Below are 271,883 nucleotides of genomic sequence, written 5' to 3'. Positions count from 1 at the left end.
TACAGGAATCATGTGATCTTTGTAGTTTCAGCAAATTTGAAACAAAGCCAACTTCGATATATATGCCAAATCTTTGTATAAGAATCAAAAGCTATAGACCTTGGGGGAAAATCCCCATAATTTATTTAAATAATGAAGAAAGGAGGTGGCATATATGCTGCTTCACCCGGGCAGGACGAAAGACAATGTGAGATATATGTGAGGATTATAAATAAATTATGCAAGCTCAATGAAATTATGATTTAAATGACTATATGAAGCTCCAGCAAACTGACATATAATAAATTATTTATTATATGGCCATTTGCCGGAGCTTCATAATTTATTAAGAAACCTGAAAACCCATTATTGGCAGACCATGAAAATGTAATTCTACCAAAATTTCTTGCATTTTAAAGATTATATTATTACAATTTATATCATGTCTGATTGTTTATAATTATGAAAAGTCCCCAAAAAATAACATATCATGCAATATAAGTGTAGATGGTGAAGGGTTAGGAATGACGGTGGATGCAATTGTATTTATATATTTTAAATATTAAGATAATTTTGGTAGGGTTTGTGTTAAAGGTGACCAAATTTGTGTGTTCTTGTTTTTCATGTTTTGTAAGATTTGATCAAGTGTAATAGAGAAATGTCCAGCAACATTATAGAGGTAAAGGAATATAGCCAGGTACCGTAGTCAATACTGTACTACAATCCCTTTAAAAGTGGGTGACCTGATTGGTAGTATAATCCCCTCACTGAACCCCATCAAAATGGGGTGTTAGATAACACTCATTTTATTCTCATAACCCCAAAGAAATTTCAAATTGGTATGTACATATGAAATATGTTTTGTGTAGGCACTATGAACAAATTCATGGTATACGAGGTATTGTAAGTAAGTCTTGGTCATGGTAGAACATACCTGTTGTGTCAATGTAGCATTATAGTGTGTACGCAATACATGCATTCTTCTTGTTCGCGTTATAATCAACCACTCACTTTAATTAGGTCTTCATTTTGCAAAAGTTTCTTCTGGGGGGATGTACCCCCCTCCATCATGCAAGCACGACACGATGACCGCTCAGCTGCCATTTTTTCACATTTTATTATTTTTTTCTAAAATTGGCCCCCGCCGACTGCTCTAGATCCGCCACTGCATCTACAAGCATATGCCTTTAAATAAGGGTTTTTGCAGACACTCTCCACAGTGATTTGCTTCACAGCGATGCCCTCAATTTCACTCAGATTTCTACTTTTTGCATAATTATAATGCCTAGTGGTGTACTAAAATACCACATAAAAGACTAAGCCTGAAGTCCCGGGGGGGGCACTTCAATTTGAAATGGATATAGGTGTAGGGCTGGCGCTTTCGCACTAAGGGGCATTCGTGAGAGCAAAATGTAAAAAATATGGGGTCATTGGGTGAGAGCATGATTTTGGCATTCGGTGAGAGCAAAATGTAAAAAATATGGGGTCATTGGGTGAGAACATGACCGTTTTTTTAAATGGAATCTTTGGGCGAGAACCAAAACAGCGCCACAAAAACCTCGAAGATCGAATTTCTAGTTCTAAATGGCTTCAAATTTCTTTATTTTTTCAAAATAAGTAACAAAATCAGTGATAAATGAAAGTTGCTGTTCAAATTGAACTTGTAAGGGTCTTTGGGTGACAGATCAAATGGAAAAATAGGGGGTCTTCGGGTGACAGAGCGCGGAGCGAGCATGTGTTCGTAAAAAAATATGGGGTCTTTGGGTGACAGCGATGCTGAAAAAGGGGGTCTTAACAGCCCTACATACGCGTCACCTCCAAAGTTGGAGTGCCCCCCCCGGGCCTGAAGTGCTTTAATAACAGTAAAATTTAACTTTTAACTTTTTTTATTAAAACCGACTCGGTTTTATTCAGAGTTCATCGTTCGAGTGCTTGCTAACATCTCCAGTGGATGTCAGCTTATCTGTACACACGTCGAGTGCGATATTCGAGTGCAGTATTACATGTTACGATCAGCGAGCATATAGTACACGCATGTAGGCGCTGGAATGAAATCGCAATTTTCTTCGTTATACCTCATATGTGATGCGATCAAGCTAAATCAGTCGGAACTCGGCAAAAATAAATTTTCAGTTTCTTACAGAATAGTAAAACACATTAACAAAGCTGGATTTTGCAGAAAACCCCATTAAAATTGAACAACCAGTTCCAAAGATATGATTAATTAAAGAGTTTCCAAAACAAGGGGAAATATCTCCTTTGTTTGGCTATATCTCAAAATCAATATTTCCGAGTTCCGACTGATTTTGCTTGATCGCATCACATATGTTTGGCTCGAAATTAAATTTGGGATAATGTGATCAGTGAAAACAAACATTTAAATAGGAAACATTTAAATAGGCATATGTGCTTGTAGGTGGAATATTCTATGGTATGAGTTTTGGTACCCAACAGATTCAAAGGTCATTCTATGAGTATACAGACATATTGGGGTTAAAGAACTGTGCCTGATAGATGAGCATGTTTCAAATCCTAGTGTGTGTTGTGTCACTATATGACCACAATGGCCTCATCTCAATGACATAGTTCAATAACCACAATTAAACACTCATAGTGCAAAATTTGACCTCAAGTTGCAGAGTATGAGTTTTTGTATCCAAATTTTCTAAGGTCATTCAATGAATGTACAAATGTATTAGGGCTAATGAAATGTGCCTTGATAGATGAGCATGTTGTGGATTCTAGTGTGTGGTTTACCTGTCACAATAATATGCTTGTCTTGGATGCGAAGGACAGAATTGGATCGCATGAAGGCGTCTAACCTTCCGCTCCAGTTTTTTGTTTTCTCTTAATGTGGTAGGAAAAGAATACATCCGGATGATCACATACAGTTATAATAATAGCATTAGATTCCATTTGTTGTATCACCTGTATTTAGACATATGGCCCACTGTAAGTTTATCTTTCATCTTTGACAGATTTTAGTATTTTTGGAATAAGGCCATCTTAATTAAATCCTGTGTCTCTGAGCTTGTGAGAAATTAAAAACCTAATGCTGAATGCGTTGTTTTTTACTGTATTTTTTTTTTTAATTTTTAATTTTTTTTATGTATCAGTACAGGATTTCGGACAAGCATTTTGTGCAAAAAATATCCAATGTTGCAAATGTTGGAATAGCAGACAATAAAGGAACAAACCAAAAGATCGATGATGTCCTTTAAACGTAACTGGTTTCGTTTATCAGCCGATCCCCTCCCTCCCTGCCAGAAACGTAATAATAAAATTTTGAAAATTTTGACATAATAATAATAATGACACATTTTTTCAGACCGATGTTTTTGTACAACAAACGTAATCGAGTATTTTTACCCCTCCCCTAAACGAAACCAGTTACATTTATAGGACGCCTGATCGATCTTTTGTTTTGTCCCCAAAGTCACTGCTACAAACTATTATTCTTCTCTTTTATTATTTTCGTGTCCAAAGTTTCCAAAAAAATCGAAAACATGAAATCAAATACGGATTTGAGTTTTATTCTCGCCTTTTTGTTTAAAAAATAATAAAAAGAGATAAAAAAAATGAATTTCTTGATTTTCAAAGCAGACTTTGCGTACGATTTTACTAACACGCACGGCAGCTTTGAGACACAGGATTTAATTAAGATGGCCTAATCATTAGTGTGTTAAAATGCAAGATGTAAACGAAATATAATTAGCCAAATCTAACATACAGGTAGGATAAAAGCAGAGAAGATATCTTGCACTTCCCACAATGCATTTCTTTCCTGTACTAATTTGCTATTCAGTGCAACATGGGTCAGTAGGAATAAACAATACCTTAATTAACAGAGCTCGTCCAGGTCTTGCGATTGAGGTATATTTGCTATTATATACTTCATTAATATATTCTTGTTCAGTGATTGGTTAAAAGTGGATCACATGACCAAAAATAGTTCTACCATCAGTACTCCTATCCGTAAATAGTACCTCTAAGCCGTAAATAGTATTTTCAATGTCCCGTATGAGCCGTAAATAGTACCGCCAAGCCGTAAATAGTACTTTGACCATGCCTTCGGCGTATGCGCGCATTCGATCGCGACGGAACAGTTCACGCACGCTTGAAACTGCCATAGCGTGATTTCTCGCTGCTGTAATTGGTTAGCCCGATGTTAGCCTATTCGATTTTTTTTGAAGGGTAAAATATAGGTTGTGCTTAAATTGGTCGTGCTGTTTACTCAGGATAGAATCTGGAGAGTCCAAACGTCAAATAATTTTCTTTTAACCAATCAATGAACAAAGAATATATTAATGAAGTATATAAAACAAATATATACTGCCTTTATTCGAGGTTCTGGTTAAAACTATGGTCCTCGTTGAGATCAATTAATACTATTTTCCTTCGGCTGCGCCCTCAGGAAAATAGTACTATTGATCTCACCTCGGGCCCATAGTTTTAACCAGAACCTCTCATGGCAGTATATATTTGTATACTATCGACCCATGTTGTACTGAATATAGCAAATCAGTATAAAGGAAGAAATGCATTGTGGGAAGTGTAAAAATATATCTTCTCAGGGATAAAAGTATGTATGTACTTGACGCAAGTAATTATGAAGTTGCCAAATTCAGAAACCATGGTTAACATACAAAGATGAGCAAATAGTGGGGTTACTTATGGTTATGGCTTGTTATTTGTGGGAGGTAATGGAACATTTTGAGATTTTGGTCTTAAATGATAGGTAAGGGTTCCAGGAACTCAAATCAAATTGTTACCATTTTTTTCTCCCAGCCCCTTGGCGGCCATCTTGAATTTCAAAATGGCCGCCATTTCCTACATATTTTGGACAATAACTCGGCTTCTGAGCTCCACATCAAGCTGAAAATGGTGGCAATACCCATGTTTATGGTGTCAAGGATTACAGTGAAGGCATATACAGGCTTATACGTCATTTCGTTTGGTGGCCATCTTGGATTTCAAAATGGCTGCCATCATGAACATGTTTTTGGCTATATCTGAAGTTGTGAGCCACACAACAAGCTTAAAATGGTGGCAATATCCATGTTTATGATGCAAACGATTGCAAATAAAGCATATACATGTACAAAGGTGCAGGGCATTTTGTTTGATAGCTCTCTCAGATTTCAAAATGGCCGCCACTATCAACATGTTTCGGACTACAATGTTTATCTTAAATTTAGAGTTACTTAAAGCGGTAGCAATAGTAATACACATGTTTATAATGCTAAGGATAACAAAAAGAATTCCAAGAAAGTTACATATTTGATGGCCACCTTAGATTTCAAAATGACCACCATTATTAACATATTTGGGGTTATACTTCTTGACATTTGTAAGGTATTGCATAATTGCAGGCTCTGCATAATTGTTTCTAGACTGAGACATGAATTTTAAGTAAACCATTAAGAGCTGAAACTTACTAGCTTGACTGTAACACACCATTATAGTTACTCTCTCCATCTTAATGCTTGTTTCTGGCTCAGCCAGTGTGTTACAAGAGTCCTTCCTAGCATTGTACTTACACAGTTCAGTACATTCTAAGTTATTACTCTTGCAGGTACAGCGTATTGTAGAACACATAGTTCTTACACAGTTACATCTAATAAGTTCTGTGACTGATTCCGGATTCCGGTGTACATACTCCACAGCCTAATTTAGATCCACCTTTGCACCATCCAAGTGTACATGTAATAACTGGGTGCAAAACGTCATCCTGTGCCCATATGCTGGCTTGAAAATGAGCACAGTGAATATGCTGTAAAAATAGTACCAAGCGTTTGGAGGAAGCGTGTCAATACCCTGCGTAGGTTTAAGCTTTTGAACCTTTTCCACCGCAGGGAAGTATCAGTAGTGGCTGCTACATATTTGGTACTGAGCAGCATGCACATGAATCCCTCGCAGCCACATAACTTCAGGTGATGATGCGTTTCCTTTGCCAAGATCTTGGATATTTACAACATTGTCTGGTGCTTTTTGAGAAGGCAGATTTCTTCGCCATTCCACTTATTCGTCCGGTGGTATCACGGCCAGCCAGTGCATGGAAACCAGGTATAGGGCCATATCTCTTTACGCATCAAGTTCATTATAAAAAGGTTTCAAAGCTATATGGCCCTCTGATGTTTCTGTGATTCTATGAGCGTCAAGCCCTACTTCAGGGAATCTTCTCAATAGAAGAACCTACCAGTCTGTATCTTGGGTGAAGAAACCGACCTTTAATAATCATGATAATACCAGACCTCGCAAGTTCAAGACCATGGAGGATCATCAAGATGTCTGCCTCCTCCTGCGTGCTATGGCCAATACTGCACTTCAGGTCTGGTGGGTTTGTTAAGACATCGCTTCTGTTTACAGTAACTACCGGTTTTCTGTTGTTGGAAATGACCTTATCAGACAGGCTATCCTTGGACTTCCTTGGATTGGACATCACCTTCTCTATGTCTTTAACAGGAGTGCTGTCTGATATAAGGAGGTCTTCACCCTCTGTCTCATAATTTATGTCATCTTTGAGGGTCAACTTTATGTTGTATCAAAGATGACACAACCTGCTGTATAATTCTTGAGGAGTGATTTAATATTGGTAACGAATGCTTTTGCAATATCATCAAAGGTGCGGAATGTATTGCTTACGACACTAAAGATTGCCTGGACAACTGCCCTTGCATCTATTATCAAGTGTTTGTTAAAGAGACTGACGATGGATTACCACATTCTTGTAGTTACTGCTGATCTCTGTTCCAGTTGACTTTCTCAGGGACTATTTCAAATGAATTGTCATCATGGTTCTTCATTTGCTGAAGCTGCAGATTCATCAGTTTGCTCCTCCTCTGAAAGACTAATCAATGCATGAATGAGCTGACTCTTGTTTTTCATTGGAAGGTGTCCAGTAGTGTTCATCAAAGTAGAGTTTATGGCATTGAGTTCATACTGAGATATCACCTCTTCAAGTTCCGTCTGTCTCTGTGATTTTGCTACAACCTGTACCCTTGAAAACATTGTACTTGAAGTAGGGCCTGACACTCACATAATCACAGGAATATCAGACAACAGCAGGGCCATAGCTTTGAAGTTTGAAACCTAATTAGAATATGGCCCTTCCTGCTTTCCATGCACTGAAGGACGAATAAGTGGAATGGGGAAGAAATATCTCCTCTCAAAATTATTAGCAGTAGACAATGTTGTAAATGCCCTGCTAGATCTAGGCAAAGGAAACGTACCATCACATGAAGTTATAAGTGGTTGCGAGGGATTCATGTGCATGCTGCTCAGTACCAAAGATGTAGTAGCTACTATTGCTGCTTCCCTGTGGTGGAAAAGGTTCCAAAAACATAAACCTACGCAGGGTATTGACAAGCTTCCACTAACGCCCGGTGCTATTTTACAGCATATCTACCGTGCGCATCTTCAAGCCAGCATATGGACACAGGATGACGTTTTGCACCCAGTTATTTATGATCCTTGTACACTTGGATGGTGCAAAGATGGATCTAAAATTAATGCCGGTGTTAACGTCTGTGGAGTGTGCACCGGAATCAATTGCAGAACTTAGAACCTATTAGATGTAACTGTGCAAAGACTGTACTCTAAAATGCGCTGTACCTGCAAAAGTAATAACTTAATGTACTGAACTGTGTATTAGTGCAATTCTAGTGAGGACTGTTACAACACACTGACTGAGCCAGAAACAAGTGAGGAGATTGAGAGAGTAATTATAATGGTGTATTACAGTCAAGCTAGTAAGTTTCAGTTCTTAAGGTGGCTGTGTACTCTCAGACATGCATGTAGAAAAGTGCAATAACTTTGTAATTATTCACAAAAAAACATATAAAAGTATACATTTTTATGAAGGCAAGACATCAATAAATCTTAATATAAATACAGATTTGGGGTAAAAACAACAATTTTGAAGAAAATCACAAAAAGTGAGTTTTTGGCAATATTTATTAGGTACATCATAACAAAAAAACACTCTTTCCAAAATATTTTATTTTGTTTTTAGCTCAATCTTGAGGCTCCATTCCAAAAACGTTTTTTAATTTTTTGATATTGGCCTTATTTTTTGAGATATTGACCATATAAGGCATCAAAATTAACTTTTTAAAATTCACAAACGCCTATTTGCACAAAATGATGCCCAAAATCGGAAATAGACCAAAATATAAAAAAATGAGAAAACCGTTTCTTGAGTCGATCATGCTTTTTACGATGATCATATTTGCTTACCTATAGATGCTGTATTTATTGAGTTATCGTGTACCTAAATCGTCATTTTACCGAGAAAATGAACATTGAAATAATGGCCGTTGAAGTTTAAAGTGGTCACATTTTGCACTTTCATCGAATCTCACAGGAGAATGTGACAGTTTTCGTTTTTGTAACTTATATTACGTGAACATCGGGTAAATCCACAGCCCCTTGAGAAGTTTGAGCGAAATCCATTCATAACTTGATATTTAAATCGGGGAAAGAACTTGAAAAAACCCACATTTTATCAGCTAAAACGCGAGCCATTTGACCACTAGGTTTTTGTGAAATCAGTGCTTCCGTGGTGTTTCCATAAGATGCGCCACGCATGCAGATAAGCGTCACGTATCGCCACGTATTTGTGCGTTAACAAATTGCGCGATACGCAACGCGATGAGTTGTTGCTTGCAAGTACCTTGCTGGTACAACAAAGATTTTCTTTCCTTTTCAATTTCAAACACGAGTGGAATAGTGAAATAAAATCCTTAAAATATTGCAGTTGGAGTTTACAAATCTGGATTTTCATTCCTTGTATTTATAAAAAACATAACAAGGTACAAACATATCATAAAAACTCAATTTTGAGAAAGAAACAATGGCTAGAGTACACAGCCGCGTTAATGGTTTACCTAAAATTCATGCAATCAAAATTGGAAACAATTATGTAGAACCTGCAATTATATTTATGCAGTACCTTACAAAATGTTAAGAAGTGCAAGTCAAAATATGATAATAATGGTGGCCCTTTTGAAATCTAAGGTGGCCATCAGATAATGTAACTTTCTTGGAACTTTTTTTGTAATCCTTGGCAGTATAAACATGTGTATTACTATTGCTACCAGTTTAAGTAACTCTGAATTTAAGATAAATATTGTGGTCCGAAATATGTTGTTAATATGTTGTTTGTATGCGGCCATTTTGAAATCTAAGAGAGCTGTCAAGCGAAATGCCCTGTACCTTTGTGTATATATGCTTTATTTGCAAATCTTTTGCATCATAAACATGGATATTGCCACCATTTTTAGCTTGCTCTGTGGCGCACAACTTCAGATATAGCCAAAAATGTGTTCATGATGGCAGCCATTTTGAAATCCAAGATGGCCGCCAAACGAAATGACGTATAACCCTGTATATACCTTCATTGTAATCCTTGACATCATAAACATGGGTATTGCCACCATTTTCAGCTTGATGTGGAGCTCAGAAGCGAAGTTATAATCCAAAATATGTAAAAAAGTGGCGGCCATTTTGAAATTCAAGATGGCCGCCAAGGGGCTGGGAGAAAAAAATGGTAACAATTTGATTTGAGTTCCTGGAACCCTTATCTATCATTTAAGACAAAAATCTCAAAATGTTCCATTACCTCCCACAAAAAACATAGGGTACTACACTAAAATGTTTGGAATAACTATTAATGCTTTTAAAAAGAGATACTTCATCTTTATGCAATGTTTTATGAAATAAGCTAAAAACAAAACAAAACAAAACAAAAACTTTTGAATGATGGGTCGGTCAGTCAGAAAATGTTTGGGATTGTTGGTTAGATGAGGACAAGCAACAATAATGATGATCAAATTGGTCTCTGCTTGTTGATCATTTGGTATGGCAGTTCTACAAGACATTTTGATTGCCTCTTAAAATATGTGGACTTTATGATAGACCCTTGAGTTTTGATCCAACCATCATCAAAGAGCAATGATGGTCTATATTCCTTGATTAGAACTGCTAATAATGCAAATATTAATTAAAATAACACAAATATTCAGTGTGTCCTTTGATTTCCATGGAGAAATAGTAGATCGGTATACTGTATATGTCAATAATAAGGAAATAATGGGTTGTTGTTCAAAAATCCTGTAGCAGCGAATTTGTATTGAAAATTATTGGTATTTGAAGACACCAAAGAGAACCACCCCAGCAAACATAAAAATGTGTTTAAAATGTTATAAACATGTATTGGTTTTTGGCAAAACGTTGTAGTAATATTAAAATGTCTGGTTATAATAAAGGTTATTAAAACATTTTTAGAATGTTGAAAAACAACATTTAAAGAATGTCAAAATGTTGTTATAAAAATAATAAAATATTTGTTAACAAACATTTGTACAAACTATTTTGTCAACACTTACATACATGTAAATAACAGTATGTTAGAAGAGTATTTTACAGTAAGTTTTTGAATGTTATTAAAACGTTTTAAACCCTTTATAACCTGACATTTAAACAATTGCTGTAAAATGTTTTGTGTTTGCTAGGTGTACTTTACTATTTTGTCTTTATTTTTTAAATGATTGACCATAGTATTGACAATATTGAATATGGAAAGGCTTTTTACTTGTTCATTTTGAGGGTTATTGAATAAAAGTGCATTTTGCATGTTCATCTTGTAGGTTAGATAGTGGAGAGGCTTTTTGCTTGTTCATTTTGAAGTATGGCAAGGTTCTTTATTTGTTCATTTTGATCAATTTTATGGTCACTGCACAAAGTATATTATACTTGGAAGATAATCGATTTCTTGAAGAAATTAATAAAATAAAGAGTTCTATAGTTGGATAAATATAGTCCTTAAAATTATATTCACTTGAATGAAAAATGGTAGGAAAATGACTTTTTTCTTCAATCTTGGCAATAATGAGCTGCAGGACTAACTGCTCAATGTAGAACTACTGCCCTTCTATTGAAAAGGTTACCTGTACAAAATGCCTCCAAATGTGAAATGTTTATGGAGTACATATCTGATCACTACAATAAAGAGAAAATATATTGGGCTATTCTCATTGATGTCCATACCCCCTATGGAAGACATCTCCCACACTGGGGGTGTAGCTGAACATACAAAATATAGACCAGGCAGGTCAACTATCACGCTTAACCAGGGGTAGCATTAAGGCCCGAAAGTCGGGGGTTGTTTTCCCGTGTTTTTCACTCCCGAGCTTGCAGAAAATCCAAATACATGGGCTGAAAATTAAATCTCGAGGGTGAAAAATAATTTTCAGTGTAGTCAGGGGTAGGAGTAAGGTCCAAAAGTAGAGGGTCAGAGTTCACCCCGAGCTTGCACATTCCCAATATATGGAGGGTGAAAAATTAATATTTTTTAAATTTAGGGGGTCATTCACCCCCGATCGGGGGTTAACGCTACCCCTGCTCTTAACGTTGGTCTATTTTTCGACGTAGTGGTAAAAGCCTAACAATTCCAGCCAATTATGAGCTGATACAATACAATACAATACAATAAACGGAATTTATATAGCGCCTTAGCATAAGTATGAACAAAACGCTTTACAATGATCTTAAAAGTACAACTTGCACTACATCTTAGGCTACAGTAAAATGTAGTCAGGAATGTATAGCAATGAATTGTCTCTTGCATCTTGGACTGATAGCAATTGAACCAATTGTTAATAAAATTGGTGAATCGCTTCCTGATCAACTATTAGAGCTTATAAAAATACAGATCATTCAAATAGGACCACATAGATTAAGTTAATTTCTACAAAGTAATATTTTGTAATTTTGTGTTGATAGGGTGTAGGGTATTTTTCATTTTATTTTTCATGTTTGTAAGGTTGTGATTATAGTGTATTTTTTAATCTTATCTGTAGTCTGGATGAAACTAATTGCAATATACCGTACTGACGCGAGTATAGTCCCACCTTCAAGTAAAGTCCCACCCCCAAATTTTCGAAAAATTTCAGAAATTAAGTTCTTATTTTTAAGTTTTTATTTTTTTCGACTTTGTAGTGTCCCTGGACCTAGACCTAAATGCTAGGATCATTCATGGTTGACCTAAAAAAAAAAAAAAAAAAAAAAAATTTCAAGATGTTTTGTATTTTTAATATGAAAATTGATATTTTGTATTCATGTTATACTCTATTAATGATTTCAAAATGTATTGAATTTGAATTTAATTCAAAAATTTTTTTTTTTTTTAATTCGAGTATAGTCCCACCCCCAATTTTGACAAATGTTCACCCAAAAACGGGGTGGGACTATACTCGCGTTAGTACGGTACTCAGTTTCTATAAAGTTGAATTTTGCACTTCATTTGAATATATATGACATGGGTTACAGGTTAAAACATTGTGTTTGGTTTTTATATGCTCTTATCCAATTGTATTCAGAGTCATTTGTTATTAATTTAAGATAGAAGGTGAATTTTAGTAATGAGATAGTAACTATAGAGCGGTTACCACACCATAGCTGAACCATGGGGCTTCTGCAGTATATTGTGGTATACTACTGTCTGGGGGGGGTCATACCTTCTTGGCATTTCGAGAAATGAAAAGGACCCAAAACATGAATATTGACCCAGGTCATTTGAGGAGTGTCACCCCTGGTGGGAAATTACTTTTTAGTGTTTTACTTTTTTCACTTTCATTTGACACCACTCAGGGGGGTCATACCTTCTTGGCATTTTGAGATATGAAAAGGACCCGCTGAGTGTCACCCCCAGCTGGGGAAATATATTTATTACATTCTTAACTTTTTTCTCTTTCATTTGGGGGGGGGGGTCATGTCTTTGTGGCATTTTGAGATATGTCGATTTCAGACCAAAAGGTTAGTCAGTAAGTACCCTTAAGTACCTTAGTAAGTAACATACACTAATATAGGCGGATAGCATTTCATGTTTCAGCAAAAACAGTTAACACCTTGAACTTATTTAGCATTAACGTGCTCAATATCTATGCTCAGTATCGTCTACATTCCAGCGTTAAGTGACATTTACCTTTTGGCAGTTTTCCTCAATACTAAAACTCATTAACACAGGTGAATTGTGCATTACCATTTACTTGTTGTAATATTATGTAGTTGCTTCAATTGAATTTTTAAGTTCAATTAATTTCTGCTTGTAACAGTACTTGACCTTAAAGTGACACCAATTTTATGTATTAATTTCTTCAAACACTTATGCTTACATGTCTTCAATATAGCTGAATGACTGCAGGTGAGGGAAAATATACACCAAATTATTAAAAACTGGGAAAATGCAGCAAACCAACAATTCAATAATTTGGATATGTTTTTTGCCACCTACCCACCATAGGATAATACATGGTTCCAAACATATAAGTCCCCCAAGACATTTTGGTATAATCCCAAAACAACTCGATTAATTCCGGATTATTTCTTTTATTTTAAAGTTTGCAACATAGACTGATTATAGTTATGCAATGCATCAAGTAAGTGGGATTTGTTGCTATCTTTTATCATTTTCACTGAGAAATTAAGTCTTTTTTTATGAATTGTTTGGCCAAAAAAAAAGTCAAGTAGTTTTTGTATTATACTCAAATGCCTTGGAGGAGAACTTACATTTTTGGAACCGTGTAGACAATTGTTTAGGTCCAAATGACTGCACTGATTGTGTTGTAGTTGTAGATGAAAAATGGGGAAATCTCAAATTAAGCCTGTTATGATGTTGTTTAGTCAAATTGGCATTGAAATATTGCAAAGCATCGTGGGACAGTTTTTGCAGTTTTGGGACAATTGGCCTCTGACCTATCGGGAAAATTGGTTTTTGTGCGTACAAAATATTATGTAAATTGTTTGACTAAAATAAACTTGTTAAAAAATATGAATATGATATAGATTAATTATTTAGAATATTGTTAATGATAACATTAGTACAATAATAAATAGATGAATAATAATTAGAGCAATTTCCCCGATATGTCAGAGGTCAAAGTGTCCCAAAAATGCCCTAAAAACCAGGAAGTTACAATGGCGATTAGGCTTATACAATTACCTGAAGTACCACATGATTCTATGCCCTATAAGCCCTTTTTCCCACCTGCTGCATACAAGTGTTTTGATATTTTTCAACTTCAAATAATATAGACAAAGTGATTGCAACTATAAGTGTCACCTTTGGGTAGGTGTGAATTGTTTCACGGAAGCAGCATAGCACTTCAAAAATTTATTTTGTGTATGAAAATAGTACTCGTACGATTCAAACATTCACTTAAGTATGTTAAAATTACCTTAACTTTCTTAGATTTTCTGTAGAGAGGTCAGTGGATTGGTCAATAAAAAAGGCAACTCTAAACACTCGGAAAAGAAGCAAATTGGTCTATGTGTACTTATCCTTAATATGCAATGCTTGTTTCCTTAACCAATGCAATGCTTGACAGATGTTCGCAGTACTTAGTATTTCGCACCTGGAGGGGGACACGTAGCACAAATGACCGTATGTGTTTGTTCCACGAAGACCCCCCGTTCGAAAGACCCCTATATTTGACCAAAATAGAGCTCCGATATACCCTTGATTTTGATCATTTCGGAGAACCCAAAATTGCTCATTCCGTCAGCTCCCAAAGACCCAAAATTGCTTATTCTTCGTATTTCTGTTTTTCAGGCGATTTTCAACCAGAAAGCCAAGAAAGACCCTTGATTTTGACTGTTCGCAGCTCCAAAAGTGCCCATTTTACTTGTTCGGAGCTGCCGTCTGCTGCCAAATACCCACCACCTCAAAATTCCGGGAGAACATACTCCCCCCCCCCCCGATTTCGAACATCTGACTGGAAGCAAGATTATGTGTATTTATGCACTTTTCAAGTACTTTGCCACTTCTATCCCAGAGAATGTGGGTAAATGATGAGCTTCTAATTGTTGGACTAATTGACATTTGACAGTCCGCAAAGTAAACTTTATAGTTGAGTCAATTTAAGTATCAAAATGGGCGCACCTAGACAAAAATGGAACACTATTGTTTGTGCTTGCTAGTGACTCTAAACACTCTCCTGAACAACATCCAAATGGGACAAAAAAAAGGGTGCAGGGGAAACATTTTATTTTGCATATTTCCAAAATGGCCACTAACCAGCTAACATGACTAATGCAGTAATCATGGTAATGCAGGCCTCAAATTACAAAATTGGGGGAATGTGGATTAAAATCATGTATTATTGTATTCCTATCAGGGAAAGATTAAATCCTATTCAAGTCAATTTGTAGTTATCTCTTCATTTCCTTAACCATTTACGTACTGTGAAAGGTATTTCTTTTTGTTGCTGCTAAGGTGGCTGCATTTTTAATACGGTTTCGTATTTCCCCCTTCCATGTCAAAAAGAAATCTACGCCACTAAGATTGGCTTTTGCCATAAAGGACGAAGAATTATAAAACAAAAGAAATCAAAGTTCCTTATAATATAACAGAGTATTGAAAAGTTTTGATAAGCTGAAATCTTTTTATTTTATTTTTTGTACTCATTATTTTTGTGTTTTGTAAAATCTAAATACGACATGTTAACCGTTTCCAACCAGTCACTATTATAGCAGTGTTGAAAACATCAATCAAAATATCATATCATCTTTAATAAAAGCCTAACAAAACCGCTCAAGTGAGTTACCAATGTACCATATCATATCAATTACTACGCTAATTGCATTGGTTTATGCTAAGGTCTTGTTTTATATCATGAATGCAGCATTCATTTTTATAACCTGGAAGATATATGACCTATCCGACATATATTGACTGTAACATCTTTGTGTCTTTTAACAGGATATGATTTACCACTTAATGGCTCGTAAGTCTTGTAATTGACTATCCCCTAGAGGAATATTGTATGTGTATATTTCATTTATTTCTTTGAAGATATTACTCAAGATTTGCGCTTCATCAAACCCGTCATGCTGTCATAAGGCTATTCCAGTTAAAACACATACATCCCGTTTGGAAGACATGACCAAATGGGGTATAATTTCAAATGGTATATGGATTCACCCATTCTGGTAACCCAATCGAAATTCACACTCCCTGTTTGCAAGCGTAAGGTCATATCTTCCATATTTCACCAGTTTAGCTTCAATAAATTATGTCAACATTATTCTGATGCCAAAAGGTGCTGGATCCACTATACTTCAATACATTTTTTCCAACCCCATCCCCCCATGTGAAAAAGAAATTTACGCCACTAAGATTGGCTTCTGTAAAGGACGAAGAATTATAAAACAAAAGAAATCAAAGTTCCTTATTATAATATAACAGAGTATTGAAAAGTTTTGATAGGCTGAAATCTTTTTATTTTTTTTTATACTCATTATTTTTGTGTTTTGTAAAATCTAAATACGACATGTTAACCGTTTCCAACCTTAAAACCAATCGCAATTGCAGCAGTGTTGAAAATGTCAATCAAAATATCATATCATCTTTAATAAAAGCCTAACAAAAACCGCTCGAGAGAGTTACCAATGTACCATATCATATCAATTACTACGCTAATTGCATTAGTTTATGCTAAGAGTAGGGATGACCAATGAACCATCAACTTGATTAGAACACTCCCAAAGACATGCAGGGAGCTCAACTGTGCACTGCTTGCACAGACATTTCTAAATTGAGCTCATTCTTTTATTTTTCATAATTTTTCTGTAAAAATTGGAGATGTTAATGCCAATTATGTTTTGTAACTATCCTGCAAATTACAGCATCATAACTTATTTGGTTTTTCTGTAAGTGTGAGTCAAAATTGGTCCATCGCCACAGTGCGCTTAATTGCCAGTGGCCCAGTGCAGCACTGCTCAGAATGGCACAAAATATTCAGATGAATAAGATCAGGTGAACACCTTGACCTACTGAGCTGTAATTTGGCAGAGTTGTTGTTATTACCTCTATCATACCCTCTGTAAAAAGGAAAAAAAAACGGACAAGTAGATCTCGAGTTAAAAATTAAATCACCAGCTTCCCTTTGGAATTTTCAAACACCTTTCGAATCATGTTAAATAGACACCTTTCTGAACATAAATGTGAAGTTTCATGCTCATTTGTTGTATTATTCACCTGATCTCAACCCTAAACATTTTCTTATATTTATACCATCTGCACTGACTTGCTGCTATACACGCACAGGAGCTGTACTTTTAAAATACGCGCCTAATCAATAATGAGTCTTTCACTCCATTGTTAAAGTATACTGTGCTCCCTGTAGCATATGGAGTGACCTGGCCCTGGAGTGTGATGGTTTTGTAGCACATGACAGTATTCATTCAAGCCTATCAAGGTCAGTTATTAGCCACTTGCTGAATGGCTGGGCATTATCAGCTATCAAAGAGATACCTTATGCTGCTGCCAATCACAATAGAGGTTAAACATTTTGTTAAAACCCCAGAAGTGATATCAGGACAAAGCTGTGCATGTTGGTACTTGATTGTTTGGATTCCTATGTTGAAAATCCCTTGTAGTACATTAGTATTTTTCTTATGTGTAGTGTATATTGTTGTGGAAAAAAAGTTCACCTGGACTTTTGATTTTGTGCCACTTTGGCCATTATGGATGATTTTTGGCAAATGTTTTCTAAAAGCATGATTTCAGTGCCTCGGTTTGAAGAAATACTTCATGCTATTGACTAGTAAAGTGCCATTTCATAAGAAACCCCTTTGATACTTTCACAATATGCTTGTTTCATGTTTGCATATATATTAAAATAAAGAAATAAAAAAAGGTAAATATATGCTTATACCAATTTTGCTCACATTGCTATATTTAGACTTTGTCAATTTATTTCGTTCCAATGACCGGTCAGAATGGGAAACTTTGAAAATTCATAATTCGAAAAGTTTTTGACCGATTTTGACCATTTAACCACCAAAATACTTCTGTTGATGAGTTCTTTCCAGAAAACAATCTTTTGTAGCAAAAGGGGCAACATGAAATTATGATGGTCATCCCTACTAAGAGGTCTTGTTTTATATCATGAATGCAGCATTCATTTGTATAACCTGGAAGATATATGATCTATCCGACATTTATTGACTGTAACATCTTTGTGTCTTTTAACAGGATAAGATTTACCACTTAATGGCTCTTAAGTCTTGTAATTGACTATCCCCTAGAGGAATATTGTATGTGTATATTTCATTTATTTCTTTGAAGATATTACTCCAGATTTGCGCTTCATCAAACCCGCCATTCTGTCATATGGAAGATATGACCAAAGGGGGTATAGATTTCAAATGGATTCACCCATTCAGGTAATCCCATTTGATATTCGCACTCCCTGTGTGCAAGAGTTAGGTCATATTTTCCATAGGGGGTGTATAGATTTCAGCTGGAATACCCGATTCTACCATATCCTTGAAGTATGAAGGTCAATTTGCCAGATGATTCAAGTGCAAAGATACAATTTGTTACCAGATTCATTATTTCTTTGAAGCTTTATTTTCACTAAGAGTCTTTTTATCTTTTCAGTTTTGATTTCTGTTTTCGTTCTCGGTTTCATATCTCATTGCTATTTTGAAGTGTTCGCACGGAACGTGTGAACAATCGTTTTATTCTGGTTGTTGCTCACTAAAGAGTTGAAGTAAATGAATATTTGTCTACGATTTGTCTTAATTCCTGATATGAAAACTTGTGATGAGAGGGTTGGTGCTAATCCAGACAAAAGAAATGTCTATAATTTTACGGGCGGAATTCGCGATAAGTTGTACGGCTTGCATTCGGTGTATAGGCACTTCCGCCTAGGCAGGAGTGGGTCGTGAAAATAGTCTAGCATTGAAATATATACTAACCATGTTGTCTTGTTGTAGCAAAAGTCGGTCAATTGGCGATGAGACGATGAGACTGAAATGGCCAAATATCTCCCAAAGGGGCGTGGAATTCCCGATTCGGTAATCACGTTATATTGATATGCAATACAAAAGAATTGCATTCGAGCGAAGGTGATTTCATTCATTCATAACAGTATTCGTATAATTGGCCGCTCAGACACAATGAGAGAGTTATCATGCGGACTTGAGCTGAGATTGCGCAAGTACCGACTATGAACTCAGGTAGTACAGTGGTAAAGCTCTGGACCGGCAATCCAGCGACCGGGGTTCAATTTTTTCTCTCTCAATTTTGTTTTGTCAGTTTGTTCGAGCCCCAAACACGTCATTCATAACAATAGCAATTGCTAATCTTGTAATTCGCTGTACGCGTAGTGCACGTTAGTAACCATTGGTTACTGCTCCAAGGAACAAGAACTCACTGCTGATACCCCCTGTATCGCTCCCGTCAGAATAACTAGAGGTAACCAGTTACCTGTTATATTAATGACAAATGCCCAATCTTTGGGAAACAAGACTGATGAAATTGACCTCCTTCTTCGCCAAGAAAAAGTTGAAATTGGAGTTAAGCAAGCAAGATTAAGCAAGCAAGTAACAGATCATACCACTGATGGCTATGTCAAATTATGTTTGTGGAATGCTCGTTCTATTCGGAACAAAACCACCATGTTCACAGAATATGTGCTTGAGCATGACGTAGACTGTTTCTGCGTAGTTGAGACGTGGCTAAATCAAGTTGATCCCGTATGTATCAGAGAATTGACACTACCCGGATACAGTTTCCTCAGCACACCTAGAGGAGCCTCAACCTATGGAGGTGGTATTGGTGCGCTGTTCAGATCTGAAATGAACTTCCAGAAATTTGACATGGGAATCAGGAAATTCCGTACTTTTGAGCACACATGCTTTACAGATCCCAAGAAGGAAGTGTTCTATATAGTGATCTATAGACCCTACCCATCATCAGTAAACAAACTCAAGACTTCTGAATTTCTTGATGACTTTGATAATTTTATTGAATTTGTAAACACCATGTCGAGTAAGATAGTATTAGTAGGTGACTTTAATATACATGTGAACGAACCATTCAAGTCCGATGTATCACACTTTCTTACCACAATTGATAACGCAGGTTTTCATCAGCATGTTGTTGGGCCAACGCACATCAATGGGAACACAATTGATTTTGTTATATCACGGCTTGATGAAGACCTGGTTATGAATTGTGCAGTAGATTTAAGGTTATCTGATCATAATGTAATTTCATTCAGTGTACAGCAGCATAAGCCTAAACCAAAAAAGATCATGGTTGCCTCTCGTAGATTAAATCAAGTGAATCAGGATGCCTTTCAGGCTGATCTTTCTACTGAATTTGCATCTTTTGATAGACTATGCCATAGTCGAATTTTGAGAAATTTAGAAATAGGCGCATAGGCCTATGTTATCAATCTCGATATTATAATGTAATAAATAGTCTATAAACAAATCTAGTTGCCCTAGATGTAGGCATTCTAAGTGATCATTTGTGTCCTGCCTTACGTTTGTTTTTTAATATTTTTTGAAAGAGGGCTCCCTTCATGCCTACCAGTGATTTTCTAGCAGTCTGTTTTATTTTGGAGAATTGCTCACGTTACTCACTTGGGTATCAAGCTAACAGAGGGCGTACGGTGACTGAATAGATCAGGAAAATCTATCAATTGTGCACACAATCGGAGTTTTTAAAAATGCAAAGGTAATTCTGAATATGCACAATTTCAAGTGGACTACGGAGCACTTGGGTATCAAGCTAACAGAGGGCGTACGGTGACTGAATAGATCAGGAAAATCTATCAATTGTGCACACAATCGGAGTTTTTAAAAATGCAAAGGTAATTCTGAATATGCACAATGGCAAGTGGACTACGGAGAAGTCTAATCTTTTGATAAAAAGTATGAAAATGTCAACGATATGGCAATGTGCTATGATACCATTGTTAGGCAGGTGCTTGACAAACATGCGCCGGTAAAGAATACCACCCGTTCTCGACCATCAAATCCTTGGTATAATGAAGAAATTCATCAGTCTAGACGTTTCCGTCGTAAGCTGGAAAGGAAATGGCGGAAATCTAGACTAGAATCGGATCGCCAGCAATATATAACACAGCGAACTGTTACTAATGAAATGATTGAAATGTCAAAACTAAATTTCTACAGGAATGAACTTGAGAATGCGGACAACAAAACTGTATTTAAGAAGGTGAATGGTTTGCTAAACAGAGACACCAAAGTGCTCCCAGCCCATGAATCGGCACAGGAACTGGCTAATGACTTTGCTAGCTTTTTCAACAACAAGGTCACTACCATATATCAAGATCTTGGTAAAGACCAACCTGATCTAGACAGATATGACCCTTTGCCTGAGAGACCAGTTTGTGTTTCATTCAGTGAGTTTGATCTTTTGGGCGAGGAGGACGTTCCGGGGGACGTTCTTAAAGCCCTTAACAAAGCTTCCACAAAGTCTTGCTTGCTCGACCCTGTGCCGACATGGTTTCTGAAACAAAATATTCATGTTTTTGTTCCCGTTATCACACGTATCATCAATGAATCCCTTCATACTGGTGTTTTTCCTGATAACCTGAAGCATTCTATTGTCACACCCATTATCAAAAAACCATCTCTCAACTCAAATGACCTGAGCAATTTCAGACCTGTGTCCAATATTCAATTCTTATCAAAACTTATTGAGAAACAGGCTGTTAAGTCTTTGAATGATCATATGGAAAGAAACAACCTGGGTGAAAAATTACAATCTGCTTATAAAAAGGCACACAGCACAGAAACAGCATTAATGCGTGTTAAGAATGATATCATGAAGTGTATTTCCAACTACAAAAGTGTTTTTCTAGTGCTCCTCGATTTGAGCAGTGCTTTCGATACTGTAAATCACAACATGCTGATCAACAGATTACAGAGCGAAATTGAAATACAAGGTAAAGCTTTGCAATGGTTCAGATCCTATGTCTGAGAGAACCAGCAGAGTTTGCATTGATGGTACTTTTTCTGACCCTGTTGAGCTCGAATTTGGCTTGTCTCAAGGTTCAATCATCGGACCTTCAGGGTTTTCTTTGTATATTTTACCAGTTGGTCGTATCATCAAATCATTCAACTTATCCTACCACTTGTATGCAGATGATGTACAGCTGTACACCAGTTTTGATCCCAAAGACCCGGTATCCATTGCTGCTGCTTTAGATAATCTATCTCGTTGTATTGATGCTCTTAAGGCTTGGATGAGAATGAACATGCTGAAACTTAATGACAGCAAAACTGAGTTTTTTGTGACCACTACTCCACACCTGAAGCGCTCAATGATACCGGTTGCTTTGAGGGTTGGGGACAAATCCATCTGTCCTTCAGGTTCTGTGCGTAACCTAGGGGTTATTTTTGACTGTCAAATGTCTATGTCCATTCACGTCAAGACTCTTTGTTCTAACCTTACATACCAGCTTCGCAACATTTCCCGGATACGTCGGTACTTGGATTATGACACTTGTCATCTGGTCATAAGAGCCCTTGTCCTTTCCAAGATCGATTATGGCAATAGGCTGCTTTTTGGCTGTTGTAAAGCAGACATTCAAAGACTACAACGGATCCAGAATTGGGCTGCGAAGCTGATATGTAAGGCCCTCAAATATGATCATGCCACACCGTATTTAAAGCAGTTACACTGGCTCCCTGTTGAAGAGCGCATCAATTTCAAAGTTTTAGTCACTGTGTTTTTAAAATGCCTCACCAAGAGTGTTCCTGAGTACCTGTCTGATTGTGTTTCCCTGCACTGCCCTGCGCGTGCAGGCCTGCGTTCTGCTTCTGATACCACCCTCCTGACAGAGCACAACACAATCAAAACACTCATGTCAGCTGAACGCAGGACCTTCTCCTATGTTGCGCCTCGCACCTGGAATAGACTGCCAATTGGTATCAGGGAATCACAATCAGTGGGTATTTTCAAGAGGGTTCTAAAGTCACACTTGTTTCCATAGTTTTTGTAGCCTTCACAGGCAGTTCTCATTTATTTTTTCTTCATGTTCTTCTTTTGCTTTGTTTTGTGTTTTTTGTTTTGAGCGCTACGTTCTAAATGTAGCAGCGCTATATAAATATTTATAATGTATGTATGTATGTAAGCCTGGGCTCAAGCACCTGTTCCGAATTTTGATATGCCATAGGCTTTGTGTTGTGATCATTTCGATCAGTGGTTCGTAACAAGGAAAGCGTGATCCAGTTGACCTGGCAACGGTCATATTCTAACGTGCACTACGACAGCGAATTGGTTGGGCCTATATGCGAGACTCGAGTTTATTTTAAATATTTATTTTTGCAGAGCTGATTTGCGTCAGTCGTTGATCATACTGATCAAACTGATCACTCGCACCTGTAAGAATAGTATCTTTGAAAAGAGCGGTATTTTATTCAATCTGTGATTGCAGACGTACACATGTGATGAGTGCAACCTGCTTGTAGTGAAAGGCGATATATTCAAAAGTTGTTTTAACCTATTGCTATGATAGTTAATCCTGTTACTAGACTTCTACGGCGAATATGCTAGATCTTGTGAACAAAACTTGATTTGACCGAACAAGTATACGTATTTTGGGTTTGTCGGTATCACCGAAAGTGCGCGTAGTTTTTGCAAATTAATTCGGATTTTTCCTGCCCAGGGCACGTGCCCAGCGACCCCGGCCAGCGATGACATGAAAATTAATATCGTATGTGACAAGTGGCTCATTCTCATATATTATACCAGAGAAGATGAGAAAAGAGGAGATCGCTCGAACATATAATCCGATTACCCACAGTTAACCGCCATTCACTTTTCTTTGTTTTGGGTACTTAAAATACCACTTGAAACTTCCTTTGTGGTAATCTGTTCATCCGACACACGCTCGACTGATTCGGTAGTTCTCTTAGTGGAGAAAATATTCCACACACGGAAGTACATCGTTAAATTCCCAATTTCGCAGTCAAATCATGCTTTTTTTCTTTAAAGAAAAATAATACAAACCAGGGTGACCATGATTTTTAAACGAATGAAAAAGCATCATATATATCGCAACTCCCATTAAAAAAATCAAAAGTTTTGTTAAGTTATGGAAAGTCAAGCATAATTAATTTTCCAGTAAAATTAATATAAGGTCAAAGGAAAAGAAATTTAAATGATAAGCATTTGAATATTTGCGGCAGTTTACGGAAACTTAAAACTAGTGTAATCAGTAATTCAAACTCGTGTCAGTTTTTCCATATACTCCCGTTTTGTGTCCAAACGTGTCCAAAAATGCTATTTGGATCCAAAATGAGGGTCTTTTTCACAGGGATCTCGGGTCAACATCAGCAGTCGGTCATGCCAAACAATACAGAAATTATATTTCGCGGTCAACTGACGTAACAAATTGATGTCCGGGCATGCGCTGTTTAGAGCTAGACAGTCGTGACTCACAAAGCCACTTATCGTATTAGTTGATCAATCGGATTAGATCATTATTTCCATCAATAGGCGGATGCACACATTATTTATTTGATGTGGGCAGCGAGCGACCTCCTCTTTTATCATCTTCTCTGATTATACATTGATCGCTTTATATATTATGTATTGCTTTTCCTGAATTGCAGAGGATCCGGATGAATACCTTTACTTAACCTATTGAGAAATTTAAGGAGTATCGGCGCTATGGGACTTCGTGAGTCCGGGCCGATGACCACACGGTGACAGTGTCACCATATTCACACAAGTACACGGGTTTTCACTAGAGAGTTTACCAGTTTACTGAAGCAAATATGAAGCGGAATGTAAAATTATTCATATTTTAATGACCTTCATAAATTGCTTATTATTCGTCAGGTGCTATCAGGGAAGTAGAAGAACGCCCACAGATCATATGGTTACTGCTTGCAACTCCTACTTTAACATAACCCTTTAACTCGTGTATTTTTAATTTGATACGGATATACCGTCGTATGTGGACAAGGGGGGAGGGTGATGTTTAGGTGTGTGCTTTTTGGGGAGGGGTAAAAATCTAGGGAGGTGAAAGTAGACTCGTACTTCAGTCTTCAGTCCTTAAAAATTGGAATATTGTCTTAAAATTGGCCGATTATGACCCAAAATAGTAACTACTCGACTGGTGCGGCCACTGGTTATCTCTCATTTTCATGCACATCATTCCTTGCAAATGATATTTTAGGTATGCCAGGTGAATTCAAATTTGCCATCAAACTGCATCATTTTATATATCAAATTAAAGCCCTTGAGTAAAGAAAGCCAAAACTGAAAACCTTTTTTTCATAGCACTTTCCGGAGCAAAGTTACATCTTGTCAAAGATTGACTTTCATCAAAGTGATTCAGCTAGCAAAATTCCCCAAAAAAGCATTTCGGTGGTGTTTCTAGATCTTAGTCTCATGTTGATAGCAGCTTTTTTAATGGAACTGCTATCAAAATCCCTCTAAAATTCCATGTGCGAGTGACTTATCACCATAAAAAATCATATATTTGGGTTAAGTGAAGTATAGACAACATATTTATGTAGGTTTCCTTCTTAGGTCAGTTCTTTTATATTTCTATGTAAATTATGTATTGTGTTCTAGGCGAATTTGGCTGACTAGCAAATGTGTTAATTAGGGTTTGCCTGGGATACCTAGATATTTGTGACCTGCTACCACGAAATGAACGTAAAGACGCAAGTTGGTAGTTTCTAATTGCGCCCTGACTACTGCGTTGGTGGTCTTTGTTTCCTTCTTGAATGGCCCATTGTGCTCACATTCACAAAGGACATACTTCTGGACTGAACAGGTGCCTGGCAAACAAAGGAATCCACTTAATAGTCAGCCAGGATGCCTCGAAACTACCAACTTGCGACTTTATACTCATTTCGTTGTAGCAGGTCACATATAGGATGTTTGTATTGATGAGAAAACCCTACTTGCCAAGTTTCGAATCACTTTCCACGACATCTGTTCAGACCCCGATCTGCTGCAGAGAGAAAATCGGGAGGTAATAAATATCGGTCGGCATAAAAAGCTATTCCGGTTCATAAACGGTCCCAATTATGTCCTGTATGATCATCTTTCCGAAATTCGCAACTTCTTCACATCAACTCATCTTCAAACAAGGTAGATGGTGATATTATCATTTACCTTTTCAGTAATTCTGGTATTTTGCTTCACTGATCAGTCTGTTCAAACAGAAAATGTGTTTGAATACCGCATTTTTGCGAGAAATTCTAGACTATATAATTTCCGATATTAATACAGATGTTTTGTTTTTATTATTTCTCTCTCAAAATAAAATGGGGAGGAATTAAAGTCCCATTCAGTGATCCCAGCGAAAGTGTAAAAAAAATGTTTATAAATTGCTTAAAAGTGAAGGATATGTCATTCAAATTATCATTTGGTATTTTTGAAATGAAAATTTGTATTGACGAAGTTGAAGCACCATTCAAATACATGTAGCTAATGTATATACTGTCAGTAAATAAATTACAAATGTATGTACTATAATGCCTTGTTTGGTCTGAAACACACGGCATAAGCTGAAGACTTCCGGCTGAACCCAATAGCAGACTATGTTAGCACATCTATGGAAATGCCAAAGGTGCCATAATCTGAATTTTTATGATTTTTATGATCATCCGGATGAGCAAATCACTGAATGGGCCTTTAATATTATTATAACGTAATATGATCTAGAATCGTTCGTACATAACTTGAATATCTGAATATCAATAAGAAAATGTCAGTAATTTCACCTTGTGAATCATCATATCACTCTACATCATAAGAACACAACGTTAATTGGAAAGTCTTTCAAGGTGGATTCCGTGTTTTATGTGGCACATATTTGAAGGAACCCAGACAGACGTTTGTTAATAAATGGCGAGACTTGGTACATGAAAAATGTCACTTTTCACACGATATAGTCGGATGATCAAAGAATTTATTTAGTAAGCTGAGAGATATTTGATTTACCGTCAAGGCTAATGGCAAACAGCCATTAAAGGACTTGTTGCATAAAGTCCATTAAAGATCAGTCTAGCGTGACCTAAATATATATTTTGTGTATTTGTAAAGTTCATGTAGTGCAGAGCGATTGTTTTAACCAATAAATTGCATAGTTACATCATCACTTCTACGGCTAATTTATAGGCTCTTACAGATTTCACATCACCAAATAATGTCTCTTGAGGCCTATATCACACAATATCCACATCACACAATTGTGGCATTTTTGACCGTTTTAGTCATTTTGGCGGCCATTTTGAAAAGCGCCTTCTATCTGGAGTTCCCCATCATTTGACGAGGTTGTATACTTTTTAACTGATTCCAAGTGTCTAAAAGTACAAGAACATAGTGCAGTTATGCTATGCATGTTTCGATCTTTGCAGTACTTAAGGCCTGTAGCTGTTAATGTGACACTCTCCGTCGAGTTTTTCGATAAATTCATTAATTTCTCAAAAAGTAAAAATAGCAGTTTAACAAATAATAGTTCAAATGAAAGCCATTATTGGGGGCATAATTATCGTATCATTAAAATAGGTCTGACACCAATTAAAACATGTGTTTTGATGTCCCAAGTTCATAGTATAATATGCTAACGCTCTTTTTTACAGATGGCCTGGAATTTCATATTTCGGTTGCAGCGATTGCCCAAAAATAGGTGGTATGCTTATGAAAAGCGTTTCCGCTTGGAATGTAGATAGTTATTGTTGCTATTACTGTTCGCGATTTTAATTTATGCATTCTTTAGCCGACAATTTTCAATGCAATTTACACACTCAAAATGTCGCTCGCGTAAATACTGATATTTTAAACAGTATCCGTTTTTAAACGAAACTACTGTCCACATTAGTTCCCAAGACTTTGATGAAAACATAGATACCAAATCAGACTGCATGTGACGAACAGATTTTAAACTAGAATTGAAAGAACCAGCGTATGCCCTATGAAAATGCTGTTTCGTAATAAATCGCGTTGTGATAAAAAGAGGGAATTTTGGACATCCTTTTGGCTGTTTTTTATACCAAGGAAATGCGTGACCTACCCCAAACTTCTCATATAGCCTTGACTTAATGTCCGTGACTGTTTGATATTATTGAATTTAGACGATTTGAACTATTTACTTACATTTAACCCGATGTTTGGCCAGAGAATGTTGTATTATATTCCAAAGATGGCGACAGCTACAGACTCACTTTAAACCAGTAAAAAGGACACGTTTCTGCTCAGATGTTTGAGACCATATATTCACGGTTTTCCTATTACAATTCAAACCTATGACAAATTTGGCTGGTTTGCGATATGCGATTTTTCATCCTGATGTGGTAGTGATGTCAGTACAGTGAGCATTTAATTGGGCACAGCCAAATAATTACTAGCGTTCGGTCAAAGCGCTGGTGTACACATGCACACGCTTAATACGCCACATAGATGCGCGAGCGAAACAGCTGCTTCAACGCGTTGACGTTGACTGCCACATCAGGGTGAAAAATGGTAGGCCTACATGTATGACTATAAAACCTCAAACACGCCCCTCGATAAAGGTTGGCAAATGAAGGAGGCGGCAGTTTAGCGAATATGCGAGTGCAAGCGCCGCCCTAACCGTGGAAGGTTTCCGCATACCGAATATAGGTTTATATCATGGCCTCTAGGCCTCATGGTTTATTTTTCGAAAAGAAAGCATAATCAATTGAGAAGGGAATGGATATTGCCATAATAATATCAAAGTTAATACTTGTCGTCCATAACAAGAAGGAATGCATCACGATAGTATAATATCCAGCTTTGGTATTTCATTTGATTACACTAAACATATGAAGCTTTATCTTTACTGGATTTATGCACTGAACATTTGCAGACCAGGCCTTCTACATGTAGTGAGCACCACATTAGATTGTGTTTACAAGAAATATTTATGAAATAAATAAATAACATGAATCCATATAAGATTTATATAGTGCACCAGAGGATACAAAGCGCTGTAATTTCGCTGCTACTAGTGAATTATCAGAATCAGATATCATCAACTATGCCGATTGTAGCCGATTAGATTGTAACATCCACTTATTATCTCAGCAGTTCCCCAAAGTCCATTGGATGAAGAAAGATGTGAGCGGTATGAATTAATAAGTGTCGCCTCCTAGAAATATCTTAGATCACCAGCTTGGATGATAAAATATTATCTAGAAACACGCATCTGTTTTTCAAGGTCTCCCTTTCATCTATTGACCTTAAAGAAAGGATTAAAATTATTGAATAGAGTCCATGACCTGACGCAACGCATTATTAATGAGTAGCTATTAGGGACAGTCATGATGTTATGGTTGAGCGAGCAACGTATGACCACTACACAGGTCAATGGCCTGATTGCGATCTGGCGGGTTTTTAAAAGCACAGTCCCTGAACTACGGTGTACCATGAGGGACATGCAAACTTAAAATAATTTTTCACAAACTCAAATATTTTTTTGCAAACTGAAATGATTTTCTACAAACTCAAATATTTTTTTTACAAACTTGAAATATTTTTTTGCAAACTTTCGACTTTCACGAGAGAGCAAGACTCCCAGCGAGACTCAGGCTATCGAGATTGAGTCTATGCGCGATGCGATATGATTTTTTTTTAAAAGAAGGGTCTTAGACCGCTCGGCCACACGACTTGTTGGTATCCATCTTGAATTTTTTTACATATAATCGCAACCTCAACATAGGCTTACCACGTGGCAAGCAAAGGCAGAAAACGTACCATATTTTGGAATTTTATTTGCTTAAAAACATTTTAATGTGTATTAATAGCGCCCAATTGTTGTTAAGGAGGCTGTGTACTCTCAGACATGCATGTAGTAAAAGTGCAATAACTTTGTAATTATTCGCACAAGACATATAAAAGTATACATTTGTATGAAGGCAAGACATCAATAAATCTTAATATAAATACAGATTTGGGGTAAAAACAACAATTCTGAAGAAAATCACAAAAAAGTGAGTTTTTGGCAATATTTGTTAGGTACATCATAACAAAAAAACACTCTTTCCAAAATATTTTATTTTGTTTTTAGCTTTTTATATCAATTGGCCTTATATTTTGAGATATTGACCAAATAGACATCAAATTGAACTTTTTATAATTCACAAACGCCTATTTGCACAAAATGATGCCTAAAATCGGAAATAGACCAAAATATAAAAAAATGAGAAAACCGTTTCTTGAGTCAATCGTGCTTTTTACGATGATCATATTGGCTTACCTATAGATGCTGTATTTATTGAGTTATCGTGTACCTAAATCGTCATTTTACCGACAAAATGAACATTGAAATAATGGCCGTTGAAGTTTAAAGTGGTCACATTTTGCACTTTCATCGAATTTCACAGGAGAATAGGGCAGTTTTCGTTTTTGTACCTTATATTACGTGAACATCGGTAAATCCACAGCCCCTTGAGAAGTTTGAGCGAAATCCATTCATAACTTGATATTTAAATCGGGGAAAGAACTTGAAAAAACCACATTTTATCAGCTAAAACGGAGCCATTTGACCACTAGGTTTTTGTGAAATCAGTGCTTCCGTGGTGTTTCCATAAGATGCGCCGCGCATGCAGATAAGCGTCGCGTATGCGTAGCGTATTTGTGCGTTAACAAATTGCGCGATACGCAACGCGATGCGTTGTTGGGCGCGTGTACCCTGCTGGTTCAACAAAGATTTTCTTTCCTTTTCAATTTCAAACACGAGTGGAATAGTGAAATAAAATCCTTAAAATATTGCAGTTGGAGTTTACAAATCTGGATTTTCATTCCTTTTATTTATAAAAAACATAACAAAGTGCAAACATAAAAAACCCTCAATTTTGCGAAAGAAACAATGTCTAGAGTACACAGCCGCGTTAAGAGGCGCACCATTTGATTTCAAGGGGCATGGGAGTTTTTGAAAAAAACTTCGCCCACTAGTGAGACGAAAAAACAACTTCGCCCACTAGTGAGATGGAAATTTTTTGCCTCACTGGTGAGTAAAACAAATTTCTCCCACCCAACTTTGTATAAAGGTATACATTATAATTGAAAAATAAATAAATAAATAAAAAAGGCGGTGAAAATAAATCCTCCCTTTGGAGGCGATAAAAAAATACAAAAAAATTCTGCCTGACCCAAACTCCCATGCACCCCTGAGAATCTAATGGTGCGTCCCCTGCGTGATCTAAATACAGAAATCCGACAATAAATGGGCCTCTACATACACAATAAATTATATTAAAGTTTGCAACAACAAAAATTAAAGTTTGTAATAATTATTCGAGTTTGTAAAAAATCATTTGAGTTTGTAAAAATTATCAAAGTTTGCAAAAATTATTTTAAGTTAGCATGTTCCTCATGGTACACCGTACTGAACATAACATATCCGTGGGCATATGACCGAAATTGCCTAGCAATTGACGTCTCATGTCAACGCAGTCTATAGTGTGATTAGAACATTATTGTCTGGTGATCATTATAGTATGATCAGTACGAAAAATCCAGATTTTCAAAAATTAAAAGAACCACTTTTTAGCGGGAATTTTCGTAAGTTACACAGCTGAAGTTATGAAAGGGTTGAAAGACTACAATATTATGGCATAAACAAGAATATGTTCGATTGGTCTTTATTCCTATAGGCTGAACCCTTAAACCTGGTAAACAGCTGAAATTACTCCAGCAAAATAAAGTCTAGCCCATCCTCCACAATGAATGGTGGACTGCACTTATGCCCAAATATGGCACTTGCCAATCAATAATCACCCACTTGAAATCCCCTGACTCGCTCCACTGACCAGAGTTATGGGCAGATATATGGGAATTGTTTTTGCTGTTATTTGTCATTTACATATGGGGAGGTACGACCATTTGTAGATGCCCCACCTACTCAGTTTTTAGCCTAAATGTAATGCAAGTACAAAAATATCTGTCAAGTGGTTTAGCTTTAATTCCTTCGGAAGAGAACGGTCCACAAGTGAGTGATAGTCACTAAAAGTTGCATTCGATTTAGACAGGGAATTTTGCAGGCCATGCCGTGCCCTTCCTTACTAAAACACCAAAGTGCGAATATTTTCGAACATCTAAATTAGCTAAAAATTTAGGATATCTTACAAAACTATATTTTCTAGAATTTCAGAAAGTACAAAAAATATTGGCCGGTTATTTTTCACACAGTGACGTTAACTAGCCAATGCCCTATACCTCTAACATACACTGTTTGTAGAGGTCACACGTCAATGGTGAGAGCACTGTGTATTGTGTATAGGAAAATGAACAGTAACTGCAGTATGAATCACTTTCAAATTTCATTCCGCGTGATTTAGCCACGGAATATTTTTGCACTATTTTCACCCCTACTGCAAGTGTTGATAAAGGCAGCAGGTGCTGCTGAAACGTACACAAGTAAGTGAACATTCTGGATCATATATTATGAACCTTGTCTACTGAGTTTTCTATACCGGTCCTAATGAATCTGTTCAATCCACTAATTCTGTGGTTCAATCACAAAGACGCAGTCGTGTCACGACTGTCTAAAAACATGTCTGTCTGGGTTCCTTGAAAGGTGTACTACATACAAGTGACAAACATGGCATGCACCTTGAGAGGCTTCAACTAATGTAGAATTTGTATGACGTATAGCGATAAACATAATTATGAGAATTCACAAGACTAATAACACCTTTTTTAATTGTTAATACAGGGTGTCCCAGAAAAAATTACCGGGCGAATGAATTTGGACGTAAGTCGAGAAATAGACATCAGAATCTAAACATCAGCGTGTAGACCCCTTTATTCTGCATCTTATACGTCAATTTTACTCGAATCAGTTGCCTGATTGCGAAGAAATGAGCAATTACATAACCCATGCGTCAATTCACTTCATTCCCAGTTTGAAAGAAATATCATTCAAATTCAGCACAATGCGCACTAGTGGCTTACTGTCAATGGGCTTCATATTTTGTTCTGTGAACTCCTTTTCGGTTTTTTTAAACAATCTGTTTCTTGCGGAAACATTTAATTAGGCTTTGTTAAAATTTGAAAACCTGCATGATGAAAATGAAAGCTTGCATGTAAGATGGTGCTCGGTACTTGTAAACATCTTGTTTCGTTAATGTTGATATAAATACCTTTAGGTATGGCATGAAGGGTAAAGTATATTTTATAATATAGAAATTCCAAGAAATACATATACTGCACTTTATTCAGTAGCCAGTATAGTGCTTGACATTAGGGATAAATTGTTACTCTCTTCTGATAAAGTAAAAACCTAGAAAAGTCAAGAACAAAGCATCTGAATTGCGAGGACAATATTATTTGAACTCCTAAAGCACGTGTTAGCACGTGTTTCTGTACATCCCATGCGTGTTACACTTAAATAAAGATTGTATTGACATTATGAGGATTATTAGGAGCATCATTACCTAAGGTTAGACTATTTTCAACTGCTGCGATTTGGCCGTTCACAGCATCCTATGGTAGTGAGCTTTGGCAAAAATTGCATTAAACACTTCATAGCGAGCGTGCATGTAGAATGATTCAAATATCACAGATATACTTTGGTAGGTCCTGTGGTTCTTGAGTTATGTTGTAAAGAGGGCTGAAACCACAACGCATTTGTAAAACGTACATAATTTATTAACAACAATTATTATAAATCAAGCAAGTTTCGAAAATTTATGATTTGTAGAATGAACTTATTTTTCAATAATATATTGATTTAGACAATGAAAATCTATCTTTTTGGCTGCCTCTTAATTTCCAAAAGTATTGTCTTCTCTTTTCACCGCAAAATTTCCGCACATTAATTATACATTATGTAAAACCATTAAATATGCTGTTGAGTCGGGATCTTAAGAAACATGCCTCCATTGGTTCTTGATTATGTGCGTACCGTTGAATTAAACCGGGTATCAAAGTATACGGATCATGGTGTTAAAACTGCTGTGTTGCGTTGGTAACAATTATTGGCAAGCGAGTAGGCTAATGTGCTCTTACCGCTGACCGAAGACACACACAAAATGGACCGCGTGAAATCATTAATGTGTGATTTAATTTGCAGTCATTCGCTACACGTGGAAGATTCCGATTGACAAAATGGTTTGTGATACATACGTAAGATGCATACGCCTGGTTGAAACCACAAGATGTGTTAATAACGTGTTCGCAATACGCACGAATATCGTTCATTTACGTGTTCAGTGTAGTTACATAATTATGAAGTAGTTGTCTAGAGCTGCTGCAATCAAAAAAGGTTCTCGAAAAGTGCTCAACAGTCATGGCAGTTGAACGAGCAATATAATTTTATCAAGTTATGAGAGTAAATCTAGATCTCTAACTCTTGTTTCTTTTGATCCAAAATATTAAAAGAAGAAAACCGATCAATTTATCAAATCAGATTGGCCTTCCATCATGTCAAACTGAAATATTTGAATTGGTCAGACAAGTTAAACGAAATCTTCAGGTAATTTGAACTTTAGTATGAGATAATTTGGAAAAGCAACGAAACTTATTTACAGATTTGTTCGATTTAAAGAACTGAAAGTATTTTGGGACCAGATCAAAGTACACGGTATTGCGAGTTTTGCTAGTTCAACATGTTTTGAAACCCGGACTTGTTGACATCCAAGTTTCTTTATTGTTTTATGAACGTTTCAATCGCAAACAAATATTTGACTTATAAAAAGAAGACTTTTTGTCTTCTTACCAGTGTTTAAGGCATTAGTATCAAAATTACACATAGTAATTAATAGTAACAATCTATTAAACAAAGGTCATGTCTCTACCAAACCGTTTTGTTGGTGAATAGACTTGGTAAACATTGTGGACAGGTAGGCCTAAGTAGTAGGCCTATAATAAGTTAAACAATATTTTAATTAGATAAATAAATAAATAAATAAATAAATAAATAAATAAATAAATAAATAAATAAATAAATAAATAAATAAATAAATAAATAAATAAATAAATAAATAAATAATTTCAAAACATCAGCAATAAACATGATTAACCATTATCACAGAGTGTATAATTATGTGTGTCCTTTAGTGTCCTTTATTTTACCCTCCCCGTATTTTGTTTGAAACATGAACATGCTTTGTCAAATTATCGAGAGCATTGCATCCTTATTATTGTACATGTTATTATTTTACACATTACGTGACATATATGTGTATAGCTTTAGTCGATAAAAGTCAGCTCCAATATTGCGTGAGTTAAAGCGCCATATATACTCCAAATATCGGACGCAGATTATCCTCAATATATTTCAATTAATTTTTAACTTCTAACGAATGTTTGTCGACAGACAATTAATTACATTTCAAGTTGAATGTCTGTTAGAAATATATTATCGATTGGATGTCATCAAACATTCGTTAGAAGTTAAACATGGTTGGAAATAGAATGGGAATAGATAAAATAACGAAGACATGTTGCATCGAATTTTCCACGTCGATGATAAAAAGTATACATCGGGCCTTAGATCCCTGTGGCTATAGGGGGTTGAGCTGACACTCAAGTACACTCAGAAATAGACGCGGATCGGAAATTGTCATTTTATTCCGAACATGATGACGGGAGGAAGGAAACTCAAGTGACATAGTGAACCTATAACACATTTTCGGGGTAACATTGCGTGTTTGCTTTTTTAAATTTTTATCTTACACAAGCCTGGCAAAAGGGAAATAATTTAAGGCCTGTTACCAAATTGACAGTCTCATCTCCCCATTGTTTCTCGTCAAAATTGGGATTTTTGTATCAGAAGAAAGCTTACTATTTTTCTCATTACCCCAGTTAAATGTAATGCCCGAGATTAGTTGTGAACAAAAACGTGGTAAAAAAGGTAAACACACCGGAAGTACAATCCTACGGGGCATTGTTATTCTTTCTTTGTCATGTCTTTCTTTTGAGTAATACAATTCAAAATTTGGAAACCGATTATAGATTGCTTTAATGTAAATGTAAGTAAGGTAAAGGATGCGCACCTGTATATGAACGGAGTGCCCATCTCTCTTTCATTGGCGATTGGGCCAGACTACTCCATGTAATGTTGCTATACATCGCTACACCTCCTCAACAGCTATAGTCTGTTACCTTCCCAGCATTAAGGTTATTAATTATTTTAAACTGTTGTGATTTGGTAGTTTACAGCATCTTAAGAATGGTAGTGAGTTTTGGCAAAAACTGTATTGCTCAATTCATAGCGGGTGTGTAGAAGAATTAAAATATCACAGATATAGTTTTATACGTGCTGCGGTTCTTTAGTTACGTTGTAAAGAGGGCTGAAACAGCAACACTTTTGTAAAACGTACATAACTCATTAACAACAATAAATTAAGCAAGTTTGCAAAGTATAAGATTTGCAGAATGAACTTGCATTGCATCGCATTTCATCGCATTGCATTGTATTACATTACATCGCATTGCATTGCATCGCATTGCATTGCATCGCATTGCATTGCATTGCATCGCATCGCATTGCATTGTATCGCATTGCATTGCATCGCATTTCATTGCGTCGCATTGCATCGCATTGCATCGCATTGGATCACATTGCATCGCATTTCATTGCATCGCATTGCATTGCATCGCATTGCATCGCATCGCATTGCATTGCATTGCATCGCCTTGAATTGTATCGCATTGCATTGCATCGCATTGCATCGCATTGCATCGCATTGGATCGCATTGCATCGCATCGCATTGCATCGCATTGCATCGCCTTGATTGTATCGCATTGCATTGCATCGCATTGCATCGCATTGCATTGCATTGGATCGCATTGCATCGCATCGCATTGCATTGCATTGCATCGCCTTGAATTGTATCGCATTGCATTGGATCGCATTGCATCGCATTGCATTGCATTGCATTGGATCGCATTGCATCGCATCGCATTGCATTGCATCGCATTGCATCGCATCGCATTGCATTGCATCGCATTGCATTGCATCGCATTGCATTGCATCGCATCGCATCGCATTGCATTAATTGCATCGCATCGCATTGCATTAATTGCATCGCATCGCATTGCATTGCATCGCATCGCATCGCATTGCATCCCATCGCATCGCAACGCATCGCATTGCATTGCATCGCATCGCATTGAATCGCTGATGTTGTTATTAATATGTGCATGTATTGAGAGTTTACTATTTTGGTATTAATGGTAGAAGCAACAGATTTTCGAGGCAGATGTATATGAAAGTGTTGTAGTAGGGTGTTTAATGTGATTACAATCTATGTGCCTTCAAAGAATCAGTCATATTTTGCATAGCTATTATAAATGATGTGCTATTAAACCAGCAATAACGAGGGAGATTTGGAGTACGCCAAAAGGGCGCATCTGTCCCAAAGAGGGTATAACTGAAGACCGAATAAAAAGACTAGTTTTAAGCTGGTATCGTTATATTGTCATGCCTTGTTGTACATGTAGCAATTAAAGTCCTAAGCAGTAATTGTAATTCTCTGTATGTTTACAATAATGTATTGTTAAATTATTTCATTTATTGTGAATTATTATTCAGTGAGTTTGTTGTGTATATTTGCGCAAATTTTGAATAGGTACTTGGGCCGGGGATTTTAGCCTTATATATTTCCTACCCATAACAGGTAGAATTGCAAAGGGCAGTTTTTTATGGCCAGCTGAAAGGGGGGGGGCTAAGATGTTTTTGGCAAGCCGACGGGTGAAAGAGATTTTTGCCACACATTCGTGGGGCGCCTTTTAAATAAAACGCTTAAAAATGAGTAGGAAAGCAGTACAGAAATGGTTAAATATGCAAATTGTTCCTGCTCCTTGCGCTCGCTATATATAAAGAGAAACCATTTAAGGCTTGTAAATTGGGATTTTAAAATGTTGGAATATGCAGGGACAAGGGGGGTGGGGCACAGATATTTTGGCAGGCCGAGATAGGGTGTTAAGCATTTTTTGACACGCTGTTTGGAAATTTGAATTATTGCACAGTATTGGATGAACATCCTTATCTTTTGAAGTTGGATTTCTAAGGAATGTTATTAACTTTCACAATTATTCTCTGAATAGTTGATTTCTTTAAATAAATAGACCTATATTTTAAATGAAAATTGACTTCACTTTTTCCAATACCAAAAACAAAAAGGACACAGGACAATACATTTTCCGTGACCGGAACCAGTTAAGTAAAGATATGAAAGCAAATAAAAACAAAATGTTTGAAAGTTCCACTTGGCATTAGTAAAAAAATAAGATTGCTAAATATACATTGTAGACGGAACAACTTCGTACCGCCGCCGTTTTCTGAAGATTATTTATTTAACAAAAATATGGAAGCAAATAAAACTAAATCTTTTATGGTTCATATAAGATACTGCACTAGCTTCCAATTGGCGTCGGTAAGAATAAGGCTAAAAAAGTTCAAAAACGAATGCGGAATGCGGGTTTTTTTTTATCAAAGATTTTAATTTTTTAAAGATTCTTTTTAAAACTTTATTTTGATTTTAATGTAATTTTCGAATATTCAAAAGTCCATAGCATAAAATTGTGGTTGATTGAAGCACAAATAACAATAGTTTTATACCTAAACAATGCTAAAATGTCTCGGAATTTCATGATTTTATGGCAAAAAATAAAAACATATAAACAAAATAAAAAATGAATTTGCCGTTTCAGCTGACATGGACGTACTAAGAAAAACGACTTTGAAACATAGAATTGTTTTTAGTCTTTTAAAATATAGATTTTAGACGAAATAACCTCGTACCGCCCTGTTCTGAAGATTATTTATCTAACAAATACTTGAATCGCTATCAGATTGAATTGGTGACAAAAAGGTGAATGGTCTCGTGGAATAACCAGTTTCAGTCTTAAAAGACTCTTGATATCGTTGTGGATCATTAATGAAATTAAAACCTGTTTTGTCCTTTTCTGCACTTTACAAAAAGTTCTTGGGCTTGTTGGGCTGCTGATGATGAAGTTGATACGTGTCTAGCATTTCGTCGTACAAATATAGACCACTGAGCATCCATCGTCCAGTGTTTAGTATAACGTCAGCCTGCTACGATAATTGCCAAGCCATTTTTTGCAATTTTGAGAACAAAATATGGTTCAAATATGCATTGAAACATATTTATTCACCAATCTTTGCACAAGAACAAATGATGAGACAGCGTTAAGGGAATAATTGAGGCGATTTCGTTACTGATGCATACTTGAACCCATATTTTGTATTTTGATCTTAAAATTACAAAAAAAATGACTTAGGCAGGGTGACGATAATAGAACCTTTCGCACGTTAATTAATTTTTTGATATTGTTTACCTTTTTTTCGTAAAATAAACTTGTAAAACCTTTGGTGTAAAAAGCTATTTAAACAAATTTTAAAAGATTTGTTAAAATTGAAATCTATTTTCTGACAAAATGTCTGTATTGTCCTATTAAATAAATTTTGTGAATGATTATTGTGCGAATAACATCGCAGCATTAGTTTCACGAAGTTATTAAATCAAACAGTTTTTTAAAAATTGTATTATCATGATTATTAATAAAATAAAAATTATGAAAGTATACACTTCTAGTGCCCGTTTCTATTCATCGTTATGTATTCTTCTCCCGTGCATTATTTTCGCGAACTACCCTTCACAGCCCAAATTATATAAACCTGCACGCTAAACAATGCATTATCTAAAACCTGCACGCTAAACAATAGATTCTAGATAATACGTGCACGCTCAAATACTAGAAATACTACTTTCACATAACCATATAGTAGAGTTAGGTGACGCTTTCGACACAGAGGTCACATAACTATATAATTGTCTGTTCGATATATATACCATCAAAAAAGTACGAATATACATTCTGTGGTGTTAAAATGGTATAGTTACAAACGGTGTTCTATAATAGGGTACAATTACCGAATAGGGTGCAACTCGTTAGACTTGAGTCCAGTCCTCGTTTACGGAGTTTAGGGTTAGGGTTTAGGGTTGGGGTAGGGCAGTCTTGTAATAAGACTAGTAGAGTTGCACCCTATTCGGCAATCGCTCGTGCAAAGGGCAGATCATTGTCATAAATTATGATTAATGACCTCAAATAAATCAAACATCAAATGAGAATAATCGAGCTTCTATTAATTAAAAGGGCCAAAAACAGGTGGATCATAATTATACAAGATGACACCATTGCAAAATATTCAGCATTTTACAAATGAAATACATGTAGGCCTATATCTAAAATAACATAGCCGGGCCTGGAAACACACACTAGCGCATAATAGCATGATCATGCTTTATAATACCATAGGCCTTCAAACACATGTGTTTGAAGGCCTATGATAATACTGAACAAATTGTTAAATCCCAATGTCGTGTGTTTTAATATAAGTAGATTTTAAAGTTCAAATTATAGAGCTATAAAGTCCAGTTGATATTCACCGTAGTAGGCCTACTAGTCGGACATCTAAATCGATCGTTTCCAACTGGTTCAGTGCTCTCTGTGTTCGAAACCACGATATTAAATGATCACAACATAAAGTCAATTGGTTACAAACCATGCGTGAATAAGTTACTAAAGTATGACGTATGGCGCAATCGATACCATTGATAGCTAACTTATACGGGATTGATTATTTTCTTTACCAGTTAAATGCTACGTAGCTGGTCAATGTCCTGACGGTGTTTTTAAAATGTAAGATATTTTCCCTAATATTAAAACTAATATAATGAATGCAGCAATTAATATTGCCTATTGTTTTAATAGGCCTACACTCAAAGTGTATGACGGATAATGTACTCAGTGCAAATACATTCGTCAAGATAATTGCACTTGCCATGGAGTTATTGCATTTAGCTCTTGAGCCTATCGGCTCTTGAGCTAAATGCAATAACTCCACGGCGCGTGCGATTATCTTGACGAATGCATTGCACTCAGTTCATTATCCTTATCGTAAACGAGAGCACGATGGCCGAGCGGAACTTGCTCCGACTCATAATCGGAAGGTTGCGGGTTCGAGCCCCGGCGACGCCATCATGTTGTGCTCTTGAGTAAGGTACTTTATCTCGATTACTCCTCCACCCAGCTGTATAAATGGGTACCGTCATTCTTAAAATAATGCTGGGAAGCTAACAGACTCTCTGTGGAGGAGGTGTAACGATCCACCTATAGAAACATTACATGGAGGAGTCTGGCCCAATCGCCAATGAAAGAGATATGGGCACTCCGATCACTGTTTATAGGCCTATAGAATCGTCTCCTTTACCTTTTAAAACTAGAACGATAAAGTTCACGACCAACAAATTCTATGTCTGATGTGCAACAGAAGTGATGAGCGTAAGTTTAAAAATTCTTATATCCATGAAAGGATGTTTTTCTCCTATAATTTGATACTTGACAATCGTCCCACGAAATAGACCAGTAATTGACTACTACAATTGTAAACATTTTTGTAAATAATCCATTTTTGTACATAATCCCTTAGCATAATCTTTAGAAAGTGTCCGACAATTTGTTGATATTTCGTGTGTCCTTGATTATAAACCAAGTGAATCTATGATATTTAACTTTTACGTCTTGCTATCGGCTATACCTGAATAACAATTTGTTTAGAAGTGTTTTACATTTGAAAATAGTAAAATGTGAAAGCTCACCTACATTATAAATGAGTATCGGACAAAACGTATCTTAACTTAATTCAATCCAGATATCCCTAATCGCGGATCGTCGAATCCAAATCAGGTTCGCATTATCTCATGATGCGTGACGCAGGTATATTGTGTCAATGTCTAGTCCGTATTCGCCGTAGAAATAGATTAATTACCATAGCATTGGGTTTACACTATTTCTGAATGTATTGCCATACACTAGTCGTTACGCTGTCAAAGAACAGGGATAAAAACTGGGATCCTAATGTTATAGAAATTTCTCATTATGCTGAGTCCAGGCGTATGTTTCACTCGCACCTGTGATATTAGTGTCTTTGAAAAGAGCGGTATTGTATTCAACCAATCAATGTGCACATACACAAGTTGTGAGTGCGGCTTGATTATAGTACAGGTCTACTCCTCTATTCGCCAAACGCCAGGAGTTTCTAGAATGCTGTTAAAATAAGAAAATTTTTAATGCTAATTTATTGCACATTCTAGGGAAGCGTGATTACCTTTTTGAAATAACCGAGTGAGAGGGTTTTCAAGAACATATTTTTCGGACCAGTGGCGTAGCTAGGGGTGGGCAGGGTGGGCGACTTGCCCACCCTGGAAAAATCTGGGGGACAATTTTGGAGGGACAAGGGGAAACAGGGGCGTGGCCAGCCCTCTATGCCAGGGTGGGCAAGGCTCCAAAAATTTCACCCCAAGTTGATTAAGGGGTGCGGTATGAACGTTTGGACAGTATTTATTGTAGGACATTAGAGCACATCAGACATATCGAAATACATTCTGATTACGAAGAATGTCATTCTGATATCAAATAATTTTGATTTTTTGAAATTCGCAATGTAATAGGCCCTACACATTTTATGGCAAATGATTAAAAATTGATATTTTTGATATTTAACAGTACTCGAAGTAAACTTTATAAATCTGATGATTTATACTTAAGTAGGTGGGGTTAAAAGCCGACGATCAATTGAAAATTTTGACTTTTCGTATTGAAGATATGGATTTTTTCCCAAAACACCAAAAAGAAATTAGGTATTTTTGGGAAAAAATCCATATCTTCAATATGAAAGGTCAAAATTTTGAATTGATCGTCGGCTTTTCCTCCCAGCTACATACACTTTAAGAAAATGTCATTAGATTTATAAAATTTACTTCGAAGACTGTTATATATCAAAAATGTGAAAAATATCAAATTTTAATAATTTGTCATAAAATTTATATTATATCGTGAATTTCAAAAAATGAAAATTATTTGATATCAGAAAGACATTCTTCGTATTCAGAATGCAATTCGATATGTCTGATGTGTTCTCATGTCCCACAAAAAATACTGTCGAAACGCTCAAAACGCTCATTCCAGATCCCTTAAACATTTCCCATATTTCTTTTTTGATATGCTGGGAAGGTCGTTTAGCGATATTCGTTTAGAACCAAAAACATTACTATTCCAATTTTGTCCAGATATACCCATTGTTTTTCCTAGAATGACTAGACTATACGTAGATGCTTTTCATCGATATACATTTTGCATCTTCTCGGCGGAAGTCATTGGATGAACGTCAATTTCAACACTAGTATCACTATCAGCAGGAGACTTCCTATTACCGTGGTCTTCTGCTTCCATGCTAATACATTACATTGCTTTCAACAGTTTATATAAATCTCGTTAGCAATTGCTTGTTAATTCATCTACCAGCAGTAGATGGTAACTTGTTCATTAATTTCTGAGTGCATATTATATAAAACATTAAAATGAGCAATTGATTTCCAAGTAATAATTTCAACTATTTCGAAAGCATGTGTTCTCTGTCCAATTTGTATTTTTTCTCTGTCGACAGACTTGAATTCAATGTTCAAATCAACTAAAAGTTTGGAAACGAGCTTTTTTCGTGGATATCTATTGAACCATATACATTAACATGATTCAGCTAAGGGGGTACTATACCCTGCCCAATTGTGTGCCTATTTTTGAGAAAAATGCAAAGTAGGCAAAAAATTGTCCAGGGGTGTAGTACCCCCTTAAACTCTCAGAATAGTAATTTTCTCATTTATCCCAAAATCAGATTAATATTGCATGTTTGTTAGGACCCACAAATCAAATAATTTTTGGACTATCCCAATTTTGCAACTGTACAATTACATTATGACGGTGTCATGTGAAGAATGTTGGTACTTATTTTGGTATCACTGGATAGAGACCCATAGCATGGGCGTTTGTAATCTCCCTTAGTAAAGCGTGGAAATACGATAGTAGACAAAGAAGATTAAAATAGCGATAGATATAAAGGGGGCCAATGTTCATTAGCTTTTAATATTGCAGTTGACAGGTATTTCTGTAGTGCAGTAGATACGCACTTTGACGTAAATTTTGATAAACAGTCATTATGCGTCACAGCCAACACTTTGTGTGATTTAAACAAAACATGGTGTTAATTGCATACACTGGCAAGTTTTTACTTATCAAAACTATATATCTCTATAATTGTTGCACTTTTTCCATAGATTCTTTGGTGCAAATATATTATACCATTAGCAATCAATGCGTGGAAAAATATACCGCACCATTGAGATTCACAAGTCTCAAAAACTGTACCGCATGAGATTCAAAAGTGAACGTATCCTGGCCAAGAAAATCACTAGAAAATCAAATATATAGCAATAGAAGATCGCGGTATTATTAGCAACTTGAGTTTACTATTTCAATTCAATAGAGGGGATATCCTGCGCTTAGAAAATGCACTTTACTATTGAAATTATACCGCAGGGATCCTGGCCTGGATAACGCTCTTGAGATTCAACAGTGGGAATCTCAGCCCGAGAAAATAGTTAACCTTTGCGATTAAAATGCTTGGTTATATATTGTCTCACCAACACGTGAGACAATTTATAACACTACCCGATATTGAGGAAGGGGTCTGAGATCCTCACAAGGATATTTTTTTGTTTAATAAAGTTGGTTGACCTTGGAGTGTTTTCGATACCTTTACAAACGCATTGACCTTCTTGTCAAGTAGCACTCCATTTTAACTCCGCCATCGGACTGCGATGAGCAAATACTGTCTTTCTTAAGGTTTCGCTGCAATTAAACGCACAGGACATTTTTACAAATGCTATATTATACATGTTTTTAGCCATGATATTATGTAAATCTAATAAAATAGGGTATAAATTGGTTAATTACTAATGTCTTAAGGGATCTGGAATGAGCGTTTTGAGCGTTACGACAGTATTTTTTGTGGGACATGAGAGCACATCAGACATATCGAATTGCATTCTGAATACGAAGAATGTCGTTCTGATATCACATAATTTTCATTTTTTGAAATTCACGATATAATACAATTAATACAAATTTTATGACAAATTATTAGAATTTGATATTTTTCACATTTTTGATATATAACAGTCTTCAAAGTAAATTTGATAAATCTAATGATATATTCTTAAAGTGTATGTATCAATTGAACATTTTGACCTTTCATATTGAAGATATGGATTTTTCCCCCAAAAGACCTAATTTTTTTGGTGTTTTGGGAAAAAAATCCATATCTTCAATACGAAAGGTCATAATTTTCAATTGATCGTCGGCTTTTCATCCCACCTACATACACTTTAAGTATAAATCATCAGATTTATAAAGTTTACTTCGAGTACTGTTAAATATCAAAAATATTAATTTTTAATCATTTGGCATAAAATGTGTATTACATTGGGAATTTCAAAAAATCAAAATTATTTGATAATCAGAAGGGCATTCTTCGTATTCAGAATGCAATTCGATATGTCTGATGTGCTCTAATGTCCCACAATAAATACTGTCCAAATGTTCATTCCCCACCCCTTAAGTAATCTAGGTTAAACAGATTCGTGTGAATTAAAATTATTTCGACAATGTTGGATAAATGGAATTTCACGATGCATTCAATTCATTATCATCTCGTTCACTTACCATGATTCAATTGATTTCTAAGTCATTCATTCGTTTACATTGTTTAGTCACTCATTTATTCATTTACTCGCCCCATATTACGCACTTATCTACCCAATCACTCACTCCTTCTATACTCACCTCATTCGCTCACCCGTAGTCACCCAAGCATTTTCGAGCGCACCCCTTACACGCCCACACGCCACGCTCCAATCACGCAACCCCACAAGCAACACGTGTCAAATCAGTCTCAGATATTTTTGTCCTAAACTGTTTTGTCAGGGTCTGTGGTTCAAACCTTCTCTACCATTTTCATCTTTCATGATAATTGTACTACTCTTACCCAAATTACAATACAATACAGTACAGTACAGTACAATACAATACAATACAATACAATACAATACAATACAATACAATACAATTCAAAACAATACAATACAATGCAATGCAATGCAATGCAATGCAATGCAATACAATACAATACAATACAATGCAATGCAATGCAATACAATACAATACAATACAATGCAACAATACAATACAATACAATACAATACAATACAATACAATACAATACAATACAATAATACAATACAATGCAATGCAATGCAATGCAATGCAATACAATACAATACAATACAATACAATACAATACAATACAATACAATGCAATGCAATGCAATGCAATACAATACAATACAATAATGCAATACAATGCAATACAATACAATACAATGCAACGCAATGCAATAAAATACAATGCAATGCAATACAATACAATACAATACAATGCAATGCAATAAAATACAATACAATGCAATGCAATACAATACAATACAATAATATCATTTCCAAAGGTTTCTAATCGCTTTACAATGCAGAGCATAAGAGAAAAAGGAATGTTCATGTTGGCGGGACACCTTAAATTTTTGACATTGCATCAATCGAAGGGGCTAGACTCTATCCACTTACTAGTTCAAGGTCAACAAGGCTGAGCTCTCTTATCATTGTACTTGAACGATTCTTAACGTATGACTGCATGAAGTAAACAAAAAGATAGCGGAGATCAAAAACCAATTTGTTGAAATCCTATCCTAGTTAGCTAAAAGCCATCTTCAATGACAATGATGCCATACTGGTCATTCTGAATATAAATGAATGTACTACAAATATTGGGTGTCAGAGAAGCGGATAGAAAAAGTTTACATGCTATCCTTGGAAATGTACATAGTACCTGATTTGAATGGTATCTAGTCAAACAAAACATATTTTTCGAAAGGAAATTTCAACATCAGGAGAGATGGGGTCTAGGGTGGTAAAATATGGAACTCCTAAGCTTGGGAAAACACCTCAATATTTTTATACTGATATGTACGAAACAGTGGCGTTTGAGTGACTTTCGAAAACAGCTTGTCATCAATTGGAATAAATAATGTTGAACACTTTTGATTAGGGTTGTTTGGTTGCTGGACACTTTGTGCTTACACATGGAGTTTAACTAAACATACGCCAACCCTAGGGTGCTAACACCTTTGGAGAATTAAATCCGATGGAATTTTTGGGTGTGTCCGTATAATGATTCTTGAAAAGAGAGATAGCGATTTCCAAACGTACGTATCGAACGCCCGTGCAATCTATTCAAAATCACGGCATATGAGAGTGATTTTGAATAGATTGCACGGGCTTCGATACGTACGTTTGGAAATCGCGGGGGAAATCGCAATCTCTGTAATCAGAAAATGCGTACCTTCCCTGTGGTTGAGGAGTGAAAGTTGTATCAGACCAATGAATATAAAACATCCGGCACGAAAGCAATAGATAATCCAGTTCTGTTCTAGAAGTTTCCCGAAATACGAAAGCGTTTGACGGAAGTGTTGGAATTGTTGTGAGGATAAAACGAACATACCTTTTTGGCTTTAAAGTACCTCATAAATATCGCATGACTTTCTAAAACTTTTTTTAGAGCACAAACAAATTGTTACATCCAAGAAGATATCTATGGCTAGCTAACGGCTAAAACATAAGAGGCTCAACATATTAACCTAGGCACGATTTTAGTCTCACCCCTACACGTCAACTGTACGTAACATAAATCGATCTTGTTCCAAACTGGCCAATAGAGTCTCGTCACATTTTTGTATAGGTATCTGTGCGTGGGATACCACTTGTTTTCAATATCGATCAAAGCTATAAAAAGGATATTCAAGAAGAACTGGGTAATAATAGTTGAAGTTGAGTTATCGAAATGTGTGTCTATATAAAGAGCTTGATATCTTTTTAACTACCAAAATGAATGATAATGATAAGGGTATGATGTGTGAGTGAATCAGGACGGTATAATTAGTGTTAAAGATTAAATGATGGAAACGAAATATAAAACCTGAATAGTTTGATCTGATTCCACGCTCTTTATTATTTGATTCATAAAAAAATTGTGAAAACAAAGTAACTGTGACACAAACTGTTCGTGTATCATGAGACACGATTCAGGTCACACACTACTGGTTTCGTATGTCCGTGAAATTAAATCAACAGTATAAAGTTACTATAGGTTAAATACCACTAATTATGTATTACACGGGTTTCAATGGGAAAATGCCTAATTTCGGGTGGAATTTTCTCATATTCAGAACTCTCACAGTTCAATGCCACTAATATCAGGTGAAACTATATGATTTAGATGCCAAATGATCAAAAATTCAACATAGGTTGACCTGAGACTTTTCTTGTTTTAACGCACTGAACCGTAAACACCTTAAAATGACAGTGCGCCCTCGAAGCTGGAAGTTACAATATGATATGGCGAATATTTACTAAAAACCGAAGCCGTGCGTATGAATTTTGGTACTATTACAACAAAAATGTCAAATAATGAGAGAAAATATACCATTTTGAAGCATCAAACCCTACAAAGTACTTTTTTGGCTATATAACTTGATCAATTTCAGCGATTTTAATGCAGTCTTTTCGAATGCCATGAAAACAAATAGTTCCTCGTCGTATTTCAATGTATCGCCCAGGCCTATTGGTGGTCTTTAACCTTAATATGGAATGTCATGAGCATCTTAAACACAGTGGCACTATGCGTACGTATTCCCTGGCGTATTTTTGTCAAACAGTTTGTCTCACAATTTGCTACAAAAATAAAGTAAAAAAAAAAACCCTAAAAAACCCACATTCCACATTAATTTTTTTCTGTTTAAGGCTTTTCACATCTTTAAACTGATAAATTACCAGCATTTAGTCTTACAAAATGCTTCCTTACAAGGAAGTGCTGTCTTTAAAAGGTACTTTGCAATCGACATTGATATCGCATCTTGTGGTCACACTGAGTCAATCAGGTTTACCCTATCTACGCGTAAGCATGCAGTCGTACAACCCTAAAAACATTTTGTACATTTTCCACACACACACACACCCCCACCCCCCACACACACAAATTCAAAATTATTCATTGTTATGACTTTAATTGAAAGCTAGCAACAAAAATGTGATACTGAATGCAATCATTTTATAATATATTGTTCCGTGGTTCTTGAGAAATGCCTGGAGTGTTAGAGAAAAAACTTGGCTACTGGAGCAACTTTGTAGCAAAATGCTGAAAAGTCATGTGAGGTTCTTGACTCCTCGTGAACCCATTGTAAAAGATAGTACTCATACCATAATCAGGTTTGGTTTTAAGGTGGTTTGCTTACCATGTTTTCAAGAATGCTCTGACAATCCGGCTGAGGCAAGCTTGAAGTACTTAAAGAGTCAGTGCTATGGTCGTGTGAACAACCGTATGTCGTCCTACATCTATTAACATATAAAAGAATGCAGTTGATGTTGATTGATCAACACATTATCAAATAATTGCCGGATATGATGATATCTTACTGTCAAATTTAACATAGTGGTTGAGGAGTGGGAGGTGTATCGGACCAATGAATATAAAACATCTGGCACGAAAGCAACAGATGATCCAGTTATGTTCTAGAAGTTATTTGACCCCGAAATTCCGTTTGACGGAAGTGTTGGAATTGTTGTGGGGATAAAGCGAACATACCTTTTTGGTTTTAAAGTACTATCCCATGATTTCTTTTAGTGCATAAATTGGTACGCCCGAGAAGATATGTTTGGCTAGCTAACGGCTAAAACATCATACTAATTTAAGCACGAATTTAGTGGCACCCCAACACGTCAACTGTACATAACATAAATCGATCTTGTTCCAAACTGGGCAATAGAGGCTCGTCACATTTTTGTATAGGTATCTGTGCGTGGGATACCACTTGTGTTCAATATTGATCAAAGCTATAAAAAGGATATTCAAGAAGAACTGGGTAATAATAGTTGAAGTTGTGTTATCGAAATGTGTGTCTATATAAAGAACTGTGTTTGATATCTTCTTAGCTATCAAAATGAATTTTAACTTGACAGCTAAGATGTGTGGGTGAATCAGGACTGTATAATTAGTGTTAAAGATTAAATGATGGAAACGAAATATAAAACCTTAATAGTTTGATCTGATTCCACGCTCTTTATTATTTGATTCATAAAAAAATTGTAAAAACAAAGTAACTGTGACACAAACTGTTCGTGTATCATGAGACACGATTCAGGTCACACACTACTGGTTTCGTATGTCCGTGAAATTACTTCGCCATAATATACATGTAGTTTGAAGGTAATATCTTTGTCAAATCAGATTAAATCAACAGTATAAAGTTACTTTATGGAATGTCATGAGCAATTAATGTCTTTACTTAATGGGCTTTTGTGTATGTGTGTGGGACGACTGGAGTGGATTGTGTGGGATATGCGCTGCAAGTAAACGTGTAAAGAACATAAAAACGTGCAAGGTTTCACGGTATCTAAAATGCAAAATCAACCTAAGGATACATGAACTGGTGTAAGACGGCCAATAGCTGCTTGGTGTCATATCTTTAGATGGGTACAATAATAGAATGCGAAATAACAGGGCAGCTATTGCAGATAAAACCTTACACTAACATCTTGATATTTCCCTTCATTTCCCAATCATTGCTTTCTTTTATACCGTGTAATAGAATCGCAGTTTTCTTTATAGACGAATCCAGTTTCACGCATTCCTACACCTCAATGGCAGCCATAGCTCGGTCATCGTCGGGTATATCACGCCTAAAATATAAAATGATGCGTCCTTGGCGGGGATTTTAAACTACATTTCATCACCCGTCAGACAATAGAATGATGAAAGTTTACAACACAATACAACATAATGTTGAGATCGATTTTAAGCGGCTTTAATCCACCCAATTGGGCAGTCACAACACCAGTTTGGTGCGCCGGGGACCCAGTCATGACCGCCTAAATTCTGACCATCAGTTGGCTTGCTGTATTCGTCTATAGGGTAAAACGAATTGTCTCTGCCATTTAAGTGGAGTGGGCCATCACCTCATCTGCATATCGTCAATCCATCCTTTCCTGAATAGCACATCCTCTCGACATATGCCTACATGGATATTCATATTTGCGAAGGCGTTACAAGGTATCCCACATTATGGTGTCCAAACCATTGTATTCCTGACTCTTCGATGATATCCACAGCAGTTTTGTATCCACTTTTATTATTTTTCGTCGTTGTATCTATTGTTGTTTGTTGCTGCTGTTTTTAAGCAATTAATTTCTCTACTTTGCCTAAATTTGGCTAAGCTGCAATTTGCTCTATTGAGATGAGGCTAAATTGTGCTATATCTCCAATATGAAATTTGATTGAGTTAAAGTTTAATGGCGTTATGTTGTGTGTGCGAAAGATTTGTCTATAGAAATATAAAGAACTGTGTTTGATATCTTTTAGGCCATCTTAATTTTATTTTATTTTTTCCAAAATCTACCACACAAAAATCTCACTTCTGATATCGTCAGACTTAAAAATAGCATTTAAATAATTTTTTTTCATCTTAAACACAGTGAAACTATGCGTGCGTATTCCCTGGCGTATTCTTGTCAAAAAGTTTGTCCCACAATTTGCTACAAAAAATAAAATAAAAACAAAAAACCTAAAAAAACCCACATTCCGCATTAGCTTTGGCCTGGTCAAGGCATATGACAACTTGAAATTTAAACCGATAAATTACCAGCATTTAGTCTTACAAAATGCTTTCTTACAAGGAAGTGATGTCTGTAAAAGGTACTTTGCAATCGACATATTGATGTCGCGTCTTGTGGTCACACTGAGTCAATCAGGTTTACCCTATCTACGCTTAAGCATGCAGTCGTACAACCCTAGAAACATTTCTACATTTTCCACACACAAAAAAAAAATCATAATTATTCATTGTTATGACTTTAATTGAAAGCTAGCAACAAAAATGTGATAATGAATGCAATCATTTTATAATATATTGTTTCGTGGTTCTTGAGAAATGCCTGGAGTGTTAGAGAAAAAACTTGGCTACTGAAGCAACTTTGTAGCAAAATGCTGAAAAGTCATGCGAGGTTCTTGACTCCTCGTGAACCCATTGTAAAAGATAGTACTCATACCGTTATCAGGTTTGCTTGTAAGGTGGTTTGCTTACCATGTTTTCAAGAATGTTCTGACAATCCGGCAGAGGCAAGCTTGAAGCTTGAGTCAGTGCTATGGTCGTGTAAACAACCGTATATCGTCCTACATCTATTAACATATAAAAGAATGCAGTTGATGTTTACTGATCAACACATTATCACATAATTGCCGGATGTGGTCATATCTTACTGTCAAATTTAACATAGTGGTTGAGGAGTGGTAGGTGTATCGGACCAATGAATATAAAACATCTGGCACGAAAGCAACAGATGATCCAGTTATGTTTTAGAAGTTATTTGACCCCGAAATTCCGTTTGACGGAAGTGTTGGAATTGTTGTGGGGATAAAGCGAACATACCTTTTTGGTTTTAAAGTACTATCGCATGATTTCTTTTAGTGCACAGATCGGTACGCCCGAGAAGATATGTTTGGCTAGCTAACGGCTAAAACATCATACTAATTTAAGCACGAATTTAGTGGCACCCCAACACGCCAACTGTACATAACATAAATCGATCTTGTTCCAAACTGGGCAATAGAGTCTCGTCACATTTTTGTATAGGTATCTGTGCGTGGGATACCACTTGTGTTCAATATTGATCAAAGCTATAAAAAGGATATTCAAGAAGAACTGGGTAATAATAGTTGAAGTTGTGTTATCGAAATGTGTGTCTATATAAAGAACTGTGTTTGATATCTTCTTAGCTAATTTTAACTTGACAGCTAAGATGTGTGGGTGAATCAGGACGGTATAATTAGTGTTAAAGATTAAATGATGGAAACGAAATATAAAACCTTAATAGTTTGATCTGATTCCACGCTCTTTATTATTTGATTCATAAAAAATTGTAAAAAAACAAAGTAACTGTGACACAAACTGTTCGTGTATCATGAGACACGATTCAGGTCACACACTACTGGTTTCGTATGTCCGTGAAATTACTTCGCCATATATACATGTAGTTTGAAGACAATACCTTTGTCAAATCAGATTAAATCAACAGTATAAAGTTACTTTATGGAATGTCATGAGCAATTAATGTCTTTACTTAATGGGCTTTTGTGTATATGTGTGGGACGACTGGAGTGGAGTGTGTGGGATATGCGCTACAAGTAAACGTGTAAAGAACATAAAAACGTGCAAGGTTTCACGGTATCTAAAAATGCAAAATCAACCTAAGGATGAATGAACTGGTCTATCTTCAATAGCTGCTTGGTGTCATATCTTTAGATACAATAATAGAATGCGACATAACAGGGCAGCTATTGCAGATAAGACCTTCTTACACTAACCTCTTGATATTTCCCTTCATTTCCGAATCATTGCTTTCTTTTATACCGTGATATAGAATCGCTGTTTTCTTTTACAGGCTAAAACGAATTGCCTCTGCCATTTAAGTGGAGTGGGCCATCACCTCGTCTGCATATCGTCGATCCATCCTTTCCTGAATAGCACATCCTCTCGACACATGGATATTCATATTTGCGAAGGCGTTACAAGGTATCCAACATTATGGTACCCAAACCATTGTTTAGATACAAAGATGCAAACAGAATTTGACAATGAGATTTAAATAATACTGCCCCACCACGACAACAGGATCCAACCGATACCTCTGTTGCAAATTTAACTTTCATCATGTTCTTGTAAGCTTGAAAACTAGGGTTGACATCCTGAAATTTGGGAATATAATATTTCAAACATAAAACAAGAAAGTTGATGGCATTTTTGTGTTCAGATTCCTCAACATCCAAACCAAACATTTTCTCAAAATTTGAGAATCCAAAACACTCCCCGGTTTTACTTTCAATCAAGGCACTCAAACTTTCTCACAAACAAGAAGTTTTTCACATTCGCAAAACAAATGCACCAGGGTCTCATCATTATATCTACAGCAGTTTTGTATCCACCTTTATTATTTTTCATCGTTGTATCTATTGTTGTTTGTTGCTGCTGTTTTTGAGCAATTAATTTCTCTACTGTATTGTTGTTACGTCCTTTTCAATTCCCTAAATTTGGCTAAACTGCAATTTGCTCTATTGAGATGAGGCTAAAGTGTGCTATATCTGCAATATGAAATTTGATTGGGTTAAATTTTAATGGCGTTATGTTGTGTGTGCGAAAGATTTGTCTATAGAATTATAAAGACCTGTATTTGATATCTTTTAGGCCATCTTAATTTAATAATTTGTCTCAAAGCCCCCGCGCGCATTAGTGAAATCACCCGCTTTTCGCGCGTTATTCCCTTGAGTTAATTTAATTTTTCCAGCTATTTTTTTTTCAAAATCTACCGCACAAAAATCTCACTTCTGACATCATCGTCAGACGTAAAAATAGCATCTAAATAAATCTTTTCATCTTAAACACAGTCGAACTATGCGTGCGTATTCCCTGACGTATTCTTGTCAAAAAGTTTGTCCCACAATTTGCTACAAAATAAAAAATATAAAAAATATAAAAAACCCTGGTCAAGGCATGTGACAACTTGAAATTTAAACCGATAAATTACCAGCATTTAGTCTTACAGAATGCTTTCTTACAAGGAAGTAATGTCTGTAAAAGGTACTTTGCAGCCGACATATTGATGTCACATCTTGTGGTCACACTGAGTCAATCAGGTTTACCCTATCTACGCGTAAAGCATGCAGTCGTACAACTCTAGAAATATTTTCTACATTTTCCACATACACAAAAAAATCATAATTATTCATTGTTATGACTTTAATTGAAATCTAGCAACAAATATGTGTAACACACATACCACGCACCAAATAGTTCGGACGTGTGAGCGGCAGTGGGGTTCGTTGATACTTATTAAATAGGTCAACCAGATTAATAATAATAATTTACCATGTAATCAATAACAAAGTCAAGTTCACCACTTCATAGTTATTTGGTTGTCAAAGATATATATATATATATACAAGTTTATTACGTTTAATTTGTTTCACAATTTACTATTATTGTCTTGTCATAATCATAATCAGCTTATCATTTAGTAAATAAATCATCGCGAGTGCACTTTTGGGGAAAAGGGGCGGTACCGGTAGAATCCTTGGTAGTGTCCCGTCCGCCAAAGGATTGGTCATCAAGACATCTGTTGGATCTTCATATACCACAGGGACATGGGTGAGCTGTAGATATGAAGTTAAGGCATTATGAATATGATGCTCAGGGCAAACTTAATAGTGATGTTGCCATTTTGAAGTTGAGATGCATCATGAATCAAACATTTTCTTTCTCAATCATATAGGCTAAACATCTTAGCCATCTTTGATCAACCATTTTTTATAATATAACTAATCAAAACATATATACATGATCTACTTAAATATAGGCCTACTTGAAATAATATAAACATATATATGGTAAGTATGAATTAATTTGAATGTAACAATTAAGTGAATTTGGAATTTGATAAATCCAAACAAACATGCCAAACACATAATTAGCAACAAGTGAAAGTCATTATGGAATTTAGTTAATCCATATACTAAAATATGCTAATGCATGACACTCAATAAGTTGTGTTTAATAACATAAAAGAGATTTGAATTTCAAATCTCATAACTAATTAACCTTTATAAAATATATCCAAAGTTATCAGTAACATCTTGTGTATGTTAAATAGTCACATTAATCAATTTGGATAAACACAAATTTGTTATGGTATGGCCAAATACCAAAGATAAAAATACTAGTTTCAAATATGTACACCAAACAACATTTTATCATGCATGGCCAAAGAATTTGCATAGAGCACTTTTAAGGTTGGTCATGCCTTTGTTAAAATATGAGACTATCATTTACATCACTTAAGGTATCAATCCTTAACCAAACATTAGCTATCTCCATGCTCTACTGGATAAGAAGCAGAGTTGCTCATGCATGTTACCTTTAGGCCCAATATTATTTCCACTATACATGAAGATGTGGGCCTACATGTATAACCACAAAAGTCTATTGTTATCTTAAGTAACCTTACACCTAAAACTTTCACATTGGGAGTATAATATGGAAAAACCTGCCAACAAGATGAGTTCTTAGAAAGAATGCATAATTATGCAAAGTGCCAACACCCAGAAATGGAATGGAGTGGGGCCTTAGCTTGCTTCTAGCCAAACAAAGAAAACTAGCACTGTGCACCTTTATAATATCAAGGTAGAATGTAATATTTACAAATGAAATTCTACGTTGACTATCTTTAATCTCATACAGAAAGTATGAAAGTACAAATAATCAAATCTTATGCACAGCACTCAATTTGGTCAATTACTCAAAGTGAGATCTTTGAACTAAATCAAAAGAGTGAAATATTTCCGAAAAGATCGCAAAAGCATTACAACTCATCTTGTGTTGACAAATTTACTACTCCTTCGATAGTACAATTTAAACAACTAAAAACTTAACATCAGTTGATGTGGCAAACTAAAATGATTCGAAGCACTACTGTGATTTTATCCAAATACACAGTCACATGGAATCAAACAATAGCTTTAAGAGTGAATTTAGTTCACTCTAAATCTTTTAAACACTGCAAGCCATACATTTTCCGATGGCAACAAAGGAAAATAAATCTTAAATAAAACAAAACATCATCTACCAACTTTTGTCCTGTCGTGCACAACATGGACAAAAATGATGCCTACACAAATGTGAAATCTCTCAAATCACAGGGTCTTATGACTTTTTAACAGTGTGCCACATCACAGCAAGCATTTCATATAAGCTAGTATTATAGGCCTACAGTATTCGTCATGCGATAGCCACAAGTGAATAGGCCTTAAAATAATACACACAAATAATAAATCTTGGTTTAATAAACATTGACCATGTTCATTAGATAAATCAATATAAACAAAATAGCTGACACCAAATATTCTAAAGTTATGGTGCTTCATCAAACTTAACACAGCAGTTTGTCTCCAGTAAGCTTTTTGCAGAGACACAAATGAATGATACTCTAAAGCATCAATATATACAAAACAAGGTATTTACAATAAAACTTGATCATAGCAGCTAACTCAATTTAGGTAGGTCAATGTCTATGCAACCAATAAACAAAATAATATAAATATGTGAAGAATCTTACCTGTAGATATGAAGTTAAGGCATTATGAATATGATGCTCAGGGCAAACTTAATAGTGATGTTGCCATTTTGAAGTAGAGATGCATCATGAATCATGTAGGCAGGGTGAGCTGAAATAGAACTCTTAACTTATTTAAATAACAAAGAAGGGGTGTCTAGGAAGAGATGTTGGACTCAACCAAGAGTGGTGCTGTAGTGGAGGGTGATGAATATTCAGTGAAGACTTCATGGTAGAGTGAATTTCTCTCTTAACCCATCTTGGAGGGTGGGTTACATATGTGATAATGAACGCAATCATTTTATAATGTATTGTTCCATGGTTCTTGAGAAATGATTGGAGTATTAGAGAAAAAACTTGGCTACTGATGCAACGTTGCAGCAAAATGCTGAAACGTCATGTGAGGTTCTTGACTCCTCGTGAACCCATTCTAAAAGATAGTACTCATACCGTTATCAGGTTTGGTTTTAAGGTGGTTTGCTAACCATGTTTTCAAGAATGCTATGACAATCCGGCAGAGGCGAGATGAAAAGTACTTAAAAAGCAGTGCTATGGTCATGTAAACAACCGTATATCGTCCTACATCTATTAACATGTAAAAGAATGCAGTTGATGTTGATTGATCAACATAATTGCCGGATATGGTCATATCATTCTGTCAAATTCAACAGTTACTTAGTCAATATTGAATTGTTTTTCAACAATGTCGTAGGCGATATAGGAATCTAATCTACTTGACCGAATTTTACGACAGATCGTTTCATCAATTCCGACATCTGACTGAATAAGATTCAGCTAATGATTTTCAGGTTACCGCTTTGTATACATATTCTAAATAAAAGTAGCGGTTATTTTTTCCAATATCATTATAAATAATAAATAAATTTCGGATTTATATAGCGCCTTTTTCCAGCTAGATCTTGAAGGATTCAAAGCGCTGTAATTTCGCTGCCATGGTGAATCATCACAATCAGATCGTATCATCTAGGCCAGTTGCAGCCGAACCTCAGGCGCAGACCTATCCGCACTTAGATTGTAACATCCACCAATTATCTGTGCAGCTCCCCAAATTCCATTGGGTGAAGGAAGTTTTGATAACCAAACAACTAATCATTGATACTTATTGTCAGCCTTATAGTTCAGTTTTCTTCAAGGATACTGACAGCAGGTCGGAACTGGCTGTGAGGTTGTTGTCATTCATTGCATCTGCCCCACAATTCAAATGAAAAAAAAATGAAAAGAAAGGATAATTCAATATGATTTTGCACTCGCCAGGGACCCAACCGGGATCTCCTACACCAGAGCCAAAGACCTTAACCACGGATTACGCCACTGTCTTATATTTGAAAAGAGGGCAATAATATTGACGAGCCCACTTCAAGTCCACGGGACAAATTTCGTTCTTGACCTGTACAACTATACTAATAGAAAAATAATGAAACAAAATTGAGATCGTTTTATTGCACTCACGAACCTCGGACACACATCATTCTTAAATATTCGTGTGTACAATAAACTAAGTAGCATCTCTTTCTTTCTTTAGGAATCTGAAGTAGGAGGCACTTTCTACATGTACGTGTCCATCACCAAAACATCACAATGCGTGCAGTGATTGTTTATCACGTGTCATCAAATAATCACAACCACATTGTAATGCTGGCCGAATATGCGGAAAGAAAATAGCCACAGCGGATTCGAGACGTTAATAATACGCTGGCGAAGTTACGTAATAATCGGATTAACTACCATAGCAATAGGTGAAAACAATTTCTGAATATACCGCGCTGCACTGATACGTTCACGCGGTACCTCTTCATTGAACCATATCATGCTGATTACTTGCACCTGTAAGATTAGTATCTTTAAAAAGACCAGTATTGTATTCAATCTATGATTGGAGACATACACAGGTGATAAGTGTAACCTGCTTATAGTGCAGCGCGATATGTTCAAAATTGTTTTCACCTATTGCTATGGTAATTAATCCGATTAATTACGTAACTTCGCTAGCGTATGCCAAAGTACATAATATACATTATGGAGTGTGATCAAACTGGAATATGAAGGTTACTTTTCAAAGGTCAGCAACCTCGATATTGAGTCTTTGCGTTAAGGTTACACAAAGAGACGTATAAAAACGTATAAAAGACGTATAAAGTTGTTCTCTAAAACAGAGTTTTCTCAGTAATCAAATATCGCAGCGAGTGAAATGTTGGTGCATTGGATGTAGCTTAACATTTTGTGTGTGTTATATACAAATTATTAGAATAAATTTGAAAATCCTTCGTTTAAAGCATTTTTACACACCATGTTCACAAGATCAAAAACACGTTCCATGAGGTTTTTTTCAAATGTGCGCTCCGTATAAATCCACACCGAGCGATTGTTTTCTTCTTTTTCGTATTGTATTACAAATCGATCAAAGAAATAATGTTGCCATGGGGAAGAACCAAATACAGTACCGATTAAATTTTAAAAGCCCGTTTTGGGGGAAAATTTTGGAGAATTTGCTTGAGAAAAAGCTGGTTTGTGAAATTATCGATATCTTGATTACGAGACGTTAATTTAGACATCTGAATACCTTCAATTATTTCTCAACATTCTGCCAATTGCTATTCCATTTGATTTTCACTCCAAGTTGAAGCTAGTTTTGCAAAAAACGAGGTTTTCCTCCATCAGTTCGTTCAAAATTTCAGCGCCGACATGCTTGTTTATTCTAAGAGCCATAATGCGGACGCGATTGTAATCATGTAACCGGGTCATGTAAATGCATCCAATTATAGTTATATCATCCGCTTTGAGAACAGTCAATTGCGTAAGCTGATCTATGGCCGAGTGGATAGAGCGTTGGACTGGGAATCTAATATGAACTATTTTTATGGGTTCGAGTCTCCGTGTGGCTGAATTTTCTTTTTTTTTTTTTTTTCTCCTTTTTACTTCCTTTTTTTCCTCTTTTCTTTCTTCCTTTCTTTTTCATTTCTTTTTTTTTTTCATTTCTTTCTTTCTTTCTTTCTTTTCGTTCATTTTCTTTCTCTCTCTTTCTTTCTCTTTTTTTTTTTTTTTTTATTCTTTCTTGCTCCTTTCTTTTTAGTTTTATTTGATTGATTCGCTGAGTGCAGTGAATCGTGATTGATTGTTTTTCACTTTATATAATTCAGAAATTTGTAGGCCTGCTAAGTCTGTCTTGTTGATTTTCATCCCAAATTCGATTTACAAATAATTGCTTTTTGATATTGTTGTTGTTGCCTACCCTTACATTGTAATCAGGGGAATAGCAGCATTGATTTCATCAAAGATATCAATTAGGCTATAAATTCAAAATCAACACATTTTCCAGGGCGTAGCTTGACGAAGTGCCCCCAATCAATTTTAAAATTTATAAAATCCTTGTGAAAATTGCCGAAAACGGCTTGTGCCACCCCCCCCCCGGCACGAGCTAAGCCAAGTTTCATAGCCTTTTCTTGTCTTGACCGTGGATCGATATTCTATTGTAAGTAGGCCTACGTGCCGGTACGCTTGTTCATTTTCTGCATGGCTGTTTCTGTTATGAACTTACGCCCCTCTGAAATCAAGCGCATGAAAAACTCTCGGCTAACCTTCAGGACCATTGTTTTTCGACCGCTATTTTTCCCCTTTGTGCTCACAAAGGTACAAGAAGGAGTTTCAGGAATGAAAAGCGATGCAATTTCTTGTCCACAGCATGCCATGTTTCCTGAAAAGCGGTTCGTGTACGTTAATCAGAAAATGCGTACCTTCATAATGGTGGAGGAGTGGGCAGTGTATTTATAGTATAGGCCGGATTTACCTTTTGGGGGCCCTGGGCCAGGCCTAAATTTGAAGGCCCCCAAACTCATCGTGAGGAAGGCATGTGCACTCAAGTGGCCAGGTTTTGGTTTAGGTATAACGAAGTGCCCTTATGGGCTTACAGCCGCGACCCCCTGTTATATTTTCACTCCAGGGCTCAATGCACCGTGGAGGGCGCCGCTATTAATATTTATTATTATTAAGACTAATTTATATTTCTTTTATAATTGTAAACTTTTGTACTATCTCTGATAGTAATTATACCAGTTTGTTTGGTGAATGTTAATAAAAAAATATAGGTAACGATCGACAGTTGCGGCGGGAGCATTACAATTTACAGTTTAGCCCAAAATGAAGGTGAATTTTGCTATAACGGGCCAGTGCGCGGGAAGAGCGCAAAATTGTGCTAATTTATCTATTTTGGCCCAAAATATGTTGTTTTCAGGCTAAAAAGGAAGATGCACATGGCAATTTTGGGGCTCCAAAATTTGGGGGCCTTGGCCCGGGCCCGTCTGGCCCAATGGTAAATCCGGCCCTGCCAATGAATATAAAACATCACGAAAAATACGAAACCATTTGACGGAAGTGTTGGAATTGATGCCTATAATGGGCTTTTATATTTGCAATCTGTGGAGTAAGGAGTGGGAGGTGTATCACACCTCACACCAAGTTAGGAGTGGGACTGGAAGGTGTATCACACCAATAAATATAAAATATCTGGCACGAACGCAACAGATAATCCAGTTCTGTTCAAGTAGTATCTTGACCCTGAAATATGAAACCGTTGAAATTGTGTTGAAATTGTTGCCTATATGATGCCTATATGGGCTTTTATATTTGCGAAGGCGTTACAAGGCAACCCACATAATGGTATCCAAACCATTGTATTCCTTACTCTTTGATGATATCCACAGCAGTTTTGTATTACAATTTTCTTACACATTTACTATTTTTCGCCGTTGTATCTATTGTTTTTTGCAGCTGTTTTACTTTCTTCTTGATTGTCTAAATTGCAGTTTTCTCCATTGAGATGTCGCTAAGTCGTGCTATAACTACAATATGATATTTGATTGGGTTAAAGTTTAATGGTTTTATGTTGTGTGTGTGCGAATTTTTTTTATCTATTTAAAGAACTGTGTTTGATATCTTTTTAGGTCATCTTATTTAATAGTTTGTCTCAAAGCCCCCGCGCGCATTAGTAAATTCACCCGCCTTTTGCGCGTTATTTCCGCTGGCCTTGAGTAAATTTAATTTTCCCGCTGTGTTTATTTTTTTCCAAAATCTACACCATGGAATATGAAGGTTAGTTTTCAAATGTCAGCAACCCCGCTATTGAGTCTTTGCGTCAAGGACCATTATTGTTTTCTCAACTTTCAGCCGGCATCCTCACTGTAAATTGTTCTATTTTCCCATCCTGGGATCCTCAATATTGAATGGTTCATTCCCCTCTCAGGAATCCTCATTATTAGATCTCGGTTCTATATAATATACGTTCTCCCAGCCTGAGTCGAATTTCAATGCCGAAGAACACTTTCCCAGTCTGGGATCCCAACTGCTATTTTTGTTTAATTTGTTGGGATTAAAAACAGCGATTTAATAAAGGCTCACAATATAGAAATTCTATAGCTTGATCCGGACCATATACAAAACCGGGGAGTTTGAGGAAGAATTTGGAATTTTCATTGCCCTGCATAGTGCAGTTATTCTGCACAGCAAACATGATTCGACCTTTGCAGTACTTAAACCTGGTTAATAGGATATTACTCCAGCAAAATCAATCGATCAAGTCTAGCCCATCCTCCACATTGAATGGTTGACTGTGCTTATGCCCAAATATGGCACTTGCCAATCAATAATCACCTACTTGAAATCGCCTGGCTCGCTCCACTGACCAAAGTTATGGACAGATATGGGAGTTGTTTTTACTGTTATTTGTCACTTACATGTAATATATACATTATTCTTGATTGACATCAAGTACCAAAAATATCCGTCAAGTGGTTTAGCTTTAATGCCCTTCGGAAGAGAGCGGTCCACAAGTGAGTGATATTCACTAAAAGTTGCATTCGATTTACACAGGGAATTTTGCAGGTCATGCGTGCCCTTCCTTACTAAATCACCAAAGTGCGTATATTTTTTAAACATCTAAATTAGCTAAAAATTTAGGACATGTTACAAAACTATATTTCCTAGAATTTCAGAGAGTACAAAACATATTGGGCGGTTATTTTTTACACAGTGATGTTAACTAGGCAATGCCCTATACCTATAACATATAATCTTTGTAGAGGTCACGCGTCAATGGTGAGAGCACTGTGTATTGTGTATAGGAAAATGAACAGTAACTGCAGTATGGTGAAAAACGTAGGTATTAAATAATGTTGCCCATTAACTTTATGGTATTTATGATATCTTTGCCATACACTTGTCCTTACAAAGGTAATAAGAAGGAGTTTCTGGAATGAAAAGCGATGCAATTTCTTGTTCATAGCATGTCATGTTTCCTAAAAAGCGGTTCGTGTACGTTAATCAGAAAATGCATACCTTCATAGTGGTTGAGGAGTGGGAGGTGTATCACATCAATGAATATAAAACATCTGGCACGAAAGCAACAGATCCAGTTCTGTTCAAGTAGTTCCTTGACCCCGAACTACGAAACCGTTTGACGGAAGTGTTGGAATTGTGAGGATAAAACGAACATACCTTTTTGGTTTTAAAGTACCTTATAAATATCGTATGACTTCTTTTAGCGAACACATTGTTACGTCCAAGATGATATCTATGGCTAGCTAACGGCTAAAACATTAGAGGCTCAACATATTAATCTAGGCACGATTTTAGTCTCACCCCTACACGTCAACTGTACGTAACATAAATCGATCTTGTTCCAAACTGGGCAATAGAGTCTCGTCACATTTTTGTATAGGTATCTGTGCGTGGGATACCACTTGTGTTCAATATTGATCAAAACTAAAAAAAGGATGAGTACATAAAAGGTGATAATAGTTGCGTGTTTGAAATGTGTGTCAATGCAAAGTACTCTTTTCGATATGTTTTTAGTTATCAAAACTTGACAGTTCATGTGTGTGAGCGAATTAGGACTATTTGTTAATAATTTGTGTTACAGATTTTATGATGGTAATGAAAATATGAAACCTAAATAGCTTGATCAGATTATTATTTGCTTCATGCAAAATTATAAAACAAGGTAAAAAATGGCTGGTCGTGTATCATGACTATCATAGGTCTACTTGCTAATAATTTGTGTTACAGATGGAATATGATGGTAATGGAATATGAAACCTAAATAACTTGTTCAGATTATACGCTCTTTATTATTTAATTTATACAAAATTGTAAAAACAAGGTAAATATCATGGCTACTCGTGTATCATGGGTTACGATTCAGGTCACAGACCCCTGGTAGGTTTGTGAAATTACTTTTGCGTTCTAAAATTTTAGGTTATTTTAGGGGAGCACACCACTAAATCCTTCCGCATTTGGTGTAACCTTGTATAGTTCCGGTTAAAAATAGCGCCTGAGCGAAATGTATGAGCCTCTCGAGGGTACTAAATTTAAGTGAATCGTGCTTGTTTTTATGAAAAGAATAGAGTAAGACCTCAACATTAAAAATCTGTTCAAAAAATATTTCAAATCGATTGTGAATTAGTGACAGGCTGTCGGAATAATATCAAGGCCGGAACTGGTAAGGAGGCGAAATTGTCGGCTGAAATTCGAGAGGGCGCTGTTCAGGTGCCCGTAGCTCAAAAGTTCGACTGGCTTGGTCACAAAAAAATAATTTTTTATTAAATTTCAGACTTTATACTTTAAGCAAATCCATACGACATTTTCTCATTTTCGGAACTAAGGGTAGAAAAACGAATTTACTTTCTTGTGTTTTCACGTGTATTTCAATGGGACGATTATTTTGTGGTGTGCCCCTTAGCTTCCTTTGATACAATATACATACAGTTTGTCTAAAAAAATTGTGCACGTAGCATGAAAAGCGCCCTCTTTGGCAATTAGAAAATACCGTTTTTTGACATGATGCTTATATCAACGTCAAGGGACAGTCTTAGCTTTCAAATGCCGTTTATCATTAATTTACATGTACAGCCCTCTTCCCTAGTAAAAGTAGCACAATTGTGATTTTACCCTTTCGTTGTTAACTGAACATATCTCGAGATTAAAAATAGCAAATTGAACAGAACGGCATTTGAGAGCTAAGACTGCGCCCTTGACGTTGATGTAAGCATCATGTCACTACGGTATTTTCTAATTGCCAAAGAGGGCGCTTTTCACGTGCACAATTTTTTTTTGAGACAGGCTGTATAGTTTGATTTAATGCCTTTGTCAAAATTGAACCAATTGAATATAGTTACCTTATGGAATGTCATGAACAATTATTATCTATTGTATAAAATGGGCTTTGTGTATATGTGGGACGGTGGGATGTTTGTGTGGGGGTTATGAAGGTTTGTGGGTGCAAGTAATAGTGCAAAGAACCTAAACCTTTGGTAAGATATACAAATTCAACTTCGAAGGTTTCAACGGTATCTACCAATGCAAATTCATCTTGACTAAGCTGAACAAGGGCCTGGTGCAAGACAACCCCATCGACAATAACTGTCAGGAGATATATATGTTTTTGATAATAATGTACAAAATTGCATAATATTGCAAACTTGTCAAATGTCTATAGGATAGCTATTAGAGATATATAGGACCTTCTAACCCTTCAGTATTTCTCTTACATCCCCTTTGCTTTCTTTGATAACGATAACACATGTTGCCTCTGCCATTGAAGTGAGGCATAACCTTCCATCCATATCGAGGATCCATCCTCGCCTGAATAGCACATACTCTTGACCGATGCTTGTTTTGGTTACTAAGGATGGGGTACCAACCCCTCCATGGATTTCTATACCAAGTGCAATTATAACATTGGTATTCGCGTATTTGTTATAATTTAATGGTCTCATTTTAAAGATGTGTACACTTTAATAGTATTTTTATGTCATATTGCAAGGCGAATAGTTGCATTAGGTTGTCTTTCACTTTCTGTATTTTGTTCGTTCTGTCGAATGTCAAATGCAACTTCAGACCCCTCGAGACCCATTTCACCATTTCAATCCCAATTCATGTCCACACTATAATTATTTATCCAATAAGGCCAAGTAAAAAATAAAACATGTTTCACGTCCGGGTATTTAAAAAAAAGGAGGAAGAGGGGACTTTTTATTTTCTATTTTTATCGCAAAATTGGTGTAAATACCCATACTTAGAGCTGTTTTAGCACATACAATAATGCCTGGAAAAAGGAGGAGGCCCTTTTTTATTTGTTGTTCTGAGAGTTACACCCCCTCTAATGATCACAAAACCGTCCTAAAATGTTTCTTGTATCTAAACATATATGGCTATAGAAAGCATCCCAACTTCCCAGACATATTTTTTGAAAAGTTAAAACTGAATTTCAAAAAATAAAAATATATTTGAGGAAACCTCAAAAAAAGGAAGCGGAGGGGACGTGAAACATGTTTATTTTTTTATTTGGCCTAATGTCCAATGCAACTCAGGTGAATACTTAAGAACGGAAGTCAAATTACGTACTGAAAGGAATAGAGTAACCTCATTCAGGAATGAATCTAAACATCAATCCTAGAATGCTGCTGTGGTGTTACGGACTACTTTGATACATCATGATTGTGGCAATGCTTCACGCCTAGTCTCGTGAACTAAATAAAGTGTATTAGAATTGTGTTTTAGAAGGTAACGCAGAGGTCAAGGCTTGTGACGACGTGATATTTAACACGATAAAATGCCGGGTATTAGTCTTACAGAATGCTGTCTTACAAGAAGGCGTGTCTGTAAAAGGTACTTTGCAACCACATTCTGATGTCGCGACGTGTCTTGTGGTCACACTGTGTCAAACAGGTTTACCCATTCTACGCGTAAACACACTGCAGACGTATGGTCTTAGAAAAATCTACATTTTACACAAAAATATCATAATTCATTATTGTTACGATCTTAATTGAAAGGTCTATAATGTACACAATCATTTTATCTTTGGCTCTGTGGTTCTTGAGAAATACATGGAGAGTTAGGGATGAAAACGTGACCACTTGAGTACAGATCATTTGACTCCACCTATACTAGTGGATTAAAACTACTTCGTAATGCAGGTCGAATATGCGAAGGAAAATTGCCACAGCGGATGCGAGACGTTAATTATGGCAATGTGTATCATGGAATGTCATTAACCTGAAATATATGTTTACAAAGCTCAGCGACCCCGCCTTTGAATCTTTTCGTTAAGGTCCATTCTGTCCTACCATGATAAAAGGAAGTGATGGACATTTTTGTTAAACTAATGCTTTTTATGAGTTAAATCAGACCTTATGTTTATCTCAATAGAAGTAATGCTGAGTTATGTCTCTGACAAATCACGAATACTTGCTTCTTAAAGGAACGCTCCGGCAATCACAACAGTATGCCTTATATGTTAGAAAAACAATTATCAAGTAAGAATAACGTGGTGGTTTTATTTAGAACAAACTCATATTGACCTTAAAACAAATAAAAACAACCGTCTCTCACCACGCGATATTCAAATTTCCCGGGGACCGAATTTGCCTGTGGCAATGACGTCCCAGTAACACAATGACGGCTGGCGACAATTAAGCACAAATAACCATGACGTCATTGCCATAGACAGTTTCGGCGCGGGAATTTTGAATATCGCGTGTTGAGAACCGGCTGTTTTGATAAATAAAACCATGTGATTCGTGCTTTGTCTTTCTAACATACGTATAGGCATGATGTTGGGATTACCAGAGTGTTACTTTAAATGTTTTACACGCAAAATAAACAAATACAATATGTCCAATGCACCTCAGGTGAATATACTTACGAACGGAAGTCAAATTACGTACTGAAAGGAATAGAGTAACCTCATTCATGGATGCATCTAAATTTCAATCCTAGAATGCTACTGTGGTATAACGGACTACTTTGATACATCATGATTGCGGCAATGCTTCACGCCTAGTCTCGTGAACTAAATAAAGTGTATTAGAATTGTGTTTTAGAAGGTAACGCAGAGGTCAAGGATTGTGACGACGTGATATTTAACACGATAAAATGCCGGGTATTAGTCTTACAGAATGCTGTCTTACAAGAAGGCGTGTATGTAAAACATTCTGTTGTCGCGACGCTTCTTGTGGTCACACTGTGTCAAACAGGTTTACCCATTCTACGCGTAAGCACACTGCAGACGTATGGTCTAAGAAAAATATACATTTTACACAAAAATATCATAATTCATTATTGTTACGATCTTAATTGAAAGGTCTTTAATGTACATAATCATTTTATCTTTGGCTCTGTGGTTCTTGAGAAATACATGGAGAGTTAGGGATGAAAACGTGACCACTTGGATACAGATCATTTGAACCCACCTATGGGGCCTATGCTATACTATTATTGTAATGCAGGTCGAATATGCGAAGGAAAATTGTCACCCACAGCGGATACGAGACGTTAATTATGGCAATGTGTATAATGGAATGTCATTAACCTATTAGTTTTTACTGAAAGGTTAGTTTTAAAAGGTCAGCGACCCCGCTTTTGAATCTTTGCGTTAAGGGGGCACTACACTCCTCGTTAAATTTGTGTTTTGCATTTTTCTCAAAAACTAATAAACTGGTAACAAAAGTTATGTATATTATAGGGGCAAAGAATCCAATTACTACGCTGGAATTTCAGTAGACAAGCGGTCGTTATTTATGATAAGAAATAATATATACCATATATTAGTTTTTGAGAAAAATGCAAAACACAAATTTATCGAGGCGAATCTACTTGATGTTGTTTCTGATGATATCTGGTGATATACAATGCAATCCAGGACCTAATACTCCCCCAATGCTCAATATGTTCGAGCAATATCGAGTCTGAAAATCCATCATTGCAATGTTATGAGTGCCATAAATGGACTCATGCTAATTGCGAAGGAGTCTTTCTCACCAATCAATCCCTAACAGGTAAAATGACTTATTGGGAGTGTCCAGCCTGCTGTCTCCCAAATGTCTTAAACTCCATAATTTACTATTTCTGACTTCGAACTGTCCAATGTGTTTTCAAACTTATATGATTCAATGGATAGCTCCAGTATATTCATAACGGACGAGGTGATAACATCTAGTCCTAAACCACCAAATACTAGAGCTAAAAAAGATCAAGGTACAAACACAAAACAAACTCTATCAAAGTAATGTTGGTTAATTGCAGAAGCCTTAAAAGCGAAAGAAAGCAACATGATTTTTTAGATCTTGTTGAAACCCACAGGCCTGATGTAATATGTGGGCAGGATTCTCACATAGATGCTTCGTTTTCCTCTTCTGAAGTATTTCCATCGGGTCCCAGCTAGCCAAAATACGTTTTTAAAACGTTAAAAAATCGTTTCACTTTGGTTTAAGAAACGTTTCAATATTGCGTTTTAAAAACGTAAATGTGTGGAGTTTTGAATACGTTTCAATAACGTTTGCATGAAACGTTTTGATTACGTTTTTTCACGTTAATATTACGTTTCACTTTTGTTTAAAAACCGTTTCAATATTGCGTTTTTAAAACGTAGTTCTAAATACGTTTCAATAACGTTTGCATGACACGTTTTGAAAACGTTATCAGACCGTTTTCCAAATGCTAATAAACCGCATCACTTTGGTAGTCCAAGTTATCATGGTTATGACGTTAACACTTCGATCTCTTGTGTAGTATATAAGACATGAAACCATGAAGAAATACATTAACCATGAAAGTAAAAGATGTGACACACCATGAGATAATGTATAACTCCATGTCCCCAATGTCTTCGACATCAAGACATGTTCAGCGTCCCAGTCCAGTCCCGTTGCATCGATTATTCTTGCTGGCAGCTGGCAGCATGATTCGGATAACCAAAATATGAAAGCCAACCTTAGCTAGGATATTAAATGTGATATTAAAATACATTAATGTAAATGTATTCTGCGCTAAAATTATAAAAGTATCCTTACACTTGGAAAAAATCAATTCTACAACTCACTGAACTGAACTGAACATGTGAATTAAAACTAAACCATATTTGGGTAAATTTATTTATTTAATAGATGCGCTATCTATTTTTCTTCCAAGTGTAAGGATACTTTTTGGCGCAGTATATAAACCAACAAGAGACTTGCAATGGGCAACTAGCGTGAATATTATATATGATTATAATCAGAAACAAATGGCACATTTATACCATGTCATGCTATTAAAATTTACAGAATTAAGAAATAAAAGGGCCTCAATTAAAACTGAAAATGAAAACTTACCTAAATGAGTAGACCTAATGCTGTTATACTTTACTCTTGGAGCCGGAACACTTATCATTAAATACAACAAAAATACATGTAGAATTGTATCGCTTTCTCCACACCAGAATCAAATTTGAACAGCTAATATATAGTAGTTGAGCAGTAACCACGTATAGGCTAGTCAAGTATAAGGTCACTGAGATCAAGGATACTAGTACTATAGTACTGTGTAGTAGTCACCATTGCTCGCCATCAGTGCAGACTAAAATCATATGTCAGTAATTCCATTAAAACGCAAATGTTTCGCCCAAAACATAGCTGCAACTTGTCTACAAAATCAAAGGCCTATACACGTTTATCTTTTGATCTATAAACATGATTAAAGGTTAGCTAGGCCTATTAAATTCCACCGTAAACAGTCAGCAATTGAGATTCACAGATATATCCGTTGATGCATGCATGGTCAAAACGGTTACAATTTGTTACTAGTATTTCGAAACACACAAACCGCACTAACCGGTGGGTAGTCTTAGTCCCAGCCGGCTTGTGCTCCTTGAGTAACGAGGAGCACAAGCCGTCTGGGCCCGAGACTAACCGCCGGTTCATTATTTTACGAAATCGAGACCGTGCGTTACCATGGTTACATCTTTTGAAAGTTGATTTATAAAATAAAGCAATGTAAATTTACCGGTACTTTTTACTTTAATTTGCTTACGTTTTTTATTCATATCTGTCATCATTCATGCAAATAACGTACAGTAGGCCTAAATAAATTACAGAAAAATAAAATGCAAGTCTCTTGTTGATTCGATAGCCTACTTATTATAATAAATATTAAATAATTATTTAATATCCAGCTAATTGGTTATATAGTGGAACCCCAGTCGAATGGAACGATCTATGAACATTGTGATTTTATTTGCTTTTTTCGTGAGTATTTTGTCTACAATGGGTCTACGTTATTAGAACGTTTTATAACGTTTTGGTCGAACTATTCTGCCATCAGATAACTCGATGTTTATCAAAACGTTTTGGAAACGTGTATTTAACGTTTTAAAAAACCAAAACCAAATAAAACCAATTCAAAACGTTTTGGAAACGTTTTGTGTTTGCTGGGGTTACACTATCTCTCGCAAAGATCATGGTGGAGGTGTTTTTGTAGCAATTACAGATCAACTCATATCAACAACCGAATATACCATTGATTCCAAAAGTGAAATCATTTGGTGTAAAATCAGTGTAGTTGGAAGTAAACCATTGTACATAGCGTCTTTTTATAGGCCAACTAATGACAGACTTGAGCCCTTAAATGAGCTCAATGATTCTCTTAGTTCTGAGTTATCACAAAATGTAATCTGCCAAATGTAATTGCGGGTGATTTTAATTGTCCCAGCATAGACTGGGATGATCATATTGTATTACCTAATCCTCAATATGGCTATGCTGTCAATAGGTTGTTGCTAGCTACAATGAATGAGCATGGATTACATCAACAGTAGACTTCGGTTGTATATATAAATGCGCTTTTATAAATGCGCACGTGACCAGATGGCCAGCGCCATATTTGCATTACATCACTGTCAATCACTGAAATGGCGTCCATTGAAGGAGTGGCTACAGTTGTGACCTTGCTTCGTGGCTAGCACTGGCAAGGAACATTGGCTGGAGGTTCGATGCTATAAATTTGCAAGGATAAATCATGGATATCAAAGGATCATGATTATTGCACAGCACCCCCATGTACAAACATAACTAATGTTTATTTATTTATTTTTATTTATTTATTTATTTATTTATTTATTTATTTATTTATTTATTTATTTATTTATTTATTTATTTATTTATTTATTTATTGATTGATTGATTGATTGATTGATTGATTGATTGATTGATTGATTGATTGATTTATGCGACGAAAAACGAAAACCCTGTTCTATTTTGAACAAATTGGGAAACAAATTTTTCCTGTACAAATGAATGCCGACCCCAAATTTCGGAAATTTCAGGACAATTTTTTTTTTTATTTTCTCAAATTTAAATTTATTTACAGATTTTTGTGATTTTTTTGGGTTATTTAAATTTTTTTTTTTTAAATACCAACCGACCCTACTTGAAAGGTCCGTTCGCCCATAGAACAGGGGTTCTCTCTTTCTCGCCTTACTTATAATTTTATAAATATTATTTGTTCCCCCCCTTCCCCAAAACCACCCCTCCCCCCTTTTACACTCATAAATTAATTGTTTTTTGCTATCTTTCCCCATCCGTGTAAAATAATACTTTATAAGCCGGTTGAATCAAACTGAACAAAATTGACGTATACAATTACAATATACCATGACAATAATGTGTATGACGAGATCTAACTTACTAGCTGAATAAACCTCGAACCATGCATCACATACGTGATTGTACGTCATATTGTCATATAACGTATGAGCGTGATGTATAGTATACGAGTCTTCCTCAACATCTTCCAGCCGGGATGATTAGATCATGTACAGTCATCTACGTGTTTATACTCTAAATTGTACGTCAAAGGGTGACAAAGGGTGTACAGAATACCGATTTAGCATGGGGGACACAAAAAGGTGCTTAAAAACACATTTTGAATTTGTTTTTTGTCCATTTGCGAGCGAATGAGTAAATTAGAATTGAGGAGGTCGGGCGGGGACATCTAGCCTATTAGTTTGAGAGGGTCATTATACCGAAAAGGGCTAAAGTTATAGTTTCCTCAATTTACGTTATAATTAAAGTTAAAATTAGGGTCAGAGTTATGTTCATTGGCGGCGCTACGGGGGGGGATACTTATCTTGACTCCCAAATAAATAAATCCATGACCCCTTCCTTCCGAAGAAAATGACAGCCCCCTAAGTTCCCTACGTGCAAACATTATCAAATAACATCATCGGCAGCTACCCAGTTCTGACCTTAATGCCAGTAAGAATCACATTTCGTCATCAATATGGCCAATTGCCACGCCCATTTAGCACGGAAATAATGAAATATAACTTTTTAAATCAGCTTTATCTAGCTTTTCCGTCATAAATTTTTTTTTCCGTGATGGGAAATCCAAATAAAGAGTTTATGTTTCGGGTCAAATTATTTTGCCCTTTGCAATCAATGCCATTATTTTGCAAAACCAATTTTCCTTGTAACCTGTCATTTTCGCCTATACTTTTGCGTGTGGAATTTGTGCACATCCGAGTACCTTACATCGTTGAACACGGTATGGCGACTTGTAGATGTCACGTGCGCATTTATAAATGCGCATTTATATATATACCCGAAGTCCACTGATCAACATGTTCATGAACCGACTCGCTTTGACAATATATTGGATCTTCTATTTACCACTAACCCTGATCTTTTTATTTTCAGAAAAATTAACGTGGAAGGTGTCAAGAACGATGCAAAGGGTTTTCAGGATAGTTTTGTACAATCTATGTCTGAAAATATACATTCTGCCCGTGACAATTGGTTGTTGTTCAAATCACAAATTAATGAGTTGCTAACTACTCATGTGCCTCAGAAAGTAGTTAAGCAGAGATGGGATGTTCCCTGGATGACGCAACCAATTCGTAGACTCATCCGTAAAAAAGAAAAGGGTATACAATGCTTATAAGAGTCATAAAAATAGCCAAACCTGGGAGAAGTTCACAAAGCTTAGAAAGACTGTGCAGACAGAACTAAAGCATTCCAAAAAATGATTATTTAATGGGTCTTCTTGAAGACAGCAACCAAGAAAGCCCAACACCATATGTCAACAAAAAATTCTGGGGACATGTAAAAAACCTTAAACGTGATGGCACAGGCGTTGCTACACTTCAGGTAGATGGCAAAGAAATGGTGAGTGGAAAAGATAAGGCAAATGCTCTTAGTAATCAGTACTGTAGTGTATTTACCACAGAAAATCTGTCTTTTATACCAACTGTAGCGGCTGACCCTATACCTACCATAGATGATCTCAGAGTAGATACCGAGGGAGTTGTAAAATTGCTTCATAATATAAACCCAAAGAAAGCAAGTGGCCCTGATGGTGTTCCGTCTGTGATCTTGAAAGAGTTAAGCAAAGAACTTGCACCACCGCTGAGTCACATTTTTCAACAATCCCTTGATACAGGTGATGTTCCTGCCGATTGTCTCATAGCAAATATAACAGCTATTTTAATGAAAGGTGACAAGAGTATCCCTGTCAACTATTATAATAGACCTGTGTCGTTGACATCAGTATTTTGTAAATTATTCGAGCACATTCTATTTTCTCATATTATGTCACACCTGGAGAAATTCCAAATATTATCCATTTTTCAGCACGGATTCAGAGCACAGCACTCTTGTGAGTCACAACTTGTCATCACTGTGGAAGACTTGGCTAAAAATCGTGACAATAAACTCCAAACTGATATGTTAATATTAGACTTCCAAAAAGCTTTTGACACCGTTCCCCACCAGCGATTGATCCAGAAAATGTTCAATACCAACTTCCGTCAAATCTGGAGTACCCCAGGGAACGGTGTTGGGACCTTTGATATTTTTTAATTTACATTAACGATATAGCAAACAACCTTGATAGTTCCACGCAATTAATACACCTCTTTGCAGACGACTGCTTGTTGTATAGGTCAATAACATCTGAGCATGACTCATTGGCCCTGCAGAAAGATCTCAATTCACTCGTTGAATGGTCTGACAAGTGATAAATGTCATTTAATACACGTAAATGTAAGACGTTGCGAGTAACTACAAAGAAAACTCCTATCATTCATACATATAGCATGGGCACTGATAACCTGGAAACCGTATCTCATCACCCATATCTGGGGGTTGAACTCAGTAGTAATCTGAAATGATCAAATCATATCAACAATATTACTGTTAAAGCCAACAATGCTCTTTGGTTTATTCGCAGAAATCTCTGGAGGTGCCCAAAGTACGTAAAACAGCAAAAGATATTGCTTTCATGCAACTTTGTTGAATATTTATGTAGATGTAGATCATATATACTGAACCGCTTGTCTTGAGTCACTGAAATTTTAATGTAGTAATTGGATTCCTTGCCCCAATAATATACATAACTGTTGTTACCAGTGTGTTAGCGTGATCCTCGATTGAGTTTCAATGCTATTGATATATTTTCCTAGCCCCCGACACTCACTATTGCAGAATTTCAATCCTAAGGTGCATTTTATTAGCCTGGGATCCTCACTATTTAATTTCAATACTATGATACGTTTTCTCAGTCCAAAATCCGCTTGAATCTCAATGCTAAGATATGTTTTCCCAGTCCGGTATCCTCGCTGTTGAATCTCAATGCTAAGGTACAGTCTTCAGCCCGGGATCCTCATTATTGAAGAATTATTTCAAAGCTAAGGTAAATTTTACCACTCTGGGATCTTCACTCTTGAATCTCAATGCTAAGATTTCCTATAGCCCGGGATCCTGATTATTGAATCTCAGTGATAAGATTTCCTAACCCAGGATCCTCACTGTTTTATTTCCCATTGTTATTGAATTTCAATGCTAAGGTTCATTTTATCAGTCTGGAATCTAATCCTCACTATTGAGTCTCAATGCTAAGATACGCTTTCCCAGCCCGGGATCCTTGCTATTGCTCAATACTAAGATACGTTTTACCAACCCGGGATTATTGCTATTTAATTTCAATGCCAAGGTTCATTTTCCCAGCCCGGGATCCTCACTATTTAATTTCAATGATAAAGTACATTTTCCAGTCCGGGATCCTCATCATGAAGGGTAGACGAGGTATTGTTGGTCGAAGCAGCCAAAAAAAAAAATCGATTTTCATTATCTAAATCAATATATTACAAAAATATAACACTTTGATGTTTTGCAAATTCTACAAATCATATACTTTGAAAGCTTCCTTGATTTATTGTTGTTAATAAGTTATAGTCGTTTTACAAAAGTGTTGTTTTTTCAGCCCTATTTACAGCATAACTCAAGAACCACAGGACCTACAAAAGTATATCTGTGATATTTGAATTCTTCTACACACTCCCTATAAAATGATCAATGCAATTTTGCCAAACATCAATAACATTCGCAAGATGATGTGAACTACCAAATCGCAACAGTTGAAAATTGTTGCTAACCTTAAGTATCATTGCTGAGGTATAATTTCCTAACCGGGATCTTCAGGATATTTTCTCACCCGGGATGCATGTGATTGAGCAATTAAATCTTATTATAGTAAAGCAATCCGTAAGCCAAAATTGGTATTTGACCAATGAGATAGCTCGCTTTTCCCAACGCAACAAAAAGTGCGTTGCCTCATTGGCTAGAAACCAATCGTTCGTCGCTCAACTATGGAGTATAAACTCAGCTTACGACATATTCATTCAAGCCAAGATATCCGACATCGAAACATAAGGTATATTTTCCATTACTGTATCGCATTCGTCATTCCATGTTGAAAGTCAACGGTAAAGTATTGTTCCATCTTGGTGTCTCCTCTACTAATACTTGGATAAGATGCTCCTTTAATATCATGACGATAACTGACATAATCATTCCCTTGAATACTAAAATCCTACTTGAATATTTTATAGCAAGAAACTTCATCATACAGCATGAAGGACAGATAAAGGACAGTACAACCTAACATCTTTGCGAAAGCACGAGGTGGACAATTGTTTGAGTTGTGTCAGATTCGTAAGAAATATCAAATATTCGTCTTGTATATCCCCGGTGTATATCTTAACCATTAGCGCATTTATATGGGTGTAAGGTCAAGAACGTTAATGCTGTTTTATACCTCGAAGGTGGGACTCATGGCTAAAGTGGCTGTAATACAAAGTTCTTAAGCTAATGGCGAGCGCCTCATGACTTACTAATGAGGTGTGTCATACATTGTACCATTGGGCTATTCTATTTGAAATCCACACTCTCCCTGTGGAAGATTTAGCTAAAGTCTTCCATAGAGGGAGTGTGGTTTTAAAATAGAATAGTCAATTGGGTAACTTCCATTTGAAATACTCACCCCAGTTGTGGAATCTTTTAGGTAAAGCCGTATATGTTTCAAATTAATTACCTTAGCTAATTCCATTTGAAAAATATACTTCCTCTATGGAAGACTTTTCTTAAATCTTCAATCTTCCATAGGGTATGCCAGATATCAAGTATTAAGTGGAATATCCCATCACGCTCATGGCAGATTGGTCAATCACGTGTCGCTAGCAACTTAAGTATATATATACCGACTGCTCAGTGCCAGAAGTGGGTAAGTGCTATCGCACTTACCCACTGTGCTATCGCACTTACCCACTTCTGGCACCAAGCAGTCGATATACTGATATGATGTACATTGTACCCCCAGACATGATTATGCATGTATTATGTTTTCTGATTGATGTCTGCTCTATCATAATGCGGGCATACTTTTAGGCAATTTTAGAATAAGATGGCTGTAGAACATTCAAGTTGGTTAGCTTATTGAACTAGATTATAAACTTTAATTAAGTCAATTGCACTCAGCATACATAAATATTAACATTAGACCGCGCTTTACAGGAAGTATGCTATCAGGTCATACTCATAAAAATGAAATTCTGTCTGTAATAGGAGGACCATCAGATTAACACACCACCTTACCCGGGTAGGGTATGCCATTAAAGTCAAAGGATAAAGGGTGAGTATTGCCACCTAGATGATCTCAGAAATACTCTAATGAAAATTATGTTAAAAGTATGGTCTTGGAACTCTCTATGTAGTTTAAAATAGTTATTTTCTTCTATTCAAACCCCAATACTTGGTAAAAAGTGGATGTTAAGCAGTTCTTTTGGCCTGAAATTCAATTTTTACCAATTATATACTAAACATAATGAGAATTCGAATCGTTTCGCGGACTTCTGTAGTACTTATGTTGGTATCAATGTAAAGAGGATACGCATCCCATGGTACCAGCAACAGATTTTTTTTGGGAAAAATTAGCAGACGTGGTACGTTAAGGGTTAATTAATGCTCTTTTTCAAATCTTATCGCATTTCAACCACCAATAATGCGTTAATTGATGATCTTTTTAAAGCTTGTCGCAAACCAGACACACGCAGACGACACGAGCAGACGACACGACGATCGAGTTTCCTTACGGTACTTCATAATTATTGTATAGGATAGCAATATTAAGTATCAAATGATACAAAGAACCGTCTGCATACTTGCATACGTATTATATTATCTGCAAACTTGGGTCATGATACAATTTTGATCGACATTGTGGTATTGGTATAAAACACCCTCCACCCGTTGATAAAAATTGGATTTATAATACATCTAGGACCCATCTAGCGGTGTTGTTCAGTGGTTTTGAGATCGAACACCAAATCACGTTGCACACGGATATAAACTCAAAATGCTGAATGTGTTGTATGAACTTCAGCTGACGTCCATGTCCCGATAGGAATACAATGACAAACTAATGCGCTGCCCAGTGTTTGCTCTGTTTTACTTTTGAAAAGCTCGCTTTTTTAAAATTCAAATTGCTATAAGTTGGGAAATAATGTCGCATGGTGCCGAATGTTATCATAATACGCAGAACAAATGTCTATCAATCATTTTGTGTTTCAGGGTCATCCTTTTTCAAAACTCGTTTAATGTTTTTAATCACCTTAAGTGTTTGTTTAGTTCCTTGTGAATGATACCAAACAAAATACAGAAAATCATATCTCAAATGCTACCAATGCAGAGCCACTTCAAAGTGAGTACTCTCTTCGTCAACCAAACCATGGATTCAAATTGGATTCATGATGGAAACGCCGCAGTACGATACCCCTGCTTGGTCTAAAGTCCAGACTAGCATGTCAAAGTGACTTAATGACCCATTCAGTGATCCCAGCGCAAGTATAAAAAAATTAAAATTGTTTATAAATTGCTTAAAAGTGAAGGATAAGTCATTCAAATTGTCATTTGGTATTTTTGAAATGACAAATTTGGCCAAAAACGAAGAAAACAGCAGTAGAAGCCCCATTCAAATACATGTAACTAATTTAGATACTGTCAGTATCTAAATTATATATTTGTGTAAAATGTCTTATTGTGTCTTAAATACACGACGTTTGGCTGAACCACTCGCAGGCTATGTTAGCACATCTATGACAATGACAAAGGTACCAAAATCTGAATTTTGATGATTTTTACGATCGTCCGGATGAGCAAATCACTGAATGGGCCTATAACAGCAGATACCAGAAGGCAGCCATCGTAATTAAAGCTTCGTTGCATCCCCATAACGATACAATATGATTGGGTGGACGTAATCTTCTTGTCATGATCCAAGTTCATGGCCATCCACTAGAGACCGTACTCAAGTACCATTTAATGATTTCCTGGAAATAATAAAGGGTAAAAGCTGTGTACTATAAAGAGGAGGCAAATAGAATAAGCGCAATTAAAGCTGAACTGAAGTTGCATTTATATCAAGCCACTAAGCGATGAGAGGTTGGTTTTTGACCAATGACGTAGTACGCTCTTTGTTGGGTTGGGAAAACACTCTACCTAATTGGTCAAAAAACAATCGCTCGTCAATCAGCGACTAGGTGTAAATTGAGATTAATGCAAGTCATTTATAACGACCAATGAGATTGATTGTTTCTTACTACTTTGGAAAAAAACACTTACGATCATTGGTCAGATACACGTATCCAAGAGAGTAAATTTAGCTGAAAATGGTTTGCTGTTTCTAGAGGACAATTTGATTATTTTCCAGGCTTATTTAAATCATCAATTTGAAATCGGGGACAGATTTGTCTCATTTAAAATATGTGAACAACTAAAACAACTTTTTCAATTTCCTTAATATTAATCTTTATACTACAGGCATTACCATACCTACATTAATATACACGTGAAAGGCAGTTAAGTGACTCTGCATCTTCAATGGTATTGATGGCATCCGGTAATACATGTATGTATCTTCATCACATCAATACGTATGTCGCTTTCAATCAGAGTAGCGGCTGGTTTTTACGTTGTCTGTTCAGAACCCGTGTTATAAGCAAAGAGTGTTTCAGATTAAACCTGTTGGTTATAAATACAACAATAAATAATTGCTTAGTGATAAATTATTTTTTTTGTTGATAAAATTGACTGACATCTAATGCCCCTGTTCATGTCGCTTGCCGCTGTGGCAAGCGGCATGTGGCAGCGGTATGACGTATCAGCCAATCCGAAGCCTTGATTGCGTCCGTTTGTCTGCAATGCGCGTGCCACACGCCACTCAGCGGCAAGCGACATGACCGTATGGAACCAGCATAAGTTTCGCAAGTCCGAAAGTTAGGATTAGGGTCAGCGTGAGGATGTTATTAATTCCCACCCAGCACACAACAAAGGTAATACGAATATTACCCCTTGTCCTGCCAAGGAGCGCGTGCATGTTAACCATCCCGCTCCCATGTTGCACGAGCACGCTACAGGCTGTGACCAAACGTCTCTATGTAATTGTAGGACTATCCTGTGATTAGTGATAAAATGACAACCGGGGTTTGGGTATGATATCAAAGCCGAGAGGAAAGAGAGAAAATCTCTGCCTCCCGGATATTTTACAAATTGCTCTAATGAAAACTATATTGATAGTACGGGTTGTTAGAATAGTCATTTCCTTCTATTGTAAGCCACAAACGCCTCTAAAAATCAGAATTTTCGATTTTGTTTTGATCAAATATTAAATGTTTGCCTACTTACACCAGAATGGAAAATCTGCTATTTTGAGAGTCTGCGTGATTATGAAGTCATTGTGACGTCATACGAGGCATGTTAGTAGCACACATACAACATTGATTGTCAAACCAGATTTGGGCTAAGACGTTTTGCCAAAAAAGCTGGGCAGGACGAGGGTTAAAAAGCAGCTGCTTAAAATTTGTTCGGCTTAGAGGCGAAAATGTCTCCGTTTTTGTTACTGCGAGCGTCCATAAAGTCCAAACTTACTCTCGTAAATTCACATAAACGTGCACCATACACGCAATAGTGCGCCCAATTGCGTGCATGTCATTCTACAGGCTACAGCAAAATGATTGGTACCCATCAATTTTTATGTTTATTGAAAAGACTGCCTCTTCGAAATGTCCAGAATGTATAGTTTATGACTTATAGACCAAGTGATCTACAAACTTATTTGGATCCTTTGTTGAATTTTGATGTGTTAGACTTATCCATTATCAGTGAAAACAGAATGGGTACTAATCATTTTGATACAGCTTTTATATCAATACACGATTTGTTTTTGACCTATTATGCCAAAAAAAGTATAGAAGCAGAAATTTTACTAACACATCAAAGTATAAGTAGCCTACACGCAGAAGGGGGTATCCTGTAAAGGATTCAGCAATGTTATACAAGTAGGCAAAACGTTTTGTCTCGCCCACTTACCTTTTAAAGGGGCACTGTGAGATTTCACAAAATGGCGCCCTCAATTTTGGTTAAAGTCCAGTTTTTAATATGTACGCAATGTTTGTCCATATACTAATTAGCATTTAAAATAGTTTAAATCAGTCATTTTAATAAAATAGCTTAAATCAGCATATTTCACGTAATGTGCGATTTTGTTATAAATGTCTGGATCCAGACATTAATTCCCTCCAACAGTTCAATAGGAGAAAATCTTAATGCAACACTCACAATATGTATCTTATTTTCAATTGTATAGATTTTTGTCCGCTAAATTACTTCATGGGATTCAATCTATCAAAATGAAGCGAAATTTTCCAATTTGATTTTCCCAAGAAATCTCTCAGAGTCCCTGTAAAGACCGCATAATCAATGAATGGAATACATTGTATAACGAAAATGTTTTTACGTAACATTCCACCATAATTGCCGCCCACCAAGCTGTATAAAGTCTCGCATCTATTGAATGCACTTGTTTGTATGTAATCTTTATTCTGTAAGTTCTCTACTACCTGAAAATCAAGATGACGACATTTGTATCATTTGTGTCACCCTATACAGCCAAAACAGCTGTGCGTTTCGTAATCGCCTGCTATGTAATGCATGTTTTAACACCGTGCAAATTGAAAGTATCCTGTACGTCACTCAGCCGATAGCTAAGTCAATTAAACCCTTAACACATGTTCTGCCTTGTATCTTTTATACTCTTGTAATGTGCATTAAATGAAATAGATCCCAGTCAATTTGTGTTGTCTCATGACTAATATAGTATACGTAGGTGGTTGTGCCATTTACATCCAAAACAACACCACAAAAATCAACAGGCACGGGAGCTAAGTAATTTGTCAAAATTGATTACGTTATTTCATAAAATTTGCTGCTGGATTATTTTCACCAGAACTATATATTATAAACTTATAATGTATTAAATATGACTTTGATATTTACTTTCTTCAAGTACGGCCACTTTTTGATAGTGAAACTATAGTTTGAAATAGCAAATTAAAATCCGTCCGGAGAGTGGGATGCTAAAGAGCCATGTTTTTCCAGTTTTAACTATTTAACTAAAAAATGTAGTGTAGCCTGATTTCAAAGTTTTCATAGTATAAGTCCAATAAAAAACTCACGTTTTCCAGACAGTTTCGGCAATCCAGTCTGTTGCCTTTCTCAGTGGTGTATGCCAATCGATCCTTTGTTGGATGGTATGACGTTATCGGAAGATGATGAACTTCTCTTGATTAATTGGTCATAGACGTGACTCAGTTGGTAGGCCCCTCGTCGCCGTTCAAATAGGTTCTATGCAGTGGTAGGTTCAGTGTATCCTGTATTAATATACCAAATGAGTAAAGGAAGCAAATAGTTGCATTTATATCATTAATATATATCCAAAGTAGTATATCTTGCGGTTCTTGAGTAAAGACCAATAATATTACAAAAACGAAACTTTTGGGCTTTTTCTTCCTCCCGAGAAAATCATGCGCATGGGACCGAAATCACACCTCTTATAGCACGAATTTGGATCTCCTTTACAGACTCCACACTTTGAGTGTCAGCTTTATTTGTCTTAATGTTTTAGGAGTGCAAACACCGCTAGGTCATGATTCCCTCCGAATTGCCTTAACACGAATAAACAATATGATTTTGATGGGGCAATGTGCGTCCAGTCTGTTTACCGGCCCAAGAGAACGACATCGCGACACATTCTTAGAAAAGCACTTAAAACGCAAAACACTTTAATTAAGTGGTACATCAGTGGTTGAATTGTACTACGAAAACAACAGAATATGGAAATATATGTGAAGATATTACTGGTTAATAGTGATGATTATTATACAAATGCGCAGATGGTATTTGTATCTTTATAATTATAAACAAAACTTAATTATTTAATTAAGGTGGGGTGGGGTGTATTGTTGACAGAAAGCCCATTTGTGCTCAACGTTACTTATTTGTCATCTCCCATAGTGACTGACACACCAATAATGGGGTACAGGGCGTTAGTCCGACATGCCGCTAGTCCGACACGCCGCTAGTCCGAATCTGAAAAACATTGCCCTAGTCCGAATTTGAAAAACACTGCGCTAGTCCGAATCTGAACTAGTGCAGTGTTTTTCAGATTCGGACTTACGCAGTGTTTTTCAAATTTGGACTAGTTATAGCGCAGTGTTTTTTTTTCGGACTGACGCACTCCTATGTATAGGGAATTTGTGTAGTCGTACTAGTGGCGTGTCGGACTTTCGGCGTGTCGGACTAGCGGCGTGTCGGACTGAGTGGTGCACCCCGGCTGCGTCTGGGTTATACAGGTTTGTGTGTCCTGTTTGCCTATTTACATCTACAAAAAATGGTCTACAGTGGCGTTCGCTGGATACAAGTTTTGAACACAACTGGTCAGCAACAAAGAATAATACGGGCTGATAAGTACTAAACATTTCATCACATTCTCGATTGATTATGTAATTGTGTTTTATATTCAAGTGTATTGCCATATAAAAATTATTAATTTATGTTGAATCTTAGAGCAGTATATTTATTGAGTAAACTTGGGTAAAAAATGTTGCAGCCTTCGGTCATGCTAGATCGTAACAATATGCGTTCTCCTCTCAAATCTCTTTGGTGAGACCCATTTAACCTGAGCAACATGTTGATGTCGATAATTAATTAACATAAAATCATGCCCCTGGCCATAGCTAGCGCACATGATCGTCTACGTGCAAATCAGGCTGAAATAAGAAGAAAACCTGATTCGCAGAAAACAGCACTCAGGTTCAACATCAAAAAGCATTTTATAATCTGGAGTAGCCCTAATCTCAGACGCCCTGACTGCAACGCATGGCCTCATTACATCATATACCTACACACGAAGACGTTGAGTGTACATGTGCCTATATTCAATATATATATTGCGCTTTGGTAACACTAAACTCAATAAAGACAACAAATTGATAATGATACGCCTACACTGTCAATCTTGGTTATTTTCTCTTCGTCTGCATCAAAGAGTAGGGTGTATGTTTGACCCTGGATCACGGGAAACTCGAGTTGGATTATCGTTGATATAGTGTTTACTTGTCTAACAGACTTCTCTTACGAGACCCATAACGTCTTTTAGAAATATCCTAACACTATTTGTTTGTAAATTAAAGAAAGTGGAGAAAGGGTGATAATGGTTTAAAATACATAGTCGTCTGACATTGGATTTCTGGGTTTTTTTAAACTTTAAGGCGAACGGGAGGGGAGAAATACCTATTGAATTCAAATGCTGAGACAAATAAAATAAAGCTGACACATAAGAGGCATTTTTGCCCCATCTGCATGATTTTTCTTGGGAGGGGGAAATCGCCCAATACTTTGGTTTTGATAACGTTATCGACCTTTTTTTAAACACTTGGTACACATACATGCCATCTATACAATACTCATTATATATCGGGGGATGGGGTTGGTATAGACTCATAGCTGGCGGAAGCAGGTGGACGGGGACTGGTGGACAAGTCCTTCCTACATTTTATTCATGGATGACGTCCCACTAATAATCGTAAGAAAAGAAAGAATAAACTAAGAATTGCCCTGTGCATCTTCCTTTTAGCTCAATAATCCTGTGTTCTGGGGCCAAAATAGGGTGACGCGCTTCGTACGCACTGATGGCCCAGCAAATAGCACAATTTACCTTCATTATGGCTAAAGTAGTCTGAAATTGAAAACTTTTGACGCTCTTCGTGCGTAATTGTCCTCGCAAGACTTGTCTAAAATATGCTCGTCCCCCTTAACTTTTAATGCTACTAAGAAATACTGAGAAATTGCTCGACAATACGATAAATACGTTTGTACAAATTAACTGCTACGAAGAATTTCATAGTGATGCAACACCCTCCCAAGAGGCAGTTCATTGCATTATTTACCAAATTATGTAAGAGCGCTGGGAATAAGACGAAAACATAAACCAATTAAAATTAGTGGCACAATGCCAAGATGATCACAAGAATAAAGAGTTGTAGGGAAAAGCGACGACATCAACTGGTGAAACAGTATGTGAAACAATCAAGCGCACTGATAAACAGATTGTTCTACATTTTTTGAAAATAATCTAAGTTTCTGTTAACAAATATAAATATCCTTTACTAGTACACCGGGTGAATGTCAAGTTTACAACCTACGTACTTAGCCCGCATTCCAGGCATTCCTGACCAAGCTCTTTACGTGACATAATGCAAGCTTCATTATACCACCCCAGTCATCTTGCGCTCATAAGTTAAGTTGCTTTTAAGATAAGGAGTTAAAACTTAGCAAATAGTTACAAGAACGATGAATAAATAATATCTGAAAATGTTTTGTTGTACCATCACAAAATGCGGATCATTTTCTACATGTAACCTTTTTATGGGACACCTTGTATTTATGTATCGCGAGTGCAATTGACTTAATTACAGTTTATAATCTAGTTCAATAAGCTAACCAAATTCTGTTCTTCAGGCATCTTATTCTAAAATTGCCTAAAAGTATGCCCACATTATGATACTGCAGACATCAATCCGAGAGCATAATACATGCATAATCATGGAGTGCTTCAGGGTGATGTGTTGGCACCATTCCTGTTTATTATCCTTGTAGACTACCTTCTGATGAAATCAACTTCTGGAATTGACGCTGGAATTGTTACCTACCCACGTCGGTCAAGCAGGTATCCTGCCAAGATGCTGAATGACCTGGATTTTGCTGATGATATTGCCCTGCTGGAATCTTCCATAGACCGGGCCCAGTCACAGCTTACTAGGACTGCAACTGCAGCAGCAGATTTAGGCCTTGTAATCAGCGCACCTAAGACAGAATATATGACTGCAAACCGTAACGCCCAACCAGCACTTGAAGTCTATGGTAGTACCATCAACCATGTCACAGACTTCAGGTATTTGGGTTCCAAGATGGGCTCTAGTGTTGGAGACCTAAAAAGAAGAAAAGCACTAGCCTGGGCAGCTTTCTGGAAACTGGAACGCCTTTGGAGAAGCCCGTCCCTGCCAATCGAAACAAAAATCAAGCTGTTTCAGACAACGTGTGTTACTGTCTTTCTGTACGGGTGCGAGTCATGGGTAATTACCAAGGACATGGAAAACAAGATCAATGCATTTGCAACATCTTGCTACAGAGTCATGTTAAACATCACGCGTGTGGATCGGATTCCAAACGAAACCATCTACAACCTGACCAACACCACTCCACTGGTTGCCAGAGTCAAGATTCATCAACTCAAATTTCTCGGCCATATACTGCGTCTTGAAGATGGCGAGCCTGTGAAAGAATATGTGCTTTATATTCCACCACATGGGAAGAGGAAACCGGGACGGCCGCGCACACTGTACTTTCAGTATGTCCAGCACCTCCTGGGAGATACTGAAGGGATGCTGCAGCCAAACAAAATTGTTTCGCTTGCCCAAGATCGCATTAGTTGGAGAAAGCTTGTAGTCGCCTGCTCCGCAGCCGACTGATGATGATGATGAATCATGGGCTTCTGGGTGGACAATATACATCATATCAGTATATCGACTGCTTGGTGCCAGAAGTGGGTAAGTGCAATAGCTGCCATGTGAACATTTGGCAATTTACACACAGTATATTGTACTCATCTACACATGTCAGCTACACATGGCAGCTATTGCACTTACCCACTTCTAGCACTGAGCAGTTGATATACCGTATACTTAAAGGGGCATTTCGTGATCCACAGCCTCATCCCCCCACTTTTCTCAAAAAAAGTTGAGATTTTTATATCACTGGAAACCTCTGGCTACATAATGTTTATGTACAAAACATTTCTTGCAGATTAATTCGTTTTGCAAAGATATCGTGAAATTTGAATTTCGTTCTGGTGCACCAGAACGAAATTACAACGCATTGTCTATGGAGCAGTGTAATACACATAATCATGCATAACTCGCAAACGCAAAATCGGAATCAACTGAAATTTTCGGAATAGGCTTTTTTCGTGGATATGTACTGAAAATGTCATAAAAAGAGGATGCTAGGATCACGAAATACTCCTTTAAGTTGCTAGCGACACGTGATTGACCAATCTGCCATGAGCGTGATGGGATATTCCACTTAATACTTGATATCTGGCATACCCTGTGGAAGATTTAAGATTTAAGAAAAGTCTTCCATAGAGGGAGTATGTTTTTCAAATGCAATTGGCTAAGGTATTTAATTTGAAATACATACTCCCCTTGTATATGGCTTTTCCTAAAAGCTTCCACAAATGGGGTGAGTATTTCAAATGGAAGTTACCCAATTCCCGGGACCCAATTCACTATTCTATTTTAAAACCACACTCCCTCTGTGGAAGACTTTAGCTAAATCTTCCACAGGGGTAGTGTGGATTTCAAATAGAATAGCCCAATGGTACAATGTATGACACATCTCATTAGTAAGTCATGAGGCGCTCGCCATTAGCTTAAGAACTTTGTATTACAGCCACTTCAGCCACGAGTCCCATCTTCGAGGCATTAACATTCTTGACCTTACACCCATATAAATGCGCTAATGGTTAAGATATACACCGGGGATATCCAAGACGAATATTTGATATTTCTTACAAATCTGACACAAATCAAACAATCATTATCAATACTTACCCGAGTAAATAATGTTTTAACACTTAATCACATTATCCACCTCGTGCTTTCGCAAAGATGTTAGGTTGTACTGTCCTTTACTGTCCTTTATGCTGTCTGTTCAAGTTTCTTGCTATAAAATATTTAAGTAGGAATTTAGTATTCAAAGGAATGATTATGTTAGCTATTGTCACGCTATTAAAGGAGCATCTTATTCAAGTTTCGGTAGTGGACACAGCAGGATGGAATAAGACTTTACCGTTGACTTTCAGCATGGAATGAGGAATGCGATACAGTAATGGAAAATATACCTTATGTTTTGATGTCGGATATCTTGGCTTGAATGAATATGTCGTAAGCTGAGTTTTATGATCCATAGTTGAGCGACGAACGATTGCTTTTTAGCCAATGAGGTAGCGCTTTTTTTGTTGTGTTGGGAATAACGCGCTACCTCATTGGTCAAATACCAATCGCTCGTCGCTCAGCGATGGAGTATTAATTCAGCTTTACTCTTCAAATTCTTGGCTTCCGATACCTCCGCAGCGATATTTAATGTTAAGGATCCCGGGCTGGAAAAAATGTACTTTAACATTAAAATTAAATAGTGAGGATCCCGGGCTGGGAAAATGAACCTTTGCTTTCAAATTAAATAGCGATAATCCCGGGCTAGTATTAGTATTGAGCAATAGCAAGGATGTGGGGGGGCTACGAAAGCGTATCTTAGCATTGAAATTCAATAGTGAAGATTCCAGACTTGGAAAACGTATCTTTATAGTATTGAGCAATAGCAAGGATCTTGGGCTGGGAAAGCGTTTTAGCATTGAGATTCAATAGTGAGGATTCCAGACTTGTAAAATGCACCTTAGCATTGAAATTCAATAGCGAGAATCCCGGACTGAGAAAACTTATCCTAGCATTGAGATTCAATATCGAGGATCCCGGACTGGGTAAACGAAGGTATCTTAGCATTGAGATTCAAGAGTGAAAATCCCAGAGTGGTAAAATTTCCCTTAGCTTTGAAACAATTCTTCAATAGTGAGGATCCCGGGCTGCAAAACTGTACCTTAGCATTGAGATTCAACAGCGAGGATACCGGACTGGGAAAACATATCTTAGCATTGTGATTCAAGAGAGGATCCCGGGCTGAAAAACTGTACCTTAGCATTAAGATTCAACAGCGAGGATCCCGGACTGAGAAAACGTATCATAGCATTGAAATTAAATAGTGAGGATCCCAGGCTAATAAAATGCACCTTAGAATTGAAATTCTCTAATAGTGAGGGTCGGGGGCTAGGAAAATATTCCAATAGCATGGAAATTCGATAGCGAGGATCACGATAACAGACTGGTAACAAAAGTTATGTATATTATTGGGGCAAGGAATCCGATTACTACACTGAAATTTCAGTGACTCAAGACAAGCAGTTCAGTATATATGATAGGAAATGAGGTACATCCTAGCAGTACCTTATTTCTTAACATAAATAACGAACCGCTTGTCTTGGGTCACTGAAATTCCAGTGTAGTAATTGGATTCTTTGCCAATACATAACTTTTGTTACCAGTGTGTTATTAGTTTTTGAGAAAAATGCAAACACAAAGGGTGTAGTACCCCCTTAACGCAAAGATTCAAAAGCGGGGTCGCTGACCTTTGAAAACTAACCTTTCAGTAAAAACTAATAGGTTAATGACATTCCATTATACACATTGCCATAATTAACGTCTCGTATCCGCTGTGGGTGACAATTTTCCTTTGCATATTCGACCTGCATTACAATAATAGTATAGTATAGGTGGATTCAAATGATCTGTACCCAAGTGGTCACGTTTTCATCCCTAACTCTCCATGCATTTCTCAAGAACCACAGAGCCACAGATAAAATGATTGTGTACATTATAGACCTTTCAATTAAGATCGTAACAATAATGAATTATGATATTTTTGTGCAAAATGTAAATTTTTCTAAGACCATACGTCTGCAGCGTGCAATATGTGCTTACGCGTAGAATGGGTAAACCTGGCTGACTCCGTATGACCACAAGACACGACGCGACATCAGAATGTGGTTGCAAAGTACCTTTTACGGACACGCCTTCTTGTAAGACAGCATTCTGTAAGACTAATACCCGGCATTTTATCGTGTTAAATTTCACGTCGTCACAAGCCTTGACCTCTGCGTTACCTTCTAAAACACGATTCTAATACACTTGATTTAGTTCACGAGACTAGGCGTGATGCATTGCGGCAATCATGATGTATCAAAGTACAGTGCGCAAAAAATTAAGGTACCAGTTATGTTCACCCCGGTATTTCCTAAACAAAGACATATATGTCATAAATGGAACCAGCAACCAAAAGCAGCATTTAGCTCGGATTTAAGACCTCATTCGTTGAAATCGTTTAAGAAATAAAGACACGATGATCCAAAACCCCGGAAGATGCAAATTCAAAAGTGGCAGTTTGCTCAATTGCATGCCCTATTGATTTGTACACAACGCGTTCCATTGATTAGCACATTAAGTCTAGCGTCGTACGTTCATTGATTAGAACATAAAAGTGTAACTTTTGATTTGTTCCTTCTTTGGGTTTTAGATCACCGTTTCTTCAATTCTCAACCAATTTCAACAAATGAGGCCTTAAATATCAGAGCTAAAGAGTACAGGTTCTGGCTGCTTGTTTTAATTTTGAAATTTGTTCAAGATATACAGGGGTGAACACAATAAGCCCAGTCGCCATTCTAACTTCCGGTTTTTGAGAGCAGTTTTGGGACACTTTGACCTCTGACATATCGGGAAAATTGACTTAATTATTATTAATTTACTTATTATTGTCATAATGTTATCATTAAAAATACTTAAATAATTAATTTTTAAAATAATAATATTTTTTATATTTGTTTCAAGTATTGTAAAACATTTTAGATTATAGTTTGTATGTACAAGAATCCAATATTTCTGAATTTTCTCAATAGGTCAAAGGACAAATTGTCCCAAAACTGCAAAAACTGTCCCACAATGCATTGCAAACTTCCAATGCCGATTTGGCTTATTGATACCTTAATTCTTTTCCGCACTGTAGTCCGTTATACCACAGTAGCTTTCTAGGATTGATATTTAGATGCATCCATGAATGAGGTTACTCTATACCTTTCAGTACGTAATTTCACTTCCGTTCGTATGTACATTCACCTGAGGTGCATTGGACATAATTATTGGATAAATAATAATGTGGACAGGAATTGGGAATGAAATGGTCTCGGGGGTCTAAAGTTACATTTGGCGTTCGAAAGAACAAACAAAATACAGAAAGTGGAAGACAATCTAATGCGATATGCAACTTTTCTCCTCGTAATATGACATCAAAGAAAAATGAGACCATTAAAGTCATAAGATATACGCGTATATATTTCGAATCTTGAAACATTGTTCTAACAATGTTTTAATATCACTTGGTATAGAAATCCATGTAGGGGTTAGAACCCCATCCTTAGTAACCAAAACCAAACATCGGTCAAGAGTATGTGCTATTCAGGAAATGATGGATCAACGATATGCATGAGCAGGTAACGTAGACAACACATTTTATCGTTTAGAAAATAGAATTTATAAAAAGGTATTAATGAAAACAAAGAGGAAACTAAAGGAAATATGGGGTTAGTTCAAGAAGGCCATATACGAGCGTATGATCATTCATTCATTCATTCATTCATACAATCCCTCATTTCAAATATATAGTTTTGGTTTCTCTTTTGTTCAGAAACCAAAAATCAAGGGATTAAAAAGTAGAGCTGATCTGGTCTGCAATCATAACACTATTATGCTGGGAGGACACAGTATAGGGTATATAACCAGAAGTATACAATAGCCTATTGTGCTAACATAATTATTAACATGATTGATATCGGAAATCTATCCCGCGGACGACAGTTGATGCTCTCTGTCGACGGTAGGTGGCATATTACACTCACGAGTTCTAGGCCTAGAAATCATATACATGCGCGGTGGATGGGGTGGGGTGGGGGGGGTTTGTTTGTTTGTATGAAACATAAACGATGCATGGAGATGATTTGATTATGAATTAGTTTATTATCCCCGGGAAGCACAACCCATACCTCTTTAAGAGGGGGCTCCCCTCCCTATATAACCACATCTTCCCTAAATTACCCCTTTCCCCCTCCTCCTCCCCTACATTCGATATCTTCATCTCGAGCTCTCCTCCCCATTCTCTTTCACTTCCAATGCTTTCTCTCATATGTTTCTCTCTCTCCCGGCCCATATCCCCCTTGCCCTCCAACCCCCCCACACACACACCCATCACACAATCTCTTCTCCCCTCTATCTTCTACTTTTTGCAGTAAAAATTGCTTCAGTAAAAGTCATTAGGTTATTAGAGGTCATGTAATGGCCTTCCATCGATTCTGGTACATGGGATTAAGGACATGAATCGATTTTGTTTATAGCACCTATACAATTACAATAGTGGCCCTTTTGTAATGTCGAATGCAAATATTTCGATGGTCTATATATTTTCACAGTGAAATCAGCTTAGGCTATTTCGTAGTCTCAAGTCAATGCTTTCATACTAAATCAATGCTTTCAAATGTAGACTGCTTTGTTCGACTTCTCTGCTCGTGAATATTGCACTGCGAAATTTAAACATTTCTTTTGTATACTTAGATTAGGTAACTCGAAAATCCTGTAATTTTATTCGTCACACCACTTATAAGAAACTGAAACCAAAACCGAAACTACCTGTCACAAATGTTTAGTTTTAAACAAAAGGTAGAAACAATGAGTTCGATATCTTGTGATACAAGTGGTTAGGCAGGACAATAGAAAACCACGTGACCAAAACCAAAACCAAAACTAAAACTCAATATTTGAAATGAGGCAATGTACAAATGTAATTCAATAATGATATAAGCAGAAGCAATAATAGTGATAATGATAATAATATAAATCATGGTAATAAATAACTAATATAATAACAATAATAACAATCCTGATAATAGGAATAACATGATAATAATAATAATTATGTACATATAAGTTAATGACATGAAATGGCCCGTTTAAAAAGAAATATAATAACAGACAAAATTAATTTATCAGCATATGATGTTATTATACCGTAATTGTTGACAAATGAGCCGTATATCATACAAGTCGCAGTTATGCGATAGTATTGCCTGTTTACAAAACACGTGTCATGTCAAAATCAGACACTTTTGGGCAGGTTATAAATTTTGAGGTTTTTACATGTACATATCTTAAATATAGAGATATTTTGCTCCATAACGCCATTTTCCCTAATGAAATCGGACATTCCTAAGCGAAGATAATGAGTTCGTAAGTTATGGTAATATAAAATTGGAAATTGAGATATCGGCCTTTAAAAATATTATTGACAATGTTGAGAGTAGGAATTACCTTGAAAATGTCTCAAAGAATACAAGATGGCAGTTATATTCCGGTCTGAAACTATCAGACAATATTTTAAACATTAATAACATCACAAATTTGCAACAAACCCAAATTGTGAAAAAATCACCCCGGGCAGATTTTTGGCTATTTCTCCATCTACGATCCTGCCCAAAAGTGTCTGCTGTTGACATGACACGTCACATATATGTGACCATCCATCTCAAACCGCTCGTAAAGTCGGCAAACTGTATTTCGAGTTACAGTCCAAAATGTGCATAAAGCTTGTATTCATAATGTACCTAATAATTGTCCTACAAGTGTCTCATTTCAGTCCAGTCAAATACCAATCTTTAATCTTATTGTTGAAGAGGATAATAAGCTTATACTTATAGTAAATAGCTTTCTTTGTTTGCTTTGGCTAAATCCTGTTCAAGTGCTGAGTTAACCAACAATTAACAATGAGAGGACATTCCTGAAACTCGTTGACTTGGGGATGATTTGAAGTGACCGCCAATTATGACCATTTGATATTTAATACCAGCAATGTAGAAAAAGAGATATTGTAGCACCAAAATAATGTACCTTCTTACTGAAGTAGCAAACTTTAACAAGCCATAACCCCGCTTCTGGATATTGTTTGAAGTCAAATGATATATCATTGTAAAGCTTATGATATATATTTTCTAAATACGCAAGAAAACAAAATTGACCAGGGGCCGACTTTACGAGCGTTTCGATGTGGATGGTCACATATCTGTCACAGCTGCCCTATATAGACATTGCATTCAATATATAACACGTGACAGTTATTACCGATGGTGTCATTTTGCACCAGAACCTTGTTCAGCTTAATAGCCAAGATATACATTTGCATTGCTAGATACTGTTGAAACCTTCCAAGTTGAATTTTTATAATTACCTTGCCACAGTTTTTAGGATATTTGCACGTTAACTTGCACCCACAAACCTTCATGCTTACTTGGACTGTGATGAATTTCCACAACTTTCTGTCCTTCATTGCTGACGTCTGCTGCCTCCAGTCCAGTGTCATCTTTCAGAATGGTTATGTAGGTCAGAGCAGGTCTTCCCGGTTTCCGCCTCCCGTATCTTGTATTCAGTATCCAGTGTACCATTTGATCCAGTATCCAGTGTACCAGTGATGCGGGCTCCTCACTTCTGGAACAATGGCCTGCAAACGAGATTCTTCTTTCCCTGATCTTATGGCTTATTTTAGAAAGATCTCGTCTGCATTTGTCATGTGTTCCTTCCAATACACACTCAGAACAGTTCCTAGCATTCAGGTATAACAGCCATCCACCCCCTGTACAAGTTTAGCGGAGATGGTCACGCTTCACATCCCGGCTTCACATCCACTAATGCAGCAAACCTTCATGGCCCACACACAAACATCCCACCGTCCCACACACAGCCCATTTTTATAACATTCCATAAGGTAACTATATTCTACTGGTTCAATCTATTTTGACAAAGGCATTAACATCAAACTACATGTATATTGTAGCATGGCAGCTAAATAATCAGAACGAACAAACAGACAAACGAAACGGGGTCTGTGACCTGAATCGTGCCTCATGATACATAAGCAGCCATATTTGCCTTGTTTTTATAACATATGCATTAAATAATAAAGAGCGTATAATCTGATCAAGCTATTTAGGTTTCATATTTCATTACCATCATAAAATCTGTAACACAAGTTATAAGCAAATAGTCCTAATTCACTCACACACCTGAGCTGTCAAGTTAAAACTCATTTTGATAACTAAAAACATATCGAAAGAGTTCTTTGCATTGGCACACATTTCGCACACGCAACTATTATCACCTTTTATGTACTGATCCTTTTTATAGTTTTGATCAATATTGAACATAAGTGGTATCCCACGCACAGATACCTATACAAAAATGTGACGAGACTCTATTGCCCAGTTTGGAACAAGATCGATTTATGTTACGTAGGGGTGAGACTAAAATCGTGCTTAGATTAATATGTTGAGCCTCGTATGTTTTAGCCGTTAGCTAGCCATAGATATCCCCTTGGATGTGTTCGCTAAAAGAAGTCATACGATATTTATAAGGTACTTTAAAACCAAAAAGGTATGTTCGTTTATCCTCACAACCATTCCAACACTTCCGTCAAACGGTTTCGTATTTCGGGGTCAAGACACTACTTGAACAGAACTGGATCATCTGTTGCTTTCGTGCCAGATGTTTTATATTCATTGATGTGATACACCTGCCCCGGCACCTCCCACTCTTTAACTACTATACTATGAAGGTACGCATTTTCTGATGATCGTACACGAACCGCTTTTCAGGAAACATGACATGCTATGAACAAGAAATGAGCTTTTCATTCCCGAAACTCCTTCTTATTACCTTCCCAGCAAACACAAAACGTTGTCGACATCATTCGCAAAAGGTTAGAAAATGTTGCCAGAAAACGTTTAAATGTCGGGTTATATGAAGGACATATAAAGGGTATAAAATGTTTTCATAGAAAATTAAAAAACATTTGTTGACAACCTACTGTAAATATTCTAACATAATGTTATTTTAGTGTTGACAAAATATTTGGCAAAAAATGTTTGCAAAAATATTTTACAATAACATTTTCAAAACATTTTCAAAATATTGTTGTAGTGTGTTTTCATGCAAAACGTTTTGAAACGTTTCCACGACCTTTATATAACCCGACATTTATGTTATTAAAACGTTTTGATCTAAACCAAAACCCAAACTATAACATGTAAAACGTTTTAAAAACATTTTTGTTTGCTGGGTGTGGAAGCACAAAGTGTATGGCAAAGATATCATAAATACCATAGAGTTAATGGGCAACATTATTTTATACCTACGTTTTTCACAGGTCAATAAAAATTCCAAATTCTTCCTCAAACTCCCCGGTTTTGTATATTTCATATTCATATTCATATTCATATTCATATTCATATTCATATTCATATTCATATTCATATTCATATTCATATATTTGTATATGTGGGTCCGCATCAAGCTATAGAATTTCTATATCGTGACCCCTTTATTAAATCGCTGTTTTTAATCCGAACAAATTAAACAAAAATAGCAGATGAGATCCCAGACTGGGAAAGTGTTCTTCGGCATTGAAATTCGACCCAGGCTGGGAGAACGTATATTAGAACCGAGATCTAATAATGAGGATTCCTGAGAGGGGAATGAAACATTCAATATTGAGGATCCCATGATGGGAAAATAGAACAATTTACAGTGAGGATGCCGGCTGAAAGTTGAGAAAACAATAATGGTCCTTAACGCAAAGACTCAATAGCGGGGTTGCTGACATTTGAAAACTAATCATCATATTCCATGGTGTAGATTTTGGAAAAAAAAAAACAGCGGGAAAATTAAATTTACTCAAGGCCAGCGGAAATACCGCGCAAAAGGCGGGTGTATTTACTAATGCGCGCGGGGGCTTTGAGACAAACTATTAAATAAGATGACCTAAAAAGATATCAAATACAGTTCTTTATATAGAAAAAAAATTCGCACACACACAACATAAAACCATTAAACTTTAACCCAATCAAATATCATATTGCAGTTATAGCACGACTTAGCGACATCTCAAGGGAGAAAATTGCAGTTTAGCCAGAAAGCCGCACAAATTTAGACAATCAAGAAGAAAGTAAAACAGCTGCAAAAAACAATAGATACAACGGCGAAAAAATGTAAATGTGTAAGAAAATTGTAATACAAAACTGCTGTGGATATCATCAAAGAGTAAGGAATACAATGGTTTGAATACCATTATGTGGGTTGCCTTGTAACGCCTTTACAAATATAGGCAACAATTTCAAAACTTCCGTCAAACGGTTTCATGTTTCAGGGTCAAGAAACTACTTGAACAGAACTGGATTATCTGTTGCTTTCGTGCCAGATATTTTATATTTATTGGTGTGATACACCTTCCAGTCCCACTCCTAACTTGATGTGAGGTGTGATACACCTCCCACTCCCCACTCCACAGATTGCAAATATAAAAGCCCATATAGGCATCGTATAGGCAACAATTCCAACACTTCCGTCAAATGGTTCGTATTTCGTGGTCAAGAAACTACTTGAACAGAATTGGATCACCATTCATCATCTGTCGCTTTCGTGACATATGTTTTATATTCATTGGCAGGGCCGGATTTACCATTGGGCCAGATGGGCCCGGGCCCAGGGCCCCCAAATTTTGGAGGTCCCAAAATTGCCATGTGCATCTTCTTATTTAGCCTGAAAACAACATATTTTGGGCCAAAATAGGGTTAATATGCACAATTTTGCGCTTATCGCGCGCACTGGCCCGTTATAGCAAAATTACCTCCATGTTGGGCTAAACTGTAATTTTTTTTTTATTAACATTCACCAAACAAACTGGAATAATTTCTATTAAAGGTAGTACAAATGTTTACAATTATAGGAGAAATATAAATTAGTCTTAATAATAAACAATATTAATAGCGGCGCCCTCCACGGTGCATTGAGCCCTGGAATGAAAATAAAACAGGGGGTCGCGGCTGTAAGCCCATAAGGGGCACTTCGTTATACCTAAACCAAAACCTGGCCACTTGAGTGCACATGCCTTCCTCACGATGTGTTTGGGGCCTCCAAATTTAGGCCTGGCCCAGGGCCCCCAAAAAGGTAAATCTGGCCCTGTTCATTGGTGTGATATACCTTACAAGTTACATACACATCCCACTCCTCCACCATTATGAAGGTACGCATTTTCTGATTAACGTACACGAACCGCTTTTCAGGAAACTGACATGGCATGCTGTGGACAAGAAATTACATTGCTTTTCATTCTTGAAACTCCTTCTTGTACCTTTGTGAGCACAAAAGAGAAAAAGGCAGTCGAAAAACAATGGTCCTTAACGCAAAGACTCAATACGAGGTTGCTGACCTTTGAGAAGTAACCTTCGTTATTCCAGTTTAATCACACTCCACATTGACCTTATTAACGTCTCGTATTCGCTTTGACTATTTTCTTTCCGCATATCCAGCCTGCATTACAATGTAGTTGTGATCCAATTGTATAATTATTTGATGACATGTGAGTTAAACATCAATGACAGAAATCTCGGAAGTATATTTAAGAAGAACGCACTTTCTGAAGTTTATTAGGTTACATACATAATTATGTGATGCGATCAAGAAAAATCAGTCGGAACTCGGAAATATTGATTTTGAGATATAACCATACAAAGGAAACATTTCCTTTTTTTCCTATTGTTTTGGAAACTCCTTAGTTGCTCATATCTTTGGAACTGGTTGTCCAATTTCAATGGGGTTTTCTGCAAAACTCAGATTTGTATATGCTTTTTACTAGTCTATAAGAAACTGAAAATTTAATATTTCCGAGTTCCGACTGATTTTGAGTGACGCATCACATATTTTGCCAGTTCTTTTCGCCTTTTTTTATTTCAAGGACTGAGCAACCATGCAAAATGACGGTCATTTAGTGTCTGACATAGAAAAATACCAACGCTTCAATATATTCAAAATTATTATTATTTTATTACAAACCAATTGATTATAATTAACGCTGTTGAAACATACTATGTACAACTTCATATAGTAATTTGGTTTGAAAGTATATTTCGCAAACAATCAATGATGTTTTGTTGCTAGACACGTAGAAAGTGCCCCCTACTTCAGATTCATAGAGAAAGAAAAAATACTACTTAGTTTATTGTACATACGAGGAATATTATGAATGATCTGTGTCCGAGAAAGAACTAATAAATGATATAGAGATTCGTGAGTTCAATAAAAATATCTCAATTTGATTCATTATTTTCTATTATAATGGAAGACAGAGATAAAAAAGACTAATTCGCGTCTGACGTCAGGGCAAAGGCGCGCCGTGATTGGTTGCCGACCTGCGCAGTAGGGCATTTTCTGTCTAGTTGTCAAATTTCAGACGCGAACTAGTCTTTCTATCTCTGTCTTTCATTAAAGTATAGTTAATGGAATAAAGAAACAGATCGTGGGCATCAAGTGTACAGGTCAAGAACAAAATTGTCCCGTGGACTTGATTTTGTCTAAAGTTGGCTCGTCAATATTATCGGCGTAGTCCGTGGTTAAGGTCTTTGACTCTGGTGTAGGAGATCCCGGTTGGGTCCTTGGCGAGGGCAAAATCATATTTTCATTTTTTCATTTGAATTGTGGGGCAGATGCAATGGATGACAACGACCTCACAGCCAGTTCCGACCTGCTGTCAGTATCCTTGAAAAAACTAAACTATAAAGCTGACTAGGTATCAATGCTATTGGAAAAAAAATAACCGTTCCTTTTATTTAGAATAATGTATACAAATCGGTATCCTGAAAATCATTAGCTGAATCTTATCCAGTCAGATGTCGGAATTGATGAAACGATCTGTCGTAAAATTCGGTCGAGTAGATTAGATTCCTATATCGCCTACGACATTGTTGAAAAACAATTCAATATTGACTAAGTAACTGTTGAATTTGACAGAATGATATGACCATATCCGGCAATTATGTTGATCAATCAACATCAACTGCATTCTTTTACATGTTAATAGATGTAGGACGATATACGGTAGTTTACATGACCATAGCACTGCTTTTTAAGTACTTTTCATCTCGCTTCTGCCGGATTGTCATAGCATTCTTGAAAACATGGTAAGCAAACCACCTTAAAACCACACCTGATAACGGTATGAGTACAATGGGTTCACGAGGAGTCAAGAACCTCAAATGACTTTTCAGCATTTTGCTACAACGTTGCTTCAGTAGCCAAGTTTTTTTCTCTAGCACTCCAGGCATTTCTCAAGAACCACGGAACAATATATTATAAAATGATTGCATTCATTATCACATTTTTGTTGCCAGCTTTCAATCAAAGTCATAACAATGAATAATTATGATTTTTTGTGTATGTGGAAAATGTAGAAAATATTTCTAGAGTTGTACGACTGCATGCTTACGCGTAGATAGGGTAAACCTGATAGAACTTAGTGTGACCACAAGACGCGACATCAATATGTCGATTGCAAAGTACCTTTTACAGACAGCACTTCCTTGTAAGAAAGCATTTTGTAAGACTAAATCATGTCTTGACCAGGCCAAACCTAATGCGCAATGCGTTTTTTGGTTTGTTTTGTTTTTTTACTTTATTTTTTGAAGCAAATTGTGGGACGAACTTTTTGACAAGAATACGCTGGGGAATACGTACGCATAGTTACACTGTGTTTAAGATGAAAAAAATTATTGAGATGCTATTTTTAAGTCTGACGATATCGGAAGTGAGATTTTTGTGTGGTAGATTGCGGGAAAAAATTAAAACAGCTGGAAAATGAAATTAACTCAAGGCCAGCGGGAATAACTCGCAAAAAGCGGGTGATTTCACTAATGCGCGCGGGGGCTTTGAGACAAATTATTAAATTAAGATGGCCTAAAAGTTATCAAACACAGTTCTTTATAATTCTATCGCACAAATCTGTCGCACACACAACATAACACCATTAAACTTTAACCCAATCAAATTTCATATTGCAGATATAGCACACCAATATAGCCTCATCTTAATAGAGCCAGTTGCAGTTTAGCCAAATTTAGGCAATTAAGAAGGACGTAACAAATATACAGTAGAGAAATTAATTGCTCAAAAACAGCGGCAACAAACAACAATAGATACATCGACGAAAAATAATAAAGGTGAATACAAAACTGCTGTAGATATCATCAAAGAGTCAGGAATACAATGGTTTGGATACCATATAATGTGGGGTAACGCCTTCGAAATTTTGAAAATCCATGTAGGCATCTGTCGAGAAGATGTGCTATTCAGGAAAGGATGGATCGACAATATGCAGATGAGGTGACGACCCACTCCACTTAAATGACATAGGCAATTCCTAACTTCAGTGAATAGATTCATCAGGTTTGTACATCAAATCAAATGAGTAATTTTGCTTGTCAAAACCAGTAAGTTTTTACTTACTAATATTTCGTCCATCTCGTCGGAGGACTTCATCAGATGTGAGCATCTGATCCACTTTCCCGCAAACTGGCTTCCGGTTTTGAGTAGTCTTACTTCCAGTCTTCAAAAGTGGGTCAAATACGTGACTTAGGAAATAAGTGCCCTCCTCTCTGTTCATGGTCTTTGTCCCCCTCTTTCTGATCTCCATCGCTTCTCGTACTTCTCTAGACTTTCTGACATGTTCCTTGCCAAGTATCTTGGAATCCTCCCAATTGACGACATGATTTGCCCTTGCGACATGGTCGGATATGGCCGACTTTGTTTGCTCTTGCTCGGATGCCCTACGTTCTGACCGTGTGAACTTTTTATCGTTGGCTTTCTTGACTTCCGCTTGGTGTTCCGCGAGCCTAATCCCAAACAGACGAGACGTCTCGCCAACATAACTGAGATCGCAATTTTGGCAGCCGATCTCGTAAATGCAATTGCCTGTTTTTAGCTTGTCTCTTTTGTCTTTGGGGTGGACCAGGATTTTTTTGAGGGTTTGATGTGGTTTCATAGCGGTGTCGACTTTGTGCTTTTTGAAAATTCTTTGAACTCGTTCAGAAATTCCATTCACATAAGGGAGCACTACCATACCCTTGCTTTTGTCCTCATACTTTTGATCTTTCTTTGCGCTAGGTTTTGCAACTGTTTTTGTTTTTTGTTGCATTTTAGCTTTCACTTGGTCCACTGCCCATTTAGGATAGCCACTGTTTTCAGGGCTCCACGCACATGTTTCTCTTCATTCGCTCTATCCGCTTCATCCGTGACCACGCTGTACATACGATCAAACAAAGTTCGGACTACACCCATTTTCTGATGGAGGGGGTGTTCTGACTTAAAACTGAGATATTGGTCAGTGTGGGTTGGTTTCCTGTATACCAGGAGCTTTACCGAACCGTCAGGTTTCCGGACTATTAGCGTGTCGAGGAATGGTATTTTGCCTTCTTTCTCTTCTTCATAGGTAAATTTTATACTGTCTGTTTTGTCGACTGTGTTGAGATGATCGGTTAGGTTTTGAACTTGACCAGCTTTTATTATTTCTAGCACATCATCCACATAACGACGCCAATACCGTGGCTTACAATCAATGGAGGCAGTCGCGATTGCTTGCTGTTCCAAAAATTCCATAAAGAAATTTGCAATGATGGGGCTGACTGGGCTGCCCATCGCGGCGCCAAACCGTTGCCTGTATATGGCACCTCTGAATTCAAAATAGGTGGTGGTCAATATAAATTCGAGGAGTTCGATGATGTCTTCAACTTTGAGTTTGGTGCGCAATTTTAGATCTTTGTCCTCTATCAGTCTTTTTCTTGACTACATCTAGGGCCTCCTTTATTGGCGTGTTTGTGAACAAGGATACCACGTCATGCGAGTTGAAAATTTCATTGTCCTCAATACACACTCCACTAAGATCCTCCGCTAACTCTTTCGAATTTTTAACGTGGTGTTCTGTGGTACCGATCAAAGGATTGAGCAAATCGGCAAGGGCTTTGGATGTCTCATAACCGAGGGAGTCTGTATAATCGACGATTGGTCGTATTGGGTTACCTTGTTTGTGGATTTTTGTGGTACAATAGAGACGTGGTGTATTTGCCGTGGTAGGGTACAGAAGCTTATATTGTTTCTCATCAATTTTTTTCTCTTTCTTAAGTCTAGCGAGGATGGCAGTTAACTTTCGCTTATACTTTGGGGTAGGATCAGCTTTCAGTTTTTCGTAAGTTCTTTCGTCTTTCAGCATATCATGCACCTTTTCTTCATAATCTACTTTGTCTAAGACTACAGTTGACCTACCCTTGTCTGCGCCCATAATCAAGATAGAGTCATTTTTCTTGAGGGAATTGATGGCTAACCTCTCCTCTTTCGTGATGTTAGACTGAGGGGGCTTCGCATTTCTAAGTACACCTACTACTTCAGCTCTAAGCGCCGGTCTTTCATCGGCAGGGATGAAACTGCAAGCTTTTTCCGTGGCAACAATAAATTCCTCATTGGGAATATGATCGCAACTTACCGCGAAATTGAGCCCTTTCTGCAGTACTTTCTCCTCCGGTTCCGACAGTTTGTGCTTGGATAAGTTAGTCACCCATTTTTTTTTTTTTTTTCCTGAAAGATCTCCATTGTCCTGGCGTTTTGGGGGCGATAACTTTGCCTCACATTTCTCTTTCAAACGCTCGAGCTTCCGAATTTGTCGGGTTTTGCATTTTCACTCTCCGCGACACGTGAGCTGTTTACATGGAAATCAACCTGGGTTTTCACTTCCGGGTTAACTAACGTTACTATGTCAACGTTGATTTCGTTTTGTTTACTTTCTAAATTGGAAATTTTGTTTCCGATCACTCGTATACGCTCCCGAACTAGTTCTTTCTCCGCTTTTTCTATGATCTTTTTAGCGTTATTCGTGCGTATTGGGCATTTCAATTTCAAGCTTACCGGCGTCAGATTTAAATCCTTACAACGGTGCGTAAAAGTCAGATGATTTTTATGTCTAGAGATCTTCTTGGTTACACTTTCCAAATCACGTATTTTCTTGACCGTGGATTGTCCGTATAAATTCCTAACTTCAGTGAATAGATTCATCAGGTTTGTACATCAAATCAAATTAGTAATTTTGCTTGTCAAAACCAGTAAGTTTTTACTTACTAATATTTCGTCCATCTCGTCGGAGGACTTCATCAGATGTGAGCATCTGATCCACTTTCCCGGGAAACTGGCTTCCGGTTTTGAGTAGTCTTACTTCCAGTCTTCAAAAGTGGGTCAAATACGTTCACACGGTCAGAACGTAGGGCATCCGAGCAAGAGCAAACAAAGTCGGCCATATCCGACCATGTCGCAAGGGCAAATCATGTCGTCAATTGGGAGGATTCCAAGATACTTGGCAAGGAACATGTCAGAAAGTCTAGCGAAGTACGAGAAGCGATGGAGATCAGAAAGAGGGGGACAAAGACCATGAACAGAGAGGAGGGCACTTATTTCCTAAGTCACGTATTTGACCCACTTTTGAAGACTGGAAGTAAGACTACTCAAAACCGGAAGCCAGTTTCCCGGGAAAGTGGATCAGATGCTCACATCTGATGAAGTCCATCGACGAGATGGACGAAATATTAGTAAGTAAAAACTTAGTGGTTTTGACAAGCAAAATTACTAATTTGATAGGCAATTCATTTTACCCTTCAAAGGAAACCGCGACTCTATAGACGAATCCAATTTCACGCATTCCTACACCTCAATGGCAGTCATAGCTGGGTCCCCGTCGGGTATACCCCACCTTAAATATGAAATGATGCTTCCTTGGCGGGTTTTTTCAACTTCATTTCATCATCCGTGATACACGTAGACAATAGAATGATGAAAGCTTACAACACAATACAACATAACATCGATTTTTAAGCGGCTTTAATCCACCCATTTGGGCAGTCACAACACCAGTTTGATGCGCCGGGATCCCAGACATGACCGACTAAATTCTTACCATCACTTGGCTCGTTGGATTCGTCTATAACAACACGGTATAAAAGAAAGCAATGATTGGGAAATGAAGGGAAATATTATGGGGTTAGTGTAATAAGGCTGGTCTACAATAGCTGCCCTGTATTTCGCATAACGTGCAGACACCAAATTGGGTGCATAGCGTGCCGTGGTTCGGAGAGTCACGTAAAATGGTGGTCCCATGTACCAGAAGAGCAATATCTGGACATATAAAAGTTGCAGGCATTTTTGTAAAGAGCAGGGGATCAGCCCGGGCCTGCTGTCTGTCACACACAGCATTGAGGTCAACTTGCGCTGCCCGTAGGGGCTTGGCAGCATATCGACCCCCTGGCGCGCTTTGAGGGATCCAGAAAGCGTGATTAAATACAAAAATAACTTTATCGGGACGTGTGCGTGCGAAGCGCGCGCGAATTTGCAATTTTAGTGATGAAATGGGCCAAAATAAGGATAATCGATAAATTCGTCAGATTGTTGACCCCAGATTCTACTTTACTGCCCCCCCCCCCTTTGCGTCCTCACCTCGGAAAAGAATCCTGGTGTCGTCATTGACTGACTCTAAGAAATAAAGGTTCCTAAACCGTCTAAAATGGCCCCAAAAATGTGAAACAGAACCGTTTTCGGTTCTTTAGAGAACCTTTAAGGGTTCTCTAAAATTAAAGAAACATTTTGAGAGGTTCAAGAGGGCGGGTTCTCCAGAGAGGACAAAAAGGGTTCTATTTAGAACCTTTATTTCTTAGATATATACAGCAGAAACTATCTCAAATCGTAACTATTACCCATACAGGGTACGAAGAATATTATTTGCCCTTGTGGGCAATGAACCCTGAACGATATACAACTGTCATCTGAGATTAAAGTTGTTTACCGACAAATAATTTGTAACTATACATTTTCCAATATTTTACAATGAATATGATGGTAATAACAGGTCATTTTTGGAATCCCACATTCGTGTTAACTCCGAAATCCGATCTAATAGCAAAGTGGCAATTCTGTGCCTCATCGCAAGACAATGTCACTTTAAGTTAAAAAAGGGAAACGTATGTTTCTGAACTTGGTACGTAAGATTGTGTTATGTGAACGAACTTGTTATGCGTAAAGAAAGCGAGAACGTCTGTGTGCAGCCCATTTAATTACTCGTTATTAACTAACTGTCGTTATTTTGTGATGTCAGAGAGCGAGTTACGAAATAGGTATACGTGAAAATCATGCCTTTGAAGAGTGATGTCAGAATGGAAAATGTTTCAACATAAAAAGTCCAAGTATTGAGATATTATAGAGCTATCTTAAAGGAGGATTTCGTGATCCTAGCATCCTCTTTTTATGACATTTTCAGTAGATATCCCCGAAAAAAGCTTATTTCCAAAATTTCAGTTGATTCCGATTTTGCGTTTGCGAGTTATGCATGATTATGTGTATTACACTGCTCCATAGACAATATGTTGTAATTTCGTTCTGGTGCACCAGAATGAAATTCAAATTTAACGATATTTTTGCTAAACGAATTAATCTGCAAGAAATATTTGGTACATAAACATTATGTAGCCAGAGGTATCCAGTGGTGTAAAATCTCAACTTTTTTTTTGGGAAAAGTGGGGGATGAGGCTGTGGATCACAAAATGCCCCTTTAAGAATTATTGAATAAATACTGCACATGTTTGTACTCATTTTAATGCATTTTTCATACTGATTCCAAATATGTTCATAAAATCTTTTTAACACTCGCGTGGAGAGAGTTAACTATTGGCTAGACTACTTGTAGGCTATAATGCCTATTACAATACAAGGCATAAGAAAGCAAGATAACTTGATTTTTTACATATGTATGGAATTACAAAATATAAACACAGATTTTATTACATTTCACTACACGGTGTTTCACACCAAGGCGATCTTCAGGTGAATAAATGAAAAACACGATGATCAAGGGCCTTATACTTATGGAATTATATGTAATTAAAATCAGAATTGGTGACCACAGTGCATGCATTATAATTGATTTATAAAATATCATTTGCATAACTTTTGTACAAATAGAAAATCAAAATTATGCAGCATTAAGAAAACACATTGTCCGGTTTAAAGATTTTTTAAATCAAAATGACTTAATACACAATGTAGCATCACATTTGCTTTCAAATTGCTTTTTGATCCAAATACCAATTATTGTTGAATAAATGGGGAGCATAAGAAAATAAACTACTAGAACTGGGTCAAAGAATACATTATGGAAATGACAAATAATTCGTATCTTAAATGCTTATTTATTTGATGATTGATGATGGGGAGGGGGTATGTTAATTCTGGAAACTTCTTTCCCCTCTGCTACGCCATATACATAATACATGCCATCCTACATGAACAGTGTATCCACTCAAGTCACAGTTCTGGTTTTGGCCAAAAGGTCATGTTCGTTCACAAAAGAAGCATTAGTGGTATCCCATAATGCACCACGTCATTATACCCGAAGTCTAAACATGAAAAGCTTATTTACAAACCGTGTTAAGTCCACAAACGCAAATTTCTGATTTACCTGTGCGATATTGCAATGGGTTGTGATGCTATAGGTATTATAATTTCAGTTAGATGCATCATTATAAAGCAAACAGTGGATAGATGCACAGGAACAATACTGTGTTTCCCAAATGAGAACAATAGTCTGCATATTGTTAAGGTGTGGTAAATAATGGCTTGATGATGGTACAGCTCATTGTTGCATGTCAAACTTGTCAAAGTAATTGTGATTGTATCACACAAGTAAATGAGACACATGTTGTTGTGGACTTAACACGGTTTCGAAATAAGCTCTAAATATGTAATTATAAAAAATAAAATAAGAAAATTCTAATGTTGTGCTGATTACAGAGTATATTGCTGTGCTATTGATTGGGATCAAAAAGGTTTTACCTATATTAGTATTTAAACAATAAAAGGTTTTACTTTTGCTTGGTGTCACCTACCAAATTATACCAACCTTACCTTCTTGATATCAAAGAGTAACATTTATCCTAAGGTTTTTACCTTGTACATTACTTTATGCAAACCAAATCCAACAGTGGTAAAATGGTCCGATCAACATTCTAATCCTCACTTTTGCTCCATCAAATTTGAGATTTTGGTATTAATTCTCATTGTCCATGTGACATTTAATGGTTGAAAGATGTTTGATGTTGATTTTGTAAGCCAAATTGCGATCAAAGTAACTTGACTTGCTTATTCTATGAAACCTTCAAACAGGGACAGACTTAGGTTTAAGTTTTCTACTGGCCCTCCGGGCCAGTGAAATGGCAAATCTAGTGGCCCTGCAATAAATTTACTGGCCCAGCTTTTTCATTATGTACTACTACAAAAAAACCCCAACTTTTTTGTCGGTGCTTTTGGCGAAAAATCTATATCAATTTTTAATCATTTGTCATCATACAATGCATGTGTATCATATCGCAAATATCAAAAAATCAAAATTATTGTTTGATATTCCTCGTTTTCAAAATGCAATTCGATATATCTGATGTGCTCTCACAAAAAATATGTGGAAACATCACTCTCCGCGCCCTTAAAGTCAAGCAAACCTTAACCTTTATGATTTGTTTTGTACTGAATGTACTCAATGTAGAGAGTGTAGTCACTAACACAAGTTCAGTCAGTAGTCCTGCCTTTTTTACCAAAAGTTTCAAACTAGGCGGTATTTGCAGTATCGCTATCATCATCAGGTATAATTATGTAGGGCATGGAAGAGCTAAGTAGTACATAGGCCTACTACCATCGTAAAAAGCGGCCGTATATTTCCAACTTGCTAGCAACTCAAGAATAGGAATATATATATATCAAAATATTATACAAAAAAATCATTGAATAAAGATATATTTCAAGCAGAAAACTGTAAATATAACCATCACTGATATCTTGTCTCGTAAGTGTTACATCATCAGGCTCAAAAATCTAGTGGCCCGCCGGGCCAGCATTGTTGGAAGTTTACTGGCCCGACGCAAAATCCACTGGCCCCGGGCCACCGGGCCACTGCTTAAATCCGTCCCTGCCTTCAAATACTTGTTGAATAAACTTCCACGTGTATTCACGTCACCCTTTGAACGCATCCGCCATCTTGTTACCAAAACGAGGTAGCCTACTCCGTACAAACGCATGCGCAACCGGGGAATTTTAGTTTTTCGCCCTTTTCTAGCAACTGCAAGGCTTTACATACAAGACGCAATTTGAATGTAGAATCTCGTTTTGAGATGACAGTTCAAAAGGTCAATAGATTGTTAAAAGTATTGACGTTGCTTAGTATCCATTGGTCCGTAGCAAATGGATACAAAAAGATATAGGTATTGCGCAATCAGATACAGGTATTGCGTAATCCAAAATGCATTCTGGGATTGAGTAACACTCGGCCATCTTCAGCTCGGTTTATCGTCATATACCTTAGCCAAAGTTACATCACGTTACTGATGACGTAGGCGGATTTGGGCATCAAGAGGTTCCATATTTATCGTCTTGAAGCTATTTTCATGATTCGTGCGCTTTAAAACTGGACCAAGGTTAACGGGTGCAATCGATATAGAGAAATATGTTGAGTTTATAGGTCATTTATATCTAACAGTTGTGCTTCATTTAAACAAGACCGTTGCGATTGTATGTACCCAGCAAAAACAAACGTTTTACATGAAACGTTAAAATGTCAGGTTATACATGTATATAGAGTATGGAAAGGGTACAAAACGTTTTCATAACATTAAAGAACATTTTTGAAAACTTGCTGAAAAACATCAGACATATCGAATTGCATTCTGAATACGAAGAATGTCCTTCTAATATTAATTCATTTTGATATTTTGAAATTCGCAATATAATACACATTTTATCGCAAATTATTAAAACTGATATTTTTGATATCTAACAGTCCTTGAAGTAAACTTTATTAATAGAATGATATGTATATACTTTAAGTGTATGTAGCTGAGATGAAAAGCCGACGCTCAATTGAAAATTTTGACATTTCGCATTGAAGATATGGATTGTTTCCCCCAAAACACCAAACAAAATTAGGGGTTCGTAGAAAGTTGTAGAACCATTACGTCTTTGACAGCGAAACACTTTGATTAAAATTCCATCAGCAAGATAATCGCCAAAATAATTATAATACCATATAATCCCTATTATCAAGACACGCATTTGGATACTATACTCTCTGGTGAATGTGTCACATGCCCACATCTATAACACCCGCCCTTTGAATTTTAATTCAAATTTACATATTTTACCACATATGTTAATTGACATATCTGATGTAAACAACTGAACACACAGTAAAGGGCAAGGTATAAAGGTATCTATTACAAAATATCTATTCTTTTCATTACGAAAATTGCAATTGCTTGCTTTCAGTGGCGGCACCATTTTTTAGAGGGGGGGGGGTAATCGAGAGGTAAAGTGGACTTCAAGGGACAATATCAACCAATTTGGGGCAAAATTGCGGTAAAAAGTGTAAATGCCTAAATGTTTCTTAATTAAAGGTTGTTACCTGGGGCATATGGGTGGCTAGAGTCCTGACTGGGGGCATCTGCCCTTCGTGCCCCTGGCACCGCCACTGCTTGCTTTTACATATTCCAAAGATGGGTATAATATGTGACCTGCTACCACGAAATGAGCGTTAAGTCGCAAGTTGGTAATTTTGAAACGTCACGGCCGCGTAATTTATTTCTGCAACCATAACGGGACGCTAATTTTTTATTAAATCCTAACCCTAACCCTAACACTTACCCTAACCCTAACACTTACCCTAACCTTAACACTTACCCTAACCCTAACCCTTTCCTATGTGTTCCTATGGGTTATAAAAATTTTGCGTCCCGTTATGGCTGCAGAAAAAAATTAAGCGTCCCGACCACTGCGATGGTGTTCTTTGTTTATCACGCACCTGTTCAATGTCTATGTATTTTGTGAATGGGGGCACAATGGACCAATCACGAAGGACATACTACTGGCGTGTACAGGTGAGCGGCAAACAAAGACATCAACTCAGTCAGTCAGGATGTCTCGAAACTACCAACTAATTCCGACTTTATACTCATTTCGTTGTAGCAGGTCACATATATGGGTGGAGACGATATTTATGACCTCATTTTGCCGCCTTTTTAATATCGTCTGATCTTAGAGGTGCGATTTTTGTTGTTGTTCAAACACTTTGCGGTGATTATATCCGGATATCTCGATAAAAACCATTACTAATGTTACACCTTGACGAGTTATCACAATTTAAGGGTAAACATATTTTGCATGATTCACCTCTACCTTTTATGTAATACAGTATAAAAGAAATTAGTATTGAAATTATGTCTGTGCAAAGTTAATGAAAAATAGCCACAAACAAGACAATTAACGTATTGTACGTCACAATATTGTTATATAACATGTGATGTAATATCTAGATATGCATATTGATATTTTGGCAGCCAACAAAATTATCTTTATTGTAATTACATGACTTAAAGGTGGGTGACCTGATTGACAGCCTCATCCCCAACTTTACCCTGTCAAAATGCAGATTTTGGTATCAGGTGAAAGCTCATATTTTTTTCATTTTCATATTGAGATTAGACGTTCCAAATCGGTATTATTTCCGAAGAAATCATCAAAAAACTGTCGAATTAGTCTCAAATGTGGTATACCATATTTTTGACTAATTCAACAGTTTTTGATGATATCTTCGGAATTACACCGACTTGGAACTCATAATTTCAGTATGTTAAAGAGGAAGCCCCGTTTGAGCAGTTCGCCTGGGGTGAACCAAACCTTCCTGGTTATCAAATTCATCAGTGACAAGATTATCTCTGAATTTGACAGGTCCTAATTGATGTTTTAATATTGTTGCATCAATTAGCACATGCAAAATTCGGATATAACCTTGTCACTAATTAATTTGATAGCCAGGCAAATTTGGTTCACCCAGAAGAACTACTCTGGCAGGGCTTCACCATTATTGAGAAAAATATGATCTTTCATTTGATATCTATTTATTACATGATCATGATGATTATCATTATAAATACACTGTAGACTATCAGTTTTACGCTGTATTATTTGTCAGTAAGTCCATGAAGAATTAGTCGCATTTATAATGAACATTTACATGATCTTTTTGCATGAATGATTGAAAGGGACAGCAGTTTATGTTATACATAAGTTCTAAAGAATTTGATTTTCCAAATATATCAGGTCACCTTTCTTTAAAGTTACTCGAAATTTTAGATTTGTATGAAATATTTTTGAAGCAATGGTCTTATATACTTAACCCTCTTCACTCGGGTGTCGATTGTAGACGACGCATTTTCTTAGTTCATGACTTTATTTGGAATCAACATGAAAAATGCATTAAAATAAGCACAAACAAGACCATTATTGGTTCATTGATTATTGAGATCGCTCTTGATATTTTAAGAAAAAATCTCAAAAATTGGAGCAGCATCACGTGACTATTAAAAATCAATGTTTGTAACGTTTTGCACTTTCCTGCATCGATATTGAATCAAAGGTGGTCTTAATCCTGGAATTATTGAAACTTTCGGGCCTCATAAATGCGAAATTGCTGGTCTAATTAAAAGTATACATTTTTAGAGTGGCAAAGACTTGATGAATTCATCTGCGAGGTAAATTTTGGGCAAAAAATGCTTATTTTTGGAGAAGATCTCAAAATCTCTTTTTTTAGCCACATTTTTCGGACAACATTACAAAAAAAATTTCTATTCATTTTTAAAAACTAAATCAAAATATCTAGGACAGTTTTTAATTTTTTTTACATTTTGCCCAACTTTTAGAAATTTGCACCAAATGAATTTAAGTTAGCTATTTTTTTTTCTTTTGTTGACCCGATCTCCTTAAGTTGGTCTTAACCCTGGCATTATGGAAACATTCGGGCCTCGTAACAGCTAGATAGATCATTCACAGAACTTCACCAAAATATTCGAAAGTTTGTGTAATCAGGCTTTTATGTCTCTTTTTTTCAAAAACTATTAACTAGTGGTAATAAACTACATATTATGTGGGAATAATTATTGAATTTCAGTGACCCAAGACAAGTCTTGTCTTGAGTCACTGAAATTTCAGTGTAGTAATTGGATTCCTTGCCCCAATAATATACATAACTTTTGTTACCAGGTGTGTTATTATTTTTTGAGGAAAAAATGCATAAATAGACACAAATTTACCACAGGGGTGTAGTACCCCCTTAAAAAAGAGACATAAAAAGCCTGATTATTGGCCAACTTTCGAATATTTTGGTGAAGTTCTGTGAATGATCTATCTAGCTGTTACGAGGCCCGAATGTTTCCATAATGCCAGGGTTAAGACCAACTTAAGGAGATCGGGTCAACAAAAGAAAAAAAAATAGCTAACTTTCTAAAATGACGCCAGGACTTCCTTGATTGAATGGTACACAATTATAGCATCCGCACAGATAGGAATTCTACATCCGAAAGAGTCATTCAGGCACTTTAATGCAAGAAAATAAGTTATAGAACAAATCAAAGTGTTGACTCAATTAATTGTCTACAAACAGGTGTATTTTTGAAACGTCAAAAAAGATAGATCAACAGCTGGTAAGTGCTTTTATCAGGACTAACCTACATTTAAAAGTTCTCTTTCCCCCAATGGGACCTCCTACAGCTAAACCACAGCTACATGAGTGCAGTGTGTTTTTTGCAGACAAAACAATAATAATTCTACGTAATTGAATGTATTTTAATGCAATACTGCAAATTTACAATCTTAAAACTAGGCGTTTAAGTACGAAATTCTGATTGACAGCTACTTGGTTGAAAATCATTCAGACACATTACCAATTCAATACGTAATTGTTTAAATAAGCTTCATATCACGCTATGTTTATTGTACTTTCAAGCCACTTGTTCCTCAGAGTTGACATCTAAGAACACTGTCTGGTAATACGAAGGTTCTGGGTGTAATCCCCACCACAATTGTACAAATTAGATTATCGCCGTGATATATGCTTTGTATGCTAGGGTCATAGATAAAAGATTCCTACAGATTGGGTGTAATTTTGTGGAAATTAAGGGCATTCTTTCATATTTCAATACTCCATAACATAGGGATTCCTCAAGGTTCTACATTTGGTCCACCATAACATAAATGACCAAATTATGTAATTTTTAATTAATTTGAATACAATTTTACATAATTTAGTAAATGTTACATGGTTCTGAGGTAAATTTTACGTACAGGATGAGATAACAACGTTTGCACAGTCACGAGGTAAACTAAATAAATGACTGATATTAGTTCATTAAAGGAGTATTTTTTATGACATTTGTCAGTAGATATCTACGAAAAAAGCTTATTCCCAAAATTTCAGTTGATTCCGATTTTGCGTTTGCGAGTTATGCATGATTATGTGTATTACATTGTTCCAATGTGTTGTAAATTCGTTCTGGTATACCAGAACGAAATTCAAATTTCACGATATCTTTGCTAAACGAATTAATCTGCAAGAAATTTTGTGTACATAAACATTATGTAGCCAGAGGTTTCCAGTGATATAAAGGGGTGGGATGATGCTGTGGATCACGAAATGCCCTTTTAAACAATGTATTGTTATAAATCAAGAATAACATGATTTCAAACACCATTTCTCGTTTTGTTCCTTCCATGGAATACGTAACCTGATGACTTTCCAAGCTGGGCTACATTCATAAAAGAATGGAAATCCAACAAAATAAAAAGTTGACAACGTAAAGTAAGCAGCAAGTTTTAAAGAGCCCCACCTTGGCTCACTTTATGCTCCCAATTTTCGTCGAAATTCATTAAATTATGTCAAAACTTTTTTCAGATTTTGACATAATAATGGCTCATTTTGTGTAACAATTCCTACCAAATTAATGCAACCTATGAGTTTGATTTGTTTTTCATTTTAAGAATTGAATGTTTGTGCATGTACTGAGCATTATGTTCTACTAGTATATAATAGAAAGTGCGACAATGAGGTATTTGTATAATGATGCCACGTAAGACATGGTTCACAGTGGACAATGGTCTATCTGTCTAGTTATATTCGTCTCTATTGAATATATCACCCTGCACTACAAGTAGATTGTGCTTATCACCTGCGCATGTCTGTAATCACAGATTGAATGCAATACCGCTCTTTTCAAAGATACTAATCTTACAGGTGCGAGTGATCAGCACGATATGAATATTTTATAGAATTTTGATCCCGATCCAGGTCTTTACCCCAGTTCTTTGACATCAATAGTGCAATTCAGATGTACTAGTGCAGTGCGATATATTTCAAATTGCAATGGTAGTTAATCCTGTTACATCATCACTTCTACAGTGAATACAATACAACATCGATTTTTAAGCGGCTTTAATTCACCCAATTCCCACCCAATTGGGAAGTCACAACACCTGTTTGGAACGAGGGATCCCAGCAATGACCGAATGAATTCTGACCATGACTTGGCTCGTTGGATTCGTCTAAATGTGACCGTTCACGGCGAATGAGCCGTAAATTCCTGCCCCGATCAATTTTGTTTTATTTCGTGTTTATAAAATAAACATCATAAACTAAAAATGGTATATCATTTGACTTCAAACGAAATCCAGAAGCGGGGTTATGGTTTGTTAAACTTTGCTCCTTCAACAAAATTATAGCTTCTTTCGTTTCTAAATGTGTCTCTTTTTCCACATTGCTGGCAATAAATATCAAACAGTCATAATTGGCGGTTATTTCAAATCATCCCCAAGTCAACGAGGTTTAAGAAAGTTCTCTCATTGTTAATTGTTGGTTATGCATACCTATACAAAATACAATGCCTGGTAACCCACCACTAACAGGATTTAGCAAAAGCAAACAAAGACCAGTGCTATTCTATAGCCATCTAAGGTAGAAGCGTATTATCCACTTCAACAATAGGATAATTGATTAGTATTTCACTATCAAAATGAGATCGATGTCGGGCCAGCTTAAGTTACCGATGAATACGACCTTCGTACACATTTTACACCGTAACTCAGAATACAATTTAGGGAATTTACGGCTCATTTGTGCTGCCGGGTCACAAATAGTGAATTCTAAAGTTGTCATTGCATCGGTTGCATTACATACGGTTATATTCGAGAAATTTGTAGTAATATATTTGGAGCTCTTCTAATCAACCAACTTCCAGACCTTAATTTTGTCTAATTAATGACATATAAACTTTGATTTGGTCTATTTTTCTTTAATTTTGTGTTTCACATACAGCGCTACGTAAGCTACTTTCATCCATTCATTAGTACGTACATCACATACAGATCTATACGATAAACAATGCATCACATACTGATATATTCTCAGATCTATTCAGAGCTTATTTACCCAAAGAGATGTATACGACGTATAAAGAGCAACATAGCGAGACTGTAGCATAATATAGTGACAGAGTAAAAAATAAATCATTTCACATACAGAGCTATAAGTTTAACACAATATTAAATTTTACTTGAATGATGGAAATGTCAATTTCACCAAAATGAAACTTCCAATTATATTCTTTATAAAAATACCCTGTCGAAATTCTATTGAGAAATAAGTAAGTATGAAGCCAAATCCAACAAAAGAATTGTCAGTCGCGGTTTTCTCGAAAAGGGTGTTGCATCAAATACATGTCGATCAGTTGAATTTTGGCACTAGACATGGCTTGAAAGGTCGAATAAACTCAATATATTCATAAATAATAAGTTGGATAGGCGTAAAATTGAACACTTATTTGACTTGGTCACCTCATACTAATTATTATTTTGTGTGAAAATATATCAAGACGTCAATAATGTCATGAGGCGTATAGCCCCTTCGATTTCAAATGCTTTTGTTCTTCCCTATTTTAATTATATAAAAACAGGGAAAATCTGTTCCAACTGACCAGCAGGGAACCAAAGGATGGATCCAAAAGGATACAACAGTGTCACACTAGCAATGGATAAAATTAAAAACAGGGAAAATATGACACAACATCCAATGGGGGAGTAACACAAAATATTTTAATTAGTAGGTAGGTTAGTATTATTTGGACATTATTTCTTCTATAGAATGTCACAACACGATGCTGGTATAATACCTAAGCCAGGGCAATAGGCCTACTCTCTAAATGAATTAAATGTTTGTGGTCCGTAAAGCTTCATTGCAGATAGCGTAATCAAAAAATATTTAGGGAAAACAAAAGCTGAAATAAACGACTGGAATTTGGCCGAAACACTTTCGCCGTCGTAACATATCTCAAAAGGGCATTTCGTGATCCACAGCCTCATCCCCCCCACTTTATTCTAGCTACATAATGTACAAAATATTTCTTGCAGATTAATTCGTTTAGCAAAGATATTAATTCGTTTAGCAAAGATATCGCGAAATTTGAATTTCGTTCTGGTGCACCAGAACGAAATTACAACGTATTGTCTATGGAGCAGTGTAATACACATAATCATGCATAACTCGCAAACGCAAAACCGGAATCAACTGAAATTTTGGGAATATGCTTTTTTCGTGGATATGTACTGAAAAATGTCATAAAAAGAGCATGCTAGGATCACGAAATACTCCTTTAAAGGAAGGTCGAGGAAATAAAAAACCACAAAAAAACCCCACAACAACAACAACAACAACAACAACAACAACAGCAGCAATAAAAATAAATAAATAAACAAACAAAAAACAAACAAACAGAGTTTGCCATTTTTGGAAAGAGACTGGATATAATAACGACAAATGCAAGCATAGACTCTGTTTTCCAGTATACTGATGCAAGGGTTAAGACTGCAGTAACATGTGAAGAACTTTGTTGCAAAACCCCTTACATCCACTTTTGACTTTTTGCGAAAAACAGCTTTTTTAATTGTGCAAGTATTACTGGTTCGATTTGATTCAATTTGGGTATGGATAAAGTGTTAATGAATAGAAACTTAAAGCCTTCCTATTTATTTTATAAACTTAAAGCCTTCCTATTTATTTTATTATATCTTTTATATCGCGCCTTTTGTGGATGTAAGGGCTAAAATAAATTTACCCTTTTCTAGAAACCACCTTTGGAATCATATTGATGCCCATTTGTTTGCACTACTTTATGAAACATGACTTATGCTTTCAAAATCAAAAAGAAAAGTTGAAATATCTCATTTACTTTTTTAATTATGAATATTTAATTAACTTCGGGAAAATGAAATTTTTTGAGTAGTTCCGAAGCTACACCTTTTGTTAATTAAAATGATTTTTTTCAAAAATAGTGACCCAAAAACAGTTCCCTTTGGTTTTAATAGGTAAAAAACATTCCAGGCTACTACAATTCTATATTCATTTTATGTTCAGATTTCCGGAAATTCCCTCAGATTTCCCAAACGGGAAATATACAATATCTCCGGAAGGGAAGGTGGTATGAAGGTCAAACAACCACCAAAATGTGTATTTTTACACACACTATAATATCACGCCAATAACTCAATTTCAGCCAGAAGTGGATGTAAGGGCTTTTGAAACAGAGCTCTTCATGTACAGTAGCACAATTTGGGTGACATTTTGGGGGACATGCAACGTTAATTGAATGGGGCTTCATGTTTATTTTCCCATTTTCCCGTTTTCTTCCCATTTGCTAATTTGTGTTATATGAAAAGACATTGAACCCAATAACAATAATTTTGGTGAGTTGTCCTTCACTCAAGGCTCTGTCTGGTATGAACATTTCGACAGTAATTTTGTGGACATGAGAGCACATCAGAGCACATCAGACATATCGAATTGAATTCTGAATACGAGATATGTCCTTCTGATATCAAATAATTTTATGATAAATTTGATATTGTTTAAATTTTGATATTTAACAGTCCTCGAAGTAAGACCTAATTTGTTTTGGTGTTTTTGGGAAAATCTATATCTTCAATACGAAAGGTCAAAATTTTCCATTGATCGTCGGCTTTTCAACCCAGCTACATACACTTTAAGTATATATCATTAGATTCATAAATTTTACTTCGAGGACTGTTAACTATGAAACAAAAAATATATAAATTTTTAATAATTCGCCATAATCTTTGTATTATATCGCCAATTTATATAAAAATATCAATTATTAGATCCTCCTCGTATTCAGAATGCAATTCGATATGTCTTTTTCCCTTTTTTTCTCTATTAAAATGAATGCTACCCATCGATTTTGATGTTTATTAAAAAATCTGCCTCTTCCAAACATAATCTTGTAATTTTCAGAATGTACAGTTTACGAATATACAGTTTATCTACAAATTATTTGGATCTTAGGTTGAATTTTGATGCATCACACTCATCCATTATCAATGAAAACTTGTCTAATGTCTAATGTACTCTCTTGTACCACAAAAAATACTGTGCAAACATAACTCGAGCCCTTAAGTTATATTTCTTAATTTTTTCTACATCAGTATTTTATTTTGAACAAGTATTTATATTGCCATCACAATTTCTTAAACTTGGCTTTTAAGTGATTTTACTTTGCACATTTCTTGGGACATAAAGTTGCAGTTGCCATTTGGCACTAAACATGTGTTTGAAAGGTTCAATGAACTGAACATATGTGACCGGCTATAGAATTTTTAATAGCGCTGGTCTTTGTTTGTTTTGGCTAAATCCTGTTCAAGTGGTGGGTTACCAGGCAAAGTATTTTGTATAGGTATGTATAACCAACAATTAACAATGAGAGAACTTTCTTAAACCTCGTTGACTTGGGGATGATTTGAAATGACCGCTAATTATGGCTGTTTGATATTTATTGCCAGCAATGTGGAAAAAGAGACACATGTAGAAACGAAAGAAGCTACCATTTTGTTGAAGGAGCAAAGTTTAACAAACCATAACCCCGCTTCTGGATATCGTTTGAAGTCAAATGATATACCATTTTAAAGCTTATGATGTATATTTTCTAAACACGAGATAAAACAAAATTGACCGGGGAGGAATTTACGGCTCATTTGCCGCGTACGGTCACATATTCATAAGGCGTTGGTGAAATGTCCATACGTGTAAAACTGAACAATGTCTGCTGTTATTCTACAAGCAGACGACATCGTGTAATTGAATTAATAATTACAATTACGTAACCGGAATTCAATATAATAACTTTACAACTTGAATTTGCACGTCATAATTATTGTACTGAATCATGAAATTGTTCTTGTTTCTTGTCGGGGTTGCATGGAATAATTTATCTCCAGACCTTTCAGCAGAGACGGAGAATATGTGAGCTGCTTTTGACGCATCTGACCTTTGTGAATGCCCCATTGTGTGTGTTGCGCGTACACAAAGAGGGGAGGGGTTGGGCAGGGACAGATTCACCCCTGTGAGAAGTCTTGGGAGGGGAGGAGGGAGGAAGAGGGGAGGAGGGGATATGGAGAATGAGAGAGGGCTGGAGGAAGGGAGAAATGAATAGATATAATAAAGACAAGTAAATAAATAGAAATATAAGGAAACTGATGGGAATGAGAGAGGGAGGGTGAGAGGAGACAAGGAGAGCGAGGGAGTGTTAAAGTGTAGACCTAGGAAAGAATAAGTACAGAGAAGGGAAGAGAAAGGAATGATGAATACATTTAATAATAATTATTAGGCCTTTTTTTATACAAAATACATAACAGCACTGGGCAGCCATTCGATGATGTCAATGCCTTTATTCGTTACGTAACTAAAACGCCCGGTCAGATGTATTTCACACCTGCCAAACACAAGTCACCCATTTCGAAAACTGGACGTTGAATGTACACTCTCATGAATATTGATTGGCAACATTTTCCAATATGTCAGTGCTCTAATCTGAAACAATAGAACAATAGACCATGCAGAGCGTTGGGTGTAAAGTACATCTGACTGGGCGTTTTAATTACGTAACGCATAATAGCATTGACATCATCGAATGGCTGCCTGTAGTGCTGTTAGTGTTAGGCCTATGTGGGGGGGGGGGCCGGTGTCTAGTTTCTATAATAATTATTATTAGGCCTACATTTATTTATCATCCCATTCTTTTCCTTTCTCTGTACTTATTCTTTCCATTACCACTTACGTAGCATAAACACCTGTGGGACACCAAATTTACATTTTTCGGTATTATTATATCTTTTTGAGATTACCCGATTCTGATGGGCAAATCAGTATTATTGTATCTTTTAGAGATTACCAGTTATATTATAACCGTCACATTAAACTACAAATAAAAAGGAAACAGATAAGTTCCCTGTAGCACAGTCATTAGTCATCCCACGCTAGGTAAATCTACGGGAAGGGTACGAGGCGCACTAAACGCTGTTTTAAGTGCAAGTTGGTTCGAATTAATGTAGATTTATACTCACACCTTATGCATATGTGTGGCACTGGTGGGGATTGTAAGCTGTGGTGGGGATTGTAAGCTGTGATTACATACAGACATAGGGATAAACCGGTTGGTGCACCGCATGGGTGAAGTGTGTAGCGTCTTGTGTCATGTGTAATGTCCCGACCCTGCAAACTGTCCTGGAGGATTGGCAGTATAATTGCGAAGCAATGTAAGGCGTACAGGGATCCACATGGGGGCAGGGAGCGCTATGGTTTTCCACATCCCACGGGATAGGGTGGGGGTAGGTGAAGCGCTTGATTGGTGCATTACCTCGAGTCATACAACAATGATCACTTTGTTAAAGGGCATATCTATTGCAAAAACAAGTTTAACTCCATTCGAAGAGAATAATTATTACATTACAAGTTGACACTCATTGCAATTTTTTTATTCGTATTTCTCCTAAAAAATGACAAATTGCGTTGGTAAAATGCTGGTTCGTACGGCGCTTTTCAGCGTTCGAAGCGAAATTGATTTACAATGCTGCAGACTGATGACGTATGATTCATTGATGTGTTTCTAATGCGCGACCTTGTACACGAGAAATTGAGAAGGGACAACAAAAAATTAGTCCGGGACTCCGGGTCATAGAAATTGGTTATTTGCATTATAAAATACAATATTGATATATCATACTCAAATTAATTTTTTTAATTTTTAGTCCAAGTATTTCTCATCAGGATGATATACATATGAATTGTAATATCACAATTTACTATATATAATAGAGTAGCGGCCTGATATTATCCATATGTGTAAAAACAATTAAATTTGTAATACTTGATTCAGAGTTTTTTCTGATAACATAAACAGTATACGTTCTGTGCATTGAGATTGTTGACAGTCCATTCTCTCAAAGCTGGCAATATTCATATCATGACATCACTGTTTCTCGTTCAAATCTATCTCGTTCGAAGGAACAGCTTACAGTTGGTTTTTGCGGAATATCAATTTTAAATGACTTATTTTCTCAAAAAGGAGTAATTTTCATTGTCCTCATAATATTAGCTTGCCAATGATAATTATGATGTTGTCCGAGCAACATATATGCCCTTTAAAGCTTGTTTCCAATTCCATCTTCTGCGCACATCAGTCGCAACGCATCGAGCAAAATTGCGTAAATCAGATCAGATCACGGCAATCTGGATTAAATCTACAACACTGTATGAATTACCCTTTTTATAACGCTATTCATGGATTCGATTTTGACATTTTATCACATAATAGCTACGATTGATACTGAAACTGAGCCGAAGTCATTTCCTTTAAAATAAGGACATCTATTTTTGCATCCAAAAATAAGCTATTTTAATTTTCATCCTATAGGTGAAAAGCTATTGACCATAGGGGAAATCGTAGAGTTTTTCACGGTTTTTATAGAATGCCATATAATATTCTAGTGCAAACGATATTTAAGAGCTATGATACATTGATTGAAATTAAAGGTCACCAATGCGAAGTCGATGATATCTTTATTTTCAGGATTAATGCTTCGTAAGAACATTACCGGCTTAACTTAAAAAATATGGATATACACGTATTCTTATGGTAAGTTACGTGGGTTTACCGAAGATTGTTTACCGAAATAAACTTGCCGTAAATTTAAATAAAAATGTATTTTTTGTTGACACTATGACTAAACTCATGATACGTAGGGTTACCGAAGAATGTTTACCGTAACAAACTTGCCGGAAATTTACATAAAAATGTATTTTTGTTTACACTATGTCTTAACTCATGATCAGTTATCAATTCGAATATAAAGACATTCGTATTGCAACCTTAAGGGAAGGGGTATGAACGTTTGGACAGTATTTATTGCGGGACATTAGAGCACATCAGACATATTGAATTGCATTCTGAATACGAAGAATGTCCTTCTGATATCAAATAATTTTGATTTTTTTTAAAATTCACAATGTAATACACATTTTATGGCAAATGATTAAAAATTTATATTTTTGATATTTAACAGTACTCGAAGTAAATTTATAAATCTGATGATTTATACTTAAAGTGTATGTAGGTGGGATAAAAAGCCGACGATCAATTGAAAATTTTGACCTTTCGTATTGAAGATATGGATTTTTTTCCCAAAACACCAAAAAAACTAGGTATTTTTGGGAAATAAAAAGTAATATATCACGTAGTAATATCTTTAATATCCTTCTCTTTGTCAGAACTCAAAGATTTTTTTAATAATGATCCTACACGATAATATAATGAATCTAAATCGTACAATAAGCGCATTGGGAAAGAAAACAGCAGTATTGTTACCGAAGAGAAAATGATCTTTAAATTGCGCTCATAGTGTAATATGTTTTTCACATCAAATGATATTAAATTTAGGTGATGATCTTGGATTAAAAAGCCAATAGTTATAATATCAACTTAACATCTCTCCAAAATGCGTCATATCATAGATTAAAGAGGTTATATTAGTACACTCATAGAAATGACTTGTTCGCCTTGTTGGCGCAATTCAAAAGGAGTAAGTTTGGACAACTCAAAAATAGTGTAAAAGTAGCCAAAACAAAATTCATTTTAGTTATCCGACCTTAAAAAATGCTGAAAAAGCTCAAAAAGTTCCATCAACTAATTAACTTTGTTGGCATTACTTAAAAAGTTGATGTAAGTCGTTGCGTCAACTTTGTAAGTAATGCCAACTTCTGAATTCAAGTTCAGGGAACTTAGAAAAATAAACAAGGTTCAAAGAACCAATTAGTTGAGTTATTGTAACTCAACATGTAAGTTAATGTAACTCGTTCATATTAAGTTACTGGTACTTATTGTTTTGAGTTATTCCAATTTAGTACTTTGTTACTTAATTCACGTAATTGGATAATTTTCTGCACAATTAGCAGTATTCAAATATTTATTTTTGTAATTAGTGCAAAATTTTGTATACTACAGGGTGTCCCAGAAAAAATTACCGGGCAAATTATTTTGGCCGTAACTTGAGAATTAAGAAACCAAATTGTAAAATTGAAAAAACACTATGTAGCCCATTTTATTTTGCATCTTATATGTCAATTTTACTTGAATCGGTTGACCAGTTGCAAAGAAATGAGCGATTACATAACACATGCACAAATTCACTTCATTCCAAGTTTGCAAGAAAGTTCACTCCACACAATGCACTAGTGGTTAACATGCTTTATATTTTTGTTTGGTGAAATCCTTCTTGTTCTTCTTAAACAATCTGTTTCTTACAAACAAACTTTACAATATTAAAATGAAACCTTGCATAATACTCAGTACTTGTAAATATCTTTCTTCGTTTAGAAAATGTTAACATATTGGACAACATAAAGAATGAATTCGAGCTGGTTAAAAGTATAGGGTTTCTTTCTTATTTTTGGAATATTTCCAAGAAATGGTAATACAAACTTCTTAAATCTTGTAGGGATGGAAGGAAATGTCCAGATGAGTAACCCTGTTAAATGAGGATTTGGACATTATGTTGTTCCGCCTTGCACTCATTCTGGGATTGCATTGGAGGGCCTGTCTGATAGCGGCTATGTTGTGCAAAGTGTGTACAGTTCTTGGTCTCCCTGACCTGCCCTTATTCAGGTTGCCGCTCGTACCTTTCTCCTGATACTTTTTGAAATTGTTCCTGATTGGTTTTTTTTTCACAAGGAGGCCTTCTGTGATATTGCCGTCTGAAATCTTGCTGGGCCTGCACAGCACTGTGTGTTTCTGCATATCTTAAGACCACGAAGGCCCTATGACGGGCAGTAAACTGTTCGTCAACCATGTTTGACAAGAAACATTCAAGCAATGGGCATAGACTGCACTGCTAATTGAAGTACAATCTGAGTTTGACAGCTAGTTCTATATGCTGGTTGTCCAGTTATTATCATGTTAATTAAAAACCCGTTGTTAAACCATCATTTATAAAATAATGTCCACTTCAACCAACCTGTCGGAATATCAAAAACCATTGTTGAAGACGGGATGAGTTGTTGGGCTTGTTGTTAGTTTAATAGTTTTTGAGATGTAATGTCTTCATTCATCAGCTTTACCCTTATTCATTGACTGAATTCAGGTCGTCCACCTTCAAAGGTGAAAGCTTGAATAACAAAACATTATCGATTATAAAATAGATATGAGGACTAGATTTAATGAGATACACAGACCTAGGAAGAGGTGAGCGAATATGAAAAAGGGCTTGTTGATCAAACTTGGAATGAACTGCATTGGCGCATGCATTATGTAATCGCTCATTTCTTCGTAATTGGTCAACCGATTCAAATAAAATTGACATGTAAGATGCAAAATAAGATGGGCTACACGCTGCTTTTTAATTTTTTTTATTTGGTTGCTTAATTTTCAACTTACGGCCAAATTTGTTTGCCCGGTATTTTTTTCTGGGACACCCTGTATAGCACACCTATAGAAAATTATGCTAACCTAGTTTTATTTTCTGAGTTGTAACAACTCAATAAAGTAAGTGCAAATGAGTGCGACCAACATAATGATATCGAGTCAGCGTTATTCAAAATTATACGCGTTGGCATTACTCGGAAAGTTGACGCAACGACTTACATTAACTTACTGAGTAATGCCAACGAACAATTTCTATGAGTGTACACTCATTGAAATGACTTGTTCGCCTTGTTGGTGCAATTCAAAAGGAGTAAGTTTGGACAACTCAAAAATAGTGTAAAAGTTGCCAAAACAAAATTCATTTTAGTTATCCGAACTTAAAAATGCTGAAAAAGCTCAAAAGTTCCGTCAACTAATCAACTTTGTTGTCATTACTTAAAAAGTTGATGTAAGTCGTTGCGTCAACTTTTTAAGTAATGCCAACTTCTGAATTCAAGTTCAGGGAACTTAGAAAAATAAACAAGGTTTAAAGAACCAATTAGTTATTGTAACTCAACATGTAAGTTCATATTAAGTTACTGGAACTTATTGTTTTGAGTTATTCCAATTTGGTACTTTGTTACTTAATTCACGTAATTTGATCATTTTATGCACAATTAGCAGTATTCAAATATTTATTTTTGTAATCAGTGCAAAATTGTGTATACTATAGCACACTATAGCATAGAAAATTATGCTAACCTAGTTTCATTTTCTGAGTTGTAACAACTCAATAAAGTAAGTGCAAATGAGTGCGACCAACATAATGATATCGAGTCAGCGTTACTCAAAATTGTACGCGTTGGCATTACTCGGAAAGTTGACGCAACGACTTACATCAACTTACTGAGTAATGCCAACGAACAATTTCTATGAGTGTATACGGTTATCTCAAAGAATATGCAGCTGATCGTGTTCAGGCGATTAGTGTGTCAAATTGTATCAATTCTATGTCTCTCAATCTACATCGTTCTGGTTGTTCTTCTGGACAAAATAATGATGTCTTTGATTTTTTGATAAATTTTATTTAAACATAACAGAAACTTGAAATCGGCAAAAAAGTACATTTAAGCAAGGTTTAGATTAGTAGATGATTCAAATGATATACATTTGAAAATAATCTGATCGTAGTTTTGCTGAATTTTTTTGTATTCACAAAAAGGTTCACAAAATGATGTCGCAAAGTACACTTAAGAGCCTGAAAGTACCATTAGAAGCCATACAGTGCATCAAGGTATTGCACAAAATACCGGATACCTTAAAACTGATCAACAATAACCGGCAACAAACTACCAATGGTACAGATTACAGCAAAGGGACATACAGTGCCGGAAGGGACCACAACGTGCCGCAAGGTACATCAAAGTGCATTAAAGAGCCATGAAGTACTACTGAGTGCCAAATGATACTTCGGCTTCTCACAAGGTGGCTTAAAGGGCCACAACATACCAGAAGAAGGCGCATTTTAAGGGCCACTGAGAGCCATAAAGTGCAGGAAGGTGTCATAAATTATGATACTTTGGTCCCAAAAAATACCTGATGGATCCTTTAAAGAGACTTTCAGAGATTCGTCGTGGACGAAAACTTTGTAAAATTATCTGTAGTGGTTTAAAATGGTTGAGAAATTGGGGAAATATTTGCCCTTAAACCATTTTTTTTGGAGAAATTAATATCGACAGAATAATAGACAACTGAAAGGTTGCGCCCATCTTTTTTAGATCTCGCGTTCTATTAGATTTGCAATTCTTTAGTTATGAAATCAAACCTCGACCAGCGGTTGACCGGTTTCGTCCGGTTGCGTCTGTTTTCTATTGTTCTACCGGTCGAGTTAGGATTTTATTCCTTATCGTTTATCTCTCTTGCTTAAAACGCAGTGTGTAGCATATTCATTGTAGGGACAGTTAGTTAAAAGTAAAAAGCAATGAATCAAAATAAAAAAGATAACATAATGACATTTATGACCTTCGCACCATCATATCAATCGTAATTATTCATACTATTCCCCCATAAATGAGATTTAATGATTAAATACATCGTTATAGATACGACTATCATTAATTAAGGTCATTCATTTTTTAATTTGAGCAACTTAATTTTCTATCAGATTTATTGAAATAACAGAATTCAGGGCCGGGTTTGAAGTGCTTATGTTGATTAATAATTGTAATTTGATGATATTATTGAAAGGGATATACATTAGGATAAGTATATCTATATAAATAACATTTTTGTTGCTATTTTGTCTTACTTAAGAGTTAACACCGGACATCCATACTGACATGTAAGGTTAAACCAGGTACACCGGAAGCCGGGAGAATGGCCAAGTTGACATCGGGCCTTACGAGCTAAGGGGAATGGGCAAAATTTCCAAATCATCTCGTTGACCCGCTACTATAGTAAATTTACCGGGACATTTGGCAATTTTAACGCTAAAATGGGTCAGTATTGGTACAAATGTGGCCTAAAATATGGCCCAAGGAAGATGCACATTACAATATTTTGTTAATTTTTGGTCGGTATTTCAAGCCAAAAGCCATAACTTGCCCCATTCCCCTGCCCTCGGTCGTTTAGCCTCTGCTTAAAAAACTATCAAAGGCACTCTTTAGCACTCTTTGTGCTCAATTTTTTTTATCTTGTAAGGATAGTTTAATTTTTGATACATAGAAAGCTATTAGATGAAGAGGAATGGGGTTGTTAAAATGCTTGAACTAGCGTTTGCAATGACATTTTGAGACAAATAAAGCTCCCAGAGATCCTACGGCTTGATATAAGGGATGTCATGTTTTGTATCTTGCAAGGATAGTTTAATTTTTGATACATAGAAAGCTATTAGATGAAGAAGAATGGGGTTGTTAAAATGCTTGACCTAGTAGCATTTGCAATCACATTTTGAGATAAATAAAGCTCCCAGAGATCCCACGGCTTGATATGAGGGATGTCATTTTTTGGGAGTGGGAGTGATATATCAGTGACCTTAACGCAAGAACCGCAAGACCCATGGGAAATATAAATGCAATTTTTGACTTCCTCAACTCATTCATTTTTAAGATCAATTATTAAGAAGTACAGGCTGCATTTTTCTAGTTAAAATTGACTCCTGCCATCTCACTAGTCTTAATCATAATGAGGGTATGGCAATGTTAATATGAAGATGGCGAACGCGAGTTAAACAAACTCCTCCTAAGAACGCATGCTTTAATTTCTCTTAAATGTGCACCTTGAACGACTCTATATATAGACCAATTTCAAATGTATTATAGCAAAATATTCCCGGGTCTGAAAAACATCTGAAAAGCTACAATAGTTTCCCGCCATTTAAACCTTTGAATTCTGCACACTATGACGGAACATTGTGCTCGTAAGTGATAAATTGAACATACCTTATCAATCTTAAACATAGCTGATTTAGAATATGTACTTGTGTGAGATACTCTTTCATTTGTGTGTGGGCTTATGTGTTATTTCTGACAATATATCGATTTTAAAATTTGAAAACTTTACTACATGTTTCCATCAAAGAAGATATACAAAACGTTAATGCTGACCGTTCAAGTCAGATTTATAAGGATAAATAATCAGGCCACGAGAGGGTTCATTAAAGTAATATCAGCGAGTGCTACGTGTAAGGACTCTATTTTAATGGTCAAGGACCATATTTATGTTAAAGCCATATTATAACATTATCATACAAAATAGATTAGCATTTCTTTGACATAAAATGTTAGTTTTACTGTCAGATATATCCCCTTTATTTTTGAGCCGAACAACTACGTCAAAGCAAAGAAAATTGGAATTTACTACCAGCGCGTATGTCGCCAATACGTACCACTCCTTCGGTCATGTTATGGTACGACCCTTTGTTGTGTAGATCACCGTCCCGCACTGTGTGTTATGAACATCGTGTATGCGTTCGACTAATAATTCCATCGTAATAATAAGATGCCGGTTCCGGCGCTTTATTCAAAATATCGGATTTTGACAAAACTACAGCACCTAGAGTCTTGATTTTTGCAGGCTATATTGGTTTAATAAAGTACAATATAATTGTGTAAAAAAATGAATTAAAAAAAATCAGTGAGGGCGTCCTCAACAGCAAATGTTATAATATGGCTTTAATGTGAAGGTCAAGTTGCCGCAGATCGAAGTACCGGCACTGCAGTTTTTAAAAGGGCATTTCGTGATCCACAGCATCACCCCCCACTTTTCTCAAAAAAAGTTGAGATTTTTATATCACTGGAAACCTCTGGCTACATAATGTTTATGTACAAAAGATTTCTTGCAGATTAATTCGTTTAGCAAAAATATCGTGAAATTTGAATTACGTTCTGGTACACCTTTACAGGCAGCCTATTCTCAATAGGTGATGCTTGTAAGTGATAAATTGAACATACCTTATCAATCTTAAACATAGCTGACTTTGAATATGTACTTGTGTGAAATATTGTATCATTTGTGCGCAGGTCTATGTGTTATTTCTCAAAATCTGTTGATTAAAAATAATTGACAACTTTGTTTTGAACAAGAAATAAAAGACTGGTCAAGTCGGGTTAAGCAGAATTTATCAGGCCAATACAGGGTTCATTCAAGTGATAACAGCGAGTGCTACGTGTGAAATTAACGAGAATTTTAATTCATTTCCTCCTCAGTAAAGAACTCGAAGGTAAAGGCTACGAGTTTCCAGACGCAAAGTACATAGCAACTTGGTTATTGGTACGACTTGGCTGACATTGTACTATTTTTGGTGTTTTTGTCGTAAACTTAAAGTGGCTTCTGTTTAATCATTATTTCCCTAAAACACACTTTAATCCCGTACGGATCAGTTAAATGGAGGCTATATCTGACCATCATTGTATGAATACTGACAGTCACTAAAAAGTGAGTCCTGGTTTCATTTTTATTTTCAGCCTTGATGCCAATAAATTTGGTTGTTGTGTAGAAATAAGTAACAATTTCAGTACAACATATAATTGGCTTCTTAAACAAATCTTTCACTTTAATGACAATGCAGCTTTCCATAATAATCAAGGGAATGAAAATTGTACCTTTTTTTTTGTGTACCTGTCAACATGTTGTTATGCAACAATGGTAAAGGGGAAAACACACTGTCATGTATGAATATCGAATCAAGAAAACACCAGAGCGTCAGTTGAGTGTGATCGACGTATATGTCATTAGCTCAATACTGTCTTGACCCGGAAAGTTGCTGTGGCAGTGCAACGACACAGTTCTATTACTTGGAAGGGTTGGATGGCTGTCAAGACAGACTGACCGAGCGACTGACTGACTGGCTGACTGACTGACTGACTGGCTGACTGACTGACTGACTGGCTGACTGACTGACTGACTGACTGACCGATAGAGCGCTCGCCATTAGTGTATAGATGAGTACAATCAGCCTGTTCATGGAATAATTGGACATTTGATTTAAAACATTATTTTCTTTTACAATTGTTTTGCTGAAGCTTTAGAAACACTTGATCTGGTTCTAGTGCTGTATGTTTCTATAATGGATAGCGAATGCTATATTTTTAGAAGAATTGACTTGGTAATGAATTGACAACAGACTTGTACTAAGACTAATTTCAGTTTATGCATTCTAATGTTTCTTTCTTATAAGCAACCATTTAAATAAAGTAACCCAAAAAAGTGAAAATTAGAGCAAAATGTTGACATTATACTCAAGATTTTGAATGCTTAGACTTGTTCCAAGTCTTTGATTTTTGTGACTCGATTGTCAGAGAACATGCAGAAAATATTTTTCAAGAAATTAGTAAAAAAGTGAACTTTTTCTTTTATCTCCAGTTAGGACTAAATGAATGATTAGGATTGAGCTATGTTTCATTTAGCAGAACTTTTTAATCCCAAAAATTAGTGCTGTATTTTTCTGGAATAGGGAGTAACCACAAGGGAAAATGAGGACGCTTAAATGCTATACTATTGACATACATAAAAAATATTCTGTGTTTAACCGCTATGTAGCTTAATGTTTCGGTAACAGCGATCTAAATGAGATTTAATGTTCAGATGTATTATTTTGTTACCTTGGGACAACATAGCATGTAATAAGATTAAGAGCATATTTATATTAACTACACATTCGATTTTAATTATAAAGTACAAATATCAGGCATATTAAGAATAGCAATTGCAAACTTTTCATATCTTTTTCATTTTCGAGACCGGAGGCCAGTGGCAACCCAGAGGCGAGGACGAATATTATCCGAATTAAGTAGAAGATAATGGGCTTCGTATCTTTCAGCTTATTGTTATATATGTTATCTCGTATTTTTTTCCTAATCGACTTTTTTCCAATAAAATCGATGAAAAATCATATTTTTTTGGGTCAAGTATCTGAAGCTATCACTATATCAGCGTCACGATATATAGTGGGTGGACATTGAGTCACATATTAAGCGCCAATAAGCCCATTGTAGAACCTCAAAATATGCCAATCTATCGAGCCACGATTCTTTGACCCAAATATACTTGTATCTGATATAGATTGCATCTGGATGCAATGGAGACAAAAATCATACTCCATTAAGTGAGGTCAATTGTTTTGCCTATGATAAGTGAATGAGTTAATTGAACTATGCAATTGGAAATGAGTCTATTTCGGTTCATGGCGGGCATAGGCCAATACTATACCATTGACATACATCAAAAATATTCTGTGTTTAACCGCTATGTAGCTTAATGTTTAGGTAACAGCGGTCTAAATGAGATTTAATGTTCAGATGTATTATTTTGTTACCATGGGACAACACAGCATGTAATAAGATTAAGAACATATTTATATTAACTACACATTCGCTTTTAATTATAAAGTATAAATATCAGGCATATTAAGAATATCAATTGCAAACAAGACTTGAAAAATAAATTACAAAAGCCACGAAGCGCGCACAGTAAACTCATTTACTTCATTGTTTTTGACTCTACAGATTATTATCATCATTTGGACACAAGATAACGTTTCTATGGGATTTTACCGAAAACTAGTGCACTTTTCATATCTTTTTCATTTTCGACACCGGAGGCCAGTGGAAACCCAGAGGCGAGGACGAATATTATCCGATTTAAGTAGAAGATAATGGGCTTCGCATCTTTCAGCTTATTGTTATATATGTTCTACGTCAATACTGCACTTGAAATTAATGTCTCGTATTGTTTTTCCTAATCGACTTTTTTCAATATAATCTATGAAAAATGATCACTTTTTGGGTCAAGTATCTGAAGCTATCACTACATCAGCGTCACGATATATAGTGGGTGGACATTGAGTCACATATTAAGCGCCAATAAGCCCATTGTAGAACCTCAAAATATGCCAATCTATTAAGCCACGATTCTTTGACCCAAATATACGTGTATCTAGTACAGATGATATTTGGATGCATTGGATACAAAAAATTATACTCAATTAAGTGAGGTCAATTGTTTTGCCTATGATAAAAGAATGAGTTTATTGAACTATGCCATTGAAAATGAGTCTATTTCGGTTCATGGCGGGATTATATCATAAACCACGTAAAACTAATCTCACATCAACTCGTTAAGGGGAAAGACCCTTCTTATACATGTTGTACAAATAATGCTCTATTTCCAGATCAAATACACTAATACTCAGAAATATTATAATTCCTGTTAGGAATCTTGTTCACTCTGGTCTGGCGTTTCTAGATGTTTTGAGCATCGACAACACTCTAGTCTGGTTTCGATGATGTCACCAGACTGTCTATAGTTGCCGATTATTAATGAGTCGATCATATTTTTGTCTAGTCTATAAGACCCCTCATCCTTGTTCATGATATCCTTCCTTCTACTTCCGATCCAAACTATTTCCTTTAGTCAGCGTATTGTTTTGTCGGATTTACCGAAATGGTCAATTGAAATATTTCTGAGTCAGTATTAATTTTATTGGATTTAAAAAAGAACTCTAATTGCATGATCTGTTTCAACACCATTTTTATAGTTTTTAAATAGGTGAAAAGAAATATCAGTTTACCATTCGATAAAATTTGCTCATTTACGTGTAATTTGACACAAAATCTAACAGACGCCCTTTTTTTGGCTGCTTGTTATAATTGTCATATGCAAGTCCTACGTCATGTTAATGTGAAATGTTGTCATGCACTCGTAAATTTCATAACACTATTTTGTCTTACTTTCACGAGCTCTTAATTTTTGAACACATTTAACACAGGTACTCATAAATACCGTCTAAAACCAAGAGCTCAAGTGATATTGTTCCTGTAAAGATGTCCCTACATGTTCAATTGGAACTTGCATATAATATCATGAACCAGTTTTAGGGTGTTTTGCAAAAACATTGTGCATTATGGTGATGTGGTTTAAAATCATAAAATGTGGGATAAACTATAACGATATTCAATTTGCATGTCGACACCCTCACTAATTATACGCACATTACACCAGAGTATTGCAACATCACGGAAAAAAGAAGAATTTCAATGACGCACTGTGCATGGAAATGTTCTAGCATTAATTAAGTAAGATTTGGCTAATATTGAAGGTGTCACTTGTGGTGACATCATTGTCCTATTCCAGTGTCTACAATGGCGAAAAGACGGGACTTAGTTTGAATGCAGAGACAAATAAACTTTAGTCCACAAGATGTCCAGATGTCTTTAGAATGGTCGCCAAATGGTTTAATCGATTTCTGCAAGGGAAATGGTTACAGAAGAAGGTCACACGGCTGACAGGGTCACACGGCCATCAAAGACGGCTGACAGGGTTGGGGGACTCAGTCATTTTAATTGCAATAATAAAGTCACGTGGTTATTCCACAAAGGCCTTAATGAACACAAAAGACAATCCCTCGTTTTAAGTAATAAGTTTTCGTTTCTCTTTTGTTTGTTCAGAAACCAAAAATGAAAAGGAGGGCAGAACTTGTCTGCAATGATAACATCTGAAGCTAAATATATATACTACATAGCTGAGCGACAGCGGTTGGTTTTTACCCAATGAGGTAGAGAGCTTTTTGTTGCATTAAGAAAAGCGACACTATCTCATTGGTCAAATACCAAACGCTTTTCGCTCAGTGGTAGAGTAATAAATTCAACTTAAGTGTAGAGAGGACCATAAGTATAATGTATATAATAGCTTGTCAGGATTGTGCGAAGGAAATATCAGATACATATCCGATTGTGTTTATATTGAATGTAGACAATTATGTATGGATCGGATATCATATCAATCACACGTGGACGGTAACAGGACTGGCGTGACATGGGTACTAGAAGTATAAGCGTCATAAAAACTTGTGTTTGTTTGTTTGTATGAAACATAAACGATGTACGATGATGGAGATGATTTAACGGAAAGCACAGCCCATACCTTTTACCTAGGCTCCCCTCTCCCCCACCTATATAACTTCCTCTTCCCTCTTCCCAGTGCCTCCTTCTCCCCCCTGGCCTCCCCGCACTCGATATCTCCTCTCCCCTACACACTATGCCACTCCACTCTCGAGCCTATATTGGAAGGCATATGGCTTTCTATCGATTCTCCTGCATGCGATTATCACATAATTAGATGTTTATATATTACACGAGTGTTTATTCTTTTGTAATCTCGGTGGAAATATTTCGATGGTCTATATTTTCCACAGAGAAAATAGCCTAGGTTTATTGGATTTTCTAAGCCACGCTTGTCAATGTTAATTGACATGCTCGATTTTTCTGAGCATGAAATTTGCACTTCGAAATTTAAACATTTCTTTTGTATACTTAGATCAGGGTAACTTCAAACCAAGCGATTATGCGTTCACACGATTATGTAACAAACTGAAATGAAAACCGAAACTCCTTGCCACAAGTTTTAAGTTTCTAACTAAGGGTACAACAAAAGATATTGAAAATGACGTCAGTCAAGAGCTTAGTAAGAGCAGAATAATAGGAAACCACGTGACCAAAACCAAAACCAATACTGGAAGTCAATACTTGTAACGACCGAATGTTTTGGTGCGATTCAAGGTTATCCGGTCACATTCCGGTGTCTTATGAGCAACCCACGTGACCTGTCTTTCTTCAGAGTCCTCCAGACCTTGATGGACCTTTGTCTTCTAAGGCTGATGATTTCTTCCATCCGACACTTTCACGAATTATTCTGCTACCTGTTTCCTGATACCTTGCAAAAACCAATTAGACCATGGGTCCATTTTAAATTAATTGGGGCATTTTGTGGACTAGCGATTTTCTTGTCTCTGCATTGAACGGATTTCCGTCTTTCCGCCGTTGTAAGCATTAGAATAGGCGCATGATGTCACCACAAATGACACCTTCCATTCCATTTATTAGCCCAATCTTACTTATTTACAGCAATGAACATTTCCAAACAGTGCTTCATGTGAAATCGACAGGATATTGGATCAATGTTCAACTTGCAGTGTGCGGTAGTTTTCCTTTTTCAGCAATGTTGCAATATTTGTGTGCAATGTGTGTATAATACTGATGAGTTTGGGGTGCAGGTGTGACCTTCCATCATGTTTGTTGTTTTGTTTCAGAGGCGTATCGTGTCAGAGATAGGGGGATACAAGAACCTCCACCCTACCCAAGCTGAAAAGGGGCCATGCAAAGGGACCGACAATGGCTGGTTCTTTTTTAAATCAGGCCCAAATTAAGTTCTGACCATAAAGTTAACCTTACCGAGGGCGCATGCATAAAGATTCCACCTTTCATACATATTCATACATTCATAGAAAGTAATAGTCTTTAAGCATTGAACAAAACAAAATACTGCTTTAAATAAAGCAGTTTGACATTTTGTTTTCCATTCAACATCTACTGACTTCACTTCAAAGTTCTAGTCAACATGGTCAAGTGAAGACACTTCTTAATCAGAACAACACGCTTTTGTCACGAAGGTGAATCAAACTGATATTTTCATGCTCTCGTTTTCCTATGCTATGAATATTTTCAAATATAATGATAAATCACGGCTTGTATTATTTGATCGAGTGTTATTCTTACACTTCGCCTGAAGGTATTGTATCAATATATATACGAGACCGGTTGATTGATAAAGTTGTGTCCCGCGAAAAGGTTAGGTCAAAATTGATATTTTGTTGTAAGAAAGAGATAAACCGTGGGTTATCGGATCTAGAACAAGTACTTTTATATGCATTTACATTTAGGAAACGTTTATATGTGACCAGCTATCACGAAATGAGCATAAAGTGTGATGTGATCGACGGGAATTAAATAAATAAACATAAGTTTTCACCATGCCCAGGCAAAAATTTAGGAACGAGCCATGCCCATGAACATGCCAAGATATTACCAAGAACAATTTTTGATGGGTTGTTCTTGCTTACACACGAAACCCATGAATACTCGTGCCTTTACATGCTTTTTTGCGAATGCGTTTAGTCAGAGCCTTGACATGTTCAGGGCATGTTCATGGCTATGAATCACGGTCAATGTCAAATTCTCCCTACTTCCATGCACATGAATTCCTTATTAAAGGGCGTCAATTACATTTTTAATGAGTTCAAAATTCACCTCCCATGAATCCATGATAAAGGATTTCATGCCACATACAAAACAAAAGAATCAGAACATGCAATGATTTGCATAGCAACCAGTAGCAAAATTTGGGAATACTCATGATTTGTTTTTTGCCTGGGCAGGTTCGTCGTCGCAAATAATAAAAAGAAACAAGTGCTGTGATCCGGCTCGAGAGTCGAACCCGGGGCCTCAGGTTTACAAGACGTTAAGACCGGTGCCTTAACTATTTGGCCACGGGAGCTTCGTGATTTCAACCAGACTGAGTTCGATTCCCGATGAGTTCGATCTTATATTTCCCGTATTGGTTTGAAAAGACGGTTATAGCAATTATATAATTACAAATACATTCGCAAGAAACAACAACAACATCATTATACGTTTAAAATTGTAGGATACTGTAGGATAAACTGATTATAAGCACATTACATAAGAGCATTGCAACATCACGGAAAAAAGAAGAATTTCACATGACACACTGCATGGAAACATTCTTTGCATGAATTAAGTAAGATCTTGCTAATAAATGGGATGAAAGGTGTCACTTGTGGTGACATCATTGTCCTATTCCAGTGTTTACAATGGCGGAAAGATGGAAATCCGTTTGAATGCAGAGACAAACAAACTTTAGTCTACAAAATGTCCAGATGTCTTTAAAATGGTCGCCAAATGGTTTAAGGGGGTACTACACCCTTCGATAAATTTGTGAATATTTTTGCACTTTTCTCAAAAACTAATAACACACTGGTAACAAAAGTTATGTATATTATAGGGGCAAGGAATCCAATTACTACACTGAAATTTCAGTGACCCAAGACAAACGTTTTTTCATTTATGATAATAAATGAGGTACCGCTAGGGTGTACCTCATTTCCTATCATATTTGCTGAACCGCTTGTCTTGAGTCACTGAAATTTCAGTGTAGTAATTGATTCTTGCCCCAGTAATATACATAACGTTTATTACCAGTGTGTTATTAGTTTTTGAGAAAAATACAAAAATATACTCAAATTTACCACAGGGGTGTAGTACCCCCTTAATTGGTTTCTGCAATTAAGGTATCAGGAAAATAGTTACTGAAGAAGGTTACACGGATGTGGTGATTGGACAAAAATAACAGTCAAAGATGGCTAACGTCTACTAGTGTTGAAGACTCTAAATAATGGCATTTAAACTCGTAATGAACATACAAGACAATATTATTGGTGCGATTCAAGGCCACCCGGTGTCTTATGGGCTAGCCACGTAACTTCTTTCTTTAGAGTTCTCCAGACCTCGAAGGACTATTGTCATCTAAGGCTGATAATTTCTTCCAATCGACACCTTCATGAATTATTCTGCCACCATGTTCCTGATACCTTGCAAAAACCAATTAAACCATTTTGGAACCATTATAAAGTAATTGGAACAGTAATTGGGACAAAAGTTTTTTCATCTCTGCATTCAGCATATTTCCGTCTTTCTCCCCATTGTAAGCACTAGAATATGCGCATGATGTCACACAAATGCCATCTTCCATCCCATTTATTTTACTTATTTTAGCAAAGAACATTACCATGCAGTAGGCCTACGTCATGTGAAATCGACAGGATATTGGACCAATCGTCAACTTGCAGTGTGCGGTATTTTTCTTTTTTTCAGCGATGTTGCAATACTTTTGTGCAATGTATGTATAATACTGATGAGAGTGGGGTGCAGGTGTGACCTTGCATCATGTTTGTTGTTTTGTTTCAGAGGAGTATCGTGTCAGAGACAGGGAGATACAAGAACCTCCACCCCTACCTGAGCTGAAAATGTGCAAATGTCCAAGGAAATTTGCCGAAAGTGGCTGGTTCTTTTTTCAGACCCAATTGTCTTACAGCAATTATGGTGAAAAATTAAGACCTGATATAAAGTTAACCTTAACCGAGGGCTCATGTAAAAAGCTTTCATTTTTCATACATATTCAAACAGTGATAGAAAGTAACAGTTTTTAAGCATCGAATAAAACAAAAATACTTCTATAAATAAAGCAGTTTGACATTTTGTTTTTCATTCAACATCTACTGACTTCACCTCAAAGTTCTAGTCAAAATGGTCAATTGAAGACACTTCTTAATCAGAAGAACACGGTTTGTCACGAAGGTGAATCAAATTGATATTTTCATGTTCTCGTTTTACTATGCCATGAATATTTTCAAATATAATGATAAATCACGGCTTGAATTATTTGATCAAGTGTTATTCTTACACTTCGCTTGAAGGCATTGTATCAAAATATACATGAGACTGGTTGATTGATGAAGTTGTGTCCCGCGAAAAGGTTAAGTCAAAATTGATATTTTGTTGTAAGAAAGAGATAAACCGTGGGTTATCGGATCTAAAACAAGTATTTTGATATACATTTCCGTTTAGCAAACGTTTATAGGAAAGGAACATAAAGTCGCAAGTTTCGAGACGCACTGCCTACTGCGTTGGTGTTCTTGGTTTCTTACGCATCTGTTTAAAGGTCCGTAACCCGATCGACAGCATCATCCCCCGATTTTTTAATTGTTGATGAGGTTTTGGTATCACATAATAGATACTATTTTTCTCATTACTATCCTGAAATTTGACGCTCCAAGTCGATGTATTTCCGGAGAAATCATGAAACACAGCGGTTTTTACAGGCTACCAGTTGTTCGCATTTTACACGACACGGGAGTTTTGGGTAGTCATAGAATGAAATCGGAATAGAGTCGGAAGTACCAATTCGTCCGCAAAAATACATCAAATAGGCCCCCTAATGTCAAACTATAGATGGCGCTATAATGATGTAAAACAAAAAACAAAAATAAAGAAATACATAAGAGGCAAAATAAATAAGGAAACATGACCTATATTGTCAAGCATGATACGAGGAATATGAAAAAAAATATGAGAGCACCTCCCCCATTAAAATATTAGTTAAAAAATAAAACAAAGAAAAATCATAAATATGTGAAAATGTGCATCATAGCTAAAAATAAAGAAATAATTAAGCGAAGTAAATACAGCATGGGCTATCTTGTCAAGAATGATAATGAGCGCAGTGATATGTAATGTTTTTTAAGATTAATCAGTATGAATAGAGGGTATAAAAGTGTACAGGGGCGAGCCGGTTTTCAGTGCCAAGGCGAACACTTCCTGTTTCCACCGGGACATGCGCTCGGCCGTTGTTTCGGGATGCCTGACCAGAATGCAATTCACGCGTACCAGTGTATTGGCTTGCTAATATGCTAATTATTCACATTTATGCTGAAATTGTTCCCGTTTTCTCACATAGATTGATAAAGGGGACAATATTTGACATTGTATGTAAGTTTGAAGAGAATCCATATCCTAAACCGATAGGGTTACCCCCCTTTAAGACAGTAGTATGGGGTACAATGGGCCATTCACAAAGGACATACTACTGGCTTGTACAGGTGGGCGGCAAACAAAGAACATCAACTCAGTCAGCCAAGATGTCTGGAAATTAACCAACGTGCCCATTTTGTGATAGCAGATCACATGTGCAGTGAGGATAGTGCCAAATATGGATCATGAGTATTGAAAAATAATACCAACCTATCCTTTACTGTTGTAGCGAACTCTCTGGTAGTGACAATGATCTGACTTTATATTCATCACAAGGTTTAGTTTGTTATGTTTTCTTTATCAATATTTTGGATATATACATTCCAAAACTTTTTTCGGTCTAAACAACCATGCTTTGGTGGAAAAATTTTTTTAGCGTGATCTTTATTTATATATTTTTAAAATCAATCAACCATTTAGGGAATTGTGTCTTTTTAGACTCAATCATAAAACAAGCCTTAATTTGTAACCTTTTGTTTTGACAGAAATGACCATTTTAAAGGGGCATTTCGTGATCCACAGCCTCATCCCCCACTTTCCTCAAAAAAGTTGAGATTTTTATACCACTGGAAACCTTTGGCTACATAATGTTTATGTACCAAAAACGTCTTGCAGATTAATTCGTTTTGCAAAAATATCGTCAAATTTGAATTTCGTTCTGGTATATCAGAACGATTACAAACATTGTCTATGGAGCAGTGTAATACTCATAACCATTTATAACTCGCAAACGCAAAATCGGAATCAACTGAAATTTTGGGAGTAAGCTTTTTTGTGGATATCTACTGAAAATGTCATAAAAAGAGGATGCCAGGATCATGAAATCCTCCTTTAATTAACAATAAAAATATAGTTATATGCATTTTATGTAAGAGGTTTTATATAATTTTAACAATATTATACAAGACGTCGTACAAGATCTGTAACCTCAAATTAATAATGGTGAAATTGATTTTGGCCATTTAAATTATTTTCATTATCTAAATAAGAAAAAATAACACTTTGATGTTTTGAAAAAATTTATTCTACAAATCATATACTTTAAAAACTTGCTTGATTTATTGTTTTGAATGAGTTATGTACGTTTTACAAAGGTGTTGATGTTTCAGCCCTCTTTACAACATAACTCAAGAACCGCAGGACCTATAAAAGTATATGCGATTCTTCTGCACACTCGCTATAAAATGATCAATGAAATTTTTGCCAACACACATTATATAATGTTCAATTCTAGACCTGGATAATGCCAACAGCTATAACACTAATACACATAATTATTTCAAAGCTATTTTAAAGAGAGATTTTCGTTTCTATATCAAATTATTCATTTCTTTCTGCTTTTTTTCTCTCAACTGTATATTTGTGTGCAAACTGAGGGCGCTATTTACCTACATTTTAAATTTAAATTAGCCAAATAATATGACTTATTCCTTACATTTCATGATAAAAAGTTTTTTGAAAATTTCTTTGCCATTTGTTGATTTTTTTCTGATATTCTAATACCATTAAACAAGTGTCTACCCCTTGTAAAGAAGCAAGAAGCAAAAGATTTAAGATAAATAGCGCCATCAGTGTTCAACTTGACTTAAAAATTACACAGTTTTACATTACATCAAACAACCGTGTACGGTCTGCGATTTAGCAGACTCCCTCTATTTTACTCCACCATTTAGCGGGCCGTCGTTTAGCGGGCTCGCGCTATTTTGCGGGATTCCATCATTTCGAGGGCTGAGTCATCTCATTATAGCGAGATGACTCATACCCACACTTTGGCGGCCCCCAGCAGAGCCTGGTAATCTATAAAAGGAGCTTAGCTCACCACAGAACAACATTTATGTTCTTTACTGTATGCTTGTACAAAATGAACCCAATAACCCAAATATACCAGTAATAACATACAGATTGTATGTGGTATTCATTATTTCTGTATCCAAGAACACGATGACATCATTGATTCTTGATTATGAAGAAATGTTGAATTATTGTTATTCAAATTGAAACGCATATTTTTTCCCACTAACTATCATGAATTTAGACTGTTGTCGTATTTAAGTGTAACCCATTTCCAAGAATGATTGACAAATTCAGTTGTTAAGACTCTTTTAATTGGGAAAAAAGCGGTGAAAAGCGTCTTTTTAATCTTGAAGATCTGTGATTTAAGAGCACTCCCATAGCAGCAGTGGAGCAGTTCACATGCGAACTAGGGTTACTAGAGGAAAAGTGTCTCAAGAGGTAAACACAATGATGGGAGCATTCGTATACAGGTTGTTGCAACAAAATTTATCTAATTTAGGAAATAGTATGAGGCAAACATGTCACTTATTGAATGTATTGAATTTAATTGGTCGTCAAGGTAATATTTTAAGCTACTACATAAGCTTTGTTTGACAGGCGCAGATAGAGTTTATTGTGTAGTAGTCCTAAACTTTCGTGTCTTTGTGTAGCAAAAGTGACTAAATTGAGTTGAATCGTGAACCATCTGGTCGGTGCCTTTTACACGGGTAATTTTAAACAACGAGGCATATGAAGTGGTATTTTAATTTATGATTTTGACATAAATATCATATTATTTATTTACTAATGTCAATAAAATGAAAGAAAAACATAAAAAACCTTTGCTTTTGTTCTGAATTTTTGACGATAAGCATGAGAGTTTTTTACGTAGTACAATCTTGACGTACGAAATTGACAAAAAGTAGCCCAGCTCGGGCGATTAAGTAAAATCAGGCATAACCCTGAACTAGAAAATATGAATAGCATTAATTCTTTTCACGCGGGTGTCGACTGCAGACGAAATATGTTTCAAAAAATTTTTAAAATTAAAAAATGTCAGAAATGTAAATTTTCATGACCATATTTGGAAACAGCATGAAAAATGCATTAAAATGAGTACAAACAAGCCTAGTATTAGTTCAGTAGTTCTTAAGATAGCTCTTGATATTTTGAGAAATATTAATTTAAAACTTCTTCTGTTGAAGCGCATGGCCCCGGGCGCATGGCTAGCACGCAGAGCATTAATGTAAGCTAAAATGTCAAAGATGGCACAACTCGTTTTCTGGACGATTTAGTTGATTTAGTTTGAGCGTTTTAGCCCGAAATAATAAAAAAAAAAAAAACCAAGTAAACGTTTTCTGTTAGCCAAGATGTTACTGATTCCACTGCATATAACATTGTTGCCATAATCTCTTTCATTTTTTTTTTTTTTGAGAAGCGAAATTTCAACTGTATAATTTTTATTGTTACAGTCTGTATACTGCGCCAAAAATATTTGGGTAAATTTATTTATTTATTTAATAGATACACTATCTAATCCGCATGAAGAAGCAAAGTTAAAAGCATTTGATTTGTTGATTAGACGAAAGTCTCGTTTTAAAAGCGATAAACTGGCCTATTTAAAAGTCCACAGACTAGACATCTGGTGTTGGAGTGGTGAATGGCTAATTTGTGCGTGCCTTTATTTTAAACAAAAGAAACAAAAGAAAGCTGAAACAAAAGAACTGACAAATAAAATGAATGTTATGAAAAGTACAGTGAAGTAAAAACTGAAATAAAAACTACTTTAAACAAAACTTCATTGAAGAAACTGTGTTGTCTCTTTGTTGCGCTTGTTGGAATCTTTTTGCACCTTGTATAGGCCAGTTTGTCACTTTAAAAACTGAACCTTCGTCTATTCAATTGCTTGGAACTTTACTTCTTGAGGTCACATTGGATTCATTGTGGTGTCATAATGTGCAGGATTAGACAATGCATCTATTAAAAACAACACATTTACCCCAATATTGTTTAGTTTTGAAATTGTGATTATTGACTAGTGTAAGGATACGAGCCATGACGGAGTATATAATGATATATGATAATCCTACACTCATAGAAATGACTTGTTCGCCTTGTTGGCGCAATTCAAAAGGAGTAAGTTTGGACAACTCAAAAATAGTGTAAAAGTTATCCGAACTTAAAAAATGCTCAAAAAGCTCAAAAAGTTCCGTCAACTAATCAACTTTGTTGGCATTGCTTAAAAAGTTGATGTAAGTCGTTGCGTCAACTTTTTAAGTAATGCCAACTTCTGAATTCAAGTTCAGGGAACTTAAAAAATAAACAAGGTTCAAAGAACCAATTAGTTGAGTTATTGTAACTCAACATGTAAGGGGTTAAATCAAAACTCGACCGCCGGTTGCCCGCCGGTTCCGGGCGGTTCCGTCCGGTTCTAAATTATACACAGTAATGAGGTCAGTCGTCACACCCTGGTTCATATGGCCGGTTGGTATCATCGAGTGAATAGGTGGAGTGATTTCAAGTGGTTTCTTTTCAAATTGTGTACAATAGGAACGGGAATAGGAATAATCGATTTTCCTTCTCGGAGTTCTTCTCAATCAATGTAGCTACTTTAAGCATTTTGTTTTGATAAAATATAAGCAGAGACTTGGTCTATTTATTTCTAATTATTTTACATCGTGACAAGTTAGACAAAACCTATTTTAAAGTTTCATTTCCGAGGGGATAATCGCGATCACGCAATTCTGCATGTTTTAAAACGCAAGGGTAACATTTTTCATAAACTGTGTTCGAAATAAAGAAAGCAAAAAAGAATCAAATAAAGAAAGAAAGAAAGAGTAGGGTCATAAGATTACCAAAGAAGGGGAAGCGAGAGGGTGAGAGGAAGACGGAGAGGGAGGATGTGGAGAGGTGGAAAAGGGCATGAGATGTGTCACATCACATGACACATGTGATGTGTCACATCACATGAGAGAGAGGGGGATAAAAACTACACTAACTTCGTAATATAGGCCATATTAGGCCGGTATATTTGGCCTACAATGATGTTGGCCATGCTCGTTGAGGTGATGTGCCAGAAGAACTAATGATTTTGCAAGATCTACCAAATATATACGAATCCCATCACCCCTCACCACCGAGCCCTTCATCAACACCAATGGAGATTAGCCAGGAGGCAGGGTGGCAAGTCATTCCCCTCCCATACTCAGTCGTCAGAAATGTAGTGACAAAATCTTTCTTTCGGTCTATTTAGACCGAAAATCAACCCCATTTTGGGCTATCATTTTTCGGAGGGGAGGTAGGTGTCCCAAGTATACCGGAAGGAGAGGGTCATAAATGTTTGCAAAGACAAATGGGGGGGTCATAAAAACTTTGATGACCAAAATGTAGGGAGTCATAAGATGACCACAGGTAGTGTGTTTGTTTTCTTCAAATAGATTCAATACATTTTTAGCCTGTTTAGGGGTGTGTCGGTGGTGGGATCATAAAATTGTTGTTGCCGAAATAGATGGAATCGTAATTCCTTTTTTAAATCTCGAACTTGAACACGAATCTCAAAAATGAGAGCCTTCTGGAGATCACAAATACAGGCCTATGTGATTCATAAAATAATAAATTCACAACTTCTAAATTACTTAACCTATAGAAGTCATTGAAACACTGTTCTGAACTGAAATTAACTGATCTAAACAATGGTGATATATTCAAGCAATTTTAACCATAAACAAGAAATCATTTCCAAAATTAATTTGCTTTGGTGACAAGCCAATAGACACAAGACTAAGAAAATCGATCATCGTGTAATACTTTCAAGTATGGGCTATTGTGACCGTGAAATTTCAAGTATGCGCTATTGTGATCGCGAAATAAACATATTGACATTTTGTTAATCTCTCCGGTTATGTGCTTAAACCAACCGGCGGTTGCTACTCATGCATTCTTGAATATTCATATACAAATGACCTCTGCCAACCGGACGGAACCGCCCGGAACCGGCGGGCAACCGGCGGTCGAGTTTTGATTTGATCCCTAAGTTGATGTAACTCGTTCATATTAAGTTACTGGACCATTTCTATGAGTGTAAGTATGATTTATTCATTTATGAATACACATTGGAGCTGAACGAGGAAGTCAAATAAAACTTTACATAGTTACATACATAACTTTTATACATCATGTTTATACAGGAGCTTACAGGGACACTTTGGGGTTTTCCCAAAAAAACCATTGGGAATTATGTCACGCACATTTGTATGTGGAAAGATAGCTATGTCTGGCACAAACATGAAAACAGATACACAGTTGAGGAGAGGAAAACAAACGCAGTGCGCAAAACAAGTTGGTTTCCAGTTATAATTTTTACCCCTGTATATCCTGCACAAAGACAGATATGTCATAATTAGAACAGCAGCCAACACCGGGATTTTTTAGTTCGGATTTAAGACCTCACTCGTTGAAATCGTTTAAGAAATAAAGACAAGATGATCCAAACACACAAGGAAGATGCAAATTCAAATGTTGCAGTTTGCTCCATTACATGCCCCATTGATTTGTACACTAAGCGTTCTCGAACAAGAGAACTAGCGCCGAGCTTTCCATTGATTAGAATATAAAAGTGCAACTTTTGATATCGTTCCTTAGGTTTCTTTAATTCTAAACAAATTTCAACAAAAGAGATCTTGAATCAGAGCTAAAGCGTACAGGTACTGGCCGCTTGTTTTAATTTGGCATATTGTTTTTGTTTAGGATATACAGGGGTGAACATAACTGATACCTTTATTCGTTTGCTCACTATAGTGCAATTGATTATAATTTGTGAATACTCACAATCAGCTGGGAATCGTAAACGAGAGAATGAATTTAATCTTGTCTACCACATTTAACCCACATACCTTGGAGCAACCAACGTTGCGGTCAGTACCATTAATCAGCTGGGTTGTGATGTCTTGCACCAACCAGACGTTACCGGTAATCACAACCCAGTTGGAGATTAGTGGTCCTGACCGTAATATTGGTTGCTCCAAGGTATGTGAAAAAATCTGGTAGACAAGATTGAATTCATTCTCTTGTCATCTTTATTATGTTGCTAACTCTGGTAATAACTAGGGCAGTCCTACACACACGCCTTCTTTCGCATTGTGTTGAAAGCATGACAAAACCTCAAGTGGGGTTCTCACATTATGTTTGTATACGTGCCACGGTTTTGAGGTGCATTTTCACCATCTTAAGTATATCGATGGGTGGGTTATTCAAAGACCATTGCGCCCAAATTGACAAAAAAACTTGACATAAAAAATTGCTCAAAAATGGTATAGTAAAGGATCACAAAATCGCAGTTTTCTAGGTATATATATATATAGAGAGAGAGAGAGACGAAATCGTAAAGTCTGCGTGGTACATAACCGTCCAACTTGAAATAAAGACCCCCGGTACAAAACGGTATCATATTAAAGTTCAGGTGTTTATGTATTATAAGGCCAAGTTTTATCAGGGTTTTAATTTGACTTACTATATATATAGAATCCTTTTACCATTTTGGCCTCCACAGTGGCTGCACCAGGATTGTTTTTGGAGTGGGAAGAGCAAAGTGACTTACAGAGGGACAAAATCAACAAATATTGCGTAAACTTGCCGCAGAAAAAGTTGAAATTTTAGTAATTTTGTGGTTTTAAGGCTGACAACGTCTCAAAAGTGTGCGGGGGTGGGTGTGTGTGTGGGGGGAGGGGTATGGGGAAATGCCCCCTTCGCAGTGTCTCTACTGGCCTTCCAAAACCAATATCATCCCAGTAACATAAAGAGAGACAAATCTTATAGTTCTTCATGCCTGGGCAATTTGTGCATAGAAATGCAAATCCAATATAGGGAACGACATCTCTAAGAAAGACATAACGTTTAAGGTTTCTTATAAGTTACAAATATTTCTGAAAACAATACCACCTTGTTTTAGGATTTTTTTTATTTAACCATTTCTAAACAACTTCAGAACATTGTTGGTCCTTGGCGAATCTTTAAAAAGTCCCTTTAAAAGTGTAGTCTAAATGGTTTATTATATAAGCCCGCGTCTTTGTTTAAATATTAAACAATCCCTGTAAATATTGTCTGTTTGATTCACTATAACACGAAAGTATTTTAACGCGCTGCTGGCATTGGGTACCCATGAAGTGTTTTGTTTTTCAATAGATTTATGTCTCAGGGGACAAGTTCGTAGCGCACCATATCTGGCCTTGTTATCAACATCGTCCGTAAGTTAAATTTGTTCTTGGTTTCTTCTCTTATAATTTTACATTTTATGCTTGTTTGTAATTATGGTATGGAAAGTGGTCATTTTTGAAGAGTTCCGTCTGGGAAGTGGTCATTTTTGAAGAGTACCGTGTCAACAAATTTGCTTTGTATGCACGGGCGTTCGTGTTTGCAAGGTAACTCGGGTATGAAAGTTTTGGCCCAGATCTGGCTAAATTGGGTTTGATAATTGACTTCAATAGGATAGGAGGATGCGTATTAAAAAAATAGGAAGCTGTGTACTACAAAGTTGTTGTACACACCAGGGAAGTGCCACACTGGCCATAATTATTGTAGGAACAGCCAATTAGTCTGAATTAGTTCGAAAAGGGTTTAAGTTAAGGTTTAAGGCATTTTAGGTTAGGGTTAAGATTAGGGTTAGTGTTAAGGATAGCAGTAGCGATAATTGACTTGAATATAGGAGACTGTGTATTTAAAATTGGTTATACACACCAGCCACCAGTAGCCCGCAAATGGTTCAAGTTAGGGTTTAAGGGCATTTTAGGTTATGATTAGCATTAGAGTTAGTGTTAAGGATAGTAGTAGCGATAATGGACTTGAATAAAGGAGACTGTGTGTTTAAAATTGGTCATACACACCAGACATAAGTAGTCCGCAAAGGGTTCAAGTTAGAGTTTAAGGGCATTTTAGGTTATGATTAGCATTAGAGTTAGTGTTAAGGATAGTAGTAGCGAGAATTGACTTGAATAAAGGAGACTGTGTGTTTAAAATTGGTCATACACACCATACATAAGTAGTCCGCAAAGGGTTCAAGTTAGGGTTTAAGGGCATTTGAGGTTATGATTAGCATTAGAGTTAGTAGTAGCGAGAATTGACTTGAATAAAGGAGACTGGGTGTTTAAAATTGGTCATACACACCATACATAAGTAGTCCGCAAAGGGTTCAAGTTAGGGTTTAAGGGCATTTGAGGTTATGATTAGCATTAGAGTTAGTGTTAAGGATAGTAGTAGCGAGAATTGACTTGAATAAAGGAGACTGTGTGTTTAAAATTGGTCATACACACCAGACATAAGTAGTCCGCGAAGGGTTCAAGTTATGGTTTTATGGGCATTATAGGTTATGATTAGCATTAGAATTAGTGTTAAGGCAGCTGTGTACTCTCAGACATGCATGTAGTAAAAGTGCAATAACTTTGTAATTATTCGAGCAAGATATATAAAAGTATACATTTTTATAAAGGCAAGACATCAATAAATCTTAATATCAATACAGATTTGGGGTAAAAACAACAATTATGAAGAAAATCACAAAAAATGAGTTTTTGGCAATATTTGTTAGGAAAAAAAAAAAAAAAAACACTCTTTCCAAAATATTTTATTTTGTTTTTAGCTCAATCTTGAGGCTCCATTCCAAAAACGGTTTTTTTTTTTTTTTGATATTGGCCTTAGTTTTTGAGATATTGACCATATAAGGCATCAAATTGAACTTTTTAAAATTCACAAACGCCTATTTGCACAAAATGATGCCTAAAATCGGAAATAGACCAAAATATAAAAAAATGAGAAAACCGTTTCTTGAGTCGATTATGCTTTTTACGATGATCATATTTGCTTACCTATAGATGCTGTATTTATTGAGTTATCGTGTACCTAAATCGTCATTTTATCGAGAAAATGAACATTGAAATAATGGCCGTTAAAGTTTAAAGTGGTCACATTTTGCCCTTTCATCGAATCTCACAGGAGAATGCGGCAGTTTTCGTTTTTCTACCTTATATTATGTGAACATCGGGTAAATCCACAGCCCGTTGAGAAGTTTGAGCGAAATCCATTCATAACTTGATATTCAAATCGAGGAAAAGAACTTGAAAAAACCCACATTTTATCAGCTAAAACGGAGCCATTTGACCACTTGAAATTAGTGTTTCCAAAGGATGCGCCACGCATGCAGATAAGCGTCGCGTATGCGTAGCGTATCTGTGCGTTAATAAATTGCGCGATACGCAGCGCGATGCGTTGTTGCGCGCGTGTCACCCCGCTGATACAACAAAGATTTTCTCTCTTTTATAATTGCAAACACGAATGAAATAGTGAAATAAAATCCATAAAATAGCGCAGTTGGTGTTTATAAATCTGGATTTTCTTTCCTTGTATTTATAAAAAAACATAACAAAGTAACAAATATAAAAAAAGCTCAATTTTGCGAAAGAAACAACGTCTTGAGTACACAGCCGCGTTAAGGCTAGCAGTAGCGATAATTGACTTGAATATAGGAGACTATATGGCACTGTTCTGGGCCCCCTGCTGTTCCTAGTGTTTATAAATGACCTTCCAGAGCATGTATCATCAAGTGTTCGCGTCTTTGCCGACGACTGCCACCTGTATAGAACCATCGAGTCACAAGATGATATCTTCATCCTTCAAAATAACCTAAACAACCTTCAAGAGTGGGAGAAGAAATGGATGATGTCCTTTAACGCCGACAAATGTGAGGTCCTGAGAATATCCAACAAAAGAAATAACATCCTAGGAGCCCAGTATAAAATTCATGGGTCAGCACTTCGCACTGTAGATGAGGCCATACATCGCAATCTGAGTTGGAAACCGCACGTTAGCAATATCTCGAAGAAAAGTAATATCACCCTTGGCATTTTACGTCGTGATCTGAGGAAGTGTCGAACTAACATCAAGGAGCAGGCATATAAGACCTACGTGCGCCCTACTTTGGAGTTAGCTTCCTCGGTATGGGACCCTTATACAAAAGATCAGGTGTCCCAGATTGACATGATCCAAAGACGTGCCGCCAGAGTTGTGAAGTCTGATTACAACCAAAGACACATCGTAACACAGATGTTGGCAAAGGGTTCAAGTTAGGGGTTAAGGCATTTTACAGCTTCCTTGGTACAAAAACAGAGAGGGGGAGGGGAGGAGGGGAGGGGAAGGGAAGAGAGAAAGAGGGGAGGAGGGGAGGGGAGGGTATAAGAGAAAGAGGGGAAGTGAGAGAGAGACATGGAGAGGGAAGGAGAGTGAGAGAAAGGGAGAGGGGAGAGGGAAGGAAAGGAAAATGAAGGGATAAAGGAGAAGAGGGAGAACGTAAAAAGAGAAACTTGCAGGGCCAAATAGGATACATTGCCTTGTAATGTTAAAGCTCAGGAATAATGCAAAATGTTCGGCCTTCTAATTCGGGTATTACTGCAACTTGAAACCTTTGCGGAATACTTATGGCTGGAACCAATTTTAAATATACGGTCTCTTACTGCAACTTACAAGATCGAATCCGCATGGCTTCAATTTCGATTGAGTTAAGCTTCATACTTGGTACAATAGAAAACTCACGCAATATTATTTTGTGAAACTTGACCGACCTGCTTGTCACCCGCCTTGTCATGTGGTAAAAATACTGTAATAATAATATCGCTCGCATACATTGATATAGGTATTGCACTTTAAAACAATTCGGAAGGGCTCTGGTAACAACGTTTGCACAGTATCTTTGTGGGACATCAGACATATGTATTCTGAATACGAGGAATGTCCTTCTGATATAAAATATTTTTGGATTTTTTTGAAATTCGCTATATAATTTTCATCAAATTTCAATTTGTTTATTTTTCATATTTAACATTCCTCGAAGTAAAATGACTTTATACATCTAAAGATATGTACTTAAAGTGTATGTAGCTGGGAGGAAAAGCCGACGATCATTTGAATATTTTGACATTTCGCATTAACCTCAATTTTTAGGTGTTTTTGGGAAAAACGAAAAATCAAAATTTTCAAATGATCATCGGCTTTGTCTCCCAGCTACATATACTTTACTTTAAGTAAATATCATTAGATTTATAATTTTAACTTCGAGGACTGTTAAACGGCAAAAATATCAATTCTTCATAATTCGCTATATAATTTGTATTATATCGCCAATTTCAAAATTATTTGATATCAGAAGGACATTCCCGGTATTCAGAATGTAATTCGATATGCCTGATGTGCTCCCATGTCCCACAAAAATACTGTGCAAATGTTGCTACCAGAGCCCTTAAGGTGATGTTTTATACAATTTCTTATTTTACAGGAAAAAATCAATAGATAATATAAACAATACAGGAAAAATTGTACAGCCTTGACGTACATCTTTCTCTGAAGGGAAATAATATGATATGATACCATTTTGAACAATACAACTTTCGCTTCAATTAATTTCTTTTCCTTCTCTCATACCTCTTGGATTTTTCATTCCTTGTCTTTCATTGTAAATTTACTTACGCTTCTTTATTTAATTTCCTCATATTTTTTTCTTTCTTACTTTCGGTTTTCAATTTTTTGTATTCTTTCTTCGAACTAAACTCCTCAACAGAAGTTTGGAAAGTTTTTTAACGCATCTATATCTCAGATTATTTGTAACATGTTCATATCATGTTGCACATCAATGGATAGCTACATTACTCCCCTTTACAATGACACCACATTTGAAACAATCACTTTTTTCACACCTAAACACGCGTCTTGTGAATGTAGTGGGGTCTCAAACAGAATGTGCCAAATTGACCATTATTCTGTGCATCAAGCTGCAATTCCCTATCATCACAGTCTGGGACATAATGCAATCCTCCTAGATGACAAAGTTGCCCCCACAGAGCCAGGGTAGACAACGGCTACCTACAGAATATTGGAGTAGAGAGAATGGAATGGGCTACCATCAGCCCAGACCTCAACCCGACTGAACACTTGTGGGACCAGCTTGATCGTGTTGTGCGTGCCAGAATATAGCCAATTCAACCACTTTGAATAACCTGCGACAAATCCTGGTTGAAGAATGAAATGCCATCACACAGCAATGTGTGACCAGGATCGTGAGCAACATGAGGAGGTGATGGCTGTTCTGGCTTCATATCCTCTAGCTCAAGAACCAAAGTAGCTTCGGGACCCATACTCGGTACAATGATGGCCCATGACCTATGGTACCCCGACCCCAGTGGTCAAAGGTCATGGGCTACAAGGGGCAAAATGTGTAAAATTTGAAACATCTCTAGCTCAAGAACTATAGCGCCCAGGGTTGATACTTAGTATAATGATGGCCCACGACCCCCAGAAGTACCCTATGGTAGCCACGACCCTAGAGGTCAAAGGTCATAGGCTACAGGAAGCAATAATATGTGTAAACTTTTAAAACAGCTTTAGCTCAATCACGATAGCTCCCTCAGGGTTAATACTTGATACAATGATGGCCCATGACCCTCGGATATTTTCTGCTGTAACATCGACCCAAGAGGTCAAAGATCATAGGCTACAGGGAGCAACATGTGTAAAATTTTAAACAGCTCTAGCTCAAGAACTACAGCACCCTCAGGGTTCATACTTGGTACAATGATGGCCCATGACCCTAGATGTATTCTGTGGACCGTAGCCGCAACCTCACACGTCAAAGTTCAAAGGTTTTTAATTCTACCTGTATTTGCAATGATAACGGCCTGAATCAAGGAAACTGATCACTTGACAAAAACTCCCTTAAAAGGGAATGTGTAGGCTTTTTGATATTGCATATAAAACCTCAAAGGTTGTCACTGTGGGACATGGGGTGTGGTTGGTTAATGTTAATGGGTGTTAGGGTGGGTTAAGGGTTGTCACGGTTTGTAAGCGGGTGATATGGTTGTCACCATTTTTTAGATTTGGCGCCCAATTGTGTGGTTTTTATTTTAGGTGCTATGAGGATGATACTTATATCAATTAAAGCTTACAACAAGGGCTTCCACATGGTGGTCACCACCTTTTGGATTTGGCGCCCAATTGGGCGCTTTAAAAAATATTTAAGGTGCTATAAGGATGATACTTCCCGTGATACTTACATCAATTAAAGCTTATAACAAGGGCTTCCACATGGTGGTCACCAACTTTTGGATTTGGCCTCCAATTGGGCGTTTTATTATTTAAGGTGCTATGAGGATGATACTTATATCAATTAAAGCTTATTACAAGGGCTTCTATAAATGGTGGTCACTAACTTTTGGATTTTGGCGCCTAATTAGGTGCTTTTTTATTCTATGTACTATGAGGATGACACTTAAATCAATTAAAGCTTATAACAAGGGCTTCCACGTGATGGTCACCAATTTTTGTTTTTGAGCAGGGGGAAAGGGTGCCATCTAGTTGCTATTTCTTTTCTTTCTCTTTTATTCTCTCTTGGTTTTGTATATCCATTTGGTGGTTTTTCCTGCTCGTTTGCTTGTCGTTTCTATACTTTGCTACCCCTTTGCTCATTTTCTTTCATAATTTTTTTTCCATGAAAGTGTTGAAAAATATTTTGATAAAGAAAGAAGGTTACGGAACAAGGGGAAAAGCGACTTGTTCGTGCTTTGCTTCGATCTTTGGTCTTGTATGGCTTAAACATTTTTGTTGGTGCATGACAAACATTTACTTAAAGGGATTTGGATTCCAGAGGGAGGGTATCTGCAAGAGACACAGCCATGAGCCATCAGAAAAGGGCTAGCTCGGATCGCGCGCCAAATAAGTTAAAAAATTGCAATATTTTCCCCAAACTTGATTTGGTCACGCTTGCTGGTCTTGGTATGTCGTGCCCATGGGTCACGTGCGTATTAATAAATGCGCATTTATAGATATAACCGAAGTACACTGCCTATCAGAGCCCCTAACCGTCATTATACCGGGGATAATCTTGATTCTATTTTTATTTTCTTTGCATTCGCGATACTACATCGTGACAATTTATAAAATATTAAACAAATATGTTTCCTTTCTGTCATGCTTGCGCCCAATTCATTCATTCATTCATTCATTCATTCGGAAGAGTAAACATGTAGCTGGCTACCCACCCAAATTTGTCCTGAGCAATAATAATTATGAGAATATAAGTGCACCAAATGGCTTCACTTGGGCCTTCTTCGTCCCAGACTACCGTAAAACCTCGTATATAAGCATTATGGTGTTTTTGATTAAAGCTAAATTATTATGAAACAGCCGTAAATATGCCAATACAATCGATTGGTATTACAATAATAATACTTGTTTGTATATTGCTTGTAGCGGTAATTTATTTGCCCACACTCCAAAATTTTATAACTTTGTCGATGGATGGCGCCTGGATTAATTTAGCTTTCATCAAAGCACTCTATATGCGTGTAGACGAGGTTTTACGGTATTCTGGCACGAAGTAGTCGATTTTTCATGCATATAAAAATATGATATTAATCATGATCACGAAATTATACTGATGTTTATTACATCAAAATACTAGTAAATAGTTATAAAAAGTTTATATAATTAGTGACAATAAAAGTCAAGTATACGTAGGCTTACATTATTGAATGCAACATATATCTTAATGGCATAGTTATAATGGCTCACTTCAATACTTCTGATTTTAGAATCTACCAATTTATTGATCGCGAAAGCCCGAGTAAAATATGCACCTAGTCTTGGTTCCAGCCAATTTGTGCTCCGTCGTCACTAAACAACATCATAGTACGTCTTTTCTGATTGGCCAATCATCGTCATCATAAAATGTTAAGACCGAGAGTTGGTTGTCAATCAGCGTTGGGTTTCAGCGCATGCAGCGGTTGATGGACAGCTATGCGGTTACATAAATCCACACAACGTACGTGAGCACGCGTTGCGAGTCGCTGACATGAAAGGCGATATCAGACGATTAACGCCTCAGTGACTGCTAAGCTAGCGTATATTTTGCGTTTGCGGTATTTACAAACAGTGGGGCCTATGATGTTTAGTGTCACTTACACAAGTCACGTCATATAGCCAATTGAAAACAGTTTTATTTGAAAATTCATTAACCATTCAGCGATCGTCATTTCACGGGTAAGTGACGGAGGAACAAACCCGGCTAGGACCGAGACAACTATGTACTTTGGATTAAGGACTTTGATCGGGGACTTTGTCCCTAACACACACTGTCAATCATACTTGTTTATCAATCCAATTTAACCGCAAGCACAAAACAGGGAAGTGCAAGACACTCTAGAAAGTACGTCATGTACCTAGTACCTAGTGAGAGTTTAACTTTCGCGCCAACACAAAGCGCCGCAAATTCCATAGATAGTTGTGTACGATGCAGTTAATGGTAATGGCAGGTGTCCGGAGGATTTAAACCATAACGAGATCTGGACGACCAATCACAAACCAGATCCATTTATAGATGCATTACATCATAGCCAATTTTAGTAGGCCAGAAATCCGACAATCTCATCCATCAACAACAGTGTTCAATCCAAAGTCAGTATTCAGAAGGATTACGGTGACTGAAAAGATCAAGATGTGAACATATATCAATTGTGTACAAATTGATACAAATTAGAGTTTTATGCTTTTTAGCATTTAAAACAGTTACTGTAATTAGCCAGATTATGTACAATGGTCAAGTGGGCTACGGAGAATTCTATCACCAAAACGATTTAATTTGGCATCAATTATGTAATGCAGAATCGAGAGGACTCTGTGACCCGGTTGAGTGTGACCACATTTTTATGGATGTTGCAATACTTGAATGGACAGTCAATAGAAAAAAAAAGGTTATTCGTAAAAACAAATCTCCCTATTCTATTGGGATTTCAGCGCGTCAGTTCATGACGTTCTGAGGTCACAGTGTAGTCCGCTTTGAAAAGTTGACAGTGTGGTCCTGTCGGCTAATATAGTGATCCACATAAAAGTACCATTGGTGACCCACAAAACAGGGGAAATCCCATTTAAAACTCCAAAAGGTGGCAAAGGGGAAATACCCAGATATTTTAAAATTTATAGATTGTAAATACTATTATTAATTTTGAAAAAAAAAAATTGGAAAATTGGGGAGTTGTTTTACATGACGAGATATTTTATTTTTGTTTCGGGATCTTTGTTTTCAATTTCATGGAATTATAGTTATTTTTAAACTGCAAAAGTACTTATATATCGTGATTACCGTCTAACCATTACATTTATCGAGTGTGCTGTGAAGCAAGTAATTTGTGCTTAAGTATACTGAAGGTTTGACTTACCTAGAGATTATGGGTTCAACAAGAAAACAGTGTCTTTTTGGTAAGTCTTTGATAATTTACCTCATTAACCCCCTGAGCACTGCCTGCCGATCTAACATTGCCTCTGATTGGTCAATTACATGATATCTTCACTTTAATCACCAATCAGAATGGAGCTTTGCAAATAATTCATGGTTCAAATAACGATTTTTAAGACGTCAGACTGGGGCTGAAGCTTTGTGTTATTTTTTGTAAATTATTACTGTTGGAAGTGGAAAACAACTTCGTCTTGCTGGCATCAAAATTTCACGGGAATCCACCCATAGCAAAAAGAAAAGTTTCCCGGTGACCACCCGATGACCATTCGGTGGTCATCAGAAACCTTTCGGGTACCTTTTCCAGAGTTATCCGAAAGTGCCCGCTAGCGGATACCTTGCGGATACCTAATTGTTATCCAAAAGTTTTCGGGTAGACATCCGGAAGTCTCCCAAAACTTAAATATTTCAAATGAGTTACCCAGAAGGTTCCCAGAAACATAGATTCTTTGCAGGAGTTACCCGGTGGTTATCCGCTTTTAATTTGACCTTGAAAATAGCATAAAGCATCTTAAGAATGCATTGTGGGTGGGTATATGGTCAAAGGTCACTGAATGAATTCAAAATGGAGCAGCTAGCTGTTGGCAGTTGGAATATATTTGTGCAGAATATTCAAGTTATTTGTGGTCCAAATGTATGGATTTACATGTAGGACATTACAATATGTTAACTAATTAATCTGGAACATGCTGTAGGAATTATAGAGCATAATTGAATGCTTGATTTCATATGATAATGCAGGTAGGAAAATTTGTATGAAATGATTTGTATATTGATGCAGTCTTCATACATGTACCTAATATGACACATTTGAATGTTTTAGTTTATATCTTTTCTAGTAAATCATACATGATTTTGACAGTAAATTAATGTCAATGAAATTAATACCATCAGCTAATGTGTCAATTAACTGATATAATTAGCTTTATGTTAAGCTATTTGTTGTAAATAAATTATAATATTTGATATAAAAATTATAGTTGTGTCATCACATTTAGGTACTGTAATACATATGCTATATATCATAACAATTTGGTTGTACATTAATTAAGGTATGCACCTTATAAAGGTGTGAACCAAATTACATCAGAAGAATATTTTTGTACAATAACTACAATTACATTGTACACTTTTAAGTTTCTCATTGCAAGATAGCACTTTATAAGCTCAACTGCCATGCCTACAGAGTTGTATTTCTCCAAAAACTACAATTCAAATAATAAGCTTACTAACTGTCTAATAAATTTGTGCATACTCATGAATTTGTATTTCTGCATTCCCCAAAAGGTCAACTGGAAGTCTCCAAAGAGGTCACCAGGTATATTGTCACCAAAAGTTATCCGCTAGGTCCCCGAAAAGTTATCGGGTAGTTATCCGCTAGTTCCCCAAAAAAGTCACCGGGTAGTTACCCGCTAGTTTCCCAAAAAGTCATCGGGTAGTCATCCGGTACCTATTACCTGAAAGGTATCCACTATGGTTTCCCAAAATTTATCGGGTAGTCACCCGCTACCTATCTAATTTGCATGTGAAATTTGCCGGTGTCTACCCGGTGACTATCGGGAAGTTATCCGGAAAGGTCTCATTTTTTGATATGGGCAAGTCCACAGTTCGCTGTAGAAGTAGCGATGTAACAGAATTAATTACCATAACCGAACCTTACCATAACCCTAAACTTTACCATAACCCAAACCCGAACCTTACCATAACCCTACACTTTACCCTAACACAAAACCGAACCTTACCCTAACCCTAAACTTTACCATAACCCAAACCCGAACCTTACCATAACCCTACACTTTACCCTAACACAAAACCGAACCTTACCCTAACCCTAAACTTTACCATAACCCAAAACCGAACCTTACCATAACCCTACACTTTTCCCTAACCCAAAACCGAACCTTACCATAACCCTACACTTTACCATAACCCAAACCCGAAGCTTACCATAACCCTACACTTTACCCTAACACAAAACCGAACCTTACCCTAACCCTAAACTTTACCATAACCCAAACCCGAACCTTACCATAACCCTACACTTTACCCTAACACAAAACCGAACCTTACCCTAACCCTAAACTTTACCATAACCCAAAACCGAACCTTACCATAACCCTACACTTTTCCCTAACCCAAAACCGAACCTTACCATAACCCTACACTTTACCATAACCCAAACCCGAAGCTTACCATAACCATACACTTTACCATAACCCAACCCCGAACCTTACCATAACCCTAAACTTTACCCTAACCCAAACCCGAACCTTACCCTAACCATAAACTTTACCCAAACCCGAGCCTTATTCTAACCCTAACCCTTAACCTTACCCTAACCCAAACCCGAACCTTACCCTAACTCTAAACCTTACCATAACCCAAACCCGAACCTCACTATAACCCAAAACCTTACCCTATCCCTAACCCTAACCTTAAACATTACCCTAACCCAAACCCGAACCTTACACTAACCCTAATCTTAAACATTACCCTAACCCGAAGCTTACCCTAACCCTAACCCCAACCCTAAACCTTACCCTAACCCAAACCCGAACCTTACCTTAACCCTTACCCTAATCCAAACCCGAATCCTTACCCTAACCCTAACTCATATCCTAACTTCCTGTCTAGCAACCCTTTTATGTTTCGGACTAGCGATCCCTTTTCTAGAGTAGCGAACCTTATTTTCGGACTAGCGGACATTATGACTACCTCCTGAACACTACTCGAACTGTAAACACGCTACCATACAATAATAATTATTGTACAGTAACTTTACCTGCTCCAAATAAATAAGTATGTAGAGTGTACATCCCAGCAAACACACAAAAAAACGTTTTAAAAACGTTTTAAATAAGTTATATTTTAGCTTTTGGTTTATTTAAAAACGTTTTAATAACATTAAAATATCGGGTTATATAAAGGTCATGATAACGTTTTAAAACGTTTTGTATGAAAATACACTACAACAATATTTTTAAATGTTTTCAAAAAATGTCATTGTAAACTATTTTTGCAAACATTTTTGCCAAATATTGTATCAATACTTAAATAACATTATGTTAAAATATTTGAACCCAGCAAACACAGAAATGTTCTTAAAATGTTTTTTCAAAACCTTTAATAACATTTAAATGTCGGGTTATAAAAATATTTTGGGCAAACATTTTTGTCAAAATATTTTTTCAACCCCAAAATAACATTCTGTTTAGAATGTTTTGTATCAAGTTTTCAAGAATGTTTTTGGAATGTTATTAAAACGTTTTTATACCCTTTATATAACCCGACATTTAAACGTTTTCTGTAAAACATTTTTGTTTGCTGAGCAGGAGATTATCAAAAATGTTTTTTAAGGTTATGAAAACGTTTTATACTCTTAATATACCCTTTATATAACCCGACATTTAAACGTTTTCTGACAACCTTTTATTATCTTTTGCGAATGATGTCGAAAATGTTTTGTGTTTGCTGGGATGTACATACTTTTTTCCCCATATCATAATTCAATATAAAGCACCAAAGATACCAAACTATCAACCCTAAACCAAACCTAAACCATAGTCGAGTCATTTCATGACTTGAGAGCGTAAATGGCTTAAGCTATTCTCAAACCCATCTTTGCGCTTCTTTTTGTGATAAAAGCTTTAACCCACATCATACCGACCGCCAGATTTAACGTTCAAGGTGAGATTCACCATAGTAAAATCCATGATTTTAAGTTTTACTCATAGGAATTTATTTTAATGGATATGGACTTTAAATTTGGACATTCCTTTCATATTTAGCAGAACATCTATGTAAATCCCATGTTTGTGAGATTTTTAGTCGAAAATCAATTTCGACCTATCAAACTTTTGTATATGGCCAGAATTTCCCAATTGCAAGGACACGCTCATGTTATGACGTCATAATGATATATCGGAAATGAGCAAACCACGGTTTTAATATTACCATGATTATACAACATTATCAATTTCATAAGGTGTCAAATGACACCTCAATAATTACGCATGTATGGTTTACAGTTGCTTAATTGTGGTTGGTCAACGTACACGGCTTAAGTCAGCTGATTGCAAGGATCGATGTAGTCTTAAGATGTAGGCTACTAGTCAGAATATTTTTCTAGTAACCAAACTCTAACCCTAAACCGACCCTAACCCGAATGCTTAACCTTATACCGTAAGTCTTATCCTAATATTTGGTCGACTAATCCTTTTATGTTTCGAACTAGCGAACCCTATTCTGGACTAGTGAACCTTTTTGCACTATAGCGAACAATAGCATCCGTGTCTGAATACTACATTGTACAACAGTTAAAATGTTACTATAAATATTATTGTACAGTAGCTTTACCTGCTAGAAATAAATAAATAAGTGTATGTACATACTTTTTGCTATATTCTAATTTAATTTAAGGCACCAGAGATACACGAAATACCAACCTTAAGGGATCTGAAATGAGCGTTTCGACAGTATTTTTTGTGGGACATGAGAGCACATCAGACATATCGAATTGCATTCTGAATACGAAGAATGTCTTTCTGATATCAAATAATTTTCATTTTTGAAATTCACGATATAATACAAATTGTATGACAAATTATTAAAATTTGATATTTTTCACATTTTTGATATATAACAGTCCTCGAAGTAAATTTGATAAATCTAATGATATATTCTTAAAGTGTATGTAGCTGGGAGGAAAAGCCGACGATCAATTGAAAATTTTGACCTTTCATATTGAAGTTATGGATTTTTTTCCCAAAGATCTTATTTTTGTGTGTGTTTTGGGAAAAAAATCCATATCTTCAATACGAAAGGTCACAATTTTCAATTGATCGTCGGCTTTTCATCCCACCTACATACACTTTAAGAACATATCATCAGATTTATAAAGTTTATATATACTTCGAGTACTGTTAAATATCAAAAATATCAATTTTTAATCATTTGCCATAAAATGTGTATTACATTGCGAATTTCAAAAATCAAAATTATTTGATATCAGAAGGACATTCTTCGTATTCAGAATGCAATTCGATATGTCTGATGTGCTCTAATGTCCCACAATAAATACTGTCCAAACGTTCATACCCCAGCCCTTAAACCAAACTTTGAAATCATGTAACGAGTTGTGTGTGTGATTCCGTGACTTGAGCGTAAATGACTTTAAAACCCATCTTTGCGCTCATAGTGATAAACGAGTTAACCCATGATACTCGGGGGTAAGGCGACCGTCATGCAGACATCGCTTAGGGTGAAACTCGGCATAGCAAAATTCATGGTTTTAATTTTTACTCTTGTGAAGTTATTTTAATGGAAAGGACTTGTACTTAGACATTTCTTTCATATTTAGCAGATAATCTGTGTAAATCTCATGTTCATGGGATTTTTTTAGTCAAAAATCAATTTCGTAGAATTGCACATGGCCAGAATTTCCTAATTGCGAGGGCACGATCAAATTATAACGTCATAACGATATAATGTGGAAATATTTGTATTTATTTTGGTATCACCATGATCACTACATCGCGGAGACACATTGATACAGTATTGTGATTCTGATGAGAAACATATTGGGGTTGGCGTTGCAACCCCCTTCGTAGTTCGTGTTACAAAATATACGTCAGGGTGACGATATCAAAAAGAAATCTTAAAGTTGCTGGTTTTATCAAACTAGATGCACCGGACGTGATTCATGTCACAAAAATTACTAAAAACATAAAAGAATCGATATCAAGGCCAAAAAAAGCAAGTTTGCACCCATCATGCATGGTTCGAATATGGCATATTTCGACTGCTCAAATGTTTACAAAATAAACACATGTGCATTTACTTTCTAAACAATATGAAAGTAAACTTGTTGAAATGTTTAGAATCGAAATACTCTCATGTGTTTACTCTTTGTGTTTATGTGTTTACTTTGTGTTTATTTTGGTGTTTAGGTGTCCTATACCTTGTGTAAATGAAAAATTAAACACCTTGCAGTGTTTAAAAAGTGTTACAGAAACCCTAAACACTTGGATGCACAGTGTATAATGGCATGCAAAAGACAGTTGCCATTTAATAGCCAAGACAAAATATGTCCTATACTAAGTACCTTATAGTGATTTTGAAATAAAGGTGCATCTCCTGTCATTATTATTTAAATTATTATCTATTAAATCATTTACATAAACATTCATATTCACACTAAATCTCATAGATCATAATTATTATGTCAAAAATATGTCTTCAAACCTATAATTTTGCTTAAATGTCTTATTACCTGCCTGGATTAATAAAAATAAGATTAAACGTTACACTTCAAATTACAGCATGATAAATGCCTTTTTATGTCAGATATCGCGAAAATATAAGGTGAGAAAATGACCTATTATGATAAAGTAGATGGATATCCGACATGGAGAGCCTTACCAGCAGTATTAATTTACAGTCAAATTTCTATTAAAGCCATGATCACAAAGTACGGTCATTTTAAATGAACTTGGTAAATATTTTTCAAGGCTGATTTTTAAGCCTATATTTTAATGTTACCATGGTTACACTTGTCATAACTTACACTTATTGATAATCGGAATCATCTAAATATATTGTGTTTGTAGGATAATACATTGCAATTTTGAAATAATCTCTTAATTAAGACCATATATCCCCCATAGAATTCATTTCGATTCCTTATTTTGGCTTTATACAATGACTAGAAACCCTTCCTGACAGATTTTAATAATATCATTTCATATTTTGTAACAAAATTAAAATTTGATTGAAATCGTATATCATAGCTTCCTGAAAATATAAGAAATAGTGTGAGCCTACATGCGTATATATAGGGGGAGGCACTCGATACCCCCCCCCCGGGTAAAAGAAGGGGTGGAAATTAAATAAAATAATTATGAAGAGCGGAAATTGTCAAAAATGTTTACAAATTGTGAAATAAATTGAATTATACATAAAACGTTTTGCGTTTAGGTTTCACCCCATCGAAAAAAAATTGGAGCGTTTAGGTTTCACCCCTGGCCATCGAAAAAAAAAATTGGGTCAACCTTTTCGGGCTGTTGAAGGGGGTGGCAATAGTCTCCAGCCCCCGGGTAGAAGCGGCATGGGTATGCCACTGGCTTTACCAGCAATGGAACTGTGGTGGGAATTTATAGTTCATCTTGAATTTGATTGATGATTTTTACACAAAGGGCAATAAGTTATGCTTAACATGCTTAACTTGATCAGATATTAATTATTGTATGGTCAAGTATAACGTAAAAAGGGGAATTAAAAAATATCATACGTTTGATGATATCAAATACAATCCCTTTAAACCAAATTAAGCATCGACCTCTACTGTTTTAAGTAGGTTATGTACGTTACCATGTCCACACTAAAGAAACATTTATCGCGTCTTATTCATAATATCGTTATAGGCTATGTCCTCCTTAGTTATCTCTCCAGCTCGCATCCTCCTCTACGTCTCTCTGCTCACTCGACACTAATTATGTAATCATAATATTACCAATATACCGACAACTTCAAGTATCTCATTTGCGTTGAATCCCTGTTAAACATCATATAGGCGTGGCACCAGTGATCTAGGAGGAGTAGGAGGAGGAAAAAACGGAAATATCGTTGGAGCATTAACCCGATATGACTGATGGCTCTCTTGCTTTTAGTCTTACTAACATACATTAAGCTGTACGCACTACACCAGTGTACAAGTGAAGAAAAAAAAAATCAAAAGTGCGTGTTTCCATTAATCTATTCACTAGTGGCTTCTGATTGGTTGAATTCATTCACCAACGCACTGTAAAAAGGGTATCATGCTGACTTTATATGGAAACCAAGTAGAGACTCTTAACTAGACGACTAAATACAAGCAGGATTATTTTGCCTCAGAGCTTCGCCTCTAGTACACACGTAACTCACGACCAACTTACCAACACCAACAGCCACGGAACATCTAAGAGAAACAACCTGTTGGTTCTGTCTTTTGAATTATATATTTACTTATTTTTTCATTGGGAATTTGGAGAAATACACCACACAGGATCTTGTGGTCTTTACACTTGATACCAAGTAACTTTGTCTATCCAATATGTGCCTTGAACACTTTGTGGCCTTGAAATCAGGTAAGATAATGTCGCATTTGTTTCATTGTTAATTGTTAATTAATATTAATCGAATTGAAATACTTTTCAAGTGCGTACTTGGATAACTGAAGATGATTATAATGCAAGGATTTGCTACAAATATTGAAATTAATAAGCTTTATTCTCTAAGTTTGATAAAATGCTTTATTTCTATAATTAATTAATTTATTTATTCGTATATTTATTTATTTAATTTATTTATTTATTTATTTATTATTGTTTTTTATCTATGCAATGTTAGCAAAATAATAAAATATATTTGAGGTTTGTTATTTCTTTATTGTAATGCTATAATTTCCGTTAACTACCACTAGGAATACACATTGAGATATGGAGTCTATATACTGGAAACTTCACCATCGATCTATGAGTTTACACATATATAGATAGATATATACCTCACATGCGCATACCAGCAGATAAGCGTGAGCGTTTTTGTAAAAATAAAATTGTGCCGATTATAAGCGACTGGTGGCGGAATTGTACGTATCACAAACCGTTAATTCAGTAAATTCATTTCCAAATTCATTTGTATTCCCAGTACAGCTCTCAATCATGTAACTAGCAAGTGAACAGTCACTACAAATTGTTTTACATGTTAACGTTAAAGAATTGCTATTGGTCGTGAATTGTACTTAAGTGCGGATAATTATTAAGTTCAAGTTTTAGGAGTATTTCGTGATTCTAGCATCCTCTTTTTATGGTATATTTCAGCAGATGTCAATGCACGAAAAAAAATCTTATTCCCAAAAATTTCAGTTGATTCCGATTTTGCGTGATCATGCATGATTACGTGTATTACACCACACAGACCACTGCCTTGTAATCTCGTTATATTATAAACGGAACATAAAGACAAATTTGACGATATTTTTGCAAAACGAATGTATCAGCAAGAAATATTTTAGACACAAACATTAGGTGGCCAGAGGTTTCCGATGGTATAAAAATCTCAATTTTATAGAAAAGTAGGGAATGATTATGCAAGATTTTTAATATACAATTGGGCATCACATTTGGGAGGTAAAATAATATTTGTTCTAAGTCTGCGCTCCTACGTAAAAACAGTATCTGATTTTTTTTACCTCTAAAACACCTATCTCTCATTATGGGCAGTAGCCTACTATAATAATCTTGTCAGATACTTCATGTTTAGTTGGAAGGACACGTATAAGGGAGCGTTCAATATCAACGCCAGGAGGGAGTGGGAGTTTAAAACGAGGAATCCGATTTTTTTACTTGAACCATAAGGTGGAAATGTTAAATTTTAAATGGAGAAAAGGGGGACAACGGATAACAAACTCCGGGTCTGAAAATTTTGAGCGGACGTGAAGGGTGAATGCGAATTTTTGTCGATTTTTTTGGTCACAACTCCCACCCCCCCTGACGTAAATATTGAACGGTCCCTAACCCAAATGTGTATAATTCAACTTGGTACGGTTTAAATCCTAATCAAGTGTTGATATTGCCTTTTGACTACCTGAGTAAACTAGTTGTGTAAATAAATCAAATTGTTAAAACATAAATTGAGGTAAACCTGATACCGGAAAGACAACCTTATTAACACGCTATTGGTTTATCAAGCTTGCAAATGAACATCGTTGCGAATGCAGCGAATGCACAAGTGATACTTTAAACCGTTATTAGCTCTATACATCCCTATGGAATACAAGACGAAAGGGTGATGGCTTAAAAATTAATTGATAGAGACATAATTACACTGGATACTGTACAATATATCAAGCATGTTATATATGGTGGCTTTATATACCATAAGTACTGCAAAATATTAGCCTTTTTCTTAGCGCCGAGGACAGGAATGAAAAAAACAATATGAACTTTCTTAAAATGCACAATTTTATATTTTTTAGAATCATGACCATATTTAGAAAATAAATTGACATTAAAGATGCATCCAAGCGAGTACAAAGAAGCGTCGTATTAGGTTAGTGACTCTTAAGATGACGTCATAAGAGAATCAACACATTGTACAAGCGGACTATATACCATAGATTAATTTAGCATGAACAATATATTCTCAAAATTGCAAAATTTTATACTTTATAACCATTATTTTTTTAATCTATCGTGAAAAATTCATTAAATTGAGTACAAGCTTGCCTAATATTGGGTTAATGGATCTTAAAATGACGCCGTATAGAATTCGTATGCATCTTATTAATACCCAATGGTATGAACTTGAAGTATTATAATAAAGTAAAATGATGTCGCTGATATGACGGCTGACCTATCTTACAATTTTTTACAACAGATGGCATGAGGTGTAATATATCATTACTACGTACCATTTTACATTCAACAGTATTCAAAGTAATTTACTTAATTATGTTAAATACAGTTTAGGTTCAAATTTGCGTTAATATTAGGTGTAAGTTTATATAATTACTGGTCATTTTACATTGATATTGATCAAAATCACAGGTTTCGCTAATAATGATATGTTAAATAAAATTGGGACCACATTATGTTATTTGCATGTATATTAATTTAACATTTTAATAACGCTGATCATTATTTATTCAATAGTTTTACGTAATTATGTTAGACAAAATTATCATATCGGTACAGTAAAACCGTGAAGGCGAGACACTTGCTTAATATAAGGCGAGACATAAGCTTGATATTTGCATATTCCTATACCGTGATAATTATCGCTTCGTATTGTATAATAAAATATAGGCCTACCTGTGAAATCAGACACTTTTATAAGATATTATTTTTGGTCTACATTTGCTATAGTCCTAAGGCTCGCTATAAGGCCCTATCCCTTACTCTAACCCAAACCCTAACCCTAAACCTTAACCTTACCATAACCCTAACCCTAACCCTAACCCTAACCCTAACCCTAACCCTAACCCTAACCCTAACCCTAACCCTACCCCTACCCTACCCTACCCTAACCCCCAACCCAACCAAACCCTAACTTTCGGACAAACAAACCCATTATTTGTTTCGGACTATAATAGTGAACCGTTTTTTGTTTATTTTTTACTATAGATAATCTTATAGGACTAGTCAATATAGTATTAGTACCAACGCCTGCACAAAGACATTTTGTATAGTCACAAAATATGTCTTTTATTACGCGATATAAATTTTCAATTTAGACCTATACATGTATACTGTTGTAGGCTAATTCTTTCTTTCCTCATCATCCGCATACTACATGCCTATCATATATATATATCTATATATATCTATAAAGTTAAGGGCAGTCTATACTGCTGTCGCTATCAAAAAGAACACAATCTTCACCACACCATACGATGTTTGTGGATATGTTTTCTCTGAGACCCATCACTTCATTTTTAACACGCTCTATACTTATCTTTCTTCCGATCTTATATTGCTATTGACTTACTTCTATGGTTAGATTAAGATGCTGTCTGGGTTGCTTGAGGAGGAACTGTTTGAGTAGAATATGCTTGATATTTAAGTGATGTAACTCTCGTAGTCTGTTATGACGTAATAGTATTCGGGAAGGGGATACCAGATGGTTTTCGAGATGCACAATTGTTAAGTAAAATGTGCAACACATGTAATTACATGCATACACTGCAGATTGCTGTTTATGGTAATATCAATTATACAAACACGACAAAGGTCGTTGAAAATATTATTGAAAGAAAATCAGACCAGATTTTAAGTTATAATAATTACTTGCTGTTAATCCGGAATAAATTAGTTGGCAAGTAACATTTTTACAAAATTAAAAAAGAAAGCTTTCAGAAACCCGCCCATATCTCACGTCCCTACATCCTCCTTAACATTCTTACCGTAACGTATTATCACTGGTCATGCAGGTCAAACGGTCGTGCCTGGCCTTATTTTACTGTCTTGTGAAATTTAACGAACATATCCCTACTTGGATTTTGAAATCTGCTCTAATCTTAACTCTAACTCCCCCTGCCTTTACCCGAATTCATGTTTCTTATAAAACAATGTTTGATTTTTAATACTTTTTTATTTTCCACACAATTTTTAAAGATTTATTTTATTTGTCAAAGACCATTAAATCTTATACGGTTACCTGTTTTCAAAAATACATATTTTCTTTATTTTTAACTTCTTTTTATCTTCAAACGTTAATAAACTACTTGATTCCGTTTTTATATATCGCATAATACATGTATATCAAATTAAAATGACTTTTTCCCTATCAATCAATAGGTATGATATTTATCCTCACTTTAAACACTAAAACACTCAGAACACCTATACCCAAATCACGTCACATCGTTCTTATCTAAAAGCGGGGGCACTTGTTGCCCAAACTAAAATTCCTTGTCATAAATGACAATCTCATTGTTTTTTAAAACAAAAGCTGAATGAAACGTGCCTGATTGCAAATGAACAGATCACTCGTATCACTAGGATCCACAACATACTCATCTATCAGGCACAGTTCTTTGAACCCAATACATTTGTACATTCATTGAATGACCTTTGACAATTTGGGTACAAAAACTCATACTCTGCAACTTGAGGTCAAATTTTGCAATATGATTGTTTAATTGAGGTTAGGGAACTATGTCATTGGGATGAGGTCATTGTGGTATGCATGGTGACAGAATCATCGTGGTTAAACAATGATAAAAGTCAAACCTAAAGTATTCACTCCGGATGTAAATGAAAAATAATTCTCATCACACGACATTAGCCATGCTGAACATAGCTCATCATCAGATGCGACTTGATTGATAATTGGAACCAGATCAGGTTATGGTGTGCTTGCCATATAAAACTGTAATTGCACTTTTCCAATGTATAAGGAAAATAATGACATTCAATTTTCATGTATATGAATCTGTATGTAATAATTGATGCGGGTCTATCAATATATTGATGATTGCTATTTAAATACCGCTATAAACAAAACAGTATATTAATGACATGTCTTCTGCGTGGGATTCCCATAATTAGAATTGAATATGTGAGGAGGGGAAAACATTATCAATTTTATGGTGGGTATGCTCCCCTCATAACTGTAAATGGTGGATATTTGGGAGCTGATAGCGTATTAAAGGGACCTGTCGGTGCTGCGAACTTTCAAAATCAAGTGTATCTTTAATTTCTTGGCTTATGGTTGAAAATCGCCTGAAGTAAAAGAAACAACAGAAATGAAAGAAATGAGCAATATTTTTTTAGATTTTAGGAGTTGAAATGATCAAAATCAAGATTCTTTCAGCACTTTGTTTTGGTAAGACTCACTGGTCTTCCGGAGATGTGCGGTCCAAAAACAGGAGCCGTAACATAGATGTGGTCATTTATTTATGTTAAATGCCCAGGGCTCCGCCTCCACTGTAAGTGTAAATGTTATCAACATGATCAACACTGATGATGAAACATTCCTGGGCAATGAAACCACAGACCCTAGGCAAACTAAGGGAACTTCTAGATTGAACGGGTAATTCCCTCTCTGGACAGTGACAGAAAAATCATGTAATGTCACTTTAAAGAGCAAATACATGCGGTATTTTGAAACCCGTGCTTCTCTAAATTATGATACATTTATAATAACATAGCGAGTGTTTAGAAATGATTATCGATAGAAATCTGACATTTTAGTGTTTTACTTGTGTGCACCCACTGCATAGAAACTTTTGTATTAACCTTTGGAAAATGCAAACGAAGTGGCTGTGAGTTGTTCTTGTATATGTAATGTTTCCAATCCTTGTAAGGAATATACTCTCGATATTAAGGGTAGACTAGGTTTTGTTGGTCGAAACAGCCAAAAATCGATTTTTATTATCTAAATCAATATATTATTGAAAAATAACACTTTGATTTTTTGCTGAAGTTCATTCTACATATCATATACGTTGAAAATTTGCTTGATTTATTGTTGTTAATGAGTTATGTATATGCGTTTTACAAAGGTGTTGTTGTTTCAGCCCTATTTACAACATAACTCAAGAACCACAGTCCACAGGACCTACAAAAGTATATCCGTGATATTTGAATTCTTCTACACACTCGCTATGAAATGATCAATGCAATTTTTTGCAAGCTCATTACTATTCGCAAGATGCTGTAAACTACCAAATCGCGACAGTTTAAAAAAGTTGCCTTAAAGGTGTATCCACCTGCTCTTTACTAATGTTGTAAAATATTCATATTCATTCCTAAAATTCCTTAATTATTAATTATTATATAAATTTTATTTTTAAGAATATATTAATAAGCTCAAGCAATTGTGAAATAACCCCACTCTCCCTGCCGAATATTCTTCGTGTCGGGTTTACGTCAACAGGTCTGTAGTCAACGTATATCACAAAATAGGTAATAATATGAATTTCCCCCAGAAATTATATCGCCACTTATACGAGATAAAAAGGAGTAAGAGGTCGTCCAAGTTCCACGAATTTAAGTCGTAGAGGACCGCGTTGAACCACCCCTACTATTCCCCATTATTCACTTATAGTTGACATACGTCATACATGATTTTAATTGCCTTAACAGTATACAAGTTTGTCATCAATTTGTCTTTTATGCCCATTCTTCCGTTTGGCGCAATGCCAGGATTACAGGGTAAGAAATGAGGACGTAAAGTTCTCTTCTAATTTCGGCGACAAAACATCAGTTCTTCGCCGATCGCCATGCTACCCAGTGTAGCCACATGTTGTTACGTCATGCGGTAATCACGTCATTTTGTAGCAGTTATTTTTTACGTATAGATATAAATTCGGGGAGGGAGGAAAACAGATTTCATAAAGATATCTATCCCGAAATAGACTCACAAAATGACAATGTGATTGACTGAAAGTATGTATACGTTTTATGATAGGTGACATAACTCATTATCATCATGATCATTGGGGCTTATAATATTGATTAACATTGAACTTCAGCTCAAATCACTAGTGTATAATTATTCCCGCGCTTTTACCGGTAGGCCTACGCTGTACGTTGTACCTCTTTAAAAGAGCATGCAAGCCCTTTCACGAACTTGTATTAATATCTCTTTATCATTCTTTCAAATATAGCAGACACATGCTGCAAATATTATTGTAATTCAAAATGGCTCTTTTCCCTTAATACAAAATGTATCTTAATAACCAGGCGCCGCTTACAATGCTGTGGGGAATATCCGACTAGCTTGACTTGAGCTTTCAAGTCGCACGAACCACGTGATTTTTCATTCATAAAAAACACACACACGCTGCATACACCCGGTGCATATATCGCCGTTCAATTCTGTCACATGCTTACTGTGGATTTAAATGCTTCTGGCGCGTTTAAAGATATTCTTCATAAAAGATTCCGGCAAAAGATGGAAATTAAGTTGCGGCAATCTGGAGAGCCCCTGGAAATATGACATGGATGCTATATATTTATTAAAAAAAGTATTTCACCTTATATATTGAGATGAGAATCGAAATTTGTACAAACCTGTTAAAATTCTTTTAAATAAAATTGTCTTTGCATGGTGGTAGTTGCAGTGTTGAAGTGGTTAGGTTTGGTTCAGAAAATGTGGGGGCGATTTAACGTGTTTAATTAAAGCCGCGAAATGGAATACAATAAGGCTGATATACAGTAAACGGAAAATCACAGACCGGTATGCAAAGTCAAGAAGCAAACAAAGAGCGGCCCTTACGAATGACGATATCCATGTCATGTTTGCCTTACGTTTTTCACTTCTTGTTACTACTTTGATGAGGTCATAACTAACTGCTAATTCGTGTGTAACCTAAGCAAATTAAAAGCTATACATCTTTCGTGTTAAGGGCTGGGGTATGAACGTTTGGACAGTATTTATTTTGGGACATTAGAGCACATCAGACATATCGAATTGCATTCTGAATACGAAGAATGTCATTCTGATATCAAATAATTTTGAATTGTTGAAATTCGCAATTTAATACACATTTTATGGCAAATCATTAAAAATTGATATTTTTTATATTTAACAGTACTTGAAGTGAACTTTATAAATCTGATGATTTATACTTAAAGTGTATGTAGGTGGGTTGAAAAGCCGACGATCAATTGAAAATTTTGACCTTTCGTATTGAAGATATGGATTCTTTTCCCCAAAACACCAAAAAAAATTTTGGGGAAAAAATCCATATCTTCAATATGAAAGGTCAAAATTTCAATTGACCGTCGGCTTTTCCTCCTGCTACATACACTTTAAGAATATATCATTAGATTTATATAATTTACTTCGAGGACTGTTATATATCAAAAATTTGAAAAATATCAAATTTTTATAATTTGTCATAAAATTTGTATTATATTGCGATTTTCAAAAATGAAAATTATTTGATATCAGAAAGACATGCTTCGTATTCAGAATGCAATTCGATAGGTCTGAGGTGCTCTCATGTCCCACAAAAATACTGTCGAAACGCAATAAACGCTCATTTTAGATCCCTTAAGCGCGACTTAAATATTGTCCTTGTATCTTTACATCCGCACAGAGAATATGAGATTGCCTAATCATTAACTAAACTAATTAGGGTATGTTTAGAAATTACATGTCTTATTAACTTATTATAAGCTTAATCACAGAATGAATTAATTCTAAAGTCGATATAAGACTAGCTTTAATCATGTTAATGATGAAGGTCTACGTGAGATTCAAGGCGTAATTTATGATAGCAAGATTACCCGGCGTATATGCAAGATTAAATAATCATAAAGGATGTCATTTTTTTGATCAACTTACATTTTGACATATAATTCTAATCTAAGTCAGCATGAAAAAAAGGAAGTGAAACGATTCTTTTTATAATATTTTGAATTTTTTTTTTAAAAATTGATGAGTAATTTAATATGTTTAAGGCTGATGTACGAAATATATTATAGTGGACCAGAGATAGTGGAAACAGAGGTGACGAACCAATGTCAACCCCTGGACACTACTGGTCATCTAACAGCATTTAATTATGACTAGGCTTTAAAACTATTTATGGTCAAACTTGCATTTGCATAATGATCTTATTAATACCCACCTTGATTGGTTCAAAATTGGACACAATATTCATTTTGGCCAATCGCCAGGTAGTTCTCATGGGGGATTTAAGTTATTGTCAGTCAAAGGTATTCATAATTAGATAACGATCACCACATATTTAAAGTAATTATTCACTGAAGTATTTCTAGTTTTTTTTAAATTTTCCCCGTTTTCCCCCTCCAATTCCCTTTCTCAATTTCTGAAGATACTGGACCAATTTTGGCCCATATGGTCCTCGAGGCAACACGCGTCATTCGTGTTATCGGAGCAGAGTTCGATAACCTTTGACACCAACATAGTTGGCAAAGGTTTACGAATCACATAATACAAGAAAATAATAGAGAAAGTGAATGTGTGACGTGTGCCCTTACAATGAGCCAGGGGTATGACTAGTTGCAAGTACGGTAGTTACATCATTCTGATTCAAATTACAATGAAATAGTTTTCCAGAACAACGTCAAATAAGCAAAATCTATGAAATATTAGGCCAAAAAAAGTTTCTATTGTCCTTTCAATGTCGCGGGTGAATGTGTGACGTTCAATTGCCCATACAATGAGCCAGAGGTGACTAGCTGCAAGTATGGTAGTTACATCATTCTGATTCAAATTACAATGAAATAGTTTTCCAGAACAACGTCAAACAGGTCTATAATACAAAACTTGTGAAATATTATACCAATGACCTAAGTAATACATGTATGTCGCACAAGTACGCAGAAAGTCATTCAACATCGAATTACTAATGATACTTAAATTTCTTGAGGTGTTAAAGAAATGTAGTTAAGATTACAAGAGTAGTTCAGAATAAAAAAAAAGTTGGAATAAATTAATTGAAAGGTTTCAGGTGAGCTAAATGCTCACGCTTAAAGCTGGATTTATACATCGCTGAGCGATATAGCGATTGGTTTTTGGCCAGTGTGATGAAGCGCTTTTTGTTGCGTTGGGAAAAGCGCGCTTCCTCATAACAAAAACTAATCGCTCGTCACTCAGCGATGGAGTATAAATCCAGCTATAATAGTTTAATCTTCCTCTCCATAAATTAACCGAGTTTACGTAAACTGCTATATATGGGTTTTAAATCTCCATTCGGAATAACATTTGACATTAATGTATTTGACATTAATATCTATGACATTTCTTGTCGCACGGCGGCAAATACCTGAGTATATATTCACCAATTATGCCTTAAAGGAATGGTTGATGTTCAAGTGTTGCATTCTTTCTTGAGAAACATACCCACGTGGTCATTGACCGCAATATTCATGTGAAGAAATAATTTCACGAAGTGGCTAGACTAGACAAACATGAATGTTTACTGAAGTACGATTTAATTACCGCAATGATGAGTGTCATTAGCAAAGCAAATTAAATATTATTAATCTAAACATTGTTAAATGGAATCCACTTGTATAAGCAAATGAAAAAGTTCGGTTCGATTGTTTATTACTCTATAATCAAAACTAAAACACTTTTCGAATACAATAATGTTATAACTTTCAAGTTTAAGGTAGTCTAGTGGTTTACCGTGTAAAATTAACATGAATCACGTGGACTTACGGTCTTCTTGCGCTCAGGTCTTGAATTGTGCATACAAATGACGTTTATGAAGAGAGTCACAACATATATAACTATCCGTTACACGGAACAAAGTGCAGTTTAAAGAAAAGCCACCTTTGTAACTGGAAGACAAAGAACATCCTACTTGTCTTAGCTCAGTGTTAGGGGACTTCAACAACTTTTACTGCCAAATGCCATTACCACGTTAGCTTCAAATTGTAGTACATGGAGAAACTTTGTAGTCGCTTGCTTCGCAGCCGAATGAAATGAAATGAATGGAACACCATATACATAATACTATTAAAGAGGGACTAAAGAAAAGTAAAGTAGCTAAACTTAACTTAAACTTAATTATATCAGGCTAATTCATATTCCGAAGTCATATAATTATTTTACAATGGCCTCCGCAATGTTTTTAAATATTTTTTATTAAAGACTTCCGGTGATCCTCCGATACTTAAAAGTATTGGACGATCACCGGAAGGCAACATCTAATTCATCTTTGGTATTTTGATCACGTGTATGTCATCCACGTGGTCATTGACCCTCCATATTTGTTTCAAGAAATAATTTCACGAAGTGCCTAGACAAACATGAACGTTTACCTTGGTACGATTTAATTACCGCAAAGATGAGTAACAGTAAAAGGCACAATGTGCATTTATATATTAACAATTCAAACATTGTTTAAGGTAACCCACGTGAAAGCTTTACGAGCATGTTAAATAGTTTTGCTATGTTGTTTACATTGTAATCAAAACTGGATCAGCTGTGACGAATGTCACCTTATTTTCGGAACTGAGTGGTGTGGCTTTAACACTGTGAGTTGTCAATAAAAAAGAAATTTGTGTGTACCGGAAGCTGACCAATCAGCAGCTCTTATCAGCTCTTATAAAAACACACTGACTGCTGAATGCTTTGTTCTCATGAATTTTACCTCTAAACATGACAATTTTCATCCTATGATTGCAGGCTTTTCTAGTAACTATTTTCTAGGTTTTAAAAAAATAATATAACAAATGAAAACAATCTTAACAATGATGCTATACATGTAGGCCTATTAATGCCGAATTTTGGCACTTATTCCGACTTTTAAGCTAAACTTTCACTTCCTGTTTGTAGAAATTACTGCCATTACATACACTCTACACAATATATTGGTGATCTTTGTTTACTCAGCTATTGTTATCTAATGACCTTGCTCACAAAGCACTGTAGTTTATTGACTTATCCTTTGCGCCACTCAATAGGGGTCAAGTGTTATGCATATGTTGTGTTTTTTAAAGTAATATTTATTTAAATATTTCAACTGCTTGTAACTGATATTTTAAATAGTAACCTCTGGATCATGCTTCATATTTTCTCAGTATCTAGGCTGTTTTTTGCTTGATATTTGAAATTATTTTCATTAACTTAACATGTATATCAGTGAACAAGCCTGCATAGTAGTGTATGGGCAAGTTGCACTGGAAAGTCATAAGTATGTATTCAGCGTGATTGTGTATATAACAATATAACATCCTCTGTTTCTTCTTCCATCATCTCCTCTTCGTCCTTTTTCTTGTTTCTTCTTCTACCTCTGTACCTCCTATTCTCTTATTTTCCTTTTTCTTCATCGTTTTCCTTCTCCTCCTAGACAAAGTGCAGTCTAGAATAAAGCTACTTAACTGAACTTTATAAAACAGGACATATCCGTGTCCATATAGACGACCTATAAACACTTGACAGCTTATTGGTCATCTTTTTTCTTTCATGTCAGCAGTTTAAGTGCTTGTATTCGCATTTGAAGCAAACGGACTTCATCTGTAGTTGAGAAGTACGTGTGAAAATAGAAACTGAAGTAGTAGTGCATATAGCCTAAGCTTGATATGAAAATCCAGTAGCGATATTTATTGTGTAAAATAACTATTTTTCTTTACTATTTTTACATATTTCCTATTTTTAAAGTACACAGAAGTAGCTACCCTCTGCTGCCACCCTTTCTGCATAAACGGTAAATACAAACAGTTCCAACCGTAATCGGAGGTCCCGGGTTCAACCATCTCTAAATTAAACCCACTGATTGCTCTTCAAACTCTTATATTTGTATCTCGTCTTTACTTGACCCATTAAGACAATTAAGTCATTAGATGTTGACTTTTCTCCACGCAATATGTGGGGGAAAATGATAAATATTCAACTTTTTAATGAATTAATTTTAAAAAATCCGTAAGTGCCCGATATTTTATAAAATTATACAAACCAATCTTCGTTATTGATGTAAAAGTCTCTTGCTGTAAACTATTCATCCAATAGTTCAAATATAAATTTTTAAGTAAATCAAATATAGGAAATAAAATTTGCAACCCACTGCTCTATGTCAACACCGGTCAGATGCCTTAAGAAGTCAGGTATTTCCGGACGTGGTGTATCATAGTTTTCCCTATTTTTATAGTTTATTTTATTACCAGTTTCTGAAGTGCCCGAAAAAAGCAGACAAAAAGATACAAACGTCATTCTAAACCAGCATCACACCCGCGGGGCATGCGTGTTTCATAAGTCACAACTCCATATATACCAAAACACTTCCGAATGTTCATACGCGTGAATATTTCGAGGGCTTAGAGCCAGAACCACCTGTGTCCATTTGTTTTCTCAATTACATGTTACTCATTTCGGCAACAAATTAATTATCCCTCCATAATAAATGCAAGTAACTTTGGGGTATATGCATGGTCACTTCAGTGAACAGTTAATTAGACGCAAGTGACCATGCATATACCCCAAAGTCACTTACATTTGTTTATGGAGGGCACAATTAACCATCCATTTGTTACCGAAATGAGTAACATGTAATTGAGAAAACAAATGGACATAGGTGGTTCTGGCTCTAAGCCCTCGAGCATTTTGTTTTCGGTAGTCATCCGTGGGTCTGTTTGTTTGTTTTATTTCTTCTTTTGCCTGCATTACTCATTCTCTAGATGTTTTAAGGTATCCGCTTGTTCTTCAGGCACAGGCCCATGAGGCCCAGTGCAAGAAGTGGCTAAGTGCAATAGTTATTGAACTTATCCACTTCTGGCACTGATCAGTCGATATTCGCCAGCGAAGTGTCACGTGTAATCCGATTATCACTATGTCAACTGGATCGCGCTTTTTCGAGTAATTTTCGAGCTTAAAACTTGCGATTTCAACCTTCAGTATTTATTTGAGAGATTTTTTTGTAATAAAATAATCAATGGAAAGCAGAATCTATTTATATTTGGTACATATTACAATTCGATGATCAGTACAGTGTGTTAAGTTACGTGATAGCATCATCCTATAATTATTAAACGTATAAAATTCACGTGTCCTTGAGCAAGATTTAGTCTCATTCCCAGGCCTTTATGTGAACAAGATGCCCCAGATGAGTGGGTGATTATTTACCGTTTGCATGATGAGTTCTCCGATGTGGTTGCGACCACAATCTGTCAACTGGGACATGTGGTATTAAACAATATGTATCAATTTACATGATCCCGTAATCTCTTTATTACAAGTCTATTTGCCTTATATCTGATTTTGACACGAAGTTTTAAATCATGCCCAGTAGTTGTTCGCAACTAAAACATGAAAGACCCTACAAAACATATCGGGAGCAATTTTCCCGAACTTTTGTTAAATTTTATTTGAGAAACCCAGAAAAAATAATGACAACATTTTTCAACAGATTTTTTTTCTCATAATTATATTGTGTTTGCAAGCAATATGAAATCACTAAATTACATGTGAAAATCATTCTACAATTTCCATAAAACTTCCCATATTCATATCTAGCCTATTATACTATGCCCTGATTTGGGAATAAATATTTGTGATGTCTCAGAATAAATATCGCCAGCCTGCTACGTTAATTGCCTAAAAGTCATTTTTATGTAAATTTGAGAATAAAGAACAAAATGTGGTCCAAGCATGCATCAGTTAAGTAATCACCCTAATTATCGGATTATTCCCTTTCATTTGTATCATTATCATTTGTTCTTGTGCAAAGATTGGTGAATAAATATATTTAAATGCATGCTTGAATCATGGAAGAAAGAGATAAGAAGGAACCACAACGAACGTATTCACTTTGTCCACTCCCTTTACCGACATTTAATTGACATTGTTATTCATGAGGATTTACTTTGATCAATACCCCGCGTTAAATAGGTGATTGGTATTGTACTCCATGTATTTGCATGTCTTCTGGAGCGTGTCTGAAGGATGATTTGAACTAATGACCTTCCGTGCAAGCACTCTATAGGATTTTCTCTGGTGACGTGATCATCGGTCATTGATGGCCTACATCTTTTTCTTCCATTTTGCCCAATTTTCCCGAACTTTGATGACTTTTTTCTCAGAGTTGGCAGTCTTTGGCACTGAAACGAGTTAGCTAGTTACGATTATACACATATAAACTATTAAATTAAACAGGTTTCATGTACCGGACTCAACCGGAACATTGTACATTATTTAAGAACATTTTGCATCTATTTTTCATCGAAAAAGTCACCAAAATCTTACCTTATTTGCTAAAGATGAAACTCAGCAAAAAACGGCCGATTTTGATGACCTTTTCGATATTTTAAAGGACAGTTTCTACACAACACGATCAAGAAAACAGTTTGACTGTAGATCCTAAAACAAAGCTACTATACATGTTCAGAGCATCAGTGAAATTCCATAATCTTACTTCTGGGTAGCGTTTGTTTGTTCTTGGATGGGTTTGTTATAGTTTTTTTCCAGTAATGATTTCGCCAAGCATCGATCGCGGTAAATGGATCATACATGAAAGTAAGTACCATTGATAGCTTTTCTTTTCATGCGTCAATAGATATGCGGATTAAAACTTGGCCGATCGAAGTCGTTGTGGTTCCTTCTCATCTCTTTCTTCCATGCTTGAATCATATTTTGTAATTTGTTCTCAAAATTACAAAAAATGACTTAGGCAATTAACGTAGCAGCCTGATGATATTTGTGATGTCTCGGAATAAGTATTTGCGATTTGAGACATATGTTACCATGCACCATGACTAATAAACCGCATTCCGCATTGAGGTTTCAGGCTACTGACATACAACAAGAAACAAACTTGTTGCTTTTAGCTTTGAAGTGTTAGGTGGTTAGCCTCAACGGACTGAAGCTTGTATTTAGCTTTTGTTTCCATTTTGAGCGCTGACATATTGAAATTGTTGCAAACGAATACTTATAAGATTGTACAATACTACAATCCACGTCAGTTTCCGAAATCGTGTGACTTATGTTAGGCAAGTGTGAAATATATCTAGGCCTAACTCATGAACTGAGCGTTTAAATTACGTAAACGCATATTGAGGCTTTGGCTTCATCAAATCCTTGTGCTGTAATATACATGTAGACATGGCGATTATCACCATACAGTACTATATAATAGATTATCGATCAGCAGTTACATTTAATTTTATTTTATTAAAGCACCTAAAGACTAAGTCAGGTGGGCGATAAAGAAGTGTAAAACGGATAAAGCATGATGCAGTCATGGTCCATGGCAAAGGCGATTCGACCTTTGTGGCATTAAACCCAGTTAACAGGAAATTAATCCAATAAATCGATTCAGTAAAGCAAATAAGCTCATGCATTCGATCACTAACGGCAACAAGCTTCGGTCGATTACCCCAGCTGCAGCGTGTGTAAACTCTAATTTGCATAGAGGCTGTACGTGAAATTATTGATTGGCTCCAAACAAAGGATTTGAACCGGTGCACTTAATCATGGCGCAGTGCAGTCCATTCAATCAAATGTTGTCATCTACCTATTTGATCGCAGTGCATTGTTATGTGTGTGAGACGAACTGTCGCGGTTGATTGCAATCAAACAAACGATGTCTTTTGTATTACTTTGTTCCGTGATGAAAATCGTGATGTTTTATTCAATCACTCTTGAAAAATGTATTTCTTTTGTAGGCCTATTACTTTGTTTTGTGATGAAAATCGTGATGTTTTATTTCATCACGCTTTAAAACAAACGATTTCTCATGTATTACTTTGTTTCGTGATGACAATTTTGATGTTTTATTTCATCACTCACGAAAAATTGATTTCTTATGTATTACTTTGTTTCGGGATGAAAATCGTGATGTTTTATTTCATCATCACGCTCTAAAACAAACGATTTCTTATGCATTATATTTGTTTTGTGATGAAAATCGTGATGTTTTATTTCATCACGCTCTAACCAATAATTATAGTTACATGCATTTCAAGAAAAAAATCTTATTAAAACGGTAGGCCCTATGTTGTTTAGAAAAAATGTAGAAAGTGATGATGGTGATGATGTCGATGATGATGATGATGATGATGATGATGATGATGATGATGATGATGATGATGTCTCCAAAAGTGTCCCGGTTTGTTTTTCTTGCCCTAAATCGTGCGTATCTATTAATAAGGCACTTCAATAATCAATAATCAGTCCCGTGACGGCCTCCACTAACTAGCTACTAACTTGGGTTTATGGGCGCTGATATTTCATGTTCACTGTCACTTATTTATCAGAAAAGTGCGACCATTTGTCAATCACCTACAGTACCCAATTTCGGCATACTATATAAGAAACTCATCATGATGATTGCCAGAGAATAGTTAAAATGTAGCTTGTACCGTTTTTTGTGGCATCCTTCAGAAGTGAGCGGTCCGATACCAATATTTTCGGTCAAATCTCCATTCAATTAACACGGGGAGTTGGCTAGCTATGCCTTGCCCTCACTCATATTTTACAAAAGTGCGACTATTTCTGAACATCTAACCTAGCTGTAATTTTAGGTCATGTTAGAGAAATATATTTGCTAGAAGTTTGGAGAATAGCTAACATATTGGCTGGTTATTTTTCACACAGTGATGTTAACTAGGCAGGTGCCCATTCTTCCAACGTAGATCATTTGTAGGGGTCACGCGTCAATGGTGAGAGCACTGTGTATTGTGTATAGGAAACGGACAGTAACTGCAGTATGGTCTGCTTTATAGGCTTGGGACCCGCACAAATACATCTTTGGGATACGTGAGAACAATGGTACTACTTTCTTAAGTGGAGCGTTTAGAATAATTTTCTATTCATCACTTATTAACAGTCGCCTACCAGGTAGATATTATTATTTTGATACCAGATGTAAAAATCGAATTACGGGAATTTCCCAGCATATTTTTTTTCACTAATCAATTCTGCAATCAATTACCCATCATGAATACATCTAATTGTATAAACTCGCTAAAAATATGAATTCATATCATATCCTAAAAGAAGTATGAATGTCACATAATCTTGATGCAAGATGGTTAATACAGGCTGTATCAAACTGATTGGTACCCATCAATTTTTATTTTTAATGAAAATCCACCTCTTCCAAATGCATCATACTCCTGAAATGTCCAGAATATATGTGACGTGTCATGTCAAAAGGAGACACTTTTGGGCAGGATCATAAATGGAGAAATGGTCAAAACTCTGCCCGGGGGTGATTTTTTCACAATTTGGGTTTGTTGCGAATTTGTGATGTTATTAATGTTAAAAATATTGTCTGATAGATTCAGACCGGAATATAACTGGCATCTTGTATTTTTTGAGACATTTTTCAAGGTAATTCCTACTCTCAACATTGTCAATGATATTTTTAAAGGCCGATATCTCAATTTCCATTTTTATAATACCATAACTTACAAACTCAATATCTTAGGTTAGAGATGTCCGATTTCATTGGGGAAAACGGCGCTGTGGGGCAAAATATCTCTATATTTAAGATATGTAAAAACCTCAAAATTGATAACCTGCCCAAAAGTGTCTCCTTTTGACATGACACGTCACATATATTCTATGACTTGGTATACAATTTATTCCAGAGGTTATGGATCTTATGTTGAATTTTGATGTATCAGACACAACCATTTATATCGATCAATGAAAACTAATGGGTGCCAATCATTTTGAAACAGCTTGTATATCGTATGTTAGAACAACCGTCTGAGTTTGATATGTGTTCACGAATGGGCTGTAATGTCGACAGAACTGTTGTTGTTGTTGTTGTTGTTGTTGTTGTTGGTGGTGGTGGTGGTAGTGGCAGTGGCGATGTGTGTATGGTGGTCGTGCTATTCATTATAGTAGCTATGGACACCAAAAATGACATCCCCCATAAAATCATGAGATAAAAGCTTTTCTCATTTAATAAATTACTTGCCATAATACCAAAATAAACACGCTGTTATGTTTAATGCAATACTACGTTTCTAAATATAGTGGGCGTTTAAATAGCAGTACACGATGCTATTATTAACCCTTAGGACGCTGCTGATGGTAACAGCTGCTATACTATAAAATCCATTATGATTTAAGTAATATTTTCCACATGCAATGGTAAACTAATTAGTTACTATTTAGAAAACAAAATATTCCAAAGTTCGTCCTGTTATAGAGACCGATGCTATAAGCAGCAGATATTGTATACCTTATTCAAGTTAGTCCTTTCATACCTTGTTCCTAAATTTTTCACAAAATATTTAAACATTCTGTAGGTAACCGCAATAGGAAATGATGTACTTTAATTTCGGTCAAGCAAACAACACTTATACTGCGCAATATCTTCGTTATTGATGTCAACGTCGCTGATGGGATTTGAAAGGTTTTTAGGTTTATAAATTTCTAATAGGAAAACTGCAGGGTACATTTTGAAACTGTAATGATTCAGAAACCACTGTTCCATAAAAGATTAATGAACATATCGTATGAAATCGTTTTAGAATAAAAACAAGATACATATTTCTTAACCGCAATTGAAGCGCTTTTGGTCACTGAACTGTAAAAACAAAACAAAAAACAAAAACAAAAAACATACAAAAAACAAAACAAAAACAAAAGAAAAAGCAACAGCAGCAACAACAACAACAACAACAAACAAACAAAAACAAAATAATAATAATAATAATAATAATAATAATAATAATATATAATAATAATAATAATAATAATAGTAATAATAATAATAAAACAACAAATAAATAAATAAATAAATAAATAAATAAATAAATAAATAAAGAAAGAAAGAAAGAAAGAAAGAAAGAAAGAAAGAAATAAAAATTGAATAAAGAAGACAAAACAACAAGAAAAACACAAAACACAAAGACAGACCAAAAATACCATAAAAACCCCCTAAAAATGACAATTCAATTTAAAGCCAGAATTACATCTTGCTGAGGGCCGTATTTGTTAATGTTATAGATCATGAATATGAAGATATCCATCCATTACTAAACCACAAAAAAATTCATAAAACATTATTACATGCGTTCATTCAAGAGATCAATACATTATCACTTTTATATTTCACTAATATGACTATATTAGCATTTTATTCATGCCCCACAAGTAAATTGTTGTATGCAATAGGTTAACAGCGTGCGAGCGCACTTTATTGCTTTTAAAAAGGTGAACATTGTGAAATTGCATTGTAGACCCACGCATGTTTCACTCAGTGATCCGAATCGCTTTAGCGATTCTCGCATTTTCTTATCTTTTAGAAATAAATTGGAAACAGTTTATTGAATTTGGCAAACACTCGAATACGTCAAACGATTAAGTAAAGGTATATTGTTGTGTTATTATCGGAGATGGCATGGCACCGGTAATTAAGTAAAATGGAGATGGAGAATATATTTCTTTTTTTTCAATGAGCGGACATCCTATATCAAGTCCCCCCACGTACCCTAGTTTTAAGATTAAGCCACGTTTGACCTACTTCTGGCCTCGTCATTCAGTGCGCTACACAGTTCGTTTGGAATCTTTCTTTTGTTTATTGATCATTGTTAAGGGGTACCGGTTACATAGCGATATTTTTCTGATTAGCCCCTGTTGAAAAGTAATCATGATATACACCAACAATTATTTATATCTGGTAAGAGCCCATAAACTGATTTTTGTCACCCAACAACGAAAAATGATATTTTGGATTGTTACACACGATATTTATTGAATGCAAAATATTAACTAAAATACACTGGAAGAGTGATTTGAATAAAAGACAGATACAAACAAAAATATCTTTAAGAAAAAATGTTTTATAAGTAGGCCTAATTAGCCTTTATTATCTCTCTGAATGTAAAAGAGTGAAAAATTAATCTCCAAAAGAGTGAGAAATTGAAACCCACTCCAACGGGAGTGAAAATCATCACTCTTAACAGAGTGAAAACAGTATTGTAAGTGCCTTCTATTTTATTTTATCTCATTATTTGGCTTAAATTCACCAGAAAATCTTCCTGACAGTTATTACTAATAATATTTTATAATATCTGGCAAAAAATAACAAAATTAAAATTTGACCGAAATGGTATAGGTTATAATAGCTTTAAAGATTAAATTTGAATTTATCAAAGTAAACGCTTAGTAATGATTTTAGATAAAATGCATGTCCCTATCTTCATCCAATCTACAGGAGATAGACACACACCTCAATCATTTAACAATCGTTCAGTAACTTACGCAAACACTATACGCCGTAGAAGTAGTTAAATTAAACAAACACTGTACTTTCATGAGAGTGAAAGGACAGGAAGGACATGCCAACTGCTTGGAACACAAAACTTTTAACTGGTACTAGGCCATTCGCCGTAGAAGTAGTGATGTAACAGGATTAACCCTATAACTAGGTGGGAGTGGTACAACCCCCCAAGCGACCTAAGCTAATCGTAGATCCATCCTGTGCGCTCATTGTATTGACACATTTTTTACCCCCAGCACCTTACCCGGGGTAGGACTGTCCATCAAAAATGACCATAGATGGTGGGGTGGGGTGGTGGGTTGAGGCACACCATTGGTTTCTACAGTAAAATCCATGATTTTCATTTCGCTCCTGTAAAATTATTCAAATTTTCTAAATTTGCATGGGCGCACTTACATTTTGACATCATACCGACATTATATAGGGAATGTTTGTACTCATTGTGGTATCACTGGATAGAGGAGATCCATAGCTATACATTGGTACCAAATATAACGGTATATGACGTTTATAATTGCAAATTAGAGGGGTTGCAACAACACCCCCCTCGCCGCACTACGCACTAAGTGTTACTCAATATGGCTCAGTGGTTCTAGGGTTAATTACCATAGCGATAAGTGAAAACAATATTCGAATGTATTGCCTGCACTAGACCGTACGCTGTAACTCTGCCTTGTAAATTGATTATCAAAGAACAGACATAAAGACCTCGATCGTAATTCTATGGAAATTTCACATTATACGGAGTCCATGTACATTTCACTCGCACGTGTACGATAAGTGTCTTCGAAAAGAGCGGTATTGTGTTCAATCTATGATTGCACACAAACACAGACATGACAGGTGATGAGTGTAGCCTACTTGTAGTGCATGAATTGCAAGGCAATTGTTTTCACCTATCGCTATGGTAATTAATCCTGTTACATCACTACTTCTACGGCGAATAACCTAGTACCAGTTAAAAGTTTTATGTTCCAAGTAGTTCGCATGTCCTTTCTGTCCTTTCATTCTCATGAAAGTACAGTGTTTGCTTAATCTAAGTAAAAATAGGTTACTGGCGAGACTTTTTCTCGCAATCAGTCAACAATTAGACATTGTACGGCAAACAGAGTTTCCAGCTTCTATTTTCGCCGATTGTTTTACGTTCACAGTTACCAAAATACACACAATCTAATTAGTATAGCTCGCATTTTAAAGATATCTATATATAATACAGGTCGAACAAAATAGGTTACAAGAAGGTTCATGAAAGTTCAATTGTGTTGGTAATATTAAATAATCAAAGTTTAAACTTTTGATCCAAACACACAAAATTATTCCTACCTCGGAATTTTGAGATGACTCTCCATCATTTATCAGCGAGAGTAAGAGACTGTGATGTGTATCATCAGGTCGTGACCTTTTGACCTTATTCTTGATCACAGTCTGGTAGACTCCTGGAAGTTTATACCTGCTCCTGTCTTTATTGAGAGATGGCTGGTTAACTTTAATTTGCACTGCCTCCTTGCCAAAGGTCACGAGGTATGAATAATTTCTCGTGGTTGGATCAAAAGTTTTAAACTTTGATCATCCTGGGCAAAGATAATAACCAAGTGAACAATTTAATTTTTCCGAAATCTCAAATAAATTTCTAACTAAAAAGTTTCTAAACTTCTTATTATTTAAGATGTGAGTAATATACATGTGTAATCGGCAAGGAATAAGCAGGGCTATAATTATCTAGTATCCATTTTTTTCAAAATTGTTTGTATCTGTCTGATATTGTAGATAAATGGCTTGTATTTTATGTCCGTCTTTATAATAATCATGGCGTGTACGTCTATATTATGATTATAAGCAACCAATTGGTTATCATTTTATATTTTTTACATTTATTAAATCAGTGCTTGTTTGTTTACTTATTTTGAAAGTAGACCAAGGACAGGACAATATCCCATTATAGGCACAGTTTATAATATATGATATTACGAGATTCAAACAAGTATAAAGACTAGATTTATACAACCGGACACACGGTGCCACACATCAAGTTCTTAAGACAATTCAAAACATACCTTAAAAGTCTCCAGAGGTTCGACAGGACAAACAAAAGAACACACCGAGAAACACTTAGTGGCAGTTAGCGATAGTTTCAACAAATACCTTTTAGAGATAAGAGGCTCTCTATAAGTACAGTTTGCCACTACCTTCAAAAGACGGGGGCAAAACTTGCTGTTTTTCAAACACCACAAAAAGACCATACGCGGCGATTTTCTTCAGTAAACAGTTACAAGTTGATGGATACTTGACATAGTTAATACAAATACAGAGATTTAAACAATTTGAAAACTGACAATCCAAAAAGAAACACGTGTGTTAAGAAATCAGGTAACGATGAGCTAAAACACTGTTTTAGTAAAACAGTAACTTAAAAATCAATAATGTGGGTCTTACTGTATGCAGAAATCGTCGCTTATTTTAATTCAATCATAACCGCATAAATTTTGAGTTCTCAAATTTTTCAACTAGATGAAATTTATCACTGAATGATAATTTTTAATTACTGCGGCAAACGTAAACATTAGGTCCCATGTGTGGGGTACAGCCGCCAAACTATCTAGGGTAGAGCGTTTTGATAGACGAAGCTAGCCCACGTATGCGTCGTTATTGCCGTTTTTTCAGGCTATTAATTTGACGTAGCTACTAATTAATTAGTTCTCCGAATTGCGGCGCTTTTTAGATCAACAAATATATAGTTTCTGCCCCCTGCTCTTATTTTGGATCATGTGATATTAATAACAATAACAACGAACAGTGAAAATCTATATTGTATCTTTGCTGCCTTATCTTGAACGCGTTTTTTTTTTCAAAGTGATTGGGCGGATTTACGTTTACTTGCCAGGTATATATTACACCATTATAGGTCATCATATCACGTCTTTGGGATTGATTGAGAACTTAAGAAACGATACAATCATTATAGGTATTCTTGTCCAGTTGATAACACTTAATTTAATTGCAGTCGCGAGGTAAATAGCAAGATCGGATACAACTTTTGAAAACACGCCCACACGCGCTTTAATTAACCACGTCTGCAGGCATAAACTGCGGAACAATATTATAGAAATCTGTGCTAAATACTTACCAAATTAATGCGCCAAATAAGTAGTGACAGCTGCCATCGGGAAGTTCTTATGATTGTCTTAATTATGAAAATATGATTAATTTATGCAAAGATAACCAATTTATATTTTTCTTTTCAAAAGTTTACTAATTTTCTATTTATAGAGCGTTGAATATGTTAATGTCCGACGTTGTTTTGACGTGATGCGTGTTTCGTATAACTGTCTATCTATATTGCAACCTTAATGAAAACCCAATTTTATCTCACACATTTCTTTTGTATTTTCAACTGTATAAAGATGAATGAAGTGGGCGATTTTAGGACGTGTTGTGATAATACCACAACAACACTTCAGAAAACGTTTTATTATTATTGCCAATGGTATAAATTTGATTGCAAATCGCGGATATCGTTGTTCATCTTATGAGAAGATGTGATATTAAAGATAAAATTTAATAAGTAGGTAAAGAGGGTTAAAACTTAAGGCATTTATTTCTATCAGCTTGTGGTAAACTACTTTGACGTCATCAAGAGCGTTTCTTTTATATTAAAACCTCTGACTGCAGAAAATGTTTGAAATTTTGTTCATAAATACCAAAACTATTTTGTAAGAACCACCTCATCTATATCCATATTTATATTCTTTCGAATACATTTTATATGTACATATAAAATAATGTTGATTTTATTCAAATATTTCGTCTGCTCTAAAATATTTATAAACCTTCATTGATTTTGTCGTCTGCTGTGGTATGAAAATGGTTTAACTCTAGCGAAGAATCTTCTTCGGGGCTTTAATCCTGATTTGTGACGACATGAAACCAAAACTTCTCATCCCAAACAGCATCATTGGGCTATTCCAGTTAAACTCCATACACCCCCTATGGAAGACATTTCCTTAATCTCCCACACAGGGAGTGCAGATTTTAAATGGGGTTACATAAATGGGTGACTTCATTCGAAATCTACACCCCCTGTGCGGGAGATTAAGGTCATGTCTTCAATAGGGGGTGTATGGATTTCAACAGGAATAGCGTATTACACAGACTGCCTCTCCGCTTCCGATCCTCCAGCTTTGACATCATGAATGAAAGTTTCACACCTTAACTTCTAATTTTCAATTTGTTAGATGAATTGAATTTGTAGTGCTTCGACTATGTTCGCGCTTATTTAAAGCCTGTAACCGTTGACGTTATTAAAGCTTTTAGATGAGTGTAATTTTATATGACAGATATCTATTAGTGTGGTACTTCAGAATACCCGTGGTTTAGTAAATAAAGTGCATTAAGCTTAATATATACTCCAATCGCAAGCGACGGAGGTAATGTTGTTTTGACCAATAATAATGCTTAGATTTTTATTAAGTAAAATGAACCGATGCAGCTTATTGGTTAATATACAAAAGCCCAACGGTTAGCTACTAAAGTATGATCTCAATATTGGATGTTGCATTATTTTCTTCTGATGTCAAACCACCTTGTTATGACGAAAACATGAGCCGTGATCAGATAATAACCCACAAGTGATGTTCTCCCCAAGGCACAGATAAGAATTAAGACTATTCTACATGCTTTGGATCAACACAGATTCCTTGGTGTCTATAAATAGATGAGTGTGTGTTATTTCGAGCCAAGTGAGCAATTCTTTTAATGTTTTTAGATATGAAATTATCAAAGGTATATATCAAAGGCAGGTGTTATGTGAATGAAAACAAAATATCAGATGGTTAAACAAATTCCACAGAATGTTATCAGCTGTTGGTTGAAGGTTATGTCTCCTTTGAGTTGAGCTTTTCTTATTGAGTAAAATTGAAATACAACTTTTTTCCGTATTTGTTACTACCATGTCTTTAAAAGGTGCACATAATAGACTAAAAATCCCTTTAGGGTCCGACATTCTTCTTGAAAATTTGTGCTGCCTCTGGAATTATCTATCTGTCCCATAAGTTAATGAGGAATAGTATACCAGTTTATTACACAGCCTAAGCAATATATAACCCCTATGCGGAATCAGTTACATCAGATGACTTGCTCAGTCCCTTTCCAGGAAGTGACTTGCGTCTGAGGCAATTGTTGTCAAATGTTTACAGTTGGTAACAGGTGTTATACTAGAATCTTTGTGCCCTTACTTTTATTAATTTAGTTATTTACAGCTGAAGCATTAGTAAAATAGCACTGATTTGTTTTAGAAGACTGTAGCAAGATGTACCTTTAGGGTGGCCTCATAATATGTCCGTGTTAAATACAGTAAGCAAATTATAGGACGTTAATTTATAATTCATGATACTTCTGACGATTTGTCACAAGACAATTTTCGAAAGAAAATATATTGATATTAATCCGCGATGTTATAAGACCTGCCGATTACGAGCTGATCAAACTGAAGGATTAGTAACGTTTAGTTAATGACTTTTTTCTATTTACTTCTTCAAAAGATCTGCAAAAATTACAATAGCTTACAATAACCGACTAGTTTTTGTTTTATCAATGCTTCACATACATGGCATACGAAAACAATTGGAATTAGCAGCTCTATGTTGACATATATTTCCGCGATTATTTTGTCATTTATAGTCATGTTATAAAGCAGTTATGAAGAGTTTATCACAGTAATATTGGTTAATCATAGGCAGTCATGCAGTAGACCATTATCTCCGATGATAATTAATTTACGATCTAGATGCGCGAGTGATTGACAGTTCACCACATGGCATATTTTACAAGATTAATACGAATGAGGCAAATGTCGAAATAACGTTAATTGCATTTGTCAGTTTTGAAGTTGTGGAGGGATAAATAACATGTAGCTTACTATTTCTGATGTGGTTTGCATTGACGTCTTCAACCTTTATCTAGGGGTGAACATATGATATTGAAGATGTTTACCCGAGGGAAACAACGTGGCACAGGGGGTTGGCTCAATTGAATTATGGCCTAGGTTCGATTCCCGGTGAAAGTAATAACCATTAACAAATTCCCTACTATCTCCTCTTCTATAATTATCTAGATTGTGCGGCTAACGTAATGGTTGACAAAGACCTCGCAAGTCAGTTCTGATCAGGGCAACGCCCGACTGTTCGTTCACTCAGCCTTGAACATCATGGAAAGAAAAGTATCTAAACACTGAATACAACAAACACCAACAAAAAACAATACCTCTTCAACTTTCACTTCATATCTTACATTATGCGTGAGAAGACAATAAGACACCTGTCCTACGTGTTCGGGGGTATTGTTTCAATATAAAGAGCACAAAGACACAACTAATATTATGAAGAGATGGGCGTATAGAATTGACTTTATACAATTTTTTGAATAAAAACACTTTGAAGGCTCTCTGATATCAGCTTTTACATCTCTAACACGTTTTATGATGCTATCTATATATAAATATATATTTAAAAACCACACAACTATCTTAAAGCCATATTATAACATTTCTGTAAAAATAAATTAGTATTTATTTTCCATAAAATGTTAGCTTTTACTGTCAGGTATGTCCCTTTTAATTTTGAGCCGAACAAGTGAGGTAAAGCATAGAAAATTGGAATTTACTACTAGCGCCCATGCATGTTACTCCCGCGGTTGTAATACGGTACGATCCTCGGTGTGTGTGTTTATGTGTATCCCGCACGCCGTGTACGTACTGTGCATACGTGTTCGACTAATATTTCCATCGTAATAATAAAACGCCGGTTCCATCGTTTTATTCAAAATCTCGGATTTTGACAAAACCACAGCACTTAAAGTCTTGATTTTTGCAGAGTATCTTTATTGACTAAAGTACATTATAATCGTGTAAAAACCAGAATTTAAATTTTTTTTGAGGGCGTTCTCCTCAGCAAATGTTATAATATGGCTTTAAGTTTAAACGGAAAGCTTTGCGGTCATTGCATGCTTACTTTTAATTATATTTCAGGAGAGTTTCAGAAGAAATTTTATGGTATCAGGTTAACAAAACCAAAACAAACTCTAAAATCGCAAACAAAAGCAAAACTAAAACACACAAGAATATTTTTGCAGAGTATCTTTATTGACTAAAGTACATTATAATCGTGTAAAAACCAGAATTTAAATTTTTTTGAGGGCGTTCTCCTCAGCAAATGTTATAATATGGCTTTAAGTTTAAACGGAAAGCTTTGCGGTCATTGCATGCTTACTTTTAATTATATTTCAGGAGAGTTTCAGAAGAAAGTTTATGGTATCAGATTAACAAAACCAAAACAAACTCTAAAATCGCAAACAAAAGCAAAACTAAACACACAAGAAACTCCCTTTGAAGAACTACAGCCTGTCTCAAAAAATTGTGCAAGTGAAAAGCGCCCTCTTTGGCAATTAGAAAATACCATTGTGAAATACATCTTACATCAAACGTAGTCTTAGCTCTCAAATACCGTTTAGTCTGTTCAATTTGCTTGTTTTAATCTCGAGATATGATTAATTAACAACGAAAGGGTAAAATGACAATTGTGCCCTTTTACTAGGGAGGACGGCTGTATATGTAGAAGAAGTTTATGTTATTTACACGTATTGTTTATCCACATCTCCTACTTTAGAAACTTTTTCAACTACCGGTATTTTGTCACAAAATTGGTACTGCAATCTCGACTCGACCTGCGTGTCGAGTGAAAAATTATTCCCCGCTGCATACCATGTATACAATTTGTGTAGGCGGTAAACAGGTGTAAAGCTTTTTACTTTTGTTTTTAACGAGATCAATCTCACCACTTAACAGCACTCTACCTATCTTAGCAAGAATATAATGGTGTAAATGGAAAGAGAGCTTTTAACCTCATCAGATAGGAAATCCATAAAAAGCAAAAGAATTTCAAAAGAATTTCATTTTATTTCATAAACTCACAGTTAATGTGTAAAAACAATAACAAACATGCCTTTAGAATCAGAAGCTATATCAGACCAGCGATTTTGTTATTGTTTTTGTTACGTAGGAAACAATGAGGACAGCTAATTCTTAAAATTAGAACTGACATTATTTCTACGTTCGAGCCTATTATAGGCGGTAGTCCTGGGCGGTAATATATTTTGACAATCAAGATGACGCCATGTAGTCAACTTGTTATTTACCCATGTTTGTTGGGGGTTGAGTTACGATGAATATAAAATCAAAGAGGAGCTATGTGTACTTGACTTCGTTTAAAATGAAGTAACGGTATAATTCCACAGTATTTAATGATCAACGATAGTAGAGGATTCTTACGCAAGTAATATCATTTGTCTAGGTTGAATATTCATACAAATGATTCTAGACTACGTTTGGTTTCTAAAAGTTTATACAATTAACTATTTATGTGCTCAAATGAATTGTCATATATAGAAAAATTGCAAAATAATACAATAAAAGTAACTTAGGATGGAGTCGGTATTTGTTTGAGGAGATTAATCTTGAACAGTGTGCGTATTCCTTTTCTGGGAATACCGCGCAAAATGATACTAATATGGACAGAAGTTATCTCGAAAAAGTTTCATTTGTACTTGCTTACATATTATGTAACAGATGGTATGGATTGCTCGATTCCTACGTGGATGTCGTGTAGTAACAGTGCTGTTACATTTACATGAATCGCTTAAAGCCATATTATAACATTTTCATACAAAATAGATTAGCATTTCTTTGCCATGAAATGTTAGTTTTACTGTCAGATATATCCCTTTTATTTTTGAGCCGAACAACTACGGCAAAGCAAAGAAAATTGGAATTTACTTCCAGCGCATATGTCTCCAATACGTACCACTCCTTCGGTCATGTTATGGTACGACCCTTTGTTGTGTAGATCACCGTCCCGCACGCGGTGTACGTACTGTGCGTTATGAACATCGTGTATGTGTTCGACTAATAATTCCATCCTAATAATAAAACGCCGGTTCCATCGTTTTATTCAAAATCTCGGATATTGACAAAACTACAGCACCTAGAGTCTTAATCTTTGCAGGGTATATTGGTTTAATACAGTATAATATAATCGTGTAAAAATGAATTTAACAAAATCAGTGAGGGCGTCCTCCTCAGCAAATGTTATAATATGGCTTTAAGATAATGATACTAATATAGACAAGTTAGATAACATTATTTGCATCTTCAAGAACCCCAATATATCACGAAGAGAAATATTTTAAACCAAGAAACTGTATTGTGGTATGGTAGCATTATATTTTTCACGTTAAAGTATAGAGGCGCCCTAACATCTATCAGGAAGTTATGCCTGCCATGTGAATAAGATCTGTTGTACAACGTTATTAATACCGATATATATATAAGCGCCATGTCTTAGGGAAAATGCTATCTATGCTCAATTGATTAGTTTCGAAACTTTTTTGTTCTTGGTTATATGGGTTATTGCAAAGATACACAGCCAGATTCGCGACGGTGTATCATCCAACAGCCAAGTACCAGCGCACTGGTACACACCCGGGGGTACACAGTTACGGTGAACCCCGCCGACGAGTATCATCGCTGGTATACAGTTACGGAGAGCCCACACAGCGAGTGATATCGCTGCAGGGGATCTATTTATACACTGCAATCGAAAAAGTTTCATTTGTACTTGGTAACATATTATGTAACAGATGATATGGACCGCTCGATTCCTACGTGGTTGTCGTGTAGTACCAGTACTATTACGACGTGAAGATGGTGAACGCTTTTACAGTACTGGGACAAATAATTGGGTCAAAAAACAAGTAGAACACAAACATCCGTTGATGGTTTCAAGGGTTAAGAGCCAGTAATTTTCAATATCTATTATTCTAGTTAAAATTCCATGGCTATTTTACACAACTTTAACCATGACAACCCAAGGGATCATTTAATGCGATGACGTCATATTCTTGGCTGCTGCTTATGACAGCTTCTTTTGAAAATGCTGAAATCTTCATAATTTGTAATATGGAGGTTTTATGTCCATTTCATAAAATTACATGAACAATATGTTTTCAAATTGAGCAAAACCAGATATAACATGATTGATTAAGGTGGTATTACACCCCTTGATAAATTTGTGACTATTTTTGCATTTTTCTCAAAAAATAATAACACACTGGTAACAAAACAAAAAAATGTATATTTTAGAGACAAGGAATCCAGGTACTACACTGGAATTTCAGTGACTCACGACAAGCGGTATGTTATTTATGATAAGAAGAGAGGTACCGCTAGAATGTACCTCATTTCTTAACATATATAATGAACCACTTGTCTTGAATCACTGAAATTTCAGTGAAGGAATTGATTCCTTGTCCCTATAATATACATAACTTTCGTTACCAGTGTGTAGTTATTTTTTGAGGAAAATGCAAAATTAGTCAGAAACTTTATCAGGGGGGTGTAGTACCACCTTAAGTTGTTCTTAAGACAGGTCAGTGTAATACTATGTTGAGGCAATATTGCCGTGCATCTCACACGTTGTGCCCACGAACCTTATTCATAAACAAGTGCTGATGAAAGCCTATGTTTATTGTTGAATCGCTAGCGATCATGGGTGACTGACCAATTAGATGGATTAATACTTCTTGGACAGAAAGAAACGATTCAGTAGGCATATATTTACTAAATGCAATTATCGCTTCTACTTCCTCTTTTGTGGTTATATGATAATACTTTCAATTTACATGTTAGGTTATATCTTTTTGATCAAGGCTTATTTAACACAGCCTATTGATTCAGCTTTCATTATTGACATTCGGTTATTGACAATGATCGAAACTGGCTGCGAGTCTTTTGTCATTCACTGCGTACACTATTAAAGCCACAAGTATTTAATTTAAAAAGTGACCGAAATTATATATGATTCAAATACTAACCTCTTTGCCATGTTTCGGTTAAAGATATTATTTTTCTGATGTATTTTAACTTATATTTTACACAAGATTCTTTTTTTTTCTTTTTTGTCTATTACAGGCTGTATGTATAGTTTTCTACTCTTTATGGTGCTAATAGCTAGATGTGTGCGCAGTGAATTATCGTTATCCAGTGAGCAATGCAGTCCACTCTCAATCAACGCAAATCTTGAATCAGATTTCGAGCTTAGAGAGCAAATACACAATTTAAGCGAAAGAGTAGAAAATTTACAACATGTGTTATTCAATGGTATTCAACATTATGGACCTATGGTGAGTATTGTGTATCCCTGACATGAATACTAAAATCTGACCAGTCCCTAAACGTCATCATTAAGCTACCCTTTATTTAATCGTTAACCATACTCTTTCCGTCTAATCTGCCTTTTTACCTACAAAATAATAATCTTCACGCTTTACATCAGTCATTTTACCCCAGCCTGGTAATGCTAACCTATGTTCTTGTCACACCTTCGAAACTTAGCTCTTGCTGAGAGGTGAATTATAAATAAAATACTGGAATAACTTACGAATTTTGCGAATTTTCATCCAATCTCATTGGACTTCATCTGGCAACTGCAAAGATGCTCCGGTATTGATCGTAGTCGGAGACTGGTCACGTGTCAATCGGCAAGGAATATTGACAATCGATGAATCCCAGGCGTGCGACAGTTGTAATCTCAGGCCCCCTCGTTTGTTGAGGGATGGCTTCTCCACTCGCTCCCAGATCGCTTCTCGAACTCCCCGCTCAAACCACCTCTCCTCACGATCTAGAATGATAACATCCCCGTATCGACTACGATCAATACCGAGCATCTTTGCAGTTGCCAGATGAAGTCCAATGAGTTTGGATGAAAATTCGCAAAATTCGTAAGTTATTCAGTATTTTATTTATAATTCACCTCTGTTTCTACGACTGGATGAATCATAATATACATCAACATTTAGCTCTTGCTGTTTTGCAAGTTGTTATTGTGTTTAGTGATAGTTATTTGACTCTGTGCGCAATGAATCCGGATAAATTTATCTTACTCCGAGATCTTAGTTGACGTGTTTTGTCTTTCATTCATATAGCTGGAGTTGTGACAAAAGCATACTACACTGCTCAAAAAGTAGCGTTACACTTGAAAAAAGTCGCCATTATTAAAAAAAAAAAGAAAAAAAGAGTTCATACTGCGAATTTTGACACCTCATTTGTTGCTCTGCAATCTTTTTGAAAAAAGTTACAAGCATTTCAATGGTAAAGGGTCGCATTTGAACAGTGATGGAGGACACATTAAGTATTGAAGGATAAACTGAAGTAAACTGACATGAAAACAAGAATAACATGAGATTGAAATAAACAGGGCCAATAAAAGTTATCACTGATGAGTGAAGAAAATGTTTCTGTTATGAATTTATAGCAAGCTTATTGGCATTGCACTTTTGTATATAGGAGCTACATTTGTACTGCAACTTTTGAAATCCAACCCTTTACCATTGAAATGCATATAACTTTTCTCAATTACAAGAACGCAGAGCAACTAATGAAGTGTCAAAATTGGCATTATAAAATGCTGCATTCAGAGAGTTTATTGATTTTCTCAACACCCTTTTGTTTTTGTTTTGAAATCATCAAGACTTTTTCCAAGTGTAACGAGTCTTTTTTAGTAGTGTATATTATGTCGACCAGCTTGTTAAATACGATCACTGCCTTTGCAAACATGTTGATTCCACTATTACTATAAATAGTAGCATTAACGCTAAATATCATACCAGTGACCGGTAAAATGCACTTCTCTGACCAGACGATTTGCTTCGTGAGATGCGTAAAATAATGCAGAAAATGGCTTGTATACCGGTTATATCAAACTGTTTGAAATGAGTGTACATAATAATATGCTACTACAGCACTCAGTTGCATTGACTGATTACAGCATTGCGTCAGTTCCAGAATGAACCGTCGGGCCCACGACGTTTCCTACACTGTATAATTGCTTCCTTGCCTTCATCTATATCTCGAACCACCTGTGATGATTGTCTGATATCACTATATCTATCCAGCGTCTGGGTGTGGCTGTTTACAGCACATACAATACAATACAATACAATATCAATATCATATCATACAACACAATACAATACATTACAATACAATACAATACAATACAATATCATACAACACAATACAATACATTACATTACAATACATTACAATACAATACAATACATTCATACAATACAATACAATACAATACAATACAATACAATACACAATACAATACAATACAATACAATACAATACAAAGAACATTTGCGCCATTTCCAAAAGGCTCATAGAGCTTACAATATAAAAACCTGAATACAACCCACTGGCTAAGTTTAAATGTGATGTAATGCATAACAAGAACAATGTTATTAAACATCTTCGTAAATGACCATTGTCCATTCGCAAGGATTGATTGACACCTATTGTTGAGTTGAACTGGACGGAACAGGCCGTCAACCGCCGGTCGAGTTCTGGTTTCATCGCTTGCAGAAACCCAGAGGGATACAATGGATATTGACAAAGAGATGGAATACATTTCAGATTTGATGAACTATTTGTGACAACCAAATCAAAGAAATAAACCGAGCCAGTGTGTAATGATCTGAGGCTTGTAACCTCATCACTACCAGACGGCTTTGTGATGCATCCGAAAGAAGATCTCATATTGTAGCCATTCCAGCAAGTGCGTCTCATCCAGGCACAACAGAAATGTCGTCACATTCTATATTCATCCTGCTGTTCAATAACTTGATAATTTTGGATTATTCTGAAATATACATTTTATTAATTGGACTTTTGCTTTCTCATTTGACACTCTGTTCGTGAAAAACGAACAAGAATTGACCAAGATATGCGCCTCAAAAAATCAAACCCCAAAAATCAAAATGTTACATTTTCAACGATTTTCAATGGGTAACATCATCGTTGTATTGCAGGCCAATCAAAATAATTGCAAAGGCCTGGCAAAGACCATCGGATGCACACGATCTATGAGGTTGATGAAACGTCAATCAATAGTGCATTGTGGGATAGACAGGTCTATTGAATCGTTAAAATTGTCGTCAACTTTTCATTTTGGGGTTTGAGGATTGAGTGCGCATATCTTGAATTCAGCTCAGTTGTGTCAAATTGAACAGGGTGTCAAATGAGAAAGAAACAGTCCAATTAACAAAAAGTGTATATTTCAGAATAATCCAAAATTATCAAGTTATTGCACAGCAAGGATGAATATAACTGGAAAGTTTCTCATTTGTGCCTGCAAGTGCGTCTAGTTGATGAATAGTATTACTAGGCTTATACCTGAAAGATTGAACAACATTCATAAGCGTAATACGTCGCATTAATTACAATGTTCCGCAATAGCAAGAGAACATTAAGAACATAGCTTTGAATTTTAAGACTATTACGAGTGCTTTTACATTTAACCAGGTAATCAAAACAAGGATTTGGGAATTCTTGAAAGCTACTTGAGACATCACATCTTGGAAATTCACGTGACGCTTTGAACTCCCGATTGATTTAGACCAATTGAGATTAGTGGAATCTGTAAAGCATGTACGCATCTGTGGTGTTTTGAAATGTAGGATATTCAAATTTCCCAATTTTGTAACTCTCGAATCAAATCACTTACAATGCATAACAACGGCTAAACCAAAAATGTTCGTAAATGCCTATTGTCCAATCACAATGATTGACTGACAGCTATTGCTGAATTACCAGGTGTGATTGACAGGCGCAGTGATAATAACCGAAACAGCTACAGGTGTTTTGGTACCATATCGTTTGCTCGAGTTCAAATATTCGCTGTAGAAGGGATGATGTAACAGGGTTAATTACCATAACAATAGGTGAAAACAATTTTTAATGTATTGCCCTGCACTATAAGTAGACTGCACTCACCACCTCTCATGTCTGTGTATGTGAGCAATCAGAAATTTAATATAATACCACTCTTTTCAAAGACACCAATTCCAAAAGAATTACGATCCTGGTCTTGATGCCTATTCTTTGATAATCGATGGTGTGATGCAGAGTTACAGCGTACTACTAGTGCAGGGCAATACATTGGTTTCACCTATTGCTATGAATAGATGGTAATTAATCCTGTTACATCACTACTTCTACAGCGAATTGTCTGAATTACCAGGCGTTATTGACAGTCTCATTGATAATAAACGAAACCGTCGAACCCAAACGGTGCAAACAGCCAAAGATGTCCGACCAAATCCTGACGTGTTTTGTTTCGTACAGAATCGTTTGTTTGACCATACGCTGGATTAACTACCATAGCAATAGGTAAAAAAATTTTGAACATATCGCGCTGCACTACAAAGCAGGTTGCACTTACATCACCTGTGGATGTCTGCAATAATAGATTGAATACAATACTGGTCTTTTCAAAGATACTAATCTTACAGGTGCAAGTGATCAGCATGATATGGTTCAATGCAGAAGTACCGCGTGAACGTATCAGTGCAGGGCGGTATATTCAAAAATTGTTTTCACCTATTGCTATGGTAGTTAATCCGATTATTACGTAACTTCGCCAACGTATAGGGTCACAATGGACAATGTTGACAAATAGATGCAATAAAGTTCATTAAAGAACTAATTACAAGAAACAAATCACAAACTTGCACTGAACCAATGTACACACTTTGACACCACAAATCCCCTCAAATGCTTTCAAACATTCCTACGTTTTGCCAGTATTTATTATAATTATACATTTTTTAAAAACAAATTGATAAAGACATTTTCGAATCATAGGTTAGCTGCGTACTGATAAAGCATTTGTGCAGTCGGTTTATACATACAATTTGCCTTGACCGCCCCCGCCTGTCACTCGATCAACAATATTATTAAAACCCAAAGGAAACAGGAAGCGACTTCTTAAAGCTATTTTTATCGAACACGTTTTCTAATGGTTCTTAACATATAGGTGATGACATCCTTGGTGATATCCCAGTTTATTTAGTCCACTGGAATTCAAATATCTGGAATTATCTCTATCATAAAATATCTTAATATCGTATGAAGAAGTAAAAATCAAATATTTAAATACAAACACCTTCATGGAGATTGGTTAAAATCAAACACAGTCGTAAAATAGCACTTGAATATTTATTGCATTACTTAACAAAGTACTTCTTGTACACATCCGGGGTACACATATTGGCAGTGCCAAAATTGAACCCAGCCACTGCACAAAATTTGCTGGCTAAACGTATAAATAATCTGAAGAGAAGTGGACTCATCACTTACAATAATTATATTTTCAAAATATAGGGTAAGACAGTGTTAAAAGTGGCACATAAATTACGCTGACTTCAATATTTTGAGAAGGATTACGTCTAAAGTAAAACCATTCCAAGAACTGGTCCTAGACGCAGTGCTCTACAACAATTAATATTTCGTTTGTTTTGTTATTAACTTATTACAGGCCTTACAACAGTGTGATGGCGCTGCTTATACAGGGGAAATCAGGATCCCTATCTGTAATGTAAGTATTTAAAAAAAAACCCACAAAACAAAGCAGAACCAAAATAAAAAAAACCCACAAAGAACGCAGGAGAAAACATAATTTTCCCCCTGCAGAACAAAATGGAAGACACCTATTTCAGTAACCGCATCATTGATTAGACTGTTTACAGTAGGCATATCCAATCGGATAGTGCGTTTATTAATTTGTTTACAGTAGGCTAATCCAATCGGATTGTGCGTTTAAACCCGATTGGTGGACAACTTGTTCGTTTATTTTACAGTAATGTAAAATGATGATAATGATCAGTACTTTGAAGAAATTGAGGGCGTCCTCTTTCAAGGACAAAGTATGCAAAACAGCTTTAACGACAGCATAATGAAACACCTAGGCCTTTTCAATGATATCCACTATTATGTAATACACTTTGTGACGGGGACTATTCATACATATATTATACATAATTTATTATTATTTTTCCTGTAGATTTTCAACGATCTACCTGAGTCAGTGCGTGCCAGTTGTCCAGAGACTGTATGTGAAACAGGCAGAATGAGGCAAGCAGTGGCAACAAATGACGATTTCCCGTGGGAGAGACAAACATCAACAGTATGCGATGAAGAAGCTACTCGGGTAAGTGGCTAACATAGCAGAAGATTAGAACAAGGTATAGATCATCTTCCCTACTTCCCATCATGCACTATTTCAGAGAGTACTTCCGCCTGTCTAGTGTTGCAAAACCTATCATCTCCCGGGTGGTGTAAAGTGTTGTTCATTATATTGATAGGGTACGGATATTTCAGCTGGTGCCTTCATCGAAAAAAGGAATCACTAATAATGGCGCCGATGACTAATACCTTTTGGAGGCAAAAAATCTATAGGCGTTATTGACATGGGGTCGTTCTATTACTTAAACCTAACTTTTTATACCTTTTATAGAACTGAAGGTGCAAAACTAATGTAGTTATATAAATTGTCAGAATGTTAATAATTACGTGAACACTAATCTCTTACACAGAGTTCTACATCGCTCTATAACTGCATCACTCGTGTCACTCATGTATTTTACCAAATACATGTTAGTAACATCAGTATGCTCACGATGAGAAAAACTAATTGCAAAGGCCATCAGTTGTACACGATTTATGATATTTTATGTCATACCCCCTGAGTAGTGCATGATGGGTAGCAGTGAAAAAGAATTATACTAATTAATATGTGGCTGAAACAACAGAAGAGACAAAGGCACTATCGAAAATTAAGTACAGATATAGTAAAAAGTGCATTTACCAAAGAAGGTTCGTTATGCAGTGTAGTAAAGAATAATAGTTCCAAAGTAAAAGTCAATATCATAGAGGGACTACACCACAGAATACAGGGTCCATTGATTTGTTTACAAAAATGGCGTCACGAAAACGTTATTTTCTTGCCTTCAGAAGTTGATCAGTTCCTACAGACAACTATGGCGGTTGAATTTAGCAACTACATTACCACTGTAATTAGGAGTAGGCTAACAATAGTAGGTTAGGCTGCATTATTTTACGGGTGGACCTCAAAGACTAGGCTCGCATTAAAGATATAGCTTGAGGTGAATTCCCGGCAGATGGTTCCATTCAGTAGAGAGAAGATAAATTAAATAGTTGGTATGCTAGCACAGTAAGCATGCGCGTATTTTTTTTTTTTTTGGGGGGGGCTTTGGGGCGCCAGCCCCGGGGTCAAAGTAGGGGCGGCAAAAACTAAGGGCGGCGGAAGAAGAAGGGCGACAAAAACAGGGGCGGCAAAAACAAAGGGGGCGGCAAAACGAATTAACAAAGAAAAAATGGCGCAAAAATTGAAAAAGCATAAAAAAATTGAAAAAGTTGCTTTTAGGGCGCTGGCATAAAACTCCTTTTTTTGCTCTTCACTTTTTCAAACGACCGTGAAAAAATTTGGGTCAACCTTTTCGGGCTGTTAAGGAAGGGGCGGCAAAATTGTTTCGTCTTCAGCCCCCCGGGGTTGGGGCGGCCACGGTACGCCACTGGTAAGCCATGCTGTTATGACTGACATCATAATGGGGATAATCCTGATATTTTGGATTTTCTTTCAATCTTTAACCTAGGTTAAGTCCTATATATTTTGCCTCAGCGTCATGGGTTTCTATTTTATCAACAGGAGTGATAAGGATGAGACAGCTGCTACGCAGACTCTAATAATAATAATAATAATAATAATAATAATAATAATAATAATAATAATAATAATAATAATAATAATAATGATATAAACACAACAATATTATTATCAGTAGTATCGGTACCACTACAACCATCACCATATACTCAACAGCGTCATAATCTTATAACAATAACTAAAATGAGACAATCTGTCAATATAGTAAAATATAAGTAAAATCTTTGGAGCAATGCATATGTACGATATTGTTTTGAATTGATTTTTAAAACAACGATAGCATATTTTTGTCAAAATCTGAAATCATATCGCTCTCACAGCAATCAGGAGGCCTTATTGCTTGCATGCAATAATAACGTACATGTACATTCTCCAGACCCTGGACCGCTACGTAAACGATCATGTTAAGTCTGTGTGAAAAATACACAACATCCAAACGCACAAACTACGCACAAAGCAATAACATTCCTTTGCAGAATGTTGACTATTTTGTTTAAATCTAAAGAACAAAAGACTAACTCACGTGTAATTTGCGTGGTTTAGTTGAAGCATTACTTCTTCGTCTTTCTGCGTGGATGGCTGACATGGCGGTGATCGAGTCACGTGATTGAAATGTGTCTCGCAATATTGCATGCAGGTCACATTGAACGTCTTTTGCATGCCCAAAATATCGTATCGGAAATATTCATAGTCTAATAGTAATAATAAATTGTCATGAAACAAAAATTACTGGGTTAGACTGGGTGTATAAGGCCGACTTATAAAAGAACTTTTCATATTCATGAGCGAAATAATCTTGACATCGTCAAGAAATAGATTCTGGGATAACCTCAAAAATGTAATCACGCATCAATAAAATATGTGATGCGATCAAGCAAAATCAGTCGGAACTATCGGAAATATTGATTTTGAGATATAGCCAAACAAAAGAAATATTTCCTTTTGTTCCTATTGTTTTGGAAACTCTTTAATTGCTCATATCTTTGGAACTGGTTGTTCAAATTCAATGGGGTTTTCTGCAAAATGCAGCTTTGTATATGCTTGTTACTATCTTATAAGAAACTGAAAATTTAATATTTCCGAGTTCCGACTGATTTTACTTGATCGCGTCACATAATGTTATAATTGGTCAAAAGAAGAATGCAATATTAGCAAGACATGACATTCTACAACAACAACAATAATGTAAATCAACACTGAAAGAAAACCGGCAAAACCATGGAAATTCTGTTGACGTTTATGTGGCTACCTTTGATATACATTTTTTTTTATCTTTGTAGGAATGGCAACCAATTCCACATCATATTCCAGTACTTCAGACATACCACACAATGCTGGTTGGTAATATCTTACAAAGTGCCAATCGGTTACGTCACGACGCGCTTATCAGTAGTGTAAATGTAATGGCTAACACATTCCATGATGTCCTATGTGGCATGGAAACCACGGTAAGTATTTAAGGGAAGGGGTATGAACGTTTGGACAGTATTTATTGTGGGACATTAGAGCACATCAGACATATCGAATTGCATTCTGAATACGAAGAATGTCCTTCTGATATCAAATAATTTTGATTTTTGAAATTCGCAATGTAATACACATTTTATGGCAAATCATTAAAATTGATATTTTGATATTTAACAGTACTTGAAGTAAACTTTATAAATCTGATGATTTATACTTAAAGTGTATGTAGGTGGGATGAAAAGCCGACGATCAATTGAAAATTTTGACCTTTCGTATTGAAGATATGGATTTTTTTCCCAAAACACCAAAAACAAAATAGGTCTTTTGGGAAAAAAATCCATATCTTCAATATAAAAGGTCAAAATTTTCAATTGATCGTCGGCTTTTCCTCCCAGCTACATACACTTTAAGAATATATCATTAGATTTATAAAATTTATTTTCAGGACTGTTTTATATCAAAGATTTGAAAAATATCAAATTTTAATAATTTGTCATAAAGTTTGTATTATATCGTGAATTTCAAAAAATGAAAATTATTTGATATCAAAAAGACATGCTTCGTATTCAGAATGCCATTCGATACGTCTGAGGTGCTCTCATGTCCCATAAAAAATACTGTCGAAACGCCATAAACGCTCATTCTAGATCCCTTAATATCAGGAAAACAAATTTCATAAAAGATGATATAAGAATGACGTTTTTAGGTGACAGCTACGTACGTGGGTTGAGCGTCCTACATTATAAAAACTAATGTTATTGTGCGCCGACTAATAAAATGGCGGGAAACGTTGTCACGCGGATCTCGTGAGACATAAATTCCAAATAAGTTGTTGCTCAAGTTACAGAACTGACGACAAAAATACCCGCAGAATGTAAAAGTAATGTTGCATATCAGATAAGGTTATGGCATTATAACCGGGTATTATAAGTGTCAAGGGTATGATCCATAATATTTATCAATTTTGCATCAAAATTCCTTTATATACTCTTTATCAAACCAAATATATGATATTTAAACAGTAACATTTTATACTTTTATGTCTTAATTATTGCAAAAGTTTCATTTAACAAATATACTATTATTTTTGAAAAAAATCCGTATTCATTTGAATATTCATTCGAATATTCGAGTGATAGTATACACAGACTTCATTGTTATATACAATATTGTTAATTTATTTATCTATTTATTTTTCTAGTACACTTTATGCTGTTATATTATTAGTACAAGCCAAAGGAATATAAGAAACGTATTGAGTTATTTGTGAGATTTCAATGAAGAGTATTCGAATGTAAAAGTAATGTTGGATATCAGATAAGGTTATGACATTATACCGGGTATTATAAGTGTCAAGGGTATGATCCATAATATTTATCAAATTTGCATCAAAATTACTTCAAAAGTGACAACACCTGCAACTATATATAACTGCGTGGTGAGTTCTCTTTTCAAAAATTCGATTACATACGTAATTCAAAATGGTATTTAAATGTGTACCACAGGAATTTGATTTACGCCAACAAAATATACTATTATATTTTGAAAACTAAATGTGGGATAATTAATTTGATATGAATTTACTTCAACAATTACATGATGAAAAAAACCTTGGTATTTTGATATTATATTTATATGATATAATTATAAATATGACAGCAAATGCTAAGATATACCTTTAGTGTTTCAGGATTTTTATCGTAATATTGTTTTATTATAAAATGCATATCATCTTAATATTCTACATTGCATTGTTTTATTATTATCATACAGCGTACAAACTATTGCGCTGGTGTGTGTTCATAATATGCCTGCTTCGAGGGAAAAGTCACTGCAAATGTTGTCCCTTTTGAAAAGTTTTGTTTTCATTCAAATTGCAGTAAGTCGGGGAAATAAAGTCGCATCGTACCAAATTACTTTTCTTTTAAGTGTAAGGGTACTTTTTGTGCGCAGAATATTTACAAGTGTCTCAATCAGATTTTCTGTTCTTAATTCTTTTACAGAGGGATTTGCTCAACCACAGCCCGTTGGCTGATGATTCAACGTATGGCGGTTCGTCAGAAATCATATACTCGGGCGTCTCGCTAGATCTGCAAAACATAGTGATAATGCAGTCTATGTGGGAGACATTAGAGCACATCATTCAAGATCTCAATTGCCTACAATATTGGACCCCTATTTCGGGAACGGTCGACAAAAGAAGTAGCAACAGTAATTCATTTCCGGTATGGCTTGCTCAACAAAGACAAGCACGGCTACGGAAGAAGTCTTGGTCTAATGACAATGTAATATCAAAACTGCTTAAAAAATTACGGAATTAGTTGAAATATAGATTATTTCAGTGAGCTTGTCTTTCTTTTCAAATCAAATTTACCGCACTCCTAATGTAATTATTGTGAATTTTCACCATTGAATTTTTATGGCTGAAGTCTTGACGGGGCTTAACATACGGTGATATCAGATTTGGACCGATCTTAATCGCCAAGACTAATCGAAGCGGAATCAAGAAGTCCAACATCCGGGGAACTCGTAAGGGTCAAAGGAGAACTCAACTTCATTGTGTATTCCGCAGGAGTTTCATTCGTCTGACGTCATAGACTGATCTCAAGAACTTTGAAAGTTAAGTGCCGGAATGCGCAATCATATTTAGAAGAACCTTAATGTGAGAATGCATCGCGCATGCGTTCTACCGTCTATTGGGCTATTCCATTTAAAATCCACACTCCCCTGTGGAAGATTTTGGAAATATCTTCCACAGGGGGAGTATGAATTTCAGTTTCGGAATGAACACATTAGCAGCTCCATTTGAATTTCATACACACTCTAAGAAAGATTCAACATGAATCTTTTACTGAGGGAGGGTGAGTTTCAAATGGAACTGCTAATGTGTTCATTCCATTTGAAATTCATACTCCCCCTATGGGAGATATTTCCAAAATCTTCCACAGGGGTAGTGTGCATTTTAAATGGAATAGCCCATTACAACTTGTATGTCGTGTTATAGCCCGATCTACGTAGACAGTTTGTGATTATTGTTCGGTATCATATCTGAATCTCCGTATGGAACGTCCCATTATTTTATTGAGTAGATCTTGATATGCACATAACCAAACAAACCTTCCACTTTTTTACTTGCTTGTATAATCATTCCAATGAAGGTGCAATGAACATAGAGAATTTGTAGAGAAAATTCTATTTTAAATATTCATTTGTTGTTTATGTTATAAACAGTCTTGATTGCAGGCTTACGTGAGAGAAGTGTATTAAGTGGGCAGTACGTATTCTTGTTACGAGTTATGTGCATTGATATAAATTATATATTTTCTGGAGTACTCTTTATCAAACCAAATATATGATATTTAAACAGTAACATTTTAAACTTTTATGTCTTAATTATTGCAAAAGTATTCATTTTCCGTATTCATTTGAATATTCATTCGAATATTCGAGTGATAGTATACGCAGACTTCATTGTTATATACAATATTGTTAATTTATTTATCTATTTATTTTTCTAGTACACTTTATGCTGTTAAAGTATTAGTACAAGCCAAAGGAATATAAGAAAAGTATTGAGTTATTTGTGAGATTTCAATGAAGAATATTCGAATTAGCTTGATTATTGAATAGTTGGTAATATAATGGCCAAAATAGGTTTCATCTATTAGCAAAACGTTTTGCAAAATGGAGATACTGATTATTTATTTATTTATTTCGATTTTACTGCTTAAAGCAGAAAGGTACCCAAATAGCGATGCAATGTTAATCTTAAGGGCCCCCATTGAATTAACCAAGACGGATTGAGAAGAGCCAGCGGTAAAAACCTATATTCTTTTTAAAACTAATTGGGAGACCGTATATACATGTACTTTTGTGACTCTCTGTACACGGGACCGTCGACTCATTGGCGACGACTTAACGTCTCCTCTTGAAGACGGGGTTCTCTTCATGTTCATGGTTCATTTGGAATGCACCCTATGGAGAGTGGCGGTTTGGATTTAGTCTACAGATGTTGCTAATTGATTTTTTAAAATCCCATTTCAATTCCTCGGCAAATTTCCACCGACATGGTTTGAACCTGGGACCTCAGGTACTAAAGGCAAGTACCCTAACCATTAAAGAACGCCCTCTCTCTTTATCTCTCGTGTACATCCAAAACTGAAGATTATTATAGTTGAGGATGGTGGAAGACGTATCTAAGGTATATGGCTTCAGTGTGTACATGGTTCAATCTTTTATTTTCCATGAACTGAATAAGCTTAAATACACGAAAATTCAATTGACACTTCTTTTACACGTCTTTTAACAAATTGTAGGATAACATTATTGACGATACATTGTAACATAAATTTTACAGTTGTACTGCTTAATCTGTACATAGTTGTTGATACGTTCAAAAGGCAGCTATCCACCTGTTTCGTAATTGACAACTTCGCTGCTGTTGGAGTTAGCTATGTGGAAAACTGAAAGCGAGGCCAAAGATGTAAATTACATACTTCTAATTATGCAAAGTTAATTTGTCAAGTAACTATAAGGACTATCTAGCTGAGACTTGGTATATGTGACACGATCTGGTCCATGGGGGCCAAAGGAGGCATTTTTGAAAATTGAGTTACTGTAATTATTACATTATACACACAATAGGCTATCATTTACTGAAAACACCAATGTATAGCATACTTGGTTCTAAAGTTTCTTATGTATTTTATTGTTTTTTTAGTCCATATTTTTACTTTTATCTCAGTTTCAAATTTGCAGCCTTTGGCCCCCATGGACCAGATCGTGTCACATAGAAGTACAATAGAAGTATATTACGTATATTAGAAGTATATTATCTGCATAGTTAATTAGAGGCTCGGCATAATTAAATAGGCTATTAGAGTTCATTTTGATATTTCAAGAAATTGACACTTATTAGTTGTGCAGATTAAAATTAGCAAAATGCTAAATACATTATACCTCTATTGTGCTTGTGCTACATATGTACAACGTCACGGCTAGAGATCAAATTAGACACCATTCAAGTTGCTACTTCTTTAAATTAACTTTGTAATTGGGCGTATGTTAGTAACATCGAATGCAGGCGACAAGTTTCATTTTTTTAAATTAAAACATTTCAAAATTGTACATTTGCATGGCCATATTTGGAATCAACATGAAAAATAAGTACAAACAAGCCTAGTATTGATTCAGTGGTTCTCAAGATAGCTCTTGATATTTTGATAAAAATATCTCAAAACTTTTTTACGTTGAAGCTAGCATGGCTAGCACGCAGAGCATCTTAGCCGAGTACTAAATAACATTTCCAAAAACAACGGTACTTCACCCACCAGAAGTATCCCTCTGACGTCATGCATCATCCGCGGTTATAGTTGGTCTATTATCCCACACGTAGAGAGGAGCACGTAGCGGGTAAATCGCGGAATTTAGTTCAGAATTAAGCTCGACATTCAAATACCGATGACGCTACGGTCGGTTCCGTACTTCTGATGAGTGATGTAATTTCGGGAAGCCTAGAAGGCTTTGTTACTCTTGCTTTTTTATAATAATAAAATTATCATTTCAAATAAAATAATAAGAACGATTTCCTATTCGATCAGATTACACTCAAACTATGTAGGACTGCCAGAAACAAGTGAAACCCTAATTTGGCTGTGATCCACCCCCACCCCACGAAGGAGAGCTTTAAATTGGGAAGTATTTTTCCCTGCGTAGCTTAAGGGATATGGAATGAGCGTTTTGAGCGTTTCGACAGTATTTTTTGTGGGACATGAGAGCACATCAGACATATCGAATTGCATTCTGAATAAGAAGAATGTCTTTCTGATATCAAATAATTTTAATTTTTTGAAATATACGATACAATACAAATTTTATGACAAATTATTAAAATTTGATATTTTTCGCATTTTTGATATATAACAGTCCTCGAAGTAAATTTTATAAATCTAATTATATATTCTTAGAGTGTATGTAGCTGGGAGGAAAAGCCGACGATCAATTGAAAATTTTGACCTTTCATATTGAAGATATGGATTTTCCCCAAAAGACCTAATTTTTGTTGGTGTTTTGGGAAAAAAATCCATATCTTCAATACGAAAGGTCAAAATTTTCAATTGATCGTCGGCTTTTCATCCCACCTACATACACTTTAAGTACATATTATCAGATTTATAAAGTTTACTTCGAGTACTGTTAAATATCAAAAATATCATTTTTTAATCATTTGCCATAAAATGTGTATTACATTGCGAATTTCAAAAAAAAAATCAAAATTATTTGATATCAGAAGGACATTCTTCGTATTCAGAATGCAATTCGATATGTCTGATGTGCTCTAATGTCCCACAATAAATACTGTCCAAAGGTTCATACCCACCCCTTAAACAGAAAAAGAAATAAGGCTCAACTTACTTGACGATTTGCATTCCGACATGAGAAGTTTAATTTAAAAAAAAAAAATGTACCTGACGCATTGCTGTATTATTAAGGAAATACTGGAGATAATTATGAACAGAACCAGCAGCTACATTGAAAAACAAAACAAATGCATTTTCCTGATTGGAGAGAAGCAATGTCAAAATATCTTGAATTCATTCATGCAAGACAGAGAGAGAGAGCAGCCGCTTTTATTCCACAAACAAAACACTTGAGTGATAAAAAATGTGTAAATTTGTCAGTATATTCTTATATTGCTGCTATGGGTACCTACTATATTTAAAAGCTTTTGCTTTTTAAGGTGTTTTAGGTAAAAGACACACAGAAAGCGTAAATTTTAAGAGTATAATGCTAGAAATCAATTAGATCTTTTCATATTTGGCTATAGCGTCATTCAGTACTTTCTCTGCAATTTTGCAATCAATCTTATTGTATTATCTATTGTGTACTTGTACATAGGTTCTACAACGTTATATCTCTCACCATCAATCAATATATTGCTTGATTTGTAATAATATAAAGTATGAAATTGCCTTAGACAGAAAGAGGCTCGCAACGTGTCATTGGCCAAAAATAATATTAATAATTTATGTTGATGAGTATAGTCAATTCAATGTGGTCATACTTTACTCGCGAGCAACGGGCGATTTATAATTTATCATTGGACTGAACAGTATTTTATTATCTAAAGGAATTACACATGTCAGAGGTCAGAGGTCAGATAGCAGTGTCTAATCGCCAGTGACTGAAGTAAAAACTCAACCTTAGTATGAATGTGATATACCACTGGTCTTCTAAGATGTACAGACGTTTTTGTACAGATGTAAATAGTTGTACGTGTTACAAAGTTAGCTACTATCTTTTATAAGAAAATTATCTGTGATAATTACACTATTTAGATATTGCTACATTCATTAACCGTATATCAACCATCAATTAGATTTCATATTACATTAGATTAGAATAGATAGAGTTACCTTCTCAACGCATATCTGCCAAAATTGAAATTTTTATCAACACATATATTAGATACAAATGCTATTCAAAGTCAGATTGATACCAAAGAAAAAGTAAAACAATTGCCATTCCGATCAGTGATAAAAAACAAACTTTGGCGAGTTGATGTTGATTGGTTTGATAACATTTTTTAAATAATTAATAAAATTTACTTAATTTGAACAAATTTGATAAAATGTAACAAATAAGAAGCCATTGGTGTATTGGTGTGCGAAACTGTAAGAAGACGTTTGAATTTAATAACAGAGAGATTTCGATTTCCAAACGCCGTGATCATACGCCAGTGCATCTATTCAAAATCTCGTCACAAGAGAGTTATCTTGATATAAGTGCAAGGGCGTATGATCACGGCGTTTTGAAATCGCAAACTCTCTAATAATGAAAAGGTTAGCTAATCAATCGTTTTCGGATAAAATTAATGAAGGATTAGTGCAGTCATTGAACTTACCGTGGAGCGAAATAATAGTTTGCCTTAAATATAACAAAGCTAAGAGCTGCTTTAAGTATAATAAGCTCGCGAAGTAATGTAATAATCGGATTAACTACCTTAGCAATAGGTGAAAACAATTTTTGAATATACCGCGCTGCACTGGTACGTTCACACGGTACCTCTGCATTGAACCATATGCTGATCACTCGCACCTGTAAAATTAGTATCTTTGAAAAGACCGGTATTGTATTCAATCTATGATTGCAGACATACACAGGTGATGAGTGCGACCTGCTTGTAGTGCAGCTCGATATATTCAAAAATTGTGTTCACCTATTCCTATGGTAGTTAATCCAATTATTACATCGCCAGCATATAAATGAACGCTTCTTAAAGAAATACATTGCTTATCAAAATGCCAACAACTTATACACGGCAGCAAGTTGTATTATTCATTTACTCTTATTGCTGTGTAGGGTTAATAATGCTCAATTCATATTTTGTATTTTCATCACTTGTCTGTATACATTAATTCTCGATACAGCTTCAGATTTATATTGTACTTGTCTATCTTCTGATAAGAATCAGAATCAGAATGTTTTATTAACAATTACCGAACATACAGTATGGTTAAAATACACAATAGAACTATTACTATATAAAACACTACATAAACTAATACAAAAGAAGAAGCAAAGATAAGCACAACAACAAAATAAAGATAACACAAAATCAAGATGATAACAACAAGATGAACAGTAGCAGTAACCATGGTAACAACAAAACAGCAGCAGCAATAACAAAACGAAACATAATCAACAACTAAAACAACAATAGCAACAACATCATCATATTAGTGTTGTTTTTGCAACACTCTTTCTTATCCCACCGGTAAAAGCGATGTATTACTAATAAACCCACCGATTGCTGCACATCCGTGGTTCAACTTTGACATATAACCTACAATTTACGTTTTACCACCGGGTTGTGCATTGGGTTATGTCATGGATCGATTCAAATCTTAAGAATTGTGTAACAAAGGTTTTTGTATTTATAACTTAAATGTTACTTTCCAGATTTGCTATCTGGAAAGAAATTGTTCGCCATAATTCTGCAACGCACTCGCACAATTAAAAAAACAATAGAGGTTATCCGTGTTCTATAAGCTGCATATCCTATCAACGACTGCTATACCTTGTTTAGGACTTTCAAAAGAAGTACCTGCATGTGCAACCATGACTGTTTCAAAATAGCCCGCCAAGAGTCATGCAGGTAACTCCGAGGTCATGAATTGATTTGTTTTGAATAACGAATACTACGGGAATCAGCGCCTTTTGTTAGAAGTCACACATGAGTAAAGTGGATAACCTCTATTGTTAGTATATATTATTTTACACATATAAATTCAAAATCTAACTCACAATGTCACACAAATCGGACAAACATAGTTCTGGTGATGAACAAAATCAAAATAATGTATAGTATACGAGACTGATTTGAGATCTGGTTTAGTATATTAGAATATAAGATTTTATATTGTAACTAGATAAATTATGCAGAGCATAAAATACTATTTTGTGTTTATATTTTAATGAGACAATAATATATATGAAGAAATTAAGTTTAATATTTTGTTTTTCTTTCTTGACTCTCAAATGTATTAAATCTATTCAGCAAATGTAGCATCTATATTGTGCTTATTTTTTTCTGAAAGCCATAAGTTTGCGGTATTTGGTTTTGTAAACGAAGGCCAGTAGATATTGTTTTTCCTTCTTTTGCGTCATCGTCTCCGATATACTAAAGCTGCCTGTAGGTGGTTTAATAAAAAATTGTATGACACTAGGATGCACAACATGCTCATCTATCACGGCACAGTTCTTTAACCCCAATACGTTTGCACATTCATTGAATGACCTTTGAAAATTTGGGTACAAAAACTCATACTTGAGGTCAAATTTTGCACTATAATTGTTTAATTGAGGTTATTGAACTATGTCATTGGGATGAGGCCATTGTGGTCCATAGTGTGAGTTTCTGGTCCGGTACGATTGAGACATATTGTAGATGACACCGCATCTCCTTATCAAATAACTTTGACGTAATGCGCAAGTTTCAAATTATGTGTTTTCATATTTAACAGCACCTTTGTATTATCGTTATTTTATTTCGCTCAATGTTTTTGGTTCATTTCGATTCCTTATATACATTGAATTGAACTCTGTCACTTATTAACACTAGATGGCGCTTCAGTAGCTGCGGAAGTATGACAACCAGATCGCGTCGGCTGGTGTTTGAACTGTTAGTGATAATCCAAAATATACAAATCAGTTCTAACACAGGAGTGAATTCCCCAACTCCAGTTGATTTAGAATGACAAAATGTTATTTCATAACATATCACAAATTTCGCTATATTTTTTATCACGTCAAATTTAAATATATTTTTGCCGCCATCGTCTGGAGATATGTATGACTGTTTTTAAATCATGATGAATCAAACCCGTGATCTATTCACGAGACCTACCAAATCTAAATACTTCACCTGCAGCTTTCCCAAATTATGACACTTGTATTTAGACTGTTGACAACTGCTATCACTGACCAGACCAGAACAGACCATGTTTTTTATTTGTTAGTTTGTCTTTGCTTTGACCAGTCACACAACTTGACACTACAATGCATAATCATGACTTCAATATAGGAAAGTTTCACCTCCTATAAACAGCTCTTTCCAGAGCCACAATATCCTACGTAAATAAGGAACTATTACTGCACATTGTTGGTCATGTGTCATCAGCCCATATTCTGTAGACAGGTGGCAGTCTACATGCAGAGCTCCTAATAGTTTTGTCTGACGAGGTCAGTGCTTTAACGAAAGTTTTGCATTTTTAATCTATACTTTGTTAAAAATTTGGCAGTACTGAACATCTTTTATTTGTTTTCAGCTCAAAATACTGGAAACACAGACAATCCGTCGAGAAAATAAAACGTCAGAGATAACACGCGCTAACTACTAAACATGACATGACGCACATAACTGAAATCAACCTAAAGACAAATTACGAAATTCATTCAGAACGTTCTTTTCATTGACTATTCCACAATATAAGCCCGAGAACTCAAGAAATATAAACGCAATTATTGGTTTTCTTAGCTCATTTGCTATAAGATCAATATATTAATATTGAGAAGTACACGGCAGTTGTTTTAGTTAAATGGTTTGTTAAAACTGGAAAAAATAACGTGGCTCATGCATGCACTTTAACAAACCAATCAGTTTATTGAGTCAAGTAAAATAGCAAAATCTAAACTTAATTTATGATCTTAAAATTGGGCTTCGCAAATTCACAAGGCTACAGAACACCTTAAGTTATTTGATACTTCTTAATAATAGTTGCGTTACAAGCCAGGCTGCCATTATGATATGAATGTACTTACTGGCTTATACACTTGTAGCATGTATAGCTTAATTATTGTAAAGATGTACGAGGTGAAATACAAATAAGCATGACTAAAATTAGCATCATGTGCTTTTTTACATCATCCAATCGTATGTCTGGAATTTGACGTATTCTCAATACAGAATAAACACCATTGTTAGCTCTTGTCTTATCAAGGTATTTTTTTTGGTTCCACGCTTTACTAAAGTCACCACCGTATACCCTTAATCAATCTTAAAATCTGTTTGGCCGACCACCCTATCCCCAGGCGAGGTGGTATGTCAAATTTCGTTTCACTACAATGAGCGCAAGGGATAGACATACCAAGTCATTTGGGCAATTAAGCTGAACTTATTCTACATCGCTGAGCGACAGCGATTAGATTTTAGCAAATGAGGTAGAGCGCTTTTTGTTGCGTTAGGAAAAGTGTGATACCTCATTGGTCAAATACCAATCGCTCACCGTTCAGCGATGGAGCATAAATCAGCTTTAGTGTTTAGTGAACAAAGAAACATCTGGAGTTGGCACAAATCACCTTGGTAAGACGAGGGTTGCTATGGAAAGCTGTACTCTAGATGACTGAAAGACCAGCATCCATTGTATATGGTCATGTGATACTCTCTATATTGGGTGCTAAAATGATAGTTATATATTAAGATTGATAATTTATATTCAATAAACATGTTTTATATACCTACAGCAGGCTGTTACATTAAACAACATTAGGTAGATCGGTAGATTGTAGGCTTGTCTATTTATTATTGGTATAAATAACCACATCAGTAAAGAATTGTTGTGAGTAAGCTTACTTGATTATAAGAATGGTCTTATGGTCGTTTATAGAAGTAGATGCAGCGGGCTGTATTTGTATGTTGATATTTATTAACGCAAAAATATATTTTGTTTAGATTAGACAAATACTTCATGTAAAATCTCCCAAATCTATAGGAGAGTGGTGCTACTGTTTTACATATTATATCAGTGCATATAATAATATCAGACGATTGGTCGTTTGTTGAGATGATGGGTTATGACTGCGGCCATGTTTTATTCTTGCAAGGGGTTTCTTGACCAGGCAGAAAACCTTAAATTGAGTGACCTCTACTACATCTGCAACATTTTCAAAGATATATCTTCTTACAGTACTCTAGACTTATAAACAAAATTGATAATCAGTATAACTATAACAGAGATAATCAAAATTCAGTTTGCGAGAGAAATGTGACCCACAAACAACTCACATTTTTAAATCATTAAAAGCTGACAACAGTGACCACAAGAAAATCAAGAACTTGAAAAGACCCATAATATACCGATGAGTATACCAATAATGCCAAAGCAAGAGATTTAGAGCTGGACATCCGGTCTGTGTAAGACTAATTATTTAGCGATACGTTTGCCAATTACAGAAGACAATTTGGTTGGTATACGAACAATGGAAAAGTATGATGTAAAATTAACGTGACTGTATAATGAAATTTGTACAAAATGAAATTATATAAACGATAATTCATTACACAAATCATTATTTATATATCAATATATCAATATCTCTCAATATTTTTGATTATTATCAAATACAATCTATTCAGATATTATTTTAATAGAATTATATTCTCCATGCTATCAGTAGCCTATTTTGTAAGATATCTCTTTATGAAACACACATTGCGAAAGTATACTTTCATCATGTTCATAATCTCTATCTTGAATTTTAGTGTCATCATAGCTCATGCTACTACTAAGTGTTCTTGTTTATCCAACTTAACCCCATGAGAACTACCTACCGATTGGCCAAAATGAAGTTTTCATTATCAATTAGCCCAATCAGCAACATTGTTAGAATAATTTCATCACACAAAAAATTGGGGTGAATTATTTGCAAAGCTCCATTCTGATTGGTGACTAAAGTGAAGATATCACGTAATTGACCAATCAGAGGCAATGTTAGATCGGCAGGTAGTGCTTAGGGTTTTTTAAAGATCTAATTTCCCAGGTAATCTTGCAAAGTTTAAAATTTTAGTTACCTTACGGGTTTAAGTTAAAGTAAACGCGCAAAATCCCATCATGACCCATGTTAGTGTGTTTCCGCACGGAGGGACCATTTAAACAAGCAAAACACTTAGTATACTATTTTGACAGCTTATAGAACAGTACAGTTTTTGCAATCCTAGTTATGTGGGACTCACACAATAAGAATCACGAACCAGTGTGTTTTAAAGTTTAATTACAATACAAAACAATAATATCATCGCTGTACCTCATTGTTTAATTATTATGCAAATTATTTGTGTTATGTTTAATTGTATGATTTAATCATTGCATCTAATAAAAAGACTGGTATTGAATTTTTGATCTGGTGTTTTCATTATTGCCTTATGTTGTATTTATAAATACTCGGATAAATTATCGTGCCGTTTAACGTGGTGATCCGGCATTGACCAAATTATAAAGGATAAAAGAAAAGACTTTTGTAATAATAACTATTACATGATTTATAATCATATCAGTCAGATATGGAAAGAGTAAAGAACTGTCCATACATATATGTTCCGATGTCTCCTGGCCGTACATGCTATCACAGGAAACTACACAGCAATATTCTTATGGCCAGATATTGGGTGGCCCATAGCAGAGTTACTACAGAGCTACTCCAACATGGAGTAGTTCTGCAGGAAATTCAGAGCTACTCCACTATGCAGTAGCTCATGGTGGAGTAGCTGTGGAGCTACCTTCATCCGCTGAAGTTACTGTCCAGCTTAGAGTAGCCCTACAGTAACTCTGCTATGGACCACCCAATATCTGGCCATAAAAATATGGTTTCGTAGTTATGGATTTGGGATTTCTCAACCAGAATTTGTGCCAAAAATTTCTTCACATAAAGCAATATGTGGATCACATAACAAAGGGGATGGATTAACCTATTGTTATGCAATACACCTACTGCATTTTGTGAAGGATTGACTTGTGGTAGAGAAATACAAAATCACCGTATTCCTTGTAGGCTTTGTATTGTTCATTAAGGGTACACGTTCATGTTTCGTGGGTTTGATTGGTCGAAATGTTATATCGTATAGCCTATATCGTATATCTGCCAAAATTGAAATATTTATGAACACAATTTGATACCAAATAAGAAGTAAAACATTTATTATCAGTAATTTCATTGATCAATGATAAAATGCAAACGTGGTTTATTGGTTTGATTGATTATTTTCGCGATGGATTTACTTAATTTGAACAAATGATCTGTCGAAGTTTTTGATAAAATATACTAAAGTTACTATTATACTAGCGTACAGCAAGAATAGCAAGAAACGTAGCAAACGAAACATAAAGACGACTTTCCCTGTTGTGCTACACATTGAACAAAGAAGAAGTCAGTGGTATGCGATACTTCAGGCATTTGTATTCAGTATAAATGATGAAAAGGTTAGCTAATCAAACGTTATTTGATAAATCAAGGATTAGTACAGTCATTGAACTTAACGCGGAACTAAATAATAGTTTGGCTTAAGTATAACAAAGAGGTAAATGCATGTATGTTTATTAAAGAAATACATTGTTTTCTGTTATCAAAATGCCAAAAACGTAAACATGACAGCAAGGTGTAATATTCATTTACTCTTATTGCTGCGTGGGGTTATAAATGCTCAATACATGTGGAAGTTAATTTTGTATTTCAGTCACTGGTTATTATGTATTGATTCTCAATACAGCTTCAAATTTATTTTTGTAAATTGTGTAGGATTATTGCACTTGATATATCCAAAAATACCTTTATACACAGTGCATCGTCAGTTTATCTCTGATAAGTAAAACAAAACAAAACAAAGATAATACAAAAATACGTGCAAATTAAAACAACAAGATGAACAGCAACAATGAAACAAAAACATCATCAATAACTAAAATTATAACAACAATAACAATAGCAACAACATCATGGTAGGTAGCGTTGTTTTTCGACACTCTTATCCCATCGGTGAAAGCGATGTATTACTTATAAACCAACCGATTGCTTCACAAAATATATTACGTACTTAAATATTGAGATAAGAGGTCTGTGGAACGGGTTACAAATGAGGTGTTCGTAAAAAATTATCTATTCCATAAGGGCTCTGGTAACAACCTTTGCCCAGTTTTTTTTGTGGGACATGAGACCACATCAGATATATCGAATTTTATTCCAAATACGAGAATGTATTTCTGATATGAAATAATTTTGATTTTTTCAAATTGGCGGTATAATAAACATTTTTATGGCAAATCATTAAAAATTATATTAATTTTTTATATTTAACAGTCCTCGAAGTAAAATTTATAAATCTAATGATATGTACTTAAAGTGTATGTAGCTGGGAGGAAAACCCGACGATCATTTGAACATTTTATATTGAAGATACACATTTAAAAAATATATATCTTTAATGATCGTTGGCTTTTTCTCCCAGCTTCATACACTCTAAGTACATATCATTAGATTTATACATTTTACTTCGTGGACTATTAAATGTCAAAAATATCCATTTGTAAAGATTGCCTAAAATTTGTATATATCGGGAATTTCAAAACAAACCAAATTATTTGATATCAGAAGGATATTTACCGTATTAAGAATGCAATTCGATATGTCTGATGTGCTCTCATGTCACATAAAAATCACTGTGCCAAGATGGGTGACAAAACCACTCAAGAGAAATTGTTCGCCAGAATGCTGCAACGCCCTCGCGCTTAAAAAAAAAAGCCGTTGGTATATATGTTATGCATATAATTACAAAATTTTATCTCAGAATGTCACACAAATCGGGCAAATTTGAGATATGGTTAGCATATTTTATATCAGAATATGAAGATTTTATATTGTAACAGTGTAACTCGGTAACCTATGCAGAGCATAAAATACTATTATGTGTAACTATTTCAACTTGTGTTTTATTCAGCAATTTTTGCTGTATTTTTTTCTCTCTTTTTTAACATTATATGTATTTAAAATAATTGTTTTTTAATATGCATGACTCTTCTCTTTTAAATTTGAGTGACATTGGCCCACTTATCTCCCTCTATTCATTCTCTTCCTCTTCTATTGACTACGACCCCGCTTGACATCTACTTCCTGTCAATTAGGACAATACCCTATTGTCCTGTGGTCGTGCTTATTTACATAATGCTTTCCAGTTTCTCACTGTAGTAAACTGTGCTTCATTGAAGTAAGACATGCTTATTTTGCTCTGAGCTTATCTTGTTTGCTACTGAGTTCTATTTGAACTTGCCTTCAGTTTTTGACTTGAATTTGTTTTTAAATTACAGCATGTAGTTTTTGTTGTTTGCTTTTATATTTTGTTGTCTGTCCCTGAAGAAGAGCAGTTTATCTGCTCGAAACGTCGGTTGTTTTTTGTCCGTTTAGTGTTTGACTGCTATGTACACAGTGATTTTCATCACTTCCAGTGTACTGTTTTCCTGACACTTTTGTGGGCTCTGGAATTGGCAATTTTTGGCCATCGAACTTTGCTTATTTTGTGCCTACTCTGGATGTTTGGTTTAGTGTGTCTGTTTATATGCACAGTGATTTTCATCACATGTTCTAGTGCAGTTTTGTATTACCATTGATCCTTGTTGTTTTTGCAGGTTTAGCACTTTTGTGAGCCTTGGAACTGGTAATTTTGGCTATCGAACTTTGCTTACTTCCTATGCCTACATTTGCTGGTTTTGCCCCCCCCCCCTGCACATTGATATGGTAGTTAATCCGATTAACTACGTCACTTCTACGGCGTATAGACTGTTACAAGTCTTGAAGTTGTCTTTCTATACATTTGAATGCAAAGGCGGAACAACATGAGACTGTTGTGCAGCAAAATTGTCTATTTTGTTCAACTTTGTGATCATATTGCAAACGTTTCCGTCGTTGGATATTTTTTTCCGTCGTCAGATACTTGCAAAATATTGTTTTTGATAACATATTACAAATTTGGACTTGCAAAATGTGTAATAATTTTGCAATTCAATTACTACTTAAATTTGATGATATTTATCTACAGCGTTCCTATCCCTTTCTGTATATATAGAATTGGCTTCATTATTAACTAAATGCAAACTATAGATGGCGCTATTCATCCTAAATCATATTTCTTTATTTGCAAGGGGTAGGTGAATAAAAACAGCTGGAATAGGTAAAACAAGCAACAAGGAAATTTTATAAACATATTTCATCAAACAATAAAAGGAATTATTTGTATTAAAAGCTTGAAAGAGTAATTTCCAGTAACTAAATAGCGCCACCAATTTTCTCATTAATAGATACATTTTATATCCGAAAAAGCTATAAAAATGCTATAAAAGTGAATTATTGCAAACTATAGATGGCGCTATTCATCCTAAATCATATTTCTTTATTTGCAAGGGGTAGGTGAATAAAAACAGCTGGAATAGGTAAAACAAGCAACAAGGAAATTTTATAAACATATTTCATCAAACAATAAAAGGAATTATTTGTATTAAAAGCTTGAAAGAGTAATTTCCAGTAACTAAATAGCGCCACCAATTTTCTCATTAATAGATACATTTTATATCCGAAAAAGCTATAAAAATGCTATAAAAGTGAATTATTTTGTAAAAGAGGGGAAATTAATGTTGAGAATGACTCACAAGCATCTGTATACATTAGGAGGATATCACATTTAGCTGTTTAAGCCTAAAATTTGGTTGTACATGATGTTTTGTTTGAAAAACTAATAAATGATCCCATCAAACAACCGTGTATACTGGTCAATGCATGAGGATTTAGTCATGCTTGCTGATCTTGGTATGTCGTGCCCACGGGTCACGTGCGTATTTATAAACGCGCTTTTATAGATATAACCGAAGTACACTGATGATATATATGAATAATTAAGTTTACTGGTTTATTCTCTTGTCTTGAATGTATCCCTCAAATGTAATAAACCCAATTGTTTTTGTCTGGGAGGGAAAAGTTTGCGGAATTTGGCCTTGTAAACGAAAGCAAGTAGATGTTTTCCCTTCTTTTGTGTCATCGTCTCCGATGTTAAACTGTATTATTTTGGATTTGTAGCTAGAGATACAAATTAAAGCGGACACCGCACCCTTTATCAACTAACTTGGTTCGGATGTAAAAAGTTTCAAATTATGTGTTTTCATATTTACCAGCACATTTGTATTATCGTTGTTTTATTTGGCTTAACGTTTTTGGTTCATTTAGATTCCTTATTTTTGCAATGGAATTTCACTCAGTTACTTATTAGCACTAGATGGCGCTCCAGTGGCTACGGAATCATGCAGACGATGAAGATCAAGCCAGCAACCGTAAGTCAATGTGGCAACCCACATCGCGTCGGCTATGTATTTGAACTGTTAGTGATAAACCAAAATATACAAATCAGTTCGAACACAGGAGTTAATTCTCCAACTCCAATGGATTTAGAATGATATGATATTGTTTAATAACATAATTATCACAAACTTTGCTTTATCTCATATCTGATAATTTTCTTATAACTGGTTACGTCAAGTTTTACAATATTTTTACCGTCATCGTCTGGAGAATATGTATGACTGTTTTTATATCATGATAAATCAAACCCCTGATCTGTTCACGAGACCTACTAAATCTAAATACTTCACCGGCAGCTTTACCAAATTATGGTACTTGTATTTAGAGCATGTTGACAGCTATTAAAGGTACAGACCATGTTGTTTAATTTGTTAGTTTTTCTGCTTTGAATAGTCATACAACTGGACACCGAACTAAACTGCCATAAAAGTTTACAAATGATCATATACATGTACGGCAGTTTATGATAGGCCTATCTTAAAAATAGCGCCCTCTGTTAATACCTAGAGCGGCACCTGCACCATAGCACTTAATATGGCGTTCAGCTTAACATTAAGGTTACTCATGCTTTCTTGCTCTGCGGGCCCTTATTATAAATTGTATTATAAATTGTATTACGTTTTATCTCCTAATCAGGCCCTGCATTCTACTACGGGGATTGATTTATTAGTCTAGGAGCTAAATCTCATACGGGCCTTACTTAAGAATTTAGTTCAATACCCATGTCAACCTATGTTGAGGTGTTAGGATAGACCCTCTAGATCACTGCTAGGAGGGTAGTGGACTCAAATTTTAGGGTCCGTTTTTCGCTAGAGGTCACGAAAGGTCACCACACAGGGGTAAAAAACTCAAAATGTTTCGATCTTGTTGTTGTCTACAAAAACCTAATTTTTACTCAAAATGACATGTTTTTGGTTATGAGTCAAAATTATTAATCCGATTTGGGCAAAAATGATGGTAAATTTCTCATCTTAATAAGAATTAAGAAATTGTACAGAACTTATTGAACTTCTGAACTGCTTATTTTACTTGCTATGTGCAATGGAAGTCAGAGATCATCAGTGGCATATGGTCACCTGTGACGTAGCCAGGTTTTCGGAACCGGGGGGCACAACTTGTAAATGTACCGACAGAAAATATTTTTTGCTGACGGAAGTTGTGAATTGTTGACCCCAATTTTTTTTTTTTTTCAAAATTTTTTCACAGCGTTTTACGTTATATCAATATGCTTCAATGTGCTATCGTAAACAGCCAAAAAGGAAGAGTCATATCCAAGATTTAATGTATTTGAGCGACATATTTTTGGTTTCTTCATCATGTACACACAAATTGTCTATTGTTGACCCCCAATTATTTTAGCCAAAGCCCATCGTCTACCGACGGCCTAAGATGAACCGACGGCAATGATGAACCGACGCCACATTTACAAGTTGTGCCCCCCGGTTCCGAAAACCTGGCTACGAAAAATGCCTCCCCCTTCGGGACTCGTGTATTATACGCGTTCATTAACCTATAAATGGTAACAAAGATTGACATGGGTGTTGAACTCAACCATTTTTCAAACCAAATAGTTTAAGCTCGTTAGATATCCATATTTCGCGGTTAGCGGTTCTTTGTAGCCCTGCGGGGCAAACTAGTTCTTCTGGAAAAAGGACTGTCTTTAAATCATGGTAAATCAAACAAACCCCTGATCTGTTCATGAGACCTACTAGATTTAAATACTTCACCTGCACTTTCCCAAATAATGATACTTGTACTTAGACTGCTTACAGCTACTATCTGGTTTCCCAGGTAATCTGGCAAAGTTTTTTAACTGAATGTCCTTTAGTTACTTACGAATTTAAGTTTAAATAAACATGCAAAATCAGGAACCATGTTAGTGTGTTTAGCGACCATTGAAATAAACAAAACTCTTACTATACTAGTTTTACCTCATTATTTGATAATTATGCAAATTATGTGTGTTAGTTTAATTGTATGATTTTATCATTACATCTAATATTAATAAAGACTGGCATTGAATTCCTGATATGGTGTTTTTATTATTGTCATATTTTGTTATTTATAAAATATAAATACTGTTCAATGATGCGCATTAACCAAATTATAAAGAAAAATTAAAGAATTGTGCAATTATTACAACTATTACAGGATATAATCAATCAGACTTTGAAAGAGTAGAACTGTTTACAGTGGCGTAACTAACGCCCGGGCAAGAAACAAAATTGGCGCCCCTACCCCCCACCCGAGAATATCTTAGACCCCCCCTCCAATTCTTGAAACAATAGCGCACACCTTCAACCCCCTATATATCCATTTTCATGATTTCTGCCAGAAGTGAACATCTCACCCAATCTATGTCACATATCCGCCTCACTACCCTGCTCATAGACTATAAATAGTTTAAGCTCGTTAGATATCCATATTTCGCGGTTAGCGGTTCTTTGTAGCCCTGCGGGGCAAACTAGTTCTTCTGGCAAAAGGACTGGCTTTAAATCATGGTAAATCAAACAAACCCCTGATCTGTTCATGAGACCTACTAAATTTAAATACTTCACCTGCACTTTCCCAAATAATGATACTTGTACTTAGACTGCTTACAGCTACTATCTGGTTTCCCAGGTAATCTGGCAAAGTTTTTAAACTGAATGTCCTTTAGTTACTTACGAATTTAAGTTTAAATAAACATGCAAAATCAGGAACCATGTTAGTGTGTTTAGCGGACATTGAAATAAACAAAACTCTTACTATACTAGTTTTACCTCATTATTTGATAATTATGCAAATTATGTGTGTTATGTTTAATTGTATGATTTTATCATTACATCTAATATTAATAAAGACTGGCATTGAATTCCTGATATGGTGTTTTTATTATTGTCATATTTTGTTATTTATAAAATATAAATACTGTTCAATGATGCGCATTAACCAAATTATAAAGAAAAATTAAAGAATTTTGCAATTATTACAACTATTACAGGATATAATCAATCAGACTTTGAAAGAGTAGAACTGTTTACAGTGGCGTAACTAGGGTTGGTAGCGCCCGGGGCAAGAAACAAAATTGGCGCCCCTACCCCCCACCCGAGAATATCTTAGACGCCCCCCCCCCAATTCTTGAAACAATAGCGCGAAATTTTTGATAAATTCGGCTTACCACTAATTAATTTTGGTTACTAGAAGTTGAATATCGGTCTTGATTTTGTGCTGAAATGCGCGCAAAACGCGCGAAAATTTTGACTTTCTTCGCTTGGAGGGCGCAGAATCGATGTTGAATTGGTCAATTTGGTGCCCCCTAAGGGTGGCGCCCGGTCACGTTGCCCCCTCTGCCCCCCGTAGTTACGCCACTGACTGTTCATGCACATGCAAATTTGTGTGTGCTTCGCGCGATCTTATTCCACTGTGCACCATATTTCATCAGTTTAGCTCCAATATAGCAATTTTTTAGCACGCTTCGCGCACATTTGTATCATAAACTTATTCTGTCGCCAAAAGGTGCTAGATTCACTCTCCTTCAAGGATTTTTTCCAACCACATCCCCCTCAATGTCAAAAAGAAATCTACGCCACTGGTCTACATGTAAAATGTCCAGTGTAAAACTCGGAACTAATTCATATTTCATTTCTTTTCATTTCATTTCATTTCATTTCATTTCATTTCATTTCATTTCATTTCATTTCATTTCATTTCATTTCATTGCATTTCATTGCATTTCATTTCATTTCATTTCATTTCATTTCATTTCATTTCTTTTTATTTCATACAGATGGTCCCCAAGCAGATTCTCATGGTTTGACTTAGCTTTGCTCCAAAGCCGACCTATGTTCCATCCAATTTAAAGAAAAAATGACAAACCATGCCATATGCCCTCTGACACTATAGTAAAGACCGGCTCGACTGCGCCTCGGTAAGTGCACTTGAGCGGTTGGTGGGTGGGGTAGACCAATATCTGTGGGTAGACAGTAATACTGAATAGTGGTCCTACTTGTTGGTGACAGGGAAGTGCTGGTTGGTGACTTATGTATCTTGCCTAATGATAGTGTAGCTTGCCTTCGGCAAGCTCTGTACTAGAGATGGTATTAATTTTTTTACAGAATGGTCTAACCAGGCAGGGATTGGCCTTACATTTTTTTTATTAGTCATTCACTTAATACTTGGGTATATTTTACTCAGGGATCACTGGATCTTCTAAGGTACTGCGAGGGCTCTGATCAAGAGCTAGGTCTGACTGACCATCATACATCAGTAAAAATTGGATGTTGGTATAATTTTTTGAAGTTAAGATGCATATTTATTACATGTCATCTTGCTGTTTGGTTACATATCGTCGGCCGTATCACATACTGACGTATTCGACACTTTAACATTTTTGAGAAAATTGGTATATTAGGTTGTTATGTTCTACTCTATATATTCACCAAAACCATGCCTCAAAGTGGCTTAATTAGTAAGATATTGATTAATTTAAATATGTCGTATTTACAAAACCTTGAAATGTCTGCATCACATAACAACGTATTTGCCGATCACCTATACTGCGCAAGCCCAGTATATCGTATCTGCAAATTTGTCGTTTCACATACTGACGTATTTGCGCTACGTATTTGCGCGACTCTGTCATTGCACGGCAAAATTGCCGTTCTGTCCTTTTTTCACATACTGACGTATTTGCGCAACTGTTTCACATACTGACGTATTTGCGCGACGTATTTGTCATTTGAACGGCGAAATTGACATTAGTCCTTTTCACATAGTGACGTATTTTATTTAATATTGATTTTTTTGCAGAATAAGTTATGCTCTGATAGTTATAATTGTATTATATTGAAAATATGGTATATTTGCGTTACTGTTAACCTTGTTTTAATCGAGAGTAATATTTTAATCACGATTATGCAGCAAATAAAAAGTTCGATTCTCTCGAAATGCGTATTTTGCAAATATATACGTCAGTATGTGATACGGCCGACGATATGTTGTTTCAGATAGAATTTGTAAGCATAATCATAATAGGAGGGATAAATACATAATTGCATATAAATGTTTTATGATTTTTTTTATTTTGATCACCTACAAAATCTTGAAAAGATATCAATATACAATTATAGATTTTTCTTCCATTTGTAGGTGACTTTGCAAGGTATAATTATGCCAAGTTATAAGTGCGGAGGTAGAACCTATTAAATTATTATAATTATGGTACAAAAAGTATTGAAAATCTTGATATGATTCACAGTTTCATAGAGATATGATAAACAAGCCTCGTCGCTATCACTGCTGGCTCATAACCTCGCCCGGTGATACTTTTTATTAGTTTCTGCACTGACCTAATAGTTGGATAAATATGAGATTAAGCAGTACTAAAGGTAAGAAGTATCATTTGAATTGTTTTTTTCTTCTTTTGATTTCAAATTCAATACATACTGATTTATCTCATCAAAACAAAAACAGACAACTCGGATAGCGACGTTTGCATAGTACAGTCTCTTAGCTCGAATTTAAGACCTCATTTCTTGAAATTGTTCTAGCAATAAAAACACGACGATCAAAATACCCAAGGAAGATGGCAATTTAAAAGTTGCAGTTTGCTCCATTGCAAGCCCTATTAATTTGATTAGCACGTTGAAACTAGCGCCGTGCTTTCATTGATTAGAACACAAAAGTGCAACTTTTGATTTCATTTCTTCATTATATTTTAGATTACCGTTTCTTTAATTCTCAACCAATTTCAACAAATAAGGTCTTAAATCAGAGCTAAAGAGTACAGCTATTGGCTGCTTGTTTTAAGTTTGACATACTTGTCTTTATATAGGATATACAGGGGTGAACACAACTGGTGCCTTATTTTTTGGCTTACAGTATTTTTGCGGGACCTGAGATAAATCACACGCACCAAATTGCATTCCGAATACGAAGAATGTCCTTCTGATTTCAAATAATTTTATTTTGTAAAATTCGCGATATAATACAAATTTTTGGCAAATTATTAAAAGTTAAGTTTTTGGAAGTTTTTGACATTTAGCAGTCCTCGATGTAAACTTTATAAATCTAATGATGTAGCTGGGAGGAAAAGCCGACCATCAATAAAAATGCGTATCTTCAACACGAAATGTCAAACTTTTCAATTAACTTTGCGCTAATTTCAAATAAATCAAAATTATTTGATATTAGAAGGACATTCCTCGTATACAGAATGCAATTTGGTGTGTCTGATGTGCTCTCAGGTCCCACAAAAATACTGTTCAAAGGTGGGTGACCGGTATGTTTGTTACCGCATGTATCCTCCAAGGTGATGTAATACTACCCGTTCTATGGGCCATAATAATTCTGATTTTGCGTCTAATTCTGGTATACCCTGCGCACTATAGTATAACCCTAACCCTAACCCTAACCATAATCCCAACCCCAACCCTAACCCTATAAACAATTGGGTGCTCAGGGTAAATCAGAATTGTATTACAACACAGAGTGTGCAGGGTAAACCAGAATTGTACCTCCAAATCGCTGGAATAAATTAACTCAAAACTTGAGAACGTTTTGTTAATGGGCCTCCATGTCAGGTACCCAATACCGTATAAAAATACCGGACCACACCACCTTTTAGGGCAGAATAAGGGAAGACACATTCATCAACGTCCGAATGTGAGATTTCTTGATATTTACGAACTTTTTAATATCTCTTTACCATTTCTTGACTCATTTCCTTTCCAAAAATATATAAACTGAGCTTAAAAAGAAACTTATAATTTTTCACAAGGTCATATCTTGAAATCCTGTCTATCAAATTCTACCAAAATTACACACAGGTTTACTTCAATACTCTACTCTTAACACATGTCAGTAACCAAGCAGTTATCCAACTGACACAACAGCAAAATGCACTGACATGGAACAGCTTCCTGGAACACATTCACAGCCGGGTATATAGGTAGTACGTGCGGCGTCTCGTAATTCGGAAGTCACGTAAATCTGTTGGTCCTGGGTAAATAGGGGAGAACAATCCCGAGTTTTGATACCTGAACTCCACCCTATGATTGGTACCGACGACTTTTCATTTTTGCCGATTTTTTAAAACTATTTTGTGTACCAGCTTGGGGTTAAATGTTTATATATTTGAAATTATAGTAGTTTTATCTTCTCTAAGAATTTTAGATCATAAAAATAGCACATTCTGTTCAGAAGTTACATGATTCTAAAGGAAAGTAGGTGTGTTTACACTTTTCATCGTAACGCTGGATCATTTTCAAAGCTCTATTTTACTACAAATAACTTGTGAGAATGATATGTTGAAAATCATGGAAATTGTTTCCTTGCCTATTTCTTTATTCATAATATATATAAATAAATGTTCTAATCAATATTTATTCGTTGAGAGTAATATTATTGACTTGAATAATTTAGGTGGGTGAAAGAAGTTAATGTATCAACACCTTCTAGGGCGGTAATTTAAATTGTAGTATAAAGATGTTTGAGATTATTAATGATGGTGTGGCAGAATGGCTATAGACTGTAGACAGTGGATGTTATAGGTTAGACGTGGTGAAAGTTATTGGAATGGCTTCACAGTATTCCACACTTCAGCGTACATTCATAGTAAAGAATTACTAGTTGACACGAAGCTATGGAGAGGTGCAGAGAAGATTTAGAAAAAGGTTTCCAAGAGCAAGGAGTACCCATGCAAACATGCTATAACTAGCAATGTTTCAAAATTTGATATGGGCAGTTACAGAATGGATCCATCCCAGGTGCTAAGTTCATTCAATATAGGGCTTCACCTCACATTGCCAGAGTCGTAAGGCAGGGACTTCAGGAACTATCTTTCTAAAAGCATGTGCAATGCTGTTATGTAGACTGAGGTGAGATATTGAAGAGCATGTATGCAATAAATAGTTCAAGCAGTGAACCGTTTTATCTTGTGTAGTGTAAGTAAACCATGATTACGTCGATCTTCGTTTAAATGCCAGTAGCTCCCAGATGCATCAACCTATTATCTTCAGATTATCAGATCAATAAGTTAACATATGCCCCTTTCTATTGATAGTAAAAAAACTATATTAATTTGAATGTTATATTTTTGATATATTTTTGAAAATGTCACATAGCCAGGTACCAAACATTTTGATACACCCTGTATAGGCCTATAGGTTCAATAGGACAAGATGGGCACGATACAACTTACAAGCTACCTAGAATTCCAGTAGAACTTTGTGTTTTGATCATAGTTCCGAACACAAAGAACGTGAACCAGTTGACCTTGAAACGATAGATGTTAAAATATCAAGTTAAAAAGTCCAGTTGACTCGATTTTAATTATTAACTTGATATTTTATATACTTGGATGACTGAGAATATACACAAATAGATCGATGTTAACGTCACTCTTCTATATTTAAGTAATGCTCATGCATGTGAGTTGGAACATGTAGTAATTCGGTTTAATTTCTTTCAACAGTCTTTCTACAGATCTTCATTGGCCTGTCAATTTTAGTATGCACAAGTCACAGTAAAAATCTGCAGTGTAACTTTCAGAACATCAACAACAACGATGACATTGATTTAGAAGCTATTATTGCAGGGATAATGGGTCTAGCCCGACATCTCCATGCCACTATTGACGAATACATAACACATGTAAGGTTTTTATTGACTTATTTGTTTGTCCAATTGCGAATCATAACAATGTATATGCGCATGGGGGATTTTTTTTACCTTACCAACCCTTCCCCCACTGTTTTTAAATCTTAAGCGTCCTTCGAAAAAAAAATGGGAGCCGTATTTTCATTATACCACGGAACCGTAATGGCTCTTGGCGGACCTCTGAATAATTTATTCGTCTTCTGGGGGAACCCCCTCGAGCTCTCCCCAGATTTACCAGCGTCTAGATGGTTGAGAAGAGGGTTGTGTCTGAGATACCCTCAAAAGGGGCACTTTAACCCTTTGTTTGCAAAATTTCCGTCTCCGAGGGGAAACCCCGGCTCCCCCATAATTACCAGCGCTAACAGGGTTGCTTCATTGCGTCTTGCGCTATTTTAAAGACAAACACTTTGAATTGTTTCAATTAAATAATTTTCCACAGATGATGCAGCAGTGCAACCTCAAATTACCCCATGACACTTTGTACAGTCCAGTTTGCTACGTAAGTATAGAGCTAGATATATGTTTCATTGTTTGTTAAAATTGAACCTAAGGGAACAAACCAAAAGATCGATGACGTCATATAAACGTAACTAGTTTCGTTTCTCAGTCGACCCCCTCCCTCCCTGCCAGAAACGTAATAATCAAATGTTGAAAATTTTGACATAATAATAATAATGACACATTCTTCAGACAGATGTTTTTGTACAAACGTAATCGAGTATTTTTACCCCCTCCCCCTAAACGAAACTAGTTTCGTTTATAGAACGTCATCGATCTTTTGGTTTGTTCCCTAAATTGAAAAGTGTATAGATGAGTTGACCTCAATGTTTATCAACAAAGGCAAGGGACTGGTATATCGATATGCTTGAGTGAACCGAATGTAACCACTACAATGTTCAATAGCCTTATTGTGATGGGTCTTAAAAATACGAGCCCTGATCAAAATATGATGCGCGCGCATACTGCCAGAGATTGACGTCAGAAGTCAACTCATGTATACCCTACAACATAATAATGTGGAGGTGCATTTTTGGACCCGAGGGGCAACATTGGAATTCAAATAATTTGAGGGTTCGCACACCTTGTGCTATTCCAATTGAAATCCACACCCCTTAAAGAAAACATGACCTTAATCTCCCGCCTAGATTTTAAACGGAGTCACCCATACAAGTAACTTAATTTAAATTCGCACTCCCTGTTTAAGGTCGTGTCTTCCATAGGGAGTGTATAAATTTCATCTGGACTAGCCCATTGGCTTGGTTCTTGCCAAACAAAACCAAATAACAAAGTCCACAATAAAGATCCGCCAAATCGAATTTCGAACTATATACTAACAAAAGTAGTTCCAAAATAGTCTAGCCGTGATATAATCGGTTGGTCAACATAGAATACCCAAGTGGAAGAAGAGCCCAACCATTTTACAAAAATGTTGTTAGACCCAGCATTTTATTGTTAGCGTTCTCTTCTTTCTTGTGTGTGAAAGAAGGGCTCAGATCCATTCTCTAAATAGTCTTCCAAGTTGGGCATTTCTTTCACAAATATTGGGTATATCACTCATTATTAAAACCTGTAGCGTTGTCATGGAAACATGAAAACATTCTGCCTCTAAAAATTTTCAGTACAGGAAGAAGGGCCCAAGCTAAAAACATTTTACATGTATGTAATAATGTATGTTCATGCATTAAAGGTCCCCTGAAGATGAAAACATTCTGTCTCAAAAGCTTGTCCAAATATTAAGTTTTTTTCTTTGTATCTCAAAAACAGTTTTGATGGAGTCTTTCTTCCTCTTAGGTATTCAATTGAGAACACGGATCCCAAGCACTTCAATAGTCCCCTTTGCCCCCAAACACGTAGTTCTATCAACAATGGCACATTTTATGGACTTATCCACAAAATGACGTCACGACTATATTGTTTTATGTATATCATTTACTGTGCTATCCACCCTTCCCGCGGGTTTGCGAGGAAGTTTAACTCACGTCAAATGCTTGTTATATACCAGCAATGAATATTTTACCATGGTGAGAAAGGTTTTAAAAATAAAAGTATTTTCTTTTCTCAGTTGTTCAACAAACAGATTAAACATACCGGTAATTCGGACGATTGGTACTGTCCTAAAGACACCAATTGTAACACCAATGAAATGACACAACATGTACCCACCAGTCACATCTTTCCTTGGCATGGTCGTGGATTCTCCTGTCAGCATCTTGATCAATATCAGGTAGGAATAAGTCCGCCAAGACTCTTGACATATGTTCAAATTTTCGTCCGTTGACATGCACGAAGTTCTGAGACTAATTTAAAAGCTTTTGAAGAAATGGCTCTTAAAAGTAGTACGTACTCAGAAAGCTAAATGTTAAAACCTTACTGTACACAAATAAACAGCATGAGTTCATTGGATGACAAGCAATCCGCAGTTGTATTTATACCGTAAGTTTATAACTTTTGACCACAGTCAGTGGGGACATTCAAACCACTTTTAAGAGCCATATTTTAAGCTCCTCCCATTTGCAAAAAATTGGAACATTGCAAGTGCATTTCAGCTCTGACTAATGCAACTGCTGACCAAGTTTAGGAAATAATCAGCTCAAACCCCAATAAATTTGATTATAACATAGTAATGTTGCACAAAGTCCGAAATTGTGTCCCCCCACAAAGCTCACATTCAGCCTCCTTAATCCACCATTTTAGGAAAATACTCTATATTATGAGCACCCTAATGTAAAATCCTGAAAAGCAACTTTTCTATCAAACAATTATTTTACACCATCTCCGGACACACCCCAATTAATATTTAGCCCGTGCGGTTTATGCAGACCCCTTTCATACCATTCTTGCCATTTCGTGAAGATATATTCCATACTTAATGTCAAGCCTGGTTAGCCATAATGTAGTCAAGCTCATCCATTATCAATGGAAACTAATGGGTACCAATCATTTTCATACAACTTGTAGAGATTAAGGCATGATGAATTGCCACACATGGTTCTGAACCATGGCTAATTGGCCATGTAGTACCAACATACAGGGGCGGACTGGTGGTTTAAGGCGGCCGTGGCAAATGTATTAAGACCGGCCCTATTACTCAAATAGAGCGCAGCGATCGAAGCGATCGTAGCGACTAGCGCATTCAGTCCAGGGGCCCGCGTAAGGGCCCTTGGTAGGGTCCAGGGCAAAGCCCTGGTGGAATCCAGGGGCGAAGCCCCCGATTCAACTAAGGGTTTGAGCTATTCTAGGGGTCAGGAAGCCCGGATTTGACAACGATTTCTGAAGCCAAATTCCATTTGTACAGACTTGAAATATTCTTTATCCATTGTCGCTCACTTGCAATAATCAAGATCAAACCAACAGTTATTCAATTTATAAGTAGTGCATGTTTTATGTTTTGACTCATTTGCACACATATAGGCCTAGAATTACATCTTTGCAGAACTGTGTTATCATATCGTGAGTATATATTCAATCATTAAAAGACAAATGCTAAAAATTGTTTAGGCCTACTGGGTAAAGGTTAATAGCAACTTTTTAAACTATTGCGATTTGGTAGTTCACAGCATCTAGCGAATGGTAGTGAGCTTTGGCAAAAATTGCATTGATCATTTCATAGCGAGCGTGATAAAACTCCACAGTGGCGTAGATTTGTTTTTGACATTGGGGACATAAGTTTATTGTACAAATGCGCGCGAAGCGCACAGACATTTTTGGCATATTGAAGCTAAACTGGTGATGATGCAGTGGAATAAATTCGCGCGAAGCGCGAAAAAATTGATAGGCTAAAATGGCCAAATATGAGATTGATTTGGTCAGAAACTCACATAGGCCTACAGGTGTCATCATGGGGGCTTGTATGGACCATCACTTTAAAAATATTGGGGGGGGGGGAGATTTATCCCCCATCCCCCGGGATCTACGCCTACGAGTTGAAACATCAAAAGGGAAAGAAATTGGTTTGAGTATTGAACTGAGTAATGTGGCTCAGTGTAAGTATAATGTAATGTAATCCCTGCATTACAAGGAGCACCCAGCCCAGAGGTTTTCGAATGATGGTCTAGCCGTGCTAGTTTTGACAGCTGATGCATGATGGTGGTCCAAAGGGCCAAAGGCCGGGAGGGGGCACTCACTAAAAATGAGTGAAGCGATGTGCGTGCAGTGTGGCCACAACCCACATTAACCCCCATTTTTCAACTCCCTCTCACTCAATGACCACTTTTTTATTTTTTATTTTACTGAATTACTGAACTCCTCACTCAATGACCCTATTTTTCTTTTCCTGTCACAATAAGACCTCCCTTTGTAAAGAATTTTTGACAAATTTCTGGTAGTCTTTCACCGTTGTTTCTCAAAAAAAATCCCATTTTGATGACTTTTGAAAAACAATTATCAAAAATTTGTCAACTTTTATATTTTGACCCAAGTTTTGTCCCAGTCTCACTGAAAGAACCCCCTTTTGAGGCCTCCTTACTGAATGACCCCCTTGGTTATATGGCGTCGAAGCTCTCACCAAAAGACCACTATGATAGCCTGTAGCCTATAGTTTCAAACTGGTGTCCCATGTCCGCACATCCCCATCACTTCGAAAGTCGAGTGCCTGTAGGCCTATCAGCCCCTATTTCTACAGGCCTTAGGCCCTATCACTATGCAGACAAACAGCGGGCACACTGTGTAGGCCCTTATATTACTCATCCCCCTCAATGATCCCCCCTCCTTTCTTCTCTTTTCCTTTCTTTCTCCTATGTCTGCCTAATACCAAATGCCCATACCGGCCCTAGCCTCATTCCGCAGCCGCAATGAAATACCAATATTCCATTGACAGCCAGCCCAATATTTTGCTGTTGGCTTAAAATTTTAAAAAATTACTGTATCGCATCTAGAGTATTGGCCTTTTGCTGTGTTTACGGTCTAGAGAATTGATTCAAAAGGCCATTTGTAGGTGATGCCGCGACGGTGTACTAGTGGCCGGCCTATAATAGCTTAGTGTTAGGGCCTATACCTTAAGCCCTAGGGCCTATGTCTTGGGCCTTACGCCTTCGGCTCTCGGACCTATGCCTCAGGCCCTAGGGCTATCTTCAGATACTCCTTCCCCATTCACTCCCCCTTTTCTTCTATTTTCCCTTTCTTTCTCCTCTTTTTCCTTTTCTCTCTTTCTCTTTTTTCTCCCCTTCTCCTTTCTTTTCCTTTTACTTTCTTTTTCTCTTCTTTTTGAGCAACCGGCCCTGAGCGGCCCAGAACCAAGCGGCCCATGTGGCGATCGCCACAACGCCACAGTGGCCAGTCCGCCCCTGCCAACATATCTTTCATGGCATAGACGTTGACTTAACACCTGCCAGCGCATTGACTGGTTCCTCGTAGTATAGTAGAATCTCTCAGAAGACTTTATTTGACATTTTAAAGGTACGAATGTCAACGCGAACTGTTATTGAAAATCAAAATGAAAATCAATTTACAATCAGTTGCAGTTACAATTCCAAAACACAAAGTGATTTTGACTTAACTTTGACTTAACTTAAAGGAGGATTTCGTGATCCTAGCATCCTCTTTTTATGACATTTTTCAGTAGATATCCACGAAAAAAGCTTATTTCCAAAATTTCAGTTGATTCCGATTTTGCGTTTGCGAGTTATGCATGATTATGTGTATTACACTGCTCCATAGACAATGTGTTGTAATTTCGTTCTGGTGCACCAGAACGAAATTCAAATTTGGCGATATTTTTGCTAAACGAATTAATCTGCAAGAAATATTTGGTACATAAACATTATGTAGCCAGAGGTATCCAGTGGTGTAAAAATCTCAACTTTTTGGGGAAAAGTGGGGGATGAGGCTGTGGATCACGAAATCCCCCTTTAACTCTGCATTTCAATAATTATTCACAACCATAATGTAGTCAAGCTCATCCATTATCAATGGAAACTAATGGGTACCAATCATTTTCATACAACTTGTAGAGACTAAGGCATGATTAATTGCCACACATAAGTCGTAAGCTTATCTCATTTATTGAGACACATACTGTTAAGGGGGTACTACACCCCTCGATAAATTTGTGTATATTTTTGCATTTTTCTCAAAAACTAATCACACATTGGTAACAAAAGTTATGTATATTATTATTAAGGGCAAAGAATCCAATTACTACACTGGAATTTCAGTGACCCAAGGCAAGCGGTTCGTTATTCATGATACGAAATAAGGTACCGCTAGGATGTACCTCATTTCCTATCATATATACGGAACCGCTTGTCCTGTGTCACTGAAATTTCAGTGTAGTAATTAGATTCCTTGCCCCAATAATATACATAACTTTTGTTACCAGTGTCCTATTATTTTTTGAGAAAAATACAAAAATAGTCACAAATTTACTACAGGGGTGTAGTACCCCCTTAACTCCTATCTTTTGGTAATATAGTTTCAAAGCAATATAGTGGATCAAAACTCATTGAAACCAACATGGAATTATTTATTATTAAGTTATGTTCACCCATGTTTGCTTCTTGTTTTCAACTACGATTTTGGTTGGTTTAGTTGGTGGGGGCGGGGGTGGGGGCTTGTTTTTTGTTTGTTTTTAGTTGGCTGGTTGGTTGGTTGGTTGGTTGTAGGGGTGTTTGTTTATTAGATGGCAATTATTGCAGTAAGAATCTTTACAATCATTTGGATTGATGATCAGCTCCATCGTGTCCGTATAATTTCTGGATATACGCCATTTTAGAAATTCAAGTTATTCCCATTATTCCTTGCAACAATAACATAAAGTTTAATAGTATACATTACGCTCAAAAAATGACAGATTTAGAGACAGCGTAGTGTGATAATTCGTAGATAATTTTGGATGAATTTGTTAAATTTTGACCACCAAATATTTAGTTTGTTCTGTCATATCTGTGTAGACTGAAGATGCAGACAAGTGTCTATGAAAAAGGTTGCTCCTTTTTCGCTTCGATGAATGCTCATATCAAAGAGGAAAATCGACATTTTGAAGCAGTAATAATGATATAAGTAATAACAGAATAATACCCAAAGGGCATGTCTAATGTCTTATAAAAAGGTGATCTTATTTTCTAATCTATTCCGCACAGAAATAATTATATAACTTTTTATCGTTGAGCAACAATCGTTGCATTTTAACGGGTGTTTAATCGTTGCATATACAGACCCATCAGAACCTTCGGGCGAGGTTTTTGTGTCGGCTGAGAATAACACGTTATACAACTTTATAAATGTCGTCAGTTACTTTTACCATAATAATTAATTTTCAAGAGAAGTAATGACGCGTAAAACATGCTTTGACAGGATGTAGATTAGTTATATATTACAGGGTGTCCCAAATGTCTCGATACCATTTTGAACCGTCATATCTTTCACAAGGATTTGCCGAGGGGAAATCAAAATACATATTTGGAAAGAGTAATTTTATGCAATTATTTAAATACGTAACAAACGTAATACGTTTTCCTTCCCTATAACAACATACAAAACAAAACAAAAGTTCACCTCAAATGCAACATATCAGGGAATACCAAAGAGTGGGAAGTGTCACTCTACACAAAAAGTAATAAAACTATGCAAGCCGCCATTACCCTGCCATCGGGTAAGCCTGGAATACTACCGCGATTGCTACCGGCTGCATCGCGTCCGTGCTCCGCAAAAAGACGTTAAGTTCTTTTCTTTACAAGTGAAGCTGTCATGGTCATAAACATTTTTATAAATTGCCTTTCTAGCTTGCGAAAAATTAAGACAGTGATTTTGTATTTCCAATTCGTATCGCTATCATCAAACATCCATTCTGAAACCGATGTTCAAAGTAAATAAGAAAGCGTTCAATTTTTACTAGTAGTAGTTTCATGGCGGGAAAAAACACCGCTCTATTTTTATTTTTGGTATAACTTTTGTTGTCGAAGTGGTACAACCTAAATTACACATTAGGTTTCAATGCCTGAACAGAATTGATCATGTCTCACTTCTTTCTTCAACCTTTGTAGTGACATATCAACCTTTAACCATTAATTAAATTCAGGCAAAATTCACTTCCTGGGAACTAACCACCACATAAGGTCATTTTATGACCAATTTGTATCATATACGGCCTCTAGCTATAATGACAGTCTGGTGACCTTCTTGACAGATACTAACCCCGGGAGGTTATTCAAGTTGTAATTAATGTTCAGGTTGTAGATCCTAATGAGTATCAAATGAAATATAACATACTGTACCAAGCTTGTAACACTCGTCCTATGAAGGGGTGGGGTGGTGATGATGGGTTGGGGTTGGGGGCTAAGGTTCATCATCCAGCATTCAGGTAAACTGAAAAGCTCTTATGTACACCCAATGCTAATCATGGATCCCTTCTTTGTGCTCATTATTTATAATGTTTACCAACCAGCTTATCCGCGGTAAGGTCGACCATATAAATTCGACCATACAAGTTGATTAGTGAAATGTATCTATATTTGTATTTTGCCCTTCTGAAATAATTTTGATTATGCAGGAAATGGACTTAAAATTTAGTAAAAATAGGAATAGCAATAGCGTCGCTTAAACTTGAGACATGTGTATCAATGGGCGATCAAAATAAGGGCATGTGTAAGCGACTGCTCCCTTTTGTTTAGTCAATTGGATTACTGGTCATATTTCAAGATAAAAGACTCTACCTTATGCGCGTCGTTAGAATAGACATGAATGGACGCGCAAGTCTTCAACAGCGATTATATCAGGAGCCCGCGCGGTGGAAGCTCTATAGTCCGACGGTTCTTTATTCCGACGGTTCTTTATTCCGAAGGCTCTTTAATCCGACGGTTCTTTATTACGAAGGTTCTTTATTCCGACGGTTCTTTATTTCAAAGGTTCCCTAATCCGAATATTAAAAGAGGTTCTTTAATCCGAATTTTAAAAACGGTTCTCTAGTCCGAATATGAAAATAGGCTCTGTAGTGCGAATTAAAAAAGAAAGGTTCTCTAGTCCGAATATAGAAATAGGTTCTATAATCCGAATTTAAAAAAAGGTTCTCTAGTCCGAAATTGCAAAACGGTTCTATAGTCCGAAACGGATACCGTGTTCTTTAGTCCGAATTGGTAAACGGTTTCTATAGTCCGAATTTTGTTTTTATCATTTATTTCAGTGTCAAATCATCAATTGTTAAATACAAATCCGCTTAAGTTCAATATGGTTGGTTTCTCTGGATATTTTCCGTAGCGTACATTGACATTCATCTTTATTCTGGTGATTTTTTCTTCATTTTTATCTGTTTTTTATTCAATTATAATATTACATACTGGTAATACTCTACGATGTATTCAAGCATTGTCGAGTTCAAATTTTCATAGCGCCATCCCGCCATGTAAGTAAATGCTGCGGCTTTTTAAAAACATTTAACAAATTTAGTCATTTAAACAAATTAGTTTACAGAATAGTTAAAGTATAGTTTTATCTTGCGATTCGGGGAGGTGCCTGGTGTAAAATATCCTGACTGGCTTTTATTAGGGATGCGAGCGGGTAACATGCATGCAATTGGCAGTGATACGGGCGGCTGGCCCTGGGATTGCTTGTCTTTTTTTGTGTTCGTTTTCATTCTGTCTTTCATTGTTTTTTTCTTTTTTTCGTATACCTTTGTCCTTTTTTGAACCGTTCTTCTTTAGTTCGTTCTTTCATTCATTTGTTCATTGTTTCATTCTTGATTTCGTTCGATATTTTTTTCAATCGTTGTTTCTTAAAATCCCTTTCTCTTTTTTTGTTCTTTCGTTCTATCTTTGTTACATTATTTATTTCTTTTCATTGTTCTTTCTGTCATGTTCATTATGTTGATCAATATTTCCATTGATTGTTCTTTCATTTGGACTTCCTTTTAGTCTGTATTCAGTTGTTTCTTTTGTTTATTTTCTTTCATTATGTCTTTCCTTCTGTATTTTTCGTGTTTTCTTTCGTACTTGTTCAGGTTTAAAAAAATATTTTAATTCAATTCATTATTTTTCCTGATGGTGTCATAATATGTCAACTTTTTTTGGAGCACAGATCGTATTTTTATTATCTTTGTTTTATAGAGGACGCAGCATATGTTAATGTTTTAAAAATTCGGACTACAGAACCTTTTTACTGATTCGGACTAAAGAACACGGTATCCGTTTCGGACTATAGAACCCGTTTGTAATTTCGGACTAGAGAACCCTTTTTGAATTCGGATCATAGAGCCTATTTCTATATTCGGACTATAGAGCCCTTTTTTTAAATTCGGACTATAGAGCCTATTTTCATATTCGGACTAGAGAACCATTTTTAAAATTCGGACTATAGAACCTTCGAAAAAAAGAACCGTCGGAATAAAGAACCTCTTTTCAATTTTTTTCGGACTAGAGAACCTCTTTTAAAATTCGGACTAGCGAATGCTATGAACACATGTTCGGACTAGCGAACCTTCGGACTAAAGAACTTTCGGATTATAGAACCTTCGGATTATAGAGCAGTCCCCGCCTGCGCTAGGCATGTTGACCTTTTATGTTTATACAGGTTATTAAATGTTTTACACGCTTTATATAATCCGACATTTAAACTTTTTCTGTGAAACATTTTGTGTTTGCTGGGTAGGGATGGGCAATGCTCATCTGAGCTGACATTACTTGTACCGTAGTAGTGTTTTCGAAATAGCTTTAAACCCAGCTTTGCACCATGCATATTGGTACACCAATATTAGATTCTTGTTATAAATGTGATGAGTTTATGTTTCATTAATTTTTTCCCTTTTTATTCTATAGCCAATGGCTTATCATGTACCCGTGTTAGAGGGTTTTCATAGCCAAATAATAACGATGAACCATTGGGCACAAGGACTAACTCATCAACAAGAAAACCTAAAGCTCAAGCATGACTTGGAGATTCTGAGAAATATCTTCAATGATGTACTTTGCCAAATGCACCATGCGGTAGGTCAATTTCTTCAATAATGCATGAAAATGGGGACCGGGTTTATGTTAATAGTTACAAGACGTATTTGCAAACAAGGTATTTCATGTAGGAGTTAATTGCCAATTGTCGGGGAGCTTATATTGTGACGATACTTATTAATTCATAACTCGGCATCTCTAAATTACTGGAACAATTGGAACATCCACCTATAGATGAATTGACTTCTGACGTCAATGCTTGGCAGTATGATCGCGCCCCAGGGATCGCGCAACATATTTTGTTCAGGGCCCGTGCTTTTGAACTACCGCCATGCCACAATAAGGCTATCGAACAGTGTAGTTTTTCTATGAAGTTCGCTCAAGCTTATCGATACACCAGTCCCTTGCCTTTATTAATAAACATTGAGGTTTTCTTTGTGCATTTGTAAGCCACAATCTTGGCGGAAATTTGTTGCCACACCAGCACGTGCTGGTGTTAAAAACATGCAATCGGAGCTAAATATGTCATAGTTCCGCAATATGTGATGCGATCAAGCAAAATCAGAACTCGGAAATATTAATAATATATATAATATACTCGGATAATAAAAAGCATTTACAAAGTTGAATTTTGCAGAAACCCCCATTGAAATTGAACAACCAGTTCCAAAGATGTGAGCAATTAAAGAGTTTCCAAAACAAAAAGGAACAAAAGAAAATGTCTCCTTTGTTTGGCTATATCTCAAAATCAATATTTGTGAGTTCCGACTGATTTTGCTTGATCGCATCACATATTTTGTATAATAGTTGCAAATACACATTCAACTTTCACTCGCCCCGTCCCCACCCCCATTTTTCAATGTTGGGAGACTTGTAATGTAGAAATGATGACGATTTTGTCCAAATCAACATTGCAATAGGGGAGCGGGGAAGGATGTTGGCCAATTAACGCTCTGGTGTGGCAAAAGTTTTCGCCAGGGTTGCAGTCTGTTTACTTTTTGTTGTTCCATATATTTCCTGATGTTGTTGTTAACGGAATATCGTTTCATTCATCTGCGTACCTACGATCAGTTAATATTTCCCCGTCTACATTAATTCCTTTAATTTCTAGATTGGCTTCCGATGCTGCTGTGAAAATCTCTATTGCATCTCTTTTGAGATATCACTTTTAAACCTCAAAAGATGTATAAAAAGTAACATTTCTTAAATTGAGATCAAATGTTTTTTGTCTTATCTTACAGAATCAAAAGATTGATCAAAGTAACTTTGGGGACGATCCTACCAACAAAGCACAGCTTCATCCTCGCAAAGTTTACACTGGAATCGAAACAGATCTGCAAAATATTTCAATACTGCAGAAATTATCAGATTCCCTCGAGGATATAACGCAAGATTTGTATTGTATTCAATATTATGACATGCTAGGTGGAGAGAAATTGCCAACAAAACGGAAAGGAAATGGTCCCAAATCATTAACGTGGAAGCCGAGGATAGCTGCGCGAGAATTCATACAGAATTTGCGTGGTGTTGTCTTAGAAAAGCAATGAACTGATTGGACATAGATTCTGAACATGAGTAATGTCATCGAAGACGAGTTCTGGAGTGCTGAAGAAAAGAGTGAATAATGTATGTGCCAGATGGACAATCAGAGGTAAAACAATTTTGCGATTGGATTGAAGAAAAGCTTCAGTTGGAGTTAGGACATTGGTTTGGTTATATAAGAATGTCAGATGTGCTATGATTGTCTATTGACATTATTGGAAACTGTGATAATATTACGACCCAACTATCTTATTATTTATATCCATTTCCAAGTAAAGCAATATTGAAAGACATATATATTTTTTATTATTTCAAAATGATAAAATGAAATAAATTTCAACGCACCAAGATCGTGAATGGTCAATCTAATTGACTGGTTTGGGGATCCCGAGATTGTTTAAATTATCATAGAGGTACTTACTACATCTGAAGCCTTACTTTTGGCCGGTAAAATTATTTCCCTAAAATACATTTATCGTGTAAAAATCAAAACTTTGAAAACATTATTATTGAGGTCCTTCTCTTGAGAACAAATCTGATAATATTGGTTTGACCACATAGACTTATACTAGGTATGTCACAGTGGCTGCTCAATTATTCTGCCACACTATGCATGCAAGCATAACAGTATATTGAAAAGCGCGCGCATCAAAGTTGTTCAATTTTGGCACACATCCATGTCGAAAAATTAATTTCCTCATAATGTGCTATTTATCCCAGTTGTTTGAATTTTTAATATATGGTGTGTGAAACCTTTCTTTGACTACCATTGGTTTTTTTAAAAATATATTTTGCTTCATTTAAGAGCTACTACCTGTTTTTATGGATTGTTGAAGATTCCTCATAAATCAATAAATTAATATAGACTTTTTGAAATAAAAAAAACCTAACACCATTTAGCTGAAATACTAATCTTTCTTAGCATGTAAATTATTTCCGTCTACAACGAATGGCACACTTGAGGAAAACGAATTGAAACATAATAATAAGTGAATTTAGAGGGAGTAATATTACAAACCACAATAGCTCTAAGCCATTGTGTGTGTCCAAGGCCACACCATTTTTGTATACACGGTATAGTGGTATGGCGGTTCCTTTTACCGTTTGCCCTCCCATGTTAATCCAGATAACAAAATGTTAATTTGAAGTCTTATTGCAAATGAATTTTTATATTTACTTTTCGGATTTGGCTTTGAGCAATGGTGACAAATACCATGTTTACAGAAAAAAAATTAAAATTCTATTCCAGACACCGTCAAAATGTCAACCTTTGCATTTTTTGTATTATATTAAAGTAATTAACTGCATTTTCTTTATTCAACATCATAAAAGGTTGGTTCATACTTGACAAATCTATGATGAATGAAAAGACTTTCATTAAATATTGAAAAAAAATTACTCATGCCTAATTTACATAATAATATCATGAATACATAATTAGCTGTAATTAGCTAATTTGCATAATTAATTACTTTTTGTGTATTTTTGTTATCAATTGAAAGAACTTTGTATATATATGTGTGAACAAAAAACTGCACCCTGATACCATGTACGGTTTTCTATTGGCATCAATTTTGCATATTAATCAGCTTTAATTTGTCTGCAGATTGGCCGAAATTGCTAAAACTTTTGTTTTCTTTGACGAATTCAGAAAAGATAGGCATTTATCCTGTGGTACTTAAATTAACGCTGCTTTTTCAAGCAAGCGTCCAAATAAACCTTCAAAATCTTGAAATGTATCATTGTTTTGATTATAGCCATTTGTGGCAGATTTCCATTCCATTTATGAGCATCCTAAAATTGACACTACATCACAATGCATTGACCGATTTCAATTCCGTTGTTTTTATTTTTGATGCTTTAATGAAGCTTATTCATGTAGAAACATTAAATAACGTGTTTTTGCTGTGCTTATTTTTGAGGTGATATGCCTACTTATACCAGAGTGGTTTGGTGTATGGAGAAGATCACAGTAAACACAAAAACGTTTTTAAAACGTTTTAAATAAGTTATATTTTGGGTTTTGGTTTAGGTAAAAACGTTTTAATAACATTAAAATGTCGGGTTATATAAAGGTCATGAAATCGTTTTAAAACGTTTTGTATGAAAACACACTACAACAATATTTTTAAAATGTTTTCGAAATGTCATTCTAAACTATTTTTGCAAACATTTTTGGCCAAATATTTTGTCAACATTTAAATAACATTATGTTAAAATATTTGCACCCAGCAAACACAGAAATGTTCTTAAAATGTTTTTTACAAAACGTTTTAATAACATTTAAATGTCGGGTTATATAGAGGTCGTGAAAACATTTTAAAAACATTATTGTAAATATTTTGGGCAAACATTTTTGGCAAAATATTTTTTAAACCCCAAAATAACATTCTGTTTATAATGATTTGTACCAAGTTTTCAAAATGTTTTTGGAATGTTATTAAAACGTTTTTATACCCTTTATATAACCCGACATTTAAATGTTTTCTGTAAAACATTTGTGTTTGCTGTGCAGTAAATTACCAACAAATGTTATTTAATGTTATGAAAACGTTTTATAACCCGACATTTAAACGTTTTCTGACAACCTTTTATAACCTTTTGCGAATGATGTCGAAAACGTTTGCTGGGATAATGTATATCGATCCGCAAATACGTTCATCACGGGATCAATAACAGTTCGGTGCTAACACTTACCACTTTTTCAAATTTAATGACTAATTTCCGCACCTCGATAGCTGTTTCCTGGCGTTGATGGCGCTGTTTGATTTAGGACCTGGTCACAAATATGCGGAAGAAAGTTGTTCCCCTCGTCTTTGCTGAGTATTTTAGCCCATTCTTTCTTATCCAGATGTGCTTCAATAATGTTTCTGTTCTGCTTTCTTTTGGAGCACACCTGGGAAGGTCAAATCTTGACATTTTACCATTTTGCTCTCAAAGGGTTGCATATCATTTTTGGCACCTAGAAATTGATGATAGTGAGCCAAAGAATCTTCGTGATCTCCAGTCTTGTCATTTAAATTGGCACCCCAGTTTACCGACTAATCAGAGTGCAGCAGATATGATAAACAGCAATATATTGAGTGAGAACCATCGTTTGGTATCGGGTCCTACTCAGGATTCGATATCTCTAGCTTCAAAATCAAGAAAAGACTCAAAGTAGCCATTCTCAAGATCAAAATCTGGTCAGGTTTCCCAATCACTGTTGTCGCTAGTAATATTGAAGTAAATAAATGAATAAATAAGTAAATATTTATTCAAACTTCCTTCGCTTTGCTTTAGGTTAAAAACCGGTTTTTCATACCACAGATTAAACGGCTCTTTTCAGAGCCACCAGACCATACAAAAAGATATGATTAATAGTCTTTGTGCTTAGATGTTCATAGGTTATTACTGGAACAGGTATGCCCTTTGCGTTTTATTTTTTATTTTTGTTACCTTGCCTTAATTACATTCTGTTCATCAGGTACAACATTGATCAAATCCTGTCAATAACATAATTACTGGTAGACAGATCGAATTGATTCGCAGTGGTCTAGCCATTATGGGGGAGGGGAAGTTGCCACCTGTAGAACATCTTCCTCCACTCTGTTGGATGGTAGCTGGCATGATATTTTAGATTTATGCCTTTTTAACCATTTTCGACAAATCCCCATTTTCCATCTTGCCGCATTCCCCCCCGACTACTTTCTGAAAAAATCTTGGTCATTGTTGTCACGGTGCGGAAATTCTGGTATAGAGATGCCTATATTCTTAGGTCGTACGATTTAATTCCAGAATCTGGCTGGCACATTGATATAAACATAATTTGTTTGAAGAGATGACGAGCGGGGAAGGGTGAGATACAGGGGGAGTCTGTGCTTTACATAATGTAGGTTTCAAAATACGAAACCTTGTTCGAAAAAGGTACATGTAGATAATAATAACAATTTAGCTAAACGCCTAACGTGTTTACAAAATGTTACAGCTAGGGATTTACAGTGCAGTTGACCCAAAACATTAAAATAAAAAAGCATAGTACATTGACTATACTTGCTTTAAGACATATTTACATCAAACTGTAGACATTCAATGCAAAGCGGTCAATTCCAGAATTCATTCGTTTCCAACAGAACAAATATACAAAGGAAAACAATATAACTAAAATTCTTACCTTAAAACTCGGTTTGAAATGGCTGAAGTATTTGTCGTTCACAGATCGCAGCAGAATTCACTTTTGTTCTGGTGTTCGAATTTCGGTGCAAACTGCAAAACTCAACTTTAGTTACTTATTTATAAGGTTTATTTAGCCTCAAGGTGTACCATCTGTTTTTTCTTCCATTGAGTTCTTTCTAATTGCTCGTCAATTTCCAGTTCTTAACAATTATATATAATACTAATATTGAATTAGTTAAAACAATGATGTTTTTTGTGCATAAATTTTGCTGAGGTGACATATGTGTCATCATGATTAAAACATAATATCAGTAGGCGTGTCAGAATAAAAAGTAATGACTGTATTATGTTCTTATTATTGTTCTTATTTAAAGGTGGGTGGTTCGATTGTAACATGTGATTTTTTTCGACCTCACATTGAGGCCCTTCGCCCAGACATTTGGTATCTAGAAATAAAATTGTATATCACAGTGGCCCATAGAACCGTGCATGATTTCCGAGGTTTCAGGCATATTCACTGGGCTGTATCATGGTTACCAGCGACTAGAATAGTCTCACCTGATACCAACATATGCATTTTAATTGGATAAAGTATGAGGATGAGGCTGTAAATCGGGTCAGATACCTTTAATTAACAATAACTTATTGTGAAGAAACGTGTGTATGAATTGTGTGTTCGCGTGTGAATCTGGCTGGCACATTGATATAAACATAATTTGTTTGAAGACCCCCTCGATATGGGGAGATCAGTGATATTGAGGGCATTATACAATAGGCCATGGCATTAACATGATTAAGGTCCTATATTCCGTGAACTAAAAGTTACACCCACACACCCAAATAAAAGTCTAATCAACACAAGGCGGTTTGCTTGCAGGAACAAACATTTTATTCGATAGAAGAACCAACAAAAATGATTCAAAACCACCACCTGCAAAACTTTATACCGTCAAAATTCGATAGTTAGCATATGTGCTTACTATCGAGCGCTTTTGAAAACATAAAATTGTACTGGCGCTATACATTTGCAGATTTACTTGTTCGTATATAACTATGTGTATCGATGATTTGCTCAATACCCTTTACACTTTTGTGGATCATCATGTTTGCATGTTTTAAAAGCGCTCGATAGTAACCACATATGCTAACTCTCGAGTTTTTACGGTAGGCCCAAAAGAGCGGCCGACCGACTTTCACTAATGAACCGGTGTAAACGTTGAAGAATAATTATTTTTAATTTAGTAAAATATTAATGAAGTACAGACACATTACCTATACATTTGTTGTAGAATATATGAGCTTATACGACTTATAATATTTAAAGAATGATTCATTAATATTCCCAAATAACCACAACTATCAAAATATATCTAATACTTACAATACAATTAAATTTAACCCAAAACTACCATATTTATTTGCTCTCCTTAGAAAATAGTCCCTAAATAGGCTGATATGGAATGTTTTATATGCGCCTGATTAGCAACGTTGTACGATGACGTCTAAAAGAACATGCAAGTGTAAAACATTTGGAAATAAAAGTTGGATGCGTATGCAGATGTGGTCGTCATGCGTAGATTGCGGTTTCAGCAAGTCCACATAATAGATCCAATGGATCCACTTCCTTCTCACATCACCGGCACAAACCCTGCTCTTTGCATGACAACCAAAACATCCTTAGAAGTTGCAACCACAGCAATTTCTTACCGAAACGGTGTTAGCGTGAATGGCGTTGTTGTAAGACCAGATATTAATAGGGACCTGCGGAATTTCCAAAATGTGGACCTTTTCCCTTTTGGAGGGGACAACCGTTTAACATGAAGAAAGGTATATATTTTTTTAATTTGAACTTCTTTTGGACATTTTAACCTGTCGTTAGCCGGAAAATGTGTTTTTTTTTCTCGAGGGGGGGGGCTCCTACAGATTACATGGTACAGTAATGAGATGTGGGCATTGACTTTGGCTATAGCCGGGGCCTATGGGGTCCTTGCACATTTGAGGTCAAAAGTCATTAAGAGTGTATTTGCACATAACAAAATGTGACCAGATCGGGTCCAATCAAGCTAAAGTCGGCAATAATGAAACTGAGATATAGGCAAAAATATAGAGAAAACAATAAAAACATTAAAATTGGATATAAAAGGTCTTTAAACTTTGCCACAAAGTATTCAAGACACCTGGGATTTAACATCAGTAAGTGTTGGTACTGAGCAAGTTAGTAATGGTAGTAACTGACTTTTTAACATTTCCGACTTTAGCCTGCAGATCGGGTCACAAGTACCTTCAAAATGCTTCTTTTCTTACAGATTACATGGTACAGAGATCCGACTGTCAAATATGCATTGCCATTATAGCTGTGTATGTTGTCCTCACAGAATTTGTGTTCAGGGTCATACAGGGGCTAAACACAGTTGATTACTTAAAATCACTTTAAATTCACTATTAAAAAAGTGCTGTGATCATCATAATAATGCAAAAGGGCTCTTTATTCTGGAAAAAAGTTTTAACACTATGCATGTGTTTTGGTACATCTCTGCCCCCGCTCCCTCAATTCAATGCTGGACATCGACAAAGCCATGTTGTTGTTGTCAACAGGTCCGTGAGATCCTCCAATATTGAAAGATGACGAGCAGGGAAGGGTGAGATACAGGGGGAGTCTGTGCTTTACATATATCGCATGCATGTTTTACCAGTCTTTTCAATTTTTACAGGAAAGTGTTTAGTACAAGTGTGCCAACTATTGTTTCCAAGGATTGTGGGTCAAAATAGTTTTAAAAAGCACAAAATTAATTCAAAATTACGATTGTGAATTTTAGCATCCTACGTGAAAAAACTACGGTTTTAAACTGAATTGTCATTAATATATAACTCAGGCAAACTCGCACACGCTTTAAAAGATAACAACGCAATGTTATATATACCTACCAAGCCTACCTGCTAAACTTAAACTAGTACTACCCGAGTTGAACATGGTGAATAAAATCAACAAAATGCAAGCATTTTGAAAACCACAATCAACTGAAATATCGTGCTTACTAACCCTGTAATTCAAACACAGACATTCGCCAAGTTCCTCCGCATATTTGCGATGCATCCCCAGAACAAGCCATATTGCAATCTGATTGTGGCGCTTTTCCGTATTTATTATAAGTAACACCATCGCTACCACAGAAACAGTCGACACCGTATTGCACACCGGCGTATCGCGATCCATAAGATTGACAATGTGCAATGCACGACGCGATTGTAAGAGATGTCGAGTAGGATTTATAGTCGGGTAAAGCTCTGTCTGAAGTATCGATGTAACATCCGAGATCAGCATACTGTTGAATCTCTGTAATCCCTGAGATTAATAAGGACCAACAAGCAAAATTATATTTCTCAGTGCTCAAAGTGATCAATCTTCATGCCTTTATTAACACTTTAAGTGAGAATATTTAACACTTTTTATGCAAAGTACTACCTGAATTATCAAGTTGATTTAAATTACAAACTAATCAACTGGACTTACTATTTATTAACTGAGACGTTTGACATCCTATCCTGGATGCTTCCTCAAGCCGTCTGATTTTTTGGCGGCGATTGGTCAGTGACCCGTGACGGGGTCACATAACTGTGTGGTGTGTGTGTGTGGGGGGTGTTCGTGGGGAGGGGTGGGTGATGTTACCGACATTCATTAAAAAATGTTGGTGGGGTTGTACGGAGCACCGAACTTTGGGAACTGTGGGAACTGTGAACTGATTTTGAGGCAAAATAGGGGATTCTGAGATGAAATTTCAAAATATAATTTCGGTCTAGTGAACTAAAATTTGGCCAATTTATAGGCTGTAAAGCTAAGAAATTCCAAATTTGTCCAACGTTTAGCTAATGAGCTACACATTTTTGGCAGATTTGGAACATGATTCCCAGACGTGGGTCTTCAGAACTGCTAGAGAGCCTGAAAAGGGACCATTAACTGCCGCACACCGAAAGAGTAACTTTGGTTAAAAATGAGATTTGTATCCAAAATGCTTCTTTTCCTACATATTACATGGTACAGTAGTACACCCATATCTACACGGAACATACCGTATGGATCCGTACCATATAGGCCTATACAAGGTGAACACCGTGGCTGGATAAATATCCTGTATTACAGGATACGTATTTTCATTGTAGTGAATAAATATTTGAGGTAATATGCGACACTATAGAATATAAAAAGCAGTATATTGGCATGTCAAAAGTCGACATGGGTTGGAAACAAATCTTGAAGTAAAGTAAATTCAGCACCTTTTGGCGACATAATAAGTTCATGGTAGAAATGCGCGAAGCTAAACGGTCGAAATATGGTGCAAAATGGAATAAATTCGCCCGAAGCGCGAAAAAATTTCGAGGCTAAAAAACACATTGGGGGCTAATATGGCAAAATATTAAATCCCCCACCCCCCCCGGGATCTACGCCTATGACTCAAATACAATATTGTTCAAGGTTGCCCCGCAGGCTTACAAAGAAACAATGTTACTCCAAAAACAATAGCAAACAAGCTCAAACTATAACTTAGCACCATATAGAGGACAGGGTCTGAAGAATGAGGGAAAATATGTGTTAAATTTTTTTTTTAAAGTATGAAATGGGTGACGGGCTGTCTCTAAGTATAAGTATGGGCGCTTTAAAAACCCGCAATGTATACCTATCAAGCCTACCTGCTAAACGAGTACTACCCGAGTTGAACATGGTGAATAAAATCAACAAAATGCAAACATGTTTAAAACCACAATCAACTGAAACATTGTGCTTATTTACCTTGTAATTCAAACACAGACATTCGCCAAGTTCCTCCGCAAAATTGGCGTGCATTCCCAGAACAATACATATTGCAATCAAACTCCAGAGCTTTTCCGTATTTATTATAAATAATACCATCGCTACCACAGAAACAGTAATCACCATATTGCATACCGGCGTATCGCGATCCATAAGATCGACAATGTGCAATACACGAATCGATTGTACGAGATTTGGAGTAGGATTGATAGTCGGGTAAAGCTCTGTTTGGAGTATCGATGTAACATCCGAAATACAAATTCCGTGGACTCTCTGGAGCTGGTCAAACAAACAAACAAACAAAATTTTGTTTCTCAGTCATCAAAGTGATTAATATTCTTGCCTTACAGGGGAGGTGATTTACCACTTAGTATACAAAGTACTACCAGAATTAGAAGGTAATAATAGGTAAATTTTCACGGGGAAATTTTCTGGACACGTGACCAATGCGTATCAATGTGAGTGTAACCTCGAGCCTGATCTCTGACCCTCGGCGGTGACCTCGCTATTCAAGTCTTAGTAATTTTAAATTGTAATAGTATTTTTGACCGCAATTTTGATAGAAATTTGTGCATTACAAATTTATTGAATATTATGTAATCTTAATTTCTTCACAATATCATCAAAACGTAATTTCAAAAATATCTATCTACTGAAAAAATATTTATCTACGGAAACTCTTACCATAATATTATCAACTTGCCACAAGTAACTTATTTTGCATCAAAGGAGGAATTCGTCCTATTCAAATACATTGGAGAACACCCGCTGTGCTAGGGGTCACATTCCATAATGCTAATATGTCTGCGCCCATGGGTGTCACGTGTTCAGAAAATTTTCACGTGAAAATTTACCTATTAATTCTGACTGATCTAACTGCTGTCTAACTGCTGTCGTTCTTTAGATTACTTTGTATGTGAGGCTGGGGGTCGGGAGAAAGGCCTGAAAGCACTCAATTTAAATTTTGGTGGGGGTTAGCGGCGCGCCGAACTGTGGGAACTGTGAATCAAGCCTTGAAAAATCCATTGTTTAATCTTATCAACGCTTTTAGTATACCAGCGAGAAGATTTACCACTTATTATGCAAAGTACTACCAGAATTAGCTTGGTAAGTACCTAAGTGCTGTCGGTTTTTAGACAGGGGTGTGTGTGTGTGTGTGTGGCTGAGAGTCGGAACTGGAGAGGGGACTGGGGGCACTCAACTTTAATATTGGTGGTGGTTAGCGGCGCGCCGAACTGTGGGAACTGTAAATTTATTTTTGCCCATGATTAAGGGAAGGGGTGTGAACGTTTGGACAGTATTTATTGTGGGACATTAGAGCACATCAGACATATCAAATTGCATTCTTAATACGAAGAATGTCCTTCTGATATCAAATAATTTTGATTTTTTAAAATTTGCAATGTAATACACATTTGATATTTTTTATATTCAACAGTACTTGAAGTAAACTTTACAAATCTGATGATTTATACTTAAAGTGTATGTAGGTGGTATGAAAAGCCGACAATCAATTGAAAATTTTGACCTTTCGTATTGAAAATATAGATTTTTTCCCCCAAAACACACACAAAAAAAGGTCCTTTTGGGAAAAAAATCCATATCTTCAATATAAAAGGTCAAAATGTGATGACGCAAGCTTTTCCTCCCAGCTACATACACTTTAAGAATACATCATTAGATTTATAAAATTTATTTCGAGGACTGTTATATATCAAAAATTTGACAAATATCAAATTTTAATAATTTGTCATAAAATTTGTATTATATCGTGAATTTCAAAAAATGAAAATTATTTGACATCAGAAAGACATGCTTCGTATTCAGAATGCAATTTGATACGTCTGAGGTGCTCTCATGTCCCACAAAAAATACTGTCGAAACGCTCATTCTAGATCCCTTAATAAATCTATAATATGACGTCACATGAACTAGCAGCATGGTGAGCCATGCCAGTCCAGTCTTCCACATCGCAAATGTAGTCCGACTCTTAGCAAGATCGCTAGAATTTGCAAAACACAGGATCATGGTACAAAATTTCAACACTAACTCGAACTCCACGTGAATTGTCAAAGCAAAATTCTATAATTTGGTGGTATAAACGGAGGAATAAAACCTCTCGTGGCAAGTTCGGCATGGGCAGTGCAGTGGTGAAGTTCCATAGGGAAGCCGGTATATAACAACCAACTCACACACAATATGCAATTATTGAGTAAAGCCAGCGCGTATGTATAGACGAATCCAAATACACGCATTCCTACACCTGACTAACAGCCTTTAGTTGGGTACCCGTCGGCTACAATGCAATCAAAATGTGAAATGATTCGGCCTTGGCGGAAATATTAAACTGCATTCCATCGCCCGTTTTACACCTTCCGCGAAAGCTTCGACAAAACACACAGCATGGTCTATTCGCTGTTGAAGTGACATAATAATCGGATTAACTACACGCGGTATCTATGCATTGATGTATACTTGCGAACAAAATGACTATGTATGAATAGATGCGACGGGATTATCTCCATTATATATATTATTAGCTATTATTCTATTAACCCTCCTCGTCCTTGAATCTTCTCTAGGGGTTAATAGGCGGCTTTTATTTGCACAATTGGATGCTCAAAACACCAGGTTGGTGCTAGCGGCTACCCAAAGATGTCCGACCAAATCCTGACCATGACTTGGCTCCCTGGATTCGTCTATACTGTGCAGTGAGCTAGGCTTGCTTGCAAAGGACACTACATGTAATCGCCAGAATTTTGACAGAAGAAGGTGGTAATCATGTGGGAACATTTATATTTTCTATAAAATTATTTTATGTGATGTTTTCATGCTTATTGAATTATTGTTGTGAAAAGTTAGCAAGATTATTGTACTAAAAATACTGAATGTAGTTTTATTTTCACTCATCTGTTTAGACATTCAACAACAGAATAATCAATTTTAAAAACAACTCATATAGCTGAACATTGCTGAGCTATAGCGATTAGTTTTAGCCAAAGAGATACAAATACCAATCGCTCACCGCGCGCGGAGTATGAATTTAGCTTATTTTGTGACTAGAAGCTACTCTCAGCAGCTGGCGGAGTATTTATATACAAAATTATTAATTACCTGTTGTGGTCGGTGTGCCCCGTAAATCAAACACAGATATTTCGTTGTATCCTCCGCAATTTTGCGATCTATCCCCGGGACAGGCCTTATCGCAATCGGATTCCAGAGCTGGTCCGTAATTATCATAAGAAACACCATCGCTACCACAGGAACATTCCTTGCGTTGCACACCGGCGTACCGCGATCCATGAGATTGACAATGTGAAATGCACGAATCGATTGTATTAGAGTCCGAGTCGATTAGATGCTCGGGTAAAGCTTTGTATAAAGGACCGTTGTAACATCCGAGATACAAAATCTGTGTACTCTCTGGAAATAAATAAGGTCAAACAAACAAACAAAATTATATGTCTCAGTGATCAAAGTGATCAATATTCTTGCCTTAATTAACGCTTTTAGTGTTATGCAAACGAGAAGATTTACCACTTCGTATGCAAAGTACTACCAGAATTAGTTTGGTTAGCTAGCACCGTATTGTATTGGTTGTAGTTAAGTTTCTCTCAACGGCATTGTTGATCTTATAGACAAGTTGTAAAATAGTCATATTGGTTGCAGTAGCGGCACCAGGAATTTTTTGCGGGCGGCATGGTAGGGGGAAGGGCAAAGTGATTTTCAGAGAAAGCAAAATCAACACATTTTGAGAAAAATTGCCGTAAAAATGGAAAATGTTCGTAATTTTGGGTTTTTACTGGGGGAGGTGGGGGCCAAGACAAATATTTGCAGTAGTATCGCCACTGATGTTCTCTGATCCAATTAGGCCTATAGCTGCATGGATATTGAATTCTATACAAACTTACGTGCACCGACTTCAATCAGGACATGGACAGTTAAAAGCACACTAAATATGTAGAAATTACTGAGTGACTTCATCTTCCTGTCAATATTAAACATACAAAGAATGTTTTTGAGTTATCACCAAGTATTGTAATTTGTTTTTAAGAAACCGATCAGCAATGAGAATATAACACATGTGGCCATGGTTTAGGTTAAGGCACTTAATAAAGTATCCGGAAAATTGGCGTTTAATTTAAATAGAAACAAATCGTTAATGTACCAAGAATGTTCTCGCTGCGGTATCTAATTAATTGTATGACTCCTATGTAGGCCTATTCGCCGTAGAAGTAGTGATGTAACAAGATTAATTACCATAGCGATAGGTGAAAACAATTTTTGAAAGTATTGTCCTAGACCAGGAGGGTGAAAGTGCATAGGAACAATGCCGGAAACTACGTCACGCTATTGTTCGACCTAGGCTACATCATTTTTAACGCATGCGTGTTCGTCAATACAGCTTTAGACTCCTCCACCTTCGCAACACGGTACGTGGAGTGACTGGAATCACACTGACGGCGGAGGAGAATACTAGCTGGTCAAACAGTTTAATTCTATCAAGCATATAATACCTGAACAATCATCGTCATTTGATCTATTTACTACAGAATATATTGTATACTCAAAATATAATTTTAAAATTGTAAACCTGTTAACTTGTATATTTGTGTACTAAAATATAAGGACATGTGAATAAATCATGTCGAAGACAAAATGGCCGCTAATCCGCCTATTGTGAGACCTAGGATACATATTTCAAAAGAGGGCAGCAGACTAGGATGCCTATCCCTTTGTCTATTATTCCTGCCTAGACTAGACATACGCTGTACTCTGCATCGCACAATTGATTATCAAACAATAGACATAAAGACATGGATCGTAATTCTATGGAAATTTCACATGATGCGGAGTCCGTGTACAGCCTGCCGGTTGCTAAGGAATTTTCCTTTTGTGAAGCTGATTTTTTTGAATGGCAAGCTTCTAAAGAAAATCAAGAAAATTAAAATATGACAGGCTGGGTTAGAAACTTTCTTCGCTCGCTTGCGCAACACTCCCGTCACACAGAATTCTGTATAACTTCAAAAGCGATGATAATTGATATGCAGTAAATAAGGGCACTATTCCCCATCTTTATCAAGAAGCAGTAATAAATCTTGGTATTGGCAAAAGTTTTCATCTCAAAACCCATAGAAGATATATTACCTTTCCCAGAATCCTTTGCAACATGATACATCCATTCATTTCAACAAATGACGCTCCCATTACTTTGCACAGGCTTCCTTTGTTTTGTTTTTGAGAATAGACTGACTGAACATGGGTCGCTAGTCAAGAAACGATATTTTGCAAGATCTGGATGTACTCTGAGGTATTTTACTATCGACCCATGAGGCACAACATAGCAAATCAGTACAGAAAATTGAAATGGAAGAAATGCATTGTAGAAAGTGCAAAATATGTACTTTTTACAGTCTGTCCACAAAGAAGTACAAAGTAAATAGACCTCGGAAACTGGAAGTATGAGAATAATTATATCAGTCCAATGCGTGTGTAAATGCTTCTTTGGCGCGCCAACTGCTGCGCGATTTGTACTTGCCGAACGCACCACGCTCTTTTCGCGTCGCGTTTTTGAACACGCAGTGCGTGTGACGCAAAACATCGACCACCTATGCCACAGATTTGGTTTGTACTTCTATGTGGACAAACTGTACTCCAAGTCCATTAATGAGAAACCAACTTATTGAAGTTGTTCCTTGTTATGCAAATGAAATATTGTACGCTTTGTAGCTTTTTAACACAGAGATGTCTGACCTTGGTTTTGTTACGCATTCCTATGGGGTTTCCACAGGTAAACGACATGACATGCGAATTCTAACAGTACTGTGCAATTAATCATGTGGGTTCCAACCAGGTGAATAAAACGGGACATAAAAATACTGCTTTGTGTCTATCACTTTCAAGAAGATGACTTTTGTGTATTTTGATTTTTTTGTAATAACTAACAAAATATCAGGAAGACAACAATGCAATACATTTTCAATACTTTTACACTTATTTGTGAACTCCTGGTTTTTGTGAAGTGTTACATAGCACAACCCCCAAAAATTTACTTCGTGTCTTGGAACTTTACTATATCTAGATATTCCATGAACGATAGTAAAATGGGTTTCTATTTCGCCAATCATCGTGCAATTTTCTGCGAACGTGTAGAAAATATGTTTTAACCTAAATCTGAAATTTATAAAAGAGAAAGTGACTTTTGAGCGTTGATTTCACCGCTTTCTATGCTCGAATTGAACAGGGTCAAGATAAGGCATTGGGGATAGCAAAAAGTGCTTCTATTTCGCACAAAAATACCGATCGTGATGCAATTTACTCTGAATGTCTAGAAAATATGTCTCAACCTAAATCTGAAATCTGGAGGAGTATAATTAAAGAGAAAATGACGTTCGAGCGTTTCTATACCTGGATTGAACATGCTCAACAGGGTCTATGATAATCCATATGGATAGTAAAAAGTGCTTCTCTTTCCCTCCGAAATAATACCGATCGTGATGCAATTTAGTCTGAATGTCTATAAAATATGTATCAACCTAAATTTGAAATCTGGAGGAGTATAATTAAAGAAAAACTGACTTTCGAGCGTTTCTATGGCTGAATTGAACATGTTTAGAAATAGTGGGTAAAACACTTCAATTATACTCCTCCAGATTTCAGATTTTGTGGTAGAGACATACTTTCTAGACATTCACAGAATAGGTATTTCGGAGGGAAAGAGAAACACTTTTCACTATCGCCATGGATTATCATAGGCCCTGTTCAATTCGGGCATATGCCCGAATTGAGCAGGTTTATAAAACGTATTTGCAGGCATAATGGGTCCTGATTTTTCATACTGAGCGATGTATTGCCTTGTCACGCGATTTTCTGTGAATTTCTCGAAAACATGCCTCAATCTATATCTGAAATCTGGAGACTGAGGCAATTTGCAAGAAAAAGTGATTTTTGTGTTTATTTTTCGACACTGTTTCTGTGCCGAATTTAACAGGTTTGTGTATAAAACATATCCGCATGCATCTCGGCCGTTGTGTGGCCGATTAAAGTCGGGGTTCAAGTTTACGTTGTTGATAATCAAAATGGCAAGGAATTTTTTTTATCATAATTTGATTGTTTTTTAATCTTAATTTAGTCCCCCAAAATCTGTTGTTTACTGCACTGCTCAGCGTCAGTGTAGTCACCAGAGCAGATCAGTTACGTAATCCAATGAAATTGTGCTAAATAACAGGGAATTTGGGCCTTTGCAACCGGCGGGCTGTGTAGGTTTCACTTGCACCTGTACGATTAGTGTCTTTGAAAAGAGCGGTATGTATTCAATCTATAATTGCACACAATCAACAATTGCTATGGTAATTAACCATGTTACATCACTACTTGATTTGAAACACGTTTCAAGTAAACACAATCTATCGCTGGCCGTGAACGACAAAACGCTTCGTCTAGCATAGGGTTGCGTCGTCACGTTAGCGTGAAACACCCTTTCATGTACCGTCAAGCATTATTATTATAGTCAATCACAGATCAATGCGTGACAACTAATCACAGCTGTCAGAATAGTGCTATGAAGCATATTTGACACATTTTTTGAGATCCCCACTACATTCAAAAGACGTGTACTCAGCCGTGGTAAAGGTGATTGTTTTAAATGTGGTGTCATTGTAACGGGGAATAAATTAGCTGTCCATTAATATACAACTCGATATGAACACGTCACAAATAATTTGAGATACAGATGCTTAAAAAAACTTATTTGGTGAGAAATTTTGTTATTAAGGGTTGACAAAGTATTGTTGGTCGAGGCAGCCAAAAATGTCGATTTTCATCGTCTAAATAATATATTATTGAAAAATAACACTTTGATGTTTTGCAGTCTACAAATCATATAATTTGAAAATTTGCTTGATTTATTGTTGTTTATGAGTTGTGTACGTTTTGCAAAGGTGATGTGGTTTCAGCCCTCTTTACAACATAACTCAAGAACCACGGGACCTACGAAAGTATATCTGTGCTATTTGAATCCTTCTACGTGCTCGCTATGAAAATGATCAATGTAGGTTTTGTCAAAGCTTACTCCCATTCGCAGGATGCTGCGAAAGACCAAATCGCAACAGTTGAGAATAGTTAATAACTAAGTTATTACTTACCCTGATTTGCTGCACTGAACTAGGAGAATTGGATACCGGAGATAAGATAACGACGCTGCGGATTACCAGCAGAAAATATTGCGGTGAGGCCGATTCGTCTAAATTTATATACTTTCAGGACGTCTGTGATTTCATTGCACTTTTGCGCTTAATTGCCAACCATGAAAATTAATACTCAAAACTCAAATTAAAAAAATGGATAACTATATAGAGTTAATTGCAATTAACAAAAAACAATTAAACTTGATAAAAGAAAAGTTCAAATCAATTAAAATTTGAAATATTAAAATATAAATCTTTTTATTCGTTTCACCAAAAAGTACGTAAATGTCATAAAACTGGGTGATTATGGCCCATAATATCAATGATCCTTGCAGTGGTGGATGTCCAATGCCATTTGCCAACTCTCTCATATCAATTCCATATGGAATTCAGTATAGTACTACTCCTCTACGAATTATACCAAACACTCGGACATGTCATAGAAGTCGTAGACAGGCCTGTATATAGAAAGAGGATGTGGAGCTATGCTAAATATGCAATGCATAAGGGCCAAGTTATTTAGAAGTTTAGAAAAGTCACATAGGGTACCCTGTCTTTTTTAATACTCTAAGCAGAGTAACATACCCGTGGGTGTAAAAGTACAATTTCTTATTCAATAGCCCAGCAAACACAAAACGTTTTCGACATCATTCGCAAAAGGTTATAAAAGGTTGTCAGAAAACGTTTAAATGTCGGGTTATATAAAGGATACATTAAAATGTTTTAACATAATGTTATTCAAGTGCTGACAAAATATTTGGCCAAAAATAGTTTACAATGACATTTCGAAAACATTTTAAAAATATTGTTGTAGTGTGTTTTCAAACAAAACGTTTTAAAACGATTTCATGACCTTTATATAACCCGACATTTTAATGTTATCAAAACGTTTTTACCTAAACCAAAACCCCAAATATAACTTATTTAAAACGTTTTAAAAACGTTTTTGTGTTTGCTGGGAGTGTGAGTCCTAAAGTTGATAAGCTCGTATAGGCGGAAATTGTTAGGCTTTTACCACTACGCCAAAAAGTAAACCCACGTTAAGAGTGATATATAGATAACCAGTCTGGTCTATATTGTGCGTGTCAAATAAAGTATAGGACAAAATATAGGGCTTGAATTGATAATTCGTGATACTATTGTCGAGATATCACAAGACAATTCTCAAAATCAAATATATTGATATTAATCCGCGATGTGATAAGGCCCGCCGATTACGAGCTGATCAAACTATAAACTATCCGATAGGAATGCGACGAACATCATTCGGACCTAATATTTAAAGATTTATATCTTCCGCTCTTCTACAGGCTCATTTTGCTAAAGCGTTGTACTAGTATTACGAAGGTTGCCGGTTCGAATCCGACCAGATGGACTTTTTTTCAACATTTATGTGCGCTGGCTGCTCTGTGGAAAGATTAAAATTTGTTCATCCCATCAACCCAGAGAACGTAGTATAGGACGCTTAGTAGTTGGGAATAGTCACGAGACCATACATTCTTCCCATTGAAGAAAATTAGGAGGATATTCCAACAGTACCTCTAGGATCCTGTGTCAGTGGCCTTGAACAGTGCGTACACCCTCTTCAAGGTTCCAGCTTGCAGGCACGGCCATATGGATTATATCCCAAGATACTATTATAGAGCTTAAGTAGGGGCAAAGGGTTGACACGTTGGTGATTAACCCTAGAACTACGAGAGGGCTAGGATTTTTCAAACACACGATCTAAGCTAATTCTAGACCCATCCTTTGTGCTCATTTTGTGATAAATTTTACCCAGGGCCTTACCCAAAGATGACCATAGAGGGGGAGGGGGATTTGGTGGGTGATTTTCCAAATTTGCATGGGTGCCATCATAATATCACATTGTTTGCGCTGGTAGCTTTGGGGAAAGATTAAAATGTGTTCATCCTATCAACCCAGAGATCTTTATATAATAGCTTTCAACAGGGCCCTAAGTAGTTGGGAATAGCCGCAAGACCATATACATTTCTTCTATTGAAGAAAATTTGGAGGATTTTCCAACAGTACCTCAAATTTGTGAAATTATTTCATGAGCTACTGACTTTCTACTTACTAGTTAGGTTGAAATACTCATTTCCTTTTATATTGAGGAAAAAATTCGGTGCAAATCGCATTTTTGTAGAATTTTTAGCCGAAAATCAATTTTGCCTATACTTTTGTACATAGCCAGAATTTCCGAAATTTGCATGAGCGCCATCGCATTATGACGTTATACCGGTATTATGTTTGTACTTATTTTGGTATCACTGGATAGAGGATACCAGGAGACCCATATGATAGCTACAGCCTGTCTCAAAAAAATTGTGCAAGTGTTAGTACGTATTACAAAATATGGCTCAGTAGTTCTAGGGTTAGTACCTGTCACCAACTGTTCCAATCCAAATTAATATCCTCAGCCAGAACATGCGAGTCAGCCAGCTATATCTTTTACTTGTTCTCATTCATTCAAATCATCTCCAGTTTATAGAGCTTTCTAGCTAAGGTTAGCTGTGATTCCAGCTACATGGAAGGGTTAGAGGCGCCGGATCCCGACTGCTTACTGCAGATTAGTTTGGTCATCTGGGGGTATATATTTATACACAGATCTCCCATTGTAAGGTAATATACCCAATGGGCAAAGTGTCTTGATTTGTCATGCTGGCATATTATGGGTGTTAACCTGTGCTTGATTTATTATTTCGTTTGGTTTGTCTGTGCCCGATACATTTTCTGAGATATTCAAACTGTTTATTAGAAGAAAGAAATCCTTTTAGATGGTCAAACAGAAAAATCCTTTGATGTCATGACAGTATTTTACAGCTGGAGAGGAGGGTTCCAGGACCAATGCGCGCAACCCACTGCCACTCGTCCCAAGTCCCAAGTGAACTAACAACAGGGTATAGGATAACCTAGATTTGATAACCAAGGATTATCAAATCCTATGATTATCAAATCCTTGATGCTACCGGCCATAGTTTTCATAATACTGAAATCAAATGAGGTGCATATGTAAAATACGATGAAAAACCAACAAAACAATTAAAAGGCTTTGCTTGTTATCACCGGGTTGCTATCACTCTTGTTTGGTTGTTTTTGCTGATTTTTACATTGGAAGGAGGACGTGAGTGCCCATTTTAGCCAACAAACAACAGTGAAATGTAGGAGGTGGATGAAGTCTATAATTTAGTTACAAAAGTCAAACAAATAATGTTGCTAAAGTAGCAATCAGGCGGCAATCCTGGTAATTCCATTTTGAATTATGATGACTTGACTTACTTGACTTCACTGCTCAGGCCGGTGTGGCCCCTTGCACTCTGCCGAGTAAGCCTCCTTCACTCAGTTCTGTCTGTTGCTTGTGTCTTTGCTTCATGTGGGGTCATTCCCAAGTCCCTCTGAATTTGGTCCTTCCATCTGGTTGGTGGACGACCTGGTGGTCTTTTCTTGCTGAAGTCATTAATGTAGGCTTGGTAGGGAAGCCGATGTAGAGGCATTCTGAAGATATGCCCAACCCATTTCAAACGTCTCCGGCAGATAACATCATTGATGGAGCTAGTGATGTTGAGACTCTGTCTGATGGAATTGTTGCGGATTTTGTCAAGTAGTGAGACTCCAAGCATTGCCCTAAGGCATCGCATTTCAAAAACATCCAATCTATGTCGATCAGATTCACGTAACGCCCAGGATTCTGACCCATAGGTGGCAATAGGGAGGATGAACGACTGGTAGATCCTTACTTTCTGGTGATGTCATGGTTAGACCAGATGGTATTTTTCAATCTACCAAATGCCCAGGCTGCCAACTTTGTGCGACGTTTAATATCCTCTTCTACTGAGGGCACACTACTACCCAGAAAGACAAAGTTATTTACTTTGTCAATGGGCATTTGGTTCAGCATGATATCTCTTGGATCGTCAGACATGATCTTGCATTTTGTTGGGTTGGTTTTCATTCCCCAGCTGCTGCATGCTTTTTCCAATTCATTCGTTGAGATTTGCAGGTTCTCAAAGTCCATATCCATGAGTGTGGTGTCATCTGCATATCGGATGTTGTTAATGCACATGTCACCCATCTGCACACCGGAGCCAAGATTTTGGATGTCCTTCATGACAAACTCCAGATATAGATTGAAGAGGCATGGTGAGAGAAGACATCCCTGTCTAACACCAACTAGGACTTCAAACCAATCGGTGATCTTTCCATTTACCACGACTGACCATTTGGTTTGCTCATACATTTTTGCAATGAGGTTCACCAGTTTGGCGTCTACTCCTTCCAAAGGGCTTCCCTTCATATGGCGTCGAATGCTGTATTGGAATGTGTCTTTCTTTAGCCTTTTCAAAGATTTGGCGTACTGTAAATACCGCATCTGAGGTGCCTCTGGAACTCCTGAACCCACACTGTTCCTTTCTCAGATGGTTATCTACAGTCTGTTGAATTCGGTTAAGAACCATCCTACAGAATACTTTTCCCGGGATTGACAGGAGGGTAATAGCTCTGTAGTTGGCTGGGTCCAGTTTGTCGCCCTTTTTGTACACAGGGGTTATTAGACCTTTACTCCAGTCTTCAGGGATTTTTCCTTCAGCCCAGGCAGTGTTGATGATCTTCAACAACATTTGTTTCAACATGGGTCCTCCTGCTTTCAGCACTTCTGCTGAGATCTTATCCCAACCACACGCTTTGTTGTTTTTAAGCTTCTTGATGGCCTCTTCAACTTCACCTATTGAAAAGGGCAAACTTGCTGTAGCGGGGTTAACAGGCTCCGGGATGGAGTTAAGTATATTACAGTCTCTGGGGAATTCTGTATTCAGATGTTTACTGAAGTATTCCTCCCAGCACTTCATTACTTCCTCTGGGGCTGTTTTCAGTGAACCATGTTTGTCTTTGGCTGCAGTTTGAACTTTTGTTTTATCACCTGCTAGTTTTGTGACTTTCTTGAAGAGATCATGGCTTATGTTCTTTGCATGGGCTTCTTCCATTTCTTGAACATCTTTTTCAAGAAGTTTTCTTTTCCACTGCTTCACTTGATATTTGACCCCTTTGTTCAGCTTCCGAAAGCAGTTCTTGTTTGGAGCTGAGGGGTTGTTTAACATCAAGACTCTGGTTTTTCTTCTCAAGTGGCACATTTTCCTGACTTCTTCAGGCAATCCCTTCACTTGGCGAGCCCTCCTAATACCAACTGATTCTTCAGTAATTTTGTTTGTGGTGTCTCTGAACTTAGCCCACAGGTCTTCTACATCAGTATCCTCCAGTTGAAGCAGGGGTTCAAAAGTGCCACCAATCTTGGCTCTGAACTCTTCTGCAATCAGGGGGTTGGTAAGTCTACTGACGTCATAGCTTTTTGGGGTTGTTTTCAGGCGTTTGGTTCTGACTGGTGCTGACACCACTTTAGCGATCACTAGATTGTGATCTGAGCCCACATCAGCTGAGCAGTATGATCGGCAATTCTGGATGGTACTTAGGTTCTCCTGTTGAGTTATGACAAAGTCAATCATATTTTTGTATTTCCCACAAGGTGAAGTCCATGTTACCTTTCTACAGGCTTTATGCTGTGGAGCATGCAGAATTCCAACAGTTTCTCCCCTCTGCTCTTGATCTTACCAATACCATACTTGCCCATTGCGGGGGTCCAAGCTTTACTGTCAGAGCCTATTTTGGCATTGAAATCCCCCATAAGGATAAGTTTCTCCTTCTTATTGACTTTCTGAAGGTGATGTTGTAGCCCATCATAAAATTCATCACTCTCTTCATCACTGTGCGTAGTGGTGGGGGCGTAAACATTAATGATGTTGAGTATTCCATCCTTCATTTTGAACTTTGCTGTTAGGATTCTAGAAGAGACGGATTCATAGCTGACAAGGCATTCAAGAAGTGGCTGTGATATTAGAAGCCCAACACCTTCTCTTCCAATGCCATCTTTCCTACCTGCTAGAAGGATGGTGTATTAATCTTTGTTGATGAGTGTCTCGGATTCTGTCAGATGTGTTTCGCAGAGTCCAAGGATGTCAAGACCAAATCTTCTAACTTCATCAAGGAGGATTTCCCAATGACCTTAAGCGTCCTAAGCGTCCTGACATTCCAGGTTCCTATATTAATACCACTGGAGCTCCTTTTCTTTGTAGGTTCCTCTACATCAGTCTTTGTTAGAGTTGGCTGTTTTGTCACTATTGGCTTATTTGTCACAGTGCGGCCCCTTGTATTTGAGGCCTGCTTAGCTGTGGCTTTTGTCACATTTTGGTATTTTGTCGACTTCCGGCTACTTACGCTGATCCTGGTTGTCTTCCTTGTTTCTTCCTCTGGCTGTACCTGTGGAGATGGCAACCAATCATCCGACGGATTCTTAGCACCCCTGCCACTCTGTTGCCGACGAGCAGCCACCGGGACTCAGGGCCTTAACGGGGGGTCGACTTTCATGATAGGAGGTTACTCTTTAAGAGTATTGACCTGCTTTACATACTGGGCACACGGCCAATGACTTCCCAGTCGGGTGAGTTGTTGCATTACTTAGGGGCGGGCCACCAGCCACTTGCCTTAAATATACACGTAAGGGCCCCTATGGGTTTGTTCGGGTTTTCCTTCCATGAATTATGATACATGAAGAAAACAGATTCAAACGACAATGTAAAGAGCAGACTCTGAATGTCTAAATTGAAACAAGAATTGTTGTATTTGCTTACTGCAAACCCAAGTTATACTCATTTGAATAAAACCCACAGTGAATAAAACCATTCATATTTGTAGCTGCACACGGTTTCTCCTCCCAAGCATGTAGGGGTGAGTATGGTAGTACGTTGACTGGTATTCAAATATGTTGTGTGGCAGGAGTGATTTCGATCAATAATACGTAACGGGCTACATTATGGCCTAAAGATGGGCCTCAAGAGTTCTTTTAATTTTTTCAATTGTTTAACATGAAACCATGTGCAGCTACAAAAATGGTAGTTTTATTCAAATAAGTATAACACGGGTTTGGTGCAAGCAAATACAACCATTTTTCTTTAAATTTAGACGTTCAGAATCTGCTCTTTGCAATGATATTTTTATTTACAGCAGATTCCTTCTAGATTTTGTACAAACGAGTCATAAACATGAGTTTACTTCATTTTGAATCACCCTGTAGGAGTCAATCATGCAAATATACAGAAATATGAACTTGCAAAATATAAACAAAACAATATAACCAAAAGTTTGAAAAAAGAAAAAGTTATGATCTAATTGAGGAAAAGTTATATCTTCAAAAGCAATTTATATCCATCTGTGATCTGTTTTATCGACGTAATTATTATAGCAATATTAACTAAAGTACAAGGATATTAACATTTGCTAATGACTATCGGTAATAGACAACAATATAAATGAATGCAATAACAGTTTAATTGCAAACACCTGTTAACACTGTGTACTTTTATTCTGGGGGGAAGTCAGTTTTCTAAAATAACTTCCAAGAAAATATACAATGTTTTGCAAAGATGATTTTGAATTAAGGAACAATTATTATCCATGCAGAATGAATGAGAATATTCCCCCTTAAGGCTAGGCTAGGATAGGAATAGAGTTAGGTTAGGGTTATGCTTGTTAGGGGTAGGTTAGGGTTAGGATTAGGGTTAGGATTAACGATAGGATTAGGGTTTGTGTTAGTGTTATGTGCCCAGGTGTACTCCCCATTCCAGAAAAATACAGCACTAAGTAAAAAAATATTATCAAGTTCTGCTAAATGAAACATAGCTCAATCTTTACCATTCATTTAGTCCTAACTGGAGATAAAAGAAAAAGTTCACTATTTTACTAATTTCTTGAAAAAAGAGCCCAAAACATGCATTTTCGGCATGTTTTCTCACAAAAATCACATTAAAATCTTGCGTATATGCCGAACTAAATGGTTGGTTATAAGAATGTAACATGTCTTTTTCAAAAATTA

At 36.0% G+C, this 271,883-nt stretch overlaps 3 protein-coding genes and 1 long non-coding RNA gene across 5 annotated transcripts; 3 read left to right on the top strand and 1 right to left on the bottom strand.

The window, feature by feature from the left end:
* The first annotated feature begins 19,266 nt into the window (after positions 1–19,266).
* LOC140163560 (uncharacterized) lies at positions 19,267–24,723 on the top strand. Its single transcript, XM_072186874.1, has 4 exons — positions 19,267–20,112; positions 20,762–21,749; positions 21,949–22,185; positions 24,653–24,723. The coding sequence occupies exons 1-4, from the start codon at positions 19,267–19,269 to the stop codon at positions 24,721–24,723; spliced, it is 2,142 nt and encodes a 713-aa protein (XP_072042975.1).
* A 49,117-nt stretch (positions 24,724–73,840) lies between these two features.
* On the top strand, positions 73,841–75,101 carry LOC140163559 (uncharacterized). Its single transcript, XM_072186873.1, has 2 exons — positions 73,841–74,353; positions 75,036–75,101. The coding sequence occupies exons 1-2, from the start codon at positions 73,841–73,843 to the stop codon at positions 75,099–75,101; spliced, it is 579 nt and encodes a 192-aa protein (XP_072042974.1).
* Positions 75,102–79,206: 4,105 nt separating this feature from the next.
* LOC140164576 (uncharacterized) lies at positions 79,207–206,226 on the bottom strand. 2 transcript variants are annotated; one of them, XR_011860542.1, is made up of 4 exons: positions 206,149–206,226; positions 82,654–82,848; positions 79,973–80,161; positions 79,207–79,470 (listed from the first exon to the last, which is right to left on the bottom strand). It is a non-coding gene; the product is annotated as an uncharacterized lncRNA (long non-coding RNA). The 2 variants fall into 2 exon arrangements; XR_011860543.1 differs by having other exon boundaries at positions 79,977–80,161.
* LOC140164575 (uncharacterized) lies at positions 165,597–212,924 on the top strand. The gene is made up of 6 exons (XM_072187881.1): positions 165,597–165,913; positions 198,008–198,219; positions 203,418–203,477; positions 203,943–204,089; positions 206,906–207,073; positions 209,096–212,924. Exons 1-6 carry the CDS (start codon positions 165,880–165,882, stop codon positions 209,411–209,413), a joined length of 939 nt encoding a protein of 312 aa, XP_072043982.1. The 5' UTR covers positions 165,597–165,879; the 3' UTR covers positions 209,414–212,924.
* Positions 212,925–271,883: the final 58,959 nt, after the last annotated feature.

The sequence above is a fragment of the Amphiura filiformis genome, chromosome 11 (assembly GCF_039555335.1).
Source record: "Amphiura filiformis chromosome 11, Afil_fr2py, whole genome shotgun sequence".
NCBI lineage: Eukaryota > Metazoa > Echinodermata > Ophiuroidea > Amphilepidida > Amphiuridae > Amphiura > Amphiura filiformis.
The sequence above is the reverse complement of the archived record's forward strand: the minus strand, read 5'-3'. Positions and strand labels throughout refer to the sequence as shown.

Bases quoted from the DNA above. Each gene is read 5' to 3' on its own strand.
- LOC140163560 (XM_072186874.1), top strand. From the start codon at position 19,267: ATGACAAATGCCCAATCTTTGGGAAACAAGACTGATGAAATTGACCTC. The intron at 20,113-20,761 runs GTGAATCAGGAT...ATTGTTAGGCAG, and splicing joins CCTCTCGTAGATTAAATCAA to GTGCTTGACAAACATGCGCC. The intron at 22,186-24,652 runs GTAACCTAGGGG...ATTATTCGTCAG, and splicing joins CTGTCCTTCAGGTTCTGTGC to GTGCTATCAGGGAAGTAGAA.
- LOC140163559 (XM_072186873.1), top strand. From the start codon at position 73,841: ATGGGTCTTCTTGAAGACAGCAACCAAGAAAGCCCAACACCATATGTC. The intron at 74,354-75,035 runs GTATTTTGTAAA...GTTTATTCGCAG, and splicing joins GACCTGTGTCGTTGACATCA to AAATCTCTGGAGGTGCCCAA.
- LOC140164575 (XM_072187881.1), top strand. From the start codon at position 165,880: ATGTGCCTTGAACACTTTGTGGCCTTGAAATCAG. The intron at 165,914-198,007 runs GTAAGATAATGT...TGTCTATTACAG, and splicing joins CTTTGTGGCCTTGAAATCAG to GCTGTATGTATAGTTTTCTA. The intron at 207,074-209,095 runs GTAAGTATTTAA...ATTCTTTTACAG, and splicing joins TATGTGGCATGGAAACCACG to AGGGATTTGCTCAACCACAG.